At 45.1% G+C, this 285,723-nt stretch overlaps 9 protein-coding genes across 12 annotated transcripts; 7 read left to right on the plus strand and 2 right to left on the minus strand.

Moving 5' to 3' along the window:
- Positions 1-18,791: 18,791 nt before the first annotated feature.
- Positions 18,792-154,972, plus strand: CADM4 (cell adhesion molecule 4). The gene is made up of 9 exons (XM_081334973.1): positions 18,792-19,985; positions 140,584-140,730; positions 140,986-141,138; positions 143,182-143,316; positions 144,345-144,506; positions 147,487-147,577; positions 150,233-150,405; positions 151,640-151,768; positions 154,853-154,972. Exons 1-9 carry the CDS (start codon positions 19,907-19,909, stop codon positions 154,960-154,962), a joined length of 1,179 nt encoding a protein of 392 aa, XP_081191099.1. The 5' UTR covers positions 18,792-19,906; the 3' UTR covers positions 154,963-154,972.
- Positions 154,973-163,263: 8,291 nt separating this feature from the next.
- LOC308672192 (cell surface glycoprotein MUC18-like) lies at positions 163,264-179,414 on the minus strand. The gene is made up of 8 exons (XM_081334890.1): positions 179,037-179,414; positions 171,759-171,883; positions 170,997-171,198; positions 170,346-170,488; positions 169,270-169,435; positions 167,400-167,535; positions 166,664-166,767; positions 163,264-164,845 (listed from the first exon to the last, which is right to left on the minus strand). The coding sequence occupies exons 1-7, from the start codon at positions 179,107-179,109 to the stop codon at positions 166,677-166,679; spliced, it is 936 nt and encodes a 311-aa protein (XP_081191016.1). The 5' UTR covers positions 179,110-179,414; the 3' UTR covers positions 163,264-164,845; positions 166,664-166,676.
- A 22,890-nt stretch (positions 179,415-202,304) lies between these two features.
- On the plus strand, positions 202,305-206,172 carry LOC308672194 (uncharacterized protein). 2 transcript variants are annotated; one of them, XM_081334892.1, is made up of 5 exons: positions 202,305-202,552; positions 202,862-202,974; positions 203,943-204,041; positions 204,794-205,368; positions 205,548-206,172. In XM_081334892.1, the coding sequence occupies exons 2-4, from the start codon at positions 202,887-202,889 to the stop codon at positions 205,366-205,368; spliced, it is 762 nt and encodes a 253-aa protein (XP_081191018.1). In that variant the 5' UTR covers positions 202,305-202,552; positions 202,862-202,886; the 3' UTR covers positions 205,548-206,172. The 2 variants fall into 2 exon arrangements, with proteins under 2 accessions (XP_081191018.1, XP_081191019.1); XM_081334893.1 differs by lacking the exon at positions 203,943-204,041 and having other exon boundaries at positions 204,794-206,172.
- A 2,818-nt stretch (positions 206,173-208,990) lies between these two features.
- Positions 208,991-213,732, plus strand: LOC308672195 (zinc finger protein 576-like). Of its 3 annotated transcripts, XM_081334896.1 has the most exons (4): positions 208,991-209,139; positions 209,473-209,649; positions 210,376-210,574; positions 211,335-213,732. In XM_081334896.1, the coding sequence occupies exons 3-4, from the start codon at positions 210,382-210,384 to the stop codon at positions 211,850-211,852; spliced, it is 711 nt and encodes a 236-aa protein (XP_081191022.1). In that variant the 5' UTR covers positions 208,991-209,139; positions 209,473-209,649; positions 210,376-210,381; the 3' UTR covers positions 211,853-213,732. The 3 variants fall into 3 exon arrangements, with proteins under 3 accessions (XP_081191022.1, XP_081191021.1, XP_081191020.1); XM_081334895.1 differs by having other exon boundaries at positions 208,991-209,649; XM_081334894.1 differs by lacking the exon at positions 209,473-209,649 and having other exon boundaries at positions 208,991-209,435.
- A 954-nt stretch (positions 213,733-214,686) lies between these two features.
- On the minus strand, positions 214,687-220,406 carry LOC308672193 (interferon-gamma-inducible GTPase 10-like). Its single transcript, XM_081334891.1, has 3 exons — positions 220,202-220,406; positions 218,115-218,813; positions 214,687-216,796 (listed from the first exon to the last, which is right to left on the minus strand). The coding sequence occupies exons 2-3, from the start codon at positions 218,804-218,806 to the stop codon at positions 215,632-215,634; spliced, it is 1,857 nt and encodes a 618-aa protein (XP_081191017.1). The 5' UTR covers positions 218,807-218,813; positions 220,202-220,406; the 3' UTR covers positions 214,687-215,631.
- A 72-nt stretch (positions 220,407-220,478) lies between these two features.
- Positions 220,479-228,383, plus strand: LOC308672259 (interferon-inducible GTPase 5-like). The gene is made up of 3 exons (XM_081335022.1): positions 220,479-220,634; positions 222,266-222,909; positions 226,314-228,383. The coding sequence occupies exons 2-3, from the start codon at positions 222,317-222,319 to the stop codon at positions 227,515-227,517; spliced, it is 1,797 nt and encodes a 598-aa protein (XP_081191148.1). The 5' UTR covers positions 220,479-220,634; positions 222,266-222,316; the 3' UTR covers positions 227,518-228,383.
- A 4,094-nt stretch (positions 228,384-232,477) lies between these two features.
- Positions 232,478-241,038, plus strand: LOC308672310 (urokinase plasminogen activator surface receptor-like). Its single transcript, XM_081335119.1, has 8 exons — positions 232,478-232,521; positions 233,018-233,073; positions 234,441-234,560; positions 236,520-236,654; positions 237,261-237,401; positions 238,939-239,082; positions 239,550-239,687; positions 240,781-241,038. Exons 2-8 carry the CDS (start codon positions 233,028-233,030, stop codon positions 240,990-240,992), a joined length of 936 nt encoding a protein of 311 aa, XP_081191245.1. The 5' UTR covers positions 232,478-232,521; positions 233,018-233,027; the 3' UTR covers positions 240,993-241,038.
- Positions 241,039-249,959: 8,921 nt separating this feature from the next.
- LOC308672457 (urokinase plasminogen activator surface receptor-like) lies at positions 249,960-259,135 on the plus strand (the record flags this gene model as incomplete). Its single annotated transcript, XM_081335418.1, has 8 exons — positions 249,960-250,374; positions 252,749-252,862; positions 253,966-254,001; positions 254,641-254,787; positions 256,032-256,169; positions 257,012-257,188; positions 257,615-257,746; positions 258,948-259,135. Exons 1-8 carry the CDS (start codon positions 250,284-250,286, stop codon positions 259,133-259,135), a joined length of 1,023 nt encoding a protein of 340 aa, XP_081191544.1. The 5' UTR covers positions 249,960-250,283.
- A 7,811-nt stretch (positions 259,136-266,946) lies between these two features.
- On the plus strand, positions 266,947-278,689 carry LOC308672216 (protein RoBo-1-like; the record flags this gene model as incomplete). Its single annotated transcript, XM_081334939.1, has 5 exons — positions 266,947-266,992; positions 269,327-269,446; positions 275,838-275,993; positions 277,716-277,859; positions 278,487-278,689. The coding sequence occupies 5 exons, from the start codon at positions 266,947-266,949 to the stop codon at positions 278,687-278,689; spliced, it is 669 nt and encodes a 222-aa protein (XP_081191065.1).
- Between the last annotated feature and the right edge of the window lie 7,034 nt (positions 278,690-285,723).

A 285,723-nucleotide genomic window follows, 5' to 3' on the forward strand; every position in this document is an offset into this window, starting at 1 on the left:
CTACCCTACAAGGTTCCATCCAAAAAAGGTGCCGGAACTCCGTTCTGAGCGTTCTATGACAAAAAAAGCCCTGCAAAGCACAAATGGTAGTGGAGAAAGCTTTTCAGAATTTATCTTTCCTAGTCCTTGGGAACATAAAAGCAAGGAAAGGGGGAAGAACTTTTAGACTTGCAAGATTCTGTTATTATAACCTTTAATTGTAAGGTTATAATAACAGAATCTTGCAAGTCTAAAAGTTCTTCCCCCTTTCCTTGCTTTTATGTGGGATTCAAACATGTCAACAACCAGTTCTCTGTGTGGATGCCCCTTCTGGAAGTCCATTTTGGGCCTGGGCAACAAAAATTAGCTACTGGTTCTGCTAAAGTGGTGTGAACTGGCTGAATCCCAGCACTGCTTACAATAAATATCAGTATTCATGATTTTGGTTTCCTGGTCTGGACTATACCAGAGTTGTCAATACAGGTAATTCTTGACTTACGACCACAATTGAGCAGAAAATGTCCATTTGCTCAGCAAGACAGTTGTTAAGTGAATTCTGCCTCATTTTATGAACTTTCCTGCCACGGTTCTTAAGGAGACCGCTGCAGTTGTTAGGTAAATCAGAACTCCCCAAACTTGGCAACGTTAAGACTTGTGGACTTCAATTGCCAGAATTCTAGGAGTTGAAGTCCACAAGTCTCAGCGTTGCCAAGGTTGGAGACCCCTGAGGTAAATCATGTGGTCATTTAAGCACATCTTGACTTTGCTTGCCGGAAGCTGGCTGGGAAGGTTGCAGATGGTGATGTGGGATACTGCAATTGTCCTAAATACATGCCAGTTGGCAAGCACCCAAATTTTTGATCACGCAGGGATGCTGCAACGGTCGTAAGTGTGAATATCAGTCCTAAGTCACTTTTTTCAGTGCCGTTATAACTTTGAATGGACAATAAGCGAACGGTTGTAAGTCGAGTCCTGCCTCGCTTGGGGGAGAGGGAAAGACATGGCGAAAGAGAGACCCCTCAAAGATCCTTCAAGACATTCCTGAGAAATATTTCCTGGCACTCAGTTAATATATTTAAATCTTATTATTGGCTACTCCAAGGATGGGTCCCTTGCTTACCACCAAATCTGCAGAGGAAGAGATTAAGAAAATTTCTCCAAACTTAAATCAGTTCCTGAAACAATTGCTCGCCAGGCAGAAGGATACAATTTCTAAGATTTATCAAATTCTCAATTAATATTTTTTCCTCTGGCACATAACAGATTATGGATGCAACATAAACGGCTTTTTGCCTGCACTGTCTATATTTAGAATATGCCAATAACTCATCACTTTCTTCTTCTTTCAACTCCCAGACCTTAATTCATCTCCAGAGTCTAATGTCCTTGGGGGTCTCCCTCCCTCCCCCCACTTTTCCATTAGATTTACCAGATAGACATCTCACCTGCCAGAAGCAAAATTCTGACTGCAGATTGCAACTGGCGGTTTCTTTTCTTTACAAGACTCATTTTTCAAAAAAAGATTTGGTCTTTATTTTTATTACTTTTACTTGCCCAATTCAGTCCTCTAAAGCAGGGGTCTCCAACCTTGGCAACTTTATGACTTGTGGACTTCAGCTCCCAGAATTCCTCAGTCCTCTAAACCAGAGGCTGACTGAGGAATTCTGGGAGTTGAAGTCCACAAATCGTAAAATTGACAAGATCGGAGACCCCTGCTCTAAGCTTCATTGGAAGAGAGAAAGAAGTGCAGATCTGGGTGCCTTTAAAGACGGCCACAATTTCCAAAGTGACCAAAAGCATCTGTCCCTTTTCGTGCTTTAGATTTCTTTGGGGGGGGAGAAGTGCTATTGTCATCCCACTCCTCACCCTCCTTTGCCTCAAAACGGGTTGAGTTTTTGTCATGTTGTTTTTTTTTAAAGTTTTTCTTCGAGGTTCTTTGACCCTTTGGCAGTTAGAAAACGGAACTTAAAATTCTTTCAATGTTGCATCACAGCCCTGCCTGTCATTTAGAAAAGGCTCTATCCATAAAGCGCCACTTCAGATGGAGGGTTGGAGTGACATTAACTGTTAATTAAAAGAATAGAATATCTGATTTTGGGGGCAGAACCCACCAAATAGTACTCAACTGCCTATGTATGCCCCAGGCTGCATTGATTTTAAATTGAAGTAATTTTAAATAAAGTATTTCAATCGCTGAGAAAAAAAGGCCCATTTAAATAATTGATTTCAATCACATTTCCAGCTTCCTAATTCATTTGTTTATGGAGCAAGCAGGCAGATTAATTGACCGTCATCACACTTGAAACATACATGTCTGAAACTCAGTGGGGTCTTCGTGCTACTCATATGGATATCTCCCCCCAGTTCTAGCTATGTAGCATCCATGCTTTTTGCACGATGAAGCTCAAATTTGCTTAAGAAAGTGGTTATGAAACAAAAGAGCTTGCTTTCCCGGGATGTATCTGCACCTGTAAACTAGGTCAGTGTTCCTCAACCTTGGCAAGTTTAAGATGGGCAGACTTCAACTCCCAGAATTCCCCAACTGGCACAAAAGCATTCTGGGAGTTGAAGTCCACCCATCTTTTTAACTTGCCAAGGTTGAGAAACAGTGAACTAGGTAATCTCAGAAGCTAATTACAGCAGAATTATTGTATTGCCTATGTATGCACAATGATGGATGAGTAATGATATTCCCACCAAGGGGGAACAAATGATTTTGAAAATGTCAGAATCTACAGAAATGGTAAAATTGACCTGTTTGGTCAAAGAATAAACATTTTTTTATTGCAAATCTTATACTGTACTGAAAGAAGAAGAAAAAAACGAATGGATGATTTATAATAACAGTTGGAAGGGACCTTGGAGGTCATCTAGTCCAACCCCCTGCTCAGGCAGGAAACCCTATATCATTTCAGGCAAATGGCTGTCCAGTCTCTTCTTAAAAACTTCCAGTGTTGGAGCATTCACCACTTCCGGAGGCAGGTTGTTCCACTGGTTAATTGTTCTGTCACAAAGTTTCTCCTTAGTTCTAGGTTACTTCTCTCCTTGAGAAGCATTTATGGATTTGAAGACTACAAAGAGGCGGATCAAATGAGGGGGTGATAGGATTTGCAAACTGTTTAAGAAAAGGGAAAGACAATAGGAGTTTAATTATCTGCTGAAAAGAAGGCTGGAAGTCATTCCTATATTTCGTAAATTCAGTTTTCTATGAAAATGCTTAATAAATATAAACAAATATTTATGCAAAGAAGTTTTGCCCCATTTTACGACCTTTCTTGCCACTGTTGTTAAGTGAACCATTGCAGTTATTAAGTTAGTAACACGGTGGTTAAGTGAATCTGGCTTCCCCATTGACTTTGCTTGTCAGAAGGTGATTACATGATGCTTGGACGCTGCAACCGTCATAAATAGGAGTCAGTTGCCAGGCATCCGAATTTTGATCACGTGATCGTGGGGAATGCCGTAACGGTCATTAAGTGTGAAAAATGGCTGTAAGTCACTTTTTTCATTGCTGTTGTAACTTCGGAAGCTCACTAAATGAACTGGTGTAAGTCGGTAGGACTACCTGTACACTAGGTCACAGGTCTCCAACTTTTGTTTTGGTTTGGCAGCCTGGAAAGGGAGGCAGGCACTGTTATGCGCAGGTGCGTGCGCACAAATGGGCCACACGTGAGCACATGTGCACACGCAAACAGGCAGCGCAAGTACTGCAAATTGGGCGGTGCTAGCGTCGGTGGGGTGCTCAGGGTGGTGCTAGCGCAAGTGTGTGGGGGAGTGAGTACATACACACATGTGTGCGCTGGCCATCCTTTCACCTCCGGTGCCCAGGAGGCCGTGGCCCACAGGTTGGGGACCCCTGCAGTAGGTAGCCAGTACTTAACCTGAGATTTGTTAAACAGCCTTTGAGCCTCCTTCCCAACCCCCCCACCCCCGTTAGGGAAAGATAATCTCTAAAACAGGACTCTTCTCCTGTTTTGCAGAAAGTGAGCAATATGAAATTGCAAAGGCCTTTGCATTTTCCACACAGCCAGATTAATTATTTAAAATAATCGCCCTTCTTTTAAAAGGCAATAGAAGATAATTAAAAGCCAGGCGGATTTGCAAAAAACCATGACAGCTAAATTGCAGGCTCTAGAAACCGCTTGTAGAAATACTATCCAAGCTGCCATTCTCTAAAGAAGAAGATCTTTGCATCCAACTGCTCCTTTGAAAATCCAGAGGTTAACCCCAGGTAGCTTTTAGATACCTTAGATCCCAATTTGGCCAGGTCCCAATTGAATAAGTCTGATATTCTTGGAGAGACGCAAGTTCACACCTGTTGCTTCACCCTGAGCTGACTTTCTGCAATTGGTGTCTGGAGCAATGATCCATATTCTATTCCCAACCGCTCCCAGTTTGTGTGGTGAGGCAAAAAGGAGAACAATTAATGTGCCCGGAGGATTACGTGGATGAAAGCTGGGGCAGGCAATCTTGTGTCCACCAGATGTTTTGGACTTTAAGCTCCCCTACATTCTGACTGTTGGCCAATAGCTGGGGAATTCTAGTCCCAACGCATCTGGAAAGAGCCAAGTTGGATCTGGCTGTCCTCTATTATGCCTAAAGTTAAGGGGAGACTTATTTCAGAGTCGGAGTGATAGTTAAGGAGCCAGTGTTAATATCCTTGTGAGAAAAAAAACCCAAACACCTGGATCTGTTTATTGCGTAGAATGAAAACGCTTTTCCAGAATAAACCAAGTGAAACTCAACCTGCCTTGATTGCTGGACTTGCAAAATTAAGAAGCAGGATTCTGCTTTGCTTGTGAGTCACAGTATGGAAATGAAAGGTGAAATATGGTTAATTCACACAGAGACAATGAGTGAGGATGCCCTGACTTGTAAAACAGGTTCTGACAATGCATCTAACTGAAGTGCAAAATATTTCTAGGTCTGCACTGTTCCCTAGCAGCCTGTCCAACAAGCCATAACTTGTTGGTTAGTCAAAACTCCTAAATGAGTGCTTCTCAACTTTAAGATGTATGGATTTCAACTTCCAGAATTCTAGGAGTTGAAGTCCATGCATTTTAAAAGTTGCTAGGATTGTGAAACACTATCCTAAATACAAAAGCTTTAATAGAGAACAAGGCTCAGTCCTTCCTGGAAATTAGATTGATTGATTTCCCATCCATCTCTCTCTCTCTCTTTCTCATTCTCATTCTCATTCTCTCTCTCTCTCTCCCTCTCTCTCTCCTTTTCTGTTTGCACCTTGTTTATCCACGACTGGCAGCTTACATGGTTTTCCATCCATGAATCAGAATAACAGAATAACATTCCCTTGCCAGTAGCCTCAAGATGACCCACGATCCTCTTCCTCTGACTTGGGGCCCTGGATACAAAGAGCAAAGACTCTTTGTTCCAAATGGCCACAAGTTGCCTTGTGCCCCCATACATAAAAATATATATAAATTGCACCTGTTTGTTCATAAGACAGAAAATCAAGGCAGTGTCAATGAGGGGAAACTGCATAGCCAACCGGCCACCTTTCCTTTTGGAGGACCTGTTTGGACAGCTGAATCCCTGGTAGTCAAAAGACAAGAATCTCTGTAATCGAAGGAACAGTTCCACGTAGCTGAGCCAGAAACAAACCAGCTCAGCTCTTGAACATAGCTGGTGTCAAGAAAGTCAGTTTCCAACTCATGATAAATTGTGGCATGACAGTTCTGAGCAAGCAACTTATCTAGTGTATTTTTAATAAGCAAAGGGGCCAGGTGGTTATTAAAAGATTACTTGGGTTTGAACTCTGCTTTTCATCAGACGTGAATTAATCTATAAATGGGAGAGAGAATTACTGCCAGGGCCAGCTGGCCCACAAGACCAAGCCTGGGCAGATACTGCTTGAGGTGGCATTTGAAGGGAGGGCAAAAGTGGTCACCTCTTAACCCTTCTCATTCCAGACAGCTGCTCTGCAAACAACACAGCCCACCTCTGGGGAATGTTAGGTTTCATAATGCTGGTTGCCATACATTTGTATGTTGGCTGCTTGCTTCCTGCAACAGAGTGCAGAGGGGAATGGCTGCAGCTGCCATACTCCAAAGAAATATCTCTGGCCCTGCAGTTAAAAGGATCATCCTGATGCTGTGGCACCCTCCATGTTTGGCATTTTACTGTTTATTGTCTCTCGTGGAGGGAGTTGAAAGAATATCTGGGTTGGTAAAGATTTTAGTGGATTTTAGCCTCCGCGGTACCAGTGGTGGTTTTAAAGCTCCTGTGATTTGTTTGGGAACGACCAGGTGGGTAATTTTACTTTATGCTGCGATTTCTTTTAATGAGCATATTGGATTGTTGCTGTGTTATGTTTTATCCGGTTTTGCTATTTACATAAGGCCCAAGGGAATCTGCTTTGAAAGGGGATTAATGAATCCAAATGTATAAATAAAGGTAGACAAATAAATTAGAACAGGGGTTCAAAACCATGGCCCCTTTACGACCTGTGGACTTCAACTCCCAGAATTCCTGAGCCGTGCTCCTTGGTCTTTGTAACCATTCCAATTGCTAGAAACCCTAGATCCGTGGTGGCGAAACTATGGCACATTTGCTACAGGTGGCACACAGAGCCCTCTTTGTGGGCACGCGTGCCGTCGCCCCAGTCCTAGGCCTTCAGCTGGATTTTATAAAACCTTTTCGCTTTAGGCCTCTGCCACTGTGTGCAAAAAAAGAGGGTTCAATCAATCAATCAATTTTAACTTCTCATGGGGAAAAAAAAAGATCTCGCAAAGTTGGAATTGATTGATTGAACTTTTTAGTCCCACCCAGTCTGCCGTTACCACCGCAGCCATGCCCACCCAATGGGCCACGGCCACCCAATGGGCCACACCCACCCAATGGGCCACGGCCACCTGGCACCCGACGATACATAAGTGGGTTTTGGGTTGCAATTTGGGCACTCGGTCTCTAAAAGGTTCACCATCACTGACCTAGAATTTTTATTACTTTAATGCATTCTGAAGACACTTATTTGGATGGATAATGGATGGATGGAGTTTTTTTTTTAAAAAAAAGCTCTAACAGATATTCCTAGTCTTAGGACCCGTCACTTAACAACCTTTCAAAGTTATGACGTGTGACGGACTTCAAAAAAGCTACTTATGACATGTCCTTGAAGATATGACTTCCACAGACATGGAGACACAAATTGTCACAGGACTGTATTTCGGGGGCTTGGCAACTGGTTTACATTTATGACTGGTTGCAGCGTTCTGCCATCATATGGCCATGATTTGTAACAGATTCTGGCAGAAAATGGTAAAAAAAACACCAGTTGGATATGGTGAATTCATTTAATGACCACATGATCTTTTTAAAAAGAATATGGTGACTCGCTTTACAACCCATCATAAAGACGGCTGTAAAATCAAGTCCGGTCATATGGTGCCTTGACTTATGACTGCAGTGACTAATAGCCAAAATTCCAAGCTCTGTTGTGGTCATAAGTCAAGGACTAACCGTATAATGTATTCTTATCAGAGTTTTATCTTTTCTTCCCTCTCCACTGAATGCAGAAATACAATCAAGCATTCAGATCCCAGGAGTAAAACCTGGAGAAAGTGGGTATGTTTGGTCTGGCAAAGTAGATATGTTGATTTTGTTTTTCAAGCATTTCCCTGCATTTCCCTCGTGTGACTCAACAGCACACTCAAAGGGATTACACAAAATCCTATGAAAAATAGACAGACACCGTAGAGGACGTAAAGAGTTCTTCAGCAGGAAATCTGTGGTAGCAACAGCTCTCCACTGACAGAAAATGGGAAAATTGCTGACCTACAGGTAATCCTCGTATAGTGACTGAACGGTCATATAATGACCGTTAAAACAGCGAAAAAGGAACCCTGTGACCCATGTCCACATTTATGAACTTTGCAGGTCTGTAAAGCAAAAGAAAAATGAAGTCAGATCGTAAGAACAGTTACGGACTCACTTAGTGATTGCTTTGTTTAATGGAGATGCCTCTTTCTGCCTGTGTTGTTAAAGTATGGAGAAATAGTCCACACTTAGTGAACACAATTAGGTGGGGAATTCAGTTCCTAAGCGCTGTGGTTGGGAAATGTGGAAAATCATGGGACAGACCTTACTTTCCCTGTGGTTGTTAACCGAATCACCATGGTCACTAAGCAAATCATCCCATCAATCAATTTTGCAGCTACTAAGCTTGTTCGGTGAGCAGGCACAATTGTGTGCGACCATTTTTCACACTTACAATATTGCAGCATCCTCACGATCACATGATCAAAATTTGAATGCTGGACAACTGCCACGTACTTAGGACAGTTGTGGTGTCCAGGAGTCATGTGATCACTTTTTGCGACTTTTTTTGACAAGCAAAGTCAATGGTCACTTAATAACCGTGTTAGTAACTTAACTGCAGCGGTTCATTTAACAACTGTGACAAGAAAGGTTGTACAAAATTCACTTAAGAATTGTCTTGCTTAGCAACATAAATTTAGAATAGAATAGAATAGAATAGAATAGAATAGAATAGAATAGAATAGAATAGAATAGAATAGAATAGAGTAGAGTAGAGTAGAGTAGAGTAGAGTAGAGTAGAGTAGAGTAGGAAGGGACCTTGGAGGTCTTCTAGTCCAGCGCCCTGCTCAAGCAGGAGAACCTATACCATCTCAGACAGGTGAATGTCTAGCCTCTTCTTAAAAATCTCCAGTGATGGAGCATCCATGATTTTTGGAGGCAAGCTGTTCCACTGGTTGATTGTCCTCACTGTCAGGAAGTTTCTCCTTAATTCCAGGTTGCTTCTCTCCTTAATCAGCTTCCAACCGTTGTTTCTTGTCCTTCTCTCTGGTGCTTTGGTGAACAAACTGGCCCCCTCTGCCTTGTGGCAGCCCCTCAGATACTGGAACACTGCTATCTTGTCTCCCCTATTTTTTTTCTTTTCTTTAGATTAGCCAAACCCAAGTCCTGCAGCCGTTCTTCATATGTTTTGGTCTCCAGGCCTTTGATTATCTTAGTTGCTCTTCTCTGATTTTTTTTTCCAAACTCTTAACACCTTTTTTGTGATATGGTGACCAAAATTGGCTGCAGTATTCCAGGTGTGGTCTTACTAGGGCTTTGTAAAGTGGTACTAGTACTTCGCGTGATCTTGATTCTATGCCTCTGTTTATACAACCCAGGATTTTGTGGTGGTACGTCGAGGGCTACCTGTACAAGCATTAGAACCAACAAACCATCAGCCTGTTTCAATTCTATTGGATCTGTCAATCTTACTTTCACTTGCTGTTGTGCTAGACAACACGCAGGGCAGAGGCCAAACTTGGCATATGTCACTATATGACCGAAACATCTCGATCTTTACCCTTTTCGCTTTCAACCTGGAGAAAAACTGCTCCGGCTTTCTCTCTGTGTACCTGCAGAAAACGTACCTTACCTTTTCTGAGTTTCTCAGTTTTGCAATGAAGCGCCTCTTTTGATGGATCCCATTAAATTAGAACGGCGAGATGGGCTGCCCGTAAATTTAATAAATATTTCCCTTACGGGGTGGCACAATCTGGTGTCACTCTGGAATGCCTGACGAGCCTCAGATTGTTCCAGGACATGAGAAACAATATATATATATATATATATATATATTTAAAAAAAGAACAATTCTCCCAGTGTGTCTGATGATGTGTTTTCCTTAAATGAAAACTGACGCGTTTTTCAAAGGCATAGTGTATGCAAGCTGGCTGGGTTTGAAGGCTGGCACAGAGGAGCAGACTCGTAAACAATCAAGGAGGAGATTACAGGAAAAGCTTCTGAGCTGTAGCTTTGAAAAGGTGATTTTCTCGAGCTGGTTCCAGCTACTTTTGCTCTGCAGAGGAACCAGGTTCCTCAGCGGTCTGATAGCGTAAAGACACCTCTTTTTTCCAGAATTAAACTGAAGACAGAAGGCAAATTAAGTGGAAATGGACAGACTACTTACACGGTAGGTCCCTGATTAAGTTCCTAGCACTTTTAAGGAAGGCTGCGAAAGATCTTGCCTCATAACCTAGAGACCTGCTTCTTATTCATACACTCCTCGACTTATGACGGGTTGCTTAGCAACCATTTGAAGCGAGGATGGGCCCCCAAAAGGTATATATATATATACACCCCAGCTCTGAAGTTCCGAAGGCTGCACATACACACACACACATACACGCACACACATGACTGCTTGGCACCTGGTCCGCATTGATGGCCATTCACACTTTCCATGGTCACATGACTGCAATTTACAGGTAGTCCTCAACTTACGACCACAACTGACACCCAAAATTTAAGTCGCTAAGTGAGAAATTTGTTAAGTGACTTTTGCCCCATTTTACGACTTTTCGCGCCCCATTTGTTAAGCAAATCATCGCCATTCTTAAATTAGTCACACGGTTGACTAAGTGAGTCTGGCTCCCCCATTGACCTTGCTGGTCAGAAGGTCGCAAAAGGGGATCGCGTGACCTCGGGACCTTGCAACCGTCATAAATGTGAGTTCGTTGTCAAATGTAAATCACGTGACCATGGGGATGCTGCAAGGGTGTGAAGAAAAGGTCGTAAGTCCCTTTTTTTCCAGTGCCGTTGTAACTTCGGTCACTAAATGACCTGTTACAAGTCAAAAACTACTTGTATTATGGTTTTGCCCCAAACCAGCATTTACTGGGGGTGTTGGGCAAAGCACCCCATAGGGAACAATTGGCTTAATGACTGTGGCACTTGCTTAATAACTGTTCTGTTTTCTGAACAACAACCGTAACCAAGGTTGCAAAATGGAGTTGATCGTGTGGGGTGACCCGCTTTACGATCATCACAACTTAGGTACTTAGTAGGCAGGCTCCTGTTCAGTCACAAGTCCAGGAGTGCGTATAGTGAGACTCATCCTTGGGCAATTGTTCTCTGGGCACCGCGCAGGAACAAACGTCTTCCCGAATGACAAGACTGCTCGTGATAATGGAGGCATGTTGATTCCAAAGCGGGCTTGAGAACTTACCTGACACTGATCTGGCTTATGCTAAGCTATTGTTTGCTGATTAGGCTTTACTGAATAAACCCCATAACTGGCTGGATTTGGACCACACGCTCAATTACAGAACGTGATGGACAAGCCATTGTGTCTATCTTCACAAAAGCCACTAAGCCCCAAACCAAACAATCCTGGGGGTGGGGGCAGGATGGCACTGAGGGATCTGAGGGGTGGGGGATTAGCCAGTAAATGGGTGGGGACTTTTGCCATCTGCTTACAGTCGAAGTGACGCTTTACTCGGTGAGATGTTCAGGGACTTCTCTTCCGCAAAGACTGCTCCAACCGCCTTCCTTGCGTGTCCTCTAGTATCTTCTGAGTAACCCAAAGATGCTTTTTCCACGAGGCAACTGGACTTTCTTGTTTGTCTTGGAAGACGTTTCACTTCTCATCCAAGAAGCTTCTTCAGCTCTGACTGAATCTTTCCATTTCCCCACCATCCCGTCAGAGCTGAAGAAGCTTCTTGGATCAGAAGAAACGTCTTCAAAGAAAAACAAGATAGTCCAGTTGCCTCATGGAAAAAGCATCTTTGGGATAACAATGACCCGGATGACTGAGAATCCCCATAGATATCTTCTGAGTAGATATTTCAGGTAGAAGATTATATAGTTCTTCTCCAGCTATTTAGCTAGTCTGGTCCAATTTAATCTCTCCTCCTAACTCAAGCTTTCCCCTTTGCTGATCTACAAAGTGCCGCCTGTTCATCTTTACTTTTCTGCTCCATTGCCCAGTTCAGTGTGGTCGCTTCCCTGCTCTTTTATCCTCTCACCTGGCTTGGCATATAAGCACGCCTTCTTGTTAACCTGTCTCCCCTAATTTGCAAGCCTCTCTCAGGGGTGAGCGAGATGGGTCTTCTCCTTCACTGAAAGGCCACTTAAAAAAAATTGTCTTGCCAAAAATAAAGGGAGAAGGGGTGACAGAACAATGGCCCGTGTACCTCTTTCTCTCCGCTGAGGTAAAAGAGGCTAAAAAAAAGAGAGTAAGAAATGGCACGTCAGTTTAAACGGGGGAGAAATACAAGTTAAGAAATAGGCAGCAAGATGGATAGACTTGGATACCACAACAGCGTGTGCACCTCTGGGTGACTTGAAGGGCCCTATCCGGGAACAGATCACCCTTGAAGAAGGCCTATCTTGCTAAATGCCAATATTGGCGTGGTGGCGCAGTGGTTAGAATGCAGTATCACAGGCTAATTCTGCCCACTGCCAGCAGTTCGATTCTCACTGGCTTAAGGTTGAGTCGGCCTTCCATCCCTCCAAGGTCAGTAAAATGAGGACCCAGATTGTTGGGGAGGGGCCAATGGGCTGACTCTGTAAACCGCTAGAGAGGGCTGTAAAGCACTGTGAAGCGGTATATAAGTCTAAGTGCTGTTGCTATCGCTATCGACACAATCAATCAACAATGGAAAAGTCTGGGATCGGGGGACCTAGGCAATGGTGGGATACAAATATATGAACAACCAGTTCTCTGTGCGGATGCCGCTTCCGGAAGTCCATTCTGGGCCTGGGCAACAAAAAATCAGCTACCGTTTTTGCCGAAGTGGTGTGAACTGGCTGAATCCCACCACAGGACCTATGTGTCTATGTTTCAGGTACTGTCAAGTGTAGTTAGGCAACTTCAAACTCCCTGTGCTCATCCTTTCTAGGATTCCTTAAATTGGATATGGGTCGGATAAATGCAGATTACTTGTCCTGCTTATGACTTCTGTTCTACTCTTTAACTCTAGAGCCTGGAAGTCCAGGAATGGTGACACGGAAAGAAGGAAGATGCCTATTGCTGGGTGTGCAAGAACGGTCATTAAACGGACAGTTATAAGTCAAGGACTACCTGTATGTCTGTCTATTTTTTTGATTCCCTCCGCGGGAGGAACCTCAATTCTTCCCAAGAGCAGATCTTTTCTGCTTGTAGGGCCTTCAAAACGAAAAGTCCCTTTCAGGAACCATAGAATGAAAACCTGAGATGGGTGGCCCATTATTTAGCCAGCAGCTTAATTACCTAATTCCTTCATCCATTATGTATAATTCCTTCATCTATTCAAGTGAAGAGTTGCTTTGAATGGGTTACACTTCAATGAGGATTCAAATTTGAACACGGTAGGTAGGGATGTTCTCTGTCCTTTATTACCCCCCCGGTGCAGAGGGTATTCTTAGAATATGGAACCTGACATGCGGACCTCTGGGCTTCTTCCTTTTAAATCCTTTCAAATCTTCCCCTGCTCTTGTCTGTTACTGCTGTGTTCTTTGCCTGCTGATTTCTGCCTGTCCTGCTAGCTGCTAAACTTCAAGACTCATGTGGTACAAAGCGACAATGGTGCTGTATGAATTTTATCTCGTAAGCCTTGTAATTTTCAGGCAGTAGCTTTCTGCAAATTTGAAGCTACGGAGTTTTCCTTGTGGCAGTGAGTGGTTTGCTTTTTTGGGGGGGGGGTGTCAATTAATTGAATGTGATCCATTAGCTATCAAAGCATGATGTAACACGGGTACCCTTTTATAGCGGAGGGGGGAAAAATTTCATCCTCTATCAGTTCCGTTTGTAGGAATGTCAGTTTGTTTATTAGAGGAAGACGCGCGGTGGGTGAAAAAGTCAAGATGGAATTAAATCCTGATCTTCTTTTTACAGGTATCATTGTGAGGATGTGGCTTTGATTATGTAGCTGTGGCCACCATCTTGGCCTTTTTACACCTATCCAAGCTGATATCCTGGGCTGCATGCTGTTCTACCACGCCACCTTTTTATTTTTATTTTTTTATATCCCACCTTTATTATTTTTATCAGTAAGCCAGCAAACATACTTAATACTCTAGCGTCCTCTTATCTTCCCCACAATGACTCTGTGAGGTAGATTGGGATGAGGGAGAGTGACAGCCCAAAGTCACCCAGCTGGCTTGCATGCCTAAGGTGGGACTCACCATCTCCTGGTGATTGGCCCAAAGTCATCCGGACAGCTTAAATGCTTAAGGCGGGACTAGAACTCACCGTCTCCTGGTGGATTGGCCCAAAGTCACCCAGGCGACGTTCACCCCTAAGACAGGACTAGAACTCACCGTCTCCTGGTGGATTTGCCCAAAGTCACCCAGCCGACATTCACCCCTAAGACAGGACTAGAACTCACTTCTCCTGGTGATTGGCCGAAAGTCACACAACCTGCTTTTATGCCTAAAGTGGGACTAGAACTCACCGTCTCCTGGTGGATTGGGCCCAAAGTCACCCAGCTGACGTTCACCCCTAAGACAGGACTAGAACTCACCGTCTCCTGGTGGATTGGCCCAAAGTCACCCAGCCGACGTTCACCCCAAGACAGGACTAGAACTCACCGTCTCCTGGTGGATTGGCCCAAAGTCACCCAGCCGACGTTCACCCCTAAGACAGGACTAGAACTCACTTCTCCTGGTGATTGGCCGAAAGTCACACAACTGGCTTTTATGCCTAAAGTGGGACTAGAACTCACCGTCTCCTAGTTTCTAGGCAAAGCACCTTCACCAAACCGGCTCAGCTGAGTTTAAATTTAATTTGATTCCTGCCCTAGCCTCAAGCTAGATTTGCAGCCTTTCGGCTCCGTAGCTCCTTCTGCAGCTAGTTGTGGTTCTTAAATGAATGCACACACACAAACCCACACATTCTCGTGCACACACACACACACACACACACACACACACACACACACACACACGGTGTTTGATGGCTCTGTCCTCTCCTTCTCTTTGAGAAATCGTACAGGCTGAACGGGAGCCAGCAGAACAAAGAGTTACCTGCTTCTTTTTTGGCCTTGTTGTTCCCTTCTTGGCTATTGTGGTGAGGTCAGTTTTTGGAAACAGAAGGTTGGCTCCGAGAGATCTTTAGTTGCCTGCAACTTGAGAACTCACACATGGTGGCTTGCCAAAGATTGAATCTTACCTTCTGGGAAGACGTGGAAGTATTAGCTGGCCTGGCAGTTGGTAATGGGAATCCTCCATGGATTTGAACGTGGAATATTTTCCTTCAGCAACCCTGTATTAATTTGGCTCATTGGTCTCACGAAGGCAGCTCCAGATGGCCTGGTTTTCAATCCGGATTCATTCCGGGTGTATTAGAAGTGACGGTGAAATCATCTTTATTGCTGTGATCTTCAATGGCTGGGAACAGGCGAGAATCACAATGTTCCCTCCAGCTGAGCAACTGAAGAGTCCAAAACTTATCATTCAAGCCTTGTCCTGTTTTCAGAGCTACAACAGCTTCTGGAGCAGGGTTTTTCAACCTTGGCAGCTGGAAGATTTATGGACTTCAACTCCCAGAATTCCCCAGCCAGCCAAGCTGGCTGGGGAATTCTGGCAGTTGAAGTCCACACATCTGCAAGCTGCCAAGCTTGAGAACCACCGAGGAGCAAAAACCTCCTGTTATGTGCTTTGCAAAGAAGTGGGGAAAAATTTGCTGGCTATTTCCCTCCTAAATCTGAGCCGTTATTATGGATGTCATTTTTGTTGCATCTAAGCTCCCATTGAAAGTTGGCTGGGTGAAAGCCTGGTGCTTTCCCTGATAGATGCAACCACGACTATAGACTGCACGCTAGGACCTCTGTGTGGCTATGTGTCGGGTGAGAAAGTAATATTTTGGTTAACCCCCAACTGGACATAGTCAAGGGTTTGGTTGAGGGAATCCACAGGAATGGGGAAAAAAATATCAGAATGAACAAGTGTTTTGAGATCCTGCCTCCTTTTTAAAGTTTTCCCCACTGGGAAAATTGTTGTTAGCTGCGAAGTCGTGTCGGACCCATCGCAACCCCATGGACGACGTTCCTCCAGATGGTCCTCTACCATCTTCTGGAGTCCATTTAAGCTCACGCCTACTGCTTCAGTGACTCCATCCAGCCACCTCATTCTCTGTCGTCCCCTTCTTCTATTGCCCTCAATCTTTCCCAGCATTAGGCTCTTCTCCAGTGAATCCTTCCTTCTCATTAGGTGGCCAAAGTATTTGAGTTTTAGCTTCAGGATCTGGCCTTCTAAAGAGCAGTCAGGGTTGATCTCCTCTAGGACTGACCGGTTTGATCACCTTGCAATTCCTGCCAAATCTTCAGGAATTCAATCCAAAGTACAAAACCGATGATCTGTGATTGGAGCAGAATTGCAATCAAGCGATTGGGTAGTCCTTGATTTACAACCATTTGTTTATTGACCATTCAGAGTTACAAAAGCACTGAAATTTGGAATCGCAGATGCAATAACCTTGCCTGAGGTTTATTCAATTACCTGTTGCAAAAGAAACATGTTTTTTTTTCCTATGGATGATGCCAGGGCTCGTAACCAGCTTCCTTCAAAGCTGCAATAACAGTTTAACAACTGCGAGGAAGAGCTTTTATTGTGGAAGCATTAAATGTTTTTTGCCTAATGATCGAAAATAGTAAAATCCTAGCGTTTGACGGTTAAAAGAGCATTAAAAGAAAATAGACGGGCTGGCATTTAGGCAGGGGTTCTTGTCCCAGAGGATCGACTGGGGTTTATTTATATTGTGCAGCTTTTGGAGACAAATCCAGTAGCTTTTCTGACTGATAAGATGGAAGCTTTTATCCCACGTGCATAACCAGAAGGAAATCCAATCCTACACCTAGGATCATAGTTCTCCAAGTTGAAATCCAGGATAACACTGTGTCCTGGCCAGCTTATAAACAACCTTCCTTCAACATGTGATCATTCCTTTTGCAATGTTTAGGGTTGCAAGGATGCTTAAAGAGTACAGTACTCTATAGGCAACTAATCCTTTACGTTGTTTAGAGTTTCTCAGCAAAGCAAATAAGGTGCCAAAAAAAGAGGTAACAATCTTCCTCTTTTGTAAGATAAGCTTCTCTGCTAAGGTAAGTTTGGGAATATTATCAAACTGAAAATTATCTCTCCTTTCCTAGAAGTTTTGCTGAGGTCACTAAATCCAAACCTCTATTGCAGAGATTCTCATTCTTGGTCATTTTAAAGAGGTATGGACTTCAACTCCCAGAATTCCTCAGCCAGCAAACATACCTTAAAGTGGCCGAGGTTGGAAAATGTTGCTCTATGTGGGAATATACATGAAAACATCCCCAGCAGAAAACTGTCCAGTCACATCCAGCAAGGAGAATTTAGTAGTTCATTTAGATTTATATTACCTATTTATTTTAAATCGAGACTCTCCAGATATTTTGAATCTCCCCTAATTCTAGCTATTGGGGTTTATTGAGGTGGCAAAATACCTAGATAATTCTATTCTATTCTATTCTATTCTATTCTATTCTATTCTATTCTATTCTATTCTATTCTATTCTATTCTATTCTATTCTATTCCATATTTTCTCTTCTCTTCTCTTCTCTTCTCTTCTCTTCTCTTCTCTTCTCTTCTCTTCTCTTCTCTTCTCTTCTCTTCTCTTCTCTTCTCTTCATCTAAAATTAGAGGTTGCCAATTTAAACAAACTGGGTTCATAAACTAAAATAACACAAGTTTGACTTAACTATGGTTTGTTGAATTTGTTACAGTTGTCTGGAACAGCAAAATAGGCAACAACAATCGAGATTGAATATGATTGAGTTTGCATAACACTCTAGGGCAAAAGCTGTGTGCAAAAAGTAATATAATAAAACCAAAAAAATTACGCGTTGTGGCTTAATGGGTAAATCAGGTTAGAGTGAAGCCCCCTTTTGCATAGCAAGAATGTAAAACAAATTGTTCACATTTAAAACAAACGTATTTAAGAAGAAATGAAAAGCAATAAAGCTGAGGCAATAGAGGGAAGTTGTTATGGACTATTTTCATTGTTCTCTTTTTTTGCAGGGAAAGTGCTGATTTTTTAAAAAGAAAAGTAATAGATATGGTCTGGCAATCCAACCCGTCGTGCACAGCTTTTCCCTAACACAATCTGGATGTGTCCACAAACAGGAGCCAGTAAGTATTTGACGAAATGGGAGAATCATTTTTCCTCATTGAAAAATGGGACTGGAGTGTATAACTTTGCTTTCAAGAGTATAACTTTGCTTGATGGATTGTGAAGAGGCGGACACTTATGTGCCATTTCTAGAGTTTCATTGTGTAAAAATAGAGCCCAGTCCATTGTTAATGGAGAGAGAATGCAAAAGCCATTAGCTTTGCATTTTGTCAAGGAAAAACTGGTATTTTTAAAAATTTTTTTTAAAAAAGACACCTCATCAAGAATTACACGTCTGGCAATCCTGAAAGACGGTTCCCAGGAGCATATTCCTCTATGCCACGTGAAATATGCACTGCTTTTCAGTGGGTATTTTACCATTTTTAACACCCTTAATGTACCTTTAATTTACTGCTCATCTTTCTTGCGATCTGCAATCTCCAACAGAGCAGGAATATTAATTTTAGTGACATACCGGCATGGTAAATAATAACAGTAAGAGCAACGATAAGAACCCAAACAATAGCCTAATTTAATAAGAAGCACGCTCTTTTTATAGGGGACGCGGTGGCTCAGTGGGTTAGGACGCTGAGCTTGTCGATCTGAAGGTCGGCAGTTTGGCGGGTCGAATCCCGAGTGCTGCGTAACAGAGTGAGCGCCTGTTACTCGTCCCAGCTTCTGCCAACCTAGCAGTTCGAAAGCACGTAAAAACGCAAGTAGAAAAATAGGGACCACTACGGTGGGAAGGTAACAGCGTTCCGTGCGCCTTTGGCGTCTAGTCATGCCGGCCACATGACCACGGAGACGTCCTCGGACAAGCGCTGGCTCTTTGGCTTTGAAACGGAGATGAGCACCGGCCCCTAGAGTCGGAAACGACTAGCACGCATGTGCGGGGAAACCTTTACCTTTAACCTTACGCTCTTTTTAGGCTGATTTAGGGAACGATAGCGCTTTTGGGGAACGGCCCCGACTGGGGCTTGTGTGGCTCATCAGCAGAACAAATTTTATTTTATTTTATTTTTAAAGGAAAAAACGTTTGTTTATGTGTGTATGCAGGGCTTTTTTTCTCATAGAACGCTCAGAACGGAGTTCTGGCACCTTTTTTGGATGGAACCTTGTAGGGTAGGCAAGGCGGGTTGTATGACATGTGTGAGTTCCGGCACCTTTTTCTTTTACAAAAAAAGCACTGTGTGTATGTATGTATGTATGTATGTATGTATTTTTTTATTTATTTTTATTTTTATTACATTTATATCCCGCCCTTCTCCGAAGACTCAGGGCGGCTTACAAGCTTAGCAGTAGCCTTCATTCTATGTATATGCCTGCTTGTTAGGGCTTTCACACACACACACCCCAAGCGGCATTATTACAAAGTCAGCTTATTGCCCCCAACAATCTGGGTCCTCATTTTACCTTCCTCATAAGGATGGAAGGCTGAGTCAACCTTGAGCCTGGTGGGACTCGAACCTGCACTAATTGCAGGCAGCTGGTGCTACTTAAGGAGGCATCAGCCCACTGCTCCACCAAGGCTCTTGTATGTATGTATGTATGTATGTATGTATGCATGTATGTATTTAATTTAAGATAATTTATATATCCGCCTCCTGCCTCTCAGCGACTCTAGGCAGCTTACAGATACTAAAAATACATTAAAAGAAATAAAAGAAAAACCATTAAAAAAATCATAAAAAAAATAAAATAATAACCCCCTCCACCCCGCCCCTCCCAAAGTTCCTATAATTGCCAGGCTGGCTGCTAATCCTCGGGGGAGTCCCCTCCCACGCCAAAGGTGGGGGGGTGGGAAGAAAGCCCACCTCCCCCCCCCGCTCCCTTTAAAGCCCCTCCCTTCGGGCCCTCTCCTCCCTCCTTCCCCCCGCCCTCCTCCCTCTCCCGCATGGGAGTTGTAAACAGTTGCCTCCCCCTTCTTTCCGCAGGCCCCGCCCCCGCCCCCTCCCCCGCTCGCATCTCATTAGCATAGATTAACGCCGGGGGAGCCGGAGTGCAGGTGCGGAGCCGGCGAGCGGGGAGCGCGAGGCGGCAGAAGGGAGCGCGGCAGGATGCGGTCGGCGCGGAGCTGCAGGCACTCGCCCTGGGCGGCCGCGGCGGGCTTTTTGCTGCTGTGCCTGGCGGGCCGAGGTAAGCGCGGCGGCGGCGGCCGGGCGAGCGAGCGAGCGAGCGGAGAGGCGGCTTGGTCTCTCGCCCTCCCCTTCTGCCTCGCCTCCTCCCCGGGTGCCTTGCGCCGCTTCCCTCCCAACCTCGCCCGCTTGTCCTCTGCGACTAACCGGGAAGCTTCAAAGGGCCAACCGGGAGCGGGGTAGAGCCGAGCCGGGCTTCTTCCCGGCATGGCGTGGCTCGTCTCTGCTGCCCTCCGGTTCGGTTCGGTCCGACCCAGCCGGGCAGGGAGCGCTGCTGGAGCCAGCGTGCCATCCTTTCCCCGGGGGCCGCCGCCGCCTTCCCTGGCCGAGGTTCTCGCGCTCTCCCCCTCCCCGGCCCCGCGCCCCCTTCTTTCTCGCCCGCCTCGGGTGACCCGAACGCTCCCCGCGCCCGCTGCAGCCGCCAAGGGGAACGGACAATGACGGAGCGCCCATCCGCCCGCCCGCCCGTTCGCTCGCTCGCTCGCTTTGCCGGGCCGCGCTGCAGGGGCCGCGCTGCGCTGCGCTGAGCTGAGCTGCCGGCGGGGCTTTGTTAGACGGAGAGAGCGGGTCGTTGTGTGTCTCTCTCTTGTGTGTGTGTGTGTGTGTGTGTGTGCGCGCGCGTGTGTCCCGTTCCCGCTCAGTCCGGCCAGCCGTGGATAGCTTCGGGGTCCCTTTTTTGGGTGGGTGGGTGGGGGAAGGGGGTTTCTCTGGTCCGCCAGACGATGCCCGAGAGTGGAGGGGGAAAAAAAAGCATTGGAAACCTCTCCCCCCTCCCCCCCCAGAGATTGTTCCCTCCTTTCAACTCCTAAATTAGATTTCGGGGAGAGGGGGGGGGCGTCTGGATTTCCGTGCTGCTTGCTCCTGTTGCGGAGTGGAAGTGTCTCTGTGTGTGTGTGGGGGGGGGAATCCTCACAATTTCTGAAGCCCCCCACTTTTTTTTTTCTCCTGGTCGATCCGTTTCTGTGTTCAACTCGGATGATGCTGCTGCTCCTGGTGCCTGTTGGGGAAAGAAGACGGGGCTGGTGGTCGCTTCCTTTTGTTCGCGAGTGCCGCGTCTAATTGTTCGGCTCGGGCTGGATTTTTATTTATTTATTTTTTATTTTTTTGCATCCGGCTCGCTCGGATGGATCGCGGTGCTAAAAAAAGGCAGCTAAATAGCTACATCATCTCTCTCTCTCTCTCTTTCCTCTTTGCCCCCCCAACGCCGTTTCCCCCCTCCCTTCCTTTCTTTTCCTTTTGCCCTCGTTCTTCTCTGGCAGCAGCCGGGGGGTGCCACGAGTTGTACTGTTAGAAGGCAAAGCATGTGTGAAGGGGGCCAGCCTCCAATCCCCGTCCGCTTCTAAGTCGATCGTCCTTTGTCACATTTTCACATCCTTCCCCCTTCCTTCCCCCCCCCCCGCTCTCCCCCTCCTGTCTCCCCTGCAAGGCCAGGAGGCAGCCTGAGCGCTGAAGCCCCCCCTCTCCCTACCGACCTTCCCGAACGTGGCTCTGATCAGTGGGGAGAATTTGTACAAGCAAAAATGGCGTTTCAAAACCACACACTTCTTTCCCACCCCCCCTCTCTCCCATCCTGGGTATCAATTCCCATCTGATGCAGCAAGCACAGGGAAGGAGGGTGGGGGTGGTTGACAGGAAGAGAACAAAGCTGGGGGGGGGGCAAAGTAAAATTTGGGGCTGGGGGGGCGGGGGCGGAGAAAGAAGACAAGTGAAAAGACATTTCGATATGGGGGAGCAGCCTGGTCAGTTTTGAATTGTGTCCCTTTGATTCCAGTTGGAAAGGTTCCCGTTTTTTAAATATTTTAAGTTTAATGGCCTTGTCGAGGGTGTCTCTTGCTGCCAGCCGAGCCAGGAGAAGGCCTTTCATCTCCTTCCAGGTGGGTGGGATTCGCAGAAAAGGTCACAATCCCCAGCTTTTACCAGAGAGGGCTGAACTTTACTTGTTAAGTGGCCGAACCTCTCAAATCAATCAATCAATCAATGGACCGCTGGCTTCTCTTTGGCAGAGGTCAGCTTTTGTTCGGGCAGAAGTTCCGGTGCACTTTGAGGATCCTGTCAGGTGTGTGCCTTCTGGAGGCCCCCCCTCCCCATTTGGCGGTGATCTTTCCTTGCAAAGCGGTCCACCTCTCTGTCCTTCACTGCTCAAGGATGCAATTATAAGGCAGGCCAGCAAAGGGAGAAATTGCGTGTGGCAGGAGGCAAATGGGGCTGGAAGGCGGGCTTCGTGTTTGCAAGTGTGCGCGGGTGACCTTTACATGCTCTCCTTCCGAGTTTCTATCAGCTGGTTAGGTAGTTTTCAGCTTGGGTAATTGGTTTATTTCATCACCATATTAAAATGGGCAGAGACAGTGAAAGAGTTGCATGCAAGAGGGCATCTCGGCTATTGTGGCTTGCTCTTCAGCTGGAAGTCATTCCAGCTGAAGAGTAAGTCACAATAGCTGAGATGTCTGTCCTCTGCATGCAACTCTTTCACTGTCTCTGCCCATTTTAATATGGTGATGAAATAAATATATTTCTTGGTCATTCCAGCTGAAGAGCAAGCCACAACAGCCGAGATGCCCTCTGCATGCAACTCTTTCACTGTCTCTGCCCATTTTAATATGGTGATGAAATAAATATATTTCTTGGTCATTCCAGCTGAAGAGCAAGCCACAATAGCCGAGATGTCTGTCCTCTGTATGCAACTCTTTCACTGTCTCTGCCCATTTTAATATGGTGATGAAATAAACCAATTACCCAACCTGAAAACTACCTAAAACTACCTATATGGGTGTATGTGTCTGTGTGTCCAACTTTTCTTAATAGTTTTGTGGATGTGTCCGAGCTTTGGTATTTTGCAAAACTGTTCAGGCATCATTTCCTAGTATGGCTCCGAGCTTTACGATGAAATACATGTTTAGGAAAGTGAACTTAAAAACTATTAAATGTTCTTATTAAAGATACGTGTGCATTTTATTAGTTTTGGGATAAGCCTGTTAAAGCGAATTAAATCCCTGGGAGACTTGCCCTCAGTAAATGTGGACTGCCGAGGTAGGACAAGCTTTTTTGGTGGAAAACATCCAAAATTGCTGATCGAGTGAGAACCAAATATACGGTAGCCTTTCCGGGGAGCCTGGACTCCTATTCTCCCTTCCCCAGGACAGAGCAGCCTTGCAGAGTTCCAGTTCCATTTCAGCCAAATGTTCCGTTCTGCTTTTGTTGACACCTTTTATTATCGTCAGGGCAGACCTAAAAAGCCCCATTATTTATTTATTTATTTATTTATTTATTTATTTATTTATTTATTTATTTATTTATTTATTTATTTATTTATTTATTTATTTATTTATTTATTTATTTATTCCAAGCTAGTGCTTCAGGCCTCACGTTGCTTTTTCATTTGGGCTGAAAAAGCAGCAGAAAAAAAAAGTGTGAATGCTGTACATGGGTGAGTCGCTCAAAATAAAACTGTTGGATGTTCCCTCTGTGTCTCCCATTGCTTGGTTTAAAAAATAAAATCGGGACAGAAGCTTTTTTAGGAGAGAGAGAGAGAGAGAGAGAGAGAGAGAGAGAGAGAGAGAGAGAGAGAGAGAGAGAGAGAGAGCCACAAGTTTTGAAGCAGAGAAGGACATTTGAAAGGCAGAAGCTGTGGCTGCTAAATGAAAGGGTTTGCTCAGCTGAGATGGGAGATACGGTCGGTGTTCGATGGGCTGGCACATGAGGGAGTGATGCTCAGCCAGCAGGGGAAGCGATAGCCGAAAGTACCTGTGATAGAGGTGGAGAGGAGGGGTGAGAATCTGGCTGCAAAGAAAATGGAACTGGTCTTGACTTTAATTTTGTGACTTTGCAACGGACTCTCTTCTGTTCCTTATCAGAGGCAGCAGGTCCCTGCACTGGGTAATTGCATTCTGCTTTAATCAATAGCTGGACTAAATCTACTTTCTAGGTCAGGGAGGGGAGAGTGTGTTTCTGTCCCTCCTCCTTCTCCACCGCTCCTTCCCCTCCCTTCCCTTCCCTTCCCTTCTCTTCCCTTCCCTTCCCTACCCTACCCTACCCTACCCTACCCTACTTTACTCTTCATTTCGGCCGCAGAACTGAAACGAGGGTGTGGGCACCGGGGATCAAAGGAATGGCAGGAAAGTGTCTTCAAGTCAGCCTTTTGATGGGTGGCAATGCTAATTAGAGACTCTTGCGATTCTAGAGTTTGGAAGGAACCGTCTAGAGTCCTTGAGTTTGTACAAGGCCTTGGGGCTCCTAGCCTCATTAGATGCTTTTAAACATGCATAATACTCCCTCTCCTCACCTACAACAACAACCCTGTGAGGTGGGTTGGGGTGAGACAGAGGGGCTGGCCCAAAGTCCCCCAGCTGACTTTTTGACTAAGGCGCCACTAGAACTCACTGTCTCCTGGGGATTGGTCCAAAGTCATCTAGCCATCTTCCATGCCGAGGGTGGGACTAGAACTCACAGTCTCCTCCTAATTGGCCCAAAGTCCTCTTGCTGGCTTTCACGCCTAAGGCAGGTCTAGAACTCACCATCTCCTGGTTTTTTTAGCCTGGAGTCTTAACCGTTAGACCAAACTGGCTCTAAAATGTTGCATCCTTAGACGTGGAAGCCATTTTCTCTCTAGAAAAAGAGGCACGTGAGGTTGCTCGTCAGAACAAGACATTCTGCACATGCTTAGAAGCGCCGTGTTTGCCATTTCTATTTCTGTTTGCAAAGCAAGGGACCTAGTCTGTTGGCCTTCTTTTCTCTGTCTTTCCGTTCTCTGGCAACCAGGCTCGTCGGCTGAATACTTTCAGAATAAGAGGCTTTCTAGAAAAGCAAGGTTTGAAATAAGACAGCCGTTATTATTATTTTTTTTTTAACATAGCCTTGAGGAGAGAAAAGGAAGAAAGAAAGAAAAGAGAGCTATGTTCTATCTATATAGATTTATGAGCATCTGGTGTAAGGGGCAGTAACTCTGAAATAAAGGTCCTTGAAGTTTCTTCAAAATGAGCAGTGATCCACATTTTGACAACTTTCATTCAGCACCGGAACTCTGAAAAAGAGGGCTGGGATTGAGAGATACCTGAGAAATTGAGAACTTCGGAGCATTGTGTAGGATTTGCCATTTGGCTACTGCTGAAAAGGCAGGCTTGGTTTCCTTCCTCTTCCCCTGTAATTGCTCATTAATATGCGCATTAGAACACCCAGCCCGGTGCATGAGACCCCCACACTGTGGGAGCACACTCCCAGGTCTGTATCCAAAGAGAACACTCTCTCTCTCTCTCTCTCTCTCTCTCTCTGTGTGTGTGTGTGTGTGTGTGTAAGAGAAAAACAGCCCTCCTGCAAAAAAAAGGGGGTGGTGGTGAAGAGAGTCTAAAGACAGCGACTGAACCCTTTTATGCAAATATGCTTACAAAACACTTCCTCTGTTTGATGCCAGAATTAATTGTCGCAAGAGCTTTTTTTGCTGGTTTTTTTTAAATGCATAAAATAAGTGACTGGAATGCAGCAAGTGTTTCCTCTCCCCCCCCCCCCCATTTCATCCTGCTTGCCCTTGCTCTTTTTGGTAATTGCGAGGGTGGCATATTTGGTGGAAGGGAAACAGATTTTCCACTAGGCTAACTTTTGCCAGAGCTCAACTCTAGTGCTAGCTTGGAACATGTCGAGCGTAGACAGAAACCCTGAAGAATGTGCCATCTGCCCTTTCCTCCCTCTGCATTGCCTTTATTATATTGATAATAAGAAATCCGACTGAAGAATTGACGACTTTGAACTGTAGTGCTGGCGTAAATTACTGCATATACCACGGACAGCCAGAGTAACTAACAGAGGGGTGTTAAATGGTATAAAAGCAGACTACACGACAGCAGTGTTCCAATAGTTGAGGGGCTGCCACAAAGAGGAGGGGGTCAATTTATTCTCCAAAGCATCTGAAGGCAGGGCAAAAAACAATGGCTGGCAAATAAACAAGGAGAGAAGCAACCGAGAACTAAGGAGAAATTTCCTAACTTGGCCCTTTTATGACTTGTGGACTTCAACTCCCAGAATTCAGCGTGCCTGGCTGAGGAATTCTGGGAGTTGAAGTCTGCAAGTCATAAAAGGGCCAAGTTTGAAGACCCCTGGTGTAGGGTCTCCTGCTTGAGCAGGGGGTTGGACTAGAAGACCTCCAAGGTCCCTTCCATCTCTGTTATTTTTTGTTCTACATCACCGGAAGCTAAAATCATAAAGACTATGTCTGATTTACTTGGGCCATGTTATGCGCGCGAATTCGTTGGAGAAGGCAATGATGCTAGGAATGGTCAGTGGAACAAGAAGAAAGGGCAAGCAAAAAAACACGCTGGCTGCATAGCACCAAATCTGATGTAAAGTTGAACATACAATTGAAAGATGCTGTAATTGACAGGGTAGCATGTATAGACTCTTGCCTATATAGTCATCAAGAGTCAATCAGGATTAAATGGTTAAAAACAACAAACAATTAAAATATGTCAGAGGGAGGGCAATGCAGGTCACCTTGGGCTTGCAGATCCCTTTCCTCTTTTAAGCAGGCGAAAGATTTTTTTTTAAAAAAATAAATAAATAGAGAAATGAAGAGAAAAACAGAGAATGTGTAGAACACCCATAATCAAAGTTCCGTAAACTTTTGCATTTTGCAGAGTCCCAGGGAAGACAGGAGTTTTCACCACACTCCCTCTATGCCTTGAAAAGCTTGATCCGATTGGCTTCTTCTTCTTCTTCTTCTTCTTCTTCTTCTTCTTCTTCTTCTTCTTCTTCTTCTTCTTCTTCTTCTTCTTCTTCTTCTTCTTCTTCTTCTTCTTCTTCTTCTTCTTCTTCTTCTTCTTCTTCTTCTTCTTTTAATGTGATCTCTACAACTTGTCCTCTTGATAAATTGCATCTTGAGTGTGGACTGCTGAGTCCTCTGAATTAAGGGGTGGCTGTACACGGTGTGTGTGGAATCTTGTCATGCCATAGCTAAATGCAACGAAATGCTCACGCAGCTTGAACGTGTGAAGGAGTGTTTTGCAGCTATTGGGGCATTTTTTTTAATGATGTCCTAACCAGCGACCTAAGGGACGCGGTGGCTCAGTGGGTTAGGACACTGAGCTTGTCGATCAGAAGGTCGGCAGTTTGGCGGGTCGAATCCCGAGTGCCGCGTAGCAGAGTGAGCACCTGTTACTCGTCCCAGCTTCTGCCAACCTAGCAGTTCGAAAGCACGTAAAAATGCAAGTAGAAAAATAGGCACCACTATGGTGGGAAGGTAACAGCGTTCCGTGCGCCTTTGGTGTCTAGTCATGCCGGCCACATCACCACAGAGACGTCCTCGGACAAGCGCTGGCTCTTCGGCTTTGAAACGGAGATGAGCACCGGCCCCTAGAGTTGGAAACGACTAGCACACATGTGCGGGGGAACCTTTACCTTTACCTTTAACCAGCGACCTAGGAGACTGTTTTTCAAGTTGGACAACTTTAAGACATCAGGACTTCAGCTCCCAGAATTCCCCAGCCAGCAATGCTGGCTGGGGAATTCTGGGAGTTGAAGTCCAGATTTCTTAAATTGCTAAGATTGAGAAACACTGGCCTAGGATTTTGCTACCCTTTTGAAACATACAAACACCACTTGCCTTGGAAAGCAGAAAACGAACAGGAGAGTGACGTTTTCTTCCCATTTGGGGGTTGGGGGAGAGAGAAAAAAAGCACACTGCCAGTTGCAGATGGCGAATTCAAAAGAGCGATCTGCAATTTGGCAATCACGGAGGATTTTAGCTTCAAATGGCAATTTCTTTATGCGTGTGTTCTTGTTCCTTGATTGGTTTTTGTGGTGTATCTATATGTGTGCTAGGAGGGGTTGATTTGCACTGTGCAGGGCTCTGAGCAAAAAAGCAATTTGCTTGCACCCTGCTAAGTCACAGGGGTGGGGGATGGGGGGGAAGATAGCCCTTTGTTATGGGGCAACTATCTTTGTTTTGGAGAAAGGGAGGATGGGGACTTGATTCTGAAATGGGAGATGAAAACTGGAAACCTCCCGGCTGGGCTGGGCCCGTATGTTAGCTTTGCAGGTAGTCCTCAGCTTACGACCACTGGGATCAGAATTTCCATTGCTAAACAAGGCGGTTGCTAAGGGAGTCAACTTATTTGTTATGGTTGTTAAGTGGATCGTGCGGTTCTTAAGCAAGTCCAGTTCCCCCTTTGGCTTGGCTTGGCTTGGCTGAAGCTGGCTGGGAAGATTGCAAACGGTGATCACATGACCCCGGGATGCTGCAAATAATTGTGAATACGAGCCGGTTGCCAAGCATCCAAATTTTGATCAGGTGACCATGGTGATGCTGCAACAGTTGTAAGTACGAGGACTGGGTATCAGTCATTGTTTTCAGGGCCATTGTAACTTCGAATGGTCGCTAAATGAATAGTTGCAAATTGAGGACTACCTGTACAACACACAGGTGTCTTTCATGAATCTCCTCGAATCTTGCTGAAGTTAGGGGTGGTGGAGGAAGATAACTGCTGTTTGCGGGGGCAGCTACCCCTGTTTTCCCGAAAATAAGACCTAACCGGAATATAAGCCCTAGCGTGATTTTTCAGGACACTCAAAATATCAGCCCCACCCCAAAAATAAGCCCCGGTTAAGATTGTCAGCCAGATGGACGCATTTAGTACCGTATTCCCCCAAATATAAGCCCTAACTGGAAAATAAGCCCTGGTGCGTTTTTTGGAGCAAAAATTAATATGAGACCCTGTCTTATTTTTGGGGAAAGATGGTAATTCTGTTTTCAGATGAAAAAAGGGACCTTGCAATAAGAATCTAGACTCCCAAGTCTTGTCTTTGAAGGAGGCGGCTTCTGATCATAACCCCAGTCCTGCAGTGGCGTTGTGCACTTCAGCCCCTTTCTTCCAAACCGAGGCCCAAATTGTTTTGGGTGGCAATTGGACATCTGGAGCATCTGCACTTGCTGGAATCTTGCACAAAGTGGAGCTGAAGCTGCTCTTGATCAGGATTGCTCTCCATTCAGCTGCAGACTGGGAGAAAAAACTCCTGGGGGCAGGAAGAGATTTGCAGGGGGGGGGCTGGGTATGCACAGGTAGTCCTTGACTTACAGTCATTTGTTTAGTGACTGTTCAAAGCAACAGCAGCAATTTAAAAAGTGACATTGCCGTGAATAGAATAGAAATACAGAACAGAATAGAAATATAGAATAGAATAGAATAGAAATACAGAATAGAATAGAAATATAGAATAGAATAGAAATATAGAATAGAATAGAATAGAAATATAGAATAGAATAGAATAGAAATATAGAATAGAATAGAATAGAAATACAGAATAGAATAGAAATATAGAATAGAATAGAATAGAATAGAATAGAAATATAGTATAGAATAGTATAGAATAGAATAGAATAGAATAGAATAGAATAGAATAGAATAGAGCTGGAAGGGACCTTGGAGGTCTTCTAGTCCAGCCCCCTGCTCAAGCAGGAGAACGGTCCTATACCATCTCAGACAAGTGACTGTCTAGCCTCTTCTTAAAAACCTCCAATGATGGAGCACCCACGATTTCTGAAGCAAGCTGTTTCACTGGTTATTTGTCCTCACTGTCAGGAAGTTTCTCCTTAATTCCAGGTTGCTTCTCTCTTTGGTCAGCTTCCAACCGTTGTTTCTTGTCCTCCCCTCTGGCGCTTTGGAGAATAATTTGACTCCCCTCTTCTTTGTGGCAGCCCCTCAAATACCGGAATACTGCTATCATGTCTCCCCTGTTTCTTCTTTTCTTTAGACTAGCCAAACCCAAGTCCTGCCAGCCATTTTTCGTATGTTTTAATCTCCAGGCCTTTGATCATCTTAGTTGCTCTTCTCTCAATGGTTTCAACATCTTTTTTTTTTTTTGTAGGATGGTGACCAAAATTGGTTGCAGTATTCCAGGTGTGGTCTTACTAGGGTTTCATGAAGCGGTACTAATACTTTGTGTGATCTTGATTCTATGTCCTCCCAGGATTGTATTAGCTTTTGTATTAATTTTTCACATTTACAACTGTTGCGGCATCCCGACAGTTACGTGATCCAAATTCGGATGCCTGGCAATTGGTTCATATTTAAGTCCGGTGGAAAATACCCCAGAATCACGTGATTCCCTTTGCGATCTTCTGATAAGCAAAGTCAACGGGGAAGCCAGATTCACTTAACAACCATCTTACTAACTGTAGGGGTTCCCTTAACAAGTGTGGCAAGAAAAGAATGGGGTGAAAGTCACTTAACAACTGTCCTGCTTAGCAACAGAAATTTCTGTGCTCATATGTCGAGGACCTGCATAGAGGAGATAGTTTGGGACCCCTCATTTATGCAAAGCCTCTTTTGTTCCTTAACACGGCTCCTTACTTTCAGTATCCTAAAGCGTAGGTCTCTCTTTAATAAAAAAAAAAAGAAGAAGAAGGAAGAAATCAGGAATCTGTCACTTTTAATTTAGTTTGAGACCCTGGCAAAAAGCCTCCAGGGCGTTTTCTTCCACATGGAGAATGCTAAGAGAGTTTGCCAGAGGCTGTACTTCTCCAGTACTTTGGCAACTCCCTTGTGTGCACCAGCCAAGAGAAGTGGGTGGGTGGTCTGCACCTCGTGTGCATGAGGTCAAGCTGAGCCTGTTTACGGAGGGGCAGGAGGATTGGGCTGTGGTACCAGGATCATGTCTGATGGCGCTGGGATGGCGAACAGGTTATTGTGCTTTCTGCTGTTGCTTTGCACAAAAAAATACAGTCCAGAAATCAGCAAGCTTCTGTCTCAAATCAAAAATCTTGGTTTGGTTTTCCCAGTAGAAATCAGTTGGCTGGGGTGAGAGCTTTGAAGGCAAAATCAGTCTTTCCCTTTGTGAAAGAAATTAAGGATGGTGGTGGTGGTGGGGGGGGGGGAAAGGGCCAGGAGAATGCCTGTGCGGCCTTTTGCATGCCATGCATTTTCCCCACCAGTTTTATGGGCTGTGTTGTCCCTAATTAGCCTGCTACTCTTTAACCAAGGATTCCTTAAGGAGGTAAACATCGGATTCACCTTCTGGGCCTGGCCAAGAATGTCTGTTTTTGGATTTAGCTAAGCCAGATGTGGGAATCGGCTCTTGTGCATGCATAAACTCTTGAGTCTGGGTTTAGGTGTGTATCAAGCCAGCATGGATTGTTCAACAAACTAGGATCATAAATAAACCACAAGGCTGTTGTGCGTTAGTGCTGTATGTGAATGCAGAATAATCTCTGTGAGCTGCTTGGGGACTCCTGGGCATCAGCATTTGGGGATGGGGTCTAGGCCAAGATCAGAGAAGAGCAACAATGATGATCAGGGGCCAATAAGCTAAAACATACGAAGAACGATTGCAGGAACGATTGGGTATACCTGGTTTAATGAAAAGAAGGACGGGGTGACATGATAGCAGTCTTCCAGTATTTGAAGGGCTATCATAAAGGGGTCATCGTATTCTCTAAAGCCCCTGAAGGCAGAACAAGAAGCAACGGATGGAAACTATCCAAGGAGAGAAGCAACCTGGAACTAAGGAGAAATTTCTTGACAGCGAGAACATTTAATCAGTGGAACAAGCTGCCTCCAAAAGCTGTGGGTGCTCCATCACTGGAGGCTTTTAAGAAGAGACTGGATAGCCATTTATCAGAAAAAGTATAGGTCTCTTGCAAGAGCAGGGGGTTAGACTGGATGACCTCTAAGGTCCCTATCAACTCTGTTGTTACTATCTGCTAATTCTTGGCGGGGGAGGGGGGAGACCATCTGCTGTGAACGTGTGAGAATTGGCAGGGTTTACGCCAGGTAGGCCAAATCAGGATATTTGTTAGATAGGTAGCTTTCTTTCTGCTGAATCTACCTCGCAGGGCTGTTGTAGGAAATTAGAGAAGGAGATGGAGGGAGAGAGAACCTGACCCCCCCCCCCCTTGGATGAAAATTAGCCTTGCGAAGCAGCACAGCGCTGGCTCCTGCATCACCTAAGTTTATGCGAAGCGTGTGTGTGTGTGTGTGTGTGTGTGTGTGTGTGTGTGTGTGTGTGTCTTAGGAACTGCACCTACCTTGACCACGGCTTCCCTTCAGAAGTTGTGTGTGCTCCGTTACCGGAGGTTTTTAAGAAGAGATTGGACAGCTATTTGTTGGGAACGATGTAGGTAGGAGCACTGAGGGCTGGACTAGAAGACCTTCAAGGTCCCTTCCAACTCTCTTGTTCTGTCTTCCGAATCTCTCCCTCCCCCCTTCCCAGTTATCAAATCCCTGAGCCTCCCACCCCTGCCCCAGAGGGTTCCCCCCGCCCCCCCCAGACAGGGAAGCAAACCCATCCGCTTCCACCCCCCCCACCAGCAGATTCTCAAGCAGGGCTCCTCCCGGCGCTAGGACCCAGCGGAAAGGGCGCTGGCGCGGCTCCCTTAGCATGCAGCTTGCTCTTCCTCGCCTTCTTCCATTCAGGAAAATTAAGAATTAAAAAAACCCGGCTCGGAACGGGCTTGGGACCGCGCGGGGCAAGGAAAGCGGGGCTGGTGTCCCCCCCCGCAAGGTCACCTTTTTGGGTGAGGACGGGGGGGAGGCTGCGCTGCACGGCCTGGCTGGGGTTTTTTTTGGGGGGGGGCTGCAAAAATACAAACAAACCCCCCCCAAACAAAAACAAACAAACTTTGCCTTCCTTTTCGGCTGATCCGAGTGGCGTTGTGTTGCTTAGCTGCCTTCCCTTCCCCGGATCCAGCCTCGGTGTCAGAGAGAGAGAGAGAGAGAGTCAGAACTAATTATGCAAGTTAATTAAGGTGATGCACATGTATTTAATTCTGCATAATCGGTTCTTCTCCTGGCATTTGAGGTTTGGGTAGGTGGATTTTAAAAATAAAAATATTCCAGTGGTGTGATGTGGCGGCGGCGTGGGGGTGGTGGTGGTGGTTGCAGAGTGCAGCGAACTGTTTAATAGCAGTTGGCCCGCTCATCCCAACTGCCCAGGAGATAGGAATAGTCCCCTGGCTGCAAAGGTGAAGGGTTTAGCCGCCGTCCTTGCATGTTTACGTCTTAATTTCCACCGATGTTCTTTCTTTTTTGGGGGGAAACTCTTATTCCCTTGCAGTATTTCTCCCAGACTTGGCCTATGGGCAGTAAAAGATTTCCACCCACCCACCCTTCTGTTTTGCTGCAAAATTAAAAGGAAACTAGCAGACATGTTGGATGCCCCTGGTGCTAAATCTCCAGAAGCCTTTGGCTGCCCATTTCTAAGATGTCGTATATAATCAGTCAGAATAGAGCTAGAAGGGGCCTTGGAGGTCTTCTAGTCCAGCCCCCTGCTCAAGCAGGAGACCCTAAGCCAGACATGTCAAACACAAGGCCTGGGGGCCAGATCCGGCCCGCGAAGTGGTTTCATGCGGCCCATGAAGGCATCCTGGAAACAGTGAGGGAACGGCCCCTGCTGCCTTGGCCCTGGCCCAGAGACCCTCCTTCTGCCAGAGACCCTCAGATCTGTCCCACTCCTGCCCAGGCCCCCATAGGCACCCTTGATGGGAACAATGTACAGCTGGCCACACCCACCCAGTAGGCCATACGCACTCTACCCACGCCCACCCAGTAGGCCATGCCCCCTGGCCACGCCCACCCAGCCCCCTGAGGGCAACCGCAATGCTGATGCAGCCCTCAATGAAATTGAGTTTGACACCCCTGCCCTATGCCATTCCAGACAAGTGGCTGTCCAGTCTCTTCTTAAAAGCCTCCAGTGATGAAGCACCCACAGCTTCTGGAGGAAAGCAATGGCGCTGATTAATTGTTTTCACCTGTCAGAAAATTTCTCCTGAGTTCTAAGTTGAATCTCTTCTTGATTAGTTTCCATCCGTTGCCTCTTGTCCTGCCCTCAGGTGCTTTGGAAAACAGGAAAATAATCACCACATTGTCTGGTACAGTTAGTCCTTGATTTACAACTGTTCATTTAGTGACAGCCTGAAGTTTCTATGGCACTGAAAAAAATGTGCTTAGAACTGGCCTTTGCATTTACGACCGTCGTAGCAGGCCCACAGTCCTGGGATCAAAATTTGGGTGCTTGGCACCAACATGCATTTACAATGTTTGCAGCCTTCGGCTCACGTGATTGCAATTTGGCATCTTCCCTGGTGGCATCCGAAAAGCAAAGTCATTGGGGAAAGCAAGATTTGCTGAAGGAGCACAGAATTTACTTAACTGAACAACTGGGACAGACAACTGTTGTAAAGTCAGGCATGAATCATTTAGCAACTGCCTTGCTTAGTGGCAGAAATTCTGGTCCCAGTTGTCCTCGTAAGTCGAGGACTACCTGTAGGTAGTCATCTAACATTTCCGCAATTGAACACTAGCGCTTTGTGTAGAGGTCTGGCTGTAAACTAAGGTGTATAGTCAGGGAAGCAAAATATAGATTATTTCTATTTATTTTAATTTATATGGCTGCCCCTCTCAACATCGTGACTCTGGACAGTGAATGGCAGTTCACAACACACAACAATATCCCAATAAATATGTAAAGGGCAGCTGAGAGGAAAGAGCTGGACCGCCAACACAGTCATCCTGTGGGCCCTGTGGCATATTCTGATACTAACGCTGACGCTCGAATACTTTGGCCGCCTCATGAGAGGAGAAGACTCCTTGGAAAGGACTCGGATGTTGGGAAAGATGGAGGGCAAAAGGAAACGAGGGCTCCAGAGGAGGAGATGGTTAGTGTCATCGATTCAATGAACATGAATTTGGGTAAACTCCAGGAGACAGTGGAGGACAAGTGGTCCATGGGGTTCCAAAGAGTCGGGCACAAGTTAGTGCAGGGGCCCCCACCCTGTGGGCTGTGTGCTATTGGCCACTGGGCCACATGAGTGGCTGGCTGGTGTGTCTACCTGCACAGCTCCACTCACGCGAGCATCAAGGGTGTTCATAGCCCCAGTCACATGAACATCACTGTGAGCGTTGCGGGTGTTCGCAGCCCCACTCACGCGAGCATCACTGCGAGTGTCATGGGTGTTTGTGTCCCCACTCATGCGAGTGTCACCGTGAGCATTGTGGGCATTTGCAACTCCACTCATGCTAGCACCCCCGCGGGCATTCACAGCCCCACTCACGTGAGCAATGGGTGTTTCCGTGCGCCAGTATGCGTGCACGTGCATTCACCCTCCCCAGAAAACCATCTCTTCTTTCCCCCCTCTTTCCCCCCCCTGTGGGCCACCAACCTCGAAATGTTGGGGAACTCTGACTTAGCGACTGAACAACAAATATCTTTAAAAAAAAAAGAGAGAGACTCCTTTATGGTAAACCAGCAGCGAGTTTAAAGGCTGCGTTTCTCAATCTCAGCCACTTAAAGATGGATGGACTTTGTCTCCCACAATTCCTCAGGCAGCTGAGAGACGAAGTCCACGCATCTCCCAAGTTGCCAAGAGTAAGGAACCCTGGCATGCAGAATAGACTTCGGAACAAACTTGGTGAGTTGAACGCTAATTTCCACCGGAGGCTTTGCGATTATCTGATCTGTTCTGATTGAACGTTAGGAAGAAGAAGAAGAAGAAAAAAAACACCGCTTCCTCCCAGCCAGAGCAATTTAATGGCGGAAGCAATTAGCCACAGAGGTGACGGGCTCCCTTCACTGAACGCTTTCAAGCTGAGCCTTCATTGCCATGGGCCATAGAGGGTTTAATTTGGATTTTTGCGCTCTACGGCCAACAATGGCTTCTTCTGAGTGGGTGCGATTCGTTTGCAAAAAAATTCCTAATTTCAGGAATTTAACCCTTCTTTGGTTGGGCTGATAAGCTTTTTACTCTTCTCCCCTCCTCTCCTTTCACCTCCAAATCCCCTTTCTGCACTGTTGAAGACATCTTGCCCGGCGGTTGGGTGTAGATGTTACTCATAATCTCCCTTAAATAAATGTGTGCTCTCGCCAGGAACTGGTTTTGCCAGGAACTGGTGTTTTAGGAACTCGGCCACCTGGTTCTGCAACGAAGCAGGCAAATTAATATCAAGTGACCTGCCCTGCCCTGATCCCTCTGGGGTGTGGGGGTACAAATGAAGCCGGTCCCTTCAAGCTTTGGCTCTGCCCACCCAGACTGGGAGCAGTGGCACTGTCTGATGAATGAGGTGTGAATTGCTTTAGATAAAGCCTCTCCCTCAAGCTGTGTTCGCACTTGTTCATCCTCAATTCTGGCTCTGCCACCCGGTTCTTGCTGAGCTGTGAACACACTGGCAAAGCAGGGACCAGAATAGCACAAAGTACTTGCCCCTTGGGAGACAGCCCGCCCCCCCCCCCCCCGCTCTCACATAGGCAGGTTTTTGGGATGGGCAGGGCAAAAAAACCCACAAAAACTTAGAAATGGCTAGAAGAATTTCCCAGCCTCAGTTATGGATAGGCCTCAATTTATGGCCATTTGTTTAGTGGCTGTTCGGCTTGCCTGGAAAAAAGGAAGTTACAACCAGGTTTGGAAGTTCTGACCATCAGCCCCCCCCCTCCCCGTGACATATCCGTACTTTGGGCACTTGGCAACATGACTGCATTTACAGCCATTCGCAGCATCCCACATTTTATGACCATTTTGCCCCAAACGGGCACTTCCAGTTTTCTGCAAAACTGCATGCATTAGGAATCGTTGGCTTGCTTAATGACTGCAGCTTTCCTTTAATGACCACCCTAAAAAAGGTTGTAAAATCTGGTCAGTCATAGGACTGACCCCATTTATAACCGTCATGACTTGCAACGGTAATGGTCTTAACTCAAGGGACATCTGGGTAAGGCGCTCATTAAACTCTTGAAATGAGTTGAAATGCTTCTTCCCAGTTTCTTGCCACCTGGCTGAGTTGCATTTTTATGAAATGCGGGTAGTCCTCAATTTAAAACCATTTGTTTAGTGAGCAAAGATACAACAACACTGGGGGAAAAAGTGACTTATGACCATTTTCACACTTAACGACCGTTGCAACAGCCCCGTGATCAGAATTCAGATGCTTGGTCACTGACTCCTATTTATGATGGTTGCAGTGTTCTGGGATCACGTGACACCCCCCCCTCTTTTGTGGCCTTCTGACGAACAAAGTTAATGGGGAAGCCAGATTCCCTCAACAACCGTGTTACTAGTTTAACAACTGTGGCAAGAAAGGTCGTAAAATGGGACAAAACTCACTTAACCAATGTCTCGCTTAGCAGTAGAAATTTTGGGCTGAAATGCGGTCGTAAGTCGAGCACTAACTGTACCTATAGCCGGATTCTTCATCCCAACCCCTTCAGCACAGAAGAGAGGCAGCAAAAGAATATGCAAAAAAGTTGCGTTAAGAACTGAGGCCACGTGTACGGATGCCATCCGACGGGTGCGCTTGCGGCAGAAAAGGTGTTTGTGTGTCAGAGGTGCTCGAACGAGAAGCCCAAACGGGATGGGGTTGATCAGGATCCTCCCGAAATCAACAGAAGAAAGAAGATAAACCTTGTGAGGATAAGCAAGTTTCTTCCGGGCTGCAAATCCTAAGACTTGCCCTGTTCATTTGGTGTCAGCTTTGCTGGGTCTGCCAATCCATCATCATGTAGTTATTAAAGGACAACATTAATGAAGAGATGGCAGCCAAAGAGGCGATTGGGCTGCTAGGACAGCCAAAGGAAGCCTGCTCTGGGCATGCTGCCTTGGTTCTGTCTCAGAAATGGAAGGGACCCATAAAGCTTTGACCTCTGTTGGACTCTGTGTGTGCTAGGTAGCTTTTGTTCCAGCGAGGAGTTACAGGTGCTCTGGGCTTCTGGCAGCCTGCTAGGCAGTCTGTGTATCTGGGAACTTGGGAAGCTGCTTCATTCCAAGTGGAGACTTGGTCCATCTGGGCCACTGCCACGGACCAAGGCTGGTGGCAGCTCTCCAGGGGTCCACCCAATTGCATTTTTCCAGCCCTACCTGAAAATATTGGGGACTAGGCCTTCTACAGGTAGTCCTCAACTTACAACCATTAGTCACTGTTTGAAGTGACAGTGGCACTAAAAAAAAGTGCCGGTTCTCACCCTTACGACCATTGCAACATCCCCACATTCATGTCTTTGGAACTGCAGCATCCCCACGTTCATGTCTTTGGAATTTGGATGCTTAACATCATGCATATATTTACAACGGTTGCAACATTCTGGGTTCATTTGATTGTCGTGACCTTCTCAGCCAGCCTCTGACAAGCAAAATCAATAGGGGAAGCCTGATTCACTTAACAAATGCCTGCTTCGCTTAACAACTCGCACTGATTTGCTTAACAATGGCACTGATTCACTTAGCAACTGTGGGAAACCAGATGCAGCTCACTTAACAACCATTTTGCTTAGCCGTGGAAATTCTGGTTCCAGTTGTAGATGTAAGTCCAGGACTACTCGTACACACAAGCATATGCCAGGTTATCATGATGTGGTCCTATTGAAAGCAAGGCTGTTCCACCTGGGACCATAGGAAGTCACTTTTCACCGGCCACTGGACTTCTTCAGATCAGAATAGTCAGCCTTGGCCGGTGTTAGCTCTCTGATCTAAGGTTTCCTCTCAGAGTTTTCCTCAGCTGGATCTGGAGGTCCAGGTTCCTCGAGGTTCAGCTCTCCCCCAATTGGTCCTTTTCAAACCCGACAGGTAATCCTGAGGCCAATCACACCCCTTGTCTACTTTCTGCCAAGCTTATTACGGGTCTTTGTAACTGCTTTCAAATCACGCTTTCTGTTGTCGATGGATACCTGACCACTCTGAGCCTTTGGTGTAGACCAGGGGTCTCCAAACTTGGCAACTTTAAGAGTTGTGGACTACAACTCCCAGAATTCCTCAGCCGGCCACATGAGCTGGGGAATTCTGGGAGTTGAAGTCCACAAGTCTTAAAAGTTGCCAAGGTTGGAGTCCCCTGGTTTAGACTACTTTAACTGAGGATTTCACAAATGCTCCGTTTGGTATTATCCATATATGGTTGAGGGGAATTGTGTACACTGGATGGTCTAATGTTATTTTCACAAAAATGGGTAAAACGAGTTCGGCTGAGCTGTGGTTACTGCTGTCCCACAGTCTGTTTTCATGGTGTAATAAGGACTCAGTCTGGGCTTTCTCTTACCTAAGTTCCCAATTTCTGAGAATAGGTTTCTTTCTCCCGGCAAATGGGGGCTATTCCTTAGACCAAATGCCTCAGCAGACTGATCTTACATAAATAAAATAAAATAGATACATGTGCTCTACAAATATATATGGGTCTCATTCTTCCTTATGGCTCCCCAGAGTATAACCCTCCTTTACAGCACTGCATTTCTCAAGATTCTCTGTGGAGAAGTAAAAATTTAAACTGGCTGAAATCTCTGGCATCACTTTTGATGCCTCAGACACATGGATCTGCCTAGAAAGGTCTTTTATGATTCCTGTTTATACATCTCCAGCCCTTCCTAAGAACTTACCTTAGCCATCAGGTAGAGTAAGACAAGTACCTCAGGTGAGCTAGTGAGAGGATCAAAGGATGGTCCTTGTGCCCCAAAGGTGCTATTTCCAAAAGGCATCTGGACTTGTTAATTGTTGTTGTTGTTTTTTCTTGAAAATGTTTCGCTTCTCATTCAAGAAACTTCCTCAGTTCCCTGAAGAGGCTTGGATGAGATGTGAAATGCTTTCAGGGGGGAAAAAAAACCAAGGATCATCCTTTGATCCTCTCACTAGCTCACCTGAGGTATCTCTCTACCTGAATAGATGTAACACCTTTGGGACAATCATGACCTGGATGATTGAGACTCTCCTGTAGACATGGCCCTCACAACTTCACTGTGGACCATTTGGCTGTGGTAGGATTTCCCTATTCTGTGCTGTCCTGCTCATTCACCATTTCTTGCTGTGCTGAAAATGTCTCCCCTGGGGGAAAGACCTTTAGCTGAGGGAGCAGGCAGAGAATCTTGTGCTCCTGTTGTTACTCTGCTTATGTGATGCAATTTTGGTGCCACTGCATTGCAGTATTTGTTTGAATAAAGGTAGGTGCCAGGTGAAACAATTAGTGGTTAACATCTTACACGTAGAATGGAATGTAACAAGTAGTTTGCCCTAGGATAGTAATCTGTTTGCAGGTGTGGTGGGTTGCCCTATCCCAGGGGTGTCAAACTGTTGGCCCGCGGGCCGGTTTCATCATACCGAAGCCGCGCCCACCCCATTGCCGGCAAAGCAAAAAGAGTCACGATACGTTGCAGCACGTCACGTGACGTGACGAGTTTGACACCTGTGCCCTATCCCCTCTCCAGAATCAGCATAAGTTTAAATTGCTTCTGTGTGCTCAGGTTTTTTTTAGGGAGGCATTGCTATCATCTCCTACTTCAAGGGTCTTCAAACCTAGCCCTTTTATGACTTGTGGACTTCAACTCCCAGAATTCCTCAGCCAGCATGCCTGGCTTAGGAATTCTGGGAATTGAAGTGCACAAGTCATAAAAGGGCCAAGTTTGGAGACCCCTGTCCTACTTCTTGCAAAATATCTTGGAATGACCAAGTCAAGAGGTTGCAAAGTATTTTGGAATGACCAAGTCAGGAGATTTGGAATTACCCAAGGTCCTTTGGGGAACCTTATAGCTGACCAAGTAGCCAAGTTCCAGTCTTCCTGGTTTGAATTCCTCTGTTGTCCACTGGATCACATTGTCTGTCTCTGGTTTTCAAAGGAAGGTTTGAGAACGGAGTTCACTTTAGCAGTTTTACCTGTCCATGGTGCTGCAGGACAAATGCCTCTTTAAAAAAATGTTGATTTGTTTATTACAAGTACGTTTTCAATGGGACAAAGCAGAATGGTGAAAGGGTGGCAGTTTGCCCAGCCAACTTTCCTAGCTGGATTAGAAGTTGGGGGGTCCCATCTTGCAACATTTGCCACGTTGCATCCTCTTTCGGAGCTGAGATGGCGTCCCTCTTGTTTGGTTGCAATTGTTGAGCCTAATTGTTTTTTCTGCCTTCCCTATTATCTTGACCAAACATTGCCATCTGCAATTTGGGGTCTATTGCAAGCTCGGCGCTTTCCTTTCAAGATTGTTTTCTTTCCTCTAGGCTACCTGGTTACGAAGACGAGCGACCTAAGAAGTCAGCAAGGGGAGCTAATTATTTTATGTACAGAGGATGCTTGCTAAGCTCATCCCTATGGACTTCGTTCAAGCCAGCTTTCTCTCTCTCTTATGCACAGAGCACATTGGGAGATGGAGAACACTGGATCTATAGTGACATAGGGGCTTCCAGGAATTAAGGCTGGCCTGTAGCTGCATTGAGCACTGATGGTGTGGAAAAATTAACACTTGACTTTCTGGGAAACAGCTTTGCATATGCCAGGGATAGTTGGGATGTGGACCTTCAGGGACGCTTAGGGTGTGTGTGTGTGTGTGTGTGTGTGTTTGTGTGTGTGTGATCTTGGGGAAAGAGGGGAAGACATGTTGCCTAGGAAGCAATCGGAGAAGAGAGGCAGCAGCCCCCAGTTGGTTAACGGTTGAGGAAGAAACCTAGGAAGGATCTAGGCTAGTGGATCAGACAGTTAAAAGCAGTTGCAGGGAGTTTGTGCCTTGAGGTTTGCAAGATTCTGTCCATGTAGCCTTGCAATAAAGTAGAATGAGTTCATCTAGTTCTCTTTCCTGTCTGAGAGGGCTGACAGGTAGAGGTCTGACTGGTAGGGCATACTTTTGCTCATTGTTTGCTACAGGTGTGCCTAGCCTTGTAGGTAGGAAGGGCTGCTCTTTGCATCATAAGTTACCCTGCATAGTTGTGGATAAGCCCATCTTGGGAGAAGCTGAGCCTTGGAAGTTGTGCATGGCTTAATTTTCCCAATTGACTGATCTGCAGGTGGCACATTTTTTGTGGACTTTTGGTTGAAGCTTTGAGGGTCAATTTATCCACAGAGAAGCTTCTCCTCTAACATGGGTGGGTAATTTTTAAAAAGTATCAAGGAATATACGCGCAGCTAGGCCCATCCACCGATAAAAGTGAACTCAATTTTAGGAGCGTATTTTGGCACTAAAACTCTTGGCTTGTGTACAAGCATATACAGTAATATACGGGAGACATGATCTTATGGTCAAAACAAGTCGATCATTTGGGAATAATTGGCAAATGCTTCCATGCTTGAGTGATTTGAATTAATTTGTTCCGTAAATACTTTCGGTGGGATGCAAATTATATGGGCTAGTTAACTCCTGTTCCTGAAATAGTTGTTTGTTCTTGGGCTAATCTTCCCCAGCTTCAGGCTCTTCCAGATGTATAGAATGGCTGATTCAAGTATCCAAATAGTCCTCATCTTGTGACCACAATTGGGAGCAGAATTCCTGCTGGCTGTTAAGTGAGTCACACCCAATTTTATGACTCTTTGTTTTGCTATGGTTGTTAAGCAAATAATTGCTGTTAAGTACACCATGCGGTCCTAAAGCTTCCCCCGTTGACTTTGCTTATTAAACATGGCAAATAGTGATCACATGACCCTGGGACACTGGAGCCCATGGTAAACACATGCCAGTTGCCAAGCACCCAAATTTTGATCACGTGACTGCAGGGACATTGCAACAGTTGTCCCAAAGGTGCTTTTTTGAAAGGCAACTGGGACTTCGTTTTTCCTTGAAGGCATTTCGCTTCTCATCCAAGAAGCTTCTTCAGTTCTGACTCAACGACTCTCAGGAAGAGCGCTAACGACCGGAGGACTGCAAGGAATATAAATCCTTCCATTCTCCACCATTCAGTCAGAACTGAAGAAGCTTCTTGGATGAGAAGCGAAATGATTTCAAGGAAAAACAAAGTCCCAGTTGCCTTTGGGAAAAGCACCTTTGGAAACAGCAACCATGACCTGGATGGCGGAGAATCACCACAGATATTTTGCAATACTTTTTGCAAGTGGGAGAACCAGTCCTTTCTCAGTGCCATCGTAACTTTGGTCACTAAATGAATGATTGTCAATCGAGGACTACTTGTATTCCAGTTTGTTTTAACCATGGCTTGAGGAAGCAACATACTGTATGGACCTACGTACCAAGAACGCTCTGAAGCTCTTTTCAACCAATTGCAGTTTTTAAAGTTTCGTGGCTTGGGAGCGTAGATTGCATAGCTTTCCGAGCAATATGCTACAAACCCGATTTCAAACCTATCATTTAGGGCAATCATTCAGTTAAAGAAACTCGATGCGGTTAATTGTATGAGTTGTAATTAAATATGAATAAATGCGTCCATGAATAAAACAATAGCTTTGATGGGGAGGGGAAAAATCCCTTTTAGCTGCATGTCTGTATCACAGCAGGTAGGTATCTGATACAGCAAATTCCTTTCTTGGTGGGAAGAAATATGCCTCTTCTAAAGAAATGTTCAGCGCTTTTTCAGTTGGAAAGCATTTTTTAAAAACAATTAGGAAAGCAGAATCTCACCAAAGGAGAGCCGTATTTGTTACAGGGGAGGAAAAAAAAAAGTCGCAAGATTTTTATGGTGCCCACTGGTTTATTACTACACAAGGTTTTGTGCACTGTAGTTAATTTTCTCAGCTGCTTGAGCTCTGAGTTTATATGCAGTGACGCTCCGGGGATGAGGAGAGTGAAGGAGATCCAGGGAAAAACTAGATGCCAAAACCTGCCAGAAATGGCAATTGAACCATTAGCAGTAACCATTCAAAAAAAAAATGGTCTGCTTAAAGTTACATATATACTATACCCGTGGTGGAGAACCCATGGTACGTGTGCCACGGGCGGCACGCAGAGCCCTCTCTGTGGGCACACTTGCCATTGCCTAGGCCAGTCCTAGGCCTTCAGCTGGGTTTTTAAAAACCTTTTCACTTTAGGCCTCTGCCGCCATGTGCAAAAAAATAAAAAGGTTCAATCAATCAATTTCAACTTCTCGCAGGAAAAAAAAGATCTCGCAAAGTTGGAATTGATTGATTGAACTTTTTAGTCCCACCCAGTCTGCCGTTACCACTGCAGCCACGCCCATCCCAATGGGCCACGCCCACCCAGTGCGCCACATCCACCCAATGGGCCATGCTCACCTGGCACCCAATGATACATAAGGGGTTTTGGGTTTGTAGTTTGGGTACTCGGTCTCTAAAAGGTTTGCCATCACTGTCCTGTCCTGTCCTGTCCTGTCCTATCCTATCCTATCCTATCCTATCCTATCCTATCCTATCCTATCCTATCCTATCCTATCCTATCCTATCCTATCCTATCCTATCCTATCCTATACTATACTATACTATACTATACTATACTATACTATACTATACTATACTATACTATACTATACTATACTATACTATACTATGTATTATGTCTTGGATTAATAGGCACAGTTTTATTATTCCAAGGATGACTACAAAAGCGTACGTAAAAAGTCCGTTTAAAAGCCTTCCCTTCCCCGATGGCTTTGCATGTTTGCTTCAAAGCCGTCAGAGTCTCTCAGCTGCTGTTCCTTTCATGCGAGGAAGGATCTCCGAAAAAACACCGGCTTTAGTATTCATATAAACGAACCACCGTTTGTTTAGCGGCCACCTGAATATTTGGGGGGACTTTCAAAGCACTTTGATTTTTCAACCGATAGACCAGAGGGGTTTTCCCCGCTTCGTGGTTGCCGTGGCCCTCTGTGAGTAGAACAGATGACTTCACGGAGGTTTACAGTCGGGCAAGAAGGAAATATACTTCTTTTAATAATTAAAATTTTAATCTAATATCACAGAACTTCTCCGCCTGTGCCCACCCTGGGCCTCGCCCAGGCAAAACGAGAAGCACAAGCCAAGATACGCTTTGAGGTAGCTCTTCGTCTCCTGGGGCCTTTCTTAAAAAAAATGTTGGTTGTGACCATCTGGGTGGGACTTGATCCAGTCACTGAAAATCCAAGATAAAGGTAGTCCCTGACTTAACAACCATTCATTTAGCAGCCGTCGGAAGTTATAACAGCACCAAAGAGAACGATTGATGACTTTGGCTTTGTGCTTTGGACCGTTGCAGCATCCCCACATGGTCACATGATCAAATTTCAGGCACTTTGCAACAAGCTTGGGTTTAGGAAGGTTGCAGTGTCCCGGGATCAGGTGATCATCATTTGGGATCTTCCCAGCCAGCTTCCGCCCAGGAAAGTCATTGGGGGAAGCCAGATTCGCCAAACCACCACAGGATTCGTAGAAGATTGAACATAGGATGTTCACCTAACAACTGCAGTGATTCACTTAACAACCCTGGCAAAAAAGGTCATAAAATTGGGCACGATTCACTTAATCGCTGCCTTGCTTAGCGATGGAAATTCTGCTCCCAATTGTGTTTGTAAGTTGAGGACTAACCTGCGCATCAGATTGAGCCGAAGGGTGAGGCTGCTGCCCTAAAAAACCATTTATTGGGGCAGAAGCCACGTTTCAGATGCAAGAGGTGGACTTATATTTGAATAAACGTGATAAACTCATGCCATCAAGGTACCAGTTTTAGGATGTCGATGGATTTCTGAGAGCTGCCTCATCTGGTTTGGAAAACACGTACCCACCTCCTCTTAAATTTCCTCTTCCCCACGAGCGACCTGCTCCGCCGTGCCTTCTTGGAAAGATGGAGGAAGCATTCTGGAGAGGTGATGTTAATCTCTGCTGAGCAATCTTGAGAAAGCTTTGGGCTGATTTTAATCTGGAATGAAAACCGAGGATTAAAATGGAACGGTTAGAATGGCAGCTTTACAAATATGCTTTAGAGAAACTGTCCAGAGGTATGGAGAGGCTGGCAGTTTCTTTCAATCCGATGGTTTTATGACACTGTATGAAAAATTGAGCTAGGGAAGGAGGTAGAGAACTGGTTGTGGGTTTGTTTTTTTTGCGAGGGGGGTGCTTGCTGTGTGCTGTCTAAAAAATGTCTCCATTCCATTCCACTCCGTACAAAAACAGGAGAGACGCAAGACCAATAAACACAATTAGAGCCTTTGATATCACCAAAGCAGACAAGTCACTTTCAAGATAAATGGCATGTTATGGCCATACCAATTTCCTATGAAGCTTAGGGCAAGAGTTAAAAGGCCTTGTTTCTTGGGAAGCCTGACATGACCACAAATGGGAAATGGAATTTGAAGCAAAACCTCATTTGCATTATTAGCTTTGCACAGCCAGCCAAGTTGGGCCCAGAATGTCCTGTGGCATGGCACGGCGGTGGGGTGCCTGTACAATTTGCGCAGATTGGGATACATTTACTGGCAGCTTTTGGTCAAACGAGCCAGTTTGCATCCTCCTGCACCCCTCTGAAAAGCACCCTCAAATTGAGGGGTCTTGTGGTGGAGCAAGGGTTGTGTTTTGGTTTGTGTGTGTGTGTGTGTTTGTGTTTGTGTGTGTGGTTTTGTTTGATAGAATGACGCTTGCTACGTGGGCTGTTTTGTGCAAAACCCAAGCCTGTCTTCCTTGATTTCTCTGCTGGGAAGTGAGATGGGCATTTGAAAGAATGGGCTCCTGTGGGCAGATTTCTGCCCATCTGCTTGTATAGCGATGAGGAGATGGCAACTTTGAGAAACTGTTTTATTCAGGCATGGTTGGAGATCAACCCTCCCAGTTGGGAGGAGGGGTGAAGGAGTTAGTCTAGACTTGCTCCATAAACACAAGAGGGCTAGGTCTGACCTCCATCCCCTGAATACCTTTGAGCCTTCTCTGGTCTTTCCCAGGTAAAAGCTACCAGTCTGGGGAGATTCCTGTAAAAGAGGCATAGAGCAATGAAGTACTGTAAAGAACTTTACATAAATGGATCTGATTGATTGCGCCTGTCAGGCACTCCATAGCACTACTAGAAGCAATGCTAGATGCAGGTAAATGCATGCGGCTACACAAACCTAAGCCTCACCTTTAGTGGCACATTAAGGCAAGGTAAGACGATTCCCCATGGAAATGCATTTTCTGGGCACGATCAGAAATAATTTTTGTTAATCCTTTCAAAGAGGTTAGGAGGCGGAGGAAATGTGATGTTGTATGTCTGCTCTGCTGTGACTGCGTGAAGCACAGTTCTACGCTTTCCTCCCCTTGGCAAACATCCACTTCAACGTATCCGCTACCTGATTATTTGAGAGCATCTGCCTAATCAATTTGATCATTCATCTGATTAATGATAATTATTCATTCATCGGATTGAGCTTCAAAGGTATAGGAAGGAAGTCCTGTTTAAAAGGGTAAGGGGCTCACAATTTAAAATGGTAAGGTTCCCTCCCTACCCGTATCTTTTTGGTGTTACTTCAGAAGCAATGTCCAAAGTTGGTACTGACAAAGCACCTTCCAATGCTAGGCATTTTGCCCCCTTCGGCCCTGACTTTTGCCAAGCCTTACCCCTGCCCTCTACAAGCGTACTGTACAGATAAAGTCAATAGGAAAGCGGAAAAAAGCAGGAACCATTGATACTTATAGGAGAAGAGCAGGCAGAGCTGGGGGTGGGGGTGGAGTTAAGTGAGGCATTAGTGTGCCCAAAAATGGTCCAGGTCCAAGCCCTCTTTGAGTTCCATTGACCCTTATCTGCCACCAATTCTGTATTGTATATTTGTTGACTAGATCAGAGGCCCCCAACCTTTTGGGCACCAGGGACCGGTTCCGTGGAGAGAGGTTTTTCCACGGACCGGAGAGGGCGTGGTTTTGTGTGCTGCCTGCATCCCGCAGATGGGGCTTTGCTTGTTTGTGTGGATCGGTTGCTGGCATGCCGCAGCCTGGTACTGATCCACGGGCCGGGGGTTGGGGAGCCCTGGTCTAGATTCTTATGTATAGGATTGAGAAACAAATCTTCTGAACACCTCTTTCCCTAAGCCCGTGCCAGCAAGTTCCAGTTTATTACAGAGAGGCCCTGGTGTCTGATGGTTTACGGTGGTCTTTTTCCTTTGGACTTAGAGGCAGAGAATTAAAAACAAAAACAAACCCACTTTCTTACTGGGATCTGGGACAGGATTTCCATGTATGTCAGGGTATTTGGGAATAATTCCAGGATGGCTTGGGAATAAACGCAGGCTGCTGGGAGTCAAGACTGGTTTTGAATGCTAAAAATTGGTTTTTTTTCAAAAGCAGTTATTCATGAACACTCTCTAATTGCTCTGCAATATTCCTGACCTGAGCTAGGGAAAGGATAGCGATTTAAAAAGCACTTGTCATGGCATTTTTATCGGAGGTGGGGTGGGACCATTTTGTGGCGCAGGGGCCACCTCGGTCTGTGCATCTGGGACTGCTCATTCATACGCACGCCCACGCTATTCCAACCATCCCCTTGACACACTGCTACACTGTTCAGTACACATGCACACTGATACAAAAAAAACCACCGCTTCCCTTTTCAAAAAACGACGATCAGATCTTCATTGTGGGAAAGCAGGGATTTTAGTTTTCTGGAGGGGTGGGGGAAGGAAAAACTGTAGCCCACCCTCCCATCCTGCACCCATTTCCCTCCGTGTTCTTTCAGTACCCCTTCAAGGGATGGAAGATCAAATGGCTTGCTTAAATTTCTCCCCTAGCTGTTTTATCACACAGCCAGAGAAAGCATGGGTCTAATCTGGTCAGAGTTTGCCTGATTTGTCTCCAGGCATATGTGTTCGCATTGCATTTGAGAATTGGGGCGTAACCTGGGTCAGGCTAAGAGAAGCAGAAAGGGGCGGAATGGCTGAAGTTAGCGCAGGAACTTACTCCTAGAAATAAACAGCCTGCAGCAGATGGCAAAGCCATTGCATCCCACAGAACTCAGGAACGGGTACATCAGCTCCCAGCAGTGTGTGTGTGTTTGTGTGTGTTTGTGTGTGTTTGTGTTTCAGAGATGTTTGGATTCTGCAGGACAAAGGAAAAAAAAAACAAACAAACCAGGCCTGTTAGCTAATATTATACAACATGCCTAGCTTCTCTTCTTCAGAAGCAAATCTTTCTCTCTAACGTTCTCTCCCAAAGCATTATCCTTGGTTCAGGATCCAATCTGGGTCGGTCACCAGGACCTGAACTTTTGTCTTCCCAGCTTTTGGACATGTGTAGGAACCCATCCTCAGGAAATTTCTCCTTCACCAGAACGTGTAATACAGACAGAGGTTCCCTGAGGATGGGGTCCAACACAAGTCCAAAAGCTGGGAAGACTAAACCTCTGGTCCCGATGACCGACCCAGATTGGATCCTGCAACATTATCCTGGGACACGTATATTCGCCTCCATTCGTAAATATCTTTGGTGCTCTCACTAACTGGGATCCAGTTTGGTCCTACCATCATGCTTGGCGTAAGGCAGCGGTCTTCAAACATGGCCCTTTTATGACTTGTGGACTTCAATTCCCAGAATTCCTCAGCAGGGCTCTCTAGACTTGGCAACGTGAAGACCTGTGGACATCAACTCCCAGAATTCCCTAGTCAGCATGCCTGGCTGAGGAATTCTGGGAGTTGGAAGTCCACAAGTCATAAAAGGGGCAGGTTTGAAGACCCATGGTGTAAGGTCTTTTGAAATTATGGGCCTTCGCCATTGTCCTCGTCCAACAGTAGAAGCAACCCTGGTTGATATGAGCAGAAGGCTGCCATTTTTGATCTGCACAGGGCCCTTCAATTGGATGACGAGATATTAAAACAGGCTTCCACTCAGCACCGACCACAAAGAAGGATTCAAGGATACCACTTGGTTGTTCCTGGCCCTGGGCATACTAGATGGGATGGCACGGCTGTGCTTGTTGAATTGTGCACCAGCTGCATTGGTTGTTCCATGCATCTGTTTTATTTAGACGTAAGCAACAGCTGGAGTCCGATTTTTAGCTCTGCCTTAGGCATGAAAGCCAACTGGTCCAATCACCAAGAGACGGTGAGTTCTAGTTCCTCCTTAGGCATGAAAGCTGGCTGGGTGACTTTGGGCCTATCACCAGGAGACTGGGAGTTCTAGTCTCAGTTAGGCATGAAAATTGGCTGTGTGATTTTGAACCAGTCACCCGGAGATTGTGAGTTCCAGTTCCGACTTAGGCGTGAAACCGGTTGGGTGACTTTGGGTCAATCAGTCTCTCTCAGCCCAACCCCACCTCACAGGGTTGTTGTGGGGAAAATAGGAGGACGGAAGGAGTATTAGATACATTCGCTACCCTGAGCTGTTTATAAAAACCATAAAGCCAAGATATAAATAAGATAAACAGAGGTCAGGCTCTCCTTCGTTTCAGGCGCTTCCTATGCAGACTGAACACAGTTTGTGAAATGGGTTTGCTGCATCACACCAGGCCTTGCCTGTAAACAGCTAGTGGCATTTGATAGGCCTTTGCAGGGGCGGTAGGCCGCACTTTCATCCCTTTTCCTAATAATCAAAGAGGCCTGGGGTTGCACAGCAGGCTCTGTTGTTGGCCGGTGTGCAGAGGCAGGCAAATAAGCGCCAACATCTCCATGTGCCCAGTTGGTTGTTTTTTTTTTGTAACGATCAATCTTTAATGATCCTTAATTCATCTGAACTTCTCCTGGGGAGAAACACCAGGAAATGTCCCAGCTATGGCTGGAGGTAGAGACGGATCATCTTCAGTATGTTTATTCAACTGAAGAAGTTCAGGGGAAATAAGGTGCCTGGATTTCGAGGCTTCTTCTCTTTACATTTTCAGCTCAATGATTGTACACACACACACACACACACACACACACACACACACACACACACATACACACACACATACACGCACACCACATTCACAGATTGAGGAGGTTAGGTTGCATCAAATATTTCCTTTTCTGCTAGCTGGGTGCCATTACCATTTCGAGAAAGAGAGTATAATTGCTTAAGTAGAAAAAGATACAGTACATCGGTTTTGTGTTAAGTTGCTGTGTTTTCAAATGTCGAGATGCTTTCCAAGTATGGAGCAACTTGGTTTGCAGGCTGTGGATAATAGAAGGTTCAGTTCAACATGTCTGAAGGGAGACTGGTGAAATTCCTCTCTATGTTCTATTTTTTCCTTCCTTCCTTCCTTCCTTCCTTCCTTCCTTCCTTCCTTCCTTTCCTTTCCTTTCCTTTCCTTTCCTTTCCTTTCCTTTCCTTTCCTTTCCTTTCCTTTCCTTTCCTTTCCTACCATCCAGTGGGATGTTTCTGGGCAAATTAAAGATATGTAATTCAGATTTTTAAATTCATATTTAGGACTTAAATCCTGAGTTCAGAAAGTACAGATAGTCCTCAACCTACGACCACAATTGAGCCTGAAATTTCTGTTGCTAAGTGAGACATTTGTCAAGTGAATTTTGCCCCATTTTTCGCCCTTTTTCGCGACAGCTGTTCAGTGAATCACTGCATTTGTTAAGTTAGTGACCTGGTTGTTAAGTGAATCTGGCTTCCCCATTGACTTTGCTTGTCAGAAGGTCGCAAAAGGGGATCACGTGACCCCGGGACGCTGCAAGAGTCATAAATATGAATCAGTTGCCAAGCGTCTGAGTTTTGATCACGTGACCAGGAGGATGCTGCAATGGTCATAAGTGTGAAAAATGGTCATAAGTCACTTTTTCCAGTGCCGTTGTAACTTTGAACTGTTGTAAGTTGAGGGCCAACTGAATAAATAAAGCCAAGATTTCCTTTTGAGCCACAGAAGATGACTTCTTTGGGGGATTTATCATGCTGGTGTTGGTATTAAGCACGCACCACCCTAGCCTGGGTTCAACTATTTGTACTTTGAGTTTTGATCCACAGTAGCTTTGTGATCATCTCTTATTTTTACCCAGTTGTTCAAGATTCCTGCTGGTTCTTTTTTTAAAAAAAATTCCCTGCAGAACCGTCTTGTGCTTATTGGCTGCTCCTTTTCTGGTAACCACAAAGACTGTCCTCCCTTTTGTGCCTTTGTGTACACACACAGAGTGAGAGTGAGAGAGTGAGAGAGAGTGAGAGTGAGAGTGAGAGAGAGAGAGAGAGAGAGAGAGAGAGAGAGAGAGAGAGAGAGAGAGAGAGTGTAGAATGTTAGGTTTAGAAAACCATGCATTGGCCAAAAAAAGGTTTGGAAACAGCAGGGGAGAGAAATATTCAACTGCATAAGCATTTTAGGGACCTGAATGTGTTGCTGATCATGGTAAATAAATAAAGACCTTTGTTTCTGTAGGAAAGAAAAATCCACTCATAATTCAGGGCCGAGGAACAAAAGCAGGGGGATTGGACCCAGCCAAAGGGCAGAGGAAATAAGCTTATAAAGAACTCCTTACGATCCTCTCTCCAACTTTAATGAGGCCGTCATAAAATTAGCTTCTCCCCGGAGCAGATCATGCTAGATCTTCTTCTCCAGATTCCCAATCATGCCGAGCAGCTTCTCCAAGGCAGAGCTTGGTTTCCCACCCAAGATCATAAAACAGGCCCGTCCAAACATTTGGGGCAGCCGAGAGACGGCTCACCCTGCCTTCCGTTTGCTGTCAATCTCACGAAACACAAGAGAGATTGGAAGGAGCGTCTGCCCACCCTGAGCTAACTTGGCTTGGCTACTTCCCCCTTCCCCATAATGCATGCGACAGATTTAAATAGCTGGAGGATAGAAAGTTAATTCTGTATTCTGACATGCACCTCCACTTCCCATGTTTCAACAATCTGGCTGCCTTATTTTATATTTCCATTTAAAGCTACAGTCGCACAGTTTACATACGGTGTTAAATCAGGCCCTTGTTTATGCTGCCTTTTCTTCATGTTTCCCGTCTCTGCCCTGTTGTCAGGGAGATACTTTTCCGATTCCCTCTCCAAATGGGTCTGGCCGTAGAGATCAGGAGAAGCTGAGGCCATAAACCAGGGTCCCACAAGCCCCGGGCCCTGGCTCCGATATTGGGCCGCGGCTTGTTTGGGACCAGGCCACGCAAGCGGCAGGCGAGCGTGTGCGTACAGCTCCATTTGTGCACGCCTGCCACTCGCGCAAATGGAGCTACTACACAAGCGCACGCAAGTGCCTGCCACTCGCGCAAATGGAGCTTCTCACGTGCACACAAGTGTTTGCCACTCGCGCAAATGAAGCTTCACAAATGCACACATGACTGTCTGCCACTCGCGCAAATGGAGCTTCACATATGCACACAAGTGTCTACCACTTGTGCAAATGGACCTTCCCACATACACACAAGTGTCTGCCACTAGTGCAAATGGAGCTTTCCACGTCCACACAAGTGTCTGCCACTCACGGAAATGGAGCTGCATGCGTGTGCTCGCCTGCCGCTCACACAGAACAATTTCCTCTCTCTCCCCCCCCCAGTCATCAAAGCCAGAAAGGTTGGGGACCACTGCCATAGACCATATATCGCTGAGCATGTCGATCAGAAGGTCGGCAGTTTGGTGGGTCGAATCCCGAGTGCCGTGTAGCAGAGTGAGCGCCTGTTACTCATCCCAGCTTCTGCCAACCTAGCAGTTCGAAAGCACGTAAAAATGCAAGTAGAAAAATAGGGACCACTACAGTGGGAAGGTAACAGCATTCCGTGCGCCTTTGGCGTCTAGTCATGCCAGCCACATGACCACGGAAACGTCCTCGGACAAGCGCTGGCTTTTTGGCTTTGAAACGGAGATGAGCACCGGCCCCTAGAGTCGGAAACGACTAGCACGCATGTGCGGGGGAACCTTTACCTTTACCTTATATCTAAAAGGGAGGCTGTACATAAATTAGGACATATTGCCCTTCTACGCCTAAGATCCCAGGTCAGATGAATTTTACTTATGCTTTCTTGTGACTGATCAGCGCCCGACAAGAACAACAGATGTTCCGAAGTTGTGCCTAAGTGCCAGCTCTGTTTGCTGCAAGGAATCGGGGGCCATTATTCTTGCTTTGCCTGCAGTAGTATTTCCAAATCTATTTTGTCTTGATTGTATGGATGTTTTTATCTTATACTCTGTCTGATCTATGATTGTAATAAATTTGTCATCCTCATTCCATTAAAGGTAGATGTGTCCTTTAATCTTTTTTTCCCCATTTCTTTTTTTTAAAGCAGCAGCCTCAACTGAAAAGCAGAGAGGACCTTTTTCTGAGGAAGGAAATGGGGGGGGGGGGTAGTCCTCGACTTACGACTGCAATTGAGCCCAAAATTTCTGTTGCTCAGTGAGACATTTGTTAAGAGAGTTTTGCCCTGTTTTGCGACCTTTTTTTGCCCCGATTGTTAAGTGAATCACTTGCAGTTGTAAGTGCAAAGGTTGTTAAGTGTGAAAAACAGTCATAAGTCATTATTTTCCAGGGCCGTTGTCACTTCGAAGGGTCCCTAAACAAACTGTTGTAAGTTGAGGACTCCGTGTACTGATGCCAGCCGATCGGTCCTAGGCAGAGTCACATTCTCCTGTGCCCATGGAGAGGTTTCTCTCTCCTTCATTCTGAAAAAAGAAAGAAAGAGAAAGAAAAAGTGTGTTGGAATGATGGCTGAGCAGCAAATTTGCTTTGACAGTAATTGGTGGCTGTATTTGGGGATGTGACTAATGATTTTACTAAGGCTGAGAAGGGAAATTATTTTACATTCCTTCACATTACTGGAAAGTAGCCTGGCGGATTGCGCTGCCTGCCTTGTCATTTCTGATCTGATGGCTTTGTTTTTTTGCCATGCACTTCCTTGCATCGCTTCCTTGGGGAGGGCTGGGCTGTGTGCAGACCCCACTTTGCACCTGCGTTCCTTTCCTTGCAGTGATGTGTTTGGGCTGAGACAGGTGATAAGGTGAGGGTTTTGTCCGTTGCGTTAGGATGAAAAACTGTAGAATCCTGGAAAAAACAACCGGAATATATTGCCAGGGTTTGTTTGGTTTTTTTGCCACAACAAAATCTGCATCAGGGTTATGAATAGCATTGTCCTCCTGCTCCAAGCTCCGAAGATGCTATCCTCTTGCCATGGAATTATCTTTAATGGCTGTATTAGGCAACACAACTCCATTCATCCATTGCACAGCGATTCCGAATCCCCGAAGAGCTATGCAAATGCAAATAAGTCTGCCAGGGCAAATGGTTCTCCATGGGAAAAATCAAAAACAAAAAAACAACCCACTATCTACAAACCACATTTTTAACTGGTCTAGTGGTCGCCCCTCCCTCTTTCCCAGGTACTGTGAGAATTATAGTTTTTCTGAAAAAGGCATCAGGCAAAATAATAATAATAATAATAATGGGCTAACTTGCTCAGGTTTTACTGTTCCTAGGCTTTCTTGAGTGCGAACCCTCCCTTCTTAAAAAATGTGGCTTCAGTCTGTCCAGCTGTTGCCGCACATGTTCGTCCTAGGCTTTGTACGTGTGTAGTTGCTACTGACCTTTCATACCAAATATTTGTCTTGTCTTTTGTCTACGGAGCTTGGCTCTTTGCTCTCCCAGGGAGAGATTGTACTTCGTTGCTGCAGTATATTTTGTTCCTAGCACCCTTCCAAGCAACATGCATCTGGAAAGAATTCTGGATATATATATATATGTATGTGTGTGTGTATATATATGTATATGCAGTGCTTTTTTTGTAAAAGAAAAAAGGTGCCGGAACTCACACATGTCATACAACCTGCCTTGCCTACCCTACAAGGTTCCATCCAAAAAAAGGTGCCGGAACTCCGTTCTGAGCGTTCTATGACAAAAAAAGCCCTGTGTATATGTATATATATATGTATATATGTATCCAAAAAAAATTACACACACACACACACACACACAGAGAGAGAGAGAGAGAGAGAGAGAGAGAGAGAGAGATCAGAATAGAGAGAGCTGGAAGGAATCTTTGAGGTCTTCTAGTCCAACCCCCTGCTCAAGCAGGCAACAAGGGGCTGTCCAGTCTCTTCTTAAAAACCTCTTTAATGTGTGTGTGTGTGGGGGAATTGTCCTCTTTTCTTTCTCTGAAGAATTAGGGGTACCCTCTCTCTGTTAGTTGCACAATAAAAACGAAATTATTGTTACGTTGTTTTTTAAAAAATCCCACCTTTATTATTATTATAAAGAAGGCAGTGGACATCGCTTCCTTCTCCTATTTTCCCCACAACAACCACCCTGTGAGGTCAGTTGTGCAGAGACAGAATGAATGGCTCAGAGTCACCCAGCGGGCTTTCCTGTAAGGCAGGACTAGAACTCCCCGTCTCCTGGTGATTGGCCCACCCAGCCGGCTTCCATGCCTTAAGGTGACACTAGAACTCCCAGTCTCCTAGTGGTTGGCACAAAGTCACTCATAGGCTTTCATGCCTAAGGCGGGATTAGAGCTCACAGTCTTCTGGTGATTGGCCCAAAATCACCCATCCAGCTTCCGTGCCTAAGGCGGGACTAGAGCTCACAGTCACCTGGTGATTGGCCCAAAAGTCACCCAGCCGGGAGTAAAAGCAAGCTTCTCTGGATCTGCCCACGGCCTCCACGAATGTTGACGAGAGTGCGAAGGAATGTATGGTGAAGTGGTGGATTGTCTGCCCAAATCTTCCTTTACAAATGGATATCCTGACCTGTGCAAAGGTGCCTATGGACACACACACACACACCCCCGATTGCATGCCAGCTCCTTCTCTTCCCAGCTATATAGGGAAGAAGTTGAAATGCTTTGGGCATTTTTCAAGACATTGGAATACAGATCAGGAGCTGGGCTAGTGTAAGGAGATAACAGAATAACGGAGTTGGAAGGGGACCTTGGAGGTCATCTAGTCCAACCCCCTGCTCAGGCAGGAAACCCTATGCCATTTCAGACAAATGGCTGTCCAGTCTCTTCTTAAAAACTTCCAGTGTTGGAGCATTCACAGCTTCTGGAGGCAGGTGGTTCCACCGGTTAATTGTCCTCACTGTCAGGAAGTTTCTCCTTAGTTCCAGGTTGCTTCTCTCCTTGATGAGTTTCCATCCGTTGCTTCTTGTCCTGCCTTCAGGGGCTTTGGAGAATGAGTTGACCCCCATCTTCTTTGTGGCAGCTCCTTAGATATTGGAACACTGCTGTGATGTTACCCCTGGTCCTTCCCCCCCCATTACACTAGACATACCCAATTCCAGCAATCATTCTTGACATACTTTATCCTCCAGCCCCCCCCCCCCCATCGTCTTTGTTGCTCTTCTCTGCAACCCAAACACGGAGGCAGGACCCAGCGGTAAGGGTTTTCCTCACCCTGGTGTGGCTGAACATCCTGTACCTTCTCCGTGCAATTTTCGAAGCTGGCGGCCACCGGGAGGGTCTCCTCTGCTGCTCTCTGATTATTTAACAGCCTCCCTTGACACGATGAGCAACCCTTGATTAATGTTACTTAGAACCAGCACACTCTCACGGAGCCCAGAATCTGATCCGATGTGGAAAAATGAGTTGGATGTCCTTGCTTTACTTGTTTTTTTTTTAAAATCCCTCTAAGGACTCCTGGTTTGTTAGGGCAGTAGTAGTTTTTTTTAAATCCTGCAGATTGCTCTAAATCAACTCAAACAAACACACACACACACACCCACACCCACACCCACACACACACACACACACACACACACACACCCTTCCAATTGCAGCTATTTTTCCTGCTGGGAGAAAAAAAATACAGGCATCTGACTAATTTCACCCCCATCCCTCCTCTGCTGCTAATAGCAGGTTTGGGAAGGAAGGGAGAATATTTTGAGCCAGAAAACAATAGGAGGAAACTTAGAAGATGCCCTGAGATCTTGATTCACATCTGCCTCCACCCGCAGGGCGCCTTGCTTTTGGAGGAATTCTAGCTTTCAACAGTCCCATGGTAGATTTTTCTTTGTCTCTCCCCCCCCTCCCCTCCCCACCAGGAGAGCAGTTTGGGTCCCTAACAGCTGCACTGCAGGCTGGAGCTCAGTGGGGCCGACATTCTTCCCCTCCACAATGATGGGCAGGTGACCAAAAGAATGACCAGCTGGATTTCTGTCTGCTGGAGCTCCATCAGGGCCGGCCAGATGTTCACAAGGGGCAGTTGGATTTATGAACCCAGGGCATTGAGAGGATGGACAGAGAGCCAGTTTGGTCTGGTGGGTAAGGCACCGGGCTAGAAAGCGGGAGATCCTGAGTTCAAGTCTGGCCTTAGGTAGGAAAGCCGGCTGGGTGATTTTGGGCCTATCACCAGGAGACTGGGAGTTCTAGTCCCGCCTTAGGCGTGGAAGCCAGCTGGGTGACTTTGGGCCTATCACCAGGAGACTGGGAGTTCTAATCCCACCTTAGGCGTGGAAGCCAGCTGGGTGACTTTGAGCCTATCACCAGGAGACTGGGAGTTCTAGTCCCGCCTTAGGCGTGGAAGCCAGCTGGGTGACTTTGGGCCTATCACCAGGAGACTGGGAGTTTTAGTCCCGCCTTAGGCGTGGAAGCCAGCTGGGTGACTTTGGGCCTATCACCAGGAGACTGGGAGTTCTAATCCCACCTTAGGCGTGGAAGCCAGCTGGGTGACTTTGAGCCTATCACCAGGAGACTGGGAGTTCTAGTCCCGCCTTAGGCGTGGAAGCCAGCTGGGTGACTTTGGGCCTATCACCAGGAGACTGGGAGTTCTAATCCCACCTTAGGCATGAAAGATATCTAGGTGAGTCAGTCACCAGGAGGTGGTGAGTTCTAGTCCCGCCTTAGGCATGAAAGCTCTGACTGGATGGTGGGGAATGGAAGGATTTATATTCCTTGCAGACAGCTGCTCATTTGCCTTCTTTTAGAGAGTCCTCGAGACCATGTGGAGGTTTACCTGTGTCCTCAGGGTCCCCTGAGTAGTGCAAATGGGTGTGAAGCCTTCTTGGCTGCAGGTTGTTGTAACGTTTGGGTCACTCAATGAATGATTGTAAGCCGAGGACTACCTGTATAGCACTATGGCATCTTTCTTGAGTCAAAGTCAGTCCAACTGGGCACAGGTTTTTTTTGGGGAAAAAAAGTCGGCAAAGAGACTGCAGCTTCTGCGCCACACATCGGAGGAGTCAGGCGGAGAAAAACAGTGGCGAACTGGGTTGGTTTGCCTGGTCCTGCGGAGTGCAAAGGTGTGGGGTTTGCAGAAAAATTTGCCAGGAGGAGAAGTGCAGGCAGGTATCCAACCTGCCCCCTGCCAGATCACGGGGTCGACCTGGCCAAGCGCATGAGGAATTGAGAGCCCAGCGGGCCAGTGGGAGAGTAAGAAGGCCAGACCACTGCCAAAGGCAAATGTGTGTAATTCATTCCTGTTTGTCAAGATTTAATGAAACTCTTTCTCTCCCTGGAGACCCCCCCCCCCGCCCTCTGAAGCTGGATTGGAGTTGCTGCTGCTTAGGAGGCAGAAAGAGAAGGCTCAAAGGCTGCCAAGGGAAGGAGAGGGCTTTTCACAGAATAACAGAGTTGGAGGGGGCCTTGGAGGTCTTCTAGTCCAACCCTTTGCTCAAGCAGGAGAGCCTATAACCATTTCAGACAAATGGCTATCCAATCACTCCTTAAAAACCTCCAGGGTTGCAGCAGCCATAACTTCTGGAGGCAACCTGTTCCACAGCACCGGGGGTTGGACTAGAAGACCTCCAAGGTCCCTTCCAACTGTTCTATTCTATTCTATTCTATTCTATTCTATTCTATTCTATTCTATTCTATTCTATTCTATTCTATTCTATTCTATTCTATTCTATTCCTCCATTCCATTATTCTATTCCTCCATTCCATTATTCTATTCTATTCTATTCCATTCCATTCCATTCCATTCCATTCCATTCCATTCCATTCCATTCCATTCTATTCTATTCTATTCTATTCTATTCTATTCTATTCTATTCTATTCTATTCTATTCTATTCTATTCTATTCTATTCTATTCTATTCTATTCTATTCTATTCTATTCTATTGTTAATTCCTGTCACTGTTAGGAAATTTCTCCCTAGTTATAAGTTAGAGTTCTCCTCAATGAGTTTCCATTCATTATTTATTTTCTGGCTTTCTGGTGCTTTGGAAAATAGGTTGACACCCCCTCTCCTCTCTGTGGCAGCCCCTCAAATATTGGAAGACTGCTCTCCCATCACCCCTTCTCTTCATTAAACTGGACATTCCCAGTTTCTGCAACTGTTCCTCGTATGTTCCTTGTGTGTTTGAGCCTCCAACCTTCCTTATCTTGAACTCACCCAATGCAAGAGTGAAATCCCCAATGCCTTCACCCTGTGAGGTTGCAGTTCATTGCATCTAATTAATCATCCCTTACTGTGCTTGTTTTTTTTAAAAAAAAATCTTGCAAATTTAACTTGGTTCGAAGTGACGGCTTGCTTTCTCCGGCCTTCCAACATTTTGTCAATCCTTCTTTGTCTGCCTGGCTGATTGGAGGGAGAGTCAGTCACTTGAGAAGGCGTCAGTCCGTCCAACTAATGGAAAAAATGCTCCTTGCCATCAGAAAAACAAGATGTTGAAAGAGGGACAGTTCCCCCTCCCGAAGGCCATTGAAATCAACCCACTGGACTAAGAATAAGACTCTTGTCAAATAGATGGCATTCTTCCCTCCGTGGATTTCAGGATCCAAACCAAAGGCTGCTGCGGGAAGCTGGTGCAAAAGCCTAGAAGAAGCAGAAGGATCCAAGGAGCAGAATAAAAGAGTTGGAAGGGGTCCAGGGGTAGGCAACCTCGGCTGTTTTATGACTCATGGACTTCAACTCCCAGAATTCCTGAGTCAGCTGACTCAGGAATTCTGGGAGTTGAAGTCCATGAGTCATAAAAGAGCCGAGGTTGCCTACCCCTGTCCTAGTCCAACCAACCCCCTGATCAAGCAGGAAACCTTTTTGCCATTTCACATGCAGCCCTGGAGTAAAATGTCCTCTTGTGTCAGTAAATTGGGTATAAAGTAGGTGTACATCTTTAACCCAGGGCTCTTCAAACTTGGCCCTTTTATGTCTTGTGGACTTCCAACTCCCAGAATTCCTCAGCCAGCGTGCCTGGCTGAGGGATTCTGGGAGTTGAAGTCCACAAGCCATAAAAAGGCCAAGTTTGAAGACCCCTGCCTTAAACCAGGGCGCCAGCATGGAGAATTGCTAGGTTACGCCTGTCCTTGGAAAGTTCTCTGGTGGAGCAACTTCAGGAGGCTGAAGATGGCCCTGATTTGGTCCCCAGACTTGCCTGTTGGACAGGGATAAAGTTGGGGGGGCAAATAAATACAGTAATGTTGATAGAAGAGAATATTTGTAGCCCCTGGGCTGAACTGTGAGGTCCTTGGTTGTTTTATAGCAGACGTTTCATTGCCCAACTAGGTAACATCATCAGGGCTAGAAGGGAGCGGGGTTTGCTCTCATCAGCTTCTTGGTGCAGCCATTGGTCTGGTTTTGCCTGAGATCAAACCCCACTCCCTTCTAGCACTGATGATGTTACCTAGTTGGGTAATGAAATGTCTGCAGGAAAAAAACCAAGAGCATCAAGGATCCCAGTCCTCCTCCTCCTCCTTCCCCACCACGACCTCCTCCTCCTCCTCCTCCTCCTCCTCCTCCTCCTCCTCCTCCTCCTCCTCCTCCTCCTCCTCCTCCTCCTCCCGCCCTGCAAATCTCACTACCGCTGATGATGTTACCTAGTTGGGTAATGAAATGTCTGCAGGAAAAAAAACCAAGAGCATCAAGGATCTCACAGTCGTCCTCCCCCTCCCCCTGCCCCCTCCTCCTCCCCCTCCCCCTGCAAACCTCACTAGCACTGACAACGTTACCTAATCTGCTAATGAAACCTTTGCCAGACAAGTAGCAAGCGCAGGGATCACCAAAGAGCCCACATGAATGACCTCGCCAGGTCCTTGTGCTTCGTTCCTGACTTTCCCCCTGGTTAGAAAGCATCCATTTGGCTTCCTTTGGCGCATGGAAGCCACTTGCTGGCTTCCTCAAGCGGTCTCAATGGTACGCTTTAATGAAATAATCCTTGGGCGGTCGCCCAACTGGTGGTGAGTGCCACCCCACCACCGGTGGACTTTCTCCCACTCCCCCGCCCCGTGTCCTCCTCCTCCCATCTCTTCCCCACCGCCATGGCATTGGCTGGCACGGGGCCCCGCAGCCTTCCCCTGGCCCCTTCAATCCCTCTCCTCCTTGTGCTCAGAAATGAATCAAGTCCTTGGAATGAGGCCTTAATAGATTGCTGGTGCCGATGCCAAGTGCTAGCGAGGAGCCCATCCTTGTGCCAAGAAGGGGCTATCTTATCACGCACAGGAGAGGGGGGGGTCTCCTCCATTTGGCAGCAGAAACGCCGGAGTCTGAAAAGCAGAGCTCCCAGCCCAGCCTGGCCCTGGGTTCCTTGGGGTGAGCAAAAGGCTACAGTTGGGTTTCATCACAGAAGGATGGTTTCCTCTGACACCCATCTCCTTTCAGGGCCCGCAGGGCTCAGGAGGAAGTTGCAAGGCAGAGGTGTGCGCAGGGCCCTTTGGTCCTCCAGAGGTCGTCGGGACAGACGGCCCGTTGAGCCGGGCCCGTGGTTTCCAATGAACGCGCAATGCAATCCAACCGGGGTTCGCTCCTGCCACACACCTGGATGAGAGGGAAGAAGGCGAACGCTTTCAGGTGAATTGGTAGGGTGGTTTGTTTTTTTTAGACAGCTGTTGACCAGCTGGCACTGCAGAGGCGCAACTTGGGAGTCAGGGGCAGCTCTGGAACACTGGGCTCCCATCCGGAAGGAAGCCCACCGCCCCGATTGTGCTCCAGAGGGCTCCCCATTGTACGTGGAGGCACGCAGCGTGTGCGTTTACCTGCGGAGGATTGTATTCCGCAGCCCTCAGAGGCAGGCAGGCTGGATTTTTAATTTTTAATATTTTTTTTTGCAAAAATATGGGGGAAGACAAGTGGGGGTAGATTTGGCCCAAGGCCGTCTGGGCCCGTCCTGCGGGGGGGGGGAGTCCTCCTCCCCCTCCCCCCGCCCTCCCAGTGTCCGTCAGTGAAATTGGGTGGGGCCAGGCTGCAAAATGCAGGAAAGGGGCTGATTTTGTGGGTGCACAATGGTCCATTCTCTGCTCCCTGGCCGGCATAAGGGGCCCCCTGTGCAGAGATTGAAGGCACACAGAGCTGCCTCTACAGGCCTTTGTTCCCAGGCTGGAGGCCTGCTTTTCTTCCTCTCTTCTCCCTCCACCCAAAAGAGCCAGGAGCTGTCATCTCTGCCTGGCACCCGATGAAAAAGGGAGGGGAAAGGGCCCAGCAGCTCTCAGGAGAGAAGCATCGACTTCTTAGCTGGAGCCCTGGGGAGAAGGAGGTAAGGTGCTGTGGTTCTGATGCACCTCCAAGGGCAGGGGCACTCTACCTGGATAGGAAAGAAGCACCCAGAGTGTGAGAGAAGCTGGGAGCTGATTCTGGGTTGTTAGCCTCCTCTGGAAACAAGGTCCTGGGCTCAATCCACTCGCTTTTCTTTAAGACAGGGGTCCCCAATCCCCGGGCCGTGGACCACTACCAGGCCGTGGCATGCCAGCAACTGGGTTGCACAAACAAGCAAAGCCCCATCCGCGAGATGCAGGCAGCCCACGAAACCAGGCGCCCTCTGGTCCGCAGAAAAACCTCTCTCCACGGATGGGGTCCCTGGTGCCCGAAAGGTTGGGGGAGCCTCTGCTTTAAGAGGCTTTGGCTGGGACAGTGGAGGGAGAAGGAGAGCGAAGGCAACCTAAAATGCAGGCAGTCCTCATCTTATGACTACAACTGAGCCCCAAACCTATGTTGCTAAGTAAAAAAAAAATTGGTTAGGTGAGTTTTGCCCCATTTTACGACGACTGTTCTCGCCACGTTCGTTAAGTGAATCGCTGCAGTTTGTGAAATTAGTAACGCCGCTGTTAAGTCAATCTGGCTTCCCCGCTGAGTTTCCTTGGCAGAAGGTTGCAAAAGGCGATCACGTGATCCCGGGACGCTGCGACCGTCATACATGTGAGTCGGTTGCCAAGCATTCCAACGTAAATCTCGTGACCCTGGGGATGCTGCAACAGTCATCAGTGTGAAAATTGGTCATAAGTCCCTTTTTTCAGGGCCTCTGTAACTTCAGACAGCCACTGAGCAAGTCACCTGGAGGTGTGCTCCCGCTTCAGGTGCTCCTCGACCTACGACCACAAGCTGGGAGCAGAACACTCATCCTTGAGCCAGACGGTTAAACGAGGCGTCCCCGGACCACAGTTTGCAATCTTCCCAGCCAGCTTCTCCACTGACTTTGCTGTTCAGAAGCCAGCTAGGAGGATGACAAGTGATGATCACGTGATCCTGGGATACTGCAACCGTCTTAACTACAAGCCGGTTGCCAGGCACCAGAATTTTGACCACGCGACCCTGAGGATGCTGTGACCATCATGAGAGGACCGATTGCGTCACTTTTTCCAGTGCTGTTGTAACTTTGAATGGTTGCTAAACGAACGGTCGTAAGTCAAGGACCACCCGTAGAAGGCTGCCGCTTGATAAAGCCAAGTCGGAGCACCGCTTCCTGTTTCAGGAGCTTTGTCCCCTGGCTAGTTAATATTTTGCCTGTCCCAGGTAGGCGAGATGATCTTGCCTAGGTGCTTCTTCAGAAAAGCCAATATAGATAGTCCCCGACTTATGGCCGCAGCTGAGCCCAGATTTTCCTTTGCTAAGCAAGACAAAGTGAGTTTTGCCCCCTTGTACTACGGCCCTTCTTGCCACGGTTGTTAAGTGAATCACTGCAATTGTTGAGTTAGTAAGACGGTTAAGTGAATCTGGCTTCCCCATTGACATTGCTGGTCAGAAAGTCGCAAAAGGGGATCACGTGACCCCAGGACACTGCAACCGTCATAAGTATGAGTCAGTGGCCAAGTGTCCAGTTTCTCACGAACGAAGGCAAATAATACGTGCCCCAGGATTATATTACAGGATCCAATCAGGATCGGTCACTGGAACCAGAGGTTTAGCCTTCCGAACTTTTGGACTCGTTCTGGAACTTTTTGCTCACCGAATTTTGATCGCGCGACTGTGGGGATGCTGCAACGGTCACGTTTAAAAAAACGGTTCTAAATCTCTCTTTTCGGTGCCGCTGTAACTTTTGAATGGCCACTCAATGTACGGTCGTAAGTTGAAGATTGCCTGCTTCCTGCTCTTTTTCCCTGCTCGGGTGAGGCACTGTGCTAAGGAGCCCAAAGCCGTCATCCTTGACAGCCAGCCGGGCACAGTTGGTGAAAGGCAGCGAATTCTTCGCTTTAACTTCCTCATCTGGAATTGCCAATATACTCACTGGCGCTTGCCAGCCTCCAGCGCTGCTGCTTCTTCTTGCTGCACAGTATAATTTGCATGACTACCGAAGCAATTCAGAGAACAGCTTCACCTCCGCAAGGTTCACCTGACCTTCTCCATCACCACATCAGCAGGAGTTTCCTTTGGCTCCTGCTCCTCCTGCTGCTGCTGCTCTGGGGGTGTATCTGTCTGTCTGTCTTGTCTGTCTCTCTCTCTGTGTATTTTCTCTCTGGGAAGCGCAGAGAGCAGAACCTGGGTACTGCTTAAAAGCCAAGCATCTGTGCATTACGTGGGAGCCAGCCTGTTCGGCGTTGGTCTGTTGCAACATATTGTTGCAACAGGCTAACATGGCCACCCATCTGGAAGCAGATTTTGTGTGAGACGGAATATCGTGGCTTTCTCATATCTGTGACGATTCCTAGAAACCGTGCCAGGGGCTGGTGGATCGCAAATGCGGCCCTGTCTGTGCTCAGCCACGCCGGCTACTTCCGAGAGCCCAGCGTGACCTTGATTTAAAAATCATCCCTTGCTGGGGCTTCTTGAAATGGCATCGTCTTCATCGCCTGGGCTGGAATTCAAAAAGCCCTCATCAACACCCTGTGTTTTTACCTGGAGTTCCGACAGATAAATAACTGCTTTTTCACACGGGAGGCTGTAAAATGCTGATGATTCCAGATGGACTGAGCGACATCGTTAAAATGTAGGAGGCGCTTAAATTTGACGGAGGAGAATATTAAAACGAACACCACCTCTCGTCTCTGTTATGGGATTTGCGGAGAGACCTGGCAAAAGGCTCGGTCCCTGTTGAAGCTGCGGAATTTTGCAGCGTAAGAGGGGGGAGGTCCGCCTTGAAGGTTTGAGCTACGAAGGAGGGGAGAGGATTTCTGGAGCCTTTGGAAAACTTGAGCCTCGGGGTCTTAAGGAGATGGGCTTGGGCGCCATGAAGGGGAAGCAGATCTAATGTGGCATCTTGACCGTGACATGACCCTGCCTCTTGGGTTGGGAAAGAAGGGTGGGTCCAAAGTGAACTTCCCAATGGCTCAGGAGGATCTAGAATCTGGATCTTCTTCTAGCCCAACTCCTTCAGTCCTATGCCACTGGAGCTCCTGGACCAAGAGAGAAGAGTTAGATTGATCCAAGGTCACTCCATGGCTGTGGGAAGGTCGGAAAAATTCCTCTCCAGCATCCTAGTCCAGTTCGTTCAGCACTGGATCACACCTGATTGGGCACAAGCTTTCTTTGGCTTGTATAGAAGACTTCCTGCTTTAATCTTGGTGAGATGAATGCTGGTCCCAAAGAGGCCTTTTATCAGTTCGCCTTTCTCTGTGGTAGCTAATATCCAAGGATGAAGGTTCAGAGACCAGGGGAAAAGAGCCCATTTCCTCCTTGTCCCCATATTCTGCACAATTTTTTCCCTTAGTTCTGTGTGACGGCTGGCTGGATCTCTCCTTGCTTTTAGACTCTCTTTCAGCTCAGCATAAAGGGCTCCATTTCAAACCACTGGATCCAACTCAGCCTTCATGATAAGGTCTTCTGGTTAAAGCAGGAGTGTCCAATCTTGGCAACTTTTTAAGACCTGCGGACTTCAACTCCTGGAATTCCAAATAAAAGTTGCCCAGATTGGAGCTAAAGAGCTTCTCCTTCCAGGTGCAGAGGAAGCCTTCCTTGTTTTTGCTGGGTTTTGGCAAAAATGTCCTAAACGTCAAGTGTCAAAAATGACATCGAACGTGCTCAGGTGACTACAGAATGCTGCAAACAGCTGTAAAAGTGGTGATGTTGCCGAGCACCTGAAGTTCAGTCGCGTGATCTTGGCTGGGAACAACCATCAAACTTCAATTCCGAGTCTTAAGTAACCCCCAGGTAGGTCCATAGTAACTTCGAAATATACGTCGATTTACAACAGTTCATTTAGCGACCGTTCAAAGTTGCCCCGGCACTGGAAAAAAAGTGACTTAGGTCCTTTTCCCCACATTTGCGACGGTTGCAGCATCCCCAAGGTCATGTGATCAAAACTGAGATGTTTGACAACGGGTTCATACTTATGACCGTTGCAGCGTCCCGGGGTGTGTGTGTCATGCGATCCCCTTTTGCGACCTTCTGACAAGCAAAGTCCATGGGGAAGTCAGATTCACTTAACAACCGGGTTGCTAACTTAACAACCACAATGATTCACTTAATTAACAACTGTGGCAAGAAAAGTCATAAAACGGGGCAAAACCCACCTAACAGATGTCTCACTTAGCAACATCAATGTTGGTTCAGTTGTGGTCGTATGTCCAGGATTACCTGTGACCACTTTCTATAGGGGAACGATCGAGAGCATCTTGTCATACACACAGTCTGGTTTGGAAGCATCCCTGCTTCAGACAGGAAGGCGGTGCAGAGAGTGGTGAGGATGGCCGAAAAGATCATTGGCAGTTCCCTCCCTCCCATCCAGGACATAGCACAGAAGCGTTGTTTGAACAGGGTCCGTACGATTATCTGGGACACTACACATCCTCTTCACAACCTGTTTTCCTTGTTACCTTCTGGGAGGAGGGGGCTTCGTGGTATCCGTAGCAGAACATCCAGATTCAGTCACAGCTTTGTTCCATACAGCATTAACCTTGTGAACTCTAAAGCTTCCTCTTCCCATTATGTATTCGAGATGGACAGTATTTAACATTTATTTGTTATGTATATGTAGGGGTGTGGGTCTATACATATGTGTATATAGCATGGTTAGGTGTGTGTCATGTATGTGTTCCACTTTGAGAGCGGGCAACTAAATTTCATTTTTGATGTGTGCCATTGTGCCCACAGTAAAAAAATGACAATAAAGATAAGATAAGATAAGATATCCACCTTCGCAAGTCACTGGCCATGCTGTCTAGGGCTGGTGGGAACTGTAGTCCAAAAATGTCTGGAAGGAACTCAGCTTGTGGGAAAGACTGGCACCCAAGTGGATAAATAGCTTCGTTTTAGCCTTTGCTTTTTCGTGACCCAGTTTGGGGCTGGTGAGGATGGCTGGCATCTGGGACCTGCACAAAATGCCAGAGTGGAACACTACGATCTCTAAAGCAAGACTTCTTTATTTGGGATCTTTCCTCGTTGGTTTTTTTTTTTTTTGGTGGCAGATCCTCAGATGGGAGAAGGTGGTTTTTTAACGTTTGGAGATCCCAGTTCATTTAACAGTTTGTTCTGTTCCATTGTTTTAAAGCTCCTTCGGGCTGCTTCCCATCCAAATGTAGAAATAAAATGATCAGCCGCTAGCCAGCCAGTCTAAACAACTTTGCTAAGAAAAGCTGAATCCCCTTCTCTGGAGTGCTTGTGATCAGAGGGATGCAATTTACATTTATTTCTTATTTCGGCGTGCTTCGGTTCGGCGGGACAGGTAAGGTGAGGAGGCTGGCAGAGCATTAAAGCCGCAACCCCAATCCGGGATGCTCAGATGCAGCCATTCCTGCCTTCCTAGTAGCTCTCGGCAAGGGTCCTCCCACCCCTCCTTTGCAGTGGGGAAGGCAGCTTTTCTTTTGATGGTGAAAACAGATTCTCCGTGGGCTGAATTATGCCACTGGGAGTGTGCTTTGTACTCCACCCCCACCCTTTGAGATTCTGCAGCATCGTGGTCTGGTAGCAACTTGGTTTATAGGTCTGCACCGAGGACTGCAAAAGCAGCGGTTGCCAGCAATTCCAGGGGTCAGAGCTAGGAAATACCAGGCGTGTGTGTGTGTGTGGGGGGGTGTATACGTGCCACGTTTTGGGCAGTGCTGAGCTTCCAAGCATTGGGAAAACAGGCGAGTGAAGTCCCCTCACCACGATAAGTCTGTCTGGAGGGAGCCAGCGAAGCTTTGCAGCAAATTTATCTCCCAATTGTGGCCTTCTTCCCCCTCCACCAGGGCTACACCAGCTCATCTCTCCTCCCTCTAAAAAAGCACCTCGGTTGCCTCCAAAGATAAGACAGAGAACTAATTCAGAGCCTGCTGGAGAATGAACCCTGTGAGAGCTGCTTCCCCTGAGATGCTTCAGCAGGTAAAATCCTTATCACAGCCTCTGCAGCTGGGATCTTTCCTCGGCTGCTTAATGGCACCTGTGGTGGGTCTTTCTTTGGCACCAGAAGGGCTACCCAAACAGCTGGGGAGGGGGTGACCTCAGATCGTGCTTCCCCTCCTTTCAGCCTGGGCTGAGAGCTAGCAGGCATCCCCGGGCCAATTTTGCAAGAATGAGGTAGAGTGAGATTGGGAGATAAGTGTATGCACGTATCATTTTGGTGAAATAGGATAACAACAACAACTTTGCAAAATACACCAAGAAATTGCAGCTTCCGGCAATAACTCCAGCAAAGCTACAAAAAACTGCACTACTCAGAAGATCTTACATTTTAAGAAGATATCTGGTTGATACCTAGGATGCTGGCAGCAAGTTTAATAATAATAATAATAATAATAATAATAATAATAATAATAATAATAATAATAATAATAATAATAATAATAATAATAATAATAATAATAATAATAATAATAATAATAATAATAATAATAATGTACAACAACAACAACAATAATAATAGTTGGAAGGGACCTTAGAAGTCATCTAGTCCAACCCCTGCTCAGGCAGGGAACCCTATACCATTTCAGACAAATGGCTGTCCAGCCTCTTCTTAAGAACTTCCAGTGTCGGAGCATTCACCGCTTCTGGAGGCAGGTTGTTCCACTGGTTAATTGTTCTCACTGTCAGGAAGTTTCTCCTTAGTTCTAGGTTGCTTCTCTCCTTGGTTACTTTCCATCCGTTGCTTCTGCCTTCAGGTGCTTTGGAGAATAGTTTGACTCCCTCTTCTTTGTGGAAGTCCCTGAGATATTGGAACACTGCTATCATGTCCCCCCTCGTCCTTCTCTTCATTAGACTAGACATCCCCAATTCCAGCAACTGTTCCTTATATGTTTTAGCCTCCAGTCCTCTAATCGTTGTTGTCTTCTAGCAAGCCCAACACCATACAACAATATGATCATAGGGCTAGAGAAGGGACCTTGGAGATCTTCTAGATCTAGTCCAACCCCCTTGCCCAAGGTAGGAGTCCTTATATCACCCCGGACAAATGTTTGTGCAATCTTTTCTTGAAAACCTCCAGTGATGAAGCACCCACAGCTTGGGAAGGCAGGCTGTTCTACTGATTAATCGTTCTCACTGTCAGGAAATTCCTCCTTATTTCTCCTTCATTACTATGCCCCTAAACTGCAGCCCAAGAGACAGTGTGATACCCTTCTACAAAATCAAGCTAAAGTACAGTGCCTGTAGTCAGGATCCTGGTTTCTTTTGTTCTGAACAAGTTCTATGCTGGTAAGGATTTCTTCCCCATAACTAGCATGGTTCTAAACCAACTATGGAAGCTTTGCAAAGCCAGATTGGGCACCATGAAGATAACTTCTTCTGACTTCTTTATGGAGAAACAGCCTGGTGTAGACAAACATGGGGTGTGGACCTGCCAATCCTTCCCAATGAGCAACAACAGCCCGCCTTACAACTTTCTGATTACGACTGACATGCTTTAAATGGATGGAAAGTAACCAGAGAGAGAAGCAACCTAGAACTAAGGAGGAATTTCCTGACAGTTGCAACAATTAATCAGTGGAACAACCTGCCTCCAGAAGCGGTGAATGGTCTATTCTATTCTATTCTATTCTATTCTATTCTATTCTATTCTATTCTATTCTATTCTATTCTATTCTATTCTATTCTATTCTATTCTATTCTATTCTATTCTATTCTATTCTATTCTATTCTATTCTATTCTTGCCACAGTCATCTCGCTGCGGTCAACTCACCGCAGGACAAGTCACCATGGGAGAATCTATGCGGGATAACTCAACATGATAAACACATTTTTTGTCAATGCAGATAATGTCAAAGAAACAGTGATGGATAACATTTATTGTGTTGAATTATCCCCTGTAGATTGTCCTGCTGTGAGTTGGCCGTGGTGAGTTGTCCCATTTCGCCCAAAGCCAAGAACTATTTCCTACATTTAGCATTGGATATGACCAGCCTGGAGAACAAAGGATGCATTTGCTTAATGCCAGATGTGGCCCTTTTCATTTCTTTGGCACCAGCAACTGCTGTCTTTCCATCCCAGTGAAAACAACTAAGTTGTCATGTTTCCGTTCTGGAGGCTGAAATGATCTGGTCTTGGGTTAGGGAGGCAAGTATTTGTTATAGTCAACCTTCCCTACATTGCACCCAAGGAACGACAGGAAAGGACACAGGCCACTGAAGAAAGTTATGCGCTTGTGCAAAATATTATCACATTTCAAACACATCCAGATTGGTGCCGATGCAAGAACTGCCTCCTTTTGCCCAGTTTAAGCTGGCTGTTTGGCCTGCTCTGGCCTGTGGCTTTGGACATAGTAGTGAATTTTCCCCTATGCTGGAAGTTAGGCCGTATCTGGATAGGAAGGCAGATGTTTCCAGAGTGCTTGTTGCCAGCAGAAGGTTGTGTGTGAAATATGGGGAGAGAGAAGACAGTATGAAACAAGGAGATTTGGATAAGAGACTTAGAACATTTAAATGCAGCCTTCCCCAAGCTGATGTTTTTGAGGCCTGTTAGACTTCGGATTTCAAAATTTATACCCAACGTGGCCAAAATAAAACGAGAGAGAGAGAGAGAGAATTATGAAGGTAGAGATCCAACAAGCACAGAGGGCACCAGGTTGGGGAAGTTTGTCCTGGTACGTTGCACGAATACAGCCAGACGTTGGTCCCCTTCTTTGGTAACAGAACGAGAGCTCAACTCTTTCGAAAGAACGCTCCTGTGTGACGAAGAGAACAGAGTCAGCCGCAGAACAAAAGACCCCCTTATCTATTTCTGTGGGCAGCTTTGACACTTCTGGGTTTCAGCTGGTGGCCTGCAAAGAATGCCAGGTCAAGTTCCCTTTCCTGGAGGGTGCCACGGAGTCACGGGCGCCTTCAAAAGCTCCATTCTTTATCCACCCAGAGAAATTCCAGGAAGACGTGGCGGACCTCCTCTCTTGCAGTGCCAAAGCTGGAATGTTCCCAGTCCAGTATGCATTTCCCTCCTTTCCCCAGTTGGGTGACCTTCCCAGCTGAAGCAGAGGGGCAGATGAATGCCCACCCTTGAGCTGAACTCTGCCAGTCAGATTTCAGTGGGCCTCAAATCTTGGTAGAGGCGGAAAGGGGGGGCGCGGTGATTCTGTATTCTCTGTTCCATTCTTGACGACAGAGAAGAAAAGGTCTAATGATCTGTACGTCGAAGCCTTCCTCGGTTGCTGCGTGATGTTTTTGTAATTTTATTTATTTTTTAAAGACGAGGATAACCTCCTAAGGGGGAGCGAGGGTGTGGTGAGGGTCTTCCGGGAATTATGACAGCTGTCACTCTGCCAAGTGACGGCTGGTGATTGGCTGGGATCCGGGAACCGGTGCATTACAGGAGGGATGGAAGCGTTGAACGACATGTAAACGACGTTGTCATTGTGTTAATCTAATGCTTACAGGGACTGTCAGGCCACTTGTCTGGGAGCGGAGCAGAGACAGATGGGGAAGGAGTGAGGCCTATCAAAAGCGGCCAACGCAAAGTTGCTGGTCCTTCCCGCGCTGCAGGGCCTCGGAGGGCAGCTGGCAGACGAGGCCTCACTCGGATGTCATTGGCTTTTCCCAAAGGCGCTTTTCCAAGAGGCAGATGGACTTCCTGGTTTTTCTTTGAAGACGTTTCTCTTCTCATCCAAGAAGCTTCTTCAGCTTCTTGCATATAAATCCTTCCATTCCACACACACATACACACACACACCCCGGTAGACCAAAGAATGCCAGAAGGCAAAGTTAGGCACAATTAATTTCCAGAACAAGTAGCTGAAAGGTAACAGAATAACAGAGTTGGAAGGGAGCTTGGAGATCTTCTAATCCAACCCCCTGCTCAGGCAGGAAACCCTATATCATTTCAGACAAAGGGTTGTCCAATCTCTCCTTAAAAACTTCTAATGTTGGAGCATTCACAGCTTCTGGAGGCAGGTTGTTCCACTGATTAATTGTTCTGAGGAAGTTTCTCCTTAGTTCTAGGTTGCTTCTCTCCTTGACTAGTTTCCATCCATTGCTTCTTCTCCTGCCTTCAGGGGCTTTGGAGAATAGCTTGGCTCCCTCCTCTTTGGGGCAGCCCCTCAAACATTTGGAGCACTGCTATCCTGTCCCCCCCCCTCGTCCTTCTCTTCATTAAACTAGACATATGGAATGGTTCTCCTCCCTATTCCCATCTCAGAATAGCAGATGATCTAAAATTCTGATACCGAGTTACATTAAGAGGAAATTGATATATCTCCTGTAACCCCTCAGAAAGTTAAGGTGGAAATATTACTCAGGATAATGTGTGAATAATGTGGTGCAACTCCAGGTCTCCCTAAGACTGCGTGCTTGGCCCGTATCCGCTGGAAATGATGGTAATGAGCATATATATCCCTGATGGGCACCAGATTGAAATAGGGTCACCCAAGTGAAAATCAATATGCATCGGTAAATGAGAGGATTAACAAAGCAATAAGCTAATGGGAATTCATTGGGACTTCTTTAAGACAGCCGGCAATTTCTCTCTTACGAATGGAATATATAATTGAAATCCCTCATTATGCCCGGTCTCTTGCTTGCTGTGATATTAAAAAAAAAAATAGATAAAATTTTCCTGTGATATCTACCATCTTCCTCATCTGTCTTTTCTCCCTCCTCTCGTGATTATGGGATGTCTTCCACCAGCGCTTATAGTTTGTGGCTTTATTATTATTTTTTCCCTGAAGTTTAAAAACAATTTTTTTAATCTTTCATTTTTATCTCACTTTTATCTGCTGTTCTTTTGAATGTGCATGCCTGTGAAAGATTTATAGGGTGTTGCTTTTTTATGATGTAGATGCATTTGGAAGCCTTTGGGCTGTTGTGTGTGATTCGGAAAAAGCGGAAAGACGAAAACTGGGCCACTGTTTTCTGTTAAAACTCTCACCCAGAGAGAGAGAGAGAGAGAGAGAGAGAGAGGAAAGCTCGGAAGGTGTTTAAAATATTCTTTTAATTAAATAAAGAAAAAGTGGGCGTGGATGAAAGGAAAAACAAGCTTTTTCCGAATCTTTCTCCGAGGTCTTCCAAAAATTGGGGATGGAGAACGTGGGTCCTTGATTTTGCTTTCAACGGGGCACCTGCACCCCAAACTTTCTGATTTTGGTGACTGGATGCATTGGGGTGTATTTGGGCTGGGGGAGAGGCTGGGATTATGTACTGGTGCTCGTTCCCGAATTTGCACCTTTCCCAAACCTGTTCCCAGTGCAAAACAGATGCCGTTGAAACCTCAACCTATGAATAATTAGTCAAATAGCAAGAAAGACAGATTTGCCAAAGGGGAAAAATTTGTTCCCTTTTCCGTATAATCGGATATATCTAGTTGAATGAAAAAAAAAACGGACTAGGGCTGATATAGCAGTCTTCCAACCTTTGAGAGGCTCCTATAAAGAAGATGGAAGTTCAATCCATTCTCCAAAGCGCCTGAGGGCAGGACAAGAAGCAACGGATGGAAACGAATCAAGGAGAGAAGCAACCTAGAACTAAGGGAGAAATTTCCCGACAGTTAGAACAATTAATCAGTGGAACAACCTGCCTCCAGAAATTGTAGGTGCTCCATCGCTGGAGGTTTTCAAGAAGAAGAGATCGGACAGCCATTTGTTTGAAACGGTGTGGCCTCCTGCTTGAGTGGGGGGATGAACTAGAAGACCTCCAGGGTCCCTTCCAACTCTTGTTCTGTCCCATTTAGTCAGTTGTCCAAATGCTCTAACTGGTGGGTGCCTTCAGGATTACCCCACTCTTGCAGGAGTGTCTGCAGGAGGAGGTGTGTGTGTGTGTGTGTCAAAAAAGTCAAGATGACCAGAAGCACATATAAAAAGGGCAGGGTTTTGATCTGATGGTTGGGTTATGATCTTGATTTTATTACTGACCTTCCCCGCCCCTTGCAAGCAGCCCTGCGCTCATTTCTTTTGGTCCAGCCGTTGGGGCTGGTCATCCCTCCAACCAAGCCGTCTTCAGAAAGATTGAGTTTCTCCTGGAAGTGGAGGGTTGAAATTGGACCCGTTTCCTTTTCTCCGTGGCTTTTGATTTCCCGAAGGAGGGGATTTCAGCAGAAGCAAAGGTTTTCTCTCCCTTTTGGGTTCTGGCCCAAAACATTCTGCTGCTGGTTTGAAGTCGAGGCGTGGAATCTCTAGAGCCTCCAGGTTTATCTTGGCGCCTGAAGCAAAACCCCTTTAAGTGTTTACCTCTGGAAGGAAGTCAAAGCAGAAGCCAAACGAGTGAGTTAAAAATAGGAATGCATTATGTAAGTTGGGAGGACCACCCTTTTCTCTGCCTTGGTGAAATCCCTCTTCTCCTCTCTCCTTCCCTTCTCCAGATGCTTTTCTCTCTTTGCCCTTCTTATTCTCCTTCTTTCCAATGCGTCAGTCAGTTGTTTTTGTTAAGAGTCTGAACAATTCCTTGCACAATCGGAGGGAGGGCTTGCTCGCCGCTGCTCTGGAATAAGAGACTTGGATGAGTGGGACACAGTGTTGGCGGCCGATGTCTTCTCCATAAGAGTTCTCGACTTACAACCAATCGTTTAACGGCCGTTCAAAGGGCACTGAAAAAAGGTCCTCGCACCCAATGACCTTTGCAGCATCCCCAAGGCCATGTGGTCAAAATTCAAGGGCTTGACAATCGGCTACGTATTTATGACGATTGCAGCCTCTTAGAGTCACGTGGTCACCGTTTGCGACCTTCCCAGTTGGCTTCCAGCAAACAATGTCAGTGGGGAATGCTGGATTCTCTTAATGACAGTGTCATTCACTTAACAACTGCGAGTTTACCAGAGGGAACAAAGCTGTTACAGAATCTGGTGGTCCTGCTAGAAATACTTTGAAAACTTCCTCCCAGAGGGGAGCAAGAGAAACAGACGGTGAAGTGGCTGTTTGGGTTCTCTAACAATGCTTCGAGTTCCAACCTTGGTTGCTTGATTACAATTCCCAGAATTCCCTAGCCAGCATGGTTGACTGAGGAATTCTGGAAGTTGAATCCACACGTTCTTCAAGCTGCCAAGATTGAAGAACACTTGTCCGGCATATATTCCAGTATCTGAAGGGCTGCCATAAGGAAGAAGGGGTCAGGTTGTTCACCAGAGCACCAGAGGGCAGGACGAGAAACAATGGTTGGAAACTGATCAAAGAAAGAAACAACCTGGAATTAAGGAGAAATTTCCTGACAGTGAGGACAATTAACCAGTGGAACAGCTTGCCTCCAGAAATTGTGGGCGCTCCATCACGGGAGGTTTGTAAGAAGAGACTGGACAATCACCTGTCTGAGATGGTATAGGTCCTCCTGCTTGAGCAAGGGGCTGGACTAGAAGACCTCCAAGGTCCCTTCCAGCTCCTATTCTATTCTATTCTATTCCTATTCTATTCCATTCCATTCCATTCCATTCCATTCCATTCCATTCCATTCCATTCTATTCTATTCTATTCTATTCTATTCTATTCTACTCTACTCTACTCTACTCTACTCTACTCTACTCTACTCTACTCTACTCTACTCTACTCTACTCTACTCTACTCTATTCTTTTCTTTTCTATCCTTTCCTATATGTGGAATGCATAGACTAGAAAACACTCTTCCAGAAACTTGGAGTCTAAACTCCATTAGATTCCTTGTGACCGGCTTCTGAATAAACAGGATCGTTGGATTGTATGAAACTGAACTCAGGCTAGCACAGGGACGTCAGGAGCTCTTCCTTCCTTCAGCATTAGATGATCTTTCTCTCAGAGACCTCCCTTGCTCATGCCAATTTCGGTGAAAGCCACAGTGGGATCATTGATCCCGTTCCCATCCCCACCTCTGTGTTCCTGTCTGCAGAGAATCGAGATTGGGATTGCTTCGATCTGTTTTCTCCCACAGCGGCTCTCGGGGCACCGTTTGGGGAATGCTTGGAGACGTTAAGGGCCCTGTTTAGTCTCGAACGCATCACTTCTGGATGTTGTAAAATGCAATATGGAACAAAGCCGCACACTTTGGTAAATTGAACGCGCATTCTAATCAATGTGGGTTGTTTTGTTTTTTTCCCCCCCAGTTTGCAGGCATGAGAAATTCAAATGCCTTTCTTTAGCATCATTTGTGAAAGCACTCCGTTTATACAGCACGCACGTCAACAAAGAGACAGTTGTGTGTCTTTTTATCCCCCCACACACTCCAGCAGCTGAAAGTGCTTTCAGAAACAACCAAAAAAGGGGAATTGCTCCTCAAGATATCTGTGTTCAATCCCACCAATGCATCGGATCTTGGTATTCTTCCCAAATCGCGCAGAAGTGTTTCAACTAGACATGAGTCCTCTTGTAAACCACTTCAGTTCTCGCTAAAATTATAGCCCCCTGCTCTTTATTTTTAGTGCCCTTTATATTTTAGTAATACTGTTTCCTAGAAAGGGGAGCTGAGGCTGAAAAGTAGAGGTGGCCAATCACACCAGTCATTATATGTCAAAAGGAGAATTTGAAAGGCAAATTTCTCCACTTCTCCAGGCAAGTGTGTTCTTTTTTTTTATTGAAAAGTTTTTCAATACATTTTATCTTTAACAATCCCTCCCCCCTCCCTCCACCCAACCCTTCCTAACCCTCCCTATCCCTATCCCTCCCCCCACCCCTTCCCCCCTCCCCCCTCCCCGACTTCCCAGAGCTAAATACAAGGTATAAAGGTAAAAACAATCATAAACAACCATATGTTAACAACAATAAACTATTAAGTCTATCGCACTCTAGCTCATATGAAATGACTACAAGCAATACTAATATCACATAAAAAAACTTATACAAATGCTAAATGAAACTTTTTGGTCTCATATTTGTTCTGGATGTAATCAATCCACTTTTTCCACTCCATAATATAACGTTGTTGCGAATGGTCTTTCAAATAAGCCGAAATCTTTGCCATTTCCACCAGGTCAGAAACTTTTAGAGTCCATTCTTCAATAGTCGGCAGTTCCTCCTTCTTCCAATATTGACCTACTAAAAGTCTTGCTGCCGTAATTAAATTCAACATCAACTTAGTCGGACAAAACTTTATCCTTTGCTTAAATATCTTCTGCATATTCCACCAGATTTTAATCCAAAAAGCTTTAACCTTTTTGCAGGTCCACCATATATGAAAATACGTTGCGTCTTCGCCACCACATCTCCAACATTTAGGTTGATAGTTCGGATACATACTTGCAAGCTTTTTAGGATCTAAATGCCACCTATAAAACATTTTGTACAGGCAAGTGTGTTCTTGTGATGGCAGGTGGAGCAGGATTTTAGGAACTAGCATAAACCCAGAAAGGCAGCATACAGGTAGGTCCTCAACTTACAACTATTCATTTGGAACCGTTCGAAGTTACTGAAAACAGTGACTTGTAATCGTTTTTCACACTTACGACCGTTGCAGCCTCCATGTAGTCGTTTGATCACAATTCGGACCACCTGATCATCTTTTGGGAACTTCCGACAAGCCAAGTCCGTGGGGGAAGCCACTTAATGACTGTGTGGCTAACTTAACATCTGCAGTGATTCACTTAACAACTGTGGCAAGAACGGTTGTAAAATGGGGCAAAACTCACTTAACAACTATCTTTCTTAACGACAGAAATGTTGGCCCAATTTTGGTCATAAGTCAAGGACTAGCTCGGGGTAGGCAACCTTGGCTCTTTTATGACTCGTGGACTTCAGCTCCCAGAATTCCTGAGCCAGCATGGGGGAACTATGGCCCCTTCATGACTCGTGGACTTCAACTCCCAGAATTCCTGAGCCAGCCATGTTGAGGGGAAAGGGAGAGATTTCCATGCTGAGCCATGCTGGCTCAGGAATTCTGGGAGTTGAAGTCCATGAGTCATGAAGGGGCAACAGTTTCCCCATGCTGGCTCAGAAATTCTGGGAGCTGAAGTCCGTGAGTCATAAAAGAGCCAAGGTTGCCTACCCCTGGACTAGCTGTAATCGATTTCTTTCCGGCTGGTACATAAGACTGAAGTTCAACAGGTGTGGAATGAAAAAAAATACCAGGAATGCTGATACTTTATTTCTCTTGAGTTTGCGTCGAATTCTTGCTCATGAAATAGGGATTTGCCAATTTAAGGATTAGTTTCTTATCTATCATTTGATGATCTTTCTCCCCAATCTTTGGGGCAATGCTCTCTCTTTCCCTTCCTCAGGCTTATTTTTTTTTTTAACTTTCTCTCCCACGGGTGTCCTCAAGTCTCCCACATCAATTAATAGCTTGCCCCTTTAGCTTAACAGCTTGTCTCCAACATTGTCAGCCGAAGATCCCACAGAGAGAGAGAGGGAATTATAAAGGGAACCTTCCCCCTTGCAGTTCTGGGTGTCCTCAAGTCTCCCACATCAATTAATAGCTTGCCCCTTTAGCTTAACAGCTTGTCTCCAACATTGTCAGCCGAAGATCCCACAGAGAGAGAGAGGGAATTATAAAGGGAACCTTCCCCCTTGCAGTTCTTCGTTAGACCGACAGCTTGGATCCGTAGAGATAACCATGTCCACCAAGTTGAAGGGAGAGTCTGTTTGGCCAAGTCTTTCACAACCTTGGATGCTTTAAGAGGCGTGGACTACAACTCCCAGAATTCCCCAGCCAGCAAAAACTCTCCCTTGCTATTGGGAAGAACAGCCATCTTCTGGATCCCCTTGGCCAGTTGAGACCCCAAAGAGCCCGCCTACCAGGAGACCTGTCGGAGCACTTCCCTGGTGGTGATGAATTCTGCAGAAATAACTTGGTCTTGTCCGTCCTAAGCCTAGCTGTCAATCCACTGGGTTGGCTGAGCCTGAATTCCAGTGCTTGGGAAGAGAATGAATAATTGCTCTCTTGTTCACTCTTCCAGGCCAAGCTTCTTAGATTAGGGAAGAGAGGCAGTGGCTTGGCGTTCCTTCCCCTGGCACAGAGCAGGCACAGCGGTGACATGAACAGCATTTTGTGCCTTCCCTGGCAACCCGCCACGTCTCTTTGGGGAGGTTCTCCTTGATGCTATTTAAGAAATCCTTGTTAAAATTAGCCAGATAGATTATATTTTCCCCACACACACACAGACACAATGGAGGGGATGGAGTTAAGGTGGGGCTGGAAAAGAGTCTGGAGGCCGATGCGTGGGAGGAAGGAAGGAAGGAAGGAAGGAAGGAAGGAAGGAAGGAAGGGATAGAAAGGAGGCGCGCAGAGCTAAGCTCATTTTGGGGCAGTGGGTGGTTGACCTTGGCAGAAGGGGGGATGACCTTGGCAGTTCTGGCTGGCTGCACAGGAGATTCCAGGCAAGGGCGATGAAAGGAATGAGCTGACACAGCAATAACTTCACCCCCCCCCCTATCACTGTTCGCCAATAAGTCAGAGTTGTGGTACCTAGCAACAGCCAGTGGGGGTGTTGCTAAGGCAACCAGACCAGGGATGGTGATGTAGCAGCTTCTTGTGACATCAACGGGGATGAAAACAGCTGGGTAACCTTCAGATGGGGGCACAACCACCCTCAGTTCTCACCTTAGGGTTCTGTTTTGGAGTTTTGCGGGGAGGGGTAGTGGAGGAGAAAGAGCAGAACCCTAAAAGGTTGGCTTCATAGATCTTGCCTGCAGAAGGTCAGAATTATCCCTGCTGGCCAGCTCTTGCATTCAGCTGTATTTCTACTCTGTTGCAGCTGTTTACACTGTAGGTGTGCGTATCTATACATTGTAGGTGTCCGAGAGAGAGAAAAAGAGAGAGAGACACATTGTATGTACACAGATGGAGGATGAAGGACAGGCTTTGGATGTTTTTCCAGGAACCATATTTAAAATTTGCAGTGCTGTCCAATGCGTATTTATCCGGGGGGGGGGGGGGGAAACCCCTGCTAAGTTCAGTACAATTTATTTTCCTTTGCTAGGATTGTGACACTTAATTTGTTGAGAGGCATTCCAGAGCTCAAATTAGACTAGGTCAGGAGTAGGCAACCTTGGCTCTTTTTATGACTGGTGGACTTCAACTCCCAGAATTCCTGAGCCAGCCATGCTGCAAAAGAGGATCACATGATCCCTGGGACACTGTGACCAGTGTGAGTCAGTTGCCAAGCGTCTCGATTTTGATCATGTGACCATGGGGATGCTACAGTGGTCCTAAGTGTGAACAACGGTCAAGTCACATTTTTCAGTGCTGTTGTAACTTCAAGCCATCAACTGAACGAATGGTTGAAAGTCGAGGGTTACCTTTATCCCTTCCTCAGCTGCATCCTGCCCAAAGTTGCCCCCCACCCCCAAAAAGTGACATTTCCATCTCTGATGTGGAAGTGCTGCAAAGATGATGGGGGGTTTTATGGCCCCCCATGGTCAGGAGTTCGCCTCTCCTGGCCTTGCAGCTCCATACAGCCTCTCTTTTCCCTGCAGAGGTTGCAACCATCTTAGGAGCTACACACCTTTGTAAATTCTCCTCCTATCTCTTGAGTGGTTATTTCTTGGCAGCGGTGTTGGGGGGGGGGGAAATCGCCCGACAAACGCATCGACAATGAATTAATTAACAGGGCCAGCAGAAGGAAAGCTGAACAGATTATGTTTTCCTGGGTTGTTTGGAGGTTGATGGCAAGGAAGATGATAAAAGATCAGCTACGAATAGCTTTGAGGGACCGGGGAACGGGAGTGTTCATTGTCAGTTCTGACTGGCAGCGACTCTCCGAAAGAAGCTCTATTGTTAGATTTTTTTCCCCATTTTTTTAATCCCGCCTTTATTATTTTATAAATGAGTCAAGCAATGGGGCTAGGACTCAGAGTCTCCTGGTGGTTGGCCCAAGGTCACCCAGCCAGCTTTCATGGTTAAGGTAGGACTAGAACTCACCCTCTCTTGGTGATTGGCCCAAGGTCACCCAGCCAGCTTTCATGCTGAGGCAGGACTAGAACTCTCTGTCTTTTGGTTTCTAGGCTAGTGATTTAACCACTAGACTTTTGGCTTTCTGTGTTCTTGAGGCTATTCTTAACAGAATTCCATCTCTACCGCTGTAACTGGGGCCCGTTCGTAGTCTTGCAGTCAACAATTTCAATCTCTGAAGCCAAAGGAATCCAGATTTGTACCTGGGAAGGATATTGGCAGAGTTTATTTTTAAAATGCAAACTTTGCTGTTTACTTACCTATGTTTTCTTTGCATGCTGCGTGCATAAGTCTGGCATCTTTATTTTTTTTTGGGGGGGGGAAAGAAGAGATGGGAGAGGGTAAAGGAGAGAAGAGGTGGGAAGGGACAAGGAGAACTGGATGGAGAGTTAGCATTTTTGGAACTTCCAGTTTGACCCTGCTTTTCCTCTGCCTCTACATTCACTGCTATATGGAGCTGCCTCTTACAAGTTCTTCCTTCCGTCCATTCACACACACTGCCTGAGAATATCTTGGCGAAGGGGGAATTCGTTCAATGGAGGGTCATCATCTCCCGATTTTTTTTTTTTTTGCAACATATAATTTATGCGTTTCTGTACTGCAGGATATCAGTAAGAATCACCCGCTTGTGGCTGGCTTTGAAAAAAACACACAGGCCACTTAATGGGAGGGGATGAGGGCTGCCCGGGACAATGATTTGAAGATGGCTTCGTGGAACTTGCATTGTCTGAGACAGTCCACTTCTGAATACCAATTGCCCGGGTGAGAGAGGACGATGGTTTAACTTGGCCTTGGAAGCATCACCCTCATGCTAGCTAAGAAGAAAGTATGGCTTAAGGCAAGATTGGGTCCTTAGGGAGATGACCAGTTGAGATGCTTCATTTTAATTAAGGGATGTTGGAGGGAGGAGGAAGAGACCATTGTGGGTAAGCAAAGATTTGCTAATGAAGAGCAGGTGTCTCCTAATCAGGGTTAGAATTGTGGAGCCAGTTGCAATTATGATTGAAGAATTAATTGCGTGCAAGCAAAGCACAGGCCACTGAGAAAACGCCCATATGTTCCGTCCCTATGGTTTACCGGCAGTCCTTGACTTACACAACCATTCATTTAGGGATTGTTCAAAGTTGCAGCAAAATAATGGCTTATGACTGCTCCTCACACTTACGACCGTCACAGCATCCCTGTGGTTATGTGATCAAAACTCAGGTGCTTAACAACCAGCCGGCATTTATGACGGTTGCAAAAGCATCACGGCTGCAGATGTGATGCCGTTTCTGACTTTCCCAGCTGGCTTCTGGCTAGCAAAGTCGATGAGGGAAGCCAGATTCGCTTAACAACGGCATGATTCACTGAACAACTGCAGTAATGTGCTTAACAACCTTGACCAAAAGATCATAAAGGAAAAAAAATAAGTATGAATACATTGCTCTATGTAATTCTACGGTTCTAAATGGGGATGGCGATAATTCACAATTGTTGAACAGGCTGTATTCATGCCGTGGGAAATCAAAGCAGTCAGAAGCATTTTGAGCCAGTTTCGTTCTACTCTCCAAACGTGGCAACTTTAAGACCTATGGACTTCAACTCCCAAAATTCCTCAGCCAGCATGAGTTGCATGTCTGGCTAGGGAATGCTGGGAGTTGAAGTCCACAGCTCTTAAAGTTGCCAAGTTTGGAGACCCTTGGTCTCTAAGGGTTAATGTCCCAAACTAGAAAGCAAGAAACCGTGAGTTCAAGTCCTGCCTTAGGCACGTAAAGCTGGCTGGGTGACTTTGAGCCAGTCATTCCCTCTCAGCCCAACCCACCTCACAGGGTTGTTGCTGTGGGGAAAACACAAGGAGGACGGTGTGTTGGAAATGTCTGCGGCCTTGGGTTATTTGTAACAACAATAAAGGCGAGATGGAAATAAATAAATAAAACCAAGGGCCTCTCACTGAACAACCGCCTGGCTTAACAATGGAAACTGGTCATAAGTCAAGGGCTTTATGTACAGCCCGGGAACGCCGATCCCTGACAATGACTTGGATTTCCAGTTAGACACACAGAGAAGCCCCTCTGAAGATTGGTAGTGTAAAGCAATGGTCCCCAAACTTTCCAGCTTGGGAAAAAAAAATATATATGGAGATTCGCACATGGGCTCACCAGCTGCTTGCGCGACCCAGTTCCAAACAGACCTCAGCCCGGAAGTAGGCCGCAGCCCAAGGATTGGTGTAAAGAGCCAATGTGAACGAAGCCTGCCTCTCCCTTGAACCCCTAGCAGTGATGACTTCTCCTGCTTAGGGAGACACCCGGAGTCTCTAGGCCTGCTGACAGTTCCCGGGATTGCCAGTCGACTTCTCCTAGAGAGACAGATTGACAAATTGGAGGAACTTCGAGTGGAGTCACAGCGATGATGGATGCATCACTGCAAGGCAGTTTGGGAGAGATTTACAGGGCTGGAGACCTAGTTCTGCTGTTCCTCGGGGTGGGGTGGGGGAAATGTGAGCTGGAACAGGGGTGGGTTACACACAGGCTCTTTCCCTCTTGCAATTTGCAGGCACTCCTTGCCTTCCTGCTGGCAGTGGTAGAGCCAGGATTTATAGCTCTGCTAAAATCTCGGAAGAGGCTCTGCAAAACACCCTTGGATTGGCTTACATTTGACAGGTGTGGGGTGTGTGTACAAGTAGTCCTTGGCTTACAGGTATCCGTTTAGTGACTATTCAAAGTTAAAATGGCACTGAAAAATTTGACTTATGACCATTTCTCGCAGTTATGACCATCGCAGTATCCCTATGGTCCCGTGATCAAAATCTGGGCTCTCATGGTTGCAGTGTCCCGGGTTCACGCAATGGTGATTTGCAAAATTCCCAGCCAGCTTCCTATAAGCAAGGTCAATGGAGGAAGCTGGATTTGCATCATCATCATCATCATCATCATCATCATCATCATCATCATGAACTTGGAAGGGACCTTGGAGGTCATCTAGTCCAACCCCCTTCTCAGGCAGGAAACCCTATACAATTTCAGACAGGTGGCTGTCCAGTCTCTTCTTAAAAGCCTCCAGTCATGGAGCATTCACAACCTCTGGAGGCAGGTTGTTCCACTGGTTAATTGTTCTAACTGTCAGGAAGGTTCTCCTTAGTTCTAGGTTGCTTCTCTCTTTGGTTAGCTTCCATTTGTTGCTTCTTGCCCTACCTTCAGGGGCTTTGGAGAATAGCTTGACTCCCTCTTCTTTGGGGCAGCCCCTGAGATATTGGAACCCTGCTATCATGTCCCCCCTCGTCCTTCTCTTCATTAAACTAGACCAGGGGTAGGCAACCTTGGCTTTTTTATGACTCATGGACTTCAACTCCCAGAATTCTGGGAGTTGAAGTCCATGAGTCATAAAAGAGCCAAGGTTGTCTACCCCTGAACCAGACATCCCCAATTCCATCAACCGTTCCTTATATGTTTTAGCCTCCAGCTCCCTGATCGTCTTTGTTGCTCTTCTCTGCACTCTTTGTAGAGTCTCAACATCTTTTTTACATCGTGGTGACCAAAACTGGATGCAGGATTCCAAGTGTGGCCTTCCCAAGGTTTTGTAAAGTGGTATTAACACTTCACCTGATCTTGATTCTGACCGCCTGGTTCAGATCACAACTGCAGTGATTCGCTTAACAACCGTGGCTGAAGAGATTGTAAAATCAGGCTACGATTCAATTAACAACCATCTTGCTCAACAAAAATTCTGGTCCCGATTGTGGTTGTAAGTTGAGCATTACCTGTACTTCGTTTGCACTTTGGATACCTGCATCATTGCAACCATTTTTTTTAATGAGGAAATCTTTTCCAAGCATCAGCGTTCCAGGACTGCACAGGTGGTCCTTGAGTTACGACTATAATTTCCATTGCTAAGCAAGACGGTGGTTCCATGAGTCAGTCACATTCAATTTTACAAACTTTTTGCCATGATTCTTAAGCAAATCTCTGCAGTTGTTATGTCACCTCTTACCTGAGTTACCTTGCCTCGAAGGGTTGTTTTCTAAGCTCCAATATTTACGTTCTGTCTATCTTTTTTTAAATTGGTGACAGGTTGCTTTGAATCTGTAAGTTACAGTTTGTAAACTGGAAATCTTTCCTCGTTTACCCGGACACATAGAAATTATTTCTGGTTAATCCTTAATCTGGAAGAAGCCTGGAAAAGCAGCATAGATTTTTCTGCCTAAGATCAGCATCTGCCATTCTTGCTTCAGCGCTATAATGTACCAATAAAAGCCCGACATTCATTCTGGAAAACCTGCCAGGAAGGGAACTATTAGCATTAACTACATATTTAGACTCTTCCTAAATATGGAAGCTCTACTTTGGGCTGGCAATCTACGTTTATACAGTCTATAGCGGTGTTTCACAATCACGGCAACTTTAAAACATGTGACTTCTGCTCCCAGAATCCCCCAGCCAGCATGGGAGTTGACGTCACTAGCACAATGGCTGTGGAATTTTGAGAGTTGAAGCCACACATCTTAAAATTCAGTAGCATGATGGCTGGGGAATTCTGGGAATTGAAGTTACACAATTTAAATTTCATTAGCATGCTGGCAGGGGAATTCTGGGAGTTGAAGTCCATGCTTCTTGAAGTTGCTAAAGTTGAGAAACCCAGGTCTACAGTGATGGCTTTCTGAGCTACATTCAGTAATACCCATCTTATGTCTGTCTTTTTTTTTAATTAAGGGAGGGCTTTTGCTCTGTCTGTAAAGTTTTAATCCTTCTTTAAAATCATCTTAAGTAAGCAGTCTTTGCACATCTTAGGGTGATAAATTTTGCAAATTACTTCTAATCAGCTTTATTCGGTGACTCCCATGTTTGGGGTCTGTTTGTTCAGAGCGGGGGGAGATCAGACCTCCTCTATTTATTCTCTTCACATCATTAATGGATGCATTAAATATTTTCTTCTGTGCACATCCTCATTACGAATTCAGGTAATTGAGAGGTTGAAACGGAGAGGTGAAAATATACACACTGGATTCACCTCCCAGGCTCACTCATTTCCACCTTTCAGGGCATTTTAGAAGAGTTGTTTTCAATAAAAAATATTTTCCTCTTCAATTAAGCGCTTTGTCACAATTTCCACTCCAGGCCAAGTTGTGGTTAAAACTATTTTTTACTGGGGGGGAAAGGCAGATTATGGCTTCTAATCCTGACTTTTCAACAAATTTTAGAATGTTCAACTAACCATGGTTTGGGCTGATTCAGTGATATAGGAAACATTATTAGTTTAAACAAGCAAGTTGCTATTATTTATTTTGTGTGCCACGACGGGAGAGAAAAGAGGGGTGGGCTCAGATTGTCTTGCTTGTTCACACAATACCATTCTCCTGCCCCTCTTGTCTTCAAGATATATTGAAAGACAACTATTGGAAATGAAATATCCAACACAGACATGTCAGATTCATGACATCACAGGACGGTTTTGCCATTGCCGGCAATGGGGTGGGTGTGGCTTCCAGATGACGTGTCTGGTCCATGGGCCGGCAGTTGGACACATCTGGAGTGCGCCGGTTGGAGGAAGATTGCCGTAAAGGTGGTTTGGCTTGAAACACCTTCTTGTTTTCCTTTGGGATTTAGTAATTCATTTCCTGCAAACAATTTTGGATGTGAAACACCAGCTGGCCACTAGAGGGCAGCAAAGTCTTAGGGTTTCCCGTTCTCTCTGCTGCTGTCTGGTGATCAGCCCCATTTTTGCAATTCAGATCTGCCAAAGTATTTGTGAAGCACAACTGAAGGGGATTGACGGTGTCACTCTGATAATTGAAAATGCAGATGATTTGCCAGCCCCAGTAATGGAAGTCAAGGAGCACGGTGGCGGGGGTGGGTGGGAATGAGACCATGATTAACCAAACAAATGATAGCAGGTGAAGCCTTAGAGTTGCCCACTGTCAGGCTCAAAGAATCAGGAACACTCACTGACTTCAAAGCATTGAAGAGTCTATTATTCTACTTACAAGAATCCAGTCACAAAGCTAAATGGGTGCTAGATAAGGATCAAAGGAATACATGGGGGGGGGGAGAGGCTGGACCAGGATCTCTCAGGGCTGCAATATGATTCCAAACTGATGGTGCTTTTAACCCCACCTTCCAGCTCCTCCTGCTTATCTCCTACCTACTACACCCACAAAGACATTAAAGTGGTAGCTAGGGCCTGCGTTTTAGATCACTTATCAATATGAAAGGAAGCAGAAGTCAAGACATGTGCAGGAGACCAGGAATTAAGCAGGAATTAAGACTTAACGAGTGCGGCAAAAAAGACTGTAAAATTGGGACGGTCCCTGGATGACTCATTTAACAACTGTGGTACTTAGTGGGGGAAGTTCTGATCTACTTGCAGTTGGAAGTTGAGGACTACCTGTGCTCTTGATATGAACCGAGGTGTAGCAGGGAGGGATGAGGTGTAATCGAAGAAAGAAATCAGATCTGTTTGTTTTACCTTTTGCAACGTTAAGATGGAGGGAAATGGGAGGACACTGTAGTGTTGAAGCGTCCCTTTCTCTTTTCACACCGAGGCTGCCGAGTGCCTCGCCCATCCTTGCATTTCTCACAGCTTCATCTTTAACACAGGACCCTGCCATAACCCTGCTCTTTTTCTTTAAAAAGCGAGCTTTTCTGAAAAGAGAAGAAAGAATGGAATTGTTGTCTGTAAGCTACTTGGCCGCGGGGGGTGGGGGGGGGGAGAAGAGAAATAATCTGAAAAAGGAAGAATTATAGACCTGAACCCACAGAAGGAGCAACCTCTCTCTGCTCAGCTGGCCAGGGCAGTTTTCAAGATTCCCTTCACTGAGCATCTGACATTTTTGGGCAGCAAAGAAACGCTGCCTGCTGAGAACTGGCAGACGATCCTGATTGAGGTCCTAAAATTCTTTATTTGGATAATCAGCTATTCACACGACGCCAACAAATATGGGAAGCGTAGAATTGTCCGTGTCTTATTCCAGTCCAGAATTGGTTGCCTCCTTTACTGAGAGTGTAAATCTATTTTCTTTTAAGAGCATTAAAATGACAACAACAACTGTCTCCTGACTGTGGTTGTGTGGCTATGGATATGTGGTCTTGATCCATATAGGAGCCACACAGATTGTTCTTGACTAACCACTGTACAGTCAAAGACTACCTGTACAATATACTATGGGAACTATTAGGGAGGGACTGGCCTCGCTCTCTTTCTCTCACACATCATATCCGAGCTGAGTTGCCTCTTAACTCCTCCGGAACGCTCCCCCTCCCTCCGGGGAATCCACCTCCTCCCTCCATTTCATCCCAGAATGATGATGGCTATCATCCAATACTTCTGGAGGGTAATTGGTGGATGAAGATGGCTTCTTGATCTTGTGAAGGCTCCCCCTTTTGGTGCCTTGTCTTGTCCCAGTTGACTCTAGCTGGGAAGCGGTAGCAAATGCAGGGTGTGTTCCTACACAGCGAGCTGAGCTAGCAATATGGCAAATCGGGCACCACCACACTATGGCAGGGATCTTCAAACTTGGCAACTTTGAGACTTGTGGACTTCAACTCCCAGGGCTGGCTGAGGAATTCTGGGAGTTGAAGTCCACAAGTCTTAAAGTTGCCAAGTTTGAAGACCCCTGCACTAGGCTTTAATGACAGGTGTGAACCAGCCTAATTACACTTTATTCAGCAAACAATAACCAGCAGAGTTATATTTCTGCAACGTGAAAGCCAAGTCATAGGTTCCTGGATTTGCAGTCTCAGGACAAGCACCAGTTCAAAAGCAGTTTCAGATATCTGCAACCTCACCGGCGTCGGCTGTGCTCAAGCATTGAGCCAATTTTTATTTTGGCAGTTGCAGGTATTTAAAACCACAGTAAAATTAGCCTTTTCTTTGAAACAGCACTACTATAAGGATGTGGGTGGTTCGTTTCCCACTTGACTCACTCAATTATCTGGTTCCTGAAGTTCCCCTGAACCAGCAGCTTTTTCAAGGGAAAAACAATTCCTTAACGTGGTTGGAACTGCCCAGGATAAGAACTGCTATGTTTTTGTTTTTTCATGCAACTAGACAAATGCATACTACATGAAATAAGGATGTTTGGAAAAGGTGAGGATGGTGGCAACCAATTTCTTCTCCTTTTTTATGGAGTGTGGAAATATTTCTTTTTTTTAAAAAAAAACCTGCACCTGCAGGGCTGGGTTGGGGATTTTCTACTCCTTGTTCTCAGCAACCTCAGATCAGCAGAATTAAAAACAACCGCATTGTCCTGAAAATATTTTTGAAGGATTGGGAAATGAAAATGATGGCGATGTGGAAGTACACAGGGTGGAAATTACATCTCTATCTGGGTTGCACAGTTCGGTGCTTGGTTGGGGGTAGCCTGCCTTTTCAGTTTTCTTTCTTCAAAGAAAAGCAACCTGAATTTCCAGAGGTGCTTTTTCAAAAGGCAATTGGGCTTGGTTTTTCCTTAAGGAGATTTCGCTTCTCATCCAAGAAGCTTCTTCAGTTCTGACTGAAGGATGGAGAATGGAAGGATTTCTATTCCTTGCACTCTTTCTGAGAGTCATTGAGGCCACTTGGAGGCTTACCTGTGCCCTCTGGGTCTCCTGAATCGTGCAAATAGGTGTGGCACCTTCTTGAAAGTGCTGACCGTGTGGTAAACAGGAAATGGTGGTGTCTATTCCTCCCCCTCTGTCGAGAAAGGGCTGATCAGTCTTAATGTAGATGGCCTCTTTGACCCCGCACTCTCAGGAAGAGCACTAATGACCAGATGACTGCAAGAAATATAAATCCTTCCATCCTCCACCATTCAGTCAGAACTGAAGAAGCTTCTAGGATGAGAAGTGAAACGTCTTCAAGGAAAAATAAAGAAAGTCCAGTTGCCTTTTGAAAAAAAGCATCTTTGGAACAACCATGACCTGGAGGACTGAGAATCTCCTTAGATATTAAGCTGATGAAACATCTTATGACCATCCAGGTTCTGGAGATACCCAGAAGATCCTCCCCATCTCTCCCTCTCTCTCCCCCCCCTCTCTTTTTTTTAACAAATCTTCTAGCTCAGGGGTAGTCAACCTTGGCTCTTTTATGACTCGTGGACTTCAACTCCCAGAATTCCTGAGCCAGCCTGGCTCAGCATGGAAATCTCTCCCTTTCCCCTCAGCGTGGCTGGCTCAGGAATTCTGGGAGTTGAAGTCCACAAGTCATGAAGGGGTCATAGTTCCCCCATGCTGGCTCAGGAATTCTGGGAGTTGAAGTCCACGAGTCATAAATGAGCCAAGGTTGCCTATCCCTGTCCTAGCTTAATCACAATTGGGATCAGAATCTCCATTGCTAAGCAAGGCAGTGGTTAAGTTTCTCATGCCTGATTTTATGATCTTTTTGCCATTGTTGTTAAGCAAGCCGCCATAGTTGTTAAGTGAATTGTTGTTGTTAGTTGCGAAGTCGTGTCCGACCCATCGTGACCCTATGGACAATGTTCCTCCAGGCCTTCCTGTCCTCTACCATCTTCTGGAGTCCATCTAAGCTCACGCCTACTGCTTCATGTTAAGTGAAGGACGATGGCAAATCCGGCTTTCTCCGAATTGACTTTGCTTGTCAGAATCCAGCTCGGAGGGTCACATTCCCCTGGGATGTTGCAGCCATCACAAATACATGCCCATTGCCAAACAGCCAAATTTTGATTATCCGATTGTGGGGATGCCAGAATGGCTGTGTGGAGGACTCGTCCTAAGTCACTTTTGTCAGCGCTGCTGTAACTTTGGCTGGTTGCTAAACGAACGGTCATAAGCCGAGGACTACGTGAAGGGACTTCAAGCTTTCTTGGGCAGGATAACCAAGAGCTGCGATTTGTAACGCACCGACTGGTAGATACGAGGGCTGGCAAACCCTTTATGAGCTGCTCAGAGCCCACTCAATTCTTGAAGAATTGAGAGGAAGTGAATTGCTTGAATGAACTAGTGGTGAACACTTTTGAAAATCAATTCCAGAAAGCTTTTGAAGGAGATGTATTAAAAATGTCTCCAGATTTATCACTTCCTGCAACACTAGTTCTAAGAAATAAATTGAAGAGCTTTCAGTTATTGAGACAAATCTTCCGGATGGACCTTTTCCTCATTGGGTGGAAACTCTTGTTAATGGCGAAGAAAATATTGTCACCGTGCTGGCGGTCTGGGCCCACAATAGCCTGTCTCCTGTTTTTCAGGTTCCTTCAAGTTTCAGCTCAAGCATAAAATTATTCAGTAGCCCACAGATTAGCAACCCCTTCCAGAATCTTGTTTTTTTGTGTTACTTGCGGGAGGCCACAAAAGAAGGCTGGGGTGCAAACATTTCTGTTGTGTGTGTAGGTCTGTATCATCAGCTGCACAATCCTCAATTACAAGCATAATGTACTCTAGGTTAAACATTGTTTTTTAAAATAGACTTTACATTAGCCACTTCTAATTATTTTATTTATTTATTTATTTTAATCCCATTTATATCCCGCCCTTCTCCGAAGACTCAGGGCGGCTTACAATTTAAGCACAAACCAATGTACTTAGCAGTAGCCTTCATTCTGTGTATATGCCTGCTTATTAGGGCTTTCGGCCCCCGCCAAGCGGCATTATTACAAAGTCAGCTTAATTGCCCCCAACAATCTGGGTCCTCATTTTACCTACCTTGGAAGGATGGAAGGCTGAGTCAACCTTGAGCCTGGTGGGATGCGAACCTGCACTAATTGCAGGCAGCTGGTGTTACTTAAGGAGGCATTAGCCCACTGCTCCACCAAGCCGCCTAATTAACAACAACAACAACAACAATTGTTGATAAGAAAAACAAAAAAGTCTGGATAGTGGACATGGCAGTGCCTGGAGACAGCAGAATATTCCTCCATCCATCCATCCATCCACTCCATGCATCCATGCATCCATCTATTCCTCCATCCAGCCACTCTATCTATCTATCTATCTATCTATCTATCTATCTATCTATCTATCTATCTATCTATCTATTATCTATCTATCTATCTATCTATCTATCTATCTATCTATCTATCTATCCATCCATCCATCCATCCATCCATATATTCCTCCATCCATTCATCCAGCCACTCCATGCATGCATGCATCCATGCATCCATCTATTCCTCCATCAATTCATCCAGCCACTCTATCTATCTATCTATCTATCTATCTATCTATCTATCTATCTATCTATCTATCTATCTATCTATCTATCTATCTATCCTATCACCTCATCTATCTATACATCCATATATTCCTCCAGCCACTCCACTCCATCCATCCATCCATCCATCCATCCATCCATCCATCCATCCACCCATCCATCCATGTTGCCTGGGGAATTCTGGGAGCTGAAGTCCACAGGTCTTAAAGGTAGGATAGCCCTGTTCTATACAATAATGATAATAGATTCTTGAATTATGTCCATACCTCGGTTAAAACATTACATCTCCAGAGCTTTGAGATGAAAAAAAAATATCATATAGACTGTTTGATTGAGGTGACTCTGCAAACAGCTTCTAATACATGTTAAGTAACAAAGAGAGCCACGTGCCTTGATCTATTTAAGGCCCATTTTTCTTGGAAAGTCTCTTTCAAAGATTCACTTTCAGGTCTGAGTAAATCCTAAGTAGGATTATGCCATCCAGAACATGATTGCGTAGCCAAACCATAAATCCAGATTTGTACACGAAGTTTTTTTCCGCTCTCTGAATATATTATGCAAATCAAGCCAAATTTATTCTGCCGGTATTAATGGCTTAGGCTTGCATCAATATAGACAAAACCCCCACGCAGAATATATACATTGTGTAAAAATACTGATTTATTTTTTTGGAGTCTCGCTCTTGTATGCATGCATTAAGAATGGTAAAAGCACGCACATGTGCATTTCTAAATTAATTTTAAAATCCCTCAGAAGTGTTGAAATGTCTTGAGGTTTCTACTTCTTACAACCAGCTCAGACGAAACATCGGCTTGGATTTTTATTTATTTTTACCCACACCATTTCATGAGGTTACATATTGTTGCTCGCTAGTCAATAGTAAAATCGTGTTTGGTCCACCTGTGTCATAAAAAATTTAGCACACATAGGCACTTTTTTTTTGCACCTGGGAAGGCTAAAATAGGGCATCTTAAAATGTGATTCCCCCACCCCGGTCGCTCAGAATCGGTTCTGCCACCTCTGTGATCCCACAAAGTTGCCGGTGCTTGACAAAAAATGATTTATTTCAAAGCACAGTAGTCCTCAGCTTACGACTACAATGGAGGGCAATGCTTCTGTCGCTAAGCAAGCCAGTTGTTAAGTGAGCCGTGCTCCATTTTACGACCGTTTTTTTTGCCACAGATGTTAAATGAATCCCTGCAGTTGTTAAGTAACTCATGTGGTTGCTAAGTGAATCTGGCTTCCCCCATTGATTTTGCTTGTCAGAAGCCAGCTGGGAAGATTTCAAATGGTGATCACGTGGTCCCGGGACAGTGCAACCATCATATATACAAGCACCTGAATTTTGATCACATGACTGCAGAGATCCTGCAACAGTTATAAGGGTGAGGACCAATTATAAGTCTGTTTTTCCCGGTGCTGTAATAATAATAACAACAACAACAACAACAACAACAACAACAACAACAACAACAACAACAACAACAACAATAATAATAATAATAATAATAATAATAATAATAATAATAATAATAATAATAGAGTTGGAAGGGGCCTTGGAGGTCATCTAGTCCAACCCCATGCTCAGGCAGGAAACCCTATACCATTTCAGACAAATGGCTGGCCAGTCTCTTCTTGAAAACTTCCAGTGTTGGAGCATTCACCGCTTCTGGAGGCAGGTTGTTCCACTGATTAATTGTTCTCACTGTCTGGAAATTTCTCCTTAGTTCTAGGTTGCTTCTCTCCTTGATTAGTTTCCATCCATTGCTTCTTCTCCTGCCTTCAGGCACTTCGGAGAATAGCTTGACTCCCTCTTCTTTGGGGCAGGCCCTGAGATATTGGAGCACTGCTATCATGCCCCCCCCTCGTCCTTCTCTCCATTAAACTAGACATACTCAATTCCAGCAACCGTTCCTTATATGTTTTAGCCTCCCGCCCCCTGATCATCCTTGTTGCTCTTCTCTGCACTCTTTCTAGAGTCTCGACATCTTTTTTTACATCGTGGTGACCAAAACTGGATGCAGTATTCCAAGTGTGGCCTTAACTTGGAACTGTCGCTAAACGAGTGGTTGTAAATTGAGGACATCCTATAATTGCACCTTTACTGGAAGCCACAATAAAACTTAAGTCTTTCAGAGAAAAAGCTGTCACTCTGCGGAACTTGCCAGTGGTTTATTTAACACATTTGCAAAACCTCTTGCTTCCCCCATTCCTTGTGATTTGTACATCCCTACATACAATTGCTCAGATGTTGCTGCTGTGGTTTTGTTTTGCTTTCCTTTGTTTTTTGTTTTTTTTTTTGCATAGGACCAAACAATCGGATAATGAACACAGATAAAAGTGTCCTGCAAACCATTTATTTTCCTTTTCTGTAGAGACAGGTGTGATGGAGTTTTTGTTACTCAAACAGCTCAGGGCAGAGCAATAATTAAGTGAATTTCTTTGTTTGCCCGTGTTTTGGAGTCAACCGAAATTAACATGATCACTGATTTTAAGGGATTGGGGAATACAAAGAGTGACTGTGGGGTCATCGAAGAGAAAGTTACCTCCCTCGAGCAGGCATTAGGGTATAAATCAGATTGCCCAGGAAGCTTAATTTACTGGAGGTTGGCAAATGTGGTACATCACGAAAGTGAGCGCAGGTAGTCCTCGGCTTATGGCCATAAGCCTTGGTGGAGCAGTGGGCTGATGCCTCCTTAAGTAACACCAGCTGCCTGCAATTAGTGCAGGTTCGCATCCCACCAGGCTCAAGGTTGACTCAGCCTTCCATCCTTCCGAGGTCGGTAAAATGAGGACCCAGATGGTTGGGGGCAATTAAGCTGACTTTGTAATAATGCCGCTTCTGGGGGGGCGAAAGCCCTAATAATAAGCAGGCATATACACAGAATGAAGGCTACTGCTAAGCTTGTAAGCCACCCTGAGTCTTCGGAGAAGGGCGGGATATAAATGTAATAAAAAAATAATAATAATAATTGGGAGTAGAATCTCAGTTGCTAAGCCAGGTGGTTGTCTCACACGTACGACCACAGTTCCCACCTAAAATTTCTGCTGCTAAGCGAAGCAGCTGTTAAATGACTTTTGCCCCATTTTACGACCTTTCTTGCCACCGTTGTTAAGAGAGAATCACTGCGGTTGTTAAGTGAATCTGGCTTTCCCCGTTGACTTTGCTTGTCAGAAGGTCGCAAAAGGGGGAATCACATGACCCCTCCCCCCCCCAAGGATGCTGCAACGGTCATAAATAAATTGCCAAGCGTCTGAATTTGGGTTATGTGACCATGGGGATGCTTGCAATGGTCGTAAGTGTGAAAAACGGTCCCTTTTTTCCCCAGTGCTGTCACTGAATGAACTGTTGTAAGTCGAGGCCTGTCTATGCATCCTGATTTCCAAGTGCTGAATTTTGATCACGTGACCCTGGAGTTGATGCGACAGTCAGAAATGCGAGGATCAATCGTAAATCACTATTTCCAGTGCCGTCGTAAGCTTGAACAGTCACTAAATGAATGGTTGCAGGTTAAAAAAAACTTATGTTTCTTCTTTTCTTTTTTTAAACATCTTTTCTGTACAGATCTGAGAAAGAATAGCGGGACATTTTTAATTGTTTGGATGCAAGGAGGATCCTAATTCGTTTCAGTGGTTATGAGCGCAAAACCTGGAGGTGGTGATTAAAAAAAAAATTAAGAAATCCAAAACTATCAAAAATAGAAAGGCTTATTCTTTCATGCTTCAAGGTGGGGAATAAGATGGGAATATTTTTAGTATCTTTAAAGAGGAGAGGTTTCCTTCTGTCAGGGTCCTTAAACTTTGGTCAGGTATTTTTACGTCTTGCTAATTCTGTCCGATCAGAAAAATCTTTGTGGGTGGATTGTGTGTCACAGATTATCCGTACTAATGCCACCTTGAATAGCTGGGGAGAAAAAGGTAGAATATGAATGAATGGTGAGTTTTAATTGCTATTTAAAGCATGGGCTTAACCCTTTGCCTTGCAACAAGGAGACACTGAGTATTAAAATAACTCTTCTCTAATTAAATATACAGATGGGGTGGAGCAGGGATGGGGGTGGAGAATAGATCAGAATTGTGTTTTCCTCCTGCAACTCTTGTGTGTAATGTTGGTGCAGCCTACAGGTGTGCAGGACAAAATTGTGTTGGATATGCTATTGTGTGCATATTAGAAGATGTATGAATTTGTGGGAGAGAGCAAGAGAGAGAGAGATGGTGGATGGATGGATGGATGGAGAGGGAGGGAGGAAGGGAGAGAAAGAGAGTGTGTGTGTGAGAGAGAATGGATAGATAATGGATAGATAATGTCAGGTGCAAAAGACCAGGTATACACATGAAAATTCAACTGACTTATTGCTAATCATGCCTTCTTCTCAACTAACCTTAGCACCTTGGTTAGAGTTACATAAGGGTCAATGGCACGCAAGGGGGCTGGATTTAGTTTGTTTTGTGATTATGTAGAGATTCTAGGCTGAACCCTCTCTTCAACCCTCGTCCTGGCTCTGCCAATCCTTTGACAGACAGACAGACAGGCAGGCAGGCAGGCAGGTCAAAAGATGGTAGGTAGATAGGTACACGGATAGAACAAAATTTATAAAAGCATTTCCTATTTTCAGAGGTCCCAACAGCAAAATATTTGAATGGGAAAAACTTCACTGGGGACAACCAAGGGCTGAGATTCTGCCTTTGGGTAGCTAAGCACAAGAGGAATTTTGGCCGACGGAGGGTGAGAGATTGCTATGAACATATTGCTATCGGGCGCCTCATTTCTTCCTTTTCCCCAGCCCAAGCAAGAACTTGGCATCTCCCAGTTGCATTCCTCTATGGAACTCCCTGCCACTGGTAGGCAAATATCTCCTGGCTGAGAAGCTGTATTTAAATGGAATGTCGGATTTCGGAGGCAGTGAGTAAATTGTTGCTTGCTTGCAAGGAGCAAATAACAATTTAGGGGGCTAACTACCTCTAGGGCAGAATTTCTGATTGGTTTTAATTGTCTGCTGTGGATGCTAGGTGCTGTTGTCCTTTCCTGCACTGCTGGCTCTCAGCTCTTGGAAAGAGAAGCAGCTATCCTTCCTTCCTTCCTTCCTTCCTTCCTTCCTTCCTTCCTTCCTTCCTTCCTTCCTTCCTTCCTTCCTTCCTTCCTTCCTTCCTTCCTTCCTCCCAGTTATTTCTCCACCTTAGCATCTTTAACAGGTCTGGACTTCAACTCCCAGAATTCCCCAGCCAGCAAGAATTCTGGGAGTTGAATCCTGACCTGTTAAAAGATACCAAGGTTGAGAAGCACTGCCCCTTCTCTTGCTCTCCAGCACCCCTCTCCTTCAGCTAATGGGTAGGCTTCCCCTTCCAGTTGTCCGGACAGCTGGAAAAAGGCTCATGGAACGTATCAACCAGGCCCCAACGGAGAGGTCCGAGCGGTGCAAGGGAAGAGTAGGGAGGCTTCACGGCTGAGCAAGCGCGGGCACATTTCATGCTCCCTGCCTCCTTCCCCCCCTCTCCCTCCCCCCCCCATAGCAGAATTCCTCGTGAGCTGAATCTCTGATTCACTTTGACGCTGGATCCCGGTGGAAAGATGGCATGTGGGGGCAGAGGAGACATCAGGGTGCGCAGGCAGAGAGGTATCAGCCAATGGAGGACCAGGCCTCTTTCAAAACCCCTGCAGGTAGCACCTGAATTATGGAAGGAGACAAACAGAGCAGCCGGGAGCCGGATGGAGTTAATTCAGGCACCTATCTTTTGGCTTCTCTGAGCTGCTTGTAGTACAGCGGTGACAGCAGCAAAAAAAATGGCCCTGCTCATTTCCCCTCCCCCCCTTTCTCTGCTGCTATTCAAGGGCTGGATTGATTTCTGAGTTTCGTCTTCTTCTGAAAATGGCCACTTTTCCTTGGCCTGTCTCTGCTCCAGCATCTTTGTCGGCAGCCTGACGTGTGCAAGGCTTTTCCAGCCTCCAAAATGAAGTGGAGCCTTTGAAATACATACATACATACATACATACATACATACATACATACATATATATATATATATACACACACACACACACACACATATATATATATATATACATAAAAAGGTAAAGGTTCCCCCGCACATGCGTGCTAGTCGTTTCCGACTCTAGGGGCCGGTGCTCATCTCCGTTTCAAAGCCGAAGAGCCAGCGCTTGTCCGAGGACATCTCCGTGGTCATGTGGCCGGCATGACTAGACGCCAAAGGCGCACGGAACGCTGTTACCTTCCCACCGTAGTGGTCCCTATTTTTCTACTTGCATTTTTACGTGCTTTCGAACTGCTAGGTTGGCAGAAGCTGGGACGAGTAACAGGCGCTCACTCTGTTACGCGGCACTCGGGATTTGACCCGCCAAACTGCCGACCTTCCGATCGACAAGCTCAGCGTCCTAACCCACTGAGCCACCGCGTCCTTATATATACATATATACACACATATATATATATATACATATATACACACATATATATACATGTATATGTATATGTATATGTATATGTATATGTATATGTATATGTATATGTATATGTATATGTATATGTATATGTATATGTATATGTATATGTATATGCAGTGCTTTTTTTGTAAAAGAAAAAGGTGCCGGAACTCACACTTGTCATACAACCCGCCTTGCCTACCCTACAAGGTTCCATCCAAAAAAGGTGCCGGAACTCCGTTCTGAGCATTCTATGAGAAAAAAAGCCCTGTGTATATGTATACGTATACGTATACGTATAAGTATATGTATTTTCCAATTGCTCCTAACCCTGGTCCCTTAGGTGACCTAATCGGTAAGTTTTAAGTTTCGGAGGAATTGACATTGTCACCTGCCTCTCCTGATGGCACGGAAGTCCCGCACAGGCAGTCCTCGACTTAGGATCACAACGGAGCCCAAAATTACTGTTGCTAAGCAAGACACTTGTTAAGCGGGTCTTGTCCCGTTTTATGACCTTATTAAATGAATCGCTGCCGTTGTTAAGTGAACCTGGCTTCCCCATTTGACTTTGCTTGCCAGAAGGTCACCAGCGATGATCCCATGATCCCGGGACACTGCAATCATCATAAATACATGCCAAGGGTCAAACATCCAGATTCTGATCACAGGGAGGCTGCAACTGTCACAATCTTGAAAAATGGTCCTAAGCCACTTTTTTCAGTGCTGTTGTAATTTCACATGGTCACTAAAGAAGTGTCGAGGGCCACCTCTACGTACTCCAAATAGCGACTTGTTGCAGGCGGTTGTAAGAACACTTTACTGCATCATAGAATCGTGGACTTGAGTGGGACCCTCTGGGTCATCTAGTCCAACCCTCTGAAATGTGCAGAAAACCTATACCCATTGTTTCGGATCCTAATTTCTGTCACCACAATAAAGAGTTCTTGTCTTATCTTCTCTGGAGCCATGTCTTTGTGCATCTCAACAGTGTTTCCCTGTCTCTTCTTGCTTAAGTCTTTTCTTCAGGTTGAACATCCCAAAAGTGGATAACAGAAAAGAGTGAGATTTCTTTTGTAATCGTAGAGTGAGAGATAATGTTGTAATTATATTTGCTGCAAAGGAAATCAGAACCAACCTTTCCTTCCTTCCTTCCTTCCTTCCTTCCTTCCTTCCTTCCTTCCTTCCTTCCTTCCTTCCTTCCTTCCTTCCTTCCTTCCTTCCTTCCTTCTTTCCCTCCCTCCCTCCCTCCCTCCCTCCCTCCCTTTCTCTTCTCTTCTCTTCTCTTCTCTTCTCTTCTCTTCTCTTCTCTTCTCTTCTCTTCTCGTCTCGTCTCGTCTCGTCTCGTCTCGTCTCTTCACTTTTTCTTTTTCTTTTTCCTTTCTTTCTTTACTGCTTTTATTCCCCATTAGTTTGTGTTAGTTTTTATGTTCTTTGTAAAACTTTTAATAACAATTTGTAAAAATAAACGGAGCACCCCACAATGATTAATTTGTTTAAAAAGTAAAGAAATGTTGCCTGATTAATTCTGGATAAAAAACATTCAACATTTAACTGATCCAAAGTTGAAATCCATTTTCTTGGTGATTGCTTAAAAAACAAACGAACACAGAGATGGTTAATCTGAAAGGAGGCAAAGCTGCCAGTTTTCTCATTCACACAGTTAAATGCTTTTCCAATTCATCTTTTTACACTTTTCTTCAAAACGTTCCCCTCTTTTGTTTTTAGTCACTTATTTTTTTTGACCTACTTCTCCTCTTAGGATTGCATCAACCTCTCTCTTTGCTTGCAAGCTTGTTATTTTTTTTTCCTTCCCTTTTAAATGCTTCCTAATGGGTTCTTCGTCCCTTCAAACTCAATTGTTGGTTTTTTTTTAAAAAAAAACAACAAACCAGGAGATTAAATTGTTTACCACCTGGATATGCGGTGCTCTTTGGAGACAGACTAGTGTTCAGATATATTGAGATGGTTTGGCAGATAAGGTTGACTTCTGCTTGTTGTGGGGGCCTAGAGGTCCATTCATAAAACCATTTTGACGTGCAAGGGGCAGTCTGCCAGAATCGAAACCTATTCTGTGTGTGTGTGTGTGCGCGCGCCCGCCCTCTTTTCAAGAGCATGGTGTGTCTCTCCGATCCCTGACTCAAGCGCTCATTGCGCTAATGAACTATGATCGCAGCATGTCAGTTGGTACATTCTCAAAACGCGGGGCTCCTGCCAAACACGGCAAGTGACGGTGTAATTGATCCAAGCTGATTTCCATATGTAGCATTTGTGAATAATTATTCCCCAGCTAAGGTTTTTTGTAGTCACCAATTGGATGAGGATTGCGTTCTCCTCATCCTGTAATCTTTGGGTAAGCAGAGATATACATTTCTTAAAAGTCTGGCGGCAGACGTGCTTTTCTTTTCTGGTGTTAACCTTAGTACCGGCGGATTCTTGCTTCGCTCTTAAATCCTCAAGAGTTTTGTGTATTTTTTCCCCCCGTAAAGGAAGCATTCCTTTTCTTTAGTGTACAGGGAGTCCTCGACTTAACAACGGCTCATTTAGTGACCGTTGAAAGTTACAGCGGCACTGAAAAAAGTGACTTATGACCGTTTTTCACACTTGAGACCTTTGTAGCATCCCCAGGGTCATGTGATCAAAATTCAGACCCTTGGCAACTGGCTCATGCTTATGACCGTTGCAGCATCCCGGGATCACGTGATCCCCTTTTGCGACCTTCTGACGAGCAAAGTCAATGGGGCAGCCAGATTACTAACCTAACCACTGCAGTGATCCACTTAACAACTGTGGCAAGAAGGACTCTAGAAAGAGTGTAGAGAAGAGCAACAAAGATGACCAGGGGACTGTAGGCTAAAACATATAAGGAACGGTTGCTGGAATTGAGTATGTCTAGTTTAATGAAGAGAAAGGCGAGGGGGGACATGATAGCAGTGTTCCAATATCTCAGGGGCTGCCCCAAAGAAGAGGGAGTCAAGCTATTCTCCAAAGAGCCCAAAGGCAGGAGAAGAAGCAACGGATGGAAACTAACCAAGGAGAGAAGCAACCAGGAACTAAGGAGACATTTCCAGACAGTTAGAACAATTAACCAGTGGAACAACCTGCCTCCAGAAGTGGTGAATGCTCCAACACTGGAAGTTTTCAAGAAGAGACTGGACAGCCATTTGTCTGAAATGGTATAGGGTTTCCTGCCTGAGCATGGGGTTGGACTAGATGACCTCCAAGGTCCCTTCCAACTTTATTATTATTAAGGTCGTAAAATGGGGTGAAATTCACTTACCTGTACTGAAAAAGTGACTGGTGGCCACTGCTAGCAGGGATGGCGGTCACGGCATCCCCATGGCCATGGGGTCAAAATCCAGGTGCTTGGTAACCGTCATGTCTTCATGACAGTTTCAGCATACGAAACTGTCATGTGATGCCCATTTGCAACCTTCCCAGGGGACCTCCGACAAGCAAACCCAATGGGGAAAGCTGGATTCGCTTAACAACCATGTGATTCAGTTAGCAACCAACCTGATTTGCCCGACAACCATGGCAAAAAAGGTCACAAAATTGGCCGCGACGTACCTATCAACCATCTTCCTTAGTGATGAAAGTTTTGGTTCAATTGTGGCTCATCGGTTGAGGAGTACCTGTGTCTTCACGAGTTCTGCTTCCATGGATGCTCTCAGATCTGGATGCAGAAGCAAAGCAATTTTCATACAGGCAGTCCTCGGCTTACGACAGTTCATTTAGCGACCGTTCAAAGTTACAACAGCAAAAAGAGTGACTTAGGACCGCTTTCCACACTTGCGACCGTCGCAGCATTCCCCTGTGGTCACGTGATCAGAATTCGGACGCTTGGCAACTGGTTCATATTTATGACGGTCGCAGTGTCCCAGGGTCACGCGGTCTCCTTTCGCGACCTTTTTTCACCAGCAAAACCACTGGGGAAGCCTGATTCACTTAACAGCAGGGTTACTAAGTTTAACAACCGCAGTGATTCGCTGAACAACGCTGGCAAGAACGGTCGTAAAATGAGGCCAAATGCACTTAACAAATGTCTCACTTAGCAGTGGAAATTTTGGGCTCAGCTGTGCTCGTAAGTTGAGACCCGTCAGTTCCGATCCCAAGGATGCTTTCAAGTTTGGATGCAGAAGAAAAGAGGGGTCTTTTTTTTCTGGGCGGTGGAGACATTTCTGCGCAAAGCAATTTTAACAGTCCTTTCTCATCGGATTGAGAAGCGTGGCCAAATTAGTCTCCAGCCCCTCCAGGGACGAATCCACCAGGGCAATAGACCACGCAGAGATGCTGGAGTGACTTCTCTTGAAGTGGGTGCTTTGCGCCGGTGGAGTCCGTTTAATTACATTTCTCCCAGCACACCAGCCGTTCTTCTGCAGCGCCGTAGTGCACACATTTGGGGAATTAATGTTTTAAAACTATTGCGCTAAGTGGGAGACGGTATACCCCTGGCTTCTCCCATCGATTCTGTCTCCAGCTCTTTTCTCTCTCTCTGTCTGCTCCTTCCTGCCACCTCTTATGCGCCACTGAGTCCCGCTAGCTAAGAATGCGAGGGAGAGAACCAGAACGGATGGGCTGAGAAAGGAAAGGATGGGTTTCCCACCATTGACGGGTTGTTGGTTTTTAAAACATAGAAAGAGAGGAAAGAAAGAGAGACAGAGACAGAGAGGGGAAGAAAGGAAGGAAAGAAGGAAAGAAAGAGAAAGAAAGAGGAAGGAAGGAAGGAAGGAAGGAAGGAAGGAAGGAAGGAAGGAAAGAAGAAGAAAGAAAAAGAAAGAAAGAAAGAAAGAAAGAAAGAAAGAAAGAAAGAAAGAAAGAAAGAAAGAAAGAAAGAAAGAAAGAGAAAGAAAGAAAGAAAGGCGACCAATAAGTTGTGGATCAGGCAAGTCCCACCGCAGTGCAGTGTTCAGCTACCCCACTGTTCCACGAAAGTGGGCTGCAACTATGTTAATGGCATGCTGAGGCCACAAAGGAGAAACATCATGTCTGGAGATGGTTCTCCAGTGTCATGTTGCTGGAGAGCTTGGAAAACCAGCAAGAAAAATGTGGAGTGGGAAGTAATTTGAGGAGAGGATGAGGAGTGGGATTGGTCTAGGTCAGGGGTCCCCAACCCCTGGTCCACGGACCGTTGGGAACCAAGCCACGCAAAGGGTGGATGAGCGCTCAAAGCTCCATTTACACACATAGAAAAATACTTCATTCAAACTTACCCAGGTTTCTGGAGCCAGAAGACTGGGTAGGTTTGAGTGAAGTATTTTTCTACGTGTTTCTTGCAGAGTCTATAAGAATCTGAACATTCTGCAGAATGTAGTTTGAAAAAAACCTGAATTATATAAGCAGCTCAGATAACAAAGGGTCCTTCCTTCTTTTCTTCTCTTCTTCCTTCCCCTCTTCTTCTTCCTCCCTTCCTTTTCCCTTCCTTCCTTCCTTCCCCCTTATCCTCCCCTTCCTTCCTTCCTTCCTCCCTCCCTCCCTCCCTCCCTTCTCCTCTTCTCCTCCCTTCCCCTTTTCTTCTTGCTCCCTTCCCTTCTCTTCCCCTCTCCTCCCTCCCTCCCTCCTCCTCTTCTCCTCCCTTCCCTTCCCATCTTCTTCTTCCTCCCTTCCCTTCCTTCCTTCCTTCCTTCCTTCCTTCCTTCCTTCCTTCCTTCCTTCCTTCCTTCCCACAAAGACTCAAGATTAACTTGTCTCTCATGTCATAAAATCACCCTTCTTTGATTAGGAGCCAGAACACTTGCTGTCATCTCTTTGAGGGGAGGTTAGGAGAGGCTGATGTAACTTTCATGGCTGCAGCTCGCTTTTATCAGCTGCCGTTGAAGTCTCAGGGTGCTGAAAGGGTGAGGAAAAATTATTGTGTGGCATCCATATTCATAGGGGAGTCTTGTGGCGGCTTGTATTTCTTGCCTGTAAATAATCCTTGAATTGCAAGTATGAGCCGAGAAGATCAACTTCCTTCTACATGGGCTACGAAATTCATTTTACTTCCCTTATATTTGATGACCCATTATCAATGGTGACAAAGTAGCTCCGCAGATCTATATACAGAGGTACCCAACAAAGCAAAGCACGAACTCCAGTAAAGCAGAAATAATAACTACTACAACAACAATTGCAGTAACCTGTAAAACCTGCATTTAAATATTAGAAAAAGTGGGTACCAAAGAAGAACAGAATCACTGAGGATCAAAGGGAGGTAAATAACGGCTATGTGCAGACGTGCACACCTGTCCTCAAAAGAACAGATAAAACTTAGATGCATGGATGTTACTTAAAAGGTAATGTTCCATCATAGGACATGCATGCATTAATCTGCATGGCTGAGCCTCAGAATGTGGCAAAATCTAGCGAAAAATACCCCTCGAACACTGGAGGTTTTTAAGAAGAGACGGGACATCCATTTGTCTGAAATGGTACAGGGTTTACCTGTCTGAACAGGGGGTTGGACTAGAAGACCTCTAAGGTCCCTTCCAACTCTCTGTTATTACGGTTAGTGTCATAAAGAGTTTTCCCCACTGCACGAAAACCTTCCACTCTTCTGCAAGCCTGTTAAAATCCCCTGGAAAATCGTAAGTTATTATTATAGGAAGAGGGAACATATTTTCGAACAGTAAAGCACATGCTCTTTGTAGCAGGGGAAGGGGGAGTGTGTGTAGAGCAGGGGTCTCCAACCCCAGGTCCGTGGACCAGTACCGGGCCGTGTCATGCCAGCAACCGGGCCGCACAAACAAGCAAAGCCCCATCCGAGAGATGCAGGCAGCACAGAAAACCACGCATGCACCCTTCGGTCCGCGGAAAAACCTCTCTCCACGAAACCGGTGGTCCCTGGTGCCCAAAAGGTTGGGGACCTCTGGTGTACAGCGTCTCTTTCTCTCTCGCCCCCCCCTCTTCCCTGCCCATCCCATAGGCCCCGTTGGAAGCGAGACAAGACCTGGGCATGGCATGGTGCCAGGGCTATGCAAATGGCTGGTTGGCATGGCAACCGGTGATCAGCTGCGGATGAATGGAGGCAGGAGGGTGGCTTAGGGTCCTCGCAAAACCTCCGTGCTTTTTCTTTCTCCCTCAGGCTTAGGCCGTGTGTTCACACCATCTTCCTTTAAGCGGCTCCTTTTGCGGCTGGTCGTTTCAGACGCCTTCCAAGCAATTTGAAGATCTGTTAATAAGGGGGGGGCGGGGGGGGCATAACAAGGAAAGAAAAACAAAAGCGGGGTGGTGGAACTCATCTTTTATGGGCTTAGTTCCTGGGCTCTTCCGATTGGACTCGAAAAACTGGAGGATCAAATTTCCAGGAAAGTTGAATCCAGTTGGGCAACTGAGCTGTATAGATGACTCAAAAAAATTCAAGATATTTATTTACCAGGTAGTCCTCGACTTACGACCACGGTTGAGCCCCAAGTTACTAAGTAAGACATTGGTTAAGTGAGCGTTGCCCCATTTTACGACTTTTCTTGCCACATTTGGTTAAATGAACCCTGACCCCACTGTTAAATGAGCCACACGGTTGTTAAGTGAATCTGGCTTGCCCCATTGATTTTGCTTGTCAGAAGGTCACAAAAGGGGGACCACCCGACACCGGGAGACTGAATAGGAACCAGTTGACAAGCCAGTTTTTCATGCCTAAAGGCAGGACTAGAACTCACAGACTCCTGGTAATTGGTCCAAAGTCACCCAGCCGGCTTTTATGCTAAGGTGGGACCAGAATTCATGGATTCCTGTTGATTGGCCCAAAGTCACCCAGCTGACTTTCATGCTTAAGGCGGGACTAGAACTCCCAGCTGCCTGGTTTCTGGGCCAACACCTTAACTATTACACCAAACTGGTTCTTCAATATTGCTCCCTAGAAGTCAATTTTCGATGTTCCTTAAGAAAAGGCATTTTCATGTGTTAGTTTTAGCAAACCTTTGAGTATTACTTTTGTTGTTTGTGTATGATGCATATTCAGCTTCTTCAGTTGGGTGCCCTCCAGAAGTTCTGGATCAATTCTAATTGTTTGCATCATTAAACTGCTCATTTTCATCCGCTTTTTATCTTCCACCCCTCCTGTTGCACATACTAAGCAAAGATCCCCAATTTTAGTCTTGTAAGGCATCTCGTAACATCTGGAAGCACATTATGATCTCAGACTGGCGGATGTGGCCAACCTCACTCGTCTCCCGATAGAAAAAAAAAACCCAAAGTGAAAGAAAATTTAATAACCTGCCAAATATCTTCAGAGATATACTTTTTAAACTAGTACACAATCTAAAATAATTTTTAGACTGGGAACTTGAAAAGTACCAAAGGAATTGATTATGAATGTATTTGTGTTGCTCCGTGGCACATGTTAACCCAGAGCCAAGAGATTTTAAACCTGGGAGCGAGCCTCTAATTTTTGCTTTTATTTTATTAACAGAAACTTCTTTGGGAGATCAGATTTGACTGAACATTAAGATAACAATGGAATAAAAGTAACCAGCCACTGTAGGCCTGCTTCTAATAGCAGTAAGATTTGCATCTATTAACAAATCATAATGTTTATCCCTGGGCTGTGAAAAGCTTCATTCTGTGATTTCGGCACATCAGACTGCTCTCAAAAGCAGAATAGCAGATCTGATAGTTTTTTTCCTTCCTGTTTGGTTGATAGAGCTACTGAGAGGCAGACACAGTCATATTCTCCAGCTGTTCAGGATCAACATCTGTCATACTTACAGTGACCCGAAATCCTTTATTACAAAAGACAGCCCTTTTCTTTCAGAAAGCTGTCAATCAGGCTGATTTCATTTAATTATTTAGTTTCTTGGCCTGGCTCTTGGCTTTCCCTTTGTAACAATCCAAGTTATAAACATAACAATTTTTTTTAATCCTTGTGAACCTCTTTCAGATTTGCACTTTTATTTTTCCCCCAAGAAAATGGGGTCCCTGTAGGTATTCAGTGAGGATGCTGATCAAGGCTTATGGAATTAGAAGACATCCAAAAACAAGCCATGTTTGGTGGTTCCTTGGTATTAGGTTAGCATAGAATACTGATCTAGTCTTTATAGTTTGAAACATGGTTTGGAAGCAAACTCAGCTATCAGCCAAAGAGTAAGAGTGGGGGATGTAATCAAGTTAATGCACAACAGTATATGGGTTCTGTAAACAATTCCCTTTTTCTTCTGCCATGCTGTTGCATCTCCTTAGCAATACTCTTTACTCCACCTGTTTTCCCTACAACAACAGCCCCATCAGGTAGGTTGAGCTAAAAGAGAATGCCTGGCGCAAAGTCAGCCAGCCAGCTTTCATGCTCAAGGCGGTGTTAGAATTCCCAGTCTCCTGGTGATTGGTCCAAAGTCACCCAGTTGACGTTCATGTCTAAAAGCAGAACTAGAACTCAGTCTCCTGGTTTCTAGGTAACACTTTCCCCATTACATCAAACTGACTTTGCTTTTCTACATGGAGACAAAAGCTGTGCTGCATATAAATGCTTCCTCGTTGTGACATCTCAGGTTTTTACAGGATCAGGCAATTGATGGATGAACAAGAGCAGAGCAAGCTTTACGTTTAAAATGCAGCCTAAGGCACTATTACACAAAATCCAACAATCTATTTGAAAGGTGCAATTTGGTGAGGGTGTTTCTTGCAATGGAGGAAGCAGGTAAAGCGGAGATAATGGCAGATATCCCACCTTTGGCAAACAATCTATTTTTTTGGTTGGCACTGGCTGATTTCATTATAAATGTGTGCGGAGGTAAAATTGCCCATTGCTTGGCGATGCAATTGACATTTCTTTTTTAAAGCTGGTTATTTTGTAATGGAAAAGAAATCAAAACAGCAGCGTTCAGAATCATCCCAGTGTTCAATGCAAATGGAAGGTCCAAACTGAGGGGAGGAATTGACAGTTCAAGGAATCTAGAGTTTTGTCAACTAGTAACAAAATAAAGTCAGGCAAATCAATAGGGAAAGATTTGTAGTAGTCTGAAAAACAGAGTCTAGACAAGGGGTGTCCAACTTCGGCGACTTGAAGACTTGTGGATGTCAGTTCCCAGAATTCCCCAGCCAGCCATGTCTGTACTTCAGAGTAACAAATCTCTTTATTTCCTAAAAGGACTTCGCCAAAGCTTTGATCTCAGTATGGTCCACATTAGATTACTCCTACAGCAGCTGTAAAGAATTCACAAACTTTCTGTTGCTCGTAAGCCAAAAACCAAGAAAAATCACATTTATGTCGATCAAGGTTCAGTGAGCACAGCCATGCTAGATCGTGAACCATGTTTTGTAGTGGAACACAGTGTGTGAACCCAACCACTTGTGACTGATTGATTAGATATATGGGCTATCGGGCTGGTGTTAACTCTTAGCAACCACAGATAAAAGTTTCTCTCAGAGAATCTGTTCCCCACCTGGTCCTTCAGATATTCTAATGATGCATCCATTGCTATTGTAACTGAGTCTGTCCACCTTGATGCTAATTGTCCTCTTCTCTTTTTTTTGTTTTTTGTTTTTGTTTTTCTAGTTTAATTAAAAGAAACTAGAGGTGACATGATAGCAGTGTTCCAGTATCTCAGGGGCTGCCCCAAAGAAGAGGGAGTCAAGCTATTCTCCAAAGCACCTGAAGGCAGGAAAAAGAAGCAACAGATGGAAACTCACCAAAGAGAGAAGCAATCTAGAACTAAGGAGAAACTTCCTGAGTTAGAACAATTAATTAGTGGAAAACACTGGAGGATTTTAAGAAGAGATTGGACAGTCATTTGTCCAAAATAGTATAGGGTCTCTTGCTTGAATAGGGGGTTGGACTAGAAGACCTCCAAGGTCCCTTCCAACACTATTCTGTTATTCTTTCCTCTTAGTTTTCTTAGCATTGAAGCCTTCTCCAGAGAACTTTGCTTCTTATAACATATGCCAAGTAGGATAACTTGAGGCTGGATGTTTGTATATTCTCCAGGTGTATATTTCCCAGTTTCCCACACCCTAACCGGACTGGGTTTTCCCCCCTCCCCATGTGTCTCATATTAACATTTATTGTTCTTAGAAATGTAGACATAGAAGATAAATGCAGGTGTTTTAAAAAAGCTAAAACATTTGAAGTTCCCTAGAAACAGAACTCCATGGGCAATTTGAAAAGTCACTCTTTTTACAGCTGTTTACAGCTAACTCCAGGTAGAAAAATCTGTGGTCTCTTTCCAGCCATTATAAATGCTAAAGGACATTTTTCACACCCCAGGTCCACATACAGATAGTCCTTGTGTAATGACTGTTCATTAAACAACCGTTCTAAATTACAACGGACCCTCTCTAAAATTATTTACCACCCAGTTCCAGAGTTCTGACGGCTGCAAACACCTACCCACCTCTGGTCATATGGCCATATTTGAGGTGCTTGGCAACCACTTATAGCTGGTTGTAGCCGTCCACAGTCTTATGATCAAATTTACAATGTTGGGTTTGTTTTTGTTTTTTTGCTGACTTATGATGGAAATTCTGGCCTTCCTTTCAGCTTGACTATCTGTACTCTCATGAATGTAGGCAAATTATACATGTCCCAGGATAATGTCCCAGGGTCCAATCTGGGTCAGTCACCAGGAACAAAGGTTTATTCTTCCAAGCTTTTGCTCTGGTGCTGGAGCCTATCCTCAGATCCTGATTTATCTGTATTCTGCCCCCTCTCCAAAATTTTTTTTTTAAAAAAACACGATTTCAGATTATACACCCTGTTTTTCCAGCTGATGAAAAATTAGCTGGCAAACCGTCTACCAAAAGCAGCGATAGGAACATCATAGCATTGTATTTAAACAGCCTGGTGTGCTGCAGATGTGATGGCTTTTTGAATCTACAGCAGAGCGGGATGGAAGTTGCTCTCGTGCTCATGATATGATAAACCCGGTAATTATAGCAGAGATCTTACTTGTTTCACAAAAATGAGTAAGCAATATTTATCCAGGGCCTCTTTGTAACCGCACTCCCAAGTGAAGGATTGAATGTGAGTTTTGGGGGACAAAGAACAGGAGAATAAAAATGTTGGCAGAGAAGTTGAATATATTCCAGTGCATAAGTGTTTCTCTCCCCCCCCCAATTGCACTAGCAAGTTGCATGTGGAAGTTTGTGGACAAAGACCCAGGTGTTGTTTTCCAGCATTTGCTTTCAGTCACAATCAAGCGAGTTTGTGTCTCAGCCTTTCTGTTTGTAATTATATTTGGGCGCCATCTGCATCACCTCCTTTCATTCCATGTTAATTCGGGGTGGGGTGGGGTGGGGGTGGGGAGGGAATCAAATACTTCACTTTAGTTGTTGGGGTTTATTAGGATGGGATTTGTTTGGATGACATCCCAAGCCAACTGTCGCACTTTTATGCCAAGTGCCAGAATTAGGACCTATCGGTGTGGCATTAGGAAATTTAAAATTTAAAATTTAAAAGTATTTAATTAAATTATATTAAATTAATTTTAAAATTTTAATTTTATTGTTATTAGGAATTGTGGGCCTGTACTAATTTAATTCCATTTTATTCTTTTTTGTACTGTTTTAATTGCCCTGTGAACCGCCCTGAGTCCTTCGGGAATAGGGCGGTATATAAATTCAACTAATAAATAAATAAATAAATAAATACATAAATAAATAAATAAATAAATAAATAAATAAATAAATAAATAAATAAATAAATAAATAAACCTAGCAAAGTATGATCACGATACAAGAGAGTATTTGTAGCTCAGGATGGAACTCCTTGGTCCTCTCTGAACTTGGTGGTTTTCTAGCGGGTGTTTCATTACCCAACTAGGTAACATCATCAGTGCTAGCTGTGAAGGAAACAGTGAAAACAACAACGAAATAAACAAAATAACAATGAAAGATCTGCAAGAAACCCACCAAGCCCAGAAAGCAACAAGGCCCCCAAAGTAGGGTGAGTTATAGTCTGAGAGCTCCCCCTCCCTTTCCTTTAATAGCCCAGCTGTCTTTGTAGGAGGGAGCCAGCCCTCCCCTTTTCTGAGGGTTTAAAAATGTTTCTGTAAAAATAAATTTTAAACAACGCGGTGACCTGTTGGGCTTTTGTGCCATCCCAGATGAGATGGGGGGAAGGTTAAATCTCTTCCTTGCTCCATCCACTGAGCTACATCTATACCCACAATTGGCAAAATTTGGACAACCTTGGTCTGAAATGATATAGGGTCTTTTGCTTGAGCAGGGGTTTGGACTAGTAGATCTCCAAGGTCTCTCCCAACTTCTGTTAAAAAAGGAGACAAAATCAGGACGAGACAAAATGCTGGAATGCTGGAATTGAAGCTTCTCATTTTACAACCCGTTTGTGTCTCATCCTTCTCTGGAGGCTGAAAGGGACATGCTGTGTTGATTAACCCCAGGTCTAGGTTCAGAAGAGACACTGAATTGTGGCTTAGAGGAGTAAACCAAGGCCCTGCTCCTTATCCACAATTTAACCCATGGTCTGGAGCTCAGACAACATGCCATGACTAGCCAAAACATGGCCTGTATGTTGTGTGAATCAAGAATACACAAGGCAAAGAGACCCAGAAGGCCAAACAGCTGCTTTGTCTCACAAACATTTTTGGAAATACAGATAGTCCTCAACGTAGGACCCTAATGTAGCCTGCTTATTATGGTCATATGTCCGAACAGTCATAAAACAGGTCATGTGATTTTATGATCTTCTTTGTTAAATGGAAGCCACGGTCTTTAAGTGAACCAGTGGTTCACTATGGGCGCAGTTTTGCCAAAAAGTGCCAGGTTTTGGCAAAACTTGTAAAAATAGTTATGCAACCAGGGGATACTACAAATGACCATAAATGCGGTTTTGTTGCTAAGAGCCTGAAGTTCTATCACGACGGAGGGGCTGGTTATAACTTTGAATGGTTGCTAAGTGACCGATTGTAAGCCGAGGACCATCTGTAACTAGATTTGAGCTCCTACACCGGATTTTAGCTGTATCGGTTCGGCCCTTCACAATAGGTCCAGTTTCCAGTGGCCTCTTGGGAAAATTAATTGTCCACTCCGGTCTATCATAATAAGCCTCTGAACACTGCATCTCTTTCAACAGGATGTCCAAAACATACTAGAATCAACACCATCTTTCATATCCAGACGCTCCAATTTCATTCCTGCTCTGTCTTTTCAGATTTTGTTTCATGGAATAGAACGCTTTGGGAAAGTAATGCTTCTTTTACCACGGTCGCTCAGCAGATGAATAGTGTCAGCTGCTGTCTGCTGAGCGTTTAAATGTGACTTTCCCACAGCAGATTCCTAAGTTCTGGAAGTGTGAACCAATGGATAGGGTTTCACAGCGAAGGAAGATTTAGGCCAGGAGTGTCCAACCATGGCAATTTCAAGACTTATGGACTTCAACTCCCAGAATTCCCCAGCCAGCCATGCTGGCTGAGGAATTCTGGGAGATGAAGTCCACAAGTTTTAAAGTTGCCAAGTTTGGACACCCCTGATTTGACAGTGCTATTCCTACAGAAAGGATTAGCACTGAGGGAAAAGCAGTAAAGAACATGTCAGAAACAGGTGAAATTGGAGAAGTTAGGGAAAGGGGAGGTTACTCCAAAAGAGCTTTCACCCACAGGAATATAATTGATGGATGGCAATGAAAGTTTGCACACTGATGTCTCCTCTGTTGTCCACATCCCATCCTGACAGAGGAAGTGGGTGTGTGTTTTTTTGGGGTTTTTTTTTTGCTGTCTCAGCATCTTTGGTGGTACTGCAGAGCTAAAAGGACTAGGAAATTCCTAAGGCCATTTGCACATGTGGAAAACAGCTGCATCAGAGCCGTTGAAAGAGGCCAAGGGTGGACCTTTTGGTTCCACGGAATTCCGCAGAAAAGTTTTAAACCAAGTTGTGTTTTTTTCTAGAATCTGGCTGGCCTCTGGCCTAAGATTTCCCTTATCTTTTTTTTTGTAAATTCTACTTTATGCCTCCGACTGGGTTAATTTCTGAAGTCATTCTGTGTTTTGCAGAAAACTTAACTGGATCCCTTCAGTCCCAGATTTTTAGTACAGGTAAACCTCGATTTATGTCCACAATTGAGCCCAAATATTCTGTTGTTAAGTGAGACCTTTGTTAATTGAGTTTTGCCCCATTTTACGACTCCCCTACTGCAGTTAAGTTAGCAACCTGGTTGTTAAGTGAATCTGGCTTCCTCATTGACTTTGCTTGTCAGAAGGTCGCAAAAGGGGAATCACGTGACCCCTGGGACGCGGCTGTGGTCATAAACATCAACTAGTTGCCAAGCATCTGAATTTTGATCACATGATCGTGGGGATGCTGCAAGGTTGTAAGTGTAAAAAATGGTCATGTCACTTTTTCCAGTGCTGTTGTAACTTTGAATGGTCACTAAATGAAATGAAATGTTGTAAGTCAAGAGCCTTGGTGGAGCAGTGGGCTAATGCCTCCTTAAGTAACACCAGCTGCCTGCAATTAGTGCAGGTTCGCATCCCACCAGGCTCAAGGTTGACTCAGCCTTCCATCCTTCCCAGGTAGGTAAAATGAGGACCCAGATTGTTGGGGGCAATAAGCTGACTTTGTAATAATGCCGCTTGGGGGGGGGGCAAAAGCCCTAATAAGCAGGCATATACATAGAATGAAGGCTATTGCTAAGCACATTGATTTGTGCTTTAAATTGTAAGCCGCCCTGAGTCTTCGGAGAAGGGCGGGATATAAATGGGATTTTAAAAAAAAAAGGACTACGTGTATGTCAGTGGCTTTATACTAACCAAACTGGACTTTACGTGGTATAGGAGGAAGCGAGTATTGGATCTGCATGCCACCTTGAGTTGTTTATAAAAATACTAAAGGTGGGATAGAAATTAAACGTAGCGGTAGGAATCCACAGAAACCAAAATGGGTGCTAACCATTTAAACGGTGAACTATCCAGCTTGGGCTTCTGCTTATCCTTTTTCTAGTGCAAGGCTGAAAATTAATCTCCTGTTTGCTATGTAAAACCTCCTCTCTTTTTTCCCCCTGTGATTCGCAAAGTACCTGTGTGCGTTTGCTTAAGCGGTAAGACTTAGATTTCTGCAAAGCCTCTTTTGAGTACTCTAAAGCTCCTCTGTCAAATTCGTGGACAGATCTGTTTTGTTTTCTTGGCAGCTGGGTGGACGCGAGTTGCCATCGTATTTTCCATTCTGATTCGATTTAAGTGAGCTAGCTCAGTGTAACTCAGCCTGGGCTACTTTTAAGACATGTGGGCTTCAACTCCCAGAATTCCCAAGTCAGCTGGCTGGGGAATTCTGGGAGTTGAAGTCCACACGTCTTAAAGTGACCCAGGTTGAGAAACACTGAGCTAGATGACAACGGTGATGATGATTCACTTCTCAGTCAAACCCACTTCTTGATATATTCTGGTGCCCCCCCCCAATCATTTAGGTATCAGTCAATCCAACACTGTTTACTTGAGATTACTTGAGCCAAGGTTACCTGGATGCTAGCTAGCTGGATGTAACTTTTAAAAGAAAAGTACTATTGTTTATTGATTGATTAAATTTTTACTCCTACTTTATTACTGTATAGGTAACTCAAGAGGTTGAATAAACATAGTACTTCTCCCCGCTTCTATTTTTCCCACAGCAATAGCCCTGTGAGGTGGTTAGGCTGAGAGAATGTGACTGGCCTTAAGTGACTTAGGTGGCTTTCATGCCTAAAGCGGGACTAGAACTCACAATCTGCTGGTAATTGGCCCAGAGTCACCCAGCTGACTTTCATGCCTAAAGTGGGACTAGAACTCCCAATCTCCTGGTAATTGGCCCAGAGTCACCCTGCTGACTTTCATGCCTAAGGTGGGACTAGAACTCCCAATCTCTTGGTAATTGGCCCAAACTCACCCAGCTGACTTTCATGCCTACAGTGGGACTAGAACTCCCAGTCTCCTGGCGATTGGCCCAAAGTCACCCAGCTCATGCCTAAGGCAAGATTTATCTTCTTTGGTCCCATATCTTGGAGATTGCATCACTTTACACTCACACCTCGAAACAACACATTGGTTATATTAATCCTACCTACTAACCTCTAAAGTTAACCTCAGTTAATCAAAAAGCAAAGTATGCCCAGACAAATAATCTTAAAGTTGTAATCTGGTACAAACAGCATCATAAGACAATGACTTGGCTGCTAAAATTAGGCAGACCTCTAATATAGTGCGGTGTGTGAATCCAGCCAATGGGACTTCCGATTACCTATGATTTGTGCTTGGACTTTGCCTTGTGCTTAGCATACTTTATGCTAATTAAGACGACAATCCTAAATTGCACTAGGGAGTCGGTTCCATTAAACTTGTAGGGTATCCTCTGAGAATACGTGCTTAGCTTTGCCACCCGGATTTGCATACCTCATCGCTTGTAGCCTATTAGGGGGTTGTTATGAAATGCAGACCTGGGCCCATGCTGGCTCAGGAATTCTGGGAGTTGAAGTCCACAAGTCACAAAGGGGCCATAGTTCCCCACCTCTGCTCTAGCCTCTTCCCCACTCCTTTCTGAGTCCAGTCTGAAAAAGCGAAGGACCATGGAAAAGGTGGCGGATCTTAATGAAAGGTTGCTTGTCTTAATCAGTGCAATTGCTTTCCTATGGCTTTTGGCCTTGGTTTGTTTATTTAATGCACTAACTGGGCTGCTGGTTAATAGTTAAGCTCTCCAGCGGATTAGATGGGTCTCTTCACTGCCCATTTACATATATTCCTTACCAGAGTGGCATTGCAGTTTTGAGTCACGGATTTTCAGTTCCAATCCACATCATTCTGGACAAATAGCTGTCCAATTTCTTCTTAAAAATCTCCAGTGTTGGAGCACCCACAACTTCTGGAGGAAACTTGTTCCACTAATTAATTGTTCTCATTATCAGGAAATATCTCCTTAGATCTAGGCTGCTTCTCTCCTTGGTTAGTTTCCATCCTTTGCTTCTTGTTCTGCCTTCAGTGGCTTTGGAGAATAGCTCGACTCCCTCTTCTTTGGGGCAGCCCCTCAAATATTGAAACACCGCTATCATGTCACCCCTAGTCCTTCTTTTCACTAGACCAGACAGATCCAGTTCCAGCAACCGGTCCTCATATAGATGCTCAAGTCAGTATTTAAGAGGGATCATCTATTCAAAATCCAGAAATTTGCAAAGCCTGGAGTCAAACTCATACAAGCGTTCATTTTGACTGGTCACTATCTCAGCACAATGTGTGAATCAGACTCAATTGTGTCAGGTTAATTTTAAAAGGAAACAGAGACATCGTAATGAGGTACAAGTTGGCACCTCGTTTATTTATTTATTTAGGAAGTGTATTTGCTGCCCATCTCATATCCAACCGCTTTGAGCTTAGTGAGGAAGCTGTGAACTTGATTGTGTTTACAGTCTGACTTCAGCTTTCCCTTTGGTTTACAGACCTGCAAAGATCATAAATGGGGACCTTGGTTGCAAAGTTACTTTTTTTCATCACTGTCGTAATTGTGAACAGTGGATAAAACCGTTGTTTTCGTTCTCATTTAAGCAGATCCTGTTCTACAGACGAACTGGGTTTAGGACTGTATGTGTATCCAACACCCCTGCCAATTTTGGGAAGACACTTCTGTATCGGTCTCTTGGGGAAGGAATGCCCTTAAGATAATCCTAGTTTGTAAATATTTAAGAGGAAGGAGGGACAAGGTTGTAATTATATTGTAATCAGGGCTTTTTTTCTCATAGAACGCTCAGAACGGAGTTCCGGCACCTTTTTTGGATGGAACCTTGTAGGGTAGGCAAGGCGGGTTGTATGACATGTGTGAGTTCCGGCACCTTTATTCTTTTACAAAAAAAGCACTGATTGTAATTATCTGTTCGAAAGCCAGAAGTCATTCGTAAATGTCTCCAGTGTTTCTCTTTTCTTCTTTTTATGCATTTATTTGCTGTCTGACCCCACACCATCCTTATCTTCCTTCACCCCTGTTCAGGAGAGCCGAAACCCCCTCCCCTTCCTCCTCCCCCCCCAACCTGCACACTTTCTGTCTCCAAATGCATCAAGCTCATTAATGCTATTCCCATGGCAACTCATTATGATGTCAAAGGAGGAGGGAGAAATTACCAAGGGATTTAAAGGAACAAAGTGTTCCATGCCTGATCCCTCTCCTGCCCCCCACCCCATCTGCTCTGCCCAGGAGCTCTCCTTTCCTCCCCCCAAACCTCAATCTATCCCATTGCCCCAGGGCTCTGGACATTCTCCGCCCCCTTTCCCTTCCTTAAACCTTAATTCAGATTTGTGGCATCGCAGTGTCCTGGGGTCATATAATCTTTCTTTCTTTCTTTCTTTCTTTCTTTCTTTCTTTCTTTCTTTCTTTCTTTCTTTCTTTCTTTCTTTCTTTCTTTCTTTCTTTCTTTCTTTCTTTCTTTCTTTCTTTCTTTCTCTCTATTTTTCTTTTTCTTTCTCTTTCTTTCTTTCTTTCTTTCTTTCTTTCTTTCTTTCTTTCTTTCTTTCTTTCTTGTCCCTCCCTTTCTTCCTTCTTCCTTCCTTCCTTCCTTCCTTCCTTCCTTCCTTCCTTCCTTCCTTCCTTCCTTCCTTCCTTCCTTCCTTCCTTCCTTCCTCTTTCTTTCTCTCTCTTTCTTTTTCTTTCTTTTCTTTCTTTCTTTTTTGTCCCTCCCTCCCTCCCTCCCTCCCTCCCTCTTTCCCTCCCTCCCTCCCTCCCTTCCTTCCTTCCTTCCTTCCTTCCTTCCTTCCTTCCTTCCTTCCTTCCTTCCTTTCTTTCTTTCTTTCTTTCTTTCTTTCTTTCTTTCTTTTTCTTCCTCTCTCCCTTCATTCCTTTTTCTTTCTTTTTCTCTTTCTTTCTTTCTTTCTTTCTTTCTTTCTTTCTTTCTTTCTTTCTTTCTTTCTTTCTTTCTTTCTCTCTATTTTTCTTTTTCTTTCTTTCTCTTTCTTTCTTTCTTTCTTTCTTTCTTTCTTTCTTTCTTTCTTTCTTGTCCCTCCCTTTCTTCTTTCTTCCTTCCTTCCTTCCTTCCTTCCTTCCTTCCTTCCTTCCTTCCTTCCTTCCTTCCTTCCTTCCTTCCTTCCTCTTTCTTTCTCTCTCTTTCTTTTTCTTTCTTTTCTTTCTTTCTTTTTTGTCCCTCCCTCCCTCCCTCCCTCCCTCTTTCCCTCCCTCCCTCCCTTCCTTCCTTTCCTTCCTTCCTTCCTCCTTCCTTCCTTCCTTCCTTCCTTCCTTCCTTCCTTTCTTTCTTTCTTCTTTTCTTTCTTCTTTCTTTCTTTCTTTCTTTCTTTCTTTCTTTCTTCCTCTCTCCCTTCATTCCTTTCTTTCTTCTTTCTTTCTTTCTTCCTTTCTTTCTTTCTTTCCTTCTTTCTTTCTTTCTTTCTTTCTTTCTTTCTTTCTTTCTTCTTTTTCTTTCTTTCTTTCTTCTTTCTTTCTTTCTTTCTTTCTTTCTTTCTTTCTTTCTTTCTTTCTTTTCTTTCTTTCTTTCTTTCTTTCTTTCTTTCTTTCTTTCTTTCTTTCTTTCTTTCTTTCTTTCTTTCTTTCTTTCTTTTCTTTCTTTCTTTCTTTCTTTCTTTCTTTCTTTCTTTCTTTCTTTCTTTCTTCTCCTCCTTCCTTCCTCCCCTCCCTCCCTTCCTTCTTCCCTCCCTCCCTCCCTTGCAGCACAAGAACAAGGCCCCTAAAAAGAGAGGCTTGTCTGGGCTTTTCCTCACCCGAATTCAAAATCTGCCTCTTTCCTCCCCTCCCCCGGCAGCCTCAAAATGGGGTCTCCCTTCCAGCCCCAGAGGAATCGCTGCCAAACTAGGCAGAGCTGCCAAAGGAGAAAAGAACAGCCTGGCCTGCTCAGCGCTTTGAAGGGAGTTGGGGAGCGCCAGCCAACTCAGGAAGTTTTTGTGGCACGAAGCAAAACATGGTGGAGTGCTAATTGCTCCACACTGAGCAGCTGCTCAAAGAAAACTTCCATGCTCAAAGGTTGGGAACCCTCAAGCGAAGAAAGCTGGAGAGATCCCGGCTGATCTCCCCCAGTCTGTTTTAGGACAGTGTCTTAACTATAGATAGTCCTCAGCTTAGGACCACAATCGGGATCAGAATTTCCGTTGCTAAGCAAAGGGGTTGTGAAGGGAGGCGTGGCCAATTTTATGACCTTTTTTTGCCGCAGACGTTAAGGGGATCGCTGCAGTTGCTCAGCGAATCATGTGGTCAGTAAGTGAATCTGACTTCCCCCCATTGACTTCGCTTGTCAAAGCCAGCTGGGAAGGTTGCAAATTGTGATCATGTGACCCTCGGATGCTGCAGCTGTCATAAATGTGTGTTGGTTGCCGAGTGCCTGGATTTTGAGCCTGTCTTTTTCCAGTGCTACGGTAATTTCAAATGGTTGCTAAGTGAATGGTTGTAAGTCAAGGCCTCCCTATTGCAGTTTACCCTCTGTCCAGGAGCTAGAGCCAGGGGTAGGCAACCATGGCTCTTTTATAACTCATGGACTTCAACTCCCATGAGCCATAAAAGAGCTGAGGTTGTCTATCCCTGGGCTAGTCAATGTTTCTCAACAGGGGCAACCTGAAGAAGTCTGGACTTCAACTCCCAGAATCCCCCAGCCAGCAGAATTCTGGGAATTGAAGTCCAGACCTCTTCAAGTTGCCGCGGCTGAGAAACTCCGAGCGAGACACAAAACTTGACTCCTGGACAGATGCATCCAAGGATCCAGCTTGAAATATAGGCAGTCCTCGATTTACAACAGCTCCTTTAGTGACTATTCAAAGTTACAACAGAACTGAGAAAAAGTGACTTAGGACCATTTTTTTCACACTTAACGACTATTGCAGCATCCCCGCAGTCACATGATCAACATTCAGACACTTGGCAACTGACTCATATTTATGACGATTGCAGCATCCCAGGGTGTGTGTGTGTGCATGTGTGTGTGTGTGTGTGTGTCACATGATCCCCCTTTTGTGACCATCCGACAAGCAAAGACAATGGGGAAGCCAGTTTCACTTAACAGCCATGTTACTAACTTAACCCCTGCAGTGACTCGCTTAACGACCGTGGCAAGGCAGATCGCAAAATGGGCAAAGCTCACTTAGCAAATGTTTCACTTACCGACGGAAATCTTGGGCTCACTTGCGGTCGTAAGTCAAGGACTCCCTGTGATGGCACGTTTCAAAGGAACTTTTACAGTAGGGGTTGCGTTTGGACGCATGCTTTGGGGAGGCACCCATCCCAGCTCAACGTGCAGCTTGTTCCATCTACCATTCCCATTTTAAATAAATAAATAAACAATACTGCAGAAAATAGAGCAGGTTTTGCAAATGGAAGCGGATTCCCCCCCCCCCCAAGAGAGAAGATGAAGCGGAGAGATTACACGGCAAACGCCATCTCTGAAAAGCAAAACCTGCTTATTTGAACAGGCCGGCCTGCACTAAGGGTTTGGGGTATTTTTAACTATTTATTGTTAGGGCTAAATTAATTGAATTTTACTTTTAACTTTTGTATGTTGTATTTTAATTGCCCTGTACACCGCCCTGAGTCCTTTGGGAGAAGGGCGGTATAGAAATTCAATAAATAATAATAACAATAACAATAGCAATAACAATAACAATAACAATAATAATAATAGGCACCAGAAAGAAGCTAGAAGGCCCCGGATGTGTTTGTCTGGCAGCTAAGCTCATTAAAGAGAGTTAGAATGTGTTAATGGCATCCAGGTCTCCTCAACTTTTATCCTGGGCTGTTCCTTTTGTGATTATTGTTTTACTTGGGCAGTTTTTAAACTGTGGCTCTCTGGAGATGGAGCGCAATGATCTAAGCATTTGCGATAAATAATTGCAATTCTTTAAAAAGAAGAGGGAAGGGGAGAATAAGAAGACGCCCGATTGGTTTTAAAAAAGAGAAAGGATGAACAAAAACGGCTGACAGATCTACCGTGCACACTCCTGCTTGCACACGCCATGCGTGTGTGCATCTTATGACAGCAAACAGAAACACAAAAGACCAAGCTAAACGCTGGGGAGAAGTTAAACAGTTGCTTGGTTTGAATGCAGGCGGGTGAATCTAATGACAATAATTGCAGGACCCTGTCAGTCTGAACAGAGAAATAACCGATTAAGGTAAACGTCAATTACTTTGTCTGCTAAGAAACCACCCCTCCTTCCTCAATTACTCTCCCAGTCACACTGGGAAAGATGGGGAGGGCACAACTGGTGTCTGGTAAACTGAAGGCAATAAAAATCTGAGCATCGTTTGGGGTGGATAAGCATCTGAAGGAATTGGTGCTTTCTCCCCCCCCTCCTTTGAAACCTTAATAATTGTTGTTGCTTTCATCTCCCTTTCTTAAGGGTTTCTTTAACAGGATTCTTGAAAGGGAAATGGACCAGAACGGTGCACAATGCACTCTTTGCTTCCTTGGTTTTTTGAGAAAAACACTTCAAGCTTGAGTTCTCCTTTGCTTTTCTTCCCTGCGTGCCCAAGGTCTTGCTTTTTCTTTAATGCACAAGCTGTGCCCTGCAAATTGCAGAGTGTCCTCAAAGGCAGACTCTTGTTTAAGTGGCTTGGTACATCCAGGATGTTTCTGCTAGGTGAAATCCCAAGCAGAGATCAGCGGACAGGAACAGATATAACACAGTTGGAAGAGTGGGCAGGAAACCCTATCCCATTTCAAACAAATGGTTGTCCAGTCTCTTCTTAAAAACTTCCAGTGTTGGAGCATTCACAGCTTCTGGAGGCAGGTGGTTCCTCTGGTTAATTGTTCTGCCAGGAAATTCCTCCTTAGTTCTAGGTTGCTTCTCTCCATGTTTGGTTTCCATCCGTTGCATCTTGTCCTGCCTTCGGGCGCTTTGGAGAATAGCTTGACTCCCTCTTCTTTGGGGCAGCCCCTCAGATATTGGAACGCTGCTATCATGTCACACAACCTCAGACGGAAGAAAAAAAAGCAGCAAAGAGTAGCAAAAGCTACAATGAGACAAACCATTGCAACCAGCCTGTCTTCCAATGAGGACCTGTAGACTGCAGGGGTCAGAAAATATATCTACACACTCCTCCTGGACATAAACTGTTTTAACCCCTTCTCTGGGGAAGGTGCTACAGGGCATTGCATGCCGAAACAACCAGACAGAAAGATGGTCCCCCTCCACCCCAAGCCATCACTCTGCTAAACACCTAATTTCCACAGTTCTGTCTTATGCCTAAGGATATTTACCCATGTAATAGGGCTGTATCGCTATTATCCTTCTCATCTTTCCTATTACCTCCTATTGGTATCTTATGATTTATCACTTTGTGTTTGTGTGTACACTGAGAACTTGTGCAACGGTGACAAATTCCTTGTGTGGCCAAATAAACTATCCTATCCTATCCTATCCTATCCTATCCTATCCTATCCTATCCTATCCTATCCTATCCTATCCTATCCTATCCTATCCTATCCTATCCTATCCTATCCTATCCTATCCTATCCTATCCTATCCTATCCCCTTTATTTTATACTCTACTCTACTCTACTCTACTCTACTCTACTCTACTCTACTCTACTCTACTCTACTCTACTCTACTCCTATTCTATTCCATTATTTCTATTCTATTCTATTCTATTCTATTCTATTCTATTCTATTCTATTCTATTCTATTCTATTCTATTCTGTTCTGTTCTGTTCTGTTCTGTTCTGTTCTGTTCTATTCTATTCTATTCTATTCTATTCTATTCTATTCTATTCTATAGGATTATCTAGTGAAAGACTCTTGTCAGTCCTGTTCAGTTGGCAAGCAGCACTAGCTGCGTTCCTCTAATTGGTACATAAATCCTGGAGAATATAACTACTCTAATTCTTGATGGAAACCGGTGGATTTCTCTAGGAGGATGCAATGGTGGGTACAAATTGAATGCAGTACATCTAGCTTCAGAGTTAAATTATTTCAGGCTTGGCTTCAGAGTGAAATTGTTTGCCCCAGTTTGGTTGCAGCTTTTCCATGGGTTGAGCTGCGGTGCTGGAGAAGGCGCCTGTGTAATTCCTTGGACAGCAAAGGTGACTAACAAGCAAATACAGGAGCTCGTAACACCAGATATGTCACTGGAGGGACAAATCACAAAACTGCATCTCACTTATTTTGGCCACGAAGGGGAATTCGCTGGAGAAAGTCCCAAAGCTGCTTTTTTCAAAAGGCAACTGGACTGCCTTTGTTCTTCCTTGAAGACATTTCGCTTCTCGTCCAAGAAGCTTCTTCAATTGGGGTGGTTAAGCATCTGAAGGAATTGCTGTTTCCCCACCCCCCACCCCCGCCTTTGAAACCTTTATAACAAGAAGTTTCTTGGATGAGAAGCGAAACGTCTTCAAGGAAAAACAAAAGAAGCCATTTGCCTTCTGAAAAAGCATCTTTGCGACAACCATGAGCTGGATGACTGAGAATCTCCATAGCCACTGGAGAAAACAATTATGTTGGGAAGAGTTAGCAGTAAAAGGAAACCAGGCCGTCAAAGAAACGGGTGGATGAAGGCCATCAAAGCTGACACCAGCCAGAGTATAAAAAAAACCCCTCAAAAGAAATAGTACAAAATTGGAAAATGTGGAGAGACCCGGCCCATAGAATAACCAAAAATTGGACACTACTGAATGGATAACTCTATCAACATAACTTCAGAGTGGGGAGGGCGTTCTCTGTGGGCGCGCCAGACCTGTGGAACCGCTTGCCGGTTGAGCTCCGGATGGTCCCCGACCTTCGCTCCTTCCGGCGCGATCTAAAAACGTATCTTTTTGAGCAATCTGACCTGGTTTGATGGGTTAGGGTTGGGGTTTTAATATGTTTTTAATTACTGTTTTAAACTTGGGCATTACATTTAATCGTTTTTTAACTTTTGTATTCTGTTTTTATATTTATCGCCCTGTACACCGCCCTGAGTCCTTCGGGAGAAGGGCGGTATAAAAATATAATAAATAAATAAATAAATAAATAAATAAATAAATAAATAAATAAATAAATAAATAAATAAATAAATAAATAAATAAATAAATAAATAAATAAATAAATTGTTATGCCCCAGTTTGGTTGCAGCTTTTCTGTGGTCCAAGGCATTCTGGGATTTGTAGTTTGTCACCCCTGAGGAACACCAGGTTGGGAAGGCTAAATCAGACAATTATTATTTGAGAAAAGCCCTTGCAAAGTTAAAGTAGCTTGGGTATCATGAGCTAACCGTGGCTGGTATTTAAAATTTAGAGAGCCAGTTTGGTGTAGTAGTGAGTGTGCTGGATTCTAATATCCAGGAAGCTCTGAGTTCTAGTCCTTCCTTAAGCGTGGAAAGCAGCTGGATGATTTTTGGCCAGTTGTTTTCTTGTTGCTGTAGGGAAAATAGGAGGGAGGTGCTTTGTGTAAAGCACCTTGAGTACAGGAGCCCCCGACTTAGAACTATTCCTGTACTGATAATTTGAAGTTACAACAGCAAAGAACAAAGTGACTTATGCCCATTTTTCACACAACAGTTGCAGCATCCCCACGGTCACATGATCGAAATTTGGACACATGAGAATTGGCTCCTGTTTAGGCCGTTACAGTGTCCCGGGGTCATGTGATCATCTTTAGTGACCTTCTGACAAAGGGGAAGCCAGATTCACTTAACAACCGTGTTACTACCTTAATAACTGCTGTGATTTACTTAACAACTGTGGCAAAAAAGGCCGTAAAATGGGGCAAAACCCCATTAACAATTTTGGGCTGAATTAGCATTGTAAGCCAAGGACGACCTTAGTACAAAATTACAGGTGGAATGTAATTCCAATAAATGTGAAATGAAGGAATATAAAAGTAAATAGGTTGTCCTCACCCCTTCATTTGGCAATTTTCATTGATGGATGAACTTGCATGAAATTTTGTTTACAATACAGATTAAAAAAAAACAAATGAGTGATGAACAGAGCACCCGTGAGAAAAGATGGAAATGAAGGCTTGCGTATGTAATAAGTTCATCTGTCTGATTGATTAGCGGAAGCACAGTCTGTAAAGTAGCCAATTTGAGGTAGTGATTAAAGGTATCAAGCTAAAAACCAGGAGCCTGTGAGTTCTAGTCCTGCCCTAGAACTGTCATCAGCTGGATAACTTTGGGTCAGTCAGTTCTAGGACAAAGACAAGGGCAAACCACTTCCTAAAATCTTGCCAAGAAAACTGCATGGATTGGTCCAGGTCAGGGATAGACAGCTATGGCCCCTTTATGACATGTGGACTTTCAACTCCCAGAATTCTTGACTCCACATAGCTGCCTCAGGAATTCTGGGAGTTGAAACCCACAGGTGATAAAGGAGCCATAGTTGGCCCAGGCAATCATTAGGAATCAAGATTGATTGATAGGCACACATAAACACTCTCTCACACAAGTGTGCCATATAATATATGTGGGTGTATGCCTAATACTGTATTTATTTTTGTCATATTTATGTAGTGTATATCAGAGGTGGTGACCCTTTGAGAGCTGTATGCAACAAAATTTCATTTTAATGTATGCCGATTATTCTACATTCAAGGTGACAATAAAGTTGTTATTCTATTCTAAGTGCACAAAATAGTTGCTGTCGGTTGCCATTGTTAAAGTCCTGTATGGCTTAGGACCTGGGTAGTGTTCCTCAAACTTGGCAACACGCTGGCTGGGGAACTCTGGGAGCTGCAGTCTTCACAAGTTAAATTATATTGGTTAGGGCAGGGGTAGGCAAACGTGGCTCTTTTATGACTCATGGACTTCAACTCCCAGAATTCCTGAGCCAGCATGGCTGCCTACCCCTGGGCTAGGGAATTCTGGGAGGTGAAGTCCACTCATCTTAAATTTGCTTAAGACTGAGAAAGCCTAGAAAATTAGGCTTGGAAAACCATACATAGGAGGATGGCTGGTGAAAGGCTACAGAGTGCAGGTGTTATTTATGTGCCCAACTTCCTTGTTGTTGATTGTGGCTCACTATGTGGCCCGTCCCAGGTGGTGAGCCATTTTGGATGGCTTTGGAGATTATTTTGCTCTTCCCTTTAATTTTGCAATATCCAGCAGGAAGCATTGTTAGGGGGAAAAACAATGACATTTATCTGAATGGTGAATCATAACTTAATGAGAGGTGTTGTTGAAAGCTATCATTTCCTCTTATTTTGTTTTGATGATGCCCTATTTGCATATTATATGTGGCGGTGGGAACGTTCCTGTGCAATTATGCTACTGATGTGGAGAGCCAATTGGCTTTGTCCTATTAAACCAGCCAAGCTCTTCCCTCCACAAACAACTTAACCTGCTTGTGAACCTTCAACCTTATTTTCAGGTGCTAGAATGGTGCCCTATTGTCCCCTCATTAAGGGCAATGGCCTTGAGCACGTGCAGAGGGCTCTTCTCTCACGGCACAGGAGCTGACATCTTCGATTGCCTGATGGTTTTCACTTCAGCCTTTGCAATCAACTGTTTTGCAGCAGAACTGCACCAGGCGAACCCTACCGTACATTTTTTATGCGGGGTGCTGAAGGAGGATTGAGATTCTAGCTGAGGTTCTTAGCTTTGTAGATGTGACTTTGGTGGGTTTTGTCAAGCTGCAAAACCCAAGAAAGAGAAATCTTGGCCAATTAGAGCAATTACTTGCTTCATAAAAGATATAGTTTGAGAACTTCTAGGGAGGAATTACCTTGACCCGCTTCCTCACAAGCAGACTAAACTTAGCTGCCTCTTGGTCCTCTGGAATCCAACCCGTCCCTCCTGGGAATCCAGACCAGAAGTAGTTCTTGAGCTACGTTCATGTAGTGACCGTTTGAAGTGACAACAGCGCTGAAAAAAGTGACTTGTGACTTTTTTTTTCATTTTCACATTTATGACCATTGCAGCGCCCCGTAGTCATGTGATTAAAATTCAGGTGTTTGGCAATGGATTCCTATTTATGACCACTGTGATATCCCGGGGTCCCCTTTTGCGACCTTCTGACAAGCAAAGTCAATGGGGAAAGTCAGATTTGCTTAACAACCTTGTTACTAATGACTGCAGTGTTCACTTAACAACTGTGGCAAGGAAGGTCATCAAACAGGGTGAAACTCACTTAACAACTGTCTCTTTTAGAGACAGACATTCGGGGCTCAATTGGGGCTGTACGTAGAGAACTACCTATAGGTACATTCTATCACTGTAGACATCAGAATATATTGCTATTTTTCTTCTTATGGGTTCCCTTGCACCTGTCCCGGGCAGATCTGCCCCATGAATCATGGTGGATTCTATCTAAAGCTCATTGAGTGCCAGATCGCCTGGCCAAGAACAACAGATGGTCTTAATCCAGGGAAATTTCCAAGGCCCATTAAAGCCGAAGGATGCCTGCCAGATCTTTATAAGCATGGCACATCCCAGAGACAGCTGTGAATGGTCTATATAGCTAGGGATGCTACTGCAGTCAAAGTATTAAAAAGATGTGTTTGGTCTTCTGCCTCATTTTCTCCAACTGAATTTGGATGTTCTTGATTCTACCATGCTTATTGGCCAGGGACCCCTCCCCCCAAGCCTGTTCTCTCTCTCTCTCTCTCTCTCCCCCCCCCCACCCTCCATGAAAGGCCAGGAAGAGCTATAGAACAGTAGGCAGCCTGTGAATCTCCTCCAGTTGTGCCCCTGTAAAAGCAGAGGCTTAATTTTGCTTAATCTTAGCCTCACCTGCAAAACTGTGTTTCTCAACCTCAGCAACTTGAAAAATGGATGGACTTGCAACTCCCAGAATTCCCCAGCCATGCATGCTGGCTAGGGAATTCTGGGAGTTGAAGTTCACAAGTTGCCAAGTTTGGAGACCCCTGCTGTAGGAGATCAGGCATCAGCAGAAGCCAGAAGTAGCTTTCAGGAGATGTTATTGCCAGTCAAAAGGAGGGACGTTATGGGGGTCTGATTTGCCTTCAGAGCTCAAAATGCACAGTAAGTCCAAGAAGTGAGTTGCAAGAGGGAGTTGACTTTTGGTGCCAGAGTGTGCCTCGGCAGCAATTGTGATGCCAGTTGCCCAACCAACGTTTCCAATGATGGATGGAGTTGAGGCCCAGAACAGAACAGGACCCATTGTTCCCTTTGGAGTGAGAATAAGAGCTGTAAAAGTCCTGTTCTCCTCTTCTTCTCCTTCAAACATTGTTCTTTTTCATGCACTGATTGAGATTGTTTTGATGTGTGGTTTGCGGTGATCCGAGGTCTTAAGCCAAGATCACAAGTTGCAGAGAGCAGGAAGAAGATCAGTAGATCTTAGTATTTTCTTCAGCCCTGTCCCCAACCCCCGGTCCGTGAACCAGTGCCAGGCTGTGGCATGCCAGCAACCGGTCCGCACAAACAAGCAAAGCCCCATCTGTGAGATGCAGGCAGTACACAAAACCAGGCACCCTCCGGTCCATGGAAAAACCTCTCTCCACGGAAGCGGTCCCTGGTGCCCGAAAGGTTGGGGACTTCTGCTTGAGTTCATCTATTGCCCAGCATTAAGCCAGTAGATATATAGGGAGGATAAAAAAAACCAAAAACCCTTCATTCTGGGAAAACTAATCAAGAATGGAAACTAATCAAGGAGAGAAGCAACCTAGAGCTAAGGAGAAATTTCCCGACAGTGAGAACAATTAATCAGTGGAACGGCTTGCCTTCAAAAGATGTGGGTGCTCCATCACTGGAGACTTTTAAGAAGAGATTGAACAATCATTTTTCTGGACTGGAATAGGGTTTCCTGCTTGAGTAGGGGGTTGGACTAGAAGACCTCCAAGGTCCCTTCCAATTCTGTCATTTGGTTGTATTCTGACTCTGGGGTGAGCCTTGCAAACAACCTTCTCTCCATCTTACATTGAAGCAGGAGGCGGTATATGTGGTGACAGGCTGAATGCTGAAGACTTTTAAGGGTAGAACCGGGTTTGCATCTTGCCTCCGTTTCTGCTTTTTTTTTTTAATTTAGCGTGAAAATCTCTGTTGCTGTTTCTACTTGATATGACCCAAGAGAGAAAGAAAACAAATACTAAATGGCAGATGCCCTTGCCTTGAAGGAACTGTTTACCCATCAGCCTATATTCCCCCGCATAAATCCCAACGGAATTCATTGTCTTGCCTGACGTTTTAACCGTTGCTTTGCTAAATTCCCGGGGTTGTTTTCGTATCTGTTGAAAAACCGCCAGAATTCCTTTGGGATTACAGCAGTGTACACAACAAATGAATAATTGCTTTATTCTATTTTATTTTATTTTTTAAAGTGTGTTACAGCCTTTATATGCCCTTCCCTCAACTCAGATCAGGTAACTCTGCCTAGACCAGACCATATAACTCTGTCCATTTCTGTGGGACTCTGTAAAACCATCTCACTTCTGCCTGTTGTTTTTCTTCAGGCTTTGCTTTCATTGAGCACCTCTAATTACAGGTCATCCTTGACTTATAACCATTTGGACATTTGTCCTGTATTTGTGACAGTTGCAGCGTCCCGGGATCACGTGATTTCCCCTTTTGTGACCTTATGACAGGCGACGTCAACGAGGAAGGCAGGTTTCAGTTAACAACCGACTTACTAACTTCCTAGAAGATTCCATGCTGGCTGTAGAATTCTGGGAGTTGAAGTCCGCACATCTTCAGGTTGCTAAGGTTGAAAAGCACCGCTCTAGGCTGTGAAATGGCAGGCCTTCTTGCTCAGAATATTTTTATTCACTCTTATTCACATTTTGCTTGGTTTCCTTCGTCTGACCTTTGGTTATCCCACCTTTATTAGTTTATTAAGTAACTCAAAGTGGCAAACATACCTAGTACTCCTTTCTCCTCCTATTTGTCCCACAAAAACTCTCTGAGAGGGGTTGGGTTGAGAGAGACGGACTAGCCTAAAATCACCTAGCCAGCTTTCATCCCTAAGGTGAGACTAGAACTCACCATCTCCTGCTGACTGGCCCAAAGTCACCCAGTTGGCTTTCATGCCTAAGGTGAGACTAGAACTCACCATCTCCTGCTGACTGGCCCAAAGTCACCCAGTTGGCTTTCATGCCTAAGGTGAGACTAGAACTCACCATCTCCTGGTGATTGGCCCAAAGTCACCCAATTAGCTTTTTTGTCTAAGATGGGACTAGAACTTCCAGTCTCCTGGTGATTGTCACTAATTGGCTTTCATGCCAAAGGTGGGACTGGTTTTTAGTCTGGTGCCTTAACCACTAGATTAAATTGGCTTCCCAAGAATAAAAATAAACATCTCCTAGAATGGCTTACGGTTTAATAAAAAATCACAGCGCTCCTTTCCTCAGAATAACACTCTAAAAATTCACAACCTAAAAGGAAACTCAGACGAGGAGAACAAAGGGGGGGAAAAAACTGCTTTTGTGAAAAATAAAAAATTGCCGTCTGCCAAAATCATGTTAAACTTATTCAGGATGAATAAACAAACTTTTAAAAAAAGCATTCGCATTGATTGGGTTGCTGTTTTTTTCCTCCCTTCTTCAGCTTTTCACGAGGAAAAGAGCAGACATTATTTGAACTGAATTTCTGTGAAAGAAATTTCTGTGTTGGTTGTCATCTTGCTCACTCTTAGATATAAATGAAGAAGAAATAACAAAGATATCTATTTGTGCAACTGATGGATCATTCATGTGGCACTGATGGCCTTCGGTGTCTCCTGCTTCAAAATGAACAGAAGACCTTCCCATTAATTTGGCTGTCGAGTATTCTGTGAAAGGCAGGCTTAGCCTCCATTGAGAAATACCGTTTTTTTAAAGTACAGGTCGTCCTCAACTTACAACGGTTCATTCAGTGACACTTCAAAGTTACAACGGCACGGGACAAAGTGACTTTTGACCGTTTTTCACACTTACGACCGTTGCCGCATCCTCATGGTCACGTGACCAAAATTCGGGTGACTGACGCATGATGGTTGCCGTGTCCTGGAGTCATGCGATTCCCCTTTGCGACCTTCTGACAAGCAAAATCAGTGGGGAAGCCTGATTCACTTAACAACCGTGCGAACTAATGTAACAACTGCAGTGATTGACTCAAGAACTGTGGTCAGAAAGCTTGTGAAATGGAGCGAAGCTCACTTTGGTCTGGGGTAGCTGCAGAAATCTGGGGCTCAGTTGGGGTGGTAAGTCAAGGACTCTCTGTATTCTCATCTTTATGCGTGGAAACAAAAAACAAAAAAAAAGAAGGAAGGATGTGAACCTCGTGGAAAAAGAGCTATGAAATCTCCATGCTTTTTCCACCTTCCGCCCTTCTCTCCTACCAAATCCGTTCCTGCTGTTTTTAATTTCTGGCTCCGCTTCTCCGATTTATTCTCCCGTCATGCTATTAAGTGGACAAAAGCCCGGTGTTATTTCCCCCATGTCTAGGCTGGGTTATCTTGTGGCTTGACATTTGGTTGGCCAAGGATGGTGACCCAGGGGGATGAAACAATATTCCTTTTTTTTTTCTTTCTTTCTTTTTCTAAATACAAGGACGTTTCCGCCTGGTTGCTTGAAGGCCATTCTTTCTCTCTTCAGGAGGTCCGGCAAGTAGCTGCATTCAACGTAGCCGCAGGCTAACGTTCTCCGCTGGTGTAGCTCAGCCAGAACCGTCGTGAATGAATTGTTGCCCTGCTGTTGCGGAATGGAGCGTGTGTTGATCAAGAGCGCTTAAAATCAGCCCAGAGAAAATTTGACAGATTTATTAGTTCAGGTAATGGAGCTCTATTTGCCGGATGCGTCCGCCTTGCAGTGAGCTTCATGCAGCAAGATCTTGCCGCTCCAGAGGTTTCTCGGAGGGGGTCTGGACAGTCCAGCAAGGAAAACTACCCACCCTCCTCTCCTCTGCTCCCGCGTGGGCTTATTCCCAAGGCAGAGACAATGTAGACATATTACTTGGACAGAGCTACTCCTTTCCCCTGCCTGCCCCATCTCTTCAGCCCTCTTTTTCCTGAGCATCTGTCTCCGAGAGGCGCAATCTTTTGGACGTTTTTCTCCTTTGCAGTTCCCTTAAAAATGGATGTGCGCTCCTTATCCGAGCTGGCCTGAGCTGTTGGGGATGGATCAGAGGGGAGTGTTGCTCACGTGTAACGATTGTGCTATCTCTTTGGCTCTCTTCTGGGTCTGCCATGTGGGCAAAGTTGCTGGAAAAAGAAGGGAGACTCTGCAGAGGAGGCCTCAGGTCAAACCGCTTAGCGCTGGTGGCCGTTCAGGAAGGTTGTTTTTTTCCAGGCTGGGCAACCAGACCCCGGGCATCGTTGTCTGAAACTGGTGCCCAGTTTTCTCGGAGCCGGGTCTTGGTGGTCTTTGGCCTGGATTTGTTCCCGTCACTTCTAGGGCTCTGGAAGATCCTTTGTGGCGGGCGGGTTAATTCCTCCATCTCTGGCATGGTGCCCTGATGGATGGGTAGGCATTTTCGTGTCTTAACTTTAGCAAGAAGCGTATGGTGGGCATGTCTCCCCAGGCATTCCAGGCAGGCTGTGAATGTTGGATGCTGGAAGGAGGTGATGGAGACCAGGACTGGGAGAGGAAGAGGAAATAACAACAACAACAAACAACAACAACAACAACAATAATGTTGGAAGGGACCTTGGAGGTCATCTAGTCCAACCCCCTGCTCTGCCAGGAAACCCTATACTATTTCAGGCAAATGGCTGTCCAATCTCTTCTTTAAAATTTCCAGTGTTGGAGCATTCACAACTTCTGGAGGCAGGTTGTTCCACTGGTTAATTGTTCTAACAGGAAGTTGCTCCTTAGTTCTAGATTGCTTCTCTCCTTGGTTAGTTTCCATCTGTTGCTTCTTCTCCTGCCTTCAGGTGCACTGGAGAATAGCTTGACTCCCTCTTCTTTGGGGCAGGCCCTGAGATATTGGAAGACTGCTATCGTGTCCCCCTTGTCCTTCTCTTCATTAGACTAAAAGGTAAAGGTAAAGGTTCCCCCGCACATGCGTGCTAGTCGTTTCCGACTCTAGGGGCCGGTGCTCATCTCCGTTTCAAAGCCGAAGAGCCAGCGCTTGTCCGAGGACATCTCCGTGGTCATGTGGCTGGCATGACTAGACGCCAAAGGCGCACGGAACGCTGTTACCTTCCCACCGTAGTGGTCCCTATTTTTCTACTTGCATTTTTACGTGCTTTCGAACTGCTAGGTTGGCAGAAGCTAGGACGAGTAACAGGCGCTCACTCTGTTACGCGGAACTCGGGATTCGACCCGCCAAACTGCCGACCTTCCGATCGACAAGCTCAGCGTCCTAACCCACTGAGCCACCGCGTCCCTTTTCATTAGACTAGACATGCCCAATTCCAGCAACCGTTCCTTATATGTTTTAGCCTCCAGTCCCCTGATCATCTTGGTTGCTCTTCTCTGCACTCTTTCTAGAGTCTCACCATCTTGGATATATTACACTAGAGTAGAACCTCTGCATTGCTTATCTCCACAGAGATACCGTTCCCCTGTTCCTTCCCCTCTTCTACCCAGCCATTACCCTTTCAATTCTCCCTTCTGCTTTCATTTCTTTATTAAAGAGACAGTGGAGCTTTTTTCTCAGGTGAGATATGAGATGCTCAACAGGGCTTTTACCTTTTGACAAATCTCTTTTAGTTTCCTTTTTAGACAGGTGGATTTATGTCCAAGTACATGTAGCCCTCGACTATTTGTTTGGTGGCTGTTCAAAGTTATGATGGTGCTTAGGATCAGTCCTCGCATTTACAACCATCAGTGTGTTCCCCATGGGCATGTGATTAAAATTTGGGCACTTGGCAACTGGTAGATGTTCATTATGGTTGCAGCATTGCAGGGTCATTTCTGAGCTTCCCAGCAAGCAAAGTCCCAGGGGGAACTGGATTCGCTAACTGAGTTTATGACTCCTTTAACAACTGCAGTGATTCGCTTAACAAACCTGGCCAAAAAACCCTAATAGAATTGGACAAAACTCACAGAACAACTGCCTCGCTTAGCGATGGGAGTTCCAGCTATGATTGTAAGCAGGAAGTAGAAATTAAGGCCTGTGAAGCAATAGGAACATTGGAAGATGGTCAGAAGCAATTAGAATAGAATAGAGCTGGAAGGGACCTTGGAGGTCTTCTAGTCCAGCCCCCTGCTCAAGCAGGAGAACCTATGCCATCTCAGACAAGTGACTGTCTAGCTAGCCTCTTCTTAAAAATCTCCAGTGATGGAGCGCCCACGATTTCTGGAGGCAAGCTGTTCCACTGGTTAATTGTCCTCATTGTTTTTTGTTGTTGTTTTATTATTTTTATTTTTCATTAGCCCCAGAAACTAGGTCCAGAAACAACAGGTGTAAGTTTGCAGTGACCTGAATTTCCTTCAGATCTCAGGAAAAAACTTCCTGGCAGTGAGATCTGTTCAAAGCGGAATAGTCTAGCTTTTTTGCTATCTCTGCCAGCCTCTTCTCACAGAAGGTTTAATTGGTTTTCCTACACGTTGCAAAGGATTGGTTTAGATAATCTTGGGATCCCTTCCAACTCTATAATTCTGTGAAAAATCAAAGGAACTGGGTATGCTTAGACTTGAGAACAGAAGACCCAGGGGGGATATGGTAATGAAACCTAAAAAAGATGTCAGATTAAAGAAAAAGGTAAGACCTGTTCTATATCATTTCAAAGTGGAGGCTATAACATTCAGACAGTCCTTGATTTATGATCACAACTGGGACCAGAATCTCTATTGTTAAGCAAGGTGGGTTGTTTCATGAGTATAATCTTTTTTGCTGTGGCTGTTAAGTGAGTCACAAAGCATCATTAAGTGAATCCAATTTCCTCACTGACTTTGCTTGGTGGAAGCTGGCTGGGAAGGTTGCAAATGACAATCACGTGACCCTGGAACCTGTGGTATATACAGTACATACTGGTTGCTAGGTGCCTGAATTTTAATGGGGGATGCTGCAATGGTCGTAAGTGTGAGGACTGGTCGTAAGTCACTTTTCTCAATGCTGTTGTAAGTTGAAACGGTCTCAAAACAAATAGTTGTAAGTTGAGGACAACCTGTAATGTTAAATTCCTAGCAGTTTGCTACTGGTTCTCCCAAGAATTGGTGGTCTTCTCTGTGCTGATGGACCAAAGCCCAACGTGTCACCCCTATAAACAGTTCAAGTACGCTCGGCAGGGTGTGAATAGTTGAACCTGGGTTGGATAATAGTGAGGGGTTTTTCTCCAAGGGTATGCCACTGAATTTCCCTCTTGACCACATCAGGTAAAGCCTGAACTGTCCCTAATTGTTTGGGAATTTACTCCTCTCCTGTTGGAGCCAGGAAAAATACATGTCAAAAGTAATCTTGAATTTGATAGATCTAAGCCCAGAGCTTCAATTTGGAGCTTCCAGACTCTTTGCATTCTGGGAAACGTGGCAGAAAAAGCTGTGTGGGGTCCACACTTCCAAGGGTTTTGTTTTGGAGAACTGAGCATCTTGTTCTCCAAAGTGGTTTTTGGGAAAGGCAACTGGACTGAATTTTTTGAGGAAGAAGAAAAAGACATTTCGCTTCCCTCCCAAAAAACTTCATCAGTTGTACTGGATGGTGTGTGTGTGTGTGGGGGGGGAGATGGAAGGATGAGTACTGACAGTTTAGACTGGATGATGAGGATGGAAGAAGTAGTTCTGACAGGAAGGGGAGGGGGTGGGAAATGGAAGGATTGTATTTCTTCGCAGTCATCTGGTTTTAACAATCTTTGAGAGCCATTGAGGCAACTTGGGGTTGTATCTGTGCCCTCACGACCGCATTGTGTAGTGGAGATTTGGTGGCGTCAACTTTGTAGACATTAAGCATCTTGTTGGAGGTGCAGGATGAAACACCCAGGAAGGTGAAAAAGAGAGCGTGGTGCAACTTCCCTCAGGGGTATCATTTGTACAGATAGTCCTCAACTTATGACCACAATTCAGCCTGAAATTTCTGCTGCTAAGTGAGACATTTGTTCATTGAGTGTTGCCCTATTTGACCACCTTTCTGGCCGCAACTGTTAAGTGAAAATGGCTTCTCCGTTGGCTTTGTTTATGGGACGTTCGCAAAAGGGGACACAGCAACGATCATAAATAGGAGTCAGTTGCTAAGCATTTGAATTTGGATCATGTGAAATGGTTGTCGGTGTGGAAAAACAAGTCATGAGAAATAGTGCCGTTGTAACTCTGAACTGTCGCTTAAGTGAACTGTCACAAGTTAAGGACTACCTGTGCTTTTCCAGCAAGGAGGGCGTTGCTCATGTGCTGCCTATCTCGGAGTGGCCTGGTGGGAGAGCAGTATGGGTACCACGTGGCATCCTGGAATTTACACCCTCACGATCTGGGCCATGGTGGAGGAGAGAGACAGCCTTTTTTGCGGAGACATTTCCTATCGATGCTGTTTGCCTGTGTGTGCTCTTCTGTCCTTGCATCTGTGAGATGTTTGTGAGGCTTTTTGTTCTCATCTCTGCTTCCCCCCCCCCCGTATTTCTCTTGAGACCTCCCTAAACACGAAAAAACACATCCACAAAGTCGAGGTTGTAAGGCCAGGATCAGAATTGGGCGCCCTTCAAGTGTCTTGGACCAGCATCGATTGTTGTCTCCTGGTGTACCCAGATGGTGATGGGTATGGATGCCTTAAAGTAACTTTTAATTCTGTGGTTGAACGATGTGAGGATGTGATACGGGGTGAAACGGGGGAGGAATAATCGACACCGTGTAATCATTTTAAAGTGAGGAACTTTGCCACTCAGATGCATAATTTATGCAACCTGGGGGGAAAAAAAGAGTCCTTCTGAATGTCATGAGGGGATTATCTTCAGGCAGAATTCTGTGCCTGGTTTTGAGATGCTGGATAAACACTTTTGATGGGGCCAACTTCATACTAAATGCTGAAAGGTCACATCCCTTGCCTTGGAATGGGCCTGCTCATCCTCTCTCTCCAATTTGATTGCTGCTTAGAAAAACAGGTAGTCCTCGACTTATGACAGTTCATTTAGTGACCATTTGAAGTTCCAAGGGCACTGAAAAAAATTGACTTAGCGACTGTTTTTCACACTTACGACCATTGCAGCATCCCCAGGGTCACATGATCAAAATTCAGACGCTTGGCAACTGATTCGTATTTATGACGGTCGCGTTGTCCCTGGAGTCATGTGATCCCCTTTTGCAACCTCCTGACAAGCAAAGTCCCTGGGGAAGCCAGATTCACTTAACAACCGGGTTACCGTCTTAACAGTTGCAGCGATTCACTTAAGTGTGGCAAGAAAGGTTGTAAAATAGGGCAAAATTCACTTAACAAATGTCTCACACTTAGCAACATAAATTTGGGGCTCAATTGTGGTCATACGTCAAGGAGTACCTACAGTCCATCACTCCAAGTCCTCCTCTATCAGAGCACTATCTCTCACATCCTCTCTGATAGACCTTTGTGTCCCCATATTTAGGATAGGATAGGATAGGATAGAATAAGGAATAAGGAATAAGAATAGAATAGAGAATAGAGAATAGAGAATTAGAATTAGAATAGAATAGAATAGAATAGAATAGAATAGAATAGAATAGAATAGAATAGAATAGAATAGAATAGAATAGAATAGAATAGAATAGAATAGAATAGAATAGAATAGAATAGAATAGAATAGAATAGAATAATGGAGTGGAGTGGAGTGGAGTAGAGTAGAGTAGAGTAGAGTAGAGTAGAGTAGAGTAGAGTAGAGTAGAGGAGTGGAGTGGAGTGGAGTGGAATGGAATGGAATGGAATGGGATAGGATAGGATAGGATAGGATAGGATAATAGAATAGAATAGAATAGAATAGAATAGAATAGAATAGAATAGAATAGAATAGAATAGAATAGAATAGAATAGAATAGAATAGAATAGAAAAAATGGAATGGAATGGAATGGAATGGAATGGAATGGAATGGAATGGAATGGAATAGAATAGAATAGAATAGAATAGAATAGAATAGAATAGAATAGAATAGAATAGTGGACTGGACTGGAGTAGAGTAGAGTAGAGTAGAGTAGAATGCAGAATGGAATGGAATGGAATAGATCACCTGTTATTCTATTCTATTAGTTTTTAATTAACACAAACCTTCCCCAATTTTAAAATGCACGGAGTGGAAAGTGATGCCATTAAGACTGTAAATAAGTCACAGATATAAAGCTCAGTTTATTTCGAGTTTGGGTTGTGCAAGGTTGCATACAGTGGCTCTTGGCGTTTATCGTGGATAATACCGATGAACCTTGGAATCGCGTTAAGCCTATTAGCGTGGAGGTTTCTACTATTTAGCATTCATTTAACATGGCTGAAGCATGTTGTGGGAAGAACACAGTTCTAACACTGACCTGGGGCCTTTTGCCTCTGTGCTGTTTATAAAAGTGTTTAATATTTTGCATGTTGTCCTACCGGCAGGGAAAGGGGATTGTTAAGAGATGTAAATACCTGTATGGCACCAATGGGGACTGGGTTCAGTGAAGTGCTGTGTATTTTCCAAAAATTGCGTGCAGTCACTGAATTGTCTATATTGAGGCCATGCAACCTGCTGTTTTTTTTATGCGTTGTAATCCACACACCCTGGATGAAGCTGTTCCTATAAGGGATTCTCCAACAACACCTCTCATGCCCTTCTCTTTTCACATTTTACTTTGCTGGTTTTTGTGTTACTCCGATGTCCTCTTGTTTACGCCTCTGTGGAATAAAGCTGACTTCTGAGGATGGGAAGAACTATTAGTCAAGCTTCAAAGTAGTAGAAGGAGATCACCCAGCCTTTCCTACGGCTCTTAGCTGCTAGGCAAGGCTTTCCACCTGCTGGCCACTGACCATTATCATTCAGATTATAGTCTGCATAAAGCAGTTAGGCAGATGAATAGTTCTAGACGCCTGACATAAACAAGCCAAAATTATAATAAAGGGTCCTTGGTGCTCTGTGAGGTTGGGTTGTTTTCTTGCAGACTTTTCATTACCCAAACTAGGTAATGTCATCGGTGCTAGTCACCAGCACTAGCATCCAGGACCCCTCATTACAACCCTGAGCTGCAAATATTCTCCTCTATTGGGACAAAATTATAATAAACACACATGCAAACACACGAACACACCCGAGTGGCAAGGCTAGGTCAACCATATTTGTGCGAAAATACTGGATAGCCACTGACTAGCCCAGGGGTAGGCAACCTTGGCTCTTTTATGACTCGTGGACTTCAACTCCCAAAATTCCTGAGCCAGCATAAAAGAGCCAAGTTTGCCTACCCCTGGACTACTGATAGCAAAGAACTTTTACTCTCCCCGGTCATCTAATGGCCAGGGAGAGTTTTGCAACCCAGATATGGCAGCCGAAGTTGGGGAGCATGGTTTTCTGTCTCATCTTCTGATCCCCTCTGAGGTTTGCTTGGAGAACACTCTTGAAGTTGCAATAAGTGACTTCTTAGGGATGTAGCTTGCTCATCTTTATTTTAAGTTAGTTCTCACTGGCCCGCAATTTCCAAAGCTACTTTGATGTCCATCAACTATAGCCTTTGCAAGAGGGTTTTTTTTGCTAGGGACAGGTCCACCCAGTAAGGCCTTCTTCCTTGATGTTGGCCAGATGTTCTTTCCTCAGGAATTAGGGCTGGTAAACCTTTCTCTCTTCTTCTTCACTCTAGCTAGAACTCAGGAAGTCCAAGCCGAGAATGTGACAGTAGCAGAAGGCGGGCAGGCTGAGATCAATTGCAAGCTACACCAATATGATGGCTCCATCGTGGTGATCCAGAATCCATCTCGGCAGACGCTCTTCTTCAATGGCACACGAGGTAACCTTGTTTCTAGTCTTCAAGGTGTCGAATTGTGGGCTGGAGATGGGATGACTGAGCCACAAAGACCTCAGCACCTGGAAAGTGGGTCATCGACTTTCTTGTTGTCCCTTCGTGTTGATCTACAATGTTGTCCAGGGCTGGAGACCAGGAGTGTTCAGAACTGTGACTGTGGCTGGTTGTGACCTGGGGGAAGATGATCCTTGTTTATTTGATTGGTCCACAACCGAGGCATTTCCCTTCCGCTCCTTACAGCCTTGAAGGACGAACGTTTCCAATTGGCGGAGTTCACCCAAAAACAAGTCCGCATTGTGCTCTCCAATGCCCGTCTGGAAGATGAAGGTGGATACTATTGCCAGCTGTATACAGAAGACACTCACCATCAGATTGCCATCCTCACAGTACTGGGTATGTGTCACCCTGCTTTGTATGTGGGAAAGAGCAGGAGGCGGCCTATATTTGTCCAAGGACTTTCTTAAAGTATGAAAGAATGAAAAAGTGGCTTGGCAAGATAGGATAATGTTTATTACGATCCAGACAGAGGAGGGAAGTGATAAGATCAGAAGAGGGTGCTGTACCCCACTGTTTAGCTCAGGGGTGTTCAACAAGGGCAACTTTAAGACCTATAGACTTCAACTCCCAGAATTCCCCAGCCAGCCATGCTGGCTGGGGAATTCTGGGAGTTGAAGTCCACAAGTCTTAAAAGTGGCCAAGTTTGAGGGCCCCTGCTCTAAATGTCTGTAGAGATTCTCAGTCATCCAGGTCATGGTTGTCCCAAAGGTGCTTTTTCAGGAGGCAACTTCCTTGTTTTTCTTTGAAGACGTTTCCCTTCTTCATCCAAGAAGCTTCTTCAGCTCTGACTGGATGGTGGGCAAGGGAAGGATTTATATTCCTTGCAGACAGCTGGTCCCTTGCATTCTTTAAAGAGAGACATTGAGGCCACTTGGAGGTTTATGTGTGTCCTCAAGGTCCCTGGAGTGGTGCAAATGGAACTGCCGAAAGGACCATGTTGTAGACGGGAGATAGATGATGTCGTATCCCACCCCTTCTGTTGAGAGAGGACTGTTCAGTGTTGACATAAGTGGCCTCTTTGACCCCTCTTTCAAACCAGCAGACACACATACACCTCCAAGCGGCCCCAACGACTCTCCAAAAGAATGCAAATGACCAGCGGTCTGCAAGGAACACAAATCCTTCCCTTGCCCACCATCCAGTCAGAGCAGAAGAAGATTCTTGGATGAGAAACGAAGCATCTTCAAAGAAAAACAAGACAGTCCAGTTGCTTTCTGAAAAAGCACCTTTGGGTCAACCCTCTGAAATTCACTCCTCTAAATCAGACTGCAGCCGACCCAAAGGAAAAAAAAAATCAGGTATGTCTTGAAAGCTGCTGGTGCAAAGGACATTCAAGCACACGATTGTCTAGACAGGCTTCAGTGGATGTCCAGAATTTCAGAGCCGTCTGCTTTATCCCCCTCAGGAATGCTCAGAGACTGAACCTAAGATCTTTAGCCTGCCAAACATGTGCTTTGACGCTGAGCTGTAGCTTTTCTGAAAGTCACAGTTTCAGGAATCTACCTAACTTGCCAGACTAAAGACTATTAGAAAACGTGATCATTTCTCAAGGTCAGCCTTTGGCGGAAGGGGAACAGATAATCTTCAAAGAGAGAGAGAGAGAGAGAGAAGATTAGGATTCTTCCTTAGCAGGACATCAGTGGAAGCGTTGATGCGAATTAAACAAACTGGCTCAGTGGGTTAGGATGCTGAGCTTGTCGATCAGATGGTTGGCAGTTTGGCGGGTCGAATCCCGAGTGCCACGTAACAGAGTGAGCGCCTGTTACTCGTCCCAGCTTCTGCCAACCTAGCAGTTCGAAAGCACGTAAAAATGCAAGTAGAAAAATAGGGACCACTACTGTGGGAAGGTAACAGCGTTCCGTGCGCTTTTGGCGTCTAGTCATGCCGGCCATATGACCACGCTGGCTCTTCAGCTTTGAAACGGAGATAAGCACCGGCTCCTAGAGTCGGAAACGACTAGCACGCATGTGCGGGGGAACCTTTACCTATACTTTTACTATACATCCTGTTTTGTTTTTTTTTAAAAAAAGAATCTGATTTTGCAAGTACGAATGTTGGAAGGAACAAATAGAGGTCAAGGGATTTAGTAAACCCTTGTTATCTTCAGAAATTCATGCCTACCTCTAGGTTCTGTCTTTGCTTTTCTTCTTAGCTCCATGGCAGGAGGCTAAGTCCTTGTTTTCCTTTGTAAAATGACCTTCTCGGAATCGAGAAGCTTGGGTGAAGTCATCTCCGCCCACTATCTCTAGCAGTTGAAGTATTAATTAAGGAAGTTGCTGCACTGGAGGCAGTTTAGGTGCATAGGTGAAGGATTCAACCATGGGGATGTGAGATGAAGGAGGCAAGGACCGATAATTTGCCTGCGTTTTCTTCTTCCAGTTCCCCCAGACAGTCCTTTGGTGGAGGTGAAGGAACAGGCGGTAGAAGGAGGAGAAGTTGAACTCACTTGCAGCATTCCGAGGTCACGCCCTGCGGCCACCCTGCGCTGGTACCGGGACCGGAAAGAGATAAAAGGTACCATTCCAAATGGGGCCCTGTAGAAACCACATAACCAATAAAACAAATAAACTTCCTGGGAAACAGGATCCAGGCACTTCTTCGTCGGCTGGCGTTTGGGCCAAAGTCAACTTGGAATTCCAAGTGAAGGAATATCTTATTTTTTCACTTGACGTCTTCCAGGTGCTTTGGGTGATGAGGGAGGATACTTCCCACCGTACATGTCTATGGATATTCTCAGTCATCCAGGTCATACTTGTCTCAAAAGTGGTTTTTTTTTAAGGTAAATGAACAATTTTTTGAGAAAGAAGAAGAAGAAATTTCACTCCTCATCTAAGAAGCTTCATCCTGGATGGAACTCCTTGAATGAAAAGTGAAACTACTACTACTAGTACTTCTTCTTCTTCTTCTTCTTCTTCTTCTTCTTCTTCTTCTTCTTCTTCTTCTTCTTCTTCTTCTTCTTCTTCTTCTTCTTCTTCTTCTTCTTCTTCTTCTTCTTCTTCCTTCTTCCTTCTTCTTCTTCTTCTTCTTCTTCTTCTTCTTCTTCTTCCTCCTCCTCCTCCTCCTCTCCTCCTTTTTCCTCCTCTCCTCCTCCTCCTCCTCCTCTTTCTTTTTCCTCTCCTCCTCCTCCTCCTTCCTCCTCCTCCTCCCCTTTCCCTCCCTCCTCCCCTTTCCCTCCCTCCTTCCTTCCTCCTCTTTTCCCATCTTACAGTTTGGGATGGATTCAACAGCTGTTTCTCCAATAAATAAACAGGTTCTTAGCCCTTGGGCTTTGAGTTTGTTCAGGGACCATCTTTTTAGTTAGGCTAGTGGGTTGATGCCACTTGTCCATTCTATATTTTAACTTTTGTAATGTTTTAAATTGTTTTTATTTTGAGTCCACCCAGAGTCAGTTGTTGAGATTATCCGTATAATACGTATCTGGGAGTTGAAGCCCACAGATCTTAAAAGATGCCAAGGTTGAACACCCCTGATCTAAAGGGGAGTTGTACGTGCTTGCTGGGGGTTACTTGACAGGGCTGGTATGCTGTTTGTGTGTATTTCAGGAACAAGCAGCAAGCAGGAAAATGGGAAAGTATTCAGCATCACCAGCATGGTGCGTTTTTGGGTGGATCGCAAGGACCACAGCAGCATTGTGACGTGCGAAGCCATCCACCCAGCACTGCGTGGTCAGCGGAAGCAGACGCAGTACGTGCTAGATGTACAATGTAAGTGACCACTGGACAATGTAAGTGACCACTGGAGCTCCCTAGGAAGGGAGGGGGGTAGGAGAGGTAGATTTTGCAAGCCAGGTTCAGGTTAGCGAGATCAAGAAATGGAGCCCCGTTGCATTTTGCATCCTGCTTGCCCCATTTTCTGTCTTTTTTTGAATGAAGGAGGCAACAATTATTGGCTCCTTGGCTTAATGGTCAGAGGAAGAAACGAAGCAAGGACCTGACCTAACAGATAAGCTGTTAAAAAGTCTGAAGTGCTTTCAGACTTGCAAAATTCTATTAAAGTAGAATTAGTTACTCTAGTCATGTTGCCTGTTTGGTTTAGCTGTGAGGGCTGACAAAAATAGATACCCCAAAGTTAGGGGGCCTTACAGAGGACAGATATTCCACCAAGATTTCATTCTGATCACCGCCCATCTTTTACTTCAGCCCCACCAACTAATTGACATGGGACCCAAGAAAAGGATCCTTAAGGAAAAAAAGCTTTTGATAGAGTCACCTGATCTGTGTGGTTGGGTTCCATACAATTCCAGATTCTTGAACCACTTCATCTTGCAAGTCTTTCATACAAATTGGGGTTTTTTCCCCTCATAAATTGATATTAATTCTTAGCTTATAAACATTTTATTTAGCTGTTCCACTTTGGGAGCTGTGTTTGAAAAACAGCTTCCACATTATGCATTTAGTTTGATTTTTTTTTATTCTTCCGTTCTGCCTACTAGCAGGTTTCCAAGGTTGTTGACAATAAATAAAAGTAGTTTTTTTTAAGGCATTAATGATGGATGAAGTTTCTGAGGGGATAGTGATGTAAAACGTTCACACTTTTGGCTATAGAAGTTACTGGTTTACAAATCCAGCATGTAAAGAAAGGAAATATATATGATAGATAGATGATAGATAGATAGATAGATAGATAGATAGATAGATAGATAGATAGATAGATAGATAGATAGATAGATAGATAGATAGATATAGATAGTAGATAGATAGATATAGATAGATAGAAATAGATATAGATAGAAGATAGATAGATAGATAGATAGATAGATAGATAGATAGATAGATAGATAGATAGAGATAAATGGAGATAGATAGATAGATAGATAGATAGATAGATAGATAGATAGATAGATAGATAGATGATAGATAGATAGATAGATAGATATAGACAGACAGACAGATAAATATCACTAGTAGTAGAATACTCCAGCATTTTAAACTGGAGAATAAACAGCGAGAGCCACTCTCCTAGATCAGATTAAAAACTCATCTAGTCCAATATCCTGTTTTCCCATCGATCAACCAGATGCCTCTGAGAAAACCAGAAGCAGCATTTGAACAAGTACACTCTACCACCGTCTGATTAGCAAAGTAGTTAAGAGTAGGCTGGGTGGTGTGACATGAAGTAGACAGATAGCTAGCCTGAAAATCTTAGGTCAAAGAGTGCAGAGAAGGTTCTTCACCAGAGGGGAGTGAGGCTGCCCCCCCACTTTCAGCCCTGGCTCTCCAGCATTTTAATGAGTTTGATGAGAAAGCAGAGGGAATGCTAATCAGTTGCAGGTGACCCTTGGCTGGGTAGGTTAGCTAATATTCTAGGAGACAGAAATAAAATTTGCAACGATCCTGATCTGCTGGGAAGGGGCGGAAAGTAACTGGGAGGCTGGAGTAGTCAAATGCAAAGTTAATATTTTAGGAAACGGATCAATTGCACAGCTAGAGAGTGGGGAATTTCTGGCTAGGCTGTGCATCTTTTGTGGAGAAGAACTTGCAGAGGGAGCATCTTAGAGACAGACATCTGAGAGAGCCAGGTGATATGAGTCCAAAAAGACAAAAAAAAAGAAAGGGGGGGGAGGCAATCTGGAACTAGTTCAGACGAGTAAGAGAAGATGGTCAGAGGAGCAGAAAGAGAGATTAAAGGAACAAGGAGAACAACTTGTCAAATATCTGAGAGGCTGTCACAGAGAGGGATGCCAGGATTCCTTCCCGAGATCAGAAGGAAACCAGTAGCACCTTTTCCGACTCACACACTGGATTCAAAAGCTCACAAAAGCTGCAGCTCCCTCCTGCTTCTGCCTTTGATTCCAGTCGGTACGTCGGAAAAGGGACGATCAGACTCTGATTTTTTTTTTAACTTTTTAGTTTTTTTTGCATCCGTGTAGTTCCCTCCTACAATGGCTACAAAGAGACTCCTTCAGTGAGCTGTCAGAAACACTTTGGGCCAGCCTGAACATTTTTTGAGGGGAGCCAAATTCTGCCGCCGTCTTTAAATCTGACAATCCTTGTTAAAGGAAAGCTACCCAGGAGAGTGCAGGTAGTCCTCGCCTTACAACTTAGTGACAGTTCGGCGTTGCAACAGACTCAAAAAGGGGACTTATGACCCCAATCAGAAGTTCCAACAGTGCCCCCCCCGCCCCCCCAGTCATGTTACCTCAGGTGCTCGACAAAATGGCGGCGTTTATGGCCGTTTTGCAGCATCCCGTGGTCACGTGACCATAGTTTACCACAGTTTGTCGCCAAACCAGCACTTGCAATAGATTCGCTTGCCAACCATGGCATTTGCTACGCCACCACATTAGCTTAACAGGCACCACATACAGTAGAGAAGATCGTAAAATTGGATTGGTGATGTGACCGATCCATTTTATGACTCTTATGACTCACAACCGTGATGGGCATGTTCTTCCATTAGGGCGGTAACTCGAGGGCTACCTGCAGATAATTTTAAACTTGCGTCGGCGTCAGATCAGGCTTGCGGCATTCCCACATCTGAAGGAACAATTTGCTTTTATAGTTTGCATCTTCTTGTTCTTGAAGAGTTTGCGTCTTTTGAAGCGAAGGAAAGGCATCATCAGGGTCTTCGAGAGGCAGGGGGCATACAAATTTGGTATGGGTTTTTAAAAATTATTATTATATACAGATTATTATTAGGGTATTATTGTTATTACTGTTCTTTTTTCTTCCTCTCTTTTTCTAGATTCTCCCACAGCGAGAATCCATCCTCCTCAGGGAATCATGAGGGAAGGAGACACCTTGGTTTTGACTTGCGCTGTTAACGGCAACCCACTGTAAGTCCTTCTTCCAGATGGGAAAAAAGCAAATTTTGGACTTATTTTGAGGGCAACAGGCAAGAACCTGGTGCAGAAAACCAGGCAGCTTTGAGATACCGTTTTGGGAAAAGGAAGGTTGTGGCGGCTGGTTACCCTGCTCTTTTAAAAAAAAAAGAAAAGAAAAAGAGCGATTTTTACTGACATTTGTTAAACCCCAAATCTGGTGCTGAGAAAAGCTGAAATTGGCCACCCCTAACAAATGAGAGAGCTGTCAAGTGAGATATTGGAATATTTTGGGCTTCATCAACCAAGGGTATTGATTATTCGACCAGATCTGCCTCTATCTGCATTTTTTAACTAAAACAATATATCAGAAGCCCAACTTTTCACAAAAGACCCTTTTGGGTCTTTTGATGGCGGAAGCAATTTCTGATCAGCCAGCCTGGGAACCTCGGAGATAACTTGTAGATTTCTGATTGCTAGCCAGCATGGCCAGTGGCCATGGATGTGGAATTCTGGAGGAGTGTTTCTCGACCTTAGCAACTTTAAGCTGTGCGGACTTCAGTTCCCAGAATTCCCCAAACAGCATACTGGGAAGTGTGGGAATTCTAGTTCTGCCTTAGGCATGAAAGGCGACTGGGTGACTTTGGGCCAATCACCAGAAGACAGTGAATTCTAGTCCCACCTTAGGCATGAAAGCTGGCTGGGTGACTTTGGTCCAATCACCAGGAGACGGTGAGTTCTAGTTCCGCTTTAGGCATGAAAGCCGGCTGAGTGACTTTGAGCGTCACTCTCTCAGTCCAACCCACCTCACAGGGTTGTTGTTGTGGGAAAAATAGGTGGAGGAAGAAGTATCAGGTATGTTTGCTGCCTTGAGTTATTTATAAAAATAATAAAGGCAGGATAAAAATCTAATAAATAAATGTCTCACCCTATTTGTAACCCAGGATATAGGATGCCCTAGAATAGAGTTGGGCAGATTTTAAATTTTAAGGCTCTGCTCTTTTTTTTTTAAACTAAAGATTTCAAGGTCCATTAACTGCTTCCATTTCTAAAATAAGATTTTTGGGCTTGAGCGTAGAAACAAATGCAAAATGGAGGGTGGAGAGGAGACGGTATGGATTGCGCTCAAAGTTGCTGGAGTGGAATGCCATAACACAGCGTTTCTCAACCTTGACCACAGCTGGCTGGTCCATCTTCAAGTGGTCAAGATTGAGAAACTGCCATTACAGATGACGATGGTCGACTTCAACACTCACTGGATCCTGCCACTCCCACCGTGCAAATCTTAATTTCTACAATTCAATTGGTCAAATTTAGGGATGGGGTGCCCTATTTTTTTTTTTTTGCCCCTGTAAACCAGCAGAGAACCTTTTTGATCTAGTGCAAATGATCCCATCCTCTTCCGGGTGATGTTGATGTCAATTTTGACTTCTCTCTGTCTTGGAGCATCAGCTGTTTCAGAGACGGTGTGTGCATGTGTGAAAAATAACACAGGGGAGACAGTTTTCACAGCCAATGGCAGTGTAGAAGAGGGATAGCTGTGCACCTCTGAGTCATTTTCTCCTCCAACGATCGGGGTTTGGCATGTTTTCTATAACCTTGGTGAAGGAGATGCAATTTGATTTTTTTTAAAAAAAAGAATATGCAAAGGGAGGACAGGAAACAGACCCGTGCTTGCTCCCTGCGCTGTGTGTCAACAATTCTGGTCTGTATTTTGCTGCTTATGACAAGAGGCACAAGTGGAGAAAGGATTTCTGTCCTGGGCAGATCGGCTTTTTGAAGATTGGCTAGATAATTGCTGGACATGGATATTTGATCCGGGATCAATTTGGCTTAATTTTTTTTAGGATGATTTTGTATTGAAGCTACAGTAAATTTTTTACAAGTCGATGAGCATAACAGTTTGTTAAAAGGGGGTTTGGGGATTTTAATCTTGTCTTTTTTTTTCATTATTACGGATAATCTTTATTATTTTTATATCCTTATATATTATTCGTATCAGTATTGTCTTTCCTCCGAACTATTTTGTCACTGATATAAAATTCTTTTGGCCTGTTTCATAACCGGTGGGAGATTAACACTGTTGCATTATATTAATCAGCATTCAGCTAGGAAGGATGCTGCGGGTATGTGTTAATCTTTTTTTTTAAGACACTTTTATAATGTCTGTTGTGGTTCCCCCCCCCCTTTTTTTCTTTTTTTCAAGATTTTGATGTTTTGTACATACTGTTTTAATAAACTAAATATTATTACTTTTTTTTTAAAAAAAAGATTCCTCTCCTGGGCATAGTTACCATCAACATAATAAAGCCAGCAATTTTGCCTCAATGTCTGCTTGTCCCATTAGGGTCCTGAGGCCCGATCCTCCATTTTTTTGTCCACCCTTTTGTGAGCAAGCTGTCCTTGCCGCTCTCCCTGACCCGCCTGACTGATGGGTACAATTCCTGAGCAGAGTTATTACTCAGAGTGCCCCTTGATCCAACCGCTGCCTCACGTGTCCATCCATCACCTGGTCTGGCAGCAAATAACCTTGAAGAGAATGAGCCGCTTTTTCAAAAGTGGTGTGTGTAGAGGCAGCAAGGATGCTACGCGGGTGGCCAGAAGGTGGCCAGAAACGGAGGGGCTAATAGATTAGCAGGGGCTAATAGATTCTTTGGGTGCCCCTTTCAGGCCCAGAGACATTAAATGGAGCCGAGCGAACGACACGTTGCCTGAGCGAGCCCTGACAGAGGGTGAAGTGCTGACTATCCCCAGCCTCACCATGCTGGATAACGGCACCTACTCGTGCCACGTGGCCAATAAACATGGACGGTCCTCGGACCAGTACGTGCTGGTGGTTTATGGTGAGTAAGCAAAATCTTCGCAGCCTCCTCTGCTCCTGCCTGAACCCGGAATCCCCACGTTCCAGATCTTCTGGCAGTTGTTCCATTTGGTCTTCGTCGTCTCAGACCCAGTTCTCACACTTGGGTCTAGGACAGGGGTAGGTAACTTCGGCTCTTTTACGACTCGTGGACTTCAACTCCCAGAATTCCTGAGCCAGCCATGCTGAGGGGAAAGGGAGTGGTGTCCATGCTGAGCCATGCTTGTCTCAGGAATTCTGGGAGTTGAAGTCCACGAGTCATAAAAGAGCCAAGGTTCCCCACCCCTTGGTCTAGGACAACTCGCCCCTGCCAATTCGCCGTGGGACAATTTGCCACGGAACGAGAGTTACACCCACATCGAAAAAATAGTGGAATAGAATCATTCAAGAAAGGACACCAAAGGAGGGACGGAAGGAAATGTGAAGGACAAAACTGAAAAAAAATTTTTTAAATTATTTTAAATAATTCAATTCAGTTGTTGAATTGTCCTTAGGCGAGTTGTCCCGTTCCAACCCCTCTCCAGAGCAGGAATGCATTCTTAGGCAACTTACGACGGGACTGGAAAAAAACTTGACTCACGAGCGATCCTCGCATTAACCGCTGCCTCAGCAGCCCCATAGTCACATCCTCAGAATTGGGACACGAGGCAACTGGCCTGTGTTTATGACCTTTGCAGGATCCCAGGGTCCCGTGATCTCCCTTTGTGACCTTCCCAGCCTGCTTCCAATCAGGGAGGCTGGGTTTGTTTAACAACTGCAGTGATTCATTTAACGACCTCAAGGATTCACTTAACAACCATGGCAAAAATGGCCGTAAAAAAAATCAAGCGCGAGTCGCTTCCTGACTTACCTTGCTTAGCAACGGGAAAATCTGGTCCCAATATTTCACTTTGGACAGTGGCTGAGTGGAGGGGGGGCACCAGATGGAGCTGATACCCTTTTCACTCTGGGTCAGTCAGCTGTTTTGAGAACCAACTGCAAAGTTCATCCTTCCAGATCAAAGGGAACATTTTTCTGCTGAGGCCTGAGGCGGAACTGGCTGCTGACTTGGGTCGTTGGTTCCCCGCTGCCAAGAGGGTGGCCAGAGATTGGAAAAATGGAGGAGACCCCTCTTTCCCCCCCCCCTTTTTTTTTTTTTTTTGCAAAGCAGGGCAATTCTTGCAAGAGACATTTCCACCTTCGGCTCCTGCCTTCAGCACCTTGCCTCTCCTTTGCAGATCCTGGGGCTATTGTCGAGGCCCAGACTTCGGTGCCCTATGCCATTGTGGGGGGCATCCTGGCTCTCCTCGTCTTTCTCGTCATCTGCGTACTCATCGTCATGGTCTGGTGCTCCATCCGGCAGAAAGGTTAGTAAGGGGAACCCAGGAGGGTCTCTTAGTAACCTCGTCTCTCACCGCTGGCCAATGAATGGGAAGCTGGCCTTGTTTTTCAGATTGCTTCTAAGTGGGCATTGCAAGCATGGATTTGGGGTGTTCAGCGTTGGGTTGAGATGCTAAGGCCAGGTGGGACCAGTTTCGCTCGTTGTCTTCCCCCTTGGGAATGTGGGAAGCAGGACACAGCAGCTCTCTGCAAGCCACCCCGTGTCAGAGTCAAATTCTAAGACATAGAACCAACACAGCCAGGGGAAGCTTCCTGAGACCCATTCACCTGCTCTGCCTTGGCCTCTTCTACACCGCTGTCAGCACCAGCTCTTTCTTCTCCTTAGCACCTGAAGGCAGAAGGAGAAACAACAGATGGAATCTAATCCTGGAGAAAACCAAGCTATAACGAAGGAGAAACTTCCTGACAGTAAGAACAACTATTCAGTGGAACGACTTGCCTCCAGAAGTTTTGTGTGCTCCAAACCTGGAGGTTATGAAGAAGAGATTGGACAATCATTTGTCTGAAATGGTATAGGATGCCTGATTAGAGGGATGGACTAGAAGACCTTCACGGTCCCTTCCAACTCTGTTATTCCGTTATTCTCACTGTGGTCACTGAATGCAGAGACCAACTAGGTACCACCAAGTGGAAAAAGTTGGTAATGGGTGGTGTCCAGTGGTCCCCACTGTGATTATTATTGATCATCGCACAGTCAGCCAGATGTTCAGACTGGATTTGGCATTTTTGTCTACCTACCGAGTCCTTACCAAGGACCTGGGATAGGCAGATGTGGATGTTTGATGGTGTTACAGATATCGTCGCAGGATGGAAGCAGTTCCTAGTAAGGCCGCCTTTTGCAGTTGACTAATTTGTCAATGCCAATGGTGTTCAAGTGGTGCTCCAGTTGTTTTGGGATTGCACCCAAGGCGCTAATAATAATAATAATAATAATAATAATAATAATAATAATAATAATAATAATAATAATAATAATAATAATAATAATAATAATAATAATAATAATAATAATAATAATCTACAAAGAACTGCGCTACTTGGAACATCTTACATTTTAAGGAGATACCTGGTTGATACCTAGGATGCTGGCAGCAACCCGTGTCAACCATTAGTGCCAGTCAATTTGAGTGTTCAGTTGACTTGAGTTTCATGTTTTACGAATAAAAGTTTTATAGTAATAGCAATAGAGTTGGAAGGGACCTTGGAGGTCTTCTAGTCCAACCTCCTGCTCAGGCAGAAAACCCTGTACCATTTCAGACAAATGGTTGTCCAGTCTCTTCTTAAAGAACTAACATGGCTACTCATCTCACAGTGATCCTAGGCACCTTGCAACTCTCCGTAAAAACAAGATTAAAAAGAGAGCAGGCCTTTCCCATCAGGTGCAAGACCAACTACACCATTGCTCTCCACTTCTATCCTAATGCCAGAGGGCAGAGCCAGGTCTTCACTCTCTTTAAGAAGACTAGAAGGAAGGGCCCCTCGTATCTCAGGCAGTTGGCTACTTCAAAGGTCTGGGGTATCTACAGAGAAGATGTTCCTCTAAAGGCCATCAGATGGGGGCGGGGGAAGGGACATGGGACATGCCTACTCGATCTGATTTAGTGGGATGGGCGGATACCTTCAGCCTCACAAATAACGTGGCCTTGTACATACCTTAAATAATGTGCCAGAGCTAACAGCATGTAGGTGTATGAGTTGAGATGAGATATGAGGGCACTTGACGTGATCTACGAGTGTCATGGTTTGCTGGTTCTCCTGTGCTTTGCAAGAGGAATTATTGTCAGCCTTCCTTGACTGAAGCCGCTGCTTTTTTTTTTTGCTTTTTTTTTGGCATCGTCGAATTGGGGGTGGGTTTGTGATTCAACCCTGACGGCCTGTGATCTCACTGGTATTCTTAAGACAAGTCCTCCAGGCAAAGCAGCCCCGCCTTGGGGCAACAGCTGTAAGACCTCTGTTGTAGCCCCACAGCCACTATGTGTCTTGTGGCTGGTGGGATGATGGTTACAACATCTGAAGGGCCCTGGATTGACAAAGGCTGCCCTAAGTGTAATGTCAGATGTCTGGCTGGCTCTTCCTTACCAACTTTATTCTGTCGCTCAGAGAATAATAACAAAGTTATTATGCCAACCTTGTTATCCCAGAGCATTGGGGAATGCTGCACGACACAACCCAGTGATATGGGTTAAATTGATTAGTGAAAGAGCAGTCCAGTTTCTTTTCTTGGGATTTTCTTTTTGTTAAGAGGAAGTCTCTAGAGTTGAGGATCTTCCCTCAGCTGCTGCTTCTTGTTCTTGCAACCATACTGAGATCACGCCTCAAGTCAATTGAAGGGTGGGCCAGTCAGAGTGGCATTCTGGGTTGCTTGGTGGTTGCTTGGTTGAATCAACTTGTATAGCCCCCCCCACTCCATCTCAACCAGGGATTGTTGTTGAAACGGATAAAAAAAGGTGAGGTTCCTCAAAGAGCAATCATGTTATTCCTTGGAATAAAGTCTTGTCATGCATCCAAAGCTCATCTAACCAGCTCTATTGATGTCAGCATGGAGAATAGTCATGTTTAATCCTTTAGCTCCCTTACCTTCCAATGCAGAACCAAAGCTGATTTTCGTTTCTTCCCCTGCTTAAAGTATTAAAGAGGGGAAGAACACGAGGGACCTTCTGTTCAACCAATAATAATTGTGCCAGAATCACCTCCAGGAGGAGGAACAGTACCAGCGATAGGAGAGAGGCTGGCAGAGCCAGGGGGAAAGAGTCAAATGGGGCATCAGTTTAGAATCTTTATGTCATCACGAGAGGGCAAAATCAAAACCCCTCCTAAACACCATTGACCCTTGTTTAATTCTACTCATGTGCCAACTGATACTTGGAGACGATTCCTATGCATAGGCTTGAGCATTAAATCAATAATTTTGCACTTTCGGTATGGACCTTTGTGGTTTGCACGTGACACTAACTTAAGGATTAACTAGAGAAGAGTGGAGCCAGTTTGGGGGATGCGCTTAATCCACCCCTCTCTCTCTTCCCCCCACCCTCCCTTTTCTGCCCTCACAGGTTCCTACTTGACGCACGAGGCCAGCGGGCTGGACGAGCATGGAGAAGCCCGTGAGGCTTTTCTCAACGGTGGAGATGGCCATAAACGCAAGGAGGAGTTTTTCATCTAAGCCAGGGGGGAGGAAAGAGGAGGAAGAGGAGGAGGAGGAAGAGGGGGGAAAGGGGTGCTGGGTGCTGTGCTGGGAGAAGCGGCTAAGGAAGGGGTGCGCTGGAAAGGGGAGAGAGTTGGCGAAAAGCTGGGGGTGGGGAGGGCTGGAATAAAAAAAAAAAAAAGGAAAAAGACACAAAAAGATGCTTTAATGAAACAAAACCCATCGTGTACAAAACCAACCACTGGCGGCTGCCGCTGTTCCCGGTTTTATTTTGGAAACCGAGGATTTTTTTAACCCCTCCGCTTAATCCAGGAAGTTCCACGCTTCTGCCTTCAAGAGGCCTCTTTCCACCCCCACCCTCTTCATCCTCGCCAGAGTTATGCCCTGTGAATTTGGTGGGGCTGGGGATGCATACTTAGCTCTGTTTCCCCCCCCCCTGAAAAAAGGGGGAGGGGGCAGGGCTTCTGCAACTTGTTTTCCCTTTGGGGTGGAAGCAGTACTTTTGAGGGAGGGGGAGGGCTGCGGCTGTTTGTAAATAAAATCCAAGTGGGGAGGTGGAAGGCCTATGGTATATTGAAGGGGGGGGCGGTGAGGGACATCCCAGTGGCCCCCATAGCTTGTTAGGTCTGACCTTCCCAGATATTAGCACTGAGATTCACAGTATCTGGGGAGGGAGGCAGGGCTAATGGGCGTAGCTTTGGGGGCACCCTGGTCTCCTGGATGGACCGAGAACCCTTGACCTTGAGTTCTGGGCTCTGGATGATCATGGAGACCTTTGTGCCTGTGTTCTCCACCCTGCGCGATTCCGCCGTTAAGGAGCGCCGTTGTGATGGCCATCTGCAACAAGGGGCGTCTTGGGGATGTCTTGGGGGTCTCTTCAGGGTTGCGGGATCCTTTTCGGCTGCATGCTTTTCCCGGTCAGGTCGGGCTGCTCGAGGACTCTCGGGCTGTTCAAAAGCAGGTTGACTCTTTTATTTCTTCAAAGCCATGATAAGTTTGGGGAGGGCAAGGGAGGGGGGGTGGAAGAGGATGGGGTTGTCTTGTCTGTTTATCTGTCTCATCCTTGTTATTGTGACGTTCTTGGCCGGAGGGCAGGAGATGGGACCGCAAAGCCCGCCTGAGCATCCACTTCCCACACCACGTTCACCTTCTCATCCGTCCTGGACAACATGGCGTTGGTCAGCTTCTGCAGAAGGCGGAAGACGGGGCTATTTTTATCGTTGTGTTTTTAAGTCTGGCCTACTCCCTACCCCTTCCCTCCCTCCCTCTGTCTTGCTCTGACCCAAAACCATAAGAACATCAGCCTGGAGAATCCAGGGGTAAGCAACCTTGGCTCTTTTATGACTCGTGGACTTCAACTCCCAGAATTCCTGAGCTGGCCACGCTGAGGGAAAAGGGAGAGGTTTCCAAGCTGAGCCATGCTGGCTCAGGAATTCTGGGAGTTGAAGTCCACGAGTCATGAGGGGGCCATAGTTCCCCCATGCTGGCTCAGGAATTCTGGGAGTTGAAGTCCACGAGTCGTAAAAGAGCCAAGGTTGCCTACCCCTGGCCTAGACTACCCTCTCCTCTTTTTTTCCTTCTCTCTTTCCCTCTTTCCTCTCCTCTCCTTCTCTTTTTCCTCTCCTCTCCCTCTCCCCTACTCCTCAGTCTCCCTCTCCCCTTTTCCGTCTCCCATTCCTCCTCCTCCTCCTCCTCCTCCCCCTCCCCCCATTCCATCTCCTTCAGAAGAAGCTGATTTTTGCCGCTCTGCAAAATGAAACAAAACTAAAACCAACCAACCAATCAGAACCAGAACGTAGAGACCCCCCTCAGCCCCAGGATTTGATCCTGTTCCAATGAACTTCACTTTTTGAGACACACCTGTGGTAGAAGAAGGGTTCAGGAGCCACTGTTAAAAAACCTCTGCTTTGCCCTAGGGACAATTGCATCGGATTGCTGTGGATTTAAAAAATAATAATAATAATAAAAAATACCCGCCTGGAATAGCTGAATTTTTGGGAACTTCCCCCTGGAACGCATTTCCTATCTCACCATTCCCAAGGCAGCTGCTGCTCTTCTTCTGCTTCGCCCTGGATCCTCCAAGGGGCATTTTCCAACACATTCTCTCAACTTCTGACAACAGTCCCTACGCCTGGTGATTCCCGATGATTCCTTCCAGTTTTGCCGACTTTTTCTCCATTCGTGCCAGTAAATGCCCACCCCTCCCCTCTTCCCTGCCGTCCTCTTGCAAATCTCCCCCTCCCCACCCCTTCCCCTTTGTCTCTTGTCTGGGGAGAAAACATGCAAACAAAGCAGAAGAAGAAACCAACCGTGTGATTCTGTGTCCGTCTCCGGCTCGCAGTTTTTATTTTATATTGTTTGTGTCTTGGAAGAAGGGGAGATTTAAAAAAAAAAGGAAAAATATAATAATTAATATATAACTGGGGGTTGGGATGTGTATAGAGGGGGCTTATTCCTCTGCAGCCCAAGACTTGTTTCCCCCGTGCCCGAAAGTTAATATATATGTAAATATCTATGTCTGCCTTTTAACCACCTTTGATACTTCAATAAATCCCCCTGATTAATTCTTTTAACACCAGTGGTTGTGCGATCCTTCTTCATGAGCGTGCGCAAGCCTGCAGAAAGCAGTGAAGGTTGCAGAACAAAGGGGGGGGCAGGGGAGGGCCCCCCCAACCGGTACAGAAAGGGGTACAGCCAGCGGGCCAGAGGTGGGGTACGACGGCCCCTTGATGACTTGTGGACTTCAACTCTCAACTTAGGACCACAACTGAGTCCAAAATTTCTGTTGCCAAGCAAGACATTTCGTTAAGTGAGTTGTGCCCCATTTTATGACCTTTCTTGCCGCATAACAACGCTGCAGTTCTTACGTGAATCTGGCTTCTGCATTGACTTTGCTCGTCAGAAGGTGGCAAAAGGTGATGACGTGGCTTTGGGATGCTGAAACTGTCATAAATATGAGCCGGCGGCCAAGGGTCCGAATTATGATCAAGTGACCCCCTGGGGATGCTGCAATGGCCATTAAGTGTGAAAAACGGTCACAAGTCACTTTTGCAAAGTGCCGTGGTAACTTTGAGCGGTCACTAAATGAACTGTTGAAAGTCAAGGGCTACCTATAGTAGTAGCGATTCCCCTCACATTCTTTCGCTGCTGCCTGTATAAGAGGGTGAGAAACAGGTACCTTGGCCTATGCACTAAACCAGGGGTAGGCAACCTTGGCTCTTTTATGACTGATGGACTTCAACTCCCAGAATTCCTGAGCCAGCCATGCTGAGGAGAAATGGAGAGGTTTCCATACTGAGCTATGCTGGCTCAGGAATTCTGGGAGTTGAAGTCCACGAGTCATAAAAAAGCCAAGGTTGCCTACCCCTGGCCTAGATCTTTCTCTGCTCTCCTGAAGCGACTTCCCTCGTGTTGCAAAGGAAAACATTTCCTCTTTCCTTCATGCCGGTCTCTCAATAACCTGGCAAGGGAATTTGGATAAAAAGCTGCGTTCCTGAGGAGGGATTTAAATGAAACCTCCACCACAGGCAGTCCTTGACTTACAAAAGTTCGAAGTTACAACGGCACTGAAAAAAAATGACTTATGACCGCTTTTCACACTTAATGACCACTGCAGCATTCCCCAGGGTCACGTGATCACAATTCGGACACTTAGCAGCCGGCTCATATTTAGGACGGTTGCAGTTTCCCAAAGTCACGCGATCCCCTTTTGCCACCTTCTGACGTCCAAGGGGAAGGCGGATTCACTAAACCGTCATGTCACTAACTGAACCACTGCAGTGGTTCACTTAACAGCTGTGGCAGGAGAGGTCGTGAAACAGGGCAAAACTCAGCTACCGTCTCACTTAGCAATAGACATCTTGGGCTCAGTCGTGGCCGTAAGTCGAGGATGATCTGTAGAATCCTTGGCGGGATCTTTCCTTTCCCTGCAAAGGCCACTAATGTGGTTTTTCCTCGTGTCCTCACAGCTGGGTCTCGCCCTCTCGAGGCTTTCCTTGCTCCCCACTCCCTGCGCCCCCCATTTTGGGCTGCTGGTGGTTCAGTCGAAGTCCAATTCAGCTGGAAATAGAGCCGACATCCTGGCGCTTCGCTTTCCTTCTTTCTTTCTTTCCTTCGCTCTGGTTTTTATTACTCCAGAGCGTTCCTTCCCCGGGTTCCCCATCTGTCATCCTGTACAGAACTCTCTTCTGGTGGAAAATATTTCAGCTGGGAGCTCCCAGGAAAAATATTTTAAAACAAGCGGAGAAGTGGGTGGGTGGGGATTTAATGTTAAACAAGACGGTACAAATTCTAGGTTTGCAGCTCTTTTTATGGAAGCATCAAAATATTTAGGAACAGGGTCAAAGCAGCAGAACCTGTCCAGCTGTGCACCATGCTTCACGATCTCTGATGTACAGGCGCCATTTCCCCATCCAGAATTAGCCCCAAAGGTCTTTGACAAGAGTCTACATCTTCTGGATTATGTCATAATCACAACTTACTTCTTGATTTTCATTCTAGATAATTCCAGGCCCTTCCAACTAGTATCCCATGAATACCTTGCCATAATTTCAAGTGAATATACTATACGCACATTACAGAATTACAGAATAACAGAGTTGGAAGGGACCTTGGTGGTCATCTAGTCCAACCCCCTGCTCAAGCAGGAGACCCTATGCCATTTCAGACAAGTGGCGGTCCAGTCTCTTCTTAAAAACCTCCACCCACAACTTCTGGAGGCAAGTCCTTCCACTGATTAATTGTTCTCACTGACAGGAAATTTCTCCTTAGTTCTAGGTTGCTTCTCTCCTTGGTTAGTTTCCATCCGTTGCTTCTTGTCCTGCCTTCGGGCGCTTTGGCTCAAATATTGAAAGACTGCTACCATGTCACCGCTAGCCCTTCTCTGGTCACCCCAGTCCTCCTCGAATGTGCTTGCTGCGTTCTGATATGGATTTTTGAGAACAAACAGGCATCTATAGTGGCTAAGTGGTAGAATGCGGTATTGCAGACTAACTCTGTCCACAGCCAGGAGTTGTACAGCCTTACCACCCTCTCTAAGCAGTTTACAAAGTCAGCACCTTGCCCCTAACAATCTGGGTTTTCATTTTATTGACCCTGGAAGGATGGAAAGCTGAGTCAACCTTGAGCCGGTCAGGATCGAACTGCTGGCAGTGAGCAAAATTAGTCTGCAATACTGCATTTAACCACCAGGGCTCCGCACCCTCAGTCCTCATCTGGGATTCAGAGAGTGTAGGTTCCTATTTTTGCTGCTTGCCTGTAAGTTTATCTCACTTTTATACACTGTTGTACACAACATATTGGAGAGGTAGGACAGCTGTTCTAAATGATCATTTCAGAGGATCACTAAAAAAAAGTGTCAGAAGGATAGAAGCAGATCCTCCCTTGCCCTTGTGCTGGCCTTTTTATTTGCAATTATTTCCCAGGTTTGCGGTGCCATGTTGCTCTCCTGCCCTTTTTGAATCAAGACCAAGAGGCCCATCTGTCCCTAATGCTAAAAATGATGGCAGCTGCCAGAGCCAAGAGGGATGGCGCCTGCTCACCGGGGCAGCAAACTCATCTTATGAATGAAATGGTTCTTAACGAACCTCAATTGTCCTCATTTAACAGGTAAGCATCTTCGCCAGCCTTCTGCTCTTTGGCTTCATTGGTTTGCCTAATCCAATCTACCGTCAAACTTTTTTGGGGGGGGGAAATTAGTAGAAGAGGGTGTGAAGCATCCAGCATGAAATTGGTGTGTGTGTGTGTGTGTGTGTGTGTGTGTGTGTGTGTGTGTGTGTGTGTGCTGAAGGCTTTCCTATCTAAAAATGGGCCCTCTTATCAGCTTACTTGTGGCGTGCCTGTAGGCATGGCCGTGGCAGAGATACTGTAGGGTAAGCCAACTCACTCTTCCTTTTGTCATCCAGGATTAAAGTGGGAGGCTGACAGAGCATCTAAACTAAGCAGTGAGGTAGGTTGGCATCGGGAGGGCAGATGAGATGCCAGGTTGGCCTGGCCTAGAAACCAAGAGAGGGCGAGTTCTAGTCCCACCTTAGGCATGAAAGCCAACTGGGTGATTTTGGGCTAAGCACCAGACGTCTGTGAGTTGTGGTCCCACTTTAGGCATCAAAACCAGCTAGGTGACTGGGCTATCAGGAGACAGTAAGTTCGTCTGTGTTAGGCATGAAAACTGGCTGGGTGGGTCCAATCACTGGGAGACAGTGAATTCTAGTCACATCTTAAACATGAAAGCTGGCTCGGTGACTTTGGGCCAATCACTGGGAGACAGTGAGTTCTAGTCCTCTTTTAAGCATGAAAACCAGCTGGGTGACTTTGGGCCAATCATCAGGAGATAGTGAGTTCTAGTCCCGCTTTAGGTATGAAAACTGGCTGGGTGACTTTGGACCAAACACTGGGAGATGCTGGGTTCTAGTCCCCTTGTTCAGGCATGAAAGCCAGCTGGGCAATTTGAGGCCAATCATCAGGCAACAATGAGTTCTAGTCCTGTTTCTGGCGTGAAATCCAGCTGGGTGACTTTGGCCCAATCGTTGGTGACAGAGAATTCTAGTTCCACTCTAGGTATGGAAACTGGATGGGAGACTTTGGGCCAATAACCAGGAAACAGTGAGTTCTAGTCCTGCCTCAGGCATGAAAGCTGACTGGGTGACTTGGGGCAAACAGCACCAGATGGGTAGATGGTGAGGTTTTTTTCTTGGGGGGGCCTCCTGGCAAGATTAGTTGTTGGTGGTTGTTTTTTAAAATCAATCTTAGGCTATTCGTTCCTGTTGGGAAGCTGAATAGTGGCTGAAAAGGACCTATGTCTGCAGAAGAGATGCAGAGTACAAGATGGGAAATGAAAGGGGCTGAGGGACCTTGGCTACGTCTTCTTTTATGGCAAGGAACAGAAGCCTGGCAGAAGAGTCAGATGGATTGGCTTAGGATGGCCTCCTGTATAACCCATCTTAAGTGCCATTTTTACCAGCTACTTTCTAGCTTCACGAGTTGGGAGGACACCCAGGGCGAAGCCGAAGCCCAGGTTGGCAAAGGACCTGTAATTTTAGGCGCACCCGTTTCTCTGAATCCGATGATGTCACCACATCCTCTTAAAATGCATTGCTGTTTTACAATCTAATATTTTATACATCCCGGAGAAAATTGACCCAGGCTGTCAATCTCTCCTCTGCTGCTGAAACCGTGCCCGTCTTTCTCCCCTGAAAGCTGAAATGATGGCTGTTGGGGAAAGGAACTGGGCTGTGTTCAGTTTCCAGATGACAAGCATGACATGCAAATCTGGTGCAGAAAACAACAAATAAATAAAAAACCTTAACAGGCTTCATTGCTGCTTGTTATAGAGCTGTCAAAGCAGAAGCGCCTTGATAAAGGCAGGTAATGCAGATTTCACAATATCCTAGGATAAGCTAGGATAAGCTAAATGAAGACTGGGTAGCTTATGACCCAGCATTGTGGAAATCCAACTGTTGCCTTGTTCTCACATGTTTTACGAGCCAGGTTATCACCTTATGTCAGAATGCAGTTGATTTCTCTGGCTGCAACATGCGATAGGAATACAGCTTAGCTTTAGGGTTCAATCTGATGTGTGAACCCAGCCTCTGGATCTCTCTTCCACTGCTGGGCTAAAACACTTCCTGTTCGCATTTACAATGAATCCCCCAGTGGTGGGATTCAAATAGGTGAACAACCAGTTCTCTGTGTGGATGCTGCTTCCGGAACTCCGTTCTGGGCCTGGGCAACAAACAAAATTAGCTACCGGTTCTGCCGAAGTGGTGTGAATTGGCTGAATCCCACCACTGGGCTGCCCTAAACTGCAGATTGTCTGTTTTGAGTGGCAGCCAGCCCCTCAGCTGAGACTCCATTCCCTTTTTACAGCCGAAATATCATAGCAGTTATCAACTCCTAAATAGATCCACGTTTCTCCAGCTCAACAACTTTCAGTGGTGTGGACTTCAACTCCCAGAATGCTGACTAGAGAGTTCTGGGAGTCCGTGCAGGATGGCTAGAGAATGCTGGGAGTTGAAGTCCATGCACGATGGCTGGGAATTCTGGGAGTTCAAGTCCATGCATGATGGCTGGGAAATTCTGGGAGTTGAAGTCTACGCATGACGGCTGGGGAATTCTGGGAGTTGAAGTCCACCTATTTTAACGTGGCTCGGATTAAGAAACACTGCAGCAGTGCATGAGACTCCGCTCTGCTTATTATATTCCATGTTAACTTTCCCGGGGATAAGACTTTTCTTCAAACCGGAATTCATTTTGTTTTAACTATATTATTTATTGAAAAGCAAGGAATAGCTCCACCCCCCCGCCACCCCCCCATTTTTTTTAAGAAGAACAGAATTCTGAAAGGCATCCCAGTTATGCTGGATCATCTATTGATAACTAGGCTTACCGTAGTCCAAGTGGTACCTTGGCCAAGAGAGGGATGCCTCTGGGGAGGTGCAGAACAGCACCTAACCGTAATCACCTCGTTGCCCGATTTGTTCTCCCGGATAATGAAGCACCGCTGATTTGGTGTGACGGAGAGGCCCAGCTTTTGACATACCCAGAGATGGAAGAGACGGCGCATTTTTTATGAGGGCTGAATATCCAACAGAGGCCTTTTATGATTGGTTTCTGTAGCAGTTGGGGGGGGGGGGTTGGAAACACTGTTCTGCGCTGTCTTTGGCCCTGCCTGGTTTATAGCCCCTTGGGGTGCCATAGACAAGGCGGGTGATAAAAGGGGGAAAAAACCCTGATGTCACTCGTTCCAAACCGCTACCGTGGCAAGATTCTGTTATTTTTTATTTTGATGAAAGGAAGTGCTGGATGGGGGGACATTTAAACTGCATAGTGCAGAGACAGCATGATATATACCCGGTCTTCCGTATATCAACTGCCCTCCCTTCTTCTGGATGCACTGGCATGCAAATAATAGCAAAACACCGCTGAAATTCAAGGCGTATTACCTTAAGACTGAACACCGAAGCTCTAACAAAAACATCCCTCTGGGTCCTGATGCAGAGCTGTGGAAGGTTCTGGGTCTAAAAAGAGGGCAACTTAAAAAGAAACCAACCCCCCCCCCTATCAAACGGATTAGATGTTGGACTAAACACCACAGGTCAAAGAGAGGGAGACTTTTTTTGCGCGGCTCCTAAAATAGTAAGTGATCGTTTATCCCTCCGTGTTTTCCAATGCTGCGTTTTCCATAAAAGGTGAAAACTGTATTTGCAGACTCTTGCAAAGCAACCTAGGGAGGTCCATGAATGAAACTGAGGAGCTGGGGTGCAGAATATACCCCCAAACAATAATAACAAAATACGACGACGTTGATACAGTGTTAATCTCCCCACACCCTCCTCATTTTGGACGGTCAGGATCCTCTCCTGCTTCCTGAATGTCAACTTTCTCTTTTCGTAATCGGCGTCTTCCTGCCTTGGATAGGAATTGTTTTGTTTTAAATAAGGCTCCTGTCTTTCTTACAATTTTTCTTCTGCTGGAGAACAAGCGCTAGTGTTAAAAGAGCCAACGTTTGTTTATTTTCAACAAAGTGCATAATGGCCCAGTGCCTTATTCTTCATTCATTGACTCTTAAGTTAAAAAGTGAAAGTATAAACATGAAAGAGGTTAATGCTTGTCAGGGTAGATATTGGCCAAATGAGCCCCAGGAAAAAAAAGAAGAAGTATTTTAGCCTAGAAAGGGTAACAGATTGGCAGGTAAAGAGCAGCTAGGAAAGGAGAGATTCATAGTAACCCCAATATCACTTACTGCCCCCCCTCAATTATTCCAAACAGCTCCCCCTAAAAAGTCAAGATAAGAATTCCCCCAAATATACACAAAAAACAACTAGTTGCTGATACTGAGGATATTGCCGCCAGTCCATAATCAATACAGGAAAAAAAGCTGGATCTTGAGAAATTTCATTTCATCCTATGGAAAGGGGGTGGGGGGGGGGAGAAAAAGGTTGTTAACACAGCTGGGAGTTGTTGCAAAGGATATTTTAACTCAGTGTTTTTCAACGTTTGGCCACTTGAAGATGCTTGGACTTCAACTCCCAGATTTCCCCACTGACTGGGGAATTCTGGGTGCTGAGGTTCACGAATCTTAAAGTTGCCGAGTTTGAAAAATCTGATTTAGAGGGACCTTAAATGTTTCATGAACAGTCTCTGGGCTGATATTCTCCGGAAATGAAGGAATTATCACACCCCCAACCCTCCAGTTCGGTGATTCTCAATCTTGGCAACTTTAAAATACGCAGACGTCAATGTCCAGAATTCCACACTGACTGGGGAATTCTGGGAGTTCAAGTCCACATATCTTAAAGTTCCCGAGGTTGAAAAACACTGCTCCAGTTAGTGCCAATTGGTATACGAAAGCCAAACAATTTCAAGAGGAAACCCTAATTGTCTCCAGCAACAGCATCTCCCTGCTCCAACTTGTACAGTGGTGCTTAAAAGTAGGTGAATCCTCCTGAATGTTTAATATTCCTGCATAAACATGGCCTAAAACGTGATCTGTTTTCTACGTGTCCTAAAACAAGATAAAGGGAACCCAATTAAACAAAAAAAACCTCTTATTCATTGATTTATTGCAGAAGACCGTCTCCTTAAGCTAGTTTTAGGATGTGTGGAGAACAGATCACATTTTAGGTCATATTTATGGTGGAATATTAAACGTTCAAAAGGGCTCACATCAACTTTTATGCACGCTGTAAGATGATGTTTTCTTTCCTCGCCCCTCTCTCTCTCTCTCTCTCTCTCTCTCTCTCTCTCTCTCTCTGTCTGTCTCAGCATTGTAAAGAAGAGCAATTTTATTTTTTAAAAGCAGTCTTTCTTTATCTTCCCATTGCTCTTTACATCGTTTACCTAATACTAAAAATCTGCTCAAGGAGATTTTGAGAGAATAGCTTCCCAAGCCTTTTTAAAAAACAAAACAATAACAACATCTAAATGGCATTTGTTATGAGAAGTCCTGTCCTCTTTTAAACTGCCTGAACTATGAAGTTGGATCGACCTCAAGCAACGCCACAGGGGAGCATTTTTTAAAACACTCAGTAGATACCGAATGATCAGATTCCTCTCCAGACACCAACAGATCAAGGGAAAAAGTCTGCCCGTTTTCCCCCAAATGACATATTTTGTGAGATTGTTTACACAAATAGTCCTTGGCTTACGATTGCACTGTACTGGAACCTATCACGGTTGCAAGTTGTGACAGTCGTAAAACAGGTCACCCATATGCGACCAGCCTGATTTTATGAACTTTTTTGTGGCGGTTGTTAAGCGACCGCTGTGGCCGCAAAGCAATTGCTGTGCTCGGTAAGTAAACCAATGGTTTGCTATGGGCTGATTTTGCAGAAAAACCAAATTCAGCAAGCTGAGTGAGTTCTGGCTGGCGAACTCTGGATCCAGGCCAACCGCCTGGTTCCTATATCATGCTAGGTCATTGTTTAATCATAGTTTGACGCTGGTGTTTTTTTTTTGCAAAACCCGTCATAAAATGCAAACACGCGGCTGAGTGACATCGCAAATAGTTGTAGATACTAGCTTGGCTTCCAAGCACCCAACAGGGCAGCTACTGGAACTTCCAACTAGTATGTAAATACCCTCACGGAGGTCCGTGGTAACTTTAAAAGGGTTGAGGACTACCGTACTCTTTTATGGAAGCTTGAGCTGAAGAACTACCAAGAAGGAAGAGATTTTTCCAGGATTTCAGAAGAAATGGCTCACGCTATACACATTTACTAACCGGTGCTTCTGCTTTACATCACTAGCGGCTGGGTGTCTCCCCCAATGGAAGGCACAGAGTCAAGGCTGCCTTTGTAGATGGGGCTGCGCTGGCCAGATTCCTCCCTAAAAAACGGAAAGGCCAATGTTAGCGGGTTCTCCCCACTGATCCATAAAGACACAAGCCGAGAAAGACATGGCCTAAGCTGGTCTGGGGAACAAGGCAAAGTATGGTTACCGGTTCTTCCTTGCTTGTTTACGCATTCTCACTTCCCAGAGGTAGGTCAGTACGTCTCTGTTAAACTCAGCAGCAGGAAGACCCAAAGAAAACCCTCCATGAAAAACAATGTTTTGGCTGCAACTAAATTCTCTGTCCCTAAAGAATCCATTTTAGGGTCTACCTTTTGGGCAAGGAAAAATCATCGCAAAATAATTCCATCTTCTGTGAGTCTATGACAGGGGTAGGCAACCTTGGCTCTTTTATGACTCATGGACTTCAACTCCCAGAATTCCTGAGTCAGCTGACTCAGGAATTCTGGGAGTTGAAGTCCATGAGTCATAAAAGAGCCAAGGTTGCCTACCCATGGTCTATGGGTTAGATTCTGTTTTTCTGTGATGACCCGCCCCCCAGGACCGCTAGTGTCCTTGGGTGGGAGGGGTCGAATTTTGGGCAAAAAATCGGTTTTCAAATCCCTGCCTGGGACCACAGCAGGCGTGGCCCTGACCACCGCAGCCCCCAAATCTCACAGGACACTCACAAAGCCATTTTCTTTAGGACTGCGGCCCGGTGACGCGGAATGAGGAAGGCGAAGACCAAGATCAGCAGCAGCAAGAGAACGGCTGGCAGAGCCACCGCCAAGGCCAGCATTGGGGTGCTGAGGGACAGCACGGAATCTGGAGAAAACAAAGGGTCAACCACAAAATGACAACCAGCCCCGGTGCCCTCCACCCGTCTGCCCCCGTCAGAAGGGCAGAGAGAGGCAGTCAGCCAGGCCATGGGATCATGCACAGGGAGGCGGTAGCTACGCTGTCGTTAGAAGAGTTGCACCAGCAAGCCTTCAAATTAGGCAGGGCTGGTTTCAGAGGGTGGCTTTCTTTTAGGTTTCTCCCGCAAAAGATGGGCCAGGTTACATGGAGAGTCTGGAGCCTAATAGGTTTATTTATTCATTTAGTATATGCCACTTCATATACGGGAACAGCACGGTGGCTCAGAAGCTGGGCTTGTCGGCTGCAAAGCCGGCAGACCCAGGTTCGAGACCCGAGCATCACGTGACGGGGTGAGCTCCTGTCCCTGCCCCAGCTCTTGCCAACCTGGCAATTCAAAAGCATGCAAATGTGAGTAGATAAATAGGTACCACTTCTGTGGGAAGGTAATAGCGCTCCCTGCTGTCATGCTGGTCACATGACCACATGAAATGTCTTCAGACAGCGCTGGCTCAATGGCCTTGAAATGGAGATAAGCAGCACCCACTACAGTCAGCAACGACTAGCAGAGTAAAATCTGCAGGGACTCTTTTACCTTTATCCTACATGGACTAGCAATATATATTGTCATTTCACTTAAATTAGTGAAACATTAATAAAATGTAAATGTTAAAAAGACCTATGTTCAAGTACCAATGTCTAGGCTATCTAACCATTGAAGTGCAGCATCGTTTATATTAAAAAAAATCAGATACTGGACCGGTACATGACCTCAGATTTCAGCTGGTCGTGGTCTACATGTGATCTACATGTGATCCTAAGAGGTCTACATGCAGTGGTGGGATTCAAATAGGTGAACAACCGGTTCTCTGTGTGGATGCCACTTCCGGAAGTCCATTCTAGGCCTGGGCAACAAAAAGTTAGCTACCTGTTCTGCCGAACTGGTGCGAACCGGCTGAATCCTACCACTGTCTATATGTGATCTACATGTGATCCTAAGAGGTGTTTATATTCTTTGTAACACTACCACTATTTTTAAAAGGTTATGCACAAATTAAGTATGTTGGCTGAGGGACTCTGATCAATTTGAAAAGGTCAATCTGAGGCAAGCCTTAATCACCCCTAAAAACAGTCCTAGTGAGGGGACATGTTTTGTGACTCTTTCAACTTTCAGTAAAAGGAACAAGTCCTGGCTGATGAAATCTAGATCCAAGCCAACAGCCTGGTTCCTATATCGTGCTAGGTCATCGCTTAATCATAATCTGAGCAAACCACAAGAAGTTGGCATCATGGCCTACTTACCAGGCCACGGTCTATGTTTTACAAACCACCATGGTTGTGTCCATACCACGAGCTAGTCTTAGCTGACCATATTTTGGCTGACTCTCTTGTGGAAACCCACCTAAGATCTCAATCCAACAGAAAGGCGTCTGCAAGTAACTCCTATTAAACAGTAGTGATTTAATTTCTAGGGAATCACGCGTGGCCCTGGCCTGTAAATATTGTTATTTGGGGCAGCAGGAAAAGAAAAATGGGCTTGGCCTTGGGTCCAGGGGTCACTGCGGTGGGAAGAAGCTCAGATGTTCCTGGTTAAAGATGATGGATCTCAACCCCTGGTGGGCTCTTTTCTTGGAAGTTTTCCCAACAAATATGGAAGATATCAAACCAGACTTCATATTAGATGTCCAAATTCAGGCTTCTCACCAAGACTAAAGCTGCGCTTGGGGTTCTCCACGAGCAAGTGGACTGATTTTCTCTTGGTCAACTGAGGCAAAGTTGGATGGTGGGCCTGGCAAGTATAGATCCCTGCTTGCTCCTGGGTAATCCTGGAGAGAGTTAAGGAATTTGAGGGCAGGATCCAGTCATCTCCCTGTTATAGGCAGGGGGGAAAAGCCATTAACAGAAAACTTTTGATTTACACAATGAAGCTATGAAACTCTTATCAGTTTTCTGACATCTGAGAAAATGATTTGGGATCGTGTCTATGGAGATTCTCAATCATCTAGGTCGGGATTAGGGAACCTTGGCTCCTTTATGACTTGTGGACTTCAACTCCCAGAATTCCTGAGTCAGCATGGCTTGTTCAGGAATTCTGGGTGTTGAAGTCCTCAAGTCATAAAAGAACCACGGTTCCCTACCCCTGGTCTAGGTCATGGTTGTCCCAAAGGTGCTGTTCAAAAGGCAACTGGACTTTCCTGGGTTTTTTTTTCCTGGAACACTGTTCGCTTCTCATTCCAGAAGCTTCTTCAGTTCTGGTTGAATGGTGGGGAGAGTGCTAACAACGATTCTTCAGAGTGCAAAGATCACAAATCCTTCCATTCTCCACCATTTAGCCAGAACTGAAGAAGCTTCTGGAATGAGAAGTGAAAGGTTTTGATGAAACAGGCCCCAGTTGACTTTTGAATAGCACTGTTGACCACAGGAACACCTGGAGCAGAAGAACTAGGTTTAAAAAACTTCTCTCTCGCAACCTTTGGCTATTCTCCGAAGCCCCTGAAGGCAGGATAAGAAGCAACGGATGGAAACTAATCAAGGAGAGAAGCAACCTGGAACTAAGGAGGAACTTCCTGCCAGTTAGAACCATTAATCAGTGGAACGGCTTGCCTCCAGAAGCTGTGGGCGCTCCAACACTGGAGGTTTTTAAGAAGAGATGGGATAATTGTTGGTCCAAAATGATATACGGTATGCTGCCTGAGCAGAGGGTCAGACTAGAAGACCTCCGAGGTCCCTCCCGTTCTCCTGTTCTGTTCTGTGCTGAAGTCTTGTTCCTAGTCCCTTACCTCTCGAATCCACTCGTATTGGGGTGCCTGAGAGGCATCAGCTGAACACTGAAGTTGCAGGTTGTCACCTTCAAGGACCGTCACAGAGTCTCCTACGGTACCACACCAGGAGTTGGAATGGCTGACAAAGACGTTGTGCAGATCTGAGGAAGGGTAGAAGACACGGAAAGTCAGCCTTCCTCCCTTCCCAGCATCCCCGCCCCTTCTTAATTCGAAACGCCAGCCTGGTGGGGTTCAGCATCTCAGTTGCTGGGGCTCAGAAAGAGTTTTTCCATCTATTCCCCCCCTGCCTGCATATATCATCCTGTAAAGACCCAGCACGGCTCCACGTCAGTTGCTTCTGCTTCTAATTCTGTCCTGTTAATGGAGCCGTGCTGGCTGAGATCAACTGTGCCAACGAGAATAATTTTTTCCCCCCACCACTCATAAATGTGCTTTGTATTTCAAATCCCTCTCTTTCCATTCTCAGTCTTCTTCTTCTTCAGCTAAACACTCTACTGCAGATCCCAGGGATATGCAGACGGTGAACTGAACTGCGGAGCATAGTCTAAGGAGGAATGGGTAACACAATCTCCTAGTCCTCATCTCCCGTTTATCTACTGCCCTCTGGTGGCTAGAGGGGGATGCCAACACCCCCCCACACACACATACACTCCATCTGCAAGTCCAGTTTGTCCGAGATGGTGGTGTTGTCAGTGTCATTCAGGCCGGCACAGCGGTAAGGTCCAGCATGCCAAGATTGGATGTCATTAATGGTCAGCAGGAGGCGCCCTTTGTCGTGATGCACAGCGACATCATAAAACCAGCAACGCAAGTCGTGAGTTTGATCCAAAGAAATCCAAGAACGGAGCCACTGGAGAAGGGAGAAAGAACAATGTTGTTCATGAGCCTTAATTAGCAGAAGCTCACTGTTCATGGCTGGGGAACTCTGGGAGTTGAAGTCCACAAGTTTTAAAGTTGCCAAGATTGGACACCCCTAATGTAAAGCTAAATCTTATTGATATTGCATTATGATTATTACTCTGTCACTTTATATGTACATTGAGAGCTTCTGCGCTGAGACAAATTCATTCTATTCTATTCCATTCCATTCCATTCCACTCCACTCCATTCCATTCCATTCCATTCCATTCCATTCCATTCCATTCTTCTATCCTATCCTATCCTATCCTATCCTATCCTATCCTATCCTATCCTATCCTATCCTATCCTATTCCATTCCATTCCATTCCATTCCATTCCACTCCTCTATTCTATTCTACTCCACTCCACTCCACTCCACTCCACTCCACTCCACTCTCCTCTATTCTATTCCATTCCATTCCATTCCATTCCATTCCATTCCATTCCATTCTTAATTCTAAACAGAGGCTTGCTTCTTAGATGGCAAAAGCAAATTCCTCCATAACCTACCTTGCTATATTTTTGGAAGGTGAAGTCCGACACATTGTCCCCGTCACTCATCAGGCATTCCAGAGTCACATTGTTGCCCTCAAGGATGGGGCCCTCCTGGTCTCTCAGATGGATGGTGGGGAACCCTGCATTATAAAGTTGGAAGGAGAGGACTAGGTTCTCCCAGAGCCTTTTCATTTTTTTTTGTCCCTGTTTCATTTTTAACTAGGAGCAGTGCTTTTTTTGTAAAAAAAAAAAAGAAAAAGAAAAAGGTGCCGGAACTCACACATGTCATTCAACCCACCTTGCCTACCCTACAAGGTTCCATCCAAAAAAGGTGCTGGAACTCCGTTCTGAGCATTCTATGACAAAAAAAGCCCCGACTAGGAGAGTTCCCCCATCCCACTATTTCCCTCCCACCTGCAGATTAAAATTCCTAATCATGTGGTTTTCTTCCCTTTCTCCAACTTGGAGTCCTGCTCCTTACTTCCCACCTACCAGCTCAACCCAGAAGCAGAATAACAAGAGTTGGGAGGGACCTTGGAGGCTTTCTAGTCCAACCCCGTATTGTTGCAGACAAATGGTTGTCCCATCTCTTCTTTAAAACCTCCAGTAATGGAGCACCCACAACTCCTGAAGGCAAGCCGTTCCACTGACTAATTGTTCTCCCTGTCAGGAAATTTGTCAAGAACTGTCAGATGCATGGAAAAGAGTTGTAGAGAAGGTACATGGCTAGTGGGGGTGGGGGTGGGGATGTCCTTGGTGCTCTCTGAACTTGGTGATTTTTCTTGCAGACTTTTCATTGCACTGAAGTTACCTAGTTATAATAATAATAATAATAATAATAATAATAATAATAATAATAATAATAATAATAATAATAATAATAATAATAATAATAAGTTGGAAGGGACCTTGGAGGTCATCTAGTCCAACCCCCTGCTCAGGCAGGAAACCCCATACCATTTCAGACAAATGGCTGGCCAGTCTCTTCTTAAAAACTTCCAGTGTTGGAGCATTCACCACTTCTGGAGGCAGGTTGTTCCACTGGTTAGTTGTTCTAACTGTCAGGAAGGTTCTCCTTAGTTCTAGATTGCTTCTCTCCTTAACTAGTTTCCATCCGTTGCTTCTTGTCCTGCTTTGGGGAATAGCTTGACTCCCTCTTCTTTGTGGCAGCCCCTGAGAGATTGGAACATTGCTATCATGTCACCCCTCACCCTTCTCTTCGTTAAACTACACATACCCAATTCCAGCAACTGTTCCCTATATGTTTTAGCCTCCAGTCCCCCAATCATCTTTGTTTCTCTTCTCTCTAGCCTTTCTAGAGTCTCAACATCTTTTTTACATCGTGGTGACCAAAACTGGATGCAGTATTCCAGGTTTGGCCTTACCAAGGCGTTGTAAAGTGGTATTAGTACTTCACGTGATAGTTGGGTAATGAAACGTCTGCAAGGAAAACCGCCACGCTCAGAGAACACCAAGGACCCCTCATTTCAACCCTGAGCTACAAATATTCCCTTCTAGGGAGACCAGGCAGTCAGGAAAACAAAGCCCAAGATCATTGAACAAATCCATCCAGAGTCCTTCCTGGAAGCATGAATAATTAGGCTCAAAATATCACATTTCAGACACATGATGGGAAGACCCTGCTCGGCAGAGAAACTTCGAATGCTGGAAAGCCATTTGTCTGAAATGGTATAGGGTTTCCTGCCTTAGCAGGGGGTTGGACTAGATGACCTCCAAGGTCCCTTCCAACTTATTATTATTATTATTATTATTATTATTATTATTATTATTATTATTATTATTATTATTATTATTATTGGTAGAAGGGAAGAGGGGAGACAAGAGGGAAGAGAAGAAGAAGAAAGCCAGCAGCTAGATAGATGGATGGGCACAGAGGATGGCAATGGGGACAGAGTTGGACAGACCTGAAAGACCAGCTTGGAGGCGATTATCATGGAGAAAAATCCACCTACAGGTTGTCCTCGACTTACAATGCTTCGTTGAGTGGCCACCGAAGTTACAACAGCCCTGACAAAAGTGACTTACGACAGGTCCTTGCACTTACAACGGTTGCAGCATCCCCAGGGTCCCTTGATCAAAATTTGGGCGCTTAGCAACTGGCAGGTATTTACGACAATTGCAGCGTTGTGGAGGGTCATGAGGTCACCCTGGGCAACTTTCCCAGCCAGCTTCAGACAAGCAAAGTCAACGGGGTCAGCTAGATTCGCTTCATGACAGTATGACCCACTTAAGAACTAGAGAGATTTGCCTGACAACTGGGGCAAAAACATCATAAAATAGGCTACGAATCACTTAACAACTGACTTGCTAAGGCAATTCTGGTGCCAACCGCCGTTATAAACTGAGGACTGCCTGTGTGTGTTGGCTAAGAGTTTAACACGGACTTGATGGCACATCATCAATCAATCCATCCATCAATGCACCTCTTGCTACTACCCAATAGATTAGCAAGAAGATTGTGAAACAAAAACTTCAAACATCCCCTTGGTCCCAAATTCTCTCTTTTTTATTATTATTACTCAGCAGCGTAAATTAACAGAACTTATCCTATTATACCCTTTGCAACAGCCCTATAGAGAAGCATCTGTGTCTCCAAATTTAAAAACTGAGATTTGAGGTCAGGAGAAACTGGCTACTCTAAAACCGCTTTCTTCTTGGTCTGGCTTGTCTCTGACAATAAGACAATTAGGCAATTGTATGTTGAGTGTTGCACCATGATGGCTCAGAATGATTGGTCTCGGAGTGACAAATCAGAGAAACCCTGATTTGGGTTATCTTCCCATTTTAGAAGCTGACTCTGGGCCAATTACACTCTCTTAGCCCAGCCAACATCCCAGGTTATTGGGGGGGGGGGAAATGAAGGAACACTCAAATTCTACAAAATTGCAGCCCTGAGCTTGCCAATTTTGACCCCTGCTGCAAATTCTACTGCCTTCAGGTGCTAACCAAAGACAGGCTATCAATCTAACCAACCACCAAGCTAATATAATTCAAGGATACATGCTTTTAATCTTGCCTTGACATTCAGCGCAACCAAGGAAAAGTTGCAGACAAAACTGAAATTCGGGATGCTTTGCTGGAGATAATTCAGAACTGTTTACTTCTTAGTAATAGCCTCGGTCTCTCTCTCCCCCCCCTATTTATCCTGCTAAATGTTTTCTTCACAAAGATCTTACAAATCTGCACCTTTAATCCAAATGAACTTCAAGATCAAGCAAAAGACCTTTTTTTTAAAAAAAGTTTTGGGTATCACCCGTGGGGTTTTCTCGTCAGAGATACTGAACTGTGTTGCCTTTTTCTACTCCAGTAGACCATGTTTTGTCACAAGTGACCTGTCCATCCAGGGTGGCCCTGCATGGCTTAGCTCATTGCTTCTTTGAGCTGCACAAGCATCTTTGCCACCACAAGGCAATGACCCATGAAGGAGAAAAACGCCCCTTTAAGAAACATTTATCTTTTATGGTTTTATTGCTTTTAGTGCTGTAAGCTGCCCGGAATTGCTCCGAAGCTTCAAGATCATGTGAAGTGTTAATATCACTTTATAATGCCTTGGTAAGGCCACACTTGGAATATTCTAGTTGCCACGATATGAAAAAGATGTTGAGACTCTAGAAAGAGGGCCCAGAGAAGAGCAGCAAAGATGATCAGGAGACTGGAGGCTAAAACTGGAATTGGGCATGTCTAGTTTAACGAAGAGAAGGACTAGGGGTGACATGATAGCAGTGTTCCAATATCTCAGGGGCTGCCCCAAAGAAGAGGGAGTCAAGCTATTCTCCAAAGCACCCAAAGGCAGGACAAGAAGCAATGGATGGAAACTAATCAAGGAGAGAAGCAACCTGGAACCAAGGAGAAATTTCCTGAAAATTAGAACAATCCAGTGCTCCATCACTGGAGGATTCTAAGAAGAGATTGGACAACCATTTGTCTGAAATGCTATAGGGTTTTCTGCTTGAGCAGGGGGTTGGACTAGAAGACCTCCAAGGTCCCTTCCAACTTTGTTATTCTGTAGCAAGATGAGCAGCAAGCAAAATAGATAGATGACAGATAGATCTGTTAGAACAATTCATCAGTTAGAACAATTAATCGGTGGAACAACCTGCCTCCAGAAGCTGTGAGTGCTCCTACACTGGAAGCTTTTAAGAAGAGACTGGACAGCCATTTGTTTGAAATGATATAGGGTTCCCTGCCTGAGCAGGGGGTTGGACTAGAAGACCTCCAAGGTCCCATCTAAATCTATTATTATTACTTTTTAATCCCATTTATATCCCGCCCTTCTCCAAAGACTCAGGGCGGCTTACAATCTAAGAAGCACAAATCAATGTGCTTAGCAATAGATATTATTAGATAGATAGATAGATAGATAGATAGATAGATAGATAGATAGATAGACAGACAGACAGACAGACAGACAGACAGACAGTTATAGAAAGATAGATTGATACAGATAAATAGATGTAGATAGGTAGATAGATAGATAGATATAGATAGATAGGTAGACAGAGATAGACAGACATATAGATATAGAAAGATAGATTGATAGACAGACAAATAGATGTAGATAGCTAGAGAGATAGATAGATATATAGACAGATAGATAGAGATAGATAGAGACAGAGACAGACAGACAGATGGACAGATAGACATAGATATAGAAATATAGAATGATAGACAGACAGATAAATGTAGATAGATAGATAGCTGTTTTCACAAACATGTCCCCGTCAGCTCTGCTCCGGAGCCGTTTGAAGCATGGAGGGGAAAAAAAAATCCCCCAGCTCCCCTCCCCCCCATCTCCAAGTCAAGAAAAGTTCCTCCTTTCAGAAATGTCAACATTCAACTAAACATTAACTAAACGTTAAAAAAAGAAAAAAGAGGAAATCCTTGAGGCCAGGATTACACATGTCCCACCATATACATGTTTTCTCCTGAGCTGCCTCACCTCTTCCAGCGACTAAAGGCGGAGCTTCCTCTGCACAAAACCGTTCTGTCCTACCACCAAATGGAGGTAGTTTGGTGAGCAGTTTTTTTGTGCGCTCCCACAGAGAAGGCCTCCTCAGGGTGCCTCCGATCAGAGAATGTCAATTGGTGGTCCCCAGGGGGAGGGCATTCTCTGTGGGCGCGCCAGACCTGTGGAACCGCTTGCCGGTTGAGCGCCGGATGGCCCCCGACCTTCGCTCCTTCCGGCGCGATCTAAAAACCTATTTATTCGAGCAATCTGACCTGGTTTGATGGGTTAGGGTTGGGGTTTTAATATGTCTTTTAATTACTGTTTTAAATCTGGGCATCATATTTAATTGTTTTTTAACTTTTGTATTTCGTTTTTATATTTATTGCCCTGTACACCGCCCTGAGTCCTTCGGGAGAAGGGCGGTATAAAAATATAATAAATATAAATATAATATAAACCCAGCAGAAAAAAATGTTTTGCCCTGCAGTCGCATCCCATTTTGCCTACCCTCGTTTTAACCTTGTCGGTTATTTGTCATTTATGCAGTATTCTCTGCCTTTCTGCAACTTGGACCAGTTTACGCAATCTTTGCTTGTCTGTATGTAGAAAGGTCAGAATTGTGCAAGCCGTGGTAGGCCCTGGGACGCTTTACAAAAGTGAAAGTTGGGACTGGAAGAAGCAGGATAGGGAATAGTATTGACCCTTTGAACTCTGGTGTTGGAGGAGGACCTCTGAGAAAGCCGTGGGTGGTCAAGAAAACCAGCAGATCATTGAGTAAATCAACTCGAGTTCTCACTCAAGGCTAGAAAAAAAAACTTGAAAAATTAGGGGGGGGAAAATTGTTTTTCTCCCCCTTTTTTCCCAGACAGCTTTGGGGGAAAAAGGAAAACAGAACAAAAAAAAACATTTTATTTTCCAAACTTTTCCAATTTTTTCCCCAGACCTTCCCATCTCTACTCAGGGCAAAATGACCAGGCTCAAATTACTCTACAGGTAGTCCTCAATTTACAACAGTCCACTTAGTGGCTGTTCAAAATTACAACAGCAGTGAAAAAAAGTGACTTATGACCATTTGTCACACTTACGACCCCTGCAGCATCCCCATGGTCACAGAATTGACAATCGGATGTTCGACGACTGACTCACATTTATGACGGTCGCAGTGTCCCGGGGTCACACGATCCCCTTTTGCAAACTTCTGCCAAGCCAAATCAGCGGGGAAAGCCAGATTGACTTAACCACCGTGTTACTAATTTAATAATTGCAGTGCCTTGCTTAACAAATACAGCAAGAAAAGTCATCAAACAGGGGCTAAACTCACTTAACAAATTCCTCACTTAGCAACATAAAAGTTTGGGCCCAGTGGTTATCGTAAGTCGAGGACTGCCTGCATTATGGATACAGGGTGTGAAGATCCAGCTTTTGGGAAAAGGGCCTAATGCTGGAAAAATGAGAAAGAGACACGGATGACCAGCAACAAGGGCGTGGGGGTGGAGAACAGCCCTGGCTATATAAGTGTATTGTTGGAATACCTGAAACATCAGGTAAGGGTTGAGATTGTCATGGAGATCTAAGTGGTCCCTAGGAGTCAAAAACAACTTGATGGCACACAATGACTCAAAGCCTTAGAAGTAGGCTGAGCTGAGCGATTAAGACTGGCTTAAAGTCATCCAAAGAATCCGAGAAAGGACTTCCCACCTATTTGGTTCCCGCACCTGGACTGCACTAGCATTTAGATAATGTTTCATAAATAAAAGTGGCTTACTCGGTTTCGCTGCGCGTGTGAACCCAGTCGTTTCTGATATTGTGGTTTATGGCTTAGCGAAAGACGAACTCATGCCAAGATAGTAAGAACCCAAGATGATAAGAAACTCAAATCTTGGTCTGAGGCATTAAGCTGGCCTTATCTAAGCTTGGCGGAGATGCTGGCCTTGCTAATCCAACGGACGTAGTTAATAGGAAACCCGCAGCGTCCAGATGTTTCCCCCCCCCCGAATAATTCCTGACCTGTGACTTGCAGAGAGCTTGAGGTCCGAAAACTCTCCAAAAGGAACCTGAAGTTGCTTATCCTCTCCTAGGTGACTTTTTCAGGAATTGTGCAAGAGTCTGGCTAGCTTGGCCCGATATTCTTATCCACACCATTTGTCGATCCAGGGCTTCACTCCTTAACGCAGCTTCTGACCGTCGGGCTTCACTCCTTAACGCAGCTTCTGACCGTCCCCGTCGGCTGGGTTCACACAACCCGCTGACCCCACCCAGCCTGCCTGCCTTTCTGCTTTTTTTCTCGGGGGAGGGGAGAAAGGGTGTCCCGCGATCTGACTCACCTGCTTGACAAAAGCGGAGGGTCGCGCTTAAGGCCACGGCTAGGAGCCAGCCCCGAAGATCCAACTGCGCCATGGCGCTCCGACGGCTGGCTTTCCTCCTCGGCTTGGGCGCTCGGGCTGAAACGAGCAGAAAACGCAGACGGTCGCCTGCAGGGCTCGGGGTGGGTGGGGGGTGGGTGGGGGTCGTCTGGCCGCTGCTGCTGCTGCAAAGGCTGGCCTGGGCGAGGGCCAAGCAAGTCGGGCGAGCAAGGCCGTCGGAGTCCTCCTGCCTGCAAAAGCTCTCGGCGCTCTTCGCTCGGGAGCAGAGGCGTCTGTCTGGCCCGCGGGGCTGGAGAGGCGGAGAAGTTAATCGCCAAACCAGCGAAACCGGTTCAAGAACTCGGCTCGGCCAGTGCGCAGAGAGAGAATCGTCGGGGGCGGGGGGCGGAGGCTGTTGCGTTGTGGGTTTTGTGTGTGTGTGTGTGTGTGTTTGTGGTTTGTTCGTTGTTTTTTTTTTTCTTTCCTCTTCCTGCCCGGCGAGCTGCGCCTCTACTGCTGTTGCTGCTTGCCTGCCTGCGTGCCAGATCTCTCGCTTGGCTGGCTGGCTGGCTGGCAACCGCGGCTGTCGGGAGCCTCGAGTCCGGGACCGTCCGCAACTCTCCCCCCCCTCCCCGGCGCGGCTTCATTCTAACCGCCGCTGGCGAGTCCGAGCGCCCTCGAGGCGTTGGCGTTGGCCGGGCGGTCGGTTGCTCTCCGCCGCCCTCGCCTTCTTGCCTGGTCCCGTGGCCCGCTGGCCCCACCGGGCGGACGATGGGGAGGTCCCGCAACAGGGAAGACCGCTCCGTCGAGGGGCTCCTCGGCTGGGGATCGCGCTCACCGATCCTCGCCGGAATCGGTCGAGTTGATTCCAGGAAAGCGGAGCGAGGAGAGAACGGGGAGGGGGCGGGGGGGGGGCGGCTGTCCCTGTTGTGGGACCGACTGAGGCTTGTTTGTCCACCTCGGGCCGGCCGACGGGTGCTTCGGACCCCAGACGGTGTAACTGATAAGCCATGGTTTGTGATCCGGGAGAGAAAGGATGGGCGAAAGCTGTTTATTAGACGTGCGCGGGAGCGCAGGCGTCGGATTCGCCTGCTGTCTTGAACCAGCCACAGACAAACATAAAGGGGCAACAACATGGATTTTCACCCAACTTGGAGAAATTGGCTCATTCTTCTCTTGGTTTCATGTGGGCCCCTGCATGTCAAATTTCATAAATTTCCATGGGAGCCGCCCCCCCCCCCAGATTCTTGTGAGTTAGTCCTTGGTAAAAAAAATGTTCTGCCCTGGAATGCATTGTTTTGCCCCGTAAAAGTTTATAGATACGGTACAAGAATTTTAGGAGTCTATAGATCAAGGATGACTCACACCCTGGACGGTATCTCTTTACTCTCCTACCATCCGGTAGGAGATATAGGAATATAGCCAGCCGTACCAACAGGCTGAAAAATAGCTTTTATCCGTTGGCTGTTAGGCTTTTAAATGGGACATAATCTTATGCAGAATTGACTTGGGAGGCCGGTGTGTGGTGTAGTTGGTTAACATAGTGTGGTGGGATGGAGGGTTTGTTGTCACTGTGTGTTGGGGGGAGAGAGCACGGGGGGGGGAGGCTCAGCTAATCTCAATGTACACATGTTGTACTTTGACAATAAAGGTTTATTATTATTATTATTATTATTATTATTATTATTATTATTATTATTATTATTATTATTATTATTATTATTATTATTATTATTATTATTATTATTATTATTATTATTATTATTATTTCCAGCCTTGGCAACTTTTAAGCCTTGTGGGAGCTGTCTTAGCTGACCCTCCTGAAGGACAGATAAAACGGTGGTGGGAATGAAGTTGCCTTGTAGTAATGGTTCTCACTGTTGGGCTACGTTAACGGTTAGGTTAACCAATGGAACGACTTGCCTCCAGAAGTCGTGGAGGCTTCTGAGAAGAGATTAGACAGCAATTTGTCTGGAAGAGTATAAGGCAGGGGTCCCCAATCCCAGGTCTGTGGACCAGTACCGGGCCATGGCATGCCAGCAACTGGGCTGCACAAATAAGCAAAGCCCCATCCGCAGGATGCAGTCACCATACAAAACCACACAAACTCTGGTCCATAGAAAAACCTCTCTCCATGTAACTGGTGCCTGGTGGCCAAAGGGTTGTGGACCTCTGGTATAAGGTTTCCTGCTTGAGCGGGGTTGGACTGGAAGACCTTCAAGATCCCTTCCAACTCTGTTATTTTGTTAGACACTCTCTCTCTCTCTCTCTCTCACACACACACACACAGACACAGACACAGACACACACACACACACACATGCTACAAGCACACTTCATTCCAGCCATCCCTCCTTAAGCTCCATTCATATGTCAAGAGGTTGCCTGGAATAGTTAGCAGGTCTCTGCCTGCTGTTTCTGCCAGAGCAGGGGGGGTTGGACTAGATGACCTCCAAAGTCCCAATTCTGTTATTCTGCCCTTGACTCGCAACCATTCGTTTAGTGACTGAAGTGACACTGAAAAACTTGACTTATGACTTGTTCTCACACTTAACGACTGTCCCAGCATTCCCCAGAGTCATATGGTCAAAATCTGGGTGCTTGGCAAAACTAGCGTGTGTTCACAACAGTTGCAGCCTCCTGGGGTGTTGTGATCCCTCTTTGTGACCTTCCCAGCTGCCTTCTGACAAGCAAAGTCAAACAAGGGAAGCTGGATTCGCTTAACGACTGCATGACTCGCTTAACGACTGCCGTGATTCGCTTAACAACCGTGACAAAAAAAAGGTTGTACGATTGGGCACCACTGATTTAATAACTGCCTTCCTTAGCAGTGGAATTTCTGCCCACCCCCCCTTTCGGTGGTCGTAAGCCGAGGACTGCCTGTGTACAATTAAGAAAGAGGCCAGAGCTGCTCAAACTGAGAGAAGAGGGAAGGTGGTTATCAAAAACATTGCTGTTTCTCAAGGTGAAGTAATATAAACCCAGTCTTCTTGTCTCTGGGAATTTCCACTGGCCTAGAGAAGTTGCACATTTGCACGGCCCCTCCTCCATTTCTGCTGGCACGAACATTGCACAGCACAAAGTTGTGGTTTTTCTCCTCAAAGCCCTTCAGAAAAGATAAACAAAAACCGAAATGATTTTGGAGGGGATTTTTTGTTGTTAAGTTTGTTTTTGTTTGCATTCAAATTGGGACTCTGGTGAAGAGCCCAAATTCTGGGCTTGAGGAGACAAGCTTCAGGGGGACTCTTTAAGTCTGTGAGCTAAAAATATTTAAAATGAGAAACTCTGTGCCGGATGCTGGGGTTTTTAACGACTGCCTCGCCACAGAAAAGTCACCATTTCCTTGTTTTGACGAGAGAGACAAAGGAGGGGGGGGTGTGACTTATTTTGAAATCCCTGTTGGGAAAATGGCAAAGAAGAAGCGAAAAGTTTAAAGTCATACTCAGCTCCTGGGGATTTCAGGACAAATCTGCTATATCTTGTTTTCTTGGCCTTGGGTTTTTGTTATTGCCTCTGGGGAAGCTTTCGGCTTTGCAGTGTTGACTTTTTAAACTTAACTGTCTTTTCTCCTGGTTGCCCATCCGGCTAAAAACCAGGGGAATATTGCTTAGGTTTTTAAACCAGCCGAGCTTTGTTGTTTTTATAATTATTAAATTAATAAAAACAACCCCACGCGCTTTGCTTTTTAATCCTACTTTTATTCTTGACTGTGAAGATTCTCAGTAATCCAGGTCATAGTTCTCTCAAAATTGTTTTTTTTTTCAGAAAGCAGCTGGACTGTTTTTTATTTGAATAAAAAACAAAACAAAAAAAAAGCAAGCAACAGTCCAGTTGCCTTTTGAAGAAAAAAACAAATACCTTTGAAGCACCTTTATTCTTGTTTATAAACAATGCAAGGCAGGCAACATACCTAATAATGCCTTCCGCCTCTTATTTTTTCCCATGACAACAACCCTGTGAGGTAGTTCGGGCTATAATGTCTCTGGTTTTGGCTTTGTAGCAGGGATGTCCCCAGAACACAATTTTAAAAAAAAACAACCAAACAAAATGGCTGTGATGATGAGATCACAGAGCTTGGATTGCATCGTCGTGGCTGCCGCCATCTTGATTTATTTTTTTTTGCATGCATGAAACATTTAAAAATGGGTGAGGCTTTGATTACACTATTGCAGCTGTCATCTTAAATTTTTTGTACTATATCTTGCAGACCTTCTAGCTTTGTACTGCTGTACAAATCCAGGGAAATGACCCAGTTTGGTGTAGTGGTTAAGGTGCTGGCCTAGAAACCAGGAGACTGTGAATTCTAGTCCCATCTTGGACAGGAAAGCTAGCTGGGTGACTTTGGGCCAATCACGAGGAGCCTTTGAGTTCTAGTCCCTCCTTAGCTATGAAAGCCAGCTGGGTGACTTTGGGCCACTTACTCTCTCTGAGCCCAACCCACCTCACAAGGTTGTTGTGAGAAGTAGGAGAAGGAAAGAGTGTTATGCATGTTTGCCATCTTGAGCTACTTATCGGTATATAGTAATAAAGGCAGGATTAAAAAAAAGCAAATAAATAAATGAATAGATAGCTAGAGAGAGAGAGACAAATAGATCTATCAGCTTCACTAAACATTTCAGAGCATTGTCCAAGAATGCTCGCTTTTTGCTTTGGTTCAAGAAACATCTGCCCCACCATTTTTGTCGTACGAGGAAGTGCACACGGTATTCTATTAAAACACAAAGCGGTTTGAGACCGGATCTTTTAAGAACGAGTTGACTCAACTCCCTGGATTCTGCCATGGGTGGAGAATCTTGGGAGGTCAAAGTCTACACATCTTAAAAGTTGTCAAGTTTGAAAACCACTTGAGTTAGACGGGAGAAACGTACAGTGTCCACCTGACTCGAAGGGAAGTGAAGGAATCTCTTCCCGTTGAGCTAAACACCAGAAAAACACACAAGATACTCCTTCATCCCCCTTGGCGTCTCTACCATCCACCTCACTTGTTTTCGATCATCCTGTAACGTTTTCATCTTAATTCTAGCTTTCTTTCCTTGCCAAACAAATTTCAAAATTAATGAGTTTACATCTTGAAAGAATTTTTTCTCAAGTTTTATCGGAATTGTTTGGAATACAAATAGAATTTTCGGCAACACATTCATTTTCACTGTAGCAATTCTTCCTAGTATTGACAATTGGAGATTTCCCCATCTTTCCAAGTCCAGTTTTATTTGATTCAATAATTTTGTGTAGTTATCTTCTTTTATTGTTGAACATCTTGCCGATAAATGTATACCCATGTAATTCTGTTTTTCCTGTCAATTTTTTTTGTTTATCTGTGAGATTCTTGACTATTATTTTGGTTTTTTTCTCTATTTTTAGTCCTGCCCTTGCTCCATACTTTTCTGTCTTTCCCAGTAATTTAGGAATCATCTTCAAAGGTTCTTCTAAGATAAATCCTAAATCATCAGCAAATGCTTGTAATTTGTATGTTTTGCCTTTTATTTCCAGTCCTTTAATTTCTGCATCTTGTCTAATAAAAAAAAGGTAAAGGTTCCCCCGCACATGCGTGCTAGTCGTTTCCGACTCTAGGAGCCGGTGCTCATCTCCGTTTCAAAGCCGAAGAGCCAGAGCTTGTCCGAGGACGTCTCTGTGGTCATGTGGCCGGCATGACTAGACGCCAAAGGCGCACGGAACGCTGTTACCTTCCCACCGTAGTGGTCCCTATTTTTCTACTTGCATTTTTACGTGCTTTCCAACTGCTAGGTTGGCAGAAGCTGGGACGAGTAACAGGCGCTCACTCTGTTACGCGGCACTCGGGATTCGACCCGCCAAACTGCCGACCATCTGATCGACAAGCTCAGCGTCCTAACCCACTGAGCCACCGCGTCCCTATCTTGTCTAATATTTCTGTTTACAACTTCCAGAGTGAAAATGAATAGCAATGGGGATAGTGGACATCCGTGCCTTGTGCCTTTTCTTATCTCAAAGTTCTCAGTACAGTCTCCATTCACGATCACTTTCGCTGTCTGTTATATATTGTTTTTACCATATTTATAAAGTTCTGTCCATAGTCCATTATTTGTAATTGCTGAGTCATAAATTGCCAGGAAACGTTATCCCACTTGTTTTTAACTTGGCAAAGTTTTTCTGCCTTTGATCATTTCACACAAAAAAAAAATACGGCACGGATAGACAAATGATCCAAGAGTGCTTAAAAACCAGGGTAGAATCCGAAAGCATATACTGTATGACTGTATAGTATGTTGGTGCGTGTATCTATAAAGATAAAAAATACAGCTATAGAGTTAATCATAATCATAAGAGTAAAGTTGGAAGGGACCTTGGAGGTCATCTAGTCCAACTCCCTGCTCAGGCAAGAAACCCTATATACCATTTGATTTGTGTGTTTGTGTGGGTGGGTGCCTCCCAGATAGTCTTGACTCCTGATGACTGCATAGACAAAGTCCCTGTAGTTTTCTTGACAAGTGTTTTGTCATTGGCTCCATCCTAGGGCTGACTGGACCAAGATCACACATCTGGGTTTGTGGTTAAAGAACTAGAACTCATCATCTCCCAGTTTCTAGCCAGGTGTCTTTAACCATTACAAGATATATTCTGTCATGCTATAATTCTAGGCATTCAAAATCAGCCCCCCACCCCCACCCCAAAATCTAGCAAGGATAGACACATTAGTGATATTTTATAGTTATGTGTGAATGGTGGCTTATTCAGCAAACCATGGTAACCCTAACAGCGGTTTACCACTGCATAGGTAGCCAGCTGCTGCTCACTCCCACACATTGAACAATATGAACCGAAAGGCAGCAGAAAATCTAATATAGGCAGTCCTCAACTTACGACCACAACTGAGCCCAAAATTTCTGTTGCTAAGTGAGACAATTGTTAAGTGAGTTTTGTCCCATTTTATGACCTTTCTTGCCACAGTTGTTAAGTGAATCGCTGCGGTTGTTAAGTTAGCAACACCCTTGTTAAGTGAATCTGGCTTTCCCCCATTGACTTTGCTTGTCAGAAGGTCGCCAATGGGGATCACGTGATCCCGGGACTCTGCGACCGTCATAAATAGGAGTGTGAAAAACGGTCATAAGTCCCTTTTTTTCAGTAGCGTTGTAACTTTGAATGGTCACTGAATGAACTGTTTGTAAGTGGAGGGCTACCTATATAATTATGTGTGAATGGTGGCTAATTCAGTAAACCATGGTAATCCTAACATCCCTGCAGGTGAAGCCAGTTGCTCCTCATTGGCATACAATGAACAACCAAAAGGGAGCAGAGAATCTAATCTATCCAATGGGGCAGTCTTTCTAACTAATGTGGCAGTCTGCTTGGACACTATGAAAGTTTGGTTCTGGTGGCTGCAGTAAATCAGCTCCAGATATTAACTTCAGGCTACTTGGCTAGCAAAAACGACCTGAATTTGTTTAAAGTATCATTAACTTCGCAGTAGTCAAGGATCAGAGGCGGGCCGGAGGACAGAATCCCACGACATTCACCATTAACCATTATCATTTAGGATTCGTCTCATAGCTCAGTTTTTCCAATTTAAGATTACATTCCAAGGTGGTGCTTTTTAAAAAAAAAAAACAAATTTTCCAGTTTTACATTTGAGTATTTGGAAAGCAGCGTGGTGATTGGGTAGTCAATAGTTCAATAACAAAATCTTTAGTACATATCTCAGGTTAGATCATCAAAAATTCCTTCTCTATTTCCCGTAACATTTGCTATATCATATTTAAACTAGTACATTTCTAATTATAACACGTTCAGTTAAAACATTTATCAATATATTTTTACTTATGCATATCCATGTCCTGTTTTTAAGTTTTACCTAATTTTCAATTTTTAATTACAGTATTCCAATTTAACCTTTAATATTCATAGTATTTAAATTTTGGGTAACCCAAATTTCCTTTATTTCACTACATAAAAATTATCATATCTAAAATACATATATTGCTTACTTAAATATATACTTAATTTTATTTCATAAAGATTTTCCGTTTCTCATCCTAGTACCTCACCACTTACTAATAAAATATCCTTTATTATCTCAAGTCCATCTTCTATATTATAATTCAAAGCTATGTCCTAATAGTTAATTTTCATTTCCCTTGTAAGACTGAATCCTAAATATTAAGCCAATTCCTTATTTTTAATCATTTTCCACAAATTTTCTTCTTGCAGGAAGAAACAGAACAATCTGTTTAAGATGTCTTAATAAACAGCATACTTTGTTTTGTTTTTTAAAGAAAACCACACACACTTACACACACAAACACACAAAGCAATCATTCCATCAGCTTATTGAGTTAGCGAAAAGCCACATTAAAAAAAATCAAGAACACAATCGCATAAAAACGCTCCTTAATCCCATTCATTGGAGTTACTGTTCTATCAAATCAGATTCCTGTGATGTCACAGGGCAAACAGAAAGTCGTAACCTAGTGCTTACAATTTAATAAAAAGAACGGTTCGCTGCTTTTGTTGAGCAAGGGCATTTCATAAATCAATGCCTTCTGCCCAATAACAGAATGCACCATCTTCTTTCAAGAGATGGTCACATGACCGCTGCTGCTGCTGTCAGGACAACAGCCAGGAAGATGGACTTTTGATGGCTAACAGTAGTGGAAAATACTACTAGTAAATGCCTTTAGACCCCCATTCTTTGAGTCACTTGTGGAACCTGCTTGCAACAGAGTGAACACTCAAGAAGAACGTAGGTACCACCACCACCATGAATGGTGAGGACTCCTGTATCAGCAGAGCCAGAAACCAGCTCTCGTTACTAGGTAGATTTGGATCCTTGTGAAATTTTTTTAAAGAACAAGATATTTGTGGATTGTCTTAATTGGAAGAAAGGAAAAACAAATCCTGACCTCTTAGGAAGGGAAGGAAAGAGACCATCCATTGGTGTCCACCTGTCATGACTGTAGACTCAGACACAGTTATTGCCTTTCAATAACTGAGCTTCAGTGACATCACAGAGTAAGTGGGGTGGGTTGCTGGTGAGGACTTGAGACCATAAAGGTGTCAGTTGCTGATGACCACATCATAAACTAAGTATGTGGCTCAAGAGACCACAGGACCCATCTCTTTCTAACGGATATTGCTGGAGGAAAGAAATGAGAAAATTCCCCTGGATTCTTTCTTTTTTAGACTAGACTGGACTAGACTAGACTAGAATTAGAATGGAGTGGAGTGGAGAAATAGAATAAATTGTAGACTAGACTAGAATTAGAGTAGAACAGAATTAGAGTGGAGTGGAGTGGAGTGGAGGAATAGAATAGATTGTAGACTAGACTAGACTAGACTAGACTAGACTAGACTAGAATTAGAATGGAGTGGAGTGGAAGAATATAATAGAATAGAATAGAATAGAATAGAATAGAATAGAATAGAATAGAATAGAATAGAATAGAATAGAATAGAATAGAATAGAATAGAATAGAATAGAATAGAATAATAGAATAGAAGAATAGAATAGAATGGAATAGAATGGAATGGAATGGAATGGAATGGAATGGAATGGAATGGAATGGAATGGAATGGAATGGAATAGAATAGAATAGGACCATGGAGGTCTTCTAGTATAGGGTTTTCTGCCTGAGCAGGGGGTTGGACTAGAAGACCTCCAAGGTCCCTTCCAGCTCTGTTATTCTGTTATTCTAGATCCTTCTGGATTGGCTCAGAGCATCGGGGTGGGCAAGCATGATCTTTTCTAGTCATTGCAGACTGCTTGAGTCACTTCTTTGTGAAGTATATAAATTTGACAAATAAAAATTAAATAAGAATAAATGAATTGACACTTCTGATTATCTGGCAGGGCCCTGAGGTGTAAGTTGATTTGTCACTACATTTCAAAGGAGATCTGAGGAGTTCCATAGAGCCAAACATCAGTGAGAATTTGAACGGAAGTTAAAAGGACCTCATTACGAGGAACAAACTTTCCCAGGCTGAGAAGGTAACATCTAACCTGATTAAAAAAAATCCCTTTGCTTTCAAGAAAAAAAGGAAGGACATTTTCCCTTTTTAAGTTCTGAGAAACAGTGAGACACAATGAAAATGCCCTGTTTAGTAGGAGGTTAGCAAATATTTGATTTTTTTTTTTTAAAATGGAGACTTTCTGTCAATGGATAAAGTTTTGATAAATTAACCCCAAGAGCTTCCTTGGCCACATTTACATATTGTTGTAATATGGTTTCAGGTTTGGATCTAGCACAATGGCCAAACCCATTGTTTGTAGACCACGTTTGATGACTCAGTATGCTGCTGAAACCCAATTAATTGTGGTCATTGGGAGTACTCAGGTCTTATATATAAAGGAGGAGAGAGAAAATGAGGAATTAAGCTGACTTTGTAATAATGCCGCTTGGGTGTGTGTGTGAAAGCCCTAATAAGCAGGCATATACATAGAATGAAGGCTACTGCTAAGCTTGTAAGCTGCCCTGAGTCTTCGGAGAAGGGCGGGATATAAATGGAATTTTTAAAAAAAATCCTTCATTTTATAACCAAAACCCAAAGCTAGCTCATTAGGTTTGACTCTTCCCCTTGAGTTTAATCCCTATTAAACCCCAGAACTACGTTTAATTAAAATTGTCCCAAAGAATCATTTACAGCATCAGTGGGTCCTTTCTCACTCAACCATGGCGAGCACAGAGTGGTGAGTGTGGTGTTCCACAGAACTGGACTCACAAAACCATTGCTTTTGTTGGGCAACTTGTACAGCCCTTCAGCCTTGCTCTCCCCCTCTCTGAAGCTGCTAATCTCAGACACTGGCAAAGGGTTAGATATTAATGATGATTAAATGTCTATCAGGTTATTGGGTGCCTGCCAAGATAAGAGAGGGAAATAATTCTCTAAGTGGGATTAGAGCAGAAAGTTTGTTATTTTACAGCTCCTAAGAGAAAATAGAAAGAGTAGGTTTGTCTCTTTCTCCCGGGGGTTAATTAAAAAATGTGGGTCATTCACAGGACATTCACCCTGGACATAAATATCAATAGACGCAAAAGTCTCTAGAGCAGGGGTGTCCAACCTTGTCAGCTTTAAGACTTGTGGACTTCAACTCCCAGAATTCCCCAGCCAGCGATGGGAGTTGAAGTCTGCAGGTTTTAAAGCAGACAAGGCTGTGTTGAAGGAAAAATCTTCACCAGGGTCCAGTCCAGGCCGGGAATAATCAAAATGGAGACGGCTTTAGAAAGAAGGTTGCAGTTTATTGAAGAGGAAAGCCATACAGAAAGATGGCTCTGGAAAAACTGACCACATGTAGCTGGGAGTGGTGGGCTTTTATACCTTCTGGGGCTCTTGAGGTCGTTTCCTGTTCCTGTTTGAGGCTTTGTATTTCCTGTGTCATGAACTTTGACCTGAGTCTGAGTGTGCCCGTTTGGTATTGGTGGGTTAATCCTATTATGTCTCCTGTCCTTAGAATTTGGGTGGGGGTATGTAGATTTTAGCTGTCTTTGTCTTCCTAATATCTTCCTGGCTCCAACCTTCCTGAATGGATGATTACATCTGCATTTCTAAAATCTGCCCTCTGCCTAGTTTCTGCTTGGGGAAGAAGGGCTGGGGCTGGTTTGTGTCTTTTTCAAGATCTTCTCCATTATTCCTTTGGAGAAATATATTCTGCCTTTTTAATATTCCCCAAAATATTTCTTTCTCTGGATTCTTCCCACAATAGTTGGACACCCCTTGTCTATGCTGTTTCTTCCACTGTTTGACGTCAACTCCAGATTGGACACCCCTACTCTATAGGGTTATCCATCAGCCTTCTTTCTTTTAAATAAAGACTTGGCAGGCATACAGTGATCTGGAGTGAAAACACCTGCGTTTTAAAACCCAGCATGTACTTGGTGCGATGCTGGAGTTAGACTGGTTTCAATAGAAGAGAATCTCTACAACTCGGGGTTGAACTGTGGACTCGTCGGTGTTCTTGCAGACTTTTTTCTTCCCTACCTAGGTAAGCTCTTCTGTGCGAGAAGGCATATAAACCACATTTACAAACAAAAGAGACAAAAAAAGCTACAAGGAAGCAAAAAGATCAGAACAGAAAACAGCATGTAGATAAACAGGGCTTAACTCCACACTAGAACAAACAGTCAGGAGGAAACCAATACTTTATTCAAGGAACTACCAAGGAGAAAATAATACTCGTAACAACAAGGACAGAACAAGTTACTATATATACACAGGGAGTTGAGATGTGTTTGAATATTAGTCACTCAGGTCGGTGGTTGGGCTGTGCGTTTGATCTCCGAGCTTGGCGATTTGGCTGCAAATGTTTCATCTCCATTCATGGGGGAACAACTTCAGTGCACTTTGAATTGTGCTGTCAGAGCGCTGGCCTTTAAATACCTTTATGTGTGTGAACCCCGCTCTCCTCTAGCACTGCAGATGTTGTCTAAGTGGATAAAGAAACATCTGTAAGAAAACAACCGAGCTCAGAAAGCACCGAAGACTCCACAATTAGACTGAGATATCAAATGCAGGCAGTCCTCGACTTACGAACATAACTGAGCCCTGTTGCTAAGCGAGATGGTTGTTAAGTGAGCTTTGCCCCATTTTACGACTGTCGTTAAATGAATCACTGCAGTTGCTAAGTTGATTAAAAATTAACCATGATAATATTGTTAATTAAATCGGGTTTCCCCACTGACTTTGCTCATCAGATTGCAAAAGGTGTTCACGTGAGCCCCCCCCCGGACCCGGCGACCGTCATAAATAGGAGTCGGTCGCCAAGCTTCTGAATTTTGATCACATGTTAAGTGTGAAAAACGATCAGTGCTGCTGTAACTTCAAACTGCCACTGAATGAGCTGTTGTGAGTCGAGGACTTCCTGTATATTCCTCCCTTTGTAAACCAACATGACCCAATGGACAGAAAAATTTCAGACACCCTATCTAAAATGCACCAGATTTAGATGAGGTATGGTTGGTACAGGACCTTGGATGCAAAGTATAATGCCAGATATCAGTCAGAGCTGATTGAACCATGACTTATTCAAATCCCTTTGATTTCAGTTGCTCCCTGCAAGACTGATGAACACGTTCCACTGAACTGGACTGACTGATGGATTAAAACATTGATGCATTGCCCTGCTTCAAAAGCCTTAGGAAGTTGGAAGTACAACAGAAATAAATCAGTAAAGTTAACAAAACCGGACCTTAACCCACAAGGTCAGCCAGCTGAGGTCCATCATCTGTATTTAAAGCTGCTCAGAATTATGCCACTTTTACAGCTGTATGGAGGACAAAGTAGACCCCCACCTCCAACATCGGGGTTCAGAGCAGTGGTGGGATTCAGCCGGTTTGCAGGTGGACTTCAACTCCCAGAATTCCCCAGCCATCATGCGTGGACTTCAATTCTCAGAATTCTCTATCCATCATGCTTGGATTTCAATTCCCAGAATTTCCCAGCCCTCATGCATGGACTTGAACTCCTAGAATTCCCAGCCCTCATGCATGGTCTTCAACTCCCAGCATTCTCCAGCCACGCATGTATTCAACTCCCAGAATTCCCAGCAATCACACCAGCATTCTGGGAGTTGAAGTCGGCACCTCTGAAAGTTGTTGAGCTGGAGAAACATGGATCTGTTTAGGAGTTGATAACTGCTATGATATTTCGGCTGTAAAAAGGGAATGAGGGGCTGACAGGCACTCAAAACAGACAATCTGCAATTTAGGGCAGCCCAGTGGTGGGATTCAGCTGGTTCGCGCCACTTCGGCAGAACCGGTAGCTAATTTTTTTGTTGCCCAGGCCCAGAACGGACTTCCGGAAGTGGCATCCACACAGAGAACCGGTTGTTCACCTATTTGAATCCTGGTTCAGAGTTTCATAATATGGCTTCCCCATTCCTTTCTATAGGCTGGGGACCCATAGAAGACCCTCTCGAGATCCTGGGAGGGGCTTCATCCGTCATTAGTCTGCGGCTCCACATTGTCGAAACGCTCCAGCTTTTATGGCCAGGATAGTTTATGAATCTCACCGATTGCGGTCATTCTTTACAGTAGCCCCTTGACTTATGACCGTAATGGAGCCTGTCCATTAGGGTCTAAAGTTGTGATAGTCCTAAAGCAGGTTGTCATGTGACCGGTCCCATTTTGCAACCTTTATTGTAGCTTTTTGGCAAAAATCAATGTGTTCATGTGGCCGCAGGATGCTATAACCAGCTTTAAGTTATTGGCGAGTGCCTGAAATGCAGTCATGTGGGAAGGCAGCCATCAGAAGTTCGGAACAAGGTTGTAAGCATCCCGTGGAGGTTCATAGTAACTTCAAATGGGTTGTAAGCACTGGTTATAAGTCAAGGATTACCTATAGTTAATTTTGGCTAAGGGAAGGATACTTAGTACCTTGTGGAATTAAGGCTAAGCCTGCCTTTCACCTAATGGAATGTGGATGTCTTCCTGCGGTAGGAAACATGGAACATATCCAATCTTGGCAACTTTAAGACCTGTGGATTTCAACTCCCAGAATTCCAGGTTGCTTCTCTCCTTGATTAGTTTGCATCTGTTTGCATCTGAGTCCTTCGGGAAAGGGCGGTATATAAATCTAATAAAATCTAAAAATCTAAATCCGTTACCTCTTGTCCTGCTTTCAGGTGCTTTGGAGCATAGCTTGACTCCCTCTTCTTTGGGGCAGCCCCTCAAATACTGGAATACTGCTATGATGTCACCGGTTCGGCACCGTATAAATTGAAGGGAGAAAAAGATTAAAGCCTCTTGTTTTAAAGGATTTTGGGGCGGGGAGGGAAATGAGAATATAATATTTAGAAGTCCCCTTCGACAACATTTTAAGAGCGGCTTACGGTTTTAAAATTAGAAGCTCGTTGATTGGCAGTTTTTGCTCACTGCAATCCTATTAGTCTATTTGGGTTTTAAAACGCTGCAGTTTTGCTTTGAGTTCGGATTCTCTCCCTTTTCCCTCCCCATCTTTTGGAAGGTGCAAGTGGGCCAAAAGTGGTTTTTTTTGTTTTTTTTTACAAGGAGAGACGGATGAGTGAGAGAAACAGTTGGAGATCTTCACAGATATCATTTAGGATGAAAATGTACAAAGTGGGAAACTTCACACTGGCACATTGTTTCTGGCCAAAACACCAAAGTGGGAGTAGCAGATGTATTACATTCATGCCAAGGAGAGCTGGGTTCGAATCCTTGTGCAGCCCAACTCCTTGGCTTACGAGTGCAATTGGGGACAGAACTTTCATTGTTAAGCAAATGCCAATCACGTGACCCTTAAACACGTGCCAGTTGCCAGGCGCCCAGTGACCGTGAGGATACTCCGATGGTTGTAAGTGTGAGCATTGGTCATAAGTCAGGTTTTTTTTTAATACCGCTGTAACTTGGAACACTTGCTAAATGAATGGCTGTAAGTCAAGGACTACCTGTATTTTTTTGTTATTTTTTTGAGCCTGGCACATCCTCTCTTACGCTACTCGGTTTTGTTACGCTGTTGTAAAAATAAAATCCAGATTTATGCTGCTTTTCCTGGCAGCTCAGAAAAATTTGCAACTGTAAAAAAAAACACCCTCAGAAACCTCAATTATAGATAACATAAAAAAAGAACAATAACCTATAAAGGGATTTATGGGACAAGAGAGAAGAGAACACTTCATAATCCCGTGTGTGATGCCCGGGGCAAAGATAGATGAACAGAAATATGATTAATCATATGATTGTGTCCCAAATGTTTTATTGCTCCTAGGCCAAAATTTAACAAGGGAAGCTTCTCTCGTTGCTCTATCTGCTAATTTTATCTGGGTTTCTTTGCCGAAGGGACCAGAATGGGGTGGAGGAGAGGGAAAAGGGATGGGGGGAAATCGAGATCCTTGGTGCTACTGCCAAGAAGGCTTTGAGGATTTAGATCTCACATGGGTTAAACTTGGAGTAGGTACTGTTGGCAGTGAAGCCACGTTGAAAAACCCAAGTGGTTTGAAGCTGGAAGCAGCCAAATGCAATTTCCTAGCTTAGCACTGCCAGCAATTAACCCGGCATAACGGAGATCAAGGCTTGGCTGGCAAGCGAAGGAGGGAAGACGTGTTGCCGGGTTCCACAGAGGGCAAGAGCCTGCAAGTTGTGGCATGCGTGTACTTGGAGTAATGGAGACGACAAGGGGTTGGCTGTTCAAAAGGACAGTTGCCGGGGAGAAACCGATCTGCAGGCTGAGGCGGCGTGTCTCATGTCATCACCCAGGAACATTTAGATTTCACACAGGCCACCGTGGCTCTCCTTTGACACAGGATCAAATCTCCACCTTGACAAGTCCAAGCTTCTTAGATGAGTTGTTCCCTGCCGGCTCCTCTTCTGTTCCTGGCAGGACTTTTGACTTTGTTTTGTCAGCAGAAACGGAGACTGAAGAGAAACTCGCCTTCAGACACACGACGCTGAAATGTTCAAAGCGCTTCTCCTGTCATTTGGTCCTTGATTTGGCACGGCACGGGGGGTTACAAGTATTTGATTTGTGATTAATTTTTAATCTTTCAAATACCTTTCTCCGAGATCGGTTGCATGACAGCTCCCATCTCCCCCCAGTCGGCGGAGGGATTGCCACTGGATGCCGAAGCAGCTCCATTGTTCTGTTCAGCCATGCCCCTCCCTCACACAGGTAAGTCCTCAACTTACAACAGTTCGTTTAGTGACTGTTGGAAGTTACAACGGGCAGTGAAAAAAAGTGACTCACGGCTTTTTCACACTTACGACCGATGCAGCATCCTCATGGTCATGTGAACACAATTCAGACGCTTTGGGAAACTGACTCGTATTTATGACGGTTGCAGAGTCCCGAGGTCATATGATCACCTTTTGTGACCTTCTGACAAGCAAATCAAAGGCGAAGCCAGATTCCCTTCACAACGGTGTTACTAACTTAACAACTGCAGGGATTCACTGAAAGACCGTGGCCAAAAAAGTCATCAAACGGGGCAAAATTCTTTTAACAACTGCCTCGCTTAGCTGTAGCAACTTTGGGCTCTATTGTGGTCGTAACTCAAGGGCTACCTGTGCAGAGAATCCTCGAGTTATGACTGCAGTTGGGTCTGGGATTGCCATTGCTAAGCGGTGCAGCTGGAAAGTACAACAGTATCTGAATGCATTTCTTCAGGATGGCATTGTAGGCAGGCTGTTAAGTGGGAAGTGTGGAAAATCCCAGGTGAAAGAGGGTGGGGGTGCCACATGGTGGGGGAGGCCCTGGAAAACCCTGGGTGGTCCTGCGCTGGCTGTGCAAAAGTCAGAGAGAGTGGGTGCTGCAGTAGGGTGCAAGCTCAGGAGGGTTGGGAAATGCACACCAGCACTGGGAGACTAGTGAAAGAGGGTGCCAGGTTCATGCATGCAGATGTGCTCTTAGAATGATGTTGAGGGGGACTTCTAAATATTCTATTCTCATTTCCCCCAAATTCTTAAAATAAAATCCCCCGAGGCTTTAATGTTTCTCTCCCTTCAATTGATATGGTGCAGAAGAGGTGACATGAAAGCAGTCTTCCAATATCTCAGGGGCTACCACAAAGAAGAGGGAGTCAAGCTATTCTCCGAAGCGCCCGAAGGCAGGACAAGAAGCAATGGATGGAAACTAATCAAGGAGAGAAGCAACCTGGAACTAAGGAGAAACTTCCTGACAGTAAGAACAATTAACCAGTGGAACAACCTGCCTCCAGAAGCTGTCAATGCTCCATCACTGGAGGTTTTCAAAAAGAGACTGGACAGCCACTTGCAAGGAGGCTGGGGAAAGAGAAGGGGGGTGGGTGGGATGTGCAAGTGAAGAAAGGCCTATGGAGTAGGGGGAGGGGGGGAGAGACTTATTTGATCTTCCCTGCCAGCTTCCCCATTGTCTTTACACGTGGGAAGTTGGCAGGGAAGGTCCCACACGACTGTGGGACGCTTCAACTGATCTGGTTGCCAAGCGCTCAAATTTTGTTTTCGTGATCACGGGACATTGCAATGCAACGGACCGGTCAGTTCATTCAGCACTCTTGTAACTTTGGACAATTGCTGGATGAGCGGTCGTAAGTCAAGGACTGCCCCCCTTTAATGGGGTGTGTGGGTGTCTTTCCATAGGCTTTCTATTCCTGAGAATCTGGTAGGCAGAAATTGGAGGCATTTTCAGTGCTGACTCTTAACTGCTTCCCGCTGACTTTTATCTTCCTCTTCTGCAGAGATACTCAAATCTTGAAAGCCCTTCACCGAGGTTACGATGAACTTGAGTTTCAGTACTGCTCTGATGTTTCCTTATCATTTGGGGAGGTCACAGCTTTGGCAAGCTCCCAAAATATTTATGCAAGATTAAAAAACCAAACAAAAAAAACAAACCACCAGGACAGAATGTGATGTCTACTCCCGAACTTGCCTAGATCTGTTTTTGAGAAACAGGTGTTGGGAACAATAGCTCCTTTATCTCCTGCTTGTAAACGTTTGGGAGAAATTGATCTGTGATCCCTGAATTATACGGATTGTGAGCAGATTCAGAAATGCATTCTTCCATATTCTTAGCCCGCCAATTTTCACAGCTAAAGAAAGCGGCGGCTTCATAGCGCGGACAAGGAATGCGTATCTTTTTTCCCCCCCGTGAATACATTTTGGACACAGCTGCAAAAAATAAGTTTCAGAAATGGCGGATGACCCAGCCGAGGTTTGAAAGCCAGGATTAGTTTTTCCATCTTTCTGTGCTGCTTGTGACATGGGAATGGGGTGTGACTTTGCTTAAAAGGTACCACACATGTAATCCGTAGGCCTAGATCAGAAGTGTCCAACCTCGGCAACTTATAAGATTTGTGGACTTCAACTCCCAGAATTCTGGGAGATGACTGGGGAATTCTGGGAATTGAAGTCCACAAGTCTTAAAGTTGCCAGGGTTGGATACCCCTGGCCTAGACCCTCCTTTAGCATGGAGTTATAGCTCTTCTAATGAGAAGGAAGGACTCACTGGAGAAGAGCCTAATGCTGGGAAAGGTTGAGGGCAATAGAAGAAGGGGACGACAGAGAATGAGGTGGCTGGATGGAGTCACTGAAGCAGTAGGCGTGAGCTTAAATGGACTCCAGAAGATGGTAGAGGACAGGAAGGCCTGGAGGAATGTTGTCCATAGGGTCGCGATGGGTCGGACACGACTTCGCAGCTGACAACAACAATAGCTCTTCTGCCTGGCTGTGTTGCTCAATGGATTAAGCTGGCATTACTTAAATTCATGTGGATGAATTTCATCCTGCTGAGAATTGCCAGCTGACATGCTCAAGGGCCTTTCCTAACTATCTCGGGATTTCAACGTTCTTTGGCCTCTCAGGATAAATAAATTTTAAGAATAGCAGAAACATCACCTTCTTTGGGGGGAAAAACCTGCAAATACTATTTGGAACATATTGCCCAGCTGAGCCCCATTTTTCCCTCAATGGAAGTCTGGAGCCTACAGAAATACCGGTCGTCCTTGACTTATAATCACCATTGAGCCCCACAATTCCGTTGCTAAGTGAAACATTTGTTAAATGAATTTTCCCCCATTTTATGACTTTTCTTGCCACAGCTGTTAAGTGAAACACTGCAGTAAAGTTAGTAACCCACTGTTAAATAACTCTGGCCTCCCCCTTCACGTTGCTTGCACAAGGTCGCAAAGGATCCCAGGATACTGCAACCGTCATAAATATGAGTCGGTTGCCTAGCACCTGAACGTTGATCATGTGATCACAAGGATGCTGCAGCGCCGTTGTAACTTTGAACGGTCACGAAGTGAACTGCTGTAAGTTGGGGACTGCCTGTACAAGATGTCTCCCGCTTTCCAGCAGCTCCTATAGAATTACTGTTTTTTCCACCCTCTCCAGCAGCACGGATTCTTTTTAAGCGACAGTCTGGTGCGAACTCTGCGTAGGAATATGAGACACGGGAGATAACGCTACCCTAGCGCCAGGCGTGTGTTGGCGGATTAAATTCCACTTCTCTGCATGGGAGAAGAAACAAAATGAATCTGATTCCACTGATTAGCGGAGCTCCATGCTAGCTAGAGGCAGATGACATCATATTTATTCTGAAACCTTCCTTTTGCTGTGGAGATTCTTTTTAAAAAGGCAGCTGGAAGCCCTCGTGGCTGCCTTCCCTGAAGCTTTTCTGGGATTCCGAGAACCAAGTTAGAGAAAGCGTACAGGGCAATTTTAGGCAGCGGTTTATCTCCAATTTGCTCCCAGGAAATTGGAGATAAACCAGTGGTGGGATTCAGCCAGTTCGCATCACTTTGGCAGAACCGGTAGCTAATTTTTTGCTGCCCAGGTCCAGAATTGACTTCCGGAAGCGGCATCCACACAGAGAACTGGTTGTTCACACATTTGAATCCCACCACTCCTTCCTTCCTTCCCTTCCCTTCCCTTCCCTTCCTGTGGTGGGATTCAGCCAGTTCACACCACTTTGGCAAAACCAGCAAAACCGGTAGCTAATTTTTTGCTGCCCAGGTCCAGAATTGACTTCCGGAAGCGGCATCCACACAGAGAACTGGTTGTTCACACATTTGAATCCCACCACTCCTTCCTTCCTTCCCTTCCCTTCCCTTCCCTTCCCTTCCCTTCCTGTGGTGGGATTCAGCCAGTTCACACCACTTTGGCAAAACCAGCAAAACCGGTAGCTAATTTTTTGTTGCCCAGGCCTAGAATGGACTTCCGGAAGTGGCATCCACACAGTGAACCAGTTGTCCCCCTATTTGAATCCCACCACTGAGATCAATGTACAACTTTCTTTAATGAAATCCGGCTGGGCCAATCACGAGGAGACTGTGAGTTCTAGTCCCTCCTTAGGCATGAAAGCCCACTGGGTGTCTTTGGGGCCAGTCACACTCTCTCAGGCCAGCCCACCTCACAGGGTTGTTGTTGTTGTGGGGAAAATAGGAGGAGGATTGAGTGTGGTGTATCTCTGCTACCATGAGTACTTATAAAAGTGTTAAAGGTGGAATAAAAATCTAATAAGTAAATAAATGAATACTGAGAAAGGAGAATATTTGTAGTTCAGGGTTGAAAAGAATGGTTCTCAGTTGTTTACTTGCAGACACCTGTAAGAAGACAACCAAACGGTCAGAGGGCGCCAAGGACTCCTCAAATAAGCAAATAATCCTATTTATTTACCAACATCATTATTACATTTTCCCAAATCTGTATGTAAAACAGATGTTCTGGGTAGAGAAGGTTCTTGTATGCCCTGCACTCTCACGCTAAAGGAAGCAAATTTAAGGCTGAGTTTCTTGATGGCAGTTCTTTGATGGGCTTGTCTTAAAAGCTTACAGAATTAAAAATGCTACCTCATTAATTAGGGATGTCATTTTGATTAACTCAAAGGTTAATTGTTTGATGTTTTTAACTGACTAATCAGTGAAAGCTTGCCACGCTAATTTCGAGATACATCCCCGAGTACAGTGGGATATTTGTACACAACGGCTTGTAGATGCAGCTTGTAGCCCCTTTCTGAGTCATTCTCAAACCCTCAGGTGTTATTACACAAACCACTACAGTGTATTTGTGAAGAGGGAGTCTAGTGGTTAAAGCACCAGGCTAGAAACTGAGACACTATGACTTCTAATCTGCCTTAGGCATAAGAGTGTGTGAGTGAGTGTGTGTGTGTGTGTGTGTGTGTGTGTGTGTGTGTGTGAAATGACAGGATAAAAATCTGATCATAAAAAGCCATTATTTTTATTTCTTAGAAATCTGTTATTTAATCCAACCATAAATTATTTAATATTTATGATTTATTAATAATAGTTGAATAATGAAACCCCTGCAAGCAAATAACTGGAGCTCTGCAAACAAACCACCCCCCAAAAAACTTCACACTCTCTCTAATAAAATTAGGCTAAGTCAGGGGTAGGCAACCTCGGCTCTTTTATGACTCATGGACTTCAACTCCCAGAAATCCTAAGCCAGCTCAGGAATTCTGGGAGTTGAAGTCCATGAATCATAAAAGAGCCGAGGTTGCCTACCCCTGGGCTAAGTGATCACATCTGGCTGTAAAAATCTGGGAGATCCAAAGGGGGCAGCACAGAATTTTACTATAACTTGGCTCCTTTTCTGTGCCTTCCAAGGCAGGGGTCTCCAAGCTTGGCAACTTTAGGATGTTGCTAAGCTTGAAGACCCCTGCTTTAAGAGGACGCCCTTTCGAGGGCGCCCTCTGCTGGCAGCCGTCTTCTCCTCTTGGCAGCGATCTCGATGTCCGAGCGCCCTCTAGCGTCCCTGACGGAAACCTCTTCCCGAGGTTTTTCCACGCTGCAGGACCGTCTCGCGAATGCAGTTGCCCGATTGCAAAGCTCAAGGGGGAACTTCTCCAAAATTGCTCCTATTTTAAGGCCTTTTTCGAAGTTTAGTAACGGAGGCTGGTAAAAATCACGCCAGCCGATGGGAAAGAAACCACGCGGCAATTTCTGTTCCAGTTTTTTTTTTTGTCTCTCCAGGAGTGCTAGTGCCACAATTTCAGTCTTTGAGGGGCTGCCACAAAGAAGAGGGCGTCAAACCATTCTCCAAAGCACCAGAGGGCAAGGCAAGAAATAATGGTTGGAAACTGACCAAAGAGAGAAGCAACCCGGAATTAAGGAGAAACTTCCTGACGGTGAGGACAATTAACCAGTGGAACAGCTTGCCACCAGAAATCATTGGGTGCTCCATCACTGGAGGGTTTTAAGAAGAGACTAGACAGTCACTTGTCTGAAACGGGATAGGTTCTCCTGCTCGAGCATGGGGGCTGGACTAGAAGACCTCCAAGGTTCTATTCCTATCCTATTCTGTTCTATTTTCAATTCCCAGAATTTCCACTGAAAGCTGCCTAGAGATTGTGGGAGGCGAAGTCCAGCAAATTGTAGAAAGCAGTATGAAAAGTGCATAGACTTTCCCAATCAGGCTTCCTGGGACTACATTTCCCAGAATCCTCAGCCAGGCCAGGTTTAGCCTGAGCAGGATCAAGACAAGTTTAGGCTGCAATCCTCAGAATCGGAATAATAATAGCAGCAGCAGCCCATCCTGGAGCGCCAGACTGGGGAAGTTTGATTCTTGATCCTGGCTTATATGTTCTGCAATGGGATGGGGAGAGAGAGAGAGAGAGAGGCAAAAAGTTAATTGGCAATCCGGCGCCTATTTCACAAAACTCAGTTGCGCTCATTTCCGAATAAACACGCATATTTAAAACTGCATTTTATCACGACTCATTTTAATCTCTTTTCTCTTCTCTGGACAACTTCGCGCACCCTTTATTTACCCTTTCCAGGAGATTCTGGCGGGCGCATGCGCGGGAACGATTGAAACGCCACACCCACCGGAGAGGGGAAAAAAAAAACAACCCAAAACCAACAACCGCTAGTTGCCCGTTTAGAGAGCGGCTCGGGCACCGCTCATGCGCAGTGTGGACGGAGCACCCGAGCCTCACAGCGCACGCGCCAGGCCCGAGGGCTGGTGGGCGGCTCCTGCCTATTCCCCCCCCCCCGGCAAATCTCTTTCTCTGCGCTTGCGCAGCTAGGGTCCTGTGGCCGGAGGGGACCGGGCTGCCCCTCCCCAAATCCGGAGGAACCGGTGAGTGGTAGAAGGTGCAAGGCATTATGGGAAAGGGGTAGTTTCCCTCCCCCAGCTTCTACTTTACTCTTGGCTCGCGGGCCCTTTTTTTCCCTAGCCGCGGTGCATGATGGGACCGTAGGCTCCGCCGCGGTCCGCTAGCCGCAAAGCATGATGGGAGCAGGGGGTCGGGGCCGGCTTGGCTTGAGGGGGCGGCGGGCATATTATGGGATGGGGGACCCGGGGGGGGAAAGAGGGGGGGCGTGCAGGGTCCCCGCCATCTCTCCCTCCCTCCCTCCCTCCCGTGTCCCGGTTCTGCTCCTCTTGCAGGTTGGGCCGCCGGCTTTGAGGGGTGATGTCCGAAGGAGCCAAGCCGGTGGAAGTGGGGAGCTCCGAGGACATTGGCTTGGAGGAGGAGGAGGAGGAGGATGGGACCTCGACCGGTGAGCACAGGCCAGGCGGGGACCAGGCTTCCCCGGCCCTGCGGAGCTCGGGCTGAGGGGGGGCTCTCGCCAGCTCCCCGAGGTCGAAAAGGGCCCCCCCACCCCCGAGACGCTCCTGGGAAAGAGCGTCAGGGGCGCCAATGGAGGGGAGGGGGCTTTCTGGGAGGCCTCCCCCCCAAAATCGCGGCTCTGCGACGCCGGAATCGCCGCCCCCCCCCGCAGGTTCTTGGGATCTTTTTTTTATTATTTTAATTCCATTTATATCCCGCCCTTCTCCGAATATTCAGGGCGGCTTACAAGCTTAGCAGTAGCCTTCATTCTATGTCTATGCCTGCTTATTAGGGCTTTCACACACACACACACACACCCCAAGAACGGCATTATTAGAAAGTCAGCTTAATAGCCCCCAACAATCTTGAATTAGTCCAGCCCGAAGGCAGCCTCTGGGAGGGACCGTTATCTTTCCCGTTAACTGCACGTGTTGCAGCGGAGCACTAGAGGGTGGCATTGGGCAAGGAGAGCTGAAAGCCAGCAGCCCTGGAGAGGCTAGCGAAGCATCCGCCGAGGCCCGTCGCTGCTGAAATTACAAGCAGCCGTTTGCTGTCGGGTTGCCCCATTGTGACAGAGATGTCTCCCTCTCTCTCTGTGTGGGCATAATTTATTTTTTGTCATGTTTGTGCAGTGTATGTTAATGCTCACCTCTGAGAGCTATATGCAATGAAATCTCATTTTAATGTATGCTGATTAGTGTACATTTAAAGTGACAATACTGTTCTGTTCTATTCATTCCATTCTCCTATTCTGTTTTATTCTATTCATTCCACGCTGGCTGAGGAATTCTGGGAGTTGAAGTCCACAAGTCATAAAAGGGCCAAGTTTGAAGACCCCTGACTGAAGCATATAAATGTTCATGATTTAAGAGTAGAGAAGAGTTAATAGCAGAACTCAGAGGGTTTTAATTGTTCCAGGTATTTTGGCCATGCAGGAGGAGGAGGTGGAATCAGAAGCAACCTCAGTATCTTCTGGTGACAGTAGTCCCGCAACCCCATCTGCCAATGGCTATCCAGGTATAATAGGCGTATATAATAGGAATATCCAGGAGGTAGGAGTGTTATATAACAAGAAACGTTGGGGCAGTAGAGCAGATGTTTGGGTTTGATGCTGGGCACAGGCTCAGCTATTAAATGTATTGTGTTTGGGGTGATAATCTGTAAAAAAAAGCAATCAAAGTATTACTTTAGGGCAGGGGTAGGCAAACCTTGGCTCTTTTATGACTTGTGGACCTCAACTCCCAGAATTCCTGAGCCACCATGGCTGGCTCAGGATTTCTGGGAGTTGAAGTCCACGAGTCATAAAAAGAGCCAAGGTTGCCTACCCCTGCTTTAGGGGATATGAAGGGTATTATTTCCAGCACCACTGAATAGCTGTAGTTCTTGCACCTTCTTAATTTAAGGTATTTTTCCTGCAAAGTTGCTTTCCTCGCATTCCTTTACGATTCCACAAGATACGTTAAAACTTGATTTTGCAAATTATCCATGAGGCTGGCCAAGGAGGAAAGTCTCAAAAGGTGCTTTTCCAAAAACAGAACAAAACTGAGGAAGCTTTTTAGATGAGAAGCGAAATGTTTTCAAGTTTTTTTTTTAAAAAAAGGAGGTCCAGCTGTCTTTTGGAAAAGCACCTTTGGGACAACTGTGTCCTGGATGACTGAGAATCTCCATAGACAAATGCTTGCCATGTTAAAGTTATAGATTGGGGGGACAAGCCAAGGTGCTTTATACTGGCACACCTCACTGTGTTTTCTCTCTCTTTGTTTCGCTAGGTCCCCAGAGCAAAGAACCCAAAAAATCAACGGCTGGGGAACTGGTGGATGACGGTGGAGAGGGAGGGCAGGACCGCCCCAGCTCCTCCCAAGCTCCTAGCCCTGAGTGGCATGAGTGCCCTGAATGTGGGCGTGGCTTTGGCACATCCCGGGCCCTGAAGGTGCACCGTAGCTACCACGTGGGGCGCAAAAGGCCACACAGTGGTTCCTCTTCAACCAAGCCACCCCCACCTCCCCCACTGATCTTGCCGGGGAATCCTGACAGCCAGGAAGGGCGAATGGCCCTGACCTCTGGCCGGGGCAGAGCTTTTCACTACATCTGTGCTGAGTGTGGTGTGGGCTTTACCTCTCCTGCCACGCTGGAGGGCCATCGCTGTGAACACAGCTGGCGCAGAAGCCCTCCCGCCCCGCCTCGTAATAAGCTTGCTCCCTCTCCTGCTCCCAGAGAGGCTAACGGGGACCAGGACACAGATGGGGCCGATGGACCGTATCACTGCACCGAGTGCCCAGGCGAATTTGGCTTGGTGTCCGAACTTCACGAGCACTACATGCTGCATGCTCGCGGAGAGCTGTAGGTCCGTTTCTCACCCTTCCCCCCCCCCCCAGCTCACTTCCATTTCCCCTGTTGGTGGCCCCTGCTAAGGGATCTGTCCTGCTAGGATATGGAAAAGCGAAACCTCCTTTACCGTTAGTTCCTTTTTAAAAAAGAAAAGGAAAAAAAGACACATTTGCTATCTTTCTGAAATGAATTTAGCTTTGGAACGAGGAGAGACGTGAGCTTGAGAGCAATCAACTTTTGTATCCTGCCTCCCTGGTGGTGAGTGTAATGACTTTAAAACAACAACAACAAAAAAACCCTCAACCCATTTGCAGGATGTGAGATTTTCTCTTGCCCTCTGCCCTTCAGTGATCTGGATCTGACGGTCCCTAAAATATTCTAGCCCACAAAGGAGATCCTGTTCATGAACTTTTGTTAATGGTGGCACTAGCAGAGTTGTGCTCTGCGGATCCGTTTCATTAATGGGAGCGGAATTGTCTTCTGCCAGACCCATCCCAAATAGGGAGGTGGGGGGAGAGATAGTAAGGGATGGATTGGGATCGCTTGTCCTGTGTACAAGATGATCCTGCTTTCCCAAACGGTTCATTCTCGGGTTGGGGTCCCGCTTCCATTGTCATCATGTTGGCATCTGGGTGGCCCATGCTGAACCGAAGCTGTATTCTGTTTGTGTGTGTGTGTGTGTGTGCGCGTGCGTGTGTGCGTTTGGCTTTTAAGAAAACAGCTCCTGGGCATGATGGCGCCTGATCCACCTAACTCATGAATTTCAACAATATCTCTTCGCAGTAGTTAGAGGAGATATGGTTTAATAAAGACAATTCTGTATGTATATGACTTTTTACTGTGCCCATCTCTGTCTGCAAATGGGAGAAACTTGAGGGGTGCTGATTTTGTGCAGTTCTTGGCCGGGATCTCTCTTAAAAGGAAGCCAGTTCTGGTTTGAAAGGCAATGACTGTCTCTGCAAATGAAGCTGCCTGATCCTCTCTGATTTTAATGTGCACAGTCATTCTTTACAAACCCAGGATCTCTTATTATCCTCCTGAGATTTTAGGATAGCAACCATTCATTCTGCCGTCACCAAAGTAGCAGACCTTATGGTTATTTGCCAGGCATATTACAGGTAGCCCTCAACTTAACAACCCTAACCCCTCCCCCCCCCAGGCCACACGATCATATTTCAGGCCCTCTGTAACTAGCCTGCATTTATGGCTGTTTGCAGAGTTCTGTGGTCACTTGACCACATTTTACAACATTTTTGCTGAAAACTGGCATTTGCCAGCCCATGGTGAACAACCAATTTACTTTCTGGCTGCAGTGGTCACTTCCAAATCATAGCAGCTGCTTAACAGCTCCACAAAATAGGTGATCTAATGAGGTTGGTCACATGACCCACACGTTATAACCATACGAGCTGCAATCGTAATGGTCAGGCTCCATTACAGTCATAGGCTGAGAATTTAACTATAGAAATTGAGGAACAATTAAAAGCGGATACCAAGTGCGTGGTTCACACGTGGTTTGGGTTCAGCACAAATTGCGCCACTATAGTGGTTGTGAGGAAACTTGTCAATTCAGGGAAGCCGTCAGTTCAGGGACTGAACCCAGCTACTGTCCTCATTTGCTGTTCATAGTTGAAGCTGCTTATTGAGGATCTAAAGTTACCATGAAGTAGGATTGGCACTCCGCTTTGGGCATTATTTGCTCCTGAAATTGTGTATTTGGGTGAACATGAAAAATGCAAATCATGAGTGGGCAAGAGTTTTTACGTTGTTTGCTTGGCTGATAAGATTTCTAGTACACTTCGGATGCTACCAGCCTGTGGTACAATTCTTAGGTGAGGTTTAGGAGGCGAATTAATACCTTATGCAAGTGTGCCTATAGTAGAGGGATTTTATACCCACATTATCTAATTCTTTGGTGCCATTCATTGTGCCATTTCACTTTCTATTTTTTAAATACTCAAAAAACACTGAAAATGTTGGGAAAATCACACGGCACAATGGTTAGAATGCAGTATTGCAGGCTAACTCTGCCCACTGCCTGGAATTTGATCCCGATGGGGCTGAAAGTTGACTCAGCCTTCCACCCTTCTGAGGTCAGTAAAATGAGGATCCAGATTGGTGGGGGCAATACCCTGACATTGTAAACCGCTCAGAAAGTGCTGTTAAGCACTATGGGGGTGCTATATGAGCCTTAAGTACTATTGCTATTTTTGTCCAAATATACCAAACCCAGTCCCTAAATCTAGTTTCTGCCAAATAGATCTGTATTCGCCAAATCTCCCATAACTACATAAATACGCGTATACAGGTATGAAAGCAACTTTTTTGCCTTTTGACTCTTGGAAATTCCATTGCACTTAATGCGACATAATCCATAAGGATAAGGTTATCCAGAAGTATTACTTTAGCTGTTCCGAGAGAAAGTTCTACTGTGCCTATTAAGGCCTCCACCGTTTCAAAAAGCAACAGCCATTGTAATCCCACGCCCTGCCTGGAGGAAATTTCAGTTGAAATGCACCATAAACAAACTGCTGCAACAAATTGATGCAGTCCCACGTTTATAAATTAACTGGACTGAATCTTTACCGCTTCCGAACTTTTTTTTTTAAAAAAAAAAACCCTACGCGGTTCCTTCGTCATCAGATGCCGATTCTATGGAAATAAATCTTCCTAAGAGCCTTGGTGGAGCAGTGGGCTAATGCCTCCTTAAATAACACCAGCTGCCTGCAATTAGTGCAGGTTCGCATCCCACCAGGCTCAAGGTTGACTCAGCCTTCCATCCTTCCCAGGTAGGTAAAATGAGGACCCAGATTGTTGGGGGCAATAAGCTGACTTTGTAATAATGCTGCTTGGGGGTGTGTGTGAAAGCCCTAACAAGCAGGCATATACATAGAATGAAGGCTACTGCTAAGCTTGTAAGCCGCCCTGAGTCTTCGGAGAAGGGCGGGATATAAATGGAATTAAAATTAAATTAAATTTATGTAACAGACACAAGATGTTCCTGAAATACAAATAATTGCAAAATTACTCTTACTCTTATTTCCTACTTGTAGCGGTACAGGAAAATGGTCTTAGCAGATGAAATGAACGGGATAGAATTCCCACGGGAGAATATCCTTTCCAGCACGTGCAAGTTAAAAAGCAGGAGCATCGGTGGAAAACTGAACAGGACGCTAGAGCGGATGGCGCCTGCGCGCCTCGTTTAAAACGCGCACAGTGGCTGGGAATCTCGCATGGCTACGCGCATGCGCAGACGGCACAAGCCGGCGGAACTCTCTGAAGCCCAGCTGCGTCTCACTCATACAGGTCTCGCGGTGCTTTTGCAGAACGCTTTCTGTGGTGCGCGTGCGCCATTGCTCGACCCCTCCTCCTCCTCCTCCTCCTCCTCCCTCGCGAGGCTGTCTATAATATTGCCTTGAAAAAATTACAAGAATTTATGAGACCTGGCTCAGAGACTGAGCGCCGGAAGCTTCCGCGCTTCCCTAAATGTCTTATTGGTTTGGTTTGACAAATAATGCGCGGCAGTCCTTGGCGCACGGCGCAAGTCAGAGTAAGAATTTCGTGCAGGCGTTTGGAGCGGTTCGCCCCACGGCAAGCGGGGGCCTTTCTGGAGAAGGAAGGGCCCCTGACCGAGGCCTAAGGTGGAGCGGGGCGGTGTGGTGAGGGTAACCGAGGATCCGGCAGGGATTTGGGGCAGGTCTCCTGGTTCGGAGGGCCGCAGCTGGAAGGGCTCCCGATGGAAGGCTCCGAGAGCCGCTGGGGCTTCCACCAGAGGCGCCTGGGAGGGGTAGGCCGCGGCAGTAGCGGCGGGCGGGCGAGCGAGGGACGGCGAGGCCAGCAGCAGCAGCAGCAGCCCCGGCCTGGTCTCGGCGTGGGGCGGCAGAGAGGCTCGTCCGGGGCTTGAGGCCTCGATCCGGTTGCCCAGCGAGGCAGAAGGGAAGAGCCTCTTTCGAGACGAGGCCTTTTCTTAACGGGAAGCCGAGAGGGGAGGCTGAGCTGAGGGAGAAGCCCCTCGTCCCTCTCCGAGGCCCCTGCCCGGCCCCTGCTCTCTGGGCAGGAGCCTTCCAGGCCCTTCCGCGAAAGGTAACGCAACCCGCCGCTTCCTCCGTCTCTTGCTTAGGCCCGGCTGGATCTTCCTCCTCCTTTTGACAAATTGATGGTGTGTGTGTGTGTGTGTGTGTGTGTGTGTGAGAAACACAGCCCACCTTCTACCTTCTGGATCTCCTGCGTTGAGCTTGCTTGACTGCTTGACCCGAGAAAGGAGAAAAGGCTCTTAAAGGTTCCTCTTAAACTTGCTGTAAGAGGAAAGAGATCAAAAGGGTCTTTGGGGGGGGGAAGGTACGATGTGCTGGAGCTGAATTACGCAGGGGTGGGGGTGGTGGAGGAATGGGAAATGTGGATATTTGAGGCTCTAGAATTGGCACAATGTCCTGTAATTAACCTGGAGGCAGAGGGAGATGAAGCCCAACGTGAATAGAATACAATAGAATGAATAGAACAGAACAGAACAGAATAAATAGAATAGAGTGGAATAGAATAATGGAATGAATAGAACAGAATATATAGAATGGAATGGAATGGAAGAATAGAATAGGAGAATGGAATGAATAGAATACAATAGAATAAATAGAAGGGACCTTGGAGGTCTTCTAGTCCAGCCCCCTTGCTCAAGCAGGAGGACCTATACCAGGGGTAGGCAACCTCGGCTCTTTTATGACTCGTGGACTTCAACTCCCAGAATTCCTGAGTCAGCATAGCTGGGATTCTGGGAGTTGAAGTCCACGAGTCATAAAAGAGCCGAGGTTGCCTACCCCTGACCTATACCATCTCAGACAGGTGAATGTCCAGTCTCCCTTTAAAAATCTCCAGTGATGGAGCGCCCACGATTTTTGTCAGGAAGTTTCTCCTCAGTTCCAGGTTGGTTCTCTCACGTGCCTTTAGAAAGTCTCCATTTGTGTGTAGATGGGTCTGGATGTTTTTGTTTTGTTTTGTTTTGCTCACTACTTGTTTTCGCTGGTTACAGGAAGCGATGGCTGAACCTTCTGCAGTTGGCAAATTGACGTTGGCTGAACCCTTTCTTAAAAAGGTGTCAAACTTTAACAGTGGTGCATCCCCATCCCAGAAGCATCTGCCAGCGTATAAACCAGGATCTCTTCGGAGAGATGAAAACATTGCAGTAATGCCAGCAGAGGACAAAGAATGCTCTAAGAACACTGGCATCTGTGAGTGTTGAGTCTGGTCCTGGATGTCAGGATTTCTAGCAAGTTATAGTTACATTAAGAGAGATGGTGTAGTCCCCAACCTTTTTCACAGCAGGGACTGGTTTCTGAAAAAGACAATTTTTCCATGGACCGGGAGTTGGGAGGGAGAGAAGGAGGAGGAGAGAGAGAGAGAATGAGAGAAAGTATGAGAAAGAATGAGAGAATGAGAGAATAAGAGAGAGAATGAGAGAGAAAGAATGGAAGAGATAGAATGAGAATGAAAGAGAGAAAGAATGAGAATGAGAGAGAATAGGGTGGGGAGAGAGAGACAGAATGAAAGAGAGAGAGGGGGGGTTAGTGTCAGGGTTACATTACAAGTGAAGCAAGTCATCGCATTCGTTCAGTGAATTACCTGGTTGTTAAGCGAATCAGGCTTTTCCCCCACTGACTTTGCTTGTTGGAAGCTAGCTGAGAAGGTCGCAAATGGCCATGATCCAAGAACGCTACCACCATTGTAAATATATGTCAGTTGCCAAGCGCTTAAATTTTTATCATGTGACGATTGCAAGTGTGAGGATGGTCCTAAGTCTTTTCTTGTAATTTTTAATGGTTGCTAAATGAATGGCTGTAAATTGAGGACTACGTGTAGGTGATTCAGTTGTTTCTTTGCTGCGGTACTGTCATACTGTTATACCATTGCTTGTCTTGGAATCTGTAGATTAAAAGATGTACCTGAATAACTTTATACCCACTGCTGCCTCTCCTCCCTCTCCATTTCTAGATAGCCTGGGTGACAATCAGTGCTTTCACTGCCTGATTACCTTCCCTGACGAGAAATCCAAGGAACGGCATATGAAGCGAGAACATCCAGAGGACTTTGTTCAGGCCAATTTGCGGGATGCCCTGTTTGTCTGCTTCATTTGTAACAAGGCTTTCAAGAGTTCCCGGGCACTTATCTGCCATCAGCGAAGCCACGCCACGCCCTCACCCTGTGATTACAGCGACTGCTTGCACCCCGTCTTTGGCTGTCCTGACTGTGGCCGCCGTTTTGACCAACTGGCCAGCTATAAGCATCACTGCCAAGGCCAGGCGGCGGGCCATAGCTCGCCTCATCAGTGCCCCGATTGCGGCAAGAGTTTCCGGCAGATTTCCAACCTGCGTCAACACCAGGTTTTCCACCGGCAAACCCAGGAGTTGCTACCCTCCTGGCCCTATTCCTGCATGGACTGTGGGGAGAGTTTTAGCCACGAGGCAGGCTTGCATGAGCACTATATCCGCCATGCTCGCGGGGAGCTCTAGCAGTAGCACTAACCAGTCCTGCTCCCTGGGTCTGGGTGGGGAATGGAAGGCACAATGGACATTGCTGCCTGGGATGGAGAGCCATATTCCTTTTTTGGGGGGAAATGGAGGGCGACTTTAGAAAGATAACTCAGAACCTGTAAAGCCACATTTCCCTAACTTCAGCGTTTTTCAGCCTTAGCAGCTTTTAAGCTGTGTGGACTTCAGCTCTCAGAATTCCTCAGCCAGCATATAGGTAGTCCTCGACTTACACAACAGTTGGGCCCAGAATTTCTGTTGCTAAGCAAAACACTTGTTCAGGGAATTTTGCCCCAGTTTACGACCTTTCTTGCCAGAGTTGTGGAGGGAACCGCGGCAGTGGTTAAGTCAGTAGAAAGGTGGCTAATTGAATTTGGCTTCCCCATTGACTTTGTTTCTCAGAAGTTCACCAAAGGGGATCACATGACCCTGGGACATGGCAAACCATCGTAAATATGAGCCAGTTGCCAAGCATCCGAATTTTGGTCATGTGACCACGGGGAGGCAGCAATGGTGGTTACGTGTGAAAAATGGTCATTTTTTTTCCAATGCTGTTGCAACGTCAAATGATCATTAAACGAACTGTTGTAAGTTGAGGACTATCTAGCTGGCTGCAGAATTCTGGGAGTTGAAATCCACACACCTTAAAAGCTGCTAAAGGTGAGAAACTCTTTCCTAACCTAAGGACAGAACAGGCAACGTTCTTAGTTGGAGATACTGTCACCTAATTCTCTTGTCAAGCAACCTTCACATCTTAACTGGTGTCTATACAACATTCCCCCCCCCCGCCCCCCTTTGCTGCTCTGAAGAGCAAAGGAGGATGATCACGCTGAAAGGCACAAGATGCCAACGCTGAACTCAACTCCTTTGAGTGCTGACTGCAAATATCGGCGCCATCATTTGATAGGGATAACTGCTTCCCAGTTGTCAGCTATTTCAGGAAGTTTATATCTAATAAATGTAGGTTACACTGAAATCATGTTACAGCCTCATCACAGGGTATATCAGTCTACTGAATTCTCGGGATCTTACTGCCAAGTAAAACGCAGCATATTCTGCAAAGCAGAAGAAGGTTGTGTGCATAGCTTGAGTATTCCAGCAATATAGTTGCAGGTCTTTAAAGATGCAAAATTGCTGCAGATTTCTAATTATTATTTTTTAAATACGCACGACAGATTGAAGACCCAGGGCTTGGGAGTGAGCCTTCTGAGATAAGAGACACGTATTGTTGAATTCTGTACACGTGAGAATATTGTTAAAAATTCATGCTGTAGAGAACCATCAGAGAAATGTGAACCAAAAAACCCCTCCAAACCCTGTACACCTTTTCAGGAAACCCATCAGCGCAAGTAACCTTGTGTTATAAAATGAAGGGACCCTGGAAATGTCACTCTCCATCCTGACAAAACTACGTTTCTTGGCTACCTTTTCTGGTCATTTAAAGTGGCTTCTGTCTTGAGATAGTGGGATAGTCCTTGTGATCCTGAAAATGATCAAACCTGAAATTGTTTTTGCAATGGTGTTAGTGAATCTAGATTTTAAATGTGTGAGATTGGCTCAGAATGAAGTAAATCCAAGCACTTGTCAAGTTTGGTCCCATGCAGGACTATTTCCTCTGGCTTCCCTTTTCTGGAGACTTAAGGTGGAGAGAATTTTGAGCAAAAAGACCTTTTTAAGCTGAAGTTGCTGTGGGTCGAGGCCTTTTGCATGTAAATTTACACATTCTGCAAGTGATCCTATACATGTACTGCTGTATCTTGGGGGTGGGTTATGCTTCCTGGCACTTTATTTTTCCTTTGATATTTTATTGTATAATGAAATATAAAAGAGGGTAAGAAGAAAATAAAAGAAAAGAACAACTCCTTGTTGGCAGCTGTCTGGGAAGGTCGCAAATGGCAATTGTGTGATTTGGGGTGCTGCAATTGTCGCAAATGTGAGCTGCATGGCCAGGTCCCCAGATTGTGACCGTGTGACCTTGGGGAACTGCAATAATCTTATATGCAAGCACCGGTTGTAAGTCGCTTTTTCCAGTGCTGTCGTAACTTCAAACAGTAGCTACGTGAATGATCATAACTTGAGGACGACCTGTATTTGTACATCTTTTCTAATAGCAGTTTTGACTTCCCATCTAACTTGAGTTGCTATATTAATTTCTGCCCCAAGTACTGGATGTAGTGGTCAATTACCAAATTTTGTCATCCAAACGAGATTCTTCCCAGCACCCGGTAGTTTTGAGTGTCACAGCCACAATGCTTTTGCATCACTGAATACAATTTGCTGCAGGTACGCTGGGCAAATATTTTGTAGAAGCCAGGGGGATTTAGACTGCGCTGCCTGGCAAAACAAATCGAGATGAACAATTTTAAAAAAAAAATTAGGCAAGGCCTGACCGAGGGTGAAGATTTCAGAATTGAGTAGCATACTGTAGAAGGGACGCGGTGGCTCAGTGGGTTAGGACGCTGAGTTTGTTGATCAGAAGGTTGGCAGTTTGGCGGGTCGAATCCCGAGTGCCGCATAACAGAGTGAGCGCCTGTTACTTGTCCCAGCTTCTGCCAACCTAGCAGTTCGAAAGCACGTGAAAATGCAAGTAGAAAAATAGGGACCGCTACGGTGGGAAGGTAACAGCGTTCCGTGCGCTTTTGGCGTCTAGTCATGCCGGCCACATGACCACAGAGACATCCTCGGACAAGCGCTGGCTCTTCGGCTTTGAAACGGAGATGAGCACCGGCCCTTAGAGTCGAAAACGACTAGCACGCATGTGCGGGGGAACCTTTACTTTACTTTTAGCATACTGTAAACAAGAATGATCAAACCAAGATTGTACAGTAAATTTTAATTTGTCGTGCAGCAAATTACAAAGAGGCAGCTGTTTCAATTAACTTGTGGCATGGCTAGATGTGCAACATGTAGAGCTTTTCACTGCAGTTTTCGTTGTGCGGCAAACAGCAGACGATCCCTACCACTGACCAGTGTTTTTTTAATAACTGTAACATCACCTACTTCCAGGACAAACAAATGCAAACAATGACTTATTTCAAATCTACAAAATAGAATTGTCCTGGACAGAAAGCAGCTATCTAAGCAAGTGTACATCTGGGAAATTCCAAGAGGTTTAGGCATAGGGCGTGCTTTTCTGAACAGGCCAAGCCGTGTGAAGCCTGTCCTAAGGTGAGATATATTTCCCCCCCCCCCGAAAAATAATAGTTTCCACCATGTAAGACCAGTACTGTAAGCCAGGAACCAGGATCCTAGCAAGTAAGCAAGCATTTGATTTCTTTGTAACAGGAGCAGCTTTGTATAAACGTGTAATTGGTATTTCTCAACCTTACCAACTTTTAAGATGTGTGGACTTTCAACTTCCAGAATTCCCCAGCCAGCCATGCTGGCTGGGGAATCCTGGGAGTTGAAGTCCACACATCTGAAAAGTTGCCAATATTGAGAGACGCTACAGTGTAAGTGTGTATCAGCATTGCAAAGGGGTTAAAGGCTTAGCGCTGGCTTTCCATTCTTTTTAAGTGTCTACAGCCAAGTCTTTTGCTCAGAAAGCCTCCATTTTTGGTTGCTGGATCCTTCCAAAAAACACTTATCATCACACACACACACACCCCAGACACTAGACCAAGCAATCTTTGCTCTTGCCTCATCGTGTCCTTTCACAGAGATGCTCCCGTTATTTTCTTTCCCCTGCTTTGAAAGTGGGGCAAAGAGGTTGCTAGCCCTGCCTCTTCCCCCCCTTCCCCCCATCCATCTCCCCTCCACCTCTAGTCCTCCGAGAAGGCTGCCAACAGCAGCCTCTCCGCATCCCCGGACAGTTCCATTACAGCTTGTTGCAGCAGATTGTAAATGTTCTCCAGAGAGATTGTGTCCTCCATTTTATTTCCTCGGCCCCAGTAGGGCACGTAGCTCCAGGCCCAGCTGCTCCACGAGGGAGACTTAACTATGAGGGTGAGCACGTCGGTGGGTTGCATGGGCCAGGCAAAGCGGCTTTGGATCCCTGCCTGAAGCTGGTGGGCTGTTTTGCCAGTGCACCGGGCTGTGTTCTCGACAGATACTTCATCCAGACCAAGGTGGATGCAGAAGCTGCCGATGATGGTCAGGAGCTGCTCAACCACAGTCTCTTTGAGATTGTCCACAGAGGAGAGGCCAACTTGCAAGGTCTTCCCCCACATGTCCCTCATCAGCACTTTGCTCTTGAGCCTTACCAGCTGGGAGAAGACGGTGGGGATTGCTCTCCTCAAGGCCTTCCTCTTCAACTCAGAAGCCCGGCTCTGGAGTTCTTCCCGAAGGAGAGGCAGGTCGTAGGCTTCGGCTGTGAAGGAGGAGACCAAGAAGACGGGACAGTCAACGCCGTCGTTCTTCAGAGCTTCGACGCAGCTCTTCCGGATCTGCTCCTGAAGCGTCTCCTTCAAGTTGGGTTGGTTTCCAGCTTGGGCCTCCACGTCTACGTCTATCTTGTTCCTCACAAAGAAAGACTGTTTCCCCTCTGAAGCAATAATTTTGGCCAAGCAGCTGTGGATGTGCTTGTAACGCTCGGAGGCCACCAGCAGGAAGACGCTGTAGCGGCTGAAATCCAGGCGCTTCACGTCATCCTCCATCAATCCCACGCCTGGCAAATCCCAGAGGTACATGTTAGGGACGAACGGGAATGGGTAGACTGTGGCTCTCCGGGTGGTCTCCGCCACTCCGGTGGGGGCCGCCTCTTTCTCCTCAGAGCCTACTCTTCTTAGTGCATTGATTAGAGAGGAGTTTCCTGACCCTGTTTCTCCAATCACAGCTACATTCAGATGGATCTGAGTGGGATTGGCCAGCAAACCCTGGATCACTGTTGGGACTTCAGCCAAAGTGCTGAACTTGCAAATCTCAAGTAGCTCCTTGACCATCTTTTGACTTACTGCAGGGAAATCCTTCAAATTTACCTCATGGTGCCTAGGAGGAACAGAAATATACTGTAAATATATACATTGTCTTCCTATAGTTGTTAGCTGCAATTAGAGATAGGATCACAGTCAGGATGCATCAAGAACCCAACACTGACTTTCTCAGAGACTACGCTGGGCATGTCCAAATAATGTCCATGCTATCGTAGCATTCTTCTCCCCTTTTGATGTTTAACTCTCATTATTCTATCTTTTTAATTTTTTAAAACCTATTTTTTAGAAATATGAAATATAAATAAATATAAATAATTGAAAGATTTTGCTGGAATGTTTTAAATTGCCATGTAAAGATTTTACCTTGCTTTCGACAGTTTCAAACAGCAACAAGTTGAAGTGACAGTGGTGGTGAAAAAGAACTTTATAATCAATGCCTTCGCAGTGCCTCTTAGTCATGTGATTGCCTTTAAAAGTATGTGTTGTTCTATGCTTGACCTGTTTCCACCCCCCTTGCACAGCAGGAAGATTGAAGAGAAAAAGATTTATGAGAGACTAAGCAAATGGAAAATGGAGATTATGGTTGTATAGCGGGCTTGTGGCTTCCAGCCCTGAGTATGCTTGGGCTGTTGGCACCACTGCATTCCTTTAAATATGTATTTCTCACTGTATGTCTGCTTACTCTCTTGTAATCCCTAATTATCCCAGCACCAGGATAAGCATTCCAAAAGGCAAGGGACCAGGGAAAAGGAAAACAGTCACGGTCACATGATTTCCCACTTGGCAACCACTTTTAAAGAACTTTTTCTAATGAAGGCTACTGCTAAGCTTGTAAGCCGCTCTGAGTCTTCGGAGAAGGGCGGGATATAAATGGAATTAAAAAATATATATTCTATTTTAGCATGTTTAGTTGTTTTTTTAATTCCATTTATATCCCGCCCTTCTCCAAAGACTCAGGGCGGCTTACAAGCTTAGCAGTAGCCTTCATTCTATGTATATGCCTGCTTATTAGGGCTTTCACACACACCCCAGCGGCATTATTACAAAGTCAGCTTAATTGCCCCCAACAATCTGGGTCCTCATTTTACCTACCTCGGAAGGATGGAAGGCTGAGTCAACCTTGAGCCTGGTGGGACGCGAACCTGCACTAATTGCAGGCAGCTGGTGTTACTTAAGGAGGCATTAGCCCACTGCTCCACCAAGGCTCTTAGTTGACTTCCATATAGAAAACAACTAAGGAAAAAAGGACATTAGCTCAACAGACTAACGTAAAAGGGCAGAATGACATTGTACAGATATGCAAGAGTTGGGACACCTTTTCCAACCCTGGAAGAAAAATCAAAATGTTCTGATCTAACCTTTGACCTCTTTACCTTTTCAAGTTGAGCACTTCTCCTTCCAACGTGTCCTCAAAGCAAGCGAAATCATATCTCTCAGTCTGCAGCCCAGACACCAGGAAAATCTTCTGGGCCTCCAATCCATCCTTGGTCAACGTCTCAGACAACTCCTTCCGGATCCGGTTCATCTGCTCTGCAGGATTGTATCTGTATTGAAGGCGCCTTCTAGCTGTGTGGAGATCCAGGTCAATCTTGGTGCGAACCAGAAAGAAAGGTTTCTTTTGCTTGATGGCCTTAAGGACTTGAAGATGAACGTCTCTCAAGCCCGTGGTTCCTACCACCATCACGAAGCAGCGGAATCGCTGTAGGTCCCCCAGCTTCTTCAGATAGGCAGCCGGTGTCTCGTTGGCCTCAAAGCCAGGTAGATCATGCAAGATGAGGTGAGGGAAGGTGGGATGAATGTGGACCTCTGCAGAGAGTGAGGGCTGTGGGGGTTTCCGGAAGTAGGTGGCAAGGTTCGTCACTGGGCAAGGCTTGCTCAGTAGAGCCTCAACCAGCATGCTCACCCCTGCACGGTGTTCTCCTAGGATCCCAACCTGGACCTTGAAGGAGTTCAAAAAATCCAGCAGTTCCTGGATTTGAGAGGCAGCTGCGAAGGATTTCTGGGCCAGATATTGAACCTTGCGGTTCCTCAACTCTGCTTCGTCTAAATAGGGGAAGCTGGCCATGGCTGAGCTGCAGGAATAGAAGAGAGGAAGTGAGTGTGGCCCAGGCAGGAGCCTTCTGGCGAGAACCCAGGCTGAATCTCCTTCACACAACCCTACGCAGCCATGTATTGCAGCGTCTCTCAAGTTTGCCAACTTGACGATGGGTGGACTTCAACTCCCAGAATTCCCCAGCCGGCATGGGGAATTCTGGGAATTGAAGTCCACACATCTTCCCAACGGTCAAGGTTGGGAAACACCATGTTATGGCATTCCACTCCAGATGGGGAATTCTGGGAGTTGAAGTCCACAAATCTTAAAAGTTGCCAAGGTTGAGACACGTTGATGTAATGAAATCCTTTCTCCGGCCTCATCTTTGCTTTCCCACTACTATACCATCGCCCTGCGCAGGACAAACGTCAAGCTGCCAAGGAGAGGAAAATCCATTGCTCAACCCTTGGGATTTCTGCCTTTTCCCTTTCAGTCAAAACCTGGCAACACACTTCCATCAAAAGCCACTGGGCAATGGGTGTGTGTGTGTGGGGGGGGAGCAGAGGGACCCCAGTAGATGGAGTTTAAAAAGTTCTTCCTTGAGAGGAGTTCAAAGGGCTCCTAGTCAGGGGTAGGCAACCTTGGCTCTTTGATGACTCGTGGACTTCAACTCCCAGAATTCCTGAGTCAGCACAGGTGTTCTCTGAGCTTGTTTTCTTGCAGACGTTTCGTTACCCTAACTAGGTAACATACGCAGTGCTAGTCAGTAAGGACTGCTGTTTGCTGTCCGTTTTACATCCTGGTCTCTTGCCTGTCTGGGTGGGTGGGGGTGGCCTTAGGGATTCTTAGGGGTTCAAAGGCCCTCCCGCTCCAGTTGCTGCGACGCCGCTTCGTCTTTTGCCCGGTGATCCCTCCCAGGATCCAGCCCGCGATCGGGAGGAATCGAAAGCCACCGCGTCTCGACCGCGCCTTAAGGGCCGCCATACCTCCCGCCACCACGAGGGGGCAGCAAAGAGAGGGAAGAAGGCCTATCCCAGGGGTAGGCAACCTCGGCTCTTTTATGACTCGTGGACTTCAACTCCCAGAATTCCTGAGCCAGCCAAGCTGGCTCAGGAATTCTGGGAGTTGAAGTCCACGAGTCATAAAAGAGCCGAGGTTTTCGCTGCGCTCCGCAGGTCGCCCGCAGTTTTGCAGCTCGCATCTGGCAGGGGGTTCCGCGGGCTTAGCCGGGCTTCCTGCCCGCTTTTATTGGGGGAGGTCCGAGATCGCGCCCTCCTGCCTTTCCAGGGGACCCCTCCCCACCTATACACACACAAACACACACGCACACACACACACACAGAGAGACACACACTCACACAGAGACACACAATCAGACACACACACACACGCCCCACTTCCCCGGATTTGCGGGAAAGCGCCGCTCACCTTTCCTGCCCAGGGGTCCAGGAGCCGCTTCGCCTCCGTCGGGGGCGGCCAAGAAGAGACCCACGGCCAAGTCCCCGCGTGGGCAGTCGCGTCCCCCCACCACCACCCCTCCTTCTCTGGCTCCGCGCGGGGAACCTCCGAGGCGCTGCCTGGGACGGCCCGAGCAGGAGCAGCGTTCCCGAAGCCGCTTTCGCAACCTTCTCGCCCGCCCCGGCTGCTGTTCGCACCGCGCCGCCGCAAAAGCCGCCCCTTCTGACGCGCCGCCGAGGGCAGAGCCGAGCGCGGCGACCCGAGGAAGGAAAGCGGCCGGAGGAGACCCCAGCCCGGGAAGCCGAGCCAGCGAGGGAGGGAGGGGGGTGTTCGCCGGACGCCTCGCTGCCCCGGGAATCCGGACGCCCGACCTGCTCTCCGTCCTTCCAGGGACGAGCCGCAGGTAGGTGGGCAGGAAGGGCGGCTTTGCAACGGCCAGATGTGGAGGGCCCGCTCTCTCTCTCTCTCTCTCTCCCTCTCCTTCCCTCCCTCCCTCTCTCTCTCCCCCTTTCCCTCCCTCTCCCTCCCTCCCTCCCTCTCTCCCCCTTTCCCTCTCCCTCCCTCCCTCTCTCTCTCTCCCCCTTTCCCTCCCTCCCTCTCCCCCTTTCCCCCTTTCCCTCTCCCTCCCTCCCTCTCTTTCTCTCTCTCTCTCTCTCCCCCCCTTTGCCTCCCTCCCTCTCTTTCTCTCTCTCTCTCTCTCCCCCCCTTTGCCTCCCTCCCTCTCTTTCTCTCTCTCTCCCCCTTTCCCTCCCTCCCTCCCCTCCCTCCCTCCCACTCTCCCCCTTTCCCTCCCCTCCCTCCCTCTCTTTCTCTCTCTCTATCTCCCCCTTTCCCTCTCCTCCCTCCCTCCCTCCCTCTCTTTCTCTCTCTCCCCCTTTCCCTCCCCTCCCTCCCTCCCTCTCTCCCCCTTTCCCTCCCCTCCCTCCCTCTCTCTCTCTCTCCCCCTTTCCCTCCCCTCTCCCTCTTTTTCTCTCTCTCCCCCTTTCCCTCCCCTACCTCTCCCTCTCCCTCCCTCCCTCTCTTTCTCCCTTTCCCTTTCCCTCCCTCCCTCCTTCTCTCTCTCTCCCCCCCTTTCCCTCCCCCTCCCTCCCTCCCTCTCTTCAACCCAGGTTGTTTGAGCCATGAGAATCCCGAATGCTCCTTTTCAGCGCTTGGGCTGCTCTCGGCAGCTCCAGAAAAATCCCCCTCCCTGCCTCTTTCTAGCATCCCCCCGGCTAGGTGGCCTCGTAGAGAACCGGGTTTCTCTGACTTGGCAACTCTGAAGGTGTTCTGGTGGACTTCAAGTCCCAGAATTCCCCGGCCAGCACGAAAGCCAGAAAATAAAAAGTCTGGCCTACCTGTTAAAACGCCAGGCTAGAAACCAGGAACCGGTGAGTTCTAGTGCTGCTGGCAGCCAGGCTACTCTGCATTTTCCAGGCTTTCAAAATAAAACGAAACTTTGGGCCGGTCACTAGGCGACGGTGAATTCTAGTTCTACCTTAGGCATGAAAGCCGACTGGGAAGCTTTGGGTCAGTCATTCTGTCTCAGCCCAACCCACCTTGTAGAGGGATTGTTGTGGGGAAAACAGGAGGAGGAAGGAATATTAGGTATGCTTGTCACGTTGATTTATTTGCAAAAACAGTAGAAAAAGGATAAAGCCTTTTTTTTAAAAAAAATCCCTGATTTGGGTGGTTGCATCATGGCCTAATTTGAAAATGTTGTTACGATTTATTAGTCTTGCTGAGCAATGAAAAACAGAAGAAGCTTGAATAAAGAAAAGAATAATCAGCACTTTTTCTTTTTCTTTTTTTGTAAGGGAAGTGAAAATGTACCCATCCCAATTTTTATGGGCACGCAGTGAAATTGAATAAAATTATTATTATCCTTGTTGTGCTCCAGGCCTGAGACCAATTGATTTTGATTTGGTAGTCAACATTGGTGACTGAGCGCTGCTTAAACTATCTATAGCCATGCTTAAGATTTGATTTTAGCCTAAAAAAAATTAAAAAAAGTCATTTCTTCCATTCTGACCTTTTTATCTTTCCTTCTTGAAGGGTTTACAGTCTGCTCAGAAGAGAAAATAATTTCTTTGTCAACAACCGAACATGTCCTTAGAGACCTCGCCAAACTCTGCTCCGAGTTCCCCCGATTGTGGGGACGTTTCTGTCATCTTTGTGGGAAAATCTGGAGTCGGAAAATCAGCTCTTCTTAATGCCGTACGGGAGTTGACGGAAGATGATGTCGGATCGGCCCCCGTGGGGGCTCCGGTGAAATCTGAAAAGCCCATCATGTACCCTGACCCAATTTACAGCAATTTACTTCTGTGGGAGCGGTCGATGGATGGCAAGGGCCACGCGGATCAATGGATGAGAGAGGCCGACTTGATTGTATTGGTCACTGAAGACGAGTTTGACGATTCTCACGCCCGCCTGGTGTTGGAGGCCCGGCAGGCAGGCAAAAAAGTGTACTTTGCCCGGTCCAAGGCTGATCTGGAACTTCACACGCTCAAGCGTTTGATGGGGCAGCGTTACAATCGGTTGGAAGTCCTCCAGACCCTCCGGGAGGCCTGTACCGAATCCCTGGGGACCCTCCCTCTGGTGGACCCCTTTGTGTACCTGATCTCTGCTTTTGAGCCTGGTGCCCTGGATTGCCCCCATCTGCGAGAAGATTTGCTGAAAGACCTGCACCTGTATGAAAGGTTGGTAGGACAGCCGGCCGACAGAAAAGTGGAATTGCTCTCGAAGGAAGGCGAACATAACGTGTCCCAGGATAATGTCTGTGGGGATTCTCGGTCATCCAGGTCATAGTTGTCCCAAAGATGCTTTTTCACGAGGCAACTGGACTTTCTTGGCAACCACTTCGCAAATGCACCGCACAACATAGGAGAACAAACCCATCAGGAACAAGAGTCAGCAGTCCGTCTGCATTTGAAAGACAAAGGCCGCTCTTTCAAAGACAACAAAATCCACATTTTGGACAGAGATGACTGCTCGTTTGAAAGAGGGTTCAAAGAGGCCATCTAGGTCAAAACTGAACAGCCCTCTCTCGGCAAAGGGGGAGGGATACGACATCATCTATCTCCAGTCTACAACAGGGCTTTTCAACTTTTTCACCCATTGTACCACTTTTAGGATATGGCAACATCCGAGTACCACCAGTCGCCTAGCAAGGTGTCAAAAACCTGACAGCCCTGCAGCTTCAGCCGTCTCTCGCTCAGGCTTCTGCGGTGCTACCACCAGTTCAGCTCATTCCCCTCCCCCGCTACCACTTTTCCAGGATGGTCGCGTACCACCTGCTAGGTGCCAATGTACCACAGGTGGTACCCGTACCACTGGTTGAAAAGCCCTGGTCTACAACACAGTCCTTTCGGCAGCTCCAAGAAGGCTCCACACCCGTTTGCACTACTCAGGTGCCCCCGAGGACACAGGTAAACCTCCACGTGGCCTCAGCTGCTCTCTAAAAGGATGCAAATGACCAGCTGTCTGCAAGGAGTATAAATCCTTCCATTCTCCACCATCCAGTCAGAGCTGAAGAAGCTTCTAGGATGAGAAGCGAAACGTCTTCAAAGAAAAACAAGACAGTCCAGTTGCCTCCTGGAAAAGCACCGCTGGGACATCGCAGGATAATGTTGTAGGATCCAACATCACCGGAACCAGAGGTTTTGTCTTCCAAGCTTTCAAGCACATACTGGAGCCCATCCTCGCGGAACGTCTCTCTTGCCAGAACGTGTGTGTGAGAAGATTGTGAGGAAAGTTGCCCAAGGATGGGCTCCAGCACAAGTCCCAAAGCTTGGAGGACAAAACCCCTGGTCCTGGTGACCGACCCAGATTGGATCCTGGAATCGCTGCCTCTGAGTTCTGGTCAAAAGTCTCCCAATGCACTAACATCCTCCTATTTTCCATAGCTCAGGGTTAGGCAACCTTGGCTCTTTTAAGACTCGTGGACTTCAACTCCCAGAATTCCTGAGCCAGCATGGGGGAACTATGGCCCCCTCATGACTTGTGGACTTCAACTCCCAGAATTCCTGAGCCAGCATGGGGGAACTATGGCCCCCTCATGACTTGTGGACTTCAACTCCCAGAATTCCTGAGCCAGCATGGCTCAGCTTGGAAACCTCCCTTTCCCCTCAGCATGGCTGGCTCAGGAATTCTGGGAGTTGAAGTCCACGAGTCGTAAAAGAGCCAAGGTTGCCTACCCCTGCCATAGCTGATCCCCCTGGATCACTTTCCCAGGCTAAAATTTCCAAGGCTGAGAAAGGGAGGATGGAAACACCAGTGCCCACATTCAAAGAACTCCTGAGTCTGCTTTATAAATGTTGCAATCAGTTGTCATGTTGGGATAATGGTTGTTTGTTTTAGTATTAACTTCCTTGGTGCTCTGAGTTTGTTTGGAGATATTTCATCATGCAACCAGGTAACGTCAACAGCCCGAGTAAGTGTGGGGTTTGCTCCCTGTTTATGTACAGTACAGATAGTCTTTGACTTACGACTGGTCACTTTAGTGACCATTCCCAGTTACAGTGGGTTCTCCCCAATAGGTACCTTTGACCTGGTTCTGAAGTTCTGACAATGAATGTGACTGCATTTCAGCCGCCCAGCAACTGGCCTGCATTTGCCTGTGGTCACATGATTGAGATTTATATTTTTGCTGAAAATTGGCGTTTCCTTGTGGTGTTTGGCAAAAACCACCTGGTAGCAAACAATGGCTTCACTTAATGACCGCTGCAAAAAAAGTTGTAAAATCAGATAGGTCATGGAGATGACCTCCTTTATGACAGTTGAAACTGACAGCTGCAATGGGCAGGCTCCGTTACTGTCCTAAGGCAAGGACTATTTGTAGCTTCTTCAGCCAGTGTTGATGGGGTTTCCAGTTTTCCTCCTCTGCAGTTCCTTGATTAGGCGCTGTGGGTTCCTCCTCCGTTGTCTGGTGTTATTTCCTGCTTATCTGGGTGTGGGTTGCTAGGGAGGATATGTTCTGGACATCTTGTTTCCTTCTTAGCCTCTTATTGTCTCTTTCCTCTGTTGTGTAAACATGGTTGATCTGCAATGTGACAATGAATAGAGTAGAGTAGAATAGCAGAGTTGGAAGGGACCTTGGAGGTCTTCTAGTCCAACCCCCTGCTCAGGCAGGAAACCCTATACCATGTCAGACAAATGGCTGGCCAGTCTCTTCTTAAAACTTCCAGTGTCGGAGCATTCACAGCTTCTGGAGGCAAGGAGTTCCACTGGTTAATTGTTCTCACTGTCAGGAAGTTTCTCCTTAGTTCTAGGTTGCTTCTCTCCTTGATTAGTTTCCATCCGTTGCTTCTTGGCCAGCCCTTGTGATGTTATGTTAGAATGTAATGAAACATCTGCAGACAGACATCCAACTCTGAGAGCATTTTCAACCTTGAACTACAGGGATTCTGTTGTATTAGCTGATTGACTTATATCAGAGGTAGGCAACCTCGGCTTGTGGGGAACGTGGACTTTCCTGTTTGGGATATCATTTGGAATTAGATTTATTTCTCTTGAGTAGAGGCCGTGCTCAACTTACGACCACAATCCAGCCCCAAATTTCCATTGCTGGGCAAGACACTTGTAAAAATGAGTTTTGACCCCATTTTACGAAACTTTCTTGCCAGAGTTGTTAATCGCTGTAGTTAAGTTAGTAACACCGTTGTTAAGTGAATCTGGCTTCCCCTTTGATCTTGCTTGTCAGAAGGGGATTGCATGACCCCAGGACATTGCGACCGTCATAAATATGAATCAGTTGCCAAGTGTCTGCATTTTGATCATGTGACCATGGGGATCCGGCAACAGTTTGAAGTGTGGAAAACGGTCATAACTTACCTTTTTCAGTGTCATCGTAACTTTGGATGGTCACTAGACAAACTATTATAAGTTGAAGACTACCTGTATGTTAGAGAAGAGCAAATCATTTTGTGGGTCCTTTTGGGGGAGGCTACTTTAGTTTCCAAAGGACTTTGCAATGCATATTTCATGTTTTGTCTGCCTCTGTTTCTTCCGCTTGGGTTTACCTTTCTGGCATTTAACCCTGACACAGGATTGTAATCCAGGCTCTCCACCCAATCCTGTGACCGTCTCTTGCCTCTTTCCACAGGACGCAGAAGCCCACCCGGTTCAGCTTCGAAGACTTCAGTGAAAAAGAGATTGCCGAGATCCAGGAAGCCTACGAACTGGGAGGTCTCTCTGAGGTGGTGACTCGAATCCAGTCCAGTTTGGAAACCATCTGGAACACCCAGCTGGATATTGCGGTCACAGGAGAATCGGGCGCTGGAAAATCCACCTTTGTTAATGTCTTGAGGGGCCTGAGCGATGAAGCGGAAGGGGCGGCCGCAACGGGAGTGACCGAGACCACAATGAAGCCCACCTCGTACGCTTATCCTGGGCACACCAATGTCATCCTGTGGGATCTGCCCGGTATAGGAACGCCCAACTTCCAGGCTGATAAGTACTTGGAAATGGTGGAGTTTCCCCGTTACGATTTCTTCATCATTCTGGCTTCCGAGCGGTTTAAAGAAAACCACGTTCGTTTGGCCCGGGCCATTGTCCAACAGGGAAAGCAGTTCTACTTCATACGCACCAAGATAGACAACGATTTGGACGCCGAGCGGAGGAAGAAGAATCCACCCACGGAAGCCGAAGTTCTGGAGGTGATCAGAAAGGACTGCCAGAGTAAGCTTTCCAAGGCTGGGCTGAGCAATGCCAAGGTGTTCCTTCTCAGCAATTTTTACCTGGAAAAATTTGACTTCCAGGCTTTTGAGGAAACGCTGGAGCAAGAATTGCCCGCCCATAAACAACAGGCTTTTCTCCTGTCTCTGCCCAACGTCTCCACGGCGATCATAGAGAAGAAGAAGAAGGTCCTTCAGCAGGAGATCTGGAAAGTGGCCTTGGTTTCCAGTTTGGTCGCTGCTGTCCCATTGCCGGGTCTGGCCTTCACCTGTGACGTTTCCATTTTGCTGAAGAAGTTGTCCAGTTACCGGCAGGACTTTGGCCTCGACGCAGCATCTTTGTCCCGACTGGCTGAACGATCTGGGAAGTCCATGGAGGTCTTGAGAAAAGAAGTACACAGCAGCCTAGGCCGTAGCATCAACAAGGACGTGGTGGTCAGTTTGCTGGGAAAGGCCACTGGAACAGGCCTGATGGTGGCCAACCTTTTCCTCCATCGCTTCCCGATTTACGGAGCACTGGCCTCGGGGGGTATCTCCTTCCATACCACCTACTCCATGTTGAGGCAGTGCCTGGAGGAGCTTGCTACTGACTCCCAACGCGTTCTTATGAAGGCCTGTGAAAGCAGCGTCTGATGCGGCTATCTGGTCCCCTCCAACTACAGTTCCCATCATTCTCAGCTGGTCTGGTTTCTGGCTGCAGGAGAATGACTTTCCTTGTTCTCATTTCTGATCTTCCCTGGATGTCTTGTCGTGGAAGCTCCCTCGCTTAGCATCTATCACTAACAAGCTACTCAGCCAGCAATGTGGCCTGTAAAATCTTGAGGACTAGGAACCAGTGTTTGCTTTGACTGATGTTCTGGAGACCATGTTTAGATGAGCCACTTTGTCTCAGAAGGTTCCACTGGCCCTATAATTATTGATTTAAATCTATTGCCCCTCCCTCTTCTGGCATGGACATACTGAGTTTGAATGAAATTTAGGGTTTTTGTGGCAAATTACTGCCCTAGCCTTGGGATGACTAACCAGAAGTGTGGAAAGAGGAGGGGAAAGAAGGGGCATAATATCAAATCATACTTTCCAGAGTTAGATTCCTGTGTAAGCCATAGAGCTGTCCAGCGGGAAAACTTAGTTGTGAGCATAAGGGCTGAATCTTAAAATTTCCCTGTTGCTTTATTTATGGAGACGCTCCCTTGGCTTGCCACTAGGGGGCAGTGCTGTGTGTTTTTTGGAATAAAAAAAAGTTGGTCACATGGCTGGCTGAGGAATTCTGGGAATTGAAGTCCACGCCTGAGGTTGCAAGACACTTGATTGAGATACATGTTGAATTGCAATCGATGGGTGTCTTGCAGGGGTGTGTGTGTGTGTGTGTGTGTATCAAATGTATATAAAATTGCATGCTGTGCAAAGGATCGAACAAGACCTTTCCCTCTCTTGTTTCCTCCCATGCTGTAGAAATGTTTCTCAAATGCCATAAATAAAAAGATGGTAGAGAAATACAATTATGTCTCAAATAATTCTTTGAAGTGCCATGTTGACATCATTGGAGCAGTTTAGTCGTGCCTCCTAGATACGGTAAATCTGTCAGGGTGAATGCCCTCATTTTACTGCTTCCCTGTTTGGTGAGGGTTAGGAGAAGAATGAAAAATTATTCTGCTGCAGTGTGAAGGCTGGATTTTGGCAGTGCAACCTTAGGGGAATTGCTTAGGGGACACCCCCCTCCCCAAATAGGCTGTTGGTCGAAGCGCAACTGAGCAGCTGCTCTTAAATCAGATTTATGTCTGCTCCTAAGCCAAAGAAAATTTAAAATAAGATCTTTCTAAAGCAAATTCCAGTCCCAGAGGAGCAACTGCCAAGAAGTGGGGCTTGCTTGATTTCAGATCATGTAGACTATGCTCCTTGGAAGCGCCCAAGCAACATTTCCTATTTGTAACTGCACAGTGTTGCCAACTCACCTTAAGCCTCAGGAGAAAAGCAGATTGTGAGATTAAACTGAAACGAAAATAGAGCAAAGTGGGGGTGGTGGATGGGAGGAATACCTCATCTCTGCAAAGACATTATGTACGGGGACAGATTCTAGAGCCAAAATGGAAACCTTCCTGGGCCTTGCACAATTTGTGGGTCAAAAGACCCTGCTATTTCTTGGGCCTGGGGTATGCATCACACTAAATCGTGGCATGATAACAGGGTCCTGATTCCCTCAGGTTATGCCACCACCCATGGTTTACAGGCCACAGGAGTAGTGTTCATACAATGTTCTTCCTCAGTCTACGTGAGTCCTTGTTATGCTCACAAGGAGAAACCCCTCTTCCAAGAAACAGGCAGGAACCGCAAGAAAAAACCAACCCCTTTGATTTTCCCAGACCTGAGTCAATGTCCAAGGCAAACAAACACAGTCCACAGAAACTCAATCCTCAACATGAACGGTTTCCTTCAGCAACCAGCACCTCCCACACCTTCCCTTTTATAATTCAGCCAAAGTGTGGCTTCCTAATGCCTTCTTTGCCTTTGGAGCCGCCCCGTTGCATTCCTCTGTCCTACTCGCTTCTCTTGCTGGCGCTTTCGTGCATCCTGGATTTGTCCCAACTGTTCTTCATCACTGTTCAACTCAAGATCCCAACACAGCTGTGTCTCAGCCTGAGCAAGAGTAGAGGGGCCAGGCTCCTCATCTGACTGTAAGTCTTGGAGCTTCCCAGAGCCTTCCTCTGACTCTAATGTCACTTCAGGCCCCTCCTCCTCCTCCTCTGATTCCTCAGACTCAGCTGCCGGATCCATTCGCTGGCGACAAATCACAACATACAACATCGCCCAAACTAAACATATCACATGGTGGCTTAATGCAATAGTGCAGTGTATGCATTCAGAGGATTGCTAAGTGCCCATGGCTGTCATCTAGAGATACCAGAATTACACCAATTTGTTCTTCGTGCAGGGAGATACGGTACTCTACAATCATAACATGACTCAAAGCAAGCACTAGTTAAGAGTTCATTGTGGTCTAAACTTGTGGAAGTTGTTTGGACTGGAACTTGGAACTTGTTATGACAACCTAAGTCATAACATTCTTTGTGGTGTTACGGACCCAAATTCTATCACTTGACATTTCGAGATGGTATTTTGACCAGCCATAAAGATATTGGACTCTGGTGGATTAGAGAAGACTTCTAGAGAGACATTCTGGCTGGATTCACACAACCTCTTTAACCTGACACTCTAGATAAGGAAGCGCAGTTGCATTCACCTAACGTGATACTCGAGCAAAACCATAGGATGGTTTAATGTAATACCTGATTTATTTATTTACAAGTGTTTGAACTGTATGTCTCTTACTCTTACTCTAGGTCATTGTGGTTCGGTAAATGACACCAAACTGATGGTTAAGGCAGCACATAACTTCTTGGGGCAAGCTGAATCACAAATGACTCAACATCAACCTTTTTAACCCAGTTGAGTGATGTTGTCTGAACCTCAGCCTCCTTCCGTTAACATTTCAAGTAGCTAGTTAAAGTTAGGTTTCCAGAGAAGCTGCTGTCAGACTAAAATTGGCTGACTTACACCTTAAAAGCCTTCCAGGAGTTATTTTGGAGAAGACCTGAACATCAGTTGAGTGTGGTTGAAGGGGCCAACATTTACAAGATTTCTTGTTTGCTTGTTGGACAGATGGTTAAATGTGTTGCAATTTAACTGTCTGGTGTCTGAAAATACTGTGCCCTGTGGTCTAACTGAACGTAAAGGTTGACTCAGCCTTCCACCCTCCCGAGGTTGGTAAATCACCTGCTGCCGGCGTCAACTTCCCTCCGCCCTGTGCGTTCCCACAGAGAGGGCCTCCTCAGGGTGCCACCGGTCAGAGAATGTCGGCTGGTGGCCCCCAGGGTGAGGGCCTTCTCTGTGGGCGCCCCGGCTTTATGGAATCAGCTGCCGGTTGAGCTCTGGATGGCGCCCGGCCTTCGCTCCTTCCGACGCGGTCTGAAGACCTACCTATTTGAGCAAGCCAGCCTGGCCTGATGGGGGATGTGCTGGGGTTTTTATCGGGGATTTTTATATTATTCTACTGTTTTTAGCTCGGGCTCTTATTTAATTCTTTTTTAATTTTTGTATTCTGTATTTTTTATGTGCCCTGTTCACCGCCCTGAGTCCTTCGGGAGAAGGGCGGTATATAAATTAAAAAAAAATATATGAGGAGCCAGACTGTCGGGGTGGAGGCTTCTTGGTGCTCTCTGAGCTTGCTTGATTTCTTGCAGACGTTTCATGACCCAAACTAGGTAACATCATCAGTGCTTAGTAAGGCGTGCAGTTTGCCGTCAGTTTATATTCTGGGGGCTTGCCCTGTCAGTGCTGGTGGGGGTGGTCTTAGAGATTCTTCAGTTGGGCTGTTCACTGTTAGCTCTGGGGCAGTTTCTTGATTGGGATATTGTTTACCTGGTGGTTGATCTGATGTTAACCTTGGGAGTTAATCTATGCTGATCTGGGTGCTGAACGTTGGGTGGAGTAGATACTAGGGTCTTTTTGTTCCTTATTGGGGCTGGGAGATTGTCTCTTTTGCATAGTCCATAGATGTTGTTAGTATCTATGTGATGGCTGAATTCTAGAAATTCCTTGGCGTTTTTGGACTTGACCTGGTTTAGCAAGGTCACATTTTCCCAACTGAACCTGTGGTGAAATCTTGTCATGTGTTGTGAAATTGAAGAGTTTTCACCATGTCTTCTGACTGCTAGTTGGTGTTCATGGATGCGTTCTGCCAGTCTTCTGCCTGTTTGTCCTACACAGTATGTTGTGGATGAGTCCTCTTTTTTTCCTTCTGGGGCTGTTGGGTTTTTTGGTCTGCATAGGATGTTTTGAAGGGCTTGCGTTGGCTTGTGTGCTACTACGCTGATTGATTGTCGGGGGGGGGGCGCAATATCCTGAAATTGTAAGAGTGTTGCAAAAGACTATGGGGTGGTGTATATATAAGTCCAAATGCTATTGCTACAATAAAATATATACTCCTCATTCAAGGGAAGGCAGAGAATGGAAAGGACAGGGATGGACCATAAGCAGAGTTTCATCCAAATCGAGATAGCTCTTTTGTAAAAGGTATAGGTAAAGGTTCCCCCGCACATGCATGCTAGTTGTTTCCAACTCTAGGGGCTGGTGCTCATCTCCGTTTCAAAGCCGAAGAGCCAACGCTTGTCCGAGAACGTCTCCGTGGTCATGTGGCCGGCATGACTAGATGCCAAAGGCGCACGGAACGCTGTTACCTTCCCACCGTAGTGGTCCCTATTTTTCTACTTGCATTTTTACGTGCTTTCGAACTGCTAGGTTGGCAGAAGCTGGGACGAGTAACAGGCGCTCACTCTGTTACGCGGCACTCGGGATTTGACCCGCCAAACTGCTGACCTTCTGATCGACAAGCTCAGCGTCCTAACCCACTGAGCCACCGCGTCCCTTCAGCTCTTTTGAGAGGGTATTAAAAAAAGGGAACAAAGTAAATGTGGTATTGAATTTGAATTCTCCAATGAACACCGGAGAAGCAGGAAACCCCACCCTTCTGCTTACCCCTTCTGAAGGAGGGGCAATCTAACCGTCCTCTTTAGCTTGGCCATATTTCAGCAAGGATGCATTCCAGGACTTTCTTTGTCTCATCAAGTTCATCCACTGCTGGTAAGATAATACAAAGGGGTGGCTTGCCAGATCACTTCCCGTAGCTTCTTCTTTTAAGCAAGCTGAAACGCTTTGCTCAGGTTTTAAGTCTTTGAATGTCTTTTCTTAGAGGTTCTTTGGATGCACTTGATCTCACTTTGGATAAGGAATGGTGGGTAGATGGGAATGAAGGAGGCCAGGGGTGGCTTGTCTCCAGCAGAAAAGTAATCAGGCCAGTTCTGAAAACTTCTTTCTCCTTGCTCTTCATGGATAGATAGATCAGGGGTCTCCAAACTTGGCAACTTGAAGTCTTCTGGACTTCAACTCTCAGAATTTGGGATTTGAAGTCCAGAAGTATTAAAGTTTGGAGACTCTTGCTATAGATCCTGCTGTCAAGGTTCAGGGGCAGAATATGGACCCATCCGGTAGATACTCGTTTCTGAAACCAATTGTGGACAAATTCCTTGGTCTCTGAAGCACATTGTATAATTTGCTACTTTCCCCTCTTCTCTGATAGAGTTGCTGTGATGGATAAAGGGTCCATTGCAATCTTCATTTTCTGTCTTGGGATGGGTAAGTGCAAATCACCGCTCTCTGTTCTTGAGTGTCTGTAAGACACACATGAAACCACCCTGCCTAAGTGTAGTTCGGTATTTGAAATAACATCAGTATATATTATTTTAAACTACAGTTGTCTGGATGATTTATAAAACCAAAGCAAAGGTGAAGTCTTCTAGTTAGGCTTGTAGTCTAGTGATGTCATGATATGGAAGAGATTTTCTGGTGCCTCCTTCCATTAGGAAGGTTGCTGCAACCAAGCAGTCCTTCTTAAACTGGATTGAGAGGGACCTTGGAGGTCTTCTAGTCCAACCCTGCAAGGTGCCCCGTATATAAAAAGCAGTGTTTTCTATATCAACCTCAATGTAAGATCACAGGAAACAAAATTCATATTAGTCAAATCAATTCTCTGCTGGTTTATGGAATAATGTAAAATGGGCAAATCAGAAAAAAAAAGATTAATTCAATGGTTAAAAGCAAAGCATCAAGCAAATTGCGATGGAGTGCAGTTGAGAACAATTGAGAACAAGGGGCAAAACTAGGCGATTAACGAATTAGAATTGGAATGGTTTAAAATGAAATTTTCATTCAGAGGACAAAGCATACAGCAGATCTAAGACATGATAAATGAATGCAATCAGCAGAAGCAGTGAAGAATATTAAAAAGGAAACAAAATCAGCCTGGGGAAAATAATTAATGGCTAGAAAATTAATTGTCTCCCAGCAATAATGATGCTTCTTGTCATTTCAATAAGCCACAAGCATAGGAGGCATTCTTATTAGTTTGTTTAACTCACTTCTCAGGGGAAGTTACGGTGTGAACCAAACCAAACCACTTTTCCCCCAAAGAATGAGAAAATGATGTCCTAAAACAGTGTTTCTCAACCTTGGCAAGTTTGTGGACTTCAACTCCCAGAATTCTCTAGCCAGCTGTGCCAATTTAAACTTGCCAAGAGTGAGAAACATTGTTCTGAAAAGCTCTGTAGTTATATGTGGATAGACCTTCTGAGAAAGCCTGCATGTCAACCTGATCATCTTATTTATTTTTATGTATTTATAAGATTTTTTTGCTGCCCATCTCTTAACCAAAGACTCTGGAGAGGCTAGATGCACAATTTAGTGATATGTCTTACAAATTTTATCATCCCCCCCTTTCAGGATGGCTGTTGCAGTCTTCCAGATTGGCGTAGTCGGAAAGTATGGGGAACATTCATTCCTAAAATCCTGAGCCAGGTTTGGAAAGACAGGATTACGCAGGGCAGATAATGAAGAAGTGAGCCAGGAATTCTTGCAAGTCCAGTCCTGCCATATCTGGAGAATGTCACTTTGGAAAGATTAAGAAATTACATTTTTTGGTGGCTTGTTAATTCTTTTTCTTTCAGCCAATAGCTTGGAGTGCCATAAGTGCTTAATTAATGAAGGCAACTGCTCTAAGGCCCCAGTGGAAGTTTGTAAGCCCAACCAAGACGCCTGCTTCTCTGTGATCAGGAAGTACCATGGATGTAAGTCTTGTAATTCAAAGGGTTGTGTCTGTGTGGAGGGAACTCTGAGCCAGTTTGTGTCTCCCTTAGTAGATTTAGAATAGAATAGAGTAGAGTAGAGTAGAGTAGAATAGAATAGAATAGAATAATGGAATGGAGGAATAAAATAGAAGAATAGAATAGAATAGAATAGAATAGAATAGAATAGAATAGAATAGAATAGAATAGAATAGAATAGAATAGAATAGCCTGGCCCCCTCTGCCTTGTGTCAGCCCCTCAGATACCGGAACACTGCTAAGATGTCTCCCCTAGCCAAACCCAAGTCCCGCAGTCGTTCTTTGTATGTTTTTGTCTCCAGGCCTTTGATCATCTTAGTTGCGCTTCTCTGATTTTTTTTTCCAAACTCTCAACATCTTTTTTGTGATATGGTGACCAATATTGGCTGCAGTATTCCAGATCTTCCTCCTAGGGCTGAAAGAGAATGACTAGTTCAGGATCATCCAGCTGCTTCATGTCAGATCTAAAACTCACCATCTCCTGGTTTCTAGCCTGGTACCGTCACCATTACGCCAAACCAGCTCTTACTTAAAGATTACAGAGCTCAAAAGTACATTTGTGGTTATTGGGCTGCACTTTTTATCTGACTCTTATCTAGTCTGTGGCTCTTCTTTCTGTCTCTGGAGGTCATTCCCCGCATACTATTACAGACAGTCCTTCATTTACAACATTCATTTAGTGATGGGTCAGAGTTACAATGAGCACTAAAAAAAAGTGAGTTGTGTCTGTTTTTCACATCTATGATCGTTGCAGCATCCCCAAGGTCAAGGGATCAAAATTTAGATGCTTGGCAACTGGCATGTACTTAAGGGGATCACATGTCCAGGGTCATGTGATCCCCTTTTGCAACCTTCTGACAAACAAAGTCTATATGGGGAAGCCAGATTCACTTAATAAACATCTTATTTTCCCCCCTTATGTTTCATTGATTTTTTAAAAACATAAATCACTTGATATTTGGTAAACAGTGTGTTTGCTGGGTTTACATTTGAAAAGAAAAATCATTAACTATTGGTTTCTATAATCCATAACCCACATAGTACATTTAGCTGATTTCCCCTTATCCCCAAAATGTCTTCTTTGCAAACCTTGAAATAATACAGTTCTTATTATTTTGATGCGTAACAGTTACGTATATGATTTTTTCCCCAATATTCCTAGAAATAACGATCACATCAATATACTATTTCTTTTCTATCTAATCATTCTGGTTGCCTCATCTTATATCCTGTTACAGTCCTTATTTAGATTTCTTTCTCCCACGAAGTTCAAAGTATTCTTGCTGGCTAAGATTTTCTCAACAGTTAATTACATTTAAAGATTTAAATCCATTTTTCCCATAGGAACCATCTCAACACTTTTACATTTCTTAAGGAATAGGTGAAAGCAGTAAAGAAAAGGAAAAGAGAGCAAAGAAACATACTACTTAAAATATATACCGTATTTATCGGCGTATAACACGCACCGGCGTATAACACGCACCTCATTTTAAAAAGGAAATTTCAGGAAAAAAACTTAAATTTCAAATAAATAACTATGGGTCATTAACATTATATCGGCGTATAACACGCACACATCATTTGCCCCCTATTTTCAGGAAGAAAAAGTGCGTGTTATACGCCGATAAATACGGTATTCCTTCTTAATAGACATCTCATTAACTTAACAGTTGCGGTGATTCACATTAATGACTGTGGCAAGAAATGTTGTAAAATGGGGCAAAAGTCACTTGTCTTGCTTAACAGTGGAAATTTGGGGCTGAATTGTAGTCCTAAGTCAAGAGACTACCTATACGACACAATAAGTCAAGTCATAGATTGCAACCAACTGTACAGGGTAATTGTGCAACTCCCCCAAAGAGTTTTCAGGGAATACTTCCACACAACGATAAGTAACCTCATAATTTATTATTTTCTCGGTAGTAAACGCAGATACAGCCAGGCAGGGCTGTGGCTCCTCAAATGCTTGCCGGCGGTACCCGGCAGGAACGAAGGGCTCCTTGTTCCGAACAATGTGGTGTTGCTCTTCAAATCTTTGCCAGCCTGTGACTTTGCACGGTACGTAAAAGGGGCAAGCCACAAAAGCGTGTCCGGATCCCAGAATGGAACACTTCCTGAAGAAGTCTAGGTGGCTTGTGGACTTGTGACTTTGTAGTGCGATGATTTGGGGACCGTGAGACGTACAATAGTTGCTTGAACGTGTCAACTTTGCTCCCCGTGAAATAATGCAAATTCAGTCCAAGATGCTATAGGCCAGGGGTCCTCAACCTGGGCAACTTTAAGACTTGTGGAAAGCAAAGCTGGCTGAGGAATTCTGGGAGTTGAAGTCCACAAGTCTTAAAGTTGCCAAGGTTGAGGACCCCTGCTAAAGGCGTTATTTGCTATCCCTTTTGTACAGGGGTGCAAAACAGGCAGATATTTTTTTTTACTATACCACGTGGAGCTAATTTGTGAGGCTTCTATCCTTTTCTCTTACTTTTCATGCATTCTGAAGGGATCAGGAAAACTTTAAATATTTGCAGATTCGTTTTTTTTGGGTAGGTTCCAGTACGTTTGCCCATATTTTGGTGTGTGTGTGTGTGTGTGTGTGTTTGGATTGCTCCCCATTATGGAAATTGGTGAGTGAACTGAGTGAGTTTTCTCCTTGCCTGTCATTTTAAACAGTCAACCGAGATGGATTGCACAACGGGCTGGTGTGTCAAAGTTGCATTGGGAACGAAGCCGAATGTGGTCTTACGGCCCCTTTGCAGCAGTGCTACGGGAGTGCAGATCGGTGCGTGCAAATTTCCCAACGTTTCCTTCCAGGTACAAGTGGGTTGTTGATGTGAGATAACGTGGCAGGGTTGTGTGACAAAACACACAACTTCTTGGTTCCAGTTGATGGACAGGAGGTTTATTCATGTTTAGTTTCTGTTTGTCGCTTGGAATTTTCTATCATAGTGAAAAATAGCTACTTTCCTATTGAAGAAAGAAAATAAGAGAATTAAAAGAAACCTCTCCTCTTAAGGTGCAGCAATTTGTTGTGTAAATGTAGCTCGTGAGCAATTCAGGATCAATTCAACTGAATCCCTTAGCCACACTGGGGAAAAAAAGTAGCACAAATTTTGCAGAAAGCTTTTAATTAAAAGTACAAGAACTCAAGGTTTTATTTTATTTAACTGGCCAACCTGTGAATTTGCTTCTGAACTTTTGTGTGTGTGTGTGTGTGTGTGTAAGTAAATTCACAGGTTGGCCAGTTAAATATATATAACAGAAGAATATATGGAATTATTTTTAGTTGAATGGTTATGGAAATCTTCCCAAATTAAAGCAGACTTCTTGCATCATAGTACTCTGGGAACTATTAGGCAGGTGCCGTCTTCACCCGCTTTTTCTCACACAGTTTTCTCTGGCTCCTCTGGAATGCAGCCCCTCCCTCATGGGAATCCAGACTACATTCCATCACATTCTGTCACACTGTAAGATGAATGATTGAGGGAATTAGGTATGTGTAATCTACTGAAAGTAGTACTGAAATCTACTGAAAAGAGACGCGGTGGCTCAGTGGGTTAGGACGCTGAGCTTGTTGATCAGATGGTCGGCAGTTTGGCTGGTCGAATCCCGAGTGCCGCGTAACAGAGTGAGCGCCTGTTACTCGTCCCAGCTTCTGCCAACCTAGCAGTTCGAAAGCACGTAAAAATGCAAGTAGAAAAATAGGGACCACTACGGTGGGAAGGTAACAGTGTTCCGTGTGCCTTTGGTGTCTAGTCATACCAGCCACATGACCACGGAGACGTCCTCGGACAAGCACTGGCTCTTCGGCTTTGAAACGGAGATGAGCACCGGCCCCTAGAGTCGGAAACGACTAGCACTCATGTGCGCGGGAACCTTTACCTTTAATCTACTGAAAAGAAGGACTATGGGGTGACATAATAATACTCTTGCAGTATCTGAGGGGCTGTCACAGAGAACTTGTGTGTGTGTGTGTGTGTGTGTGTGTGTGTGTGTGTGTGTAGACGTGTTCTTCGAAGCAGTAATGGGAGAAGTAACAAGTGGAAACTTATCAAAAAAGATCCAGTCTAGAAATAATGAGAAATTTCCTGACAGTGAGAACAATTAATCAGTGGAATGGGTAATCTCTAGAAGTTGTGAGTGCTCCATCACTGGAGGCTTTCAAGAAGAGACTAGACATCCATTCCTTCTGAATGGTGAAAGGTCACCTGTCAGAGCAGCGGGTTGAACTCGAAGACCTATAAGATGCCTCTTATTCTACCTTCTACAAGTACAGCTAAAGCACTTTGAACAGATTATGATAGACTATGATTCTGGTGCGTAAGAATCACTGGATGACTGTCCCCTTCAGGACAAGAGCTAGAACCCATCATAAAGGGATGTGGAAATAACACCTTCCAGGACCTGCAGGTGCTCTACCAGATTGAAGGAGACTTTGCTTTCCTTGACCAAAAGGTTTGTGGACAATTCAACTGCAATAATAGAAGTTTTCCAGGTAAGTCCAACCAAGTCATTGTACTTCTTTTTTTTTTATCCTATTCTGTCATGTTGTCAAGTGCCCTGAATGCTTTGAAGTAGAATGATATAGAAATAGAGGCATGAATAAATGGAAATATAAATGGCTACCCCCAAACCCTATCCAGTCCACCATTAGATGACAGTAAAGAGGTATGGAAATATAATGGATTACTGTCATAACGTGTTTCTCAACCTGGGCAATTTATAATCCACCTAAAGTTATTTGGTAAAAAAAAATGTGGGAATGAATGAACGCAAACAATGAAGACCAGTTTTCCTCTTGGCTCCGCAATAAGCTTACCATAAGTGAAATCTCTACAGCTGTTTAACTGCCTTAAATTCTCACTTCTTCCATTTCCTCTGCTTCCCTTCAGGTCTTTTGGCATCCACTTATCATTGGAAGAAAACCATGATGACTGCCTTTATTTTTTTCCCTGCCTGCAGAGATCCTCGCTGGACAGCCCAACGGGCTACAGTGCTATACCTGTCGGGATTCAGGCCATGGAGAGCCCGCCTGCCAGAAAGGGAAGATTTTGAGGTGCCCTGGAGTCATGAACCGGTGTGTGAGCATCATAAAAGGAGGTAAAGAGAAGGCTTAAAATGGAGCTGATATGAAAGATAGAGAAAGAGAGGTGAAAAAAAAATCTCTGTACAGGTAGTGCTCAACTTATGGCTGTGATTGTTTAAGGATTATTTGAAGTTACAGCAGCATTTAAAAGGTGACTTATGACCAGTTCTCACACTTATGACTGTTGCAGGATCCCCATGATCATGTGATTAAAGTTGGGGTGCTTGGCACCCAAACAGTTATCATAGTTGCAGTGTCCCCTTATCTACCCCATCCAGCCAGCCACTGCATACATATATACATACGTCTGTACACCCATCCATCCATCATATCAATCCATCCATCTATACATCCATATATTCCTCCAGCCCCTCCATCCATCTATCTATCCATCCATCCATCCATCCATCCATCCATCCATCCATCCTATCAACCCATCCATCTATACATCCATATATTCCTCCAGCCCCTCCATCCATCTATCTATCCATCCATCCATCCATCCATCCATCCATCCATCCATCCATCCATCCTATCAACCCATCCATCTATACATCCATATATTCCTCCAGCCCCTCCCTCCCTCCCTCCCCAGAGACCAGACAAGCACAGTCATCCCTGTTAAAGTGGTGCAGCGAAATGGCTGTGTGACTTGCAGTTCAATGCTTCTCTTCCCACCTTGCCCAGTTGACTCAATTTTCTTCAGATTCTTCTTCCCCTGATTCTGAGGTGGTTATAATTTTTACAGAGATGCGTTGCTAGCCCATCACTCAACCCTCCTCCTTTCTCATATGGGGTTAGGACTGGCAATGGGTGAGTCAGTACTGGTGATTCCTTGCTGCCCAATATGCTAGATAGCGTGGGAGAATCTAATGCCAATGTTAAAACTTCCCAGCTCTGGCCTCTTATCTCCTGCAAAAGCCCACACAATGGGGTTTTTTTTAAAAAACAAAAACAAAGCAAAACCAGGAAAATCTTCTTCTGATGCAATGTAAAATTTCCTCCTGTTGGGGATGCATGACTGGGCACAAAAGTTCTCTTGGTTCTTCAATCAGAAAATTAGGTTTAAAAAAAGTAACCAAATACCCTTTTGTTATTGTTTTCCAGAAAATAAAACTACAGCGGTGACTGTCCAAAAGGGCTGTGCCACGGAATCCATGTGCAGGAGAGACACAGATATATATTTTAGACTGAAGAGAGAAAACTCTCACGCTGAATGTTGTAAAAGCAATCTTTGTAACGAAGCCCATCGTCCTACAAGCCTGGAACTGGTGGTCCTTCTTAGTTCGTGGTTGGTGGTGTTCAAAGTCTATCAATAACCACCCCAGTTTCCTCTGGGGCACAGAAATAAATTTTGGATATTTTGGTGGTGATTTTTTTTTTGCCTCCCCCACTCAAATGTATAACCCTTGTTGCTTTTCTAAAAATGTTGCTTTTCTTTCTCCCAACTCATTTGAGTTGACCTCATTTTTAGGTGAAACACAAATATGTAGATTTCTAGGCCACAGTACAGAAGTGGATTGATACTGTCTTTCTCCAAAATATTTTCTCAGACTCTCCAATTGAAACGGGAACCTTGGTGTTCTCCATCCAAATACTAACCAGATATTGACTGTTGGGAGTAAAAGTATAGAGCGTTAAAACTAGTAGAAAAATGAAATTCCCTCACACACCAAAAGAGAGGATTTTGAACACATGGTCGCAGCCAGCATCTTGACTTTCCTGACCCCCCCCCACCCCCGTGGATGCCTCTGCTACTATTTCTTTTTTTGCCCTTGATCTATATGCTACCAAAACTGTAACCCTCAATTCAGCAAAACAGTGCATCATAGGGCAACCATTTTGGAATCAATGTATCTCAAATCAGCCAACTTAAAGAATGCACCCCAAATCTGGGATTTATTAGTCCCATTGAACTAAAATTTGACAAAGTTGTGGCCTTTAAGTGCCATCGCTTTCCCACGCCAGTCTATTGCCACTCTCATGCATGGTCATGGCGATTGCCATTTCCAAGGATGCCTGCCAGCTTTCCATAAGGAAAGGCAATGGGGAAGCCGGCAGGAAGTCAGAAGTTGTTCCTGCTTCCACTACTTTTTTTTTGCCTGCCAGCAGTCAGCACTGTTTCTCTATTTACATAAGGAAATTTCTCTGAAACAATGACCCATCTGGTCACAGTGATAAGCTCCAAAACCCAAGATGGTGAGTATTTTATTTTTGTAAGCAATTTCTTTTATTGTTCCTTACCAAACTAAAGCAAAGTACTTGCGTAATTAAAGATATACCCTGAGCACATCTAGGTAGGAGCTTCTTCCTCCCTATATATATTTAGGACGCTGAGCTTGTCGATCGGAAGGTCAGCAGTTTGGCGGGTCGAATCCCGAGTGCCGCGTAACAGAGTGAGCGCCTGTTACTCGTCCCAGCTTCTGCCAACGTAGCAGTTCGAAAGCACGTAAAAATGCAAGTAGAAAAATAGGGACCACTACGGTGGGAAGGTAACAGCGTTCCATGCACCCTTGGCGTCTAGTCATGCTGGCCGGAGACGTCCTCGGACAAGCGCTGGCTCTTCGGCTTTGAAACGGAGATGAGCACCGGCCCCTAGAGTCGGAAACGACTAGCACGCATGTGCGGGGGAACCTTTACCTTTATATATATATATATATATACATATATACATATATATATATATATATACATATATACATATATACATACATACATACATACATACATACATACATATATATATATATATATATATATATATATATATATATATATATATATATATATATATATATATTTGTCCAGCTATATTTTTAGGTATGAATATGCACTGTGTGTAGCACACAACCGATAATCTCCTGTCTGTCTAATATGAAAGATTATAGAGTGAGAAATGTGTCTTATCTCACAAGTGGCAAAAGGTCTTTTCTTGTTCTGCCTCCTGCTTCAACTCTCTGAATATGGGAAGTCCTTGCTTGGGGAAACAGCTGCAACCAGCACCGGCCCCTAGAGTCGGAAACGACTAGCACGCATGTGCGGGGGAACCTTTACCTTATATATATATATATATATATATATATATATATATATATATATATATATATATATATATATATATATATATATATATATATATATATATACACATATATACATATATACATATATATATATATATATACATATATACATATATACATACATACATACATACATACATACATACATACATACATATATATATATATATATATATATATATATATATATATATATATATATATATATATTTGTCCAGCTATATTTTTAGGTATGAATATGCACTGTGTGTAGCACACAACCGATAATCTCCTGTCTGTCTAATATGAAAGATTATAGAGTGAGAAATGTGTCTTATCTCACAAGTGGCAAAAGGTCTTTTCTTGTTCTGCCTCCTGCTTCAACTCTCTGAATATGGGAAGTCCTTGCTTGGGGAAACAGCTGCAACCAGATGCCCTGGTTCACGAAGAGGCAGGGTAATTACAGTAATGAAGGAGGTGCAGCCAACTCAAGGAGGGGCCTTTGATCTGCAGAAGATGAGTAACAACTGGAAATCCTGCTGAATGTTCAGCCGGCAAGTTGTATGCGCAAGCAAAGTTCTCTTGCCTCCATACCAACTATGGGAGCCCAGTTTGGGATTTCAGAGAAGGAATGAAGGAAAGGTTCTGCAGAATGGCCCGCTGACTGCCAGGACAAGAAAAGAAATTCACACAGAGACCCTGCGCCCTCAACCTGTGTCCCAGGTAAGATGTCTTAGATTGATACCTGAGCTGTTGCACTGTGCAGAAACATCCAAAGGAGACACGGCGATCCTTTTAACGTAATCTCGGAGGCATCTGTTAATGCTAGATATCTCTCTCTCTCTCTCTCTCTCTCTCTCTCTCTCTCTCTCTCTCTCTCCCTTAACTTTATTTTATTTTCTGTATTTCATCAAGAAAGCATCCCGAAGCTTTTGAAGAGCCATGTTCTGTAGTGGTCTACCTAGGAATTTCTTTTCTCCCTGTATATGGCAGGTGCTTCCAAGAACAGCTGTGTTCTTTCCCACCTCCATGAATTGAGACGGGACCTCAAAATGTGTCCAGAACCAGCTGCACTCTTCAGGGGAAAATAGATGTCTTTCAGAGAAGTTGATCTGTGATCACTGATCTTATTGAGGACTTTTTGAGGACTGCTTCCTAGAAGCCATGCTTGGAAAAATCATGCTCTTTTTGGCTTCAACTTGCTGTACGAGATTTATTTTTAAATCATTTAATGTCTGCTTTTTTTTGCCCTTCTAGTTGTGACTCACTTTATTTCTTCCAGCTTTTCTCTTCTTTATTTTTGCTTTGTATTTATACTCTGATCTTTTTTTAAAACAAAAATTGACCCCAAGGGGTTGAGAACCTAGAGCTGGGTATATCAATTGTCAATTTAATTGTAAGAACAAATCAGTGAAACAATCAAGAGTTTTACCTCACCAATGAGTAGTTCAGCTTGTATCTCTGTTCCCAGCTAAGAATATTTCTCCTTTTTTGCTCAGAGAGAGAGAGAGAGAGAGAGAGAGAGAGAGAGAGAGAGAGAGAGAGAGAGAGAGAGAGAGAGAGAGGAGGGAGAGAGGGAGAGACGAGATTGTGTCATATGCAATTCATGACTCATCTGAGAACGGATTGCAGCTGAGGTGCCTGTTGTAATTCTCCAATGGATGTTTTACAACTCCAATGGGTGGCGGGGGAGGCAGCCTGCTACTCATGAGTCTGACTGGGTTGACTTTTACTACATGTTCTGTAACCGAGCAAAGAAATATTCTGGCATCTGATCTTCTCTAAATCTGCACTCAGCAACCTTTCCAGGTCATAGTCGCTGATTTTTGTTTTTAGTTACAAAAAGGGCTAAATTTTCATGAGTTTTCATGAGTTGGCTACGTCCGGGTCAGGCGTGCCTTCAAATTATGAACATATAACATTCAACACTGAGCAAATAAGATAGGTATAAAATGGGTCATAAAAATGTATCACATCTAGGAAGTATATGCCAATGTAAAAAGTATATGGCTATAAATAAAGTATATTGCGACGTCATGAAATTATGGCCCCTTTTTCTGCTACCCATTTTAATCGGTCTCAGCCTTCCCTTCCTTCCTTCTCAGGGAAATCAATCATGCAGTGGGATGTTTCTTTTCCTCCAATTTATCATCATCATCGCAATCATTGCAGTGGCACTTTTATGTATTGCCCATCCTGAATGATTACCCGCTTTTATCACATCTGTAGGAATTGCTCTTCTGGATAATTAATTAACATAAGGGTGAAAAAAAATCTCATGTAGATGTCAAAATCCTTCTTCCAGGACTGTGTGGTCAGAGGCTGAACTCCTCAGCAAGGTGTGGCTTTCTCTACATGCTTCAGTCCCCTGTGGTTGTGGTTCAAAGTATGGTATATGTAGGGAGAATAGAATAGAATAGAATAGAATAGAATAGAATAGAATAGAATAGAATAGAATAGAATAGAATAGAATAGAATAGAATAGAATAGAATAGAACAGAACAGAACAGAATAGAATAGAATAGAATAGAATAGAATAGAATAGAATAGAATTTGAATTTGAATTTGAATTTGAATTGAACAGAATTAATAGAGTAGAATAGAACAATTAATAGAATAGAACAGAATTAATAGAATAGAACAGAATTAATAGAATAGAACAACAGAATTATAGAATAGAATAGAACTAGAATAGAACTAGAATAGAATAGAATAGAACAGAATAAGAACAGAACACAACACAACACAATACAATACAATACAATACAATACAGTTGAATGCAATGCAATGCAATGCAATGCAATTCAATATGATTGGCCAAATGTGATTGGACAAACAAGGAATTTGTCTCTGGTACATAAGCTCTCAGTGTACATACAAACAATGAAGTGCTAAATCATAAATCATAGCATACAAATAACAACTCATACATCATAATATACCAATAGGAGAAGATAGTAGAAAAGAATGAGAAAGATGAGAAGGTGACATAGATGGTAACTCTCATCCCCCTCAACCGTTCTGGGAAGCCTAGAACCACCATGTACAATGAGATAATCTTGGCCTGAACTACCACCCTTCAAACTGTTGTTGGAAACATAGAAATGTGCATCACTCCAGGATTCCATGTTTTATGTCAGTTGTCGCAGGCTGGAACCTCAAACAGAGAGGAACTTTTAAGTATTGGAGAGAGCATGGATAGGGCAACAGCTACTAAATTGTTTGGGGACTGTGTTGGGCTTCACGGATCACAAATTATTCAGGCAGGTTAGTATGGAATTTAGTCAGGACTACTCTTATCTCAAATCTTTGCATTTTTAAAACATGCCATCATTAACCTTGGCTAAATCATTTTGCCTATGGGCAAAGGTAATCATTACATGCAGATTTAAGAGCTCCCCACCCTTGCATTTAATACTTTTATTTGTTGCTTCTGTGTTTTATGCGCATGTTTGCTTAAAAAGGTAGATTTCCAAGCTGCCAGGAATCAAAGGCTGACCTCGGGAAGGGTGAGCTGGTATCTCCATCCCTAGCCCTTTTCCCAACCTGGTGCAATAGTGATAGGCACCTTGGGTGCAATACCAAAACATCTGGAGCACCACTGGAGCACTATTGGCATTGGAGGAACCACCATCAGTCCATGCCAAAAGACAGCTTCACTTGGAACAGCTGACATCCTGTGAGGATACCTTTAACATTATTAAGCAGCAGCATCTGCCTATCCCAGATGCTTGGGGAGGGCTCAAAACGGTGGACAAAAATGCCAAATCCAGTCTAAACGCCTGGCTGATTGCACCATGAACCATAAATCATAATTATTCCCAAGCTGGAATGCCAACTTTTCAGCTGACTTAAAAGCGATGCCTTTAAGAGCAGGTGATAGATGAAAGCTAGCCAAGTTTGTAGTCCTCACTGCTGATTTCGGCAAATCAAGTCACTGCTGAAGAATTTAGCGATTCCTTTAGCAACCTTAAACTGCACCAGGCAGGAGCACTAAGCAGTTATCAGGCCAGCTACGGTGAGTAGCCCGTGTTTCTTCCATGCAGACAGTTTCAATCCTGATGCAAATTTGCTCCTGGTTGGTGCAGTTTTCTTGAGTGCTCAGGCATGTGTGACAAACGAGGCCTGAAGCCGCCCAATGCAAGATTAAAAACAGCATTACTGCAGACACTAACTGAACCCCTTTCAAAGGAAAATCAATTAATCCAGAGCAGGCCAGAGAACTGATTCATCCTCCCTGTTGCCTGTCTGTAGAATTCTCCCCTAAATAACAACAACAACAATAAGTTGAAAGGGACCTTGGAGGTCATCTAGTCCAACCCCCTGCTCAGGCAGGAAACCCTATAGCATTTCAACTAGAGAGGAACATTTTCTAAACTGGGATGTCCCTGCCACAGATTAAGCATCATGGGAAATAATAATAATAATAATAATAATAATAATAATAATAATAATAATAATAATAATAATAATAATAATACGTTGGAAGGGACCTTGGAGGTCATCTAGTCCAACCCCCTGCTCAGGCAGGAAACCCTATACCATTTCAGACAAATGGCTGTCCAGTCTCTTCTTAAAAACTTCCAGTGTTGGAGCATTCACCGCTTCTGGAGGCAGGTGGTTCCACTGGTTAGTTGTTCTGACTGTCAGGAAGTTTCTCCTTAGTTCTAGGTTGCTTCTCTCCTTGACTAGTTTCCATCCGTTGCTTCTTGTCCTGCTTTCAGGTGCTTTGGAGAATAGCTTGACTCCCTCTTCTTTGGGGCAGCCCCTGAGATATTGGAACATAATAACAAATCTGAGACGCTCCGCGCCGGATTCCCTTTTGCAAGAAAGCGAAACCACTGTTAAGCAAAGTGTGAGCATCTCCTTTGTTCCTTGAAGAGAAGAGAGAAACAGATTTTGGGCAAACAGATTTTTTTTTCTTCTTCTCCACCCTGGACCAGAGTGACAGGACAAGCTAACCCCTGCTGAAATGATATCTTCTCAATATTTAGAAGTTCTGCCTCTATTGCAGGGCTTTTTTTCTCATAGAATGCTCAGAACGGAGTTCCGGCACCTTTTTTGGATGGAACCTTGTAGGGTAGGCAAGGCGGGTTGTATGACATGTGTGAGTTCTGGCACCTTTTTCTTTTACAAAAAAAGCGCTGGTCTATTGCATCTGATCCCCCAACCCAGGGAAGCTGGAAAACAGCAGGACCCTTCCTAGCAGACAGGATAAAAGATTATTCAACTGTAGCAAGGAGTTCCTTTGGCCACAACCCACCTGTGGCCAAGAAGGCAAATAGGATAACGATGAGCTGCGGATCTGCTTTCATTGCCTTGTGTCTCACTTCTCCAGTCTGTCCGGCTTGGCTTGGTAAACACTCCTAGTTCCGAGTCTCTGTCCCATTTGATTGAGACAGATGGCTTGGCCTAAAACCTGCTTGGCAGCTCCAGGATGAAAGCAGCTGGTGATGCAACCTATCCATTACGAAGGAGTTGCCTGAGAACAAATCAGTTACACTTTTTGTCCCTGGTTGCTCTGGAGGAAGATCTGAGGACTGGTGGGGATTGGGAACAGAGGCAGTGGGGCAGGATCAGGCTTAGCCACCGGGAGAGTGAATGCCGTTCTAACTGAAGGATGGGTGCAAAGTGCTGAAAACTGGATTGCACATGGCAGGGAATAGATGTAATTAATTAATTCAGAATAGAGCTGGAAGGGACCTTGTAGATCTTCTAGTAATCTAGTCTAAACCCCTGCTCAAGCAGGAGACCCTGCACCATTTCAGACAAGTGGGTGTCCAGTCTCTTCTTAAAAACCTCCAGTGCTGGAGCACCCACGACTTTTAAAGGCAAGCTGGCAAATTGTTTTCACGGTTAGGAAGTTTCTCCTTAGTTCCAGGTTGCTTCTCTCCTTGATGAGTTTCCATCCCTTGTTTCTTGTCCTGCCTTCAGGTGCTTTGGAAAATAAGTGGATCCCCTCTGCTTTGTGGCCAATGTCTTCGAAAGATTCTGCCTTATGTGCTGGTATTAAACCTTTTTAAGCTGAGTAGTCCAGTGGCTATTTGCAGAATTTATACATCACATTTCCAGGACTTCTGATGCTGTTTTCTGGTAGTACAAATACATAGAGAGCCAGTCTGGTGTGGTGGTTAAGGGGTTGGCCTGGAAATCAGGAAACAGTGAGTTCTAGTCCTGCCTTAAGCATGAAAGCTGACTGGAGGACTTTGGGTTAGTCACCAGGAGACTCTGAATTCTGGCCTGAAAGCCCACTGGGTGACTTTGGGCCAGTCACTCTTTCTCAGTCCAATCCACCTCACAGGATTGTTGCTGTGGGGAAAATAGGAAGAGAACAGAGTACTAGGTATATTTGCTGCCTTGAGTTATTTATAAAGGCAGAATTAAAAAATATATCAAATAAATGCATTCCTACCGGCATGCAATAACAGCCACAGCATGCAATAACAGCACATCTTTTCGAAAACACTCTGGAAGCGGGTGCCTGAATTTGCAGAGTGGAAAAGTTTGCTTGCAGAAAGTTAGAGAAGGCCTGCCTTGGGTGGGTTCAGCCACTGGATCATTTTTATGACCCCTAACTTTAGAAATATCTCTGTGGTATCTGGGGGTCACATTTTGCTTCCTTGCTCATCAGGTCTTTCAATTACTAGCAAAGGTTCCTTCCCACTAGGTAGCATTGCCCAATTTTGCCAGGGGTAAGGACAGCACATTGGAGAATGTATCATGCTGATGAAGTGGTGATGATGGCCAAGCATCCTATTATTATTATTATTTTTACAACTGCTCAACAACAGAACTAAGTATTTTTCGCTCCCTGAAATGGAAATCTTTGCAGCTGGAGATACAGCTAGGAAACTACAAACCATCATTTTGGAAGCAAAACAAAAAATATCTGCAGATATTGTTTGTACGTACACTGAGAGCTTATGTACCAGAGACAAATGCCTTGTGTGTCCAATCACATTTGGTCAATAACGTATTGTTTTGTACTGTACTGTACTGTACTGTGTTGTGTTGTGTTGTGTTGTGTTCTATTCTATTATTCTATTCTATTCTATTCTATTCTATTCTATTCTATTCTATTCTATTCTATTCTATTCTATTCTATTCTATTCTATTCTATTCTATTCTATTCTATTCTATTCTATTCTATTCTATTCTGAAATGCCACTGGTTTGGTGTGGCATTCTCTTGACCAATGAAATTTATTTTCTTCTTTACAGGTGAGTGACGGTTATTCCAGAAGTTGAAGGAAAATTGCCCCGAGTATATTTCCAGAACTCTGAACTCTGCATTGCAAAACCCAAAACATTACCAAAACAAGCCATAAATCGCCACCAACAAAATTGCACTTAAGCCCTCAGTTGGCTAATCTTGCTACTGTTGACCAGTTAAACACCAGGCAGTGAATGGTGGCAAACGTCTCAACAAGAACGGATGACAGTTTTTCATCCTCTTTTCAGCCAAATATATCGTCTCTTGCTTTTTGCCTACTGAGCAAGTTTGTAAATCAAATCTAGCCTGATTGCTTACTACAAGGTGTCCAACATATGAGGAAGATGGCTGTGTGGGAAGAATACTGCCAACAAATCAAGACCTCACTGCTGACTATCACATTTGTGTTCTGTCTATTGGATGCAGGTAAGAACAAACCTGTCACGTTGGGTGGTCTTCTCAGTGGGATGAGGGAGAACCATCTACCGTTCAGGAGAGAGCTTCAAGATGCCCTTCAAGATTTAGACTAGAAGGAAATGGGCACAGGGAAAACATTAGCTTTCTCCTGATTTTGAGCCCCACGTTTACCACATAAATATTTAGCAGAACCGGTTACATAAATAACCTCCATTAAACTCAGTAAGACAAAAGTGAAGAAACTGTGGCCCACAAGTTTTGATGAAACTCCAGGGTGAAAAGCATTACTCCAGTTATGTTTAAACTATCGTAGGGGGAATGTAATTTAGGGTTTTGCGTGAACCAACTACTTACTAGTTGGTAAATATGCGTTGTTCCCTCTCTGCGCTGTGCAACTCCCCCAAACAGTTAATTTGAGCCTGTTGTGTCAGCGCAGCCAGCTAACCCTAATTATCTCCCCTTGAAATGAATGAGATATAAATTAAGCAAAGCGACTGGTTGATCCATTTCAGAGGTGTTCCTCTTGTCTAATTTAGTGGGAAGGTCACAAAAACCAATTTTGAAATGCAATATGAAAAGAAAACAGGTAATGGGAAATTCCCAATCATAGAACATAGGTGACAGGTTAAACTGGAATGGCTTTTGATATGTAAAAATTCAAACTAAAAGAAAGCTGTACATAGGAGATACATTCCATGTTTACCTGAAAAGGGGTAAATTAACGTTATTCCTAAATCATGAACTCTCTTAAAATACAGATTAACTGTTGGGCTACATTTAAAAATACAACAGTGAATAGCTATACGGTACTGTATTTATGTAAAAATTTATAATACTGAAGGTAGCAGCCACGCAAGGATACTGGATAGTCATTTATGCTTTTTTCTTTTTTTCTTTTTTCTAAAAAAGAGAAGGCATTGCACTCTCTCCTCCCAGTGACATCAAATTGCAGGTTTTGCAAAAAAACTAGTGTGTACACTTAGATGTGCTTTTTAAAATATTTCCTAATGGTTGATCTAGCACAGGGGTAGGCAACCTCGGCTCTTTTATGACTCATGGACTATGCTGACTCAGGAATTCTGGGACTTGAAGTCCATGAGTCATAAAAGAGCCGAGGTTGCCTACCCCTGATCTAATGATAAATCTACCTTATCATTAAGAAGCAGGCAAAGATCAGGGTAATAGAATTCGTTGTCTGAAGGCTATAAGTGGCTGAGTATCTTCACAATCCCTTCACAATCCCTCCAGCTGTCCCTTTGGTCTTTAACCTGCACCCAGGATGGTTAGATCTCCATATGGAGCTTGCCTTCAACTAGAAGCTGTCTTTTATAATGTGGGAAACCCACAGCCACTTTGCACATGCACAAAAAGCCTGCCTGTTCCTCAAATCAGGTGCAGGAAAGGTAGCAAGGTTACCCTAGGGAAGAGGCTTACGTTTTCATGTACAGTTTCCTCATCCTTAGCGCAAACCATCATAGGTCAAGGTCTTGGTAGACCTGAGAAGACCAAAACCAATCAGGTGGGCGTTGTCAGGCAAGCTGAGACAGTGGTCAGATACGTGTGTGAATCAACTATGTGAGCAGGTAAGTTTTAGGTCCAATTCTAGTATAGCAGTCTAATCTTATTTCGACAGTGCTGGCAAGGCAGTGATTCCAACCCAATATCAGGCTTCTTCAGAGGACACAACTGCACGCAGTCTTCTACTCTACCTGTTCTTTCCTCCTTCCCCACAATTCCTTATTGCTCATCCAAAAAATCCCAGATGTGGATTGGGATATTATTCTTTCTACTTGCTTAAGTCAGTTGTAGGAGTTGATCCCCAGGCTGATAAGAAGGGCAGATGTAAATAGCCAGCTACATACTTTTCTGTGATTACTGAATTGCCTTCTAGCCATCTAGCTGACCACAGGCCATTGGGAAGAAAATAAATACATTTCTGTCTTACTGCGCACAGCATATATTGGTTCTAAATGGGAGAGAATTCAGTTGCTGGGATTCTTAAAATCCTTTCCTATCCATCTCGGTAAATCTTGACAAGGAGAGATCAGATCTGGGCTTAAAGAATAGCTTTGCACGTTAAGCAGGGGCTAGAACACTCGACAAAGGGCTTTCAAAATGTTATTGTCAGATACAACCAGCCAGAACCATTTGTGAATAAGAAAAGTCAGTAACCATCTTTATGTTACAAGAATCTTACCAGACTGCTTGTCTTTCCCTGGAAATGACCAGATAAAGGTTTCAGGGGTATTGAGGGAAGTTAAGCTTATGTTGCTTGTGGTGGCACAAGGATTCCAAGCTAGGCCCTCACTTGACTCCCTCCTTTCAGATTGGCCGGCAGTTTCCCAACAGTTGCCATTTGCCTGTTGTTTTTCCTTCTCTGTAGTGAGTGGCCTGCGGTGCTATCAGTGTGTTGGGATGTTCCATGAATGTGTCCAGTCGGAGCAATTGTGTGCACCAAGGGATCGCTCCTGCTTCTCCTCTACCATCAAACTTTTCTGTAAGGAGTCTCCCCCAATTTTATGTATTATTATTAATTAATTAATGTACCTACTATGATACTCATTTACTCCAATTATATCCACCCTTCTGTTCAAAATGGGCCATTTTTATCTGCTTGCAAGAAATACAGACTAATGGCCCAATGCTTTCTACCGGGAGGGGATGACCTAAAATTTGTTAGCCAGTTAACCAGCAATTTCAAAAAAGAAAAAAGGACAAAAAGAGAGAAACAATTAAAAAAGAAAGTATGCAAACTTAATGCCATTTCAAAAGCACTGACTGCAGTTTGACCAAGATGACTATCCCCTTGTCTCCTAGAGCTCAAAACTTGCTAGAGGATGCTGCCTTACAGTCTCCTTGCAAGGAGTAGCTGTCTGCAACCCTTAGGAGTGATCTCAAGTCCTCTCCTTGTCCATAGAGGTTTCGAAGAACCGGTCTAACCACTGGGACTTCCTTCCACCCCAGTCATCAGCTCTGATTTTCATGGAGATCACCTTGGGTCTATCTTTTTGTCCTTCGGAAGCCCTCATCCTGGTTTTATTCTGAATGCTTCCTTCTCTGGTGCAGAGTCTGCTCAAGCTGTATGTTCCATTTTTTTTGGTCAATCCCTGGAAATTGGCAATATTCTGGTCCATTTCTCCTGAAGAAATGAAGGAGAGGGTGGCCTTTCTTGTCAACTATGGTTGGGCTTTTGAAATCAAATTATTTAATGGACCTTCTTCAAGAAAGAAGAATGGCTGAAGGATTCAGGACCTCTTATAGACAGGGAATCCCTCCAGCACAATATGGCTGTTTCACCATTTCATGGGAGGGTTAGTCAGGCTTTATATAATTGAGGGATGGGGTACCTATGGCTTTCCACGTGCATTTAATTTGAACCCTAATATTCTTAGCAACAACAATTGATTGGGTGTGAGAGATGCTGGAGCCCAACCACACATGGAGAACTGCAGTTTCCCCAATCTGGTATCTTTCCCGTATGCCGATTCCTAGAAATTCTAGCTCAACATAGCCAATTTGGGAACATTTACAATATCTGAATTCTGAGTGTGACAAACTCCTGCGTCCTTTACTGACCTTCTGGCTCCCATTCTTTTCCAGATTCGAACAACTATACAGGAATATTTTTGCTTCCAGGTAAGTTGGATGGCACTTATTAATCTTGATCCAGAAAGACAAGGTTCAACTGTGAACCGGGAGCTTTTTAATTTTAAAAACACCAATCCATACGTTGATCGATTGTAACTATTTAACTATGAGGCTGGAATCCCCTCTACATGTGCTCACGTGCTACCTTTCTTAATTTATTTCATATGCATATGAGAGGAAGCTGAGCCAGAAATGAAAATGACCCCATTGAAGAACAAAACAAAAGACAGGCTGAATTTGTATGTGCCTTAAGACGCATAAAACCCCAATCTTTATCCGATTTGGTTAAACATGTGTGAAAATAGTAATTGTTGTGCTTTATTTATAAATAATAAATATTTAGAGAATAATAAATACATGTTTAGAGAAAAGTAAATGTATTTTAAGGCCAAAAAAATCAGTTAGTGGTATCAATTCTACAGAAATTCTATGGGGCTGATTTCAGCTCATCTTCTGCTGTCCGACTGCCCTCAGCCATCACGATCAGCTTAGATTTTTAAAGTTAAGGTTTTCTGATCAGACGATCATGGCCTAATTCACAGAACTCTAAGCCAGAATGGAATGGCGTCCACATCAATTCAGCTGATTTTCTTGGCCTCCTCAAGCCAATGTCTTTCTAAACCCCAGATTTAGAAATTGCTGAGTACGTGATGAAAGGCTGTTCAGGGGAAGGTGTATCCAATCGCACAGCTAACGTCTACTCAGAAGATGATCATGAAGTACATAACACCTATTACTGTGACTCTAATCTCTGCAATATCCAGTTCACAGGCGGTAAGTGCAGAAGTTAGAACACCAACCTGCTGAGTAAAAATAAGAAGGGTAAGAAACAATGAGAAACAACGTGTTGTAAGATTTAAAGTGTTGGACTAGTCCAGGGGTAGGCAACCTTGGCCCTTTTATGACTCGTGAACTTCAACTCCCAGAATTCATGAGCCAGCCACGCTGAGGGGAAAGGGAGAGGTTTCCAAGCTGAGCCATGCTGGCTCAGGAATTCTGGGAGTTGAAGTCCATGAGTCATAAAAGAGCCAAAGTTGCCTACTCCGGGTCTAGGACAACCAATTCAAGCTCCCTTCAAACTCTGCTATTCTATGATTCTAGGACTTGGGTTGTTCTAGGCCAGGGGTAGGCAACCTTGGCTCTTTTATGACTCGTGGACTTCAACTCCCAGAATTCCTCAGGAATTCTGGGAGTTGAAGTCCACGAGTCATAAAAGAGCCAAGGTTGCCTACCCCTGATCTAGGCAATAGTCTACTCTCAGCCAAGGAAGCTCTTTGGGCTGATGTCTCAGCCCAACCTATCTTGTAATATTATTCTGGAGACCAATGGCGGGTAGGGTGGGGAGGAGAAGATTTCTGGGGTCCTCCCCAGTTCCCAACTATTTGAAACAAGGAAGAGAAAATAGAATTACTAGAGTTTGGTTCTGCCTGATAGAAATGCATTAGAGCTGAAGAGTTTTAGCTTTTCTGAAGAGTGAAATGTTTTTGGGACACTTTGCTGGTTAGCAAAAGTGCTTCCAGAACCAACTCAAAGCACCGGTTTTAACCTGTAAAGCTCTGCAGGATGGAATTCTAGGGTACCTTAAAGTCAACTTCCTGCAGATGGATCCTATTCATCTTATGTCATCCTCTAGGGAGGAGATGCTTAAAGTTCTGGTCCTTTGAGAGGTGAAGGAGACAGAAGGCAGATTTTTCTCTGTGTTAGCCTTGATATTTTAGAACACCTTTCCAGAACTATTCCTGGCTCACTCATCTTGGATGTTTTTGCAAGCCAGTAAAGTTGATTTGATTGTGGTGGGGTTTTGAATCTCAGTGGTGATGGTTCGTCAATTTTTAATTGGGATATGATGTTATGGGCTGGAATTTGTAGGTATATTGAGGTTTTTTTTTTAATTTTTGATGCATGTAAATGCCCCAACATGTGGAGTAGGCATGGCATAGAAATAAGTGCAATAATGAAAGAGGTATATTTTTTTAAAGAACTATGATCAGCAATATCCTTCTCTTCTTCCTTCCCAGCTCCAGCCAGCCCTGCCCAAGCAGCCAATGGCATGGAGTGCTACAGCTGTTTTGACCGTGGCACAGGCGACTGTGCTGAAGGGAATGCTACTCGGGTCAAATGTTTGGGAGATATGAATCAGTGCATGGATTTTACTGGTAAACTGAGATGTTTCTCGAATGCGTTCGGGAAGGATGTTAAGGGAGCGAAGAACTGCCGTGTGCAAATACATGAAATATATCTATGATCTTTTTACCCATCTATCTGAAAGGTGAACACAGATTAGCAAGTAAGATTTTCCACTAGCTAGACACGAATAAACTAGACAGCACGGTGCAATTCTGAAGGAGGCGAGGAAACAAAGGTTGGAGAAATAGCAGGAGAGGCAAGTAGGGGAGATAATGATACAAGAAAGAGAGAGACAGAGACAGATGCCCGATGGTCAAAAGAAGAGTCCAAAGATACACTGAGTACCATCAATGTGGACTTCAACTCCTAAACTTTTCAGCAACTGTCAAATTCTGGACATTCTGGAAATTGAAGTCCACATATCTGGAGGCTATTCAAATTGGGCAAGTTTGGCTTACAAGGTTGCCAAAACCTGAACTTTCCCTCTTGATGTGAAACAATGAACTTATGAATGGGGAACATGTAGGGTTCCAGATCTTATTGAACCATAAATTCCAGCTTTGCTAATCACTGTTTAGGCTAGCTCAGGGGTAGGCAACCTTGGCTCTTTTATGACTCGTGGACTTCAACTTCCAGAATTCCTGAGCCAGCCATGCTGAGGGGAAAGGGAGAGGTTTCCAAGCTGAGTCATGCTGGCTCAGGAATTCTGGGAGTTGAAGTCTGCAAGTCATAAAAGATCCAGGGTTGCCTACCCCTGGGCTAGCTGATCACTTCTGTGAGTTGTAACTCAGGAACATCCTCATTCCTAAATTAGACAGGTCCCCCCGTACAGTCTGATACATTGTGTTCCATCACGTTCTTTGATTCCTAGTGATCAATGGTGCCTGGAAAATGACGTACCGGACATGTGCCTTGGAAACCTTGTGCCGCCGGCAATATATGATGCCAGAACTCTCAGGCAGACTGGAGATCAGCTGCTGTTCTACTCCTCTCTGCAATGATGGGCGACCTGGCCTTAAAAGCATCTGCAGCCACTTCTCAGAGCAAGGTAGCTTTCTTGTCTTCCATAAGGAAGAAATCTGTGAGATATGGGCTGGTGTCAAGCACCAAGGAAATCAGGAGATTCAGGCAACTCAAATGAGTATAAAGATTTGTTGCAAGCTTAAGCTCTCTGCAAGAACCTGGCCAACTAATGGTCAAGGGAAATGAGTGGGAGATAAGAAAGGAATTCAAGGTGGGCTGGACTTAGACCTCTTGAGTCCCGTGCAGGGACTCATGACTTATGGCACATTTGATCCCTCCCTCGGGCTCCTCTGGCACAAAAATCTCAATGTTCAAGCAAGAGGAACCAAGTCTGGCATGATGGAACATGTTCAGACAGGGTGTTGATTTCATCAGCAGGGGCTCAATTCACTTTCCGAAATTTTGCTAATGCCTGTATATGATTGATTGATTGATATTGATTACTCTCCAGGAGTGAAGAAGAAGCCTGAGAATGGCTTGGAATGTGCCAGTTGCTGTGATTCAGGCCAAGGTGAATGTGCTCATGGAAACTGGACTCACGTCAAGTGTGTGGGGGAGCAGACCAAGTGTGTGAATGTTACAGGTGAGTTGTGTGGGCATATATGTAGGTGGGGAATGGAGGTGCACCCACAATTCTCTTCTCCAAAGAGAAAAGTGGGATGCAAATGAACAATATTTTATATATCTATATATCTACATCTCTATCCCTCTATCCCTCTATCTTTACCTCTCTCTCTCTCTATATATATATATATATATATATATCTATATCTATATCTATATCTTTATCTATATCTATATCTATATCTATATCTATATCTATATCTATATCTATATCTATATCTATATCTATATCTATATCTATATCTATATCTATATCTATATCTATATCTATATCTATATCTATATCTATATCTATATCTATATCATCTATATCATCTATATCTATATCTATATATCTCTATCTCTATCTCTATCTCTATCTCTATCTTTCTATCTCTATCTCTATCTCTATCTCTATATCTATATATCTATATCTATATCTATATATCTGTATCTGTATCTGTATCTGTATATCTATCTATCTTGTCTTTTAAAGAAGATATCAGGAATTCGTATTTAGAATAAAGAGGAAAGGGGAAAGAGATAAGGAAAAAGACAAAAGTCAAAAATGCAAAAAAAGGAGAAAGAAAATATAAAGAAGTGACTTCTGATTTTCTTCAACCACAGTTATTTCTTATTCTATAATTGGTATAATGTGTTTCCACTGGTAAATACCAGGTAACTACACTCTGAACTAATTGTAGCTTCTCAGTGGTCTTTAAAAGCGACTCTATTAGTGTGTTGCAGTCATTTAGAGAGATAGTAAGAAGGTTGTGAGTTACTATAGGAAGGTCTCCCCCCCCCCAACATCCAGGTAGGGCTTCAACTGGCTCACCAACCAAAGGTGAGTGAAGGTTCTCCTGGTTGCAGTCTCCACCTGTCGTTCTAGCAGGATCCAGGAGGACCACCAGGCTGTAGACCTGCTCCTTCAGGGACAACATCCCCCTGTGAGGAGGCACGATGGGGCAGACAGAGAACCCCAATGGGTAAATAATGGTTTGATCTTTAATTTCATTTTAAATGTAGGAATAGTCAAGTCACTAATGATCCACTAGTCCCTTTCCATTTTGCTCTCCTCCTCCTCTCCACATTCTCACCTCTAGAACAGCTCCGCTATTAGTGGTTTCTTCTAGCAGCCATTTCCAGACATTTGGTGTTACCGCTGTATTTGTTTTCTCTAGAGAAAGGCCAAACATTACTGCGTGGCTGTAGCTTGGAGAAGCTTTGTTGGGAGAAACCACAGTTGCTGGGCCTGGACCGAAATTCTGCTATCAACTGCTGCTCCAGTGCTCTCTGCAACAGAAGTTTGGCCCCAACGGGAGATGTTGCCTTGGTCCTTCTGCTCCTGCTTTTCTGGCTGCTCCGATAAAAGTCTGGAGTGTCCCAAATTTCAAGGAAACCAAAGAAGGCTGGAGAACAGAGAGCCCAGTGTCACCAGGACTGATGTTGGTGCTTCATCACTAGAGGCTTTCAAGAAGAGACTGGACTGCCATCTGTCAGAAATGGTGTAGGGACTCCTGCTTGGGCAGGGGGTTGGACTAGATGACCTACAAGGTCCCTTCCAACTCGGTCTATTCTATTCTATTCTATTCTATTCTATTCTATTCTATTCTATTCTATTCTATTCTATTCTATTCTATTCTATTCTATTCTATTCTATTCTATTCTATTTCTGTAATTCTATTCTATTCTATTCTATTCTATTCTATTCTATTCTATTCTATTCTATTCTATTCTATTCTATTCTATTCTATTCTATTCTATTCTATTTCTGCAATTCTATTCTATTCTATTCTATTCTATTCTATTCTATTCTATTCTATTCTATTCTATTCTATTCTATTCTATTCTATTCTATTCTATTCTATTCTATTCTATTCTATTCTATTTCTGTAATTCTATTCTATTCTATTCTATTCTATTCTATTCTATTCTATTCTATTCTATTCTATTCTATTTCTGTAATTCTATTCTATTCTATTCTATTCTATTCTATTCTATTCTATTCTATTCTATTCTATTCTATTCTATTCGACTCGACTCGACTTGACTCTATTGTACAATCTATTCTATTCCTCCATTGCACTGCACTGCACTGCACTGCACTGCACTGCACTCCACTCCACTCCACTGCAATTCTATTCTATTCTATTCTATTCTATTCTATTCTATTCTATTCTATTCTATTCTATTCTATTCTATTCTATTCTATTCTATTCTATTTCTGTAATTCTATTCTATTCTATTCTATTCTATTTCTGTAATTCTATTCTATTCTATTCTATTCTATTCTATTCTATTCTATTCTATTCTATTCTATTCTATTCTATTCTATTCTATTCTATTTCTGTAATTCTATTCTATTCTATTCTATTCTATTCTATTCTATTCTATTCTATTCTATTCTATTCTATTCTATTCTATTCTATTCTATTCTATTCTATTCTTTTCTATTCTATTCTATTCTATTCTATTCTATTCTATTCTATTCTATTCTATTCTATTCTATTCTATTCTATTTCTGTAATTCTATTCTATTCTATTCTATTCTATTCTATTCTATTCTATTCTATTCTATTCTATTCGACTCGACTCGACTCTATTGTACAATCTATTCTATTCCTCCATTGCACTGCACTGCACTGCACTGCACTGCACTCCACTCCACTCCACTCTACTGCAATTCTATTCTATTCTATTCTATTCTATTCTATTCTATTCTATTCTATTCTATTCTATTCTATTCTATTCTATTCTATTCTATTCTATTCTATTCTATTCTATTCTATTCTATTCTATTCTCTGCAGCCACACACTGTCCCTCTTGCCCACCTTTTGCCCCACACCATTCAACATGACAAGTGTTGCACATAAGAGGGATTTAATCCCTCCAGCCTACAGGACCACAGTTTTAGTGATTCTCCCCACTGCCTTTAAATAGGAAGCTTCAAAGGAACAGGTCTAGTGACCTGTGCAAGAAAGAGGGTTTGGTTTACAAGCAAAGGTGAGGGTGGCATGGGGGCAGAAGTTCACAGTCCTGAAATATTATCAGCCTCTTCCGGCCTTGCAGCTTCTCGAGGCTAACTCCTGCCAAGGGACCCTAACATCTTGGCTTCCTTGCTCTCACGGGGTGAAAAAAAAGTGCCTTTCTTTGACCTTATGGCATCAGCTGCAGGGTGGGGCACCATAGGTATTAGCTATGCAAGTCTTTTGAGTTGGCTCTCATGGCTAAATGGAAATCTCGATGGTTTGCATAAACAAAAAGTCCCTAACTGGTATGATTTCTAGAGAGAACCAATTTTCACCAGGATGGCAAGAATCGCCTCAAGCCACAGCCGCTGCAGTAGATCCAAATGCTGCCAATGTGTTTTTTTTTTGGGGGGGGGACATGGCCCTCCAGTCAGGAACAGGAGATTTCTCTCTCTGCCCTGCTGGTGGACCTGAAGATGGTGGACTTTATGATCTTGCGTTTTCATCCAGAATTGTCCAGTGGAGTTTCCTCCGGGCTTCGGAGACATCAAAGTGGGGAAGGCTGTTCCAAAACAGGTTGTGCACGCCGAGCTGATGCGATGTTAGCCAACCTTGTTGCGAGGAATCAAATTGGTCAAAAATCACACTCCTTGCATTTCGCTGCACGAATACCGGTTGGATCTACTTCCTTTTTCATTCAGCTAAGACAACTAGAACCAAGGATCGCTGTAAGCTGCCCAGAGTCCCTGTGATAGCGAGGTGGGCGGTGTATAAATTTATGCAAAGATGGGCAATCAATGCAGATTCGTGGGAGAATCTGTTCTCCACGTTGTGGAGGCTGACTAACGGTTTCTGCCTTTTTTCCTGTGTGGTTCTCCCGTGCCGATGTCACTGAATTTCCTAGTCTGCAAAAGGATGTTCAGGAATCTTCAAAATGAGGGATGTAGGGGACACAAAAGAGAGCTCAAAAGACCCCTTATTAAAGAAAACGCAGTTTGCAGAGATGCTGTGTTCCGAGGTGTGAGTCTTTCTGTAAAAAAGGCATTTTGGAGAACTCCATCGCTCTAGTACCTTTTACAGGAAATAGTTTTGGAGAAGAGAGAAATGCACCCACGAGTCTATCTCGGACCAAGCCTTTCTTCCCAATGCTCCAGATTTTGGAACTGGCATAAGGATGTTTGAATCCAAAGATGAAGAACTTGAGTACCAAGAACTGTATGTGGTCCTCAAAAAATGGGTGTGGTTAGCTATACCCCTTCCACTGACAGAAGGGAAAAATTAATAAACACATGACCAAGGAGTAATCAGATGAATTAATTTTAATGAAAGCCATGTACGAATGAATTGAAATCACACGTAATTTTCATCCCCGTTATTTTGAGAAGGGCAGTTCCTAGCATGCCATAACTGAATGGGGTTCTCGTTCCATAAGAAATTTCATGCTCGCAAGTATGGGAAGGGGAAGGACTGTTCCCAGGAACAAAACAGTAATCTTTACAAGGCAACCAAGCTCGGAGAGCATCAAGGACTCCTCGCTTCAACCCGAGCTACAAATATTCTCCTTTATTGACCATTTTTATTTCATTTTTGGGCACTATTGAACACTTAGGCCAGGTCTATCCAGATCATTTTTCATTCCATTAGCTGAGTTCAGAGAACAAACTTAACCTCTTCCCCATTAATTTAGTCAAAGTTCCTGACTGTTGATCTGGCTGCATACAATCCGACTACAGGTGTGAGGGTGGAGAGTTTTAGGGATATCCTGGACACAGTTGATGGATTAAGAGCAGGTAGCCAATCTTGGTAGAACATCACTGCCCTCCTGTGGCCAATGAGAGGGGTTGTGAGGAGTAGACAACCAACTATTATTATTTTTCCCCCCTCCTTTCCCCTTTTCTTGGTTCTGTTGCATTAGCTCATTGGCTATGCCAAGGTAAGAATTCCAGTTTGACACAGCGCATTGATATTAAAGCCCAGATTTCAACACTTTTCCTAAGAGGTTACGCTGAAGAATTGCTTCTGCATGCAATTCAGAGTACTGATTGTCACTACAGGGCTTGTGACTCCTGTGGTTTCTGCCTGCTCAGTAAGGTTGGATAGATTCCTAATGTACAAGGTTCCATTAATCTTTGAAAAATGGCCTTACTACCAGGCTTATAGTTGGATTGTCTGATGAGTCCCTGGCGGTTTTATTTTGTCATGTAATGCGTGATTTTGCCTAACTGCACATGCCCTTTTGTTTTTCGTTGCCTTCTTCTGCTTTGAACTATGGAAGCCCTCCGGAGCCATTTGGAAACCAGGCAGCATTCCAGAATCAATCGATCAAACAAAGAGCTAATGTGCAAAATTTGTGTGAAGAGTTACTTTAATAATAATATCTGTCTGGTGGTGAGGTGCATGGACTCAGTTACAATGAGTGGACCGTTGGAAGATCTGAAGGACCAGATTGGGACCAGATTGGAAGAGCATCAGTCTAAGTCAGAGGTCCCCAAACATTTGGGCACCAGGGACCGGTGACATGGAGAATGGTTTTTTCATGGACCAGAGGAGGTGTGGTTTCGAATACTGCCTGCATCCAGAGGATGGAGCTGTGCTTGTTTGTGCGGCCCGCTTGCTGGCATGCTGCGGACCGGTGCCGGTCCATGGACCAGGGCTTGAGGACCCCTGATCTATAAGTGGTTGTTAAGAATCAACAACTCAATGGCACATCAGTGTGTGTGTGTGTGTGTGTGTATGTATGTGTGCATGCACATGATAATAATAGATCATCTGGAAATAGCTTATGAGACGTGAAAGTGTGTCACAACAGGGAGAAACTTCAGAGGTTATTTTGTTATTTTGTAGTACATAAATATGCTGCCTTTACAGATATGTGCCATTGAGGACCTCAAGGACTTTGGGGCTGCAATGTTGTGTTCAAGGAGGGACAGGTTTTACAGAGGTATGGTTATCTTAATGCAGGGGTCTTCAAACACGACCCTTTTATGACTTGCGGACTTCAACTCCCAGAATTCCTCAGCTGGGCATGCGGAATTCTGGGAGTTGAAGTCCACAAGTCATAAAAGGGCCAGGTTTGAAGACCCCTGTCTTAAAGCTGCCAAGTTTGAAAAACACCGTTCTACTCTAACTTGTCTTAATGGGATTGTGTAAGAGAAAAATCCTTCTTACAGCCTAGAAGAAAAGATAGCATACTGGTATAAGGAAACATATAGATCACCTGCTCAACTGGTATGTAGATAAGTAGAGCACGTGGTAATAATTACAGTATTAAGAGAACTTGCTTTTCCCTGTGATTAATGTTCTGGAGACGTGGTGGCTCAGCGGGTTAGGACGCTGAGCTTGTCGGTCAGAAGGTCGGCAGTTTGGCGGGTCGAATCCCAAGTGCCACGTAGCAGAGTGAGCGCCTGTTACTCGTCCCAGCTTCTGCCAACCTAGCAGTTTGAAAGCACGTAAAAATGCAAGTAGAAAAATAGGGACCACTACGGTGGGAAGGTAACAGCGTTCTGTGCGCCTTTGGCGTCTAGTCATGCCGGCCACATGACCACGGAGACGTCCTCAGACAAGTGCTGGCTCTTCGGCTTTGAAACGGAGATGAGCACCGGCCCCTAGAGTCGGAAACAACTAGCATGCATGTGCGGGGGAACCTTTACCTTTATGCATGTGATATTTTATGCGGCTGATCTTGGCTTTTAAAGCTTGAAACTGATCTTCTCTAGAACTTTCCAAGTCCAATTTGCCTTCGATCAAGATGTTTCTGCTGAGTTATGGAGCTCTGAAACATATAATGTAGCATGTCTCCAAATGTGTTGAAAGTAAGTGTTGGGTCTGTTTTTTTCTTCTAGGAAACAAACCCTGTTTTTATTCCGGACATGTACCGGCATTTTTTTTTAAAGAAGGACAGAAACTTGGAAACAAGGCAAGAAGCAATGTTGGCGATTCTTTAGCTAAGGCACAGTGGTTAGAATGCAGTACTGCAGGCTAACTCTGCCCACAGTCTGGAGTTCGATCCTGATGGGGTTTGAGGCTGACTCAGCCTACTGTCCTTCCAAGGTTGGTAAAATGAGGACCCAGGTGTTGGGGACAATACGCTGACTTTGTAAACTGCTCAGAGAGTGCTGTAAAGCACGATGAAGTGGTATATTGCTAAGGCACCACTGGATGCATTGAAAAGCCTATGGGAGATGTGTACATTTTCTGCACTTGTTTCTCATCAGCTTGAGAGTATTAAATGCTCCCACCCTCACCCTCCAGGAAGCACAGCAGATTGATTGGATGGTGATCTTTGGCTTGCAGATATGACCTTAATTTTCCCAGGTGGCACCGAATAATCTTTCTGGGTGGACCCGTCGATCCACATTCTCTGTCACACTAGATTATATGGGATGGGTGTTTCCCTTTGGCAATGAACAGCAGGTGGAGGTGAAAGGCCTGAAGTTTATCATCTGAAATTAGGAGCTGGCCTTCATTGATGGAGAAATGTCTTTGATCGGGCCGTTCTGGAGGGCCAGCTTTCTCACAGTGGCAGAGCGTGTGAAGACATTGTTCAAGAGACAATTGATAGTTGCTCCAAGAGATCTAATCTAATTTCCCTTCCCTTCCCTTCCCTTCCCTCCCCTTCCCTTCCCTTCCCTCCCCTCCCCTCCCCTCCCCTCCCCTCCCCTCTCCTCCCCTCCCCTCCCCTCCCCTCCTCTCCTCTCCTCTCCTCTCCTCTCCTCTCCTCTCCTCTCCTCTCCTCTCCTCTTCCCTTCCCTTCCCTTCCCTTCCCTTCCCTTCCCTTCCCTTCTCTTCTCATGAAAGAGCCAAGGTTCCCCACCCCTGATCTAGGCCAACAGTGGCATTCAGTAGCAGCCTCAAGGCTGGGCCTGAAGTGGAGGCGCAGGCCTCAACCTTAGCTCCAGGCCAGGCTGCCACTCAAAAAGGCTGCCTCACGCCATTCCCCAAGGCACGTGAGCCTTGGAGAATGGCACAATTACCCACGGCCCAGCCAGAACCTGCCACACCCCGTTTATCTTTGTGCATCTTTTCTGTCTGTTGACAGACCCCTGAGGCTGCTCTGGGTTGCACAAGGCCTTCATTCTTGAAGTGACTTCAAAGAGTGCCCTTCCATGGCCTCTGCGGCCCCCTCCCAAAGCCTCACGCAAACATGCCCCATTCTTGCAGAAATTTCAAAGCTCCCAGATGCCATGTAGGAGCATGGTGCTCGTGTGCAACCTCTGGAGGGTCCAGAGGCCAGGTGAGAACTCAACCCATTCTCATGTGGCCTGCACAGGCTTCTGAAAATTGCACAAGAACAGGGTGTGTTTTCGAGAATAGTTGTCAGGTGTTGGTGAACACTGGCCAGTCACCCAAAATGTTATGGCATGTCCCCGTTCACAGGAGTGTCATGGGTTTGCCATCCTTTTCCCAGGGTCAGGGCTCAGCTATGTCCCTCTGAGTCTGCCTCTCTTGTGCTAAAGCAAGAGAGATTTAGTTTCAGCAGCTCTTGCCATTAATCCCCGAAGCACACCTGCGTCTCTTGTGGGGAGGCTACTTAAGAGAGTTAAGAGACGTCCTGTATTTTTGGGCCACGTTGGATGACAGCGAGTGGATTTCGCAGAAGACTCAGCTTCAAGGCTTCAACCACTCGAGTGTCTGCCTCCTGGTCAAGAACAACTTCAGCCTGTGTGGAAATCACTGAATAGACTCCGCGCAAGGGTGGGAAGATCAAAAGATCATCTAAGAAAATGTGGCTTTCCCACAGAAGATAACCTGTGTGAACCTAGATTCAGACAATCCATCTCACGCATGCCCTTCAACATGCATGGAGGAAGACTTCATGTCGGCAAGAGAAAACACGGTCAACTTGGCCCCAATACTGGGTTGAACGTCGTTTAGTTTTAATCCTATTTATTTTACATACTTTTTACACGTGCTATCCTTTGATGATCTATTTTATTTGCACAATATTGAAAGTTATGTGTCTATAATTTGAAGGCATTTCCGACACACAAAAAAGAAAGCTTCAAGGCATCCATGCAACAGAGGACAACTTTGAAAGCCCGCAGACAGGTTTGCCTGGGGCATCCCAAAAGCACGGAGTTGCCCAACCCAGACCTTTGCTCCTTGAGTAATCCTCTGTTGCTGTTGGCCAGGGATCTTGTTCGCTAGGGAAGAACAAGAGAGAGCTTCTGGCTTGGCTTCCAGAAACCAGCTGAGCTCTCAAATAACACCATGTACTCTCTTGCTCTTTGCCTCCTGGTCCCACTCCTACATCCAGGTAAGTCCTTTGGATTGACAAGAGCTTTGCAGGATGACTTTCGGCCATGGAGGGGGTGCTCCTGGCTTTTCCAGGTGCACTGCAGGATTTTTTGTTTCTCTCTCTTCCATTTCTAATTACTCCGGTTTGCGAACACACTCTTGGAAACCGTTCTTGGAAGATGAAGTGGCTTGATTGGCAACAATAAGTGATGTGAAATGCTTGGCTTTGGAAGCGAGTCCCCACTTCCTGCAAATTCTCCAGGCTCTCAGAGAAACCAATCAGGCTGGCTTTGTTTGAGCAGGTGGCAACCTTATTTGAGAAAGCTTGTCCGGTGTTTGGATGCAGGTTTACAGAAGAAGGGAATAAAGAATGGCCAAGGAGGGTGGTTTTTCCTGAATCAAGCTAGGCGGAAGAGAGTTGAGCCATTGTTTGCTAGAAATCTTTTGACGAGGCTTATATGAGGACATCATCCTGTCTTATAGTTGTGGGGGAACCAGGCGACATCTTCTTCCTGGTTCTCTGGAGGAGGAAGAACTGGGTCTGTGAAACTAATCAAGGAGAGATGCAACCTAGAAGTAAGGAGAAACTTCCTGACAGTTAGAACAATTAATCAGTGGAACAACCTGCCTCCAGAAGCGGTGAATGCTCCAACACTGGAAGTTTTTAAGAAGAGGCTGGACAGCCATTTGTCTGAAATGCTATAGGGTTATCTGCTTGAGCAGGGGTTGGGGTAGAAGGCTTCCAAGGTCCCTTCCAACTTTGTTATTCTGTAGCAAGATGAGCAGCAAGCAAAACAGATAGATGACAGATAGATCTGTTAGAACAACTAACCAGTGGAACAACCTGCCTCCAGAAGCAGTGAATGCATTAAGAAGAGACTGGACAGCCATTTCTCTGAAATTGTATAGGGTTTTCTGCCTGAGCAGATGGTTGGACTAGATGACCTCCAAGATCCCTTCCAACTACTTCTTCTTCTTCTTCTTCTTCTTCTTCTTCTTCTTCTTCTTCTTCTTCTTCTTCTTCTTCTTCTTCTTCTTCTTCTTCTTCTTCTTCTTCTTCTTCTTCTTCTTCATCATCATCATCATCATCATCATCATCATCATCATCATCATTATTATTATTATTATTATTATTATTATTATTATTATTATTATTATTATTATTATACAAGAAACAGATAAACCATCATGAAATTAGGACCTTCTTCCTTCATGGACTTTCCCCCACTCTTCTATTCCAAGAGCTGGTGGACATCACCAGTTGCAGACACCAAGTTATGCGAATCTCTTCTTGTTAGCTGGGGTCATGAGGATCTCAGCAGAAGCAATAGCTTTCTGTCCCAATGTGGGGGAAAATTATTTGCTTTAAGAACGAGAGAGCCATGATCTGAAAGAAAGAGGCAGGCCACGTTTCTGGGAAGGCAATGGCAAAATTGGTCTTTCTCTTCTTCTGTTCTCATTGATACGACATGATCCCATCAGGAAGTGCCTACAAAATGGCTAAAGATGGCAGATAGCCAGCTCTGGATTAGCCATTAAGCAAAATAAGCACCTGCATAGGGTACCAAGGGAATGGGGCCAACCCAGAGGTCCCCCCCCCTTTTAGCTGTGATACCCTTAACTCTTTCTTTGCCATACTTGACTTTGGTCAGGTTTTCTTTGTAATTGTCCTTATTTACCATCAGGTTGCTCAGCTCAGTCTCTAATGAGGAACAGCAGAAGTTTAATGTGGTTTAAGAAATGTTTGTTTTGCATTTGCTTAAAGAAATCTGAGCAGCAAGGCTACGTGTGATTCAATACTGTCAATTTGGTCCATGTGAAATACGAGATTCTTTGCAATTCTACCCAGCTGCCCTTCTCTTCTCTTGTTCTTTTTTTTTGATATGTTTATCCATTTTATTTTTTTTTCTAATCCTTAGCTCAGCCTTAAGACTTAATAGTTCTGCAAAAGGTAGGGTGGGTTGAGTTGACTCAGCTCCAAAACTGGCAAGGAATTGGGGTGTTGGTTCAGACTGTTCATTGACCATAACTCATCTGGGTGGGTCCTTTTTTATTTTATTTTTTAAATTATTGATTTTTGGCAAAGTTCGTGAGTTTTTAAAAGTAGAACCATTAGTGGAAGTTCAACAGGGAACAATGATTTAATGTAATCAAGTCCTCAAGCTGTAGAATGAGAAGTCTTTGCTGGCATGCCAAATGCTGTAAAATTTTTCTAAAGAGGTTTCAGATATAAGTCACAAATCCAGTTGCTTCCTGAAAAAGGACCTCTGGGACAGTCTCGAACCTGGAGGACTGAGAATAGACATCCTCAGAGATGATTGCATTCACTTTCTTTCAACATCTCTCTCTGTAGTGGATGCCATTTTCTGCTTTAATTGTACCAGCAGAGAAGGTTATAACTGCAGCACAGCTCAGCAGAAATGTCCATTTACGGTCAACAGCTGTATCACCATTGCCCGGGATGATGACACAGGTCTGTAACAATCTTTCAGTCTGTCTCTAAAACAAATTTGTCTAGAAAATAATTGTTTATCTCTCTTTTTTTTGTCCCTATCTGTTCTTAACTTCTATTTTTTTTTCTGGAGGACTGAGGATAGTTTTACATTTAGCCTAAGGCCATGAGCCAAGATATTTATTTGCACCGATTCTTCTCTGAGGTTGGTAAGCCATCTTTCCCCACATTGCTATCTGAAATGCATTACTTGATTTGGAGTACAGAGATAGGATGTGGTCCCTTCTGCATAAAAATGGTTTGTTCGGTCACTGAGTTATGTCTGTGGGCTCAAGGCTGCCCATAGCAAGCCCTATCTCTCCAGTGTGAAGATACAGAAGGATCTTGACAGACTTGAACCTTGGGCGCTATCTAACAAAATGAAATTCAATGGTGAAAAAAGTAAGGTTCTACATTTAGGCAAGAAAAACCAAATGCACAGGTATAGCATAGGTGGTATCTTGCTCAACAGTAGAAACTGTGAGAGAGATTTTGGAGTCCTAGTGGACAATCACTTAAATATTTGGCACCCAGCCATGTGCTGCAGCTGCCAAAAAAGCCAACACAGTGCTAGGCTGCTTTAACAGAGGGATAGAATCAAGATCACATGAAGTATTAATAACGCTTTACAATGCCTTGGTAAGGCCACACTTGGAAAACTGCATCCAGTTTTGGTCAGCACGATGTAAAAAAGATGTTGAGACTCTAAAAAGAGTGCAGAGAAGAGCAACAAAGACGATAAGGGGACTGGAGGCTAAAACATACGAGGAATGGTTGCCGGACTTGTGTACATCTATTTTAATGAAAAGAAGGGTGAGGGGTGACATGATAGCAGTCTTCCAATCTCTAAGGGGTTGCCACAAAGAAGAGGGAGTCAAGCTATTTTCCAAAGCCCCTGAAGGCAGGACAAGAAGCAACGGATGGAAACTAATCAAGGAGAGAAGCAACCTAGAACTAAGGAGAAATTTCCTGACAGTTAGAACAATTAACCAGTGGAACTCCTTGCCTCCAGAAGCTGTGAATGCTCCAACACTGGAAGTTTTTTTCAGAAGAGATGGGACAATCGTTTGTCTGAAATGTTACAGGGTTTCCTGCCTGAACAGAGGGTTGGACTAGATGACCTCCAAGGTCCCTTCCAACTCTGTTATTCTATTCTATTATCCCCAACACACATGGTCATTATCAATATAGAATCCTAGGGCTGGAAGGGACCTTGAAGGTCTTCTAGTCCAATCCCCTACTTAAGGCAGGAGACTTTATGGCTTTCAAAAAAGTTGCAAAGTAAATTCATCAGGTTTGCCACAATATATGCAGATGAGAGTCAGAATGGAAAGTTAAAAAAAAAGTCTATTTACCAGCCCACACTGGACCAGCACGGCATAGGGGTAGCCCTTGACTTGTGACCTATCCCTGTAGAGGAAAAGAAGGACCATTGCCAAAGGCATACCTGTTCCAGGAATTGACCTAACTCAGGGGTAGGCAACCTTGGCTCTTTTATGACTCGTGGACTTCAACTCCCAGAATTCCTGAGCCAGCATGGCTCAGCATGGAAACCTCTCCCTTTACCCTCAGCATAGCTGGCTCAGAAATTCTGGGAGTTGAAGTCCACAAGTCATAGAGCGGCCTAGGCCTAGGCCAGGGGTAGGCAACCTTGGTTCTTTTATGACTCATTTATTTTATTTTTTTATTTTTATTTATTCACATTTATATACCGCCCTATTCCCTGAGGACTCAGGGCGGTTTACAGGAAATTAAAAAATCCACCATACAAAAGTTAAAAAACCAAATTAAAAAATATTAAATTGACCCTGTATACTTAAAACCCCAATTAAAATTTCTCCTCAGCCTGGGCCCGAGAGCTCAAAGAGCCAGGTCTTCAGGCCCCGGCGGAATGATCGGAGGTCGGGGGCAGTCCTCAGCTCCACCGGCAGCTGGTTCCAGAGGGCAGGCGCTCCCACTGAGAAGGCCCTATCCCTGGGTGTCACCCGCCGGCAATCTCTCACCGGCGGCACCCTGAGCAGACCCTCCCTGTGGGAGCGCACTGGGCGAAGGGCGTTTGATGCCGGCAGCAGGTGTTCCCTCAAATAGCCCGGACCCAGGCCATGTAGGGCTTTATAGGTAATAACCAGCACCTTGAATTTCACCCGGAGGGCAACCGGAAGCCAATGCAGCTCACGGAGTAGAGGTGTTACATGGGAGTATCGGGAGACCCCCATTACAACTCGCGCGGCCGCATTCTGCACCAGTTGAAGCCTCCGAGTGGTCTTCAAGGGCAGCCCCATGTAGAGAGCGTTACAGTAGTCCAGACGGGAGGTAACAAGCGCATGAGTAACTGTGCGTAGGGCGTCTCGGTCCAGATAGGGACGCAACTGGCGCACCAGGCGAACCTGTGCAAAAGCCCCCCTGGTCACGGCTCCTATGTGGTCTTCAAAATTGAGCCGTGAGTCCAGGAGGACGCCCAAGTTGCGAGCCCTATCAACGGGGGGTAACACCTCACCCCCCATCGTTAGAGGTGGAATAAGTTGGTTAACCCGAGATGCCGATATGCACAGCCACTCAGTCTTGGCGGGATTGAGACGAAGCCTGTTTCTCCCCATCCAGACCTGAACCGCCTCCAGGCACCGGGACATCACGGAGAGGGCATCGCTGGGTTGGTTCGGGGTGGAAAGAAAAAGTTGGGTATCATCAGCGTACTGGTGATACCCCACCCCGAAACCACGAATGATCTCGCCCAGCGGCTTCATATAGATGTTGAACAGGAGAGGCGAGAGGACCGACCCCTGAGGAACTCCACAAATGAGAGACCTCGGGGCGGATCTCTGCCCTCCTGTCAACACCGACTGCGAGCGGCCCTGGAGGTAGGAGGAGAACCACCGTAGAACGGTGCCTCCCACTCCCAACCCCCTGAGACGCCGCAGCAGGATACCATGGTCGATGGTATCGAAAGCCGCTGAGAGATCTAATAGGACCAGGACAGAGGAGCAACCCCTGTCCCTAGCCCTCCAGAGATCATTCACCAGCGCGACCAATGCCGTCTCCGTGCTGTGTCCGGGCCTGAAGCCCGATTGGTACGGGTCCAGATAATCAGTTTCCTCCAGGAACAGAGGGAGCTGATGCGCCACCACACTCTCAACAACCTTCGCCAGAAAGCGAAGGTTGGAGACTGGACGATAGTTGTTTAAAACAGCCGGGTCCAAAGCAGGCTTCTTGAGAAGGGGCCTCACCACCGCCTCCTTCAAGGCGGCAGGGAAGACACCCTCCTTCAAAGAAGCAGTTATTACTGCATGGAACCAGCCTCGTGTTCCCTCCCGAGCCGCATAAGCTAGCCAGGAGGGGCACGGATCCAACAAACAGGTGGTGGTGCTCAGTCTCCCCATGATCCTGTCCACATCATCAGGGGAAACAGGGTCGAACTCAGTCCAGATAACATGCTCAAGACCGCCTGATTCCTCCACGTCAGACTCTGCCCAGTCAGAGTCCAGACCGGTCCGGATCCGAGCGATTTTGTCCGCCAGATGATGACTAAACTCCTCGGCTCGTCCCTGCAAGGGATCCTCTCTCACCTCCTGGTTAAGGAGGGAGCGAGTCACCCTAAACAGGGCGGCCGGGCGATTATCTGCGGACGCGATAAGGGCGGCAAAGTAGTTAGACTTCGCCGTCCTTATCGCCGCAAGATAAGACCTTATAAAGGTTCTTAACTGCAATCGGTCGGATTCGGATCGGCTGGATCTCCAACCGCTCTCTAGACCTCGTCTCCGACGCTTCATCTCCCGGAGCTCCACAGAGAACCATGGGGCCCAACGGGATCTGCGCCGGGTCAGAGGTCGCATGGGTACAACGCAGTCAATTGCCCTGGTGGCAGCCGTTTCCCAGGCCTCCACCAGAGCATCGACTGGGCTGTGGGTAAGGGTGATAGGTATAGGCCCAAGCGCCCTCTGGAACCGATCCGGGTCCATTAGGCGCCTGGGGCGGAACCACCTGGACGGTTCCGCCGCCCAGCGGCGGGGGGTGGCATGCCGGAAAACCAGCCTCAGGAGGTGGTGATCTGACCATGACAGGGGGGTGATGGACGGGGAACCCCCTCCCAGATCGTCCAACCACTGTCCAGACAGGAACACCAGGTCGAGAGTATGATCCCCCTCATGGGTCGGGCCCTCAATAACCTGGGTCAGGCCCATGGCTGTCATGGAAGCCATGAACTCCCGAGCCAACTCCGACGACCCTCCCAGTGACGGCAGGTTGAAGTCACCCAGGACTATAAGCCTGGGGAACTCCACTGCCAACCCTGAGAGGGCGTCGAGCAGCTCAGGCAGGGCTGTTGCCACACAGCTGGGCGCCAGGTATGTAAGCAACAAGCCCAACTGAACCCGAGGACCACATCTCAAGAGGAGGGATTCACTCCCAGCCATCTGGACAATGGTGGCCTCCCGGGGACACAAAGTCTCCCGAATAACCACTGCCACTCCACCACCCCTGCCCTGAGCCCGCGGCTGGTGCAGCACCCGGAAACCCGGCGGGCATAACTCGGTGAGAGGCACCCCTCCCTCCGAGCCCAGCCAAGTTTCCGTGATGCACGCTAGATCCGCACATTCCTCCTCGATCAGGTCACGGATGAGGGGAGCTTTGTTGACTACGGATCTAGCGTTAAAATAGACCAACCTGAGCTCAGGGGCCTGATCACCCTCATCCCCGGGTAAGAGGGTGCTAACCGGAGGGTCGGAGCGCGCCACCGCTCGGAGATAGCGGGGGCGCGATCCCAGGTGTTGATATGGCCCTCCGCGCAAACACCTGCTGCCTTTCCCTATCGCCGTGGGGATTTGAAGCCCCACCCCCACATTCCCAGAACCAGCAGCCACCTCCTCCGACCCCGTCCCGTCGGGACCTCTAACAGGTCCAGACTGAGTGCCGGTTAAAGATTCCCTCCCTCCCCTCCCCTCCCTCCCCCTCCCTAACCTTTTAAAATAACCGGCTAAAAATTTTATCAGGGGCCTCTTAGTACGTCTCCACTCGAGGCCCCTAGTTAAGCCCAGCCACCTCTCGGAGCCCCAGCAATTGGGTCCGTCATCAAGGGGAATGTTAGAAAAGAAGGCTGGTCGTATCCAAGAGGGAGAAACCCCTCTGAGGGCGCACAAGTCCGAACCAGAGTATTGTAAACGAGCCATGAGATGGAACTGTCTATATGAGCCATTGTTCACAAATGGGGTCAAAAGATGTTAAGCTGATGGGATGTTAGTTCAGATGTAAAGAACATTAAGTCCGGAACGTGTCTTCATCCAGCAGTCTGCCAATCCGGCTCTGCTCTCACCTGAGCCGGTCCAGACAAGAGCTCATGACTGTCCTCTCACCTAGCCATGAAATCCAGCCTGGGATGGATAGGGGCAGCGTTGCTGGGGAGGCAAAAGTCCACCTTGCTAGTCTCTCACACCAGTAGGGGATTCATAGCCAGTCCAGAGCCGCCCTCTCACCACGGCCTGTCCAAGACTCCTTCCGGAACATCATAGGGAGGTCACGGGAACAGGAGAAAAAGTGTCCCAAGTCCTGTTCCAGCATCCAGTCCATCTTAGAAAGTAGCAAGCAGACCATCCAGCACACAAATCCATTTCTAGGGCTGCAGGGAGCTCAGTTATAAATGTCAGATGCTCAGGTTCAAGCAGCCAAATCTCTATCATCCTCTGAAAAAAAGGAGACAGAAAAGTCTCTCCCATAGCCTCCACGCCGAAACGGGAATCCGCAGCCATTTTATAAGCGGAAAGGCCAGGAACAACAGACAGGAGCAGAGAGATCCACACGGCTGCAGACGGCGCCCTCCAACCGGGTTCAGGCGCCTGATGATCCATCCAGAGGTCCGCAGCAGGATCCTAGGCTGCCGAGGTCATCTCCATCTGAAAAGCTTCCACAACGCCCGAGGAAGGGAGAGCGAGCAATCAGCACAGCGCCTAACAGCTGATCCTGAGCACCAGCTGATCGGCGGCAAGCTACAGGCTGCCCGGCTGCTGCCGCTGCCGCTTCTACTTCTCTGGGGGGGGGAAAGGCTCCACACCGCGAAACGGTGCTAGCCTGTTGTTCTTGCACCCCCCCTCCGAATATGTCCTACGGCTGGGCTTTCGTGAACCTCACCAGTCCCCATTGTGTAGGCTCACCGCAGAGCTCAACGAACGCCGCCCGTGGTCGCCGCCATCTTGGGCAAAAAAAACTCATGGACTTCAACTCCCAGAATTCCTGAGCCAGCATGGCTCAGCATGGAAATCTCTCCCTTTCCCCTCAGCACGGCTGGCTCGCGAATTCTGGGAGTTGAAGTCCACGAGTCATAAAAGAACCAAGGTTGCCTTGACCCTTGACCTAACTGTTTAATTGATCTGACTTCCATCCCCAGGGACACAAGACGTAGAAAACCCAGTTTACGAGAAGAAGTGCAACTCTGACGATCGATTGTGCAACCAGTTTTATGGGTTGATGGCAGGGGATTTTCGCATGCGGTGGAACTCCAGCTGCTGCCGTGCCGACCTCTGCAACATTAAGGAAATAACGGGTAAAGAACTGGGGTGGTTTCAATCAAAGAAGCCAGGCAGGTCGGATTAAGCAGCACGTGAACGATTCTTTTAAAGCAGGTTTCCGACAAAGGCAGCCATCTTCCCTAGAAAGCCCTTGAGGCATTGCTAATTGGTACCTATCCATTGTTGCTTATCCTTGGGGTGGCTCTGGGGAGATTAATTCCAAGGTCATTTGGATGGCCCCTGAGGTACTTTCCTGTCCCATGAATATCAGTAAGCCCTTTGGGATGGGAAACCCTCCCCCCCCCTGCAAAATGTGGGGAACGGTTCTCAATCTGAAAGAAAGCACCAGGAGGTGGCACACGAGCTCTTGAAACACAGCAAAACTATTCTGTGGCCACAGAGTGTGGCTTCCCCAGTTGCTACTTCCTGACAAATGACATCTGGAGGAGGCCATTTCTCCACAGTGAAGACAGGCAATATACAGCATAGAGATGTGACAATATGTGCTGTCAAGATCTGCTCCAGATCTCCAAAACATCCACGGGTCTCATAGAGCAGTAGTCCCCGATCTTTTTGTTGCACAGGGACCCGTTTCGTGGAAGACAATTTTTTTTCACAGAGCAGTGTGGCTTTTCTTTTCTAGACATGCTACCCAGATCCCATGCATGTTCAAATGAAGTTTTGCTGACTTGCACGGCCTGGTTCCTATTAGGCTATGGACTGGTACCGGTCCATGGCCGGGGGGGTGGGGGGTTGGGGACTCCTATCATAGGGCATTATTCAGAAGTGATTTGTCTAAGATGCCAAACTTTGTTTCAAGATGTGGGAAGTCAGCCCATCAGGGAAGGAAATATTAAAAGGGCAGAAAAATATATTTATTTATTTATTTATTTAAATTTATATACCGCCCTATTCCCGTAGGACTCAGGGCGGTTTACAGGGAAAATTAAAAGTTAAAATACATCACATACAATTAAAATTGATTAAAACTAAGATTAAATATATTTCCTCAAAGGATCTTAAAGAGGCAGAAAAGCATGCCCAGTTTTTCTTAATAGCCCCAAGTCTCCCTCCCCCAAACAGATGTAACAGCTCTGTAGAAATGCAGATGTAAATAATCCAGGAAGGTTGGAGGCCCCCAGCTAGAAGATTAAGAAGACAAAGACACCTAAAATCTACATACCCCACCCAAATTCTGAAACAGGACATAATAGGATTAACTCACAAATGCCAAAGGGACACAGGTCAAAATACATGACACAGGAAATACAAAGCCTCAAAACAGGAACAGGAAACCACTCCAAACAAAAGGCTCCAGAGGGTATAAAAACCCACCCCCTACATGTGCTCACTCTCTTTTCTTCCAGAGCCATCTTTCTGTCTGGCTCTCCTCTTCAATAAATTGCAACCTTCTTTCTAAAGCAGTTGCCATGTTGTTTATTCCCGGCTTGGACTGGACCCTGACGAAGACTTTTCCTTCAACAAATACAAGCATGCATCTGAAAGAAAAGTGGGGAAAGGGAAGACCTTTTCTTATATTTTTAAAAGCTAGTTTCAGTGAAGTCTTGCTGCTGGAGCTGGGAAGGAAATAACGGTGGGGTAAATTTGGTGGTATCCGTTGCACCCATCCAGTATGCTACAGCATACACAACCAACAAGGCCCTGAGCCTTTTTTTCCCCTTAGTCTAATCACTTGAGCAAATCATGGCCTATTTTAGAGATTCTCAGGTTCTTCTTTTGGGTCTCTCCGTCAATAGTTCAAAAAGCATCCCAGAATCGGAATGGAGTCCGCTGCAATTCGTGCTTTGCCCATGGCACAGATTTGTGTCTTAACAAGACTGAGATGGCCTGCACAGGTCTCATGACACACTGCATCCACTTTGCCACCCGCGCCAAGAAAGGTAAGTAGATAGAAAGAGGATAGAGGAGCTGCTATGGTGAAGAGCAAAATCTTTTGTCAATTGGAATTCTACTGTCAATAAGTAATCGTCAACTTCAAACCACATTTTGGGACCAGAATTGATGTTGCTAAGCAGGGCAATTGTTAGGTAAGTTGCACACCCAATTTGGGGGCAAGGGCTGGGGTTTGGCACAATTCTTAAGCAAATCACCGCAGTTGTTAAGTAAATCACATGGTTATTAAGCAAATCCCGTTTCTTTCATTGAATTTGCATGTCAGAAGGTTTCAGATGGCAATCACATGAACCTGGAGCATTGCAACACATTGTAAATGCATGCCGGTTGCCAAGCAGCCAAATTTGGATCACATGAGTGTGGGGATGCTGTGACGGCTGGGTCATAAGTCATTTTTTCCCCGAGCCGTTGTAACTTCGATCACTAAATGAATGGCTGTGAGTCAAGAGCTAGCCCTTGACTCCATCTTGGTCAAAGTGAATTTACAACCATGTTAATAAATATACAGAAACACAGCAGAATCAGAAACTCTCCATTATTCTCGGAAGAATTCTAGAGATAGTTCTATCCATTCAACCTGGTTAATCCTTTTCCTTTCCATCCTTCCAATGTAGAAGAATTCAAGGACCAACAGGTTGCCTTCACAGGATGCGCTACCAAGAACTTATGCGACATGGGAGCGGTGGCATTGTTTGTTGCTGGCCGCAACGTTGAAGTCACAACCAACATGTGCAGTTTTGCACCAGGAATTGTTTCTCGGTACAACTTGGTCCAGTCCTTTCTGGTGGGGTTTTTCCTTCTTAATATTTGCTTCTGAGTTTCTGCCTGCCTGGTCATCTTCTGTGGTCCCTCCATACTTCTTCTACGCTGTTGGTCTGCTTTCAGCTTCCCTCTCCGACAAATTGTTGTACCTTTGATTTTCCAAAGAACTGAGAAAGGCTGGCAAACTCTGGCACCAGTTTTCCAGTGGCTAAACACTCAACCTGAAACCTGAAGAAAGGGACTGATTTATGCACCCAGTTCCTCATTTCTTTGGTCCTGATCAGTGGGGAAGGCGTGGACTCTGTCCTTTGAAGGGTCCACAAACTCATGTCTTCCAGAAGAGCCAGACTGGCAAAGTCTGAGTAGAGGACATCAGAGTGATTTGACTGGATTTGAACCTGGGTGTCAAGGTTTTACTGTATGTAAGTGTGAAATATAAATGGAGGAGCAATTTGAGCATTTTGATACCTGCACCCTGGCCCCACTCAACGTTTCACACCGCAGCCCTCAGCCAGCCACTCAAGAAATTCTTCCTTCCCCTTTAATGGATAAAGAATTGGAACTGGACGAGGTTCATGGTTTTTTTACTTAGCTGTGAAAAACAGAAGCTGTATTTACTCACAACGTGGCTATTCCATTTTCTTTATTTGCACAACTGCAATGTTGGCTAACTAAATGGAATCATGCAATACGGTAGGCCACAATTGTCCAATGTTGAAACTATTCAAACCTAGTTTTTACTGCAGGTGACATGGTTAAATCTACATGAAGACACCCACTGGATCTCCTCCTCCTCTCTTTTTTTTTCATTTTTCCTGCCCCGTGATTCATGATATTTTGCTTATAGTCCAGATATCTATTGTGTCTCACTAGATCAGTGTTTCTCAACCTCTGTAACTTTAAGAGAGTCTCTTAATACAAGTTTAAGTGTTGTTAAAAAGCAACTTCAAGTGTTTTTCATCCTCAGCATTTCAGTTGTGGAGTTCTGGGACTTGAAGTCCACATTTTCTAAAGTTGTGGAGGTTAAGAAATCTTGCACTAGATGGTGGCCCCTGTCTATTTTTGGTGACGTTGGAACAGGGCTAGCTGTGGAAAACTATTGGGGAATTCCAGAGATGATGTCTAGACTAGAACCTAGCATTATTTAAATGCTAATTACACATATGGGAATGCTAATTGAAGTTTGCAACTAACCTGATTAAGCTTGCTGTGTGAATGCAGCCATTGGATATTTCAAAGCAGATGGGATACAGGAAAAAAAATGGGGTCAAAGGAAGCTCAATTACTATAGCCCCTACATCTGGCCCCCACTCCTTTTTTGTGGCTGTAAGAAAATAAGCTTTAAAAGGTGTTGCCACTGCTGTGCAGGCAATTTTTCTTCACTTCTCCCTTCCTTTCAATATGTATATACTGTAGTTTAACTATTTTATACTGCTCTTAAAACACCTCAAATATGTTTTCAATAAAAAAACAACAATAAAAGATTAATTTAAAACAGTGGTCTCTGTGACAACTAAATGACTGCTTTCTTGCTTCTAAGGAGTTGCCTTACTACTTGCTTCTCTGTCCCCCCCCCCCCATTTGTGGCATGGAGAAAAAACAATAACAGATGTTTTCCTTCCATTCCAAGGAAGAGGAGTGTTGGAAAAGCAGTTGGCATTTTCTTAAGAGATTAAATGGTCCTTCTTGTTCCTGCTCTGGACAGAATAGAAACTGATTAACAGTGTCTAACGATGATTAGTAGTGAGAACAATTAACCTATGGAAGAGCTTGCCATCACTGGATGGTTTTAAGAAGAGACTGGATAGCAACTTGACAGTTAACAGTGTAGAGTCTCCTCAGTGCTGGGATCCAGCCAGTTCGCACCAGTTCGGCAGAACCGGTAGCTGATTTTTGGTTGCCCAGGCCCAGAATGAATTTCTGGAAGCGGCATCCACACACAGAACCGGTTGTTCACATATTTGAATCCCAACACGGGGTCTCCTGCTTGAACAGGGGGTTGGAGTAGAAGACCTCCAAGGTTCCTTCCAACTCTGTTTTTTACGTTCCTGTGTAGTTCGTGTTTCTCAGCAACTTTAACACTGTGTACCAACTCCCAGAATTAAAGTCTAGCTGGGAAATCCTGGGAGTTGAGGTTTCCAATGACACTCACTCTATCACTTGCTTTAACCTAATTGCTTTACTAGTTCTTGCATTACACAAATTACTACCTCCAACAGATTTTTAATTTAATGTTGATATAGCATCCAGAGACATTAAGAGAATGGAATGATCTCAATAAGCATACCAGATTATCCAGGGTAAAATGCCTTTCTCCCCCTCTTGACTCCCAAGGGTGAACTATAAGAGGTCTTTCGAAGGAAAGTTCCTGGAGATTATTAATATGAATTCCTAAGAATGGATGCTATGAGAGACAACTTCCACTCTGGAAACCAGGAGATTGTGAGTTCCAGTCCTGCCTTAAGCAGGAAAGCCGACTGGGTGACTTTGGGCCAGGCCCTCTCTCTCAGCCCAACCCACCTCACGTATGGTAGTGGTTGTGAGGAAAACAGGAGGAGAAAGTAGCATTATATATTGATAAAAATAATAAAGATGAGATAAAAAGCTACTAAAATAAATATCTCCTGCCACTTGTTTAATCGCTTGAATGAACTACACAAGACTCGATTATTTGCATTCTTAGTTTATTTTGATTACAGCTTCATGACAGTTGAAAGTGAAGAAAGAACCTCAAAGTGAGCTAGAATATCGACGTGTAGTAATTAAGTTCCATCACCCCTCAGCAAAGCAAATCTTAAACTTTAATCTCAAACTTGATTGTCTTTCATCCCAAATTCTTACTGCTCTTTGGATTAAGCCCTTAATTCTAACTCCGACCAAATGTTCTTTAAAGGTCCCTCCATCTTTCCAGTCCCTCAGGATTCCGGCATTCCAATGTTTTGATGTCGCAAATGATTAATCCATTTGCTAATTCCGTCTTTCTTTTTGGGTAGGAACATGAATTCTTGTTTGCACATCCTTGGGCACTGACTGTTGAAAAGTATGATGACACTGGGAAGGGTGAGAATAAAGGATTTAGGAAACATTTCTTAGTTTTCTCTTCACTTTTAATAGTGTAGCATTGAGATACATTAACAAAAGTATGTATGTATCTGTCTGGTCATTTAGACAAGGCCTGTTGAGCATTGCCCTATAATAATAATAATAATGATAATGATAATGACGACGATGGAAGGGACCTTGGAGGTCATCTAGTCCTGTTCAACCCTATACCATTTCAGACAAATGGCTGTCCAGTCTCTTCTTAAAAACTTCCAGAGTTGGAGCATTCACAGCTTGTGGAGGCAGGTTGTTCCACTGGTTAATTGTTCTAACTGTCAGGAAATTTCTCCTTAGTTCTAGGCTGCTTATCTCCTTGATTCATTTCCATCCATTGCTTCTTGTCCTGCCTTCAGGTGCTTTGGAGAATACTGGTAGTTTGACTCCCTCTTCTTTGTGAAAGCCCCTGAGATATTGGAATACTGCTATCATGCCCTCGCTAGTCCTTCTCTTCATTAGACTAGACATACTCAATTCCAGCAGTCGTTTGTTATATGTTTTAGCCTCCAGTCCCCTAATCATCTTTGTTGCTCTTCTCTGTACTCTTTCTAGAGTTTCAACATCATTTTTACATTGTGGTGACCAAAACTGGATACAGTTTTCCAAGTGTGGGATTACCAAGGCATTGTAAAGTGGTATTAATACTTCACGTGATATTGATTGTATCCCTCTGTTAATGCTTCTTAGCACTGTGTTGGCTTTTTTGGCAGCTGCAGCACACTGCTGGCTCAGACTCAAGTTATTGTCCACTAGGACTCCGAGATCCCTCTCACAGTTACTAATATGGAGCAAGGTACCCCCTATACTATACCTGTACATTTGGTTTTTCTTGCCTAAATGTAGAACCTTACTTTTTTCACCATTGAATTTCATTTTATTAGATAGCGCCCAGTGTTCAAGTCTGTCCAGATCCTCCTGTATCTTAAGCCTGTAACTTCTGCATTGTTGGCTATTCCTGCCAGCTTGGTATCGTCTGCAAATTTGATGAGTTCCCCATCTATCTCCTCGTCCAAATCGTTGATGAAGATGTTGAAGAGCACTGGGCCCAGAAGAGAGCAATGGGGCACCCCATTACACACTTCCCTCCATGTAGATGTTGTTCCATTGAGGACAACACTGTTGGTCAGCCAGCTACGAATCTATCTGGTGGTGATGCTGTCTAACCCACATTTTTCTATATTATCGAGTAATAGGTTGTGATCTACTTTATCAAAAGCCTTACTGAAGTCCAAGTAAATTATATCCGCAGCATTACTCTGATCCACTAAATAGTAGATGAGGTGACAGGTCTTTGTTTGGTAGCACATAATTTGGGGCAGTCTCTCCCCTAATGCATGTCCTACCCGCATTCTGTCAACTGAGAGACTGGACAGCCATTTGCCTGAAATGGTATAGGGTTTCCTGGCTGAGCAGGGGGTTGGACTAGATGACCTCCAAGGTACCTCCCAACTTTTATAATTATTATTATAACTATCCCCAGATTACTAAAATCTGTTTTAATCCAGATTAAATATGTTTTCTTCTCTTATGGACCAACCCCCCCCCCCCCGAACATTGCCAAAGAATGAAATATTCTGCCAAGGAATGATTTCCTATTGGTTTTACTTTGTTTATGTTTCTCTTTCATTTCCTGTATGTTTAATTTTATTTGTTTCTAGAATGTTTCTCCCTAAATTGAGAAAGAAAGAGTTGCTCACCTGCACGTATACTGAATTTCACATTGATACATTGGTCCTCATCCCCGAGACAAAGAATGGATCCACTTTTTTCAGAAACACCATTTTGTTCGTAAGAGCCTGGGCAGACAAACCCGTTGGGTTTAAGGGTGTCACGCCCTGGCACTGCAGAAAGGAAGCTTCCGAATTAGCAAATAGTTTAACAGCCACAATCCTTTCTGAAGTATTTATAGCCCAACTAAATGCTCTCTAAGCATTTTGACTATGGTTCTTATAATTCTCAGTCAGGAAAAGATTTGTTTTCCCCCAATAGCTAATCACCTTGTGTTCCTACTGGTGTAGAGTGTGAAATCTGGAATGCACCATTTCTTAATGAACTTCAAGGACATAGTGGAGTCTTTAGAAATAATGCAAAAGAAAATTTTAATCTCCTGTCCTCTTGCGCCTTTGGATTTCTGTCAGAAGGAACCAGATCATTCAACTGATGCTGGAGGGGGTTTCCAAAAATGTTGTCCTCCTTTTTGCTACAAACTCTTTCTAAGGATTTTCATGCTACTTGATCCCTCCACCACCAAAGATAGAAGGTGCTGAAAGCAGCAAGAATCTACTCTTTCAAACAGAGAGTCTGCTGGCTGTTAGAATGGACAATTTAATCTCAAGTTACTTACATGGAAGAGGTGCAGTATTACAGCCATCGTTCTCACAACATGCTACTCTCGCCTGCAGGTATTTTCTGTCTACTGACGTGACACCATAATAAGCATTAGAACATTGCTCAGCTGTTGCACATGACTTGGTAGTAAAGGAGAGAGGGGAAGGGACTGCAAAATTTAATCAGAAAAAACAAAACAAAACTCCATTATGGCAGATAACAGAGAAATAAAAACATCAAGTCATCCAATTTAAAGGTTTAAACTCAGATGCATCTGAGGATCAATTTTAACCAGTTGAGAAGATTTAAGTTGAGGATACGAAGGCATAAATATTGGGCTGTTCCCTCCAGGTATGCTGAGATGAAATGGAAATAATGGAGATATTAATAATGTTTTGGGGTGAATGAGGTGCAGTATGATAAAAATAACAGATATCGTTCTGTTCCTGGATTGGTGGCCACCACCCCTGGGAAACAGCCCAGGTATGATGAAAGATCTGTTCTGATTCCCACCAAGGCCTATAAGTTACTCCTTGATGCTCTGGGGACCAAAGGATGAAAATGGCAGCCATCATTAATACTGAAAGTGCATTTCACTCACTCATAGTGCTGCGAAAGGAAACTGTAAGGCAATATTTTTCATCCGCTCCACATTCCATCAACTGCATGTCCTCATTTCTGCATTCAGTCCCACTGGCAAAACAGGTGTGGCATTTAAGAGATGCCGCTGCATATGGAAGAAAAAAAAGAAGGAAGGAAAAAAGGAAGGAACGAACGAAAAGAAAGAAACAAGAAAGAAAGAAAGAAAAAGAAAGGAAAAGAAAGAAAAAGGAATGAAGGGAGGGAGGAAGGAAGGAAGGAAGAAAAAGAAAAAAGAAAAAAGGAAGGGAGGGAGGGAGGAATAAAGGAAGAGAAAGAAAGAAAAAAAGAAAAAAAGGAAAGAAAGAAAAAGGAATGAAGGGAGGGAGGGAGGGAAGAAGGAAGAAAAAGAAAGAAAGAAAGAGAAAGAAAGAAAAAGAAAGAAAGAAAGAAAAAGAAAGAAAAAAGGAAAGAAAGAAAAAGAAAGAAAAAGGAAATAAAAGAGAGGGAGGGAGGGAAGAAGGAAGGAAGGCATTTTTTAATTCGTGATGCTGTACTTCTAGCAATGTTCGAGATGTGTAATGAGATAATTACAGGTAGTCCTCAACTTACAACCATTCCTTTAGTGGCAATTCAAAGTATAGAGATTGCTTGGAAGAACCCACAATTGAAGTTCTTCCCCTATTTTTGAGAAATCCTTAACCATCATTTAGTCAAAATTCTTCCAGACTTCTCTTCCCTTCCAAATTTACCCTTCTGTTACTCACCTGTTGAGATGACTGAAGAGAGGATACACAGGACAAGGATTCTAGCAGACATCCTGATGACAGTGTGAACTGACTGTGTCTAGCAAAGGCCGAGTGAGACATTTATACTTCCTGGAGTATGCCTACCTTGGAGGATGAGTTTGAAGGATTCTGCTGAGGAGGTGGAAGGGGAGTTGAGGATGACAATCACATCCCACACAGTTTGGAGCAACATTGACTTACACAAGAAGTTGGAGAAAGGGAAAATGTGCACACAGTCCATCAAGTTGAGTAAGGCAGTTTTGTCATATTGATGGTGAAGGAAAACTTGATTTGT

Source organism: Vipera berus (assembly GCF_964194415.1).
Source record: "Vipera berus genome assembly, chromosome: 9".
Lineage (NCBI taxonomy): Eukaryota > Metazoa > Chordata > Lepidosauria > Squamata > Viperidae > Vipera > Vipera berus.

Excerpts from the sequence above, each read along its gene's own strand:
- CADM4 (XM_081334973.1), top strand. The coding sequence starts at position 19,907 with ATGCGGTCGGCGCGGAGCTGCAGGCACTCGCCCTGGGCGGCCGCGGCG. Across the intron at positions 19,986-140,583 it reads GCTGTGCCTGGCGGGCCGAG|CTAGAACTCAGGAAGTCCAA; the intron begins GTAAGCGCGGCG and ends TCTTCACTCTAG. Across the intron at positions 144,507-147,486 it reads GTACGTGCTAGATGTACAAT|ATTCTCCCACAGCGAGAATC; the intron begins GTAAGTGACCAC and ends CTCTTTTTCTAG.
- LOC308672192 (XM_081334890.1), bottom strand. The coding sequence starts at position 179,109 with ATGGCGCAGTTGGATCTTCGGGGCTGGCTCCTAGCCGTGGCCTTAAGC. Across the intron at positions 170,489-170,996 it reads ACTGGACTTGCAGATGGAGT|ATCTGCACAACGTCTTTGTC; the intron begins GTATGTGTGTGT and ends ACCCTTCCTCAG. Across the intron at positions 169,436-170,345 it reads AATACGAGTGGATTCGAGAG|GGAGATGACTGGATCCTGCC; the intron begins GTAAGGGACTAG and ends TGCCTATAACAG.
- LOC308672194 (XM_081334892.1), top strand. The coding sequence starts at position 202,887 with ATGTCCGAAGGAGCCAAGCCGGTGGAAGTGGGGAGCTCCGAGGACATT. Across the intron at positions 202,975-203,942 it reads GGAGGATGGGACCTCGACCG|GTATTTTGGCCATGCAGGAG; the intron begins GTGAGCACAGGC and ends TAATTGTTCCAG. Across the intron at positions 204,042-204,793 it reads ATCTGCCAATGGCTATCCAG|GTCCCCAGAGCAAAGAACCC; the intron begins GTATAATAGGCG and ends TTGTTTCGCTAG.
- LOC308672195 (XM_081334895.1), top strand. The coding sequence starts at position 210,382 with ATGGCTGAACCTTCTGCAGTTGGCAAATTGACGTTGGCTGAACCCTTT. Across the intron at positions 210,575-211,334 it reads CTCTAAGAACACTGGCATCT|ATAGCCTGGGTGACAATCAG; the intron begins GTGAGTGTTGAG and ends CTCCATTTCTAG.
- LOC308672193 (XM_081334891.1), bottom strand. The coding sequence starts at position 218,806 with ATGGCCAGCTTCCCCTATTTAGACGAAGCAGAGTTGAGGAACCGCAAG. Across the intron at positions 216,797-218,114 it reads GAAGTGCTCAACTTGAAAAG|GCACCATGAGGTAAATTTGA; the intron begins GTAAAGAGGTCA and ends TGTTCCTCCTAG.
- LOC308672259 (XM_081335022.1), top strand. The coding sequence starts at position 222,317 with ATGTCCTTAGAGACCTCGCCAAACTCTGCTCCGAGTTCCCCCGATTGT. Across the intron at positions 222,910-226,313 it reads GACCTGCACCTGTATGAAAG|GACGCAGAAGCCCACCCGGT; the intron begins GTTGGTAGGACA and ends CTCTTTCCACAG.
- LOC308672310 (XM_081335119.1), top strand. The coding sequence starts at position 233,028 with ATGGATAAAGGGTCCATTGCAATCTTCATTTTCTGTCTTGGGATGG. Across the intron at positions 239,083-239,549 it reads CAATAATAGAAGTTTTCCAG|AGATCCTCGCTGGACAGCCC; the intron begins GTAAGTCCAACC and ends CCCTGCCTGCAG. Across the intron at positions 239,688-240,780 it reads TGTGAGCATCATAAAAGGAG|AAAATAAAACTACAGCGGTG; the intron begins GTAAAGAGAAGG and ends ATTGTTTTCCAG.